At 45.0% G+C, this 288,358-nt stretch overlaps 8 protein-coding genes, 1 long non-coding RNA gene and 1 pseudogene across 18 annotated transcripts; 6 read left to right on the top strand and 4 right to left on the bottom strand.

The window, feature by feature from the left end:
* Window positions 1-6,007: 6,007 nt before the first annotated feature.
* Window positions 6,008-16,320, top strand: rest (RE1-silencing transcription factor). Of its 2 annotated transcripts, none has more exons than XM_041990023.1 (6): window positions 6,008-6,138; window positions 10,441-10,707; window positions 10,781-11,347; window positions 11,628-11,788; window positions 11,871-11,954; window positions 13,317-16,320. In XM_041990023.1, exons 2-6 carry the CDS (start codon window positions 10,460-10,462, stop codon window positions 15,026-15,028), a joined length of 2,772 nt encoding a protein of 923 aa, XP_041845957.1. In that variant the 5' UTR covers window positions 6,008-6,138; window positions 10,441-10,459; the 3' UTR covers window positions 15,029-16,320. The 2 variants fall into 2 exon arrangements, with proteins under 2 accessions (XP_041845957.1, XP_041845956.1); XM_041990022.1 differs by having other exon boundaries at window positions 10,438-10,707.
* Window positions 16,321-16,770: 450 nt separating this feature from the next.
* noa1 (nitric oxide associated 1) lies at window positions 16,771-28,418 on the bottom strand. Of its 2 annotated transcripts, XM_041990025.1 has the most exons (10): window positions 28,084-28,418; window positions 26,381-27,343; window positions 23,050-23,214; window positions 22,869-22,979; window positions 19,908-19,999; window positions 19,443-19,574; window positions 18,498-18,614; window positions 18,306-18,423; window positions 17,494-17,600; window positions 17,165-17,316 (listed from the first exon to the last, which is right to left on the bottom strand). In XM_041990025.1, exons 1-10 carry the CDS (start codon window positions 28,301-28,303, stop codon window positions 17,302-17,304), a joined length of 2,040 nt encoding a protein of 679 aa, XP_041845959.1. In that variant the 5' UTR covers window positions 28,304-28,418; the 3' UTR covers window positions 17,165-17,301. The 2 variants fall into 2 exon arrangements, with proteins under 2 accessions (XP_041845958.1, XP_041845959.1); XM_041990024.1 differs by lacking the exon at window positions 17,494-17,600 and having other exon boundaries at window positions 16,771-17,316.
* Window positions 23,574-23,930, top strand: LOC121642941. The gene is made up of 3 exons (XR_006011012.1): window positions 23,574-23,588; window positions 23,645-23,690; window positions 23,894-23,930. It is a non-coding gene; the product is annotated as an uncharacterized LOC121642941 (long non-coding RNA).
* Window positions 28,419-28,743: 325 nt separating the features above from the next.
* nipsnap3a (nipsnap homolog 3A (C. elegans)) lies at window positions 28,744-41,444 on the top strand. The gene is made up of 6 exons (XM_041990027.1): window positions 28,744-28,890; window positions 36,682-36,889; window positions 36,984-37,145; window positions 37,217-37,366; window positions 40,889-40,975; window positions 41,104-41,444. The coding sequence occupies exons 1-6, from the start codon at window positions 28,828-28,830 to the stop codon at window positions 41,178-41,180; spliced, it is 747 nt and encodes a 248-aa protein (XP_041845961.1). The 5' UTR covers window positions 28,744-28,827; the 3' UTR covers window positions 41,181-41,444.
* Window positions 41,445-44,086: 2,642 nt separating this feature from the next.
* On the top strand, window positions 44,087-45,630 carry LOC121642937 (annotated as a pseudogene).
* Window positions 45,631-48,466: 2,836 nt separating this feature from the next.
* On the bottom strand, window positions 48,467-103,504 carry abca1b (ATP-binding cassette, sub-family A (ABC1), member 1B). Of its 2 annotated transcripts, none has more exons than XM_041990020.1 (49): window positions 103,168-103,504; window positions 100,557-100,669; window positions 97,034-97,127; window positions 92,072-92,213; window positions 91,818-91,936; window positions 88,833-88,954; window positions 88,421-88,624; window positions 86,292-86,381; window positions 75,613-75,853; window positions 72,951-73,090; window positions 72,576-72,692; window positions 72,265-72,459; window positions 71,950-72,155; window positions 71,606-71,782; window positions 71,299-71,521; window positions 68,571-68,792; window positions 68,284-68,488; window positions 68,050-68,163; window positions 67,758-67,932; window positions 67,157-67,288; window positions 66,785-67,062; window positions 66,485-66,705; window positions 66,294-66,369; window positions 65,962-66,212; window positions 65,833-65,884; window positions 65,619-65,744; window positions 65,321-65,469; window positions 65,123-65,247; window positions 64,691-64,789; window positions 64,282-64,471; window positions 62,341-62,435; window positions 62,224-62,256; window positions 62,038-62,143; window positions 61,855-61,929; window positions 61,512-61,681; window positions 57,465-57,642; window positions 57,281-57,396; window positions 55,891-56,035; window positions 55,699-55,822; window positions 55,198-55,327; window positions 54,937-55,063; window positions 54,794-54,856; window positions 54,593-54,699; window positions 53,877-54,018; window positions 53,661-53,795; window positions 51,433-51,536; window positions 50,108-50,200; window positions 49,788-50,031; window positions 48,467-49,318 (listed from the first exon to the last, which is right to left on the bottom strand). In XM_041990020.1, the coding sequence occupies exons 2-49, from the start codon at window positions 100,620-100,622 to the stop codon at window positions 49,166-49,168; spliced, it is 6,891 nt and encodes a 2,296-aa protein (XP_041845954.1). In that variant the 5' UTR covers window positions 100,623-100,669; window positions 103,168-103,504; the 3' UTR covers window positions 48,467-49,165. The 2 variants fall into 2 exon arrangements, with proteins under 2 accessions (XP_041845954.1, XP_041845955.1); XM_041990021.1 differs by having other exon boundaries at window positions 66,312-66,369.
* Window positions 103,505-123,366: 19,862 nt separating this feature from the next.
* On the top strand, window positions 123,367-152,314 carry slc44a1b (solute carrier family 44 member 1b). Of its 2 annotated transcripts, XM_041990498.1 has the most exons (16): window positions 123,367-123,696; window positions 124,097-124,186; window positions 128,268-128,410; window positions 133,255-133,391; window positions 133,961-134,054; window positions 134,150-134,319; window positions 134,398-134,487; window positions 134,562-134,725; window positions 134,796-134,982; window positions 136,311-136,479; window positions 136,702-136,858; window positions 136,962-137,045; window positions 137,141-137,278; window positions 147,245-147,481; window positions 149,242-149,340; window positions 152,110-152,314. In XM_041990498.1, exons 1-16 carry the CDS (start codon window positions 123,673-123,675, stop codon window positions 152,131-152,133), a joined length of 2,007 nt encoding a protein of 668 aa, XP_041846432.1. In that variant the 5' UTR covers window positions 123,367-123,672; the 3' UTR covers window positions 152,134-152,314. The 2 variants fall into 2 exon arrangements, with proteins under 2 accessions (XP_041846432.1, XP_041846431.1); XM_041990497.1 differs by lacking the exon at window positions 152,110-152,314 and having other exon boundaries at window positions 149,242-151,027.
* Window positions 152,315-162,542: 10,228 nt separating this feature from the next.
* tbc1d2 (TBC1 domain family, member 2) lies at window positions 162,543-183,146 on the bottom strand. Of its 5 annotated transcripts, none has more exons than XM_041990542.1 (17): window positions 182,892-183,146; window positions 177,408-178,314; window positions 176,770-176,872; window positions 171,884-172,004; window positions 171,690-171,802; window positions 171,241-171,458; window positions 170,890-171,159; window positions 169,618-169,746; window positions 169,022-169,132; window positions 166,422-166,594; window positions 166,223-166,334; window positions 165,044-165,244; window positions 164,784-164,971; window positions 164,540-164,660; window positions 164,272-164,457; window positions 163,324-163,445; window positions 162,543-162,931 (listed from the first exon to the last, which is right to left on the bottom strand). In XM_041990542.1, exons 2-17 carry the CDS (start codon window positions 178,308-178,310, stop codon window positions 162,730-162,732), a joined length of 3,273 nt encoding a protein of 1,090 aa, XP_041846476.1. In that variant the 5' UTR covers window positions 178,311-178,314; window positions 182,892-183,146; the 3' UTR covers window positions 162,543-162,729. The 5 variants fall into 5 exon arrangements, with proteins under 5 accessions (XP_041846476.1, XP_041846477.1, XP_041846478.1 ...); XM_041990543.1 differs by having other exon boundaries at window positions 171,241-171,443; XM_041990544.1 differs by having other exon boundaries at window positions 178,118-178,314; window positions 182,892-183,144.
* An 8,095-nt stretch (window positions 183,147-191,241) lies between these two features.
* On the top strand, window positions 191,242-194,041 carry LOC121642952 (tubulin alpha-1B chain). Its single transcript, XM_041990035.1, has 4 exons — window positions 191,242-191,388; window positions 192,415-192,637; window positions 192,709-192,857; window positions 192,940-194,041. The coding sequence occupies exons 1-4, from the start codon at window positions 191,386-191,388 to the stop codon at window positions 193,918-193,920; spliced, it is 1,356 nt and encodes a 451-aa protein (XP_041845969.1). The 5' UTR covers window positions 191,242-191,385; the 3' UTR covers window positions 193,921-194,041.
* Window positions 194,042-200,863: 6,822 nt separating this feature from the next.
* Window positions 200,864-252,428, bottom strand: LOC121643032 (storkhead-box protein 2-like). 2 transcript variants are annotated; one of them, XM_041990203.1, is made up of 4 exons: window positions 251,430-252,428; window positions 236,845-236,997; window positions 205,400-207,734; window positions 200,864-201,533 (listed from the first exon to the last, which is right to left on the bottom strand). In XM_041990203.1, exons 1-4 carry the CDS (start codon window positions 251,767-251,769, stop codon window positions 201,329-201,331), a joined length of 3,033 nt encoding a protein of 1,010 aa, XP_041846137.1. In that variant the 5' UTR covers window positions 251,770-252,428; the 3' UTR covers window positions 200,864-201,328. The 2 variants fall into 2 exon arrangements, with proteins under 2 accessions (XP_041846137.1, XP_041846139.1); XM_041990205.1 differs by lacking the exon at window positions 251,430-252,428 and adding an exon at window positions 241,048-241,176.
* Window positions 252,429-288,358: the final 35,930 nt, after the last annotated feature.

Raw genomic sequence — 288,358 nt, 5'->3', positions numbered from 1 at the left:
TGTACCACTGCTTGAAGAAGGTGTCTTCCAGAAACTGGCAGTAGGACTGGGAGTTGAGCTTGACTCCATCCTCAACCCGAAAAGGTCCCACAAGCTCATCTTTGATGATACCAGCCCATACCAGTATCCCACCTCCACCTTGCTGGCGTCTGAGTTGGAGTGGAGCTCTCTGCCCTGTACTGATCCAGCCACGGGCCCATCCATCTGGCCCATCAAGACTCACTCTCATTTCATCAGTCCATAAAACCTTAGAAAAATCAGTCTTATGATATTTCTTGGCCCAGTCTTGACGTTTTATCTTGTGTGTCTTGTTCAGTGGTGGTCGTTTTTCAGCCTTCCTTACCTTGGCCATGTCCCTGAGTATTGCACACCTTGTGCTTCTTGGCACTCCAGTGATGTTGCAGCTCTGAAATATGGCAAAACTGGTGGCCAATGGCATCTTGGCAGCTTCACGCTTGATTTTCCTCAGTTCATGGGCAGTTATTTTGCGCCTTGTTTTTTCAACACGCTTCTTGCGACCCTGTTGACTATTTTGAATGAAACGCTTGATTGTTCGATGATCACGCCTCAAAAGCTTGGCAATTTTAAGAGTGCTGCATCCCTCTGCAAGACATCTCACTATTTTTGACTTTTCAGAGTCCGTCAAATCTCTCTTCTGACCCATTTTGCCAAAGGAATGGAAGTTGCCTAATAATTATGCACACCTGATATAGGGTGTTGATGTCATTAGACCACACCCCTTCTTATTACAGAGATGCACATCACCTGATATGCTTAACTGGTAGTAGGCTTTCAAGCCTGTACTGGTTGGAGTAGAACAACATGCATAAAGAGGATGATGTGATCAAAATACTCATTTGCCTAATAATTCTGCACACACTGTAATCTGTGAAGCTTATCTTTCTTTCCAAACACAATAATTCAGTTTTATCTTTATTTAGCTGAAGAAATTCAGACTCATCCAGGTATTATTTTGACCAAGACGCTGAAACTTTGTATTTCCCCTGGTGAGACAGTAATATAGAGCTGAGTATCATCAGCATAATTAAGGTAAGATGTTACTTACATACTTTCTTTATTTTGGTTAAGTATACACAGTCAAATGTAACCACATCAATTTCATACCATTAAAAACCAAAACAAGACTCGGCTGAAGCTCGTAGCTTATGTTTGCCTATCCTCGCGTCTTCTTCCAATGAATTAAATGTTAACCAGCGATGGCCCTGCAACACACTACTTATAAACCTAAACTATTTCATTAAACAAACACCGAGTTTGTAGTCATCCACAAATCATCCTTGTCACACAATCATCATGTAATCATTAATTATTTTCATTTTAAGCTCTTTTTAAACAAAATCAGCTCAGGACTTCGTCCGTTCCGTAACCGGACCCCCAAAACTGAGACACATCCTTAATGTACAAATCTTAAACATAAATAGTCCTTTCAAATGAATATTTCCTTTTCTCAGTGTAAAAAATTATTTACTACTACTTGGAACTTTACTATTCAGCACTCGAAACATAATTTCCATCATTTTTTAAAATACAATATTCACAAATTTTAAGAAATTACAACGTATGAAACGTTTATTAGTAATTCATAATAGCTTGTTTTATTTATTATCCTAATAGCTTGTTTCTGAAGTTTTATAACTGGTTCTAAATTTGTTTTATATACGTTTCCCCATATTTTAACACAATGACATGTGAGGTGTTATAAGTGAAGTGTATAATACAAGCAGGCAATTCTTATTTAATAATTTTCTTGTTTTATAAAGTATCGCAATAGATTTGGATAATTTTTGCTTGACAAAATCTATATGCGGCTTCGAACATAGTTAATGATCAATAATTACTCCCAAACTCGTTCAATGTCAACTCCATTTAAGTACAGCTTGATGTCATGATGAGCCCTACTGCCTCCACAAACCATTAATTTAGTCTTGTTTTCATTAAGTGATAGCTTGTACAAATCAAACCATGTTTTTAGCACCATCAACTCCCTTTCTACTTTAACAGTTGCATTATATCATATCCTGAACAACATAAATTTGTATCGTCTGCAAACATTATGCATTTTAATATTTTAGATACAGTACAGATGTCATTTATATAAAGTAAAAATAATGTTGGTCCCAGCACTGATCCTTGTGGTACACCATACCTTAGTCTTCTTAAAAATTATTTAGTCTGATTCACTTGTACATATTGAAACCTATTATTTAAATAACTCTTTAACCAAAGTTGTACAACCCCTCTTACACCATAATGTTCACATTACTTTAGAAGTAATAAAATGATCAGTTATCAAATGCCTTCTGCAGGTCAATAAACGCTCCCACTGTGTTTTGTTTCTCATCCACTACTTTTGCAGATGTTTAGTTGGTTTCAGTGATTTGGGCTAGTGGAGAGATGAAGATGACATTTATTATCATTATGCTGAGCAACAAAATGTCCCACAAACATCCAAATCTGGAGCTTTTGCACTGAGAACAACTTGACTGTTGAAGAAATTATTCTTATTATACTTGCTTCATATATAGTGACTATATTAATCACACCATTCATTCTTTCTTTTATATTACATTTATACATTGTTACACTTATTACATTTTATTACACATTATACATTTCATACATTATGCATTAATCCACTCTCAAGGTTTATTCACCTCAAACTTGGTTAAAGTTCACTGAGTGGGTAGGGTGACCTCCATCTTACCTCAGAGCCTTGGGACTGTCCCTCAAAGCCTTAGGACTGTCCCTCAAAGCCTTAGGACTGTCCCTCAAAGCCTTGGGACTGGCTCTCGAAGCCTTGGGACTGCCCCTTGAAAGCCTTGGGACTGACCTTCGGAGCCTGGGGACTGGCCCTCGGAGCCTTGGGACTGCCTCTCGGAGCCTTGGGACTGCCTCTCGGAGCCTTGGGACTGCCTCTTGAAGTCTTGGGGCGATACAAATCTAACGCATAGCTGAACTCCTTCAAGATAGTAATGATTGTTTGTGACTTTTATGGCACCAGTCCTGAGATTTACGACATTCACTCAAGGTCCTGAGGAAGGGAGGATTCTACTTTATCTTTACCTTATCTGGTCATGGTGGCTCATGTGTTCTACAGAGAAGTAGAAAACTAATCTCAGCATCTGGTCTGTCTCCTCTGACTTCACACGAGTCGGGTGACACTCTCCTTGCTGCAAGTACTGATCTTTTTTTTAAATAAACTTTGTTACATTTTGTCTTATCTAGAATCTTGGTAATTTGTTTTTCTACAACACTGTTCAGATGATTATATTTACATTTTTGTGACAATTTGGATGATCTACTACAGTTTCTCAGGGTTTCTCAATTACAGGCTTTGCATCAAATTCTGTTTAATTATAATTACTGATTAAATAAATTAGTTCTATTAATAATATATCACATATCTGACCTTATAACACACATGTAGGATTTCCTATTTTCTTTTTTGTTGTTTTTGTTTTGTTTTGTTTTTGTTTGTTTTTTAATCATATTATTATGGAACATCTCATTCATCTGCACTGGAATTTATTCAGAAAATAAAACTTCTCATGTGGTCCAACTGGAATTATGGATGGATTCCCTGACTCCATGTCATCTTTCTCGCCATCATCTGACTTCACCTGGAGAACCTCACCTCTTCTAGAGAACCTTGACCCCACCCAGAAAAAACCCTGACTTCCCCTGGGGACAAGCTTCTAAAGCAGGGTTAAGTTCCCCTCTGTTCCCTCTCTGTAGATCCGCTTATGCTTTTAAAGCCTAAAGGAAAGAAGGGAATACCCTTGGAATGGAAAAAAATGGGAAAGAGGGGAAACTGCTTCGTATCATCTCTCTCTCCCTCGCTCTCTCAAACACACACACACACACACACACACACACACACACACACACACCTACATTGTGGAGGAAATCATTAAGATGCAAAGTTTACTGAACCTTTTGTGTATGACTCAAGATCCTCAATCACCATATTGACCAAGACACATAATGCAGTTAGGAAAAAAAGGGAAAAAAGGCAGTATTCAGTACAGTGGCAGTAATTAGTTACATTGATCCCAAACCGGACCATCAGACTGGTCTCTCCTACTGGAACACTGTTGGTGCCGGGCCAAAGTCATCAACCCTGGCCAGAACCTGGTCTGATGTTGTTCATCGCAGAGGTAAATCCAGCAGGAAATTTAAAGCTCCAGAAGCTACCTCCACATTAAAAGAAATAGACTCCGTCCTGGTTGGAGACTCTATAACAGCATGTGAGGATGGCAAAGACGGAAAATCTAACATTTTCTGATCCATCAGTCAGGGAACTGACAGAGATCTTTAGACCATTCTGTCTCCATATCCAGATGGTATGAAGATTATTGTCCACACAGGGTCTTTAGATATTCTGAGGAGGAAAATTGGCTCTGAGATCCTGAAAAAAGACTTTTCTCTGCTGTTGGAGAGACTGTGTCAGTTGGGAGCACACCATGTTTACATTTCAGGACCCATTCCTACAGCGGGTAAAGGGATTGAACTTTTCAGTAGGCTTCTTGGCCTGAACACATGGTTATCAAACGCATGTATCACCCATGGGATAAAGTTCATTGATAACTTCAATATCTTTTGGAACTGTAAGGAGCGATTCAGACCTGATGGTGTGCATCCAAATCTAACTGGATGCAGATTACTTGGTGCACACTTGCGTCATGCTGTTGGGACGGCAAACCCAAACATGAGTGTACAGATAAGAGCGAAGGACACAGCAGAGAAGCAATCAACTCCCAGCTCTCTCCCCTCACCAGACCCTCTTCTCCACATCACCCAAGGTCTTAAAAGGATGTCTCTATCCAGGCCTGAACCCCAGCAACCACCATCTACCAAGAAATACAGGGCTCCCCCTCCTCATCCTCCTCTTAGACCATCTGTCCTGGCAGAGCAGGGCCTGGGAGGATGGAGGAGGTTCATGGAGCATCAGCAGAATTCACAACAAAGATAACATGCCATGATGCGTTCAGGGTCCTGCTGTAGTTCTGCTACTACTGACAGCTGTTCTGAGATCTGGACCCAGTAGGATTCCTGTGTTGGTAAAATAAGGAATCGAACACGGTCAGTTTGTGGGGTGAATGGATCTAATCTGTTAACTGTACCTTGTATAACTCAGAATACAACAGAGACCAGTGTAAACTTCATAAAGCTGCTGTACTTAATGTTAGATCTCTGTCCAACAATCACTGTTAGTTAATGACTTCATCATTTCTCACAGTTTAGATTTTCTTTTTCTGACAGAAACATGGTGAACAGAAGACACAAGTGCTACAGTTCTTAATAAAACATTTTAGGTTTAGGAATAAATGTGGAACCAGGAGGAAAGGGGGAGTTTTGGAAAGGCTGAAACAGAGCGGCTTTGGGATGTGGTGGAACGGGAGATTCTCATCATGGATGCAGCCGACAAACCTGCAGCAACTGTGTGATGCTGTCATGTTAATATGGAGAAAACCTCTGAGGAAGGTTTCCACCACCTGCTTCATCTATTGCACCAGGATTAAGGCAGTCAAAAATGTCTGACCAACAAAGAGAATAATCCAAACAACAACCAGCTGATCCGAACAACAACCAGCTGATCCATAACTCAAAGCAGCACCATGGACGTTCTGCTGTTTTCAGACCGTCCTTCATCAGTTTTGGGGCACTCTGTGTATTTGAGACTCCTCATGTAGAATCTTTGGTCCAGGTTCTGATGGTTCTGTAAGAAACTGCCTAAGATCCACCAACTCGACCCAAACCTTCTCCTCTGTCTCGGACATTTAGTGGGGCCAAAAGTGGGCCAGATCAGGCCCAGATGTGTCTGATTGAATCATTCTGACACGGTTGATAAATTACTGTTAATAGATAATTGATTTTAATTTGGTTTTGGAAAAACTTTGAGCAGAAACACATTAATCAAACGTGTAGTTTAATTAAAGACTACAAAGAAGCGCAGCTCCAGTTTAGAGCGACGTGATGACGTCAGTCGTGCGTAGCTGTAGAGGAATGTGCGGAAACTTCTGTTCACTTTTCTCCCTGCGCTGTTCGTCGAAGAAAAAGCTCCAGAAGAGGAGGAAACTTCTGAAAAGTCCCTGAAAATTCGAGGTTGGGCACCAGGTGAGTGTGCGAGGTGCTGAAGCCGGGCTGCGCGGCTCTGAGCGGGGCTGTGTGCGCTTTTTGTGGCGGTGCAGCGGCTGGAAAGTTGCAGCAGTTTGAGGAAAATGGAGGCGGTGAGGTGGAGAAGAAGGCGCTGTCCAGGGCTGATCAGGACCATGGCTAACACTCCGACACCCAAACCCGTCGCAGGCCGCAGATTAGCTCCGACACTCACCTGAAAACTGAACGCCCGCGCCAAACACCAACTTTAAAACCCGCATCGCTGCGTGATATGATTCTTTTAACTTCCGCAAACTAAGTTTAGAGAAAGTCCGCAGAGCGAAAATAGTCGCTGAAATCTCAGCGCAGCTACACGTCAACACACGGTCTGTTAGCGGTAAAAACCCGAACAGCCGCAGCCGGATCGGTCCAGCGGTCACACCGGAACCACACGCGGGCAGAACCGAGTCCTGACGGAACTTTTTCATCCGCGCCAGAAACAAGTTAACTTCTCTGTTACCACACACCCTTCACATTCCACTCTTTTTAAGATTTAATTCAACTTTTTATTTGTTATAACTTCAGGTTCGTGTTTTTGTCTCGGTGTTTCTTCCCGATGTGTAACCCGTCCGCGAGGCGCTGTCGACCGAACCGTGGTGCTGTTTCAAAATGGCCGACACACGGTGTCATTAGATCACATCAGCTGCGAGGACGGCTACAGAAATCTGAGGAAAACATCTGGAGGAAGAGCTCTGTGTTAGATCACATCAGCCGTGAGGACGGCTACAGAAATCTGAGGAAAACATCTGGAGTGTGACGATACAACAGCTGGTTAATTTGAACTTTACTTATGTTTAACTTCTATTTATTTTTTTTACTAATTTGATTAAGTGGAAGAAAAACTAATGGAACTAGTTTACAGAGATGGCTACAAGTCATTTTTTGCAAGTTAAAGTCAAGTCTCACGTCTTTGACCTCAAGTTAAAGTCAAGTCTCACGTCTTTGACCTCAAGTTAAAGTCAAGTCTCATGTCTTTGACCTCAAGTTAAAGTCAAGTCTCACGTCTTTGACCTCAAGTTAAAGTCAAGTCTCACGTCTTTGACCTCAAGTTAAAGTCAAGTCTCACGTCTTTGACCTCAAGTTAAAGTCAAGTCTCACGTCTTTGACCTCAAGTTAAAGTCAAGTCTCACGTCTTTGACCTCAAGTTAAAGTCAAGTCTCACGTCTTTGACCTCAAGTTAAAGTCAAGTCTCACGTCTTTGACCTCAAGTTAAAGTCAAGTCTCACGTCTTTGACCTCAAGTTAAAGTCAAGTCTCACGTCTTTGACCTCAAGTTAAAGTCAAGTCTCACGTCTTTGACCTCAAGTTAAAGTCAAGTCTCAAGTCTTTGACCTCAAGTTAAAGTCAAGTCTCAAGTCTTTGACCTCAAGTTAAAGTCAAGTCTCAAGTCTTTGACCTCAAGTTAAAGTCAAGTCTCAAGTCTTTGACCTCAAGTTAAAGTCAAGTCTCACGTCTTTGACCTCAAGTTAAAGTCAAGTCTCACGTCTTTGACCTCAAGTTAAAGTCAAGTCTCAAGTCTTTGACCTCAAGTTAAAGTCAAGTCTCAAGTCTTTGACCTCAAGTTAAAGTCAAGTCTCAAGTCTTTGACCTCAAGTTAAAGTCAAGTCTCAAGTCACTTTTAGTTGTAATGAGTAATCTACCGTCTGGTCCACTTAGAAGATGCATTATAATCCAAGGAATTTAAAACTCGTATTTCAACCTTTATCTACCGGCAGTTAGTAACAGCTCTGATCTTCAGCTTTAAATGCTCTGTCCCTCTCCTCTGGATGATTTCTTTACTTTACTAAAAACCTGTAGATCAAGATGGAAATGTATTCAGATTAGTAAATGTGTTCTTAACATAACTTAACCAAGAGTTTTTAATGTGAACCAAAATCCATCGAGACCAACAGAGAAATATAAAATACACTTTGTTTTTTTTTTTCATTCCACTCATTTACTCATACGGTTAATTCATATCTTCTATAAATCCATGCTCACCTGTAATAACACCTCACCACTGCACATCAAACTGGGTGAGGCTGTTTCTTCTTTCTACTCCTATTATTATTTACTATTTATTGTACATACTTTAATTTGTCTGTTGTTTAATGTGTCTTTTACTTTGTGTTTGAGCTGCTGGAACAGTGGAATTTCCCCACCGTGGGATCAATAAAGGATCTTATCTTATTGCAGCAGGTAAACATGTAAAATCTGCAGGACAGTGGCTCATCAGGTCCACAGCTGGTGATCCCTGCACTACTGCAAGACTTCATATTTTGTTTTAAAGACTTGAAATAACTGTACAGAAAATTTTAATTATTAAACTTTTTAAAACTGAAAAAAATATTTGAAATAATTTAGATCCAAAACTTGCAGGTCCAATAATTATTCCTCACATTCCTTAACCAACAACAGCTGCACTTTCCTAACAAACAGACCCAGTAAAACCATGTTGTTAAAGTGGGTCTGATCCCAGTTTAATGTGTAAACGTCTCGTTCTTCTTCTGAACACATTCAGTGGAGCAATCTGTTAACTTTATTTTAGTACAAAGTTAGTAACAAGCTAACGTTTACACCGCTGCAGCGCTAAGCTAGTTGCTAACATAGATGCTAACATTAGCTTCATATTACAGGGACCTCTCCAGGTGTTTTAAGGTGGATGTGGTGAAACCGGAGTCCTGCATTTTTATACCACAGATGTTGCAGTTTGCAGCTCTTATATTGGTCCCTTTTTATTAAGTTTTTAATACCCAAGAAGTTACAGCGGTGCTGTAGCAACAGATGTGCTCATCCTCAGTGTTTTGATTGACTGCACATGCAGACGAGTCTGTGTGGAGTTACGTTAACATTAAGTCTGGAGATATGACCGCACGCAACACAGACAGCAGACAGGAGATCAGACAGAAAGAAGATCATGTACAAAACATAACAAATAAAAGTTCACAAGTCTTAATCTGTGAGTCCAAGTCGAGTCTCAAGTCACTGGAAACAGGACTTAAGAGAGACTCGAGTCTCCATCTCTGTAAGTTTGTGATGGAGATTTCTGGCAGAATCACCTTAAAGCACATTTCTGCTCCTTTACGTACGTAAACAGTGACGTCCGTTTCAAATGTTGTCACACGTCGCCGTCCTCATACTTCCATGTGTGTTTTGTGTTGCCATGGTTGTTAAGTCAGTTCCTCCACTAGGGGGTAATGCTGAGTTCAGACTTCACTACCGCGAGCCGGCGTCCGTTTCAGACGCCGTCGCTAAAAAGTTTCCAACACGGCCTAAACACTTGCATATAGTCTTTCTTCAAAAGCTCATAATTTCTGCAGTTGTTGTGCCCGTCTTCATTCTTCTTCTTTTTGTCAGCTATTCTGCTCAGCCCTGCCCCTGTGATTTCTGCTGGTATTGCTCCGTCCTCTGCATCAAACTCCTTGAAAACAGACCAAATTAGGTGTGTAACCAACGCGAAAAACGGACGAACCTGTCCGTCCATCCGTCGTCTGCATCGCGCAGGGTCTCGTTCGCTTGCAGTTTGTTTGCAGTGTGAAGCGGTTCACACCAGGATAGAGCCGTGGTTTGATCAGGTTGGGAGTTCCAAAATATTTTGCACCTGCCTTCGGCTTGGTTTGCTTTCACTCTGCACTTTACTGAAGCGGACCAAACCATCTGGATGTCGCCCAGTTAAAACAACTGCTTGCTGGGGAGATATTCCCTGGAATGGCAAAGAAGAAAACAACAGGAAGAAAAAGCAGCTCTTTGGTTGGCCAGGAGTGAACTAGATGCAACATCAAAGTCACTTCCTGTCTTTCTTTACTTAAAAAGATTTTAAAGTAAGAAATTTAAGTTAAAAAATTCATGTAATTTTTTATTTCAGTAATATTTTCAGATACATTTTAGCTTTTGCTGCAACTTTTCACAAAATCTGCCACAAAATCAGGCATTTTAGGCCAAAGTAGCAAAAACCCTGGAGGGACTGCCTGTATTTCAGTATTTCTCAAACTCTTCCCCGGGACAGCCCTCGCGGTGCCAGCGAGTTTACCAGACTTTAGAAGCTTGAGCAGTATTGAAATCTATGCGTCCCCTCCAGGAATAGTGTCTGTGACCCTGCGATGTATTTTTGGCAGGTATCTGTTAGTTTGTAAGCTCATAATGAAGAAACTTTAACCATCAGTTACACTTCTTGTCATGTTTAAAGTAGTAAAAAGTTGAAAAAAGACGAGGTTAAATGTGTTAGAACCAGGATTTGGTTCTAGAACCAGATCCTGGTTCTAAAGGTCCCGTGTTGTGTCAGCAGGTGAAGGCCTGGAGTCAGCATGGCGGCTCAGACCTTGTTCTCTGTGTTTCCTGTGGGCGTGCCTCCGGCGGAGGACGGGCCGGGTCTCAGTGACATGCCCAGGAACACGCTGCCCGCCCCTCAGCTGGTGATGCTGGCCAACGTGGCGGCGGTGACGGCGGGAGAAGGCGGCGGCGGTGACGGCAGCGTGGCTGACGAGAAGGAGATGATGGAGCTGAAGACGGTCGGCAGCAGCTACTCGGACAGTGAGGACGAAGGCATCATCAGGTACCGAATGAAACCCGACTCCCATCTGCTCCGTTCTGTCACCTGTCATTAACTCACCTGTGTGTCTGAGCAGGTACAGCTACGACAACCAGAACCACAGAGAGGTGTGCATCGTGGAGTATCCAGAGTCCCCGGGCCCCAGCGTCAAGGCCGGCGACATGGGAGACCAACGAGACGAGGTTGAGGACGATGACGAGGGGGACAAAGCTGAAAGCCGGTTCAGCAGCCCGCAGCCCTGCCCCTCCGTCTCCGCACCTCAGCAGGGCGTCAAACGTCAAGACGGACCACCGACCGGCTCAGAGAGCGTGAAGAAGAAGAAGCCATTCCGCTGCAAGCCGTGTCACTTCCAGGCTCAGAGCGAGCAGGACTTTGTCCAACACCTGAGCACACACAGTATCAGCAAGATGATGGTGGTCAACCAGGTGGAGGGGCGGAGCAAAACCAAGGCCAAGGAGGCAGAAAAACCAGAGGCCTCATCAGCCGGGCAGGTGGAGAGCAGCGGGGAGCCGGTGACCTCGGCAGCCACATCAGGAGACATCAAAGGGCTGATCAGGTGTGAGCGGTGCGGCTACAACACCAACCGATACGACCACTACATCGCCCATTTGAAGCACCACAGCAAGGAGGGCGACGACCACAGGTAACACACCTGAGTTTCAGAGAGAGACAGAGTATGGCCCAGTCAGAAAACCTATGATCAGTTATCTGAACCAGCTTCTCATTGGTCAGAAGAGCTGGGGTTTAAACTCCGCCCTCATCCAGAGTCCAGCGTCTGTTGACCAATCAGAACTCCCGTTCTTGCTGGTTTAGGTCTTCAAGTCTCGGAAGATCTGCTGTTTCTGTTCAGGTGACACTTATTGAGCTGAAGGTAAACGTGCCTCTGTGTGTGTGTGTGTGTGTGTGTGTGTGTGTGTGTTCAGGGTGTTTAAGTGTACTCTGTGTCCGTACACCACGGTCAGTCAGTACCACTGGAGGAAACATCTGAGGAACCACTTCCCTAGCAAACTGCACACCTGCAGCCAGTGTTCCTACTTCTCCGACCGGAAGAGTAACTACATCCAACACATCCGGACACACACAGGTAAGGACACCTGTCCCCGTCCACCTGTCCTCGTCCACCTGTGCCTGTCTGATCATGTGATGATGTGGTGTTTCCTGTCCAGGGGTCCGTCCCTTCCAGTGTCTGTATTGTGACTACTCCAGTTCTCAGAAGACACACCTGACCCGACACATGAGGACACACTCAGGTGAGACAGTGTGTGTGTGTGTGTGTGAGACAGTCATTTCAGACAAACTGTTTTTAACGATCATCATGATTGATTCCAACCAGCTTATTGATCCCAGCTAACGCTCCAGTTTTCTTCTTCTGTGGTTTAATGTTGATCTATGGAACGAGTCGAGTGCCAGAAAACCAAAAACAAAACAGAAATCTGTTTTTAAAAAGACAGATGAGAAAAGTAATTTGTTAATTTAATAAAAAAAAGTAAATAAAAATATTTCATATACAAAGTGAAAAAAGAAGAGAAACAGCTGGGTTTGTTTATTTAAATAAAGTAAAATGATCCCGATGAAATTATGGGAATATTTGGTCATTTCCTGATTGATTTCCTGGTTCAGCTCTTGTGTGGTCACATGATCAATCAGCTGTTTGCACAGACATTTAACCTGGTTACCAACATGTGACCCAAAAACTCAGACTGTAGGATTTGGACTCTTCTGATTGGATCAGAACTCACCTGTCTGATGCTGTACCTTGGTGTTGCCTTGAGTCAGTGACGGTAGTTAGAGGAAAGATGAACAGCAATGATGTTTGTTTCTCATCATCTCTTTGTGTTGCTTCTCTCTGATTAAGCTGTCCAGGTGGACTAACACGGTAATGTAACACCTTGTTGTGTTGTTCTGTGTGTGTTTGTTTGTGTGTGTTTGTGTGTGTGTGTTCGTTCAGGTTCTGGACCCGAGCTCCTGCATGAACAAAGCTGTTTGTCCATCAGAACCTAAGTTAACACGTTTAGTTATGAGTCCAGTCATGTGGTTCTGTGTATGATCCAAACACACTCAGAACCTGAGCTCCTCAGCTGATTGAAGTTCCGTTTCCATGGCAACGTCGCACTCTGTCATGAAGCCACCTCAGACCCAGGCACATCATAGATAAAATCCTCAGGTAGTTTTACAGCCGAATCCAGAAAGGCTGGAACATGTGGAGCGAAGGCTGGTGTGAATGCGGCGTACACAGTTACAGGAAGCAGGGCCGGAGAGAAAGGGGGGCACGGTACGGGTAGAACCCCAAGATTTGTCAAAGTAGCATTAAAGTTGTAGTGATTGGACAGAATTACAAGTACGTGCAGAGGATTGACTGAATTTGCCTGAATAGTTGCAATCGCTATGTCACGAACTCCTGGAGGGGCCATGAGGCGGATCAGAACTCAGGTTTAGTGATAACACACAGCAGATCCCTGATTGGAGGGTCGGCAGGTTGGATGCACCTGGTTTAACACCTGAGTAAGAACCAGGTGATTCTATATGTCCTGATGGAGTTATGGACACCTACCTGTCGTGTCCTCTGTCAGCCACTGCTGTCCTCTAAGACGTTTGTCTCTTCCTGTTTGCAGGTGAGCGTCCGTTCAAGTGTGACAGCTGCTCCTACCTGGCAGCCAACCAGCACGAGGTGACCCGCCACGCCCGGCAGGTCCACAATGGTCCCAAACCGCTGTCCTGTCCGTACTGCGAGTATAAGACGGCCGACCGCAGCAACTTCAAGAAGCACGTGGAACTCCACCTGAACCCTCGGCAGTTCCTCTGTCCGCTCTGCAAGTACGCCGCCTCCAAGAAGTGCAACCTGCAGTACCACATCAAGTCCAGACACTCCGGCTGCAATGTGGCGCTGGACGTGTCCAAAGTCAAACTCCGGGTCAAGAGATCTGGTTCTGATGGCGCAGATGAGAACTCCAAAGCTTCTCCTGGCATGGAGGAGGACATGGACTTGGACGACGGGGATGATGACTCGTGTCCCATCAATCTGTCCATTAAGAAGAGCGGCCGGCACGGCAGTGACCAGACAGTACCAACTGAAAGTCCTGACAAAGCTGCCAAGAAAGCAAACGTCTCGTCTGAGAAGGAGAAAACACCAAAGACTAAGATCTTCACCCGGCAGAAGAAGGTTGGAGAAACTCCTGCAGAGACCGCGGCTACTAAAGACATTAAGCCAGAGACAAGTCCAGCTTCCGGAAGTTCTGACAAGGCAAAGAAACGGGTCAAGAAGCCTCCAGCTGAGAAACCCGCCATGCAGGACCAAGCAGAAGAACCCGCGACCCAAAAACTCCAAGCAGAGGCGGAGAGTTCTGGGGAGGTCCAGAAGGTGTGGCCTGAGAAAGAGCCTCAGAAGAACGAGAACAAAAACCTCAGTAAGAACAGGAAGACTGGATCAAGGAAGTCTGTTAAGAAACCAGAACACGAAGAAGGAGCTTCACAGAAACCAGATGGTCCTGGTCTGAAAGCAAAGGTGGTCAGGGACAAGTGCACAAAGAGGAAGTCCACTGAGGTTTTAGATCTTTCACAAAAATCCTCCAAGAACAAACGTGTGAAGGCTGCTGAGAAGGTGCCGTCCAAACCTTCAGATGGTACCACCAAGATGAACGGGTCCGGTCCGACTCCAAAGTCTAACAGAAGAGTGGCTGTGAAGCATAAGACCAGAACCTGCAACAAGAAGGGTCCAAAGGAAAAAGCTCCTGACATTGATTTATCCTCAGACGCTCCAGAGGGTTCTGTTCAACCAGACGACCCGACCCAAACTGAGCTGACAGGAACTGGTCCAACACAGATCAGTTCCTCCACAGAGGAACCGGTTCCACCAGAACCGGAAGAGACTCTAAGCAAACCTTCAGATCAGAGGGACGTTTCAGCACCCAGAAGCTCTGGACCAGACCCACCAAGTCCCGTTGCAGACCAGCCTGAACCGACCTTCATCAAACCCACATCAGCGTCTTCTCTGGTATCTCCTGACCCGCGGTGCAAACCTGCTGACCCCGACGATGACGAGGGCATCCACAGCAGCCATGAGGGAGGAAGTGACATCAGCGACAGCGCCTCTGAGGGCAGCGACGACTCCGGCTTGAACAGTACCGGCGCTGGGCCGACCAAAATGTCCAACGACCCGGAAACGCCCACCGACGAGATCCCGACGCCAACCGAGCTGAAGAGTCACATGTGCATCTTCTGCGACCGCACGTTCCCGCTGGAGGTGGAGTACCGCCGCCACCTGAACCGCCACCTGGTCAACGTTTACTACATGGACGGTTCTGGTACCAGCAAGACCCTGAAATGAGGCAGTCTCCATGGCAACACGGCATCCAGATGTTTGTTCTGTGTATCCTGAGATCAGTTAATCTGCATGTTGCTTTAAACACACGGTTCTGAACAGGTTCTGGACTTCACCCACCGCTGGGTCAGAACACTGGTGCTGACCCGTTTATTAAATCAGTCTCACATTTTCTTTTTATGGTTTGGAACTTTTTGGACCGGGTCGCTTTAGAAAAGTTCTGGTCCAGATGTTCAGAACCAACGTCAGCTGACCCGGTCTTGGTTTGAGGACTTGAATGTGGACCTGCTTTGTTGGATGACCCAGTCAGGTTCTTTGTTGATGAACTGATCTGCAACCAAGAAGCCCCCCCCCCCCTTCAGTCAGCTGTCAATCAGTTGTCTCCATCTATAGGTAGTTATGGTAGCTAAGTTACTGAGTTAGTCCTTAAACGGGACTTTGTGTTCCAGCTGAACTCGTCTCAAGGAATAAAATTTATGGTCTTCAACTTTTTTTCTTTCAAAAAATTTGAACGTGGCTCATCGTGAACCTTGCAGATGCTTGTTCTAACGGGGTCCTGCTGGGAACTGGCTCCAAGTCTGGGTCATCAGAGACGACTTTGGACTCGGTTCTGTTCTGCTGTGTTGTTTCTCATTCAGATTATATCAGCTGTGTCGATCCGTTGCAGCAGAACCGGGTTCTCCTGTCTCAGAACCACGTCTAGTTCCAGATCTTAGACTTTCAGTGCCTTCGACAATCAGCTGGGATCGGTTCTGAGTCCAGTTCCTGTCGGTTCCACCGGGTTGTTGTTTTCTTTGTTTGGTTGTTTGTTATTGTTTCCTGTTTGTTTTCTGTCCTCTTTCGGGATGAACTGATAGAAGTTTAAACTTCATCCTTTCAGTTTGATGACGATGATGGTGAAGAAACTTGGTTTTTGTAGAACTGTGTGTTTTGGGCCTGTAAATATCCTGAACTTTCTGTGGTCTGAATGTGGTTCTGGTTTTGAACCTGCTGGGCAGTTCTGTGTGAGGATGATGATGGTGTGATCTTCACCAGCTCCGTGACATTGATCCGTTAGTTTGCAGCTGTCGGATCAGTTCAGTTGGATAATTGATCCAACAGGAAGTGGTTGTCCTGTGATGTCCCCTTTAACACACAATCAGCTGATCATGGACCCGTCGTCGTTACAACATGAACTTCCCTGAACGGGATTCTCAGAACCGAGATAAAAGGGTTCTGCTGGGTCATTAGAAACTAACACCTGCCATGTGTCGTTCATGTACTCTTTTAAATAAAATTTACAAAATCTCTGATCATTATTGATCTCTTTATTGATTGAGTCATGTCTCACACACGGATAGCGTACTACATCGAAAAAAACCATCTCAGATCACTGCAGCAGTACGACCAGAACCAGAACCCTGAGAAGGAAGCGATGCGCGATGCTGCGTCACATGACACCAGAGAGCGAATCTGTGTTCAGCTGGCTGCGTTGCCATGGTAAGTGATGCTGGCTCCATCACCGGTTCTGTTCCTGGTAACCCAGCACCAACATCAGAACCACACAGATGATGTCTGACAGAAATCATTTCCTAAGAAGTCAAGATTTGACAACCGGTCATTTCTGAGCCGCTTGGGAACCAGAACTTGGCTGTCTGGGCCAGAACTCTGTGTTGGACTCAAACATTTTTGCAGCTACAGTTAGACTAACTGCAGGTTACCATGGAAACCTAGCATCTGTTCATGTTCATATTCAGTACAGATGTGTTGGTTCTGATCCAGAAACTGAGTTGGTTTATGTATCAGAACTTTCAGTAAAATGACTCAGATCTCGGGTTATTATGGGATGGTGCCGGAGTTTGCGTTCTTCACACATGCTGGTCTGAGTGCGCTCAGAGCCTGAACACCTGCTGCTTTCAGACAGCACAACCAGTTGACTAAGTGGTGAGGTTCTGGTTCTGTTCTGGAGAGAACACAAAGTCCGGCTAATGATCTGGCAGGAAACCATGGAAACAGCAGGGTTCATCAGTCTGAAGAGGCGGAGCTTCACCCATCTGCAGGTCAAGCTGCCTCCTTTTTCTTCTTCTTCTTCTTGACGAGCTGCAGCGTTGGGGCCCCATCAGCTGACAGTCCTCCATCCAGCCGCCCCGCAGCTTTCACCGGTTTGTAGGCGGCAGATTTACGAACGCGCTCTCCTTTCAGAGACACCACATAGGGCAGCAGTGGTGGCGTCCGCAAGCTGTAGCCTGCAGCCGGCGGGCCGTGAACCCTCATCTGCAGCTGCTCGCCCTCCATCACCGTCACAGCCACCCAGCCTGCACACAGGTAACACAGACAGGTGAGGCAGCGCTGACCTGATATTACTATAAATCGCAGTATTAAACTCTACAACTGTAATCATGGTGTTTAATATGTGAAGATCCTTCAATGTCTTCACTTTTCATAGAGGACCAGGTCCAAACCGCGTGGACAGCACGTTACATCCGTGTTACCATTTGTGTTTCTTTGTTTTTGTTCCTTGTCCCGGTGGGAAAGTATGTCAGAGGAAGAGTTACTCCCTCCAAACAGATTACGTCATCCTCGTCAGATTTCTTTGGTTCTAGAAAAAAGGGACGGCGGCGTCATTGTGGACGGCTCACCAGCCTGTAAACCAGCCATGAAACAGTTGTAGAGAAAAGAGGGAAAAACATCCAGAAACCTGCTTTCTAAATGTTCACCAGCTGGATTAAATCATGTTGATGTTTAACTGAAGTATCATTGGAGTGAAATGTTAATGATGTTTCCAGCTCCGGTTCTGATGTTATGAACTTTCTTTGCTGTATGGTTTCGCAGTTCAAACAGAAATGTGGAAGAAATGTGGACTTGCTTCTTTATTTCCACTGTTCCAGTTTTATTTATGTCAAACGGCTGCTTTTCTGTTAAAGGATGGCCAAATTTTGGATGTTTTTCCTAGGTTTCTAAATTCTCTACTCAAGTTGAAAAGCATTTTTATAATGTAGTTTCCAGAAAGGAGCCTCCCAAGTTTAGGAAGAGGTCCTGTAGCCTTTTCCATCCGTCTCCTCTGAGAGAAATCCAGTTAACATGTAGGACTTATTTAGTCTTTACACACAGAGAGAATCTAGTTGTTTCAGTTTCTTTCTATATTATTATTATGTTGGCATCAAAAGACAGAAATAAATAAATGTTCATGTGGTTTTACACATTTATACTGACGATTGTCGGTTATTTTCTGACAATAACTAATACCAAGAAACTCGTTACATCCTGTTAGTTACAGGTGAGTCAGATGGTCTGTGGGGTTTACCTGCAGACGACAGTTTGATGTCAGCAGCAGCCTCCAGGTAACCTCGACCCTCCAACACGAACTCCTGAGGAACCAATGCTCCAAACTGTTCCATGCGCTCTGACCCGCCTGCAGGCACCTGAATGCAGCACATACAGCAGAGTTACTGCACCTGAACGCAACATCAGGTGATGGTGTGATCATGTGACTCACCCCCAGCAGGGTGTGTCCTGCGTGTTTCTGGTAAATGCCATCAGCTTTTTCCAAACTGGTGATGTGGACCGGGACCCGACTGGAGGCCATGACTGAAAACCAGCAGGACTTTCCTCCCTGTGGAGCATAGATCAATCATCAGTAATCGTCTCAAACCTTTGAAGACGGCTGCAGACAGCGTTTTCCCACCCTCCGACTGGACAGTGAATGCATCTCAGGTCATGTGACTCCTGTAAGATTCTGTTACTGGAACAGAAATGATTTTCCTGAACTTTCAGATGTTTATTTGGATCAGAATCATTCTGTAATGTTCCATCTCTAGATTAGATCAGGTCAGGTCAGATCTGGGTCCGGGTCCAGGTCCAGTCGGTGGTCTTCCTGTTCATGTTTGAGAAGAAAATGTTGATGTTTGTGTTAGACTAAGGAAACATGAACATTTTCACGGAGCTGCTGGGTTCATGCGGTAATCCTGGTTCTGGATGTTTTGGACTCGTCCCTGTTCGGGTTCAGCTAAGAATCTTCTGGAACTTGGACTGAGTCGCTCTGGAAGTCGAGTCACAACAATGTGGCCATCTTAGAGACTCAACAGGAAGAGAGCCCATCAGCTGAGGGAACACCTGGAGGTGTTCAGCTGGCAGGTGCAGGTCAGCTGACTCACGGAGAGCCTCCAGGAGAAGAATAATTCTTCTTCATCATCATCTTCTTCTTGTGTTTGGGTGGAAGCGACTGAAACCTGAGGGATGAGATGTACTGATAGTTGCCGTGGAGACCACCACTGCTGAAGGAAGCGGATTTTTGGGCAGAATGGGCTATCCTGCTGTTTTAACCTGAACCGGACTGTGATGGTTCTGTAGGTCTCAGCGTGTCATGGCTTCAAAAGTCACCATCATCATCATCATTAATCTATCAATTAGCAATAATCAGTGACAGTGTTGGTGTAATGACCTGCAGGAAGTCGATCCGGGCCAGAGCTCCCACAAACAGACTCATTCCGGGCTTCAGCACGAAGGTCCGAGGGATGATGGCCTGAGTCGGAACCACCAAGCGGACCTCCTGCTCCTGCAGCAGCTGGAGGACCTGATGGACCGGGTCAGAACCAGAAACTGTCAATTAGTGACTCACCTGCATAGCAGCTGACCGTTTCCATGGGAACTAAAAACGTTCCTGAGATTATTAACAACTATAAACTTAAATTAATTAGCTGTAAACTAGTAAACATCTAGTAAACAACCGATAAATAGCTGGCAAACAATTGGTAAACAATCGGTAAGCAACAGGTAAACATCCTGTTAACCACTGCTTAACAACTGGTAAACATCTGGTAAAGTTCAGTAAACAAGTAAACATCTGGTAAACATTCAGTTCTGGCTCCTTCCTGTCTAAACAGATGAAGATGAAGATCAGCCTCACATCCAGCTCCTTCAGGATTCCCGGCGTGTCGAACAGCCAGTGGGCGTCTTTCAGCTCGTTCGGGCTCATCTTGTCATGTGACTTCCTGACAGCTGTTGGGTCACAAAGGAGGTCCAGTCACTTACTGTCTGTTTGGAACTGAAACTGGACCAGAACCACATCTCATCCGGAGATAACTGGGCTCAGTTCGGTACCTCTGGACCTGTGGTTCTGCTCTCACCACTGAGACGGGGTCTGATTAGTTTGCCACAGACAGCTGACGACGTTCAGATGCTGGACCAAGCTTCACTGCCTCGGTCAAATCAGTGCCTAGAGCGCAGCTGCAGTCAGCTCCAGAAACCTGGGTGTTATTTTGGTTTATCAGCCACATTAAAGCAGGAAACAAATCTTTTAGATTACCATTTAGCGCATGCTTTATTTTCTTAATTATGGCTGAGATATACTCGCTGTGTACATAAACATATACATCAATGGTCTGCACCATCTGTATGTTTATATAGCCAACGTGCTTGATACTGGAGGTCACCACTAGGGGCAGTACACAGCACTTGTAATAGTGAAGTACCAGAATCCATCCAGGGGCCTCATTTATCAAGCTGGCGTAGAAACAAAAATCGGCGTACACCAAATATAGTCAGCTTTTGGGATTTATGACAACCAAACTTAACGGGAAAGTAGAAGTGCAGCATTTCCTTGTAGCGCTGCAGATGCCGCCTGTAGTTTGCTTTGCTACACTACCAGATCTGCAGCCATCATACGAGCCACCGAGACTCCTCAGACCACCTGGGTTCACTTGTTTTCCATCCCGAGAGTTTAAACATTTAGTTTTCTGCTGCTGATGTCTGGAACAAACTACCAGAAAACTTGAAGTCTGATCCAAACCTGAGTTCTGTTCAACCGAGTTGCAGAACCTTTTATGAAAAAATTAAATACACTGCTCAAACAAATAAAGGGACACTAAAATAACATCCTAGATCTGAATGAATGAAATCTTCTTATTAAACACTTTGTTCTTTACATAGTTGAATGTGCTGACAACAAAATCACACAAAATTATCAATGGAAATCAGTTTTATTAACCCATGGAGGTCTGGATTTGGAGTCACACTCCAAATTAAAGTGGAAAAACATGCTGATCCAGCTTTGATGTAATGTCCTTAAAACAAGTCGGAATGAGGCTCAGTAGTGTGTGTGGCCTCCACATGCCTGTAGGACCTCCCTACAACGCCTGGACATGCTCCTGATGAGGTGGCAGATGGTCTCCTGAGGGATCTCCTCCCAGACCTGGACTAAAGCATCCACCACCAGCTCCTGGACACTCTGTGGTCAACTTGGTGTTGGTGGATGGAGACATGATGTCCCAGATGTTCTCAGCTGGATTCAGGTCTGGGGAACGGGCGGCCAGTCCATAGCATCAATGCTTCGTCTGGCAGGAACTGCTGACACACTCCAGCTACATGAGGTCCAGCATTGTCTTCATCAGGAGGAACCCAGGACCAACCGCACCAGCATGTGGTCTCACAAGGGGTCTGAGGATCTCATGTCGGTACCTAATGGCAGTCAGGCTACCTCTGGCGAGCACATGGAGGGCTGTGCAGCCCCCAAAGAAATGGCCACCCCCCACCATTACTGACCCACTGCCAGACCGGTCATACTGGAGGACGTTGCAGGCAGCAGAACGTTCTCCACGGCGTCTCCAGACTCCGTCACGTCTGTCTCATGTGCTCAGTGTGAACCTGCTTTCATCTGTGAAGAACACAGGGCGCCAGTGGTGAAGTTACCAATCTTGGTGTTTTCTCTGATAAATGCCAAACGTCCTGCACGGTGTTGGTCTGTAAACACAACCCCCACCTGTGGACGTCGGCCCTCATACCTCCCTCATGGAGTCTGTTTCTGACCGTTTGAGCTACACATGCACATCTGTGGCCTGCTGGAGGTCATGCAGGGCTCTGGCAGTGCTCCTCCTGTTCCTCCTTGTACAAAGGTGGAGGTAGCGTCCTGCTGCTGGGTTGTTGACTCCTACGGCCTCCTCCACGTCTCCTGATGTACTGGCCTGTCTCCTGGTGGCGCCTCCATGCTCTGGACACGACGCTGACAGACACAGCAAACCTTCTGGCCACAGCTCGCATTGATGAGTCGTCCTGGATGAGCTGCACTACCTGAACCACTTGTGTGGGTTGTAGACTCCATCTCATGCTACCACTAGAGTGAAAGCACCACCAGCATTTAAAAGTCACCAAAACATCAGCCAGAAAGCAGAACTGAGAAGTGGTCTGTGGTCACCACCTGCAGAACCTCCTTTATTAGGGGTTTTTTTGTCTATAATTTCCACCTGTTGTCTTTTCCATTTACACAACAGCATGTGGAACTGATTTCAGTCAGTGTTGCTTCCTAAGTGGACAGTTTCATTTCACACAAGTGTGACTGACTTGGAGTTAAATTGTGTTGTTTACATGTTCCCTTTATTTTTTTAGCTGTGTATGTAACTGAATGTTTCTCTGATCAGACCATCATGTCAAGCTCTGGATGAAATGTCCTGCTCGGGTTCTGAGAGATTTGGTTCTGATCTATGACTAAAGCTGCAGACTGGACTTTTGGAGGTTCTGGGTTGGAACAAGTAAAGGACAAGTTCTCCAAAGTCCACCCAGTTAGCTGTGTGCACCAAAAACAAAGTTCTGTACTGGTCCCACCTGTGTGTGACAGGAGGCAGAGCTACAGAGATGAGCCTGGAGGGCGGTCAGAACAAAATGGCGAAGGTCGAAAAAGTGATCAGAACCGACTTCTCAAAACACAGATTCACCCTGAACCTGAGAAGGCAAAGAACAGAACAGTTCTGCTTACCTTTCAGAACCCGATCAGGTCAGACCCGGGTCAGAATACTGACTGTACCTGACTGTAACCCAGAAACAAAAAACCTGAGTCTGTGACATCACAGCTCATCCATCCAATCAGCTGCCTCACCTGCCGTCTTCACTTGTCCGTCCTCGTCTTCTCCAAACGCCAAACTGTCCGGATCAAACTGGATCTCGTCTCCCTTGGACGTGTCGGATCGAAATGTCTGGCCAACACGACCTGTGCAGATGAACATGTGATCAGTGACATGCCTGACTCCGCCCCCCACCCTGGTTCCTTTCCAACTTACCCACTAAGTATCCATGGCGACTGAAGATCTGTAGCCTCCGGCGCTCCACCTGTGACAGCTCCTCCTCCGTCTGCTGCGATGCCTTCTTCAGACGCTCCAGCCGGCGGAACATCCGGTATGGAGTCGGATTGATGATAGGAAACTTCAGCAGGTTCAGAGTGGTCCCTAAACGCATCACAGCGGACCAATCAATTCTGGATTAAACCAGCTGAGATGTTCCTAAACATGTTCCACAATGTCTTGACCTCTTCTGGATAAAAGCGTTTTGAAAGTTCCCAAACATGTTCCGACCTGTTCTGGATCAAACCGTCTGGAACATTCCCGAACATGTTTGGACCTGTTCCAGATTAAACCAGCTGAAATGTTCCTAAACATGTTCTGACCTGTTTCGACCTGTTCTGGATCAAAGCGTTTGGAATGTGATTGATCCAGAAGAGGTCAAGACATTGTGGAACATGTTTAGGAACATTTCAGCTGGTTTAATCTGGAACAGGTTGCAACATGTTTGGGAATGTTCCAGAGGGTTTGATCCAGAACAGGTCGAAACATGTTCGGGAACGTACCAAACCCTTTGATCCAGAACAGGTTGAAACAGGTCAGAACATGTTCGGGAACGTTCCAAACGCTTTGATCCAGAACAGGTCGAAACAGGTCAGAACATGTTCGGGAACGTTTCAAACGGTTTGACCAGAACAGGTCAATATATGTCTGAACATGTTTAGGAACATTTCAGCTGGTTTAATCTGGAACAGGTCCAAACATGTTCGGGAATGTTCCAGACAGTTTGATCCAGAACAGGTCGGAACATGTTTGGGAACTTTCAAAACGCTTTGATCCAGAACAGGTCGGAACATGTTCGGGAACGTTCCAAACTCTTTGATCCAAAACGGGTCGAAGCAGGTCGGGACATGTTCGGGAACGTTCCAAACGGTTTGATCCAGAACAGGTCGGGACATGTTCGGGAACGTTCCAAACTCTTTGATCCAGAACAGGTCGAAACATGTTCGGGAACGTACCAAACAGTTTGATCCAGAACAGGTGAAAACAGGTCAGAACATGTTCGGGAACGTTCCAAATGCTTTGATCCGGAACAGGTCGAAACAGGTCGGAACATGTTCAGGAACGTTCCAAACGCTTTGATCCAGAACAGGTTGGAACATGTTCGGGAATGTTCCAAACGCTTTGATCCAGAACAGGTTGGAACATGTTCGGAAACGTTCCAAATGCTGTGATCCAGAACAGGTCGAAACATGTTCGGGAACATTCCAAACACTTAGATCCAGAACAGGTCAGCACATGTTCGGGAACGTTCCAAATGCTTTGATCCAGAACAGGTTGGAACATGGTCGGGAACGTTCCAAATGCTGTGATCCAGAACAGGTCCCAAACATGTGCCGACCTGTTCTGGATCAAAGTGTTTGGTACGTTCCCGAACATGTTCCAACCTGTTCTGGATCAAAGCGTTTGGAACGTTCCCGAACATGTTCCAACCTGTTCTGGATCAAACCGTTTGGAACGTTCCCGAACATGTTCCGACCTGTTCTGGATCAAACCGTTTGGAACGTTCCCGAACATGTTCCGACCTGTTCTGGATCAAACCGTTTGGAACGTTCCCGAACAAAGCGTTTGGAATGTGATTGATCCAGAAGAGGTCAAGACATTGTGGAACATGTTTAGGAACATTTCAGCTGGTTTAATCTGGAACAGGTTGCAACATGTTTGGGAATGTTCCAGAGGGTTTGATCCAGAACAGGTCGAAACATGTTCGGGAACGTACCAAACCCTTTGATCCAGAACAGGTTGAAACAGGTCGGAACATGTTCGGGAACGTTCTAAACGCTTTGATCCAGAACAGGTCGGAACATGTTCGGGAACGTTCCAAACGGTTTGATCCAGAACAGGTCGGAACATGTTCGGGAACGTTCCAAACGGTTTGATCCAGAACAGGTCGGAACATGTTCGGGAACGTTCCAAACGGTTTGATCCAGAACAGGTTGGAACATGTTCGGGAACGTTCCAAACGCTTTGATCCAGAACAGGTTGGAACATGTTCGGGAACGTACCAAACACTTTGATCCAGAACAGGTCGGCACATGTTTGGGACCTGTTCTGGATCACAGCATTTGGAACGTTCCCGACCATGTTCCAACCTGTTCTGGATCAAAGCATTTGGAACGTTCCCGAACATGTGCTGACCTGTTCTGGATCTAAGTGTTTGGAATGTTCCCGAACATGTTCCGACCTGTTTCGACCTGTTCTGGATCACAGCATTTGGAACGTTCCCGAACATGTTCCAACCTGTTCTGGATCAAAGCGTTTGGAACATTCCCGAACATGTTCCAACCTGTTCTGGATCAAAGCGTTTGGAACGTTCCTGAACATGTTCCGACCTGTTTCGACCTGTTCCGGATCAAAGCATTTGGAACGTTCCCGAACATGTTCTGACCTGTTTTCACCTGTTCTGGATCAAACTGTTTGGTACGTTCCCGAACATGTTTCGACCTGTTCTGGATCAAAGAGTTTGGAACGTTCCCGAACATGTCCCGACCTGTTCTGGATCAAACCGTTTGGAACGTTCCCGAACATGTCCCGACCTGCTTCGACCCGTTTTGGATCAAAGCGTTTGGAACGTTCCCGAACATGTTCCGACCTGTTTCGACCTGTTCTGGATAAAAAGCGTTTTGAAAGTTCCCAAACATGTTCCGACCTGTTCTGGATCAAACTGTCTGGAACATTCCCGAACATGTTTGGACCTGTTCCAGATTAAACCAGCTGAAATGTTCCTAAACATGTTCAGACATATATTGACCTGTTCTGGTCAAACCGTTTGAAACGTTCCCGAACATGTTCTGACCTGTTTCGACCTGTTCTGGATCAAAGCGTTTGGAATGTGATTGATCCAGAAGAGGTCAAGACATTGTGGAACATGTTTAGGAACATTTCAGCTGGTTTAATCTGGAACAGGTTGCAACATGTTTGGGAATGTTCCAGAGGGTTTGATCCAGAACAGGTCGAAACATGTTCGGGAACGTACCAAACCCTTTGATCCAGAACAGGTTGAAACAGGTCGGAACATGTTCGGGAACGTTCTAAACGCTTTGATCCAGAACAGGTCGGAACATGTTCGGGAACGTTCCAAACATGTTCCGACCTGTTCTGGATCAAACCATCTGAAAAGTTACTGAAGACGTTCCTGAACCTGTTGTGACCGGTTTGAAGTGTTCAGGACCTGTTCTTGTCACGGTGACAAGGTTCTGGATCTAACAGCAGATCCAGAACCCTGCTGCTCTGGGTTAAACAGAGTGTGAAGTGAATGGATTCTGGTACTGACCCGGCCACGGGGAGATGGTGGCCTTCTGGATAATGTCGGCGGCTCTTGATTTGCAATAATCGGACTCAAGCAGCGTGTTGAAGAGCGTCGACTTGCCCGCATTGGCGCTGCCCACAAGGTACACGTCACCTTTGTACTTCCAGGACCGCTGTAGGCTAGATATCAGCATCTCGATGCCGTACCCGGTCTTGGCGCTGATCAGATGGACTTGGGTCACCTGAGAGCCGAAGCCAGCATCCTGGCAGTACTGACTGAGTTGCCGCTTGATCCGATGAAGGTAGTTAGGCGAGTCACCAGGCAGCAGGTCCACCTTGTTACCAAGGACGACAATGTGCTTGTTGGTCCCCACCAGGTCAGGTAGGTCAGGAACGATAGAGTCGGGCAGATCCAGAAGGTCCACGACGAACAAGACCAGGGCCTTGTGGGGCCGGATCTGCCGCACCACCTCCCGGTACTGGTCTCTGGACAGCTGCAGGTTCAGGGCCTTGTGGTGGTGGGTGAGCAGATGGCAGCGCTGACAGGTGGCTCCACCCAGTTGCCCCTCCCGCTGCAGCATCTTAAACTTCTCATTGGGCAGGTAACCGGGCACAGCGGTGTCGGTGCAGTGGAGCACGGCGCCGCAGCCCGAGCAGCAGGTGTCGCTCACCGGCTCGTCCGCGTCCGGGGTCCCAGAGATCCTGTGCTCACCCTTCCTCTCCGCCTTCTTCTTCTTCTTTTTCACAGAGGCAACGCTCTCATCCAGCAGAAAGTCCACATCCTGGAACTGGATCAGGAAGTCTGGCTCCGCCTCCTGCAGGGCTTCACCACGTAACACCTGCAGCTGCCACTCCAGTGACCTCAACTGTTTCTGAGAGGAGACCTGACCAGTAAGACCAGATCCAGGACTTGACTGGGGAGGAGCCAAGGAGACACTGAACTGACGGAGATGCTCCTCTTCCTCCTGATGAGGGTCCTCATTTGGATCTGGACCAGGGCATAACAGAAGAACTCAGAACCATCCTACGGTACTGGTACTAGAATCAGTCCTACAACTGAGTGCATTGTGACGTCTTTTTAAAAACCGGTGCATGAATCTATTACTCCACACCATCATAGTAACTACAAAGACGAGCAAAATAATAATAATAATAATAGAAAAACACAAGGTAACAGGGTAGACAATAATACATTTTATATCCATACATTAAATTTAAAAGGGCATTCCATTGATGTATCACTCCACCATCATCTAGAACGTAACGCACAGCCAACATAAACAACACTTTCCTGTTTAACCATAAAACACTCATCTATTGTTTTCTACTAAATTCCACCTGTTTGTCTCATTAGATGTTGATCACAGGTTGTGACGCTCCGATGAGGCTCAATACCTGCTCATCCCTGTACCAGACTGGGTGCTGTTAAACTTCCCAGAGGCTGTTCAGACACTTTCTGGTCTTACATCCTTGTTTTACACTCACCTCTTTGTACTGGCTCTTAAAAACAGTTTAACTCAAGAATTTTTAACTTTGTTTTTAATGCTTTAATCATGTTATTATTAAGTGTTGTTTAATGTGCTCTTTTATAGTTTGGTTGTTTTATTGTACACCGCTCTGGATAGCTGAGGTTGAACTGACATTGGTCAATTTACCTGGACAGAACCTGTGGTCCAGACATAACTTCTCTCTCACCTTCAACAGAACCTTTTAAAGTCACAGTCTCACCTGTACAGTCCAGGTCCTGGAAGACGAACTGCTCCTCGAGGTTTGGGTCCACGGTGCAGCTCCGGACTCCAGTCGGGGTCAGCCTGGGACCGGCGGGGGCCTCCGAACCCCGTGGCGGCGCCCCCACGCCGCCTGCAGCCGCATGGGACACGCTGCGAGCGGCAGGCCGGACGCTCCTCCACACCTGGCGGCGGACACACACCTGCAGCACCTTCAGCATCACGGCCGATGATTCGCGCTCCAGAAAACGCAGAGCTGTGTTAAAACTATGACCGCAAGCTACTCTCCATGCCGTCGGAACATGCGACTTCCTCCCCGGATGTGACGTAACACTCGTTGTGTGTTGATGTTCCGCTGAGAATTTTGGTTTTAAAATTACTTTTTTGTGAACAAATAAAAATGGCCCGTACGCACATTGACAGAACTAACACAATAAACTAATAAATAAATAATTAAGAAATGATCGATGTGTGACGTTTGACCGCAGCCAAATGACAGGACACCTCACTCTGCAGAAAACTTAGGATTTAAAATTCAAAAACAGACAGACAGACAGACAGACAGATAGACAAACGGACAGATAGACAGACAGACAGACAGATGGACAGACAGACAGACAGATAGACAAACAGACAGATAGACAGACAGACAGACAGACATCTTGGGGGTTTTTTTCTCTCAGAGTGGGACATCTGTTCATTAGAGGATCTCTCGGTTCTGTTACTCTTCGTCTTCATCGCGAGCATGTTGAAGTTGAACCGCTCTCTCAGACCCGCTTTGGTCTTTCTCAGATCTACTCCTGCACAGGTGAGTCCACCTGGAACTATTCAACAGAACCAGAACCGGACCACCGGCCTGCCACAGACTGAACAGAACCGCACGAACTTGCAGAAACCTGCTGCTTTTCTTGTGCTGTTTAAACACACGCAGACACAACCTCACAGAGACACACACACTCGCGTTCATCGTCAGCACCCTGCGGATCATCTCTACACTTGGTTCTGTGTGGTTCGGTTCGTGGTTTTGTGGCTTTAGTTTGTGTAGCTGATCTTTGATCAGACTTTTCAAGGTCGGAACCTGAAGTTTAACATTAGCCAGCAGCTGAGGGGCCCCGCAGGAGCTCTGGACCCTGAACGTCTCACGGCTTGCAGTCTGCGCGTCTGAGGTCTTTCATGGTCTTCAATGCAGGTTTATTGACTATGCACAGTGCTTTACAATAAACATTACAAGCATTACAGCGGGGAGCAGGAGAAACAGTTAAAAAATCTCAAATAGAAAAAAAAAAAGCAAAATATAAAAGTTAAAGTTTCACGAATAACCACTTGTTTTGATGAAAAAGTGTTTCTATCTGTTACAGTGCCGAAAAGAACCTGGTTTTATCTGATTACAAACACACACTGAGGGGTCATGGTCCATAGTCACGTATCAGTCAGCTGTAATTTCCCTGAAGACCACCAGGTGGCGGCAGAGAGCACAACCACCTCAGACTGCTCCACTCTGACCACTGTAGACGTCATCAGGACCAATTTAGACGTCATCAGAACCACTGTAGACGTCATCAGGACCAATTTAGACGTCATCAGGACCACTGTAGACGTTATCAGAACCACTGTAGACGTCATCAGAACCACTGTAGACGTCATCAGAACCAATTTAGATGTCATCAGAACCAATTTAGACGTTATCAGAACCACTGTAGACGTTATCAGAAGCACTGTAGATGTCATCAGAACCAATTTAGACGTTATCAGAACCAATTTAGACGTTATCAGAACCACTGTAGACGTCATCAGAACCAATTTAGACGTCATCAGAACCACTGTAGACGTTATCAGAACCAATTTAGACATTATCAGAACCACTGTAGGCGTCATCAGAACCACTTTAGACGTCATCAGAACCACTGTAGACGTTATCAGAACCACTGTAGACGTCATCAGAACCACTGTAGACGTCATCAGGACCAATTTAGACGTCATCAGGACCACTGTAGACGTCATCAGAACCAATTTAGACGTCATCAGAACCACTGTAGATGTTATCAGAACCACTGTAGACGTCATCAGAACCAATTTAGACATGATCAGAACCACTGTAGACGTCATCAGAACCAATTTAGACGTTATCAGAACCACTGTAGACGTCATCAGAACCACTGTAGACGTCATCAGAACCAATTTAGACGTCATCAGAACCACTGTAGATGTTATCAGAACCACTGTAGACGTCATCAGAACCAATTTAGACATGATCAGAACCACTGTAGACGTCATCAGAACCAATTTAGACGTTATCAGAACCACTGTAGACGTCATCAGAACCACTGTAGACGTCATCAGAACCAATTTAGACGTCATCAGAACCACTGTAGACTTTATCAGAACCACTGTAGACGTCATCAGAACCAATTTAGACGTCATCAGAACCACTGTAGACGTTATCAGAACCACTCTAGACGTCATCAGAACCAATTTAGATGTCATCAGAACCAATTTAGACGTTATCAGAACCACTGTAGACGTCATCAGAAGCACTGTAGACGTCATCAGAACCAATTTAGACGTTATCAGAACCACTGTAGACGTCATCAGAACCAATTTAGACGTTATCAGAACCAATTAAGACGTTATCAGAACCACTGTAGACGTCATCAGAACCAATTAAGACGTTATCAGAACCACTGTAGACGTCATCAAAACCAATTTAGACGTCATCAGAACCACTGTAGATGTTATCAGAACCACTGTAGACGTCATCAGAACCAATTTAGACTTTATCAGAACCACTGTAGACGTTATCAGAACCACTGTAGACGTCATCAGAACCAATTTAGACGTCATCAGAACCACTGTAGACGTCATCAGAACCACTGTAGACGTCATCAGGACCAATTTAGACGTCATCAGGACCACTGTAGACATCATCAGAACCACTGTAGACATCATCAGGACCAATTTAAACGTCATCAGGACCAATTTAGACGTCATCAGAACCAATTTAGACGTCATCAGAACCGCTGTAGACGTTATCAGAACCACTGTAGACGTCATCAGAACCAATTTAGACGTCATCAGAACCACTGTAGACGTCATCAGAACCACTGTACGTCATCAGGACTAGGCCTGTCGCGATAAGCAATAAGTCAATTAATTGAACGATAAGAAAATAAGAGCACGATAAGTTTGCTGGCCGCGATAATTTTTTTTCGTCCCCCCTTTACCATAGACTGTGTATGACAATAGGTTTCACTATGGAGTATTTCGACTAAACGCTCTGGTTTCTTGCGGAGTGATCTCTCTAGTGTCACGCTTGACTGCAGCATGTTGCAGCTCGAGCCGGTAAGCCGCATTTGTTTTGCATGGCTGCCAACACGCAATGGCCGTGAGACTTGCGTATTTAAGTGGCTTCTCACGCTCTCGCGCTAAACCTCCGATTCTCATGCTGAAATATGTAAATAATAGATGCAAGCATCTCCTCTTTTATTGTTTCGCTGCTTCCCACATGTAAGCAGAACACACACATTCTAGCTTACGACGTCAGTACAAAGCCCCCACTTCCTGGTCTACCGTAATAACCCCTGTAATCCGCAGGCACATTACGCAAATAGAATCAGCCTATATACTACCGTATATGACAAAATACACATTAAGAGCAATGCCGGCTAATCGAGAGGTTTGGGAGGATTCCCAGTGGGCCGCATAACTTTTGGGCCGGTGTCCCGGCGTATGTGAAAAAGGCGCTTTTATTTATTTAGTTTATTGACCTTTGAAAATGTGTACTTGCATTATTACGGCATATGTCACTATATTAGTTGAGAATGGTCTCAAAATGACACATTAGCGCTCTGCGCAATATTATCGTTTATCGCGATAATTTCTGAGAAAATTTATCGTACAGCTAAATTTGTTATCGTGACAGGCCTAATCAGGACCAATTTAGACGTCATCAGGACCACTGTAGACGTCATCAGGACCAATTTAGACGTAATCAGAACCAATTTAGACGTTATCAGAACCACTGTAGACGTCATCAGAACCAATTTAGACGTTATCAGAACCATTGTAGACTTTATCGGAACCACTGTAGACGTCATCAGGACCAATTTAGACGTCATCAGGACCAATTTAGACGTCATCAGAACCAATTTAGACGTCATCAGAACCGCTGTAGACGTTATCAGAACCACTGTAGACGTCATCAGAACCAATTTAGACGTCATCAGAACCACTGTAGACGTCATCAGAACCAATTTAGACGTCATCAGAACCACTGTAGACGTCATCAGAACCACTGTACGTCATCAGGACCAATTTAGACGTCATCAGGACCACTGTAGACGTCATCAGGACCAATTTAGACGTAATCAGAACCAATTTAGACGTTATCAGAACCACTGTAGACGTCATCAGAACCAATTTAGACGTTATCAGAACCAATTTAGACATTATCAGAACCACTGTAGACGTCATCAAAACCAATTTAGACATCATCAGAACCACTGTAGACTTTGTCGGAACCACTGTAGACGTCATCAGGACCAATTTAGACGTCATCAGGACCACTGTAGACGTCATCAGAACCAATTTAGACGTCATCAGAACCACGGTAGATGTTATCAGAACCACTGTAGACGTCATCAGAACCAATTTAGACATCATCAGAACCACTGTAGACGTCATCAGAACCACTGTAGACGTCATCAGAACCAATTTAGAAGTCATCAGAACCACTGTAGACTTTATCAAAACTACTGTAGACGTTATCAGAACCACTGTAGACGTCATCAGAACCAATTTAGACGTCATCAGAACCACTGTAGACGTCATCAGAACCACTGTAGACGTCATCAGGACCAATTTAGACATCATCAGGACCACTGTAGACATCATCAGAACCACTGTAGGCGTCATCAGGACCAATTTAGACGTCATCAGAACCAATTTAGACGTCATCAGAACGACTGTAGACGTCATCAGAACCACTGCAGACGTCATCAGGACCAATTTAGACGTCATCAGGACCACTGTAGATGTCATTAGAACCAATTTAGACGTTATCAGAACCACTGTAGACGTCATCAGAACCAATTTAGACGTCATCAGAACCACTGTAGACGTCATCAGAACCACTGTAGACGTCATCAGGACCAATTTAGACGTCATCAGGACCACTGTAGACGTTATCAGAACCACTGTAGACGTCAACAAAACCAATTTAGACGTCATCAGAACCACTGTAGATGTTATCAGAACCACTGTAGACGTCATCAGAACCAATTTAGACATCATCAGAACCACTGTAGACGTCATCAGAACCACTGTAGACGTCATCAGAACCAATTTAGACGTCATCAGAACCACTGTAGACTTTATCAGAACCACTATAGACGTTATCAGAACCACTGTAGACGTCATCAGAACCAATTTAGACGTCATCAGAACCACTGTTGACGTCATCAGAACCACTGTAGACGTCATCAGGACCAATTTAGACGTCATCAGGACCACTGTAGACATCATCAGAACCACTGTAGACGTCATCAGGACCAATTTAGACGTCATCAGGACCAATTTAGACGTCATCAGAACCAATTTAGACGTCATCAGAACCACTGTAGACGTTATCAGAACCACTGTAGACGTCATCATAACCAATTTAGACGTCATCGGAACCACTGTAGACGTCATCAGAACCACTGTAGACGTCATCAGGACCAATTTAGACGTCATCAGGACCACTGTAGACGTCATCAGGACCAATTTAGATGTAATCAGAACCAATTTAGACGTTATCAGAACCACTCTAGACGTCATCAGAACCAATTTAGACGTTATCAGAACCAATTTAGACATTATCAGAACCACTGTAGACGTCATCAAAACCAATTTAGACGTCATCAGAACCATTGTAGACTTTATCGGAACCACTGTAGACGTCATCAGGACCAATTTAGACGTCATCAGGACCACTGTAGACGTCATCAGAACCAATTTAGACGTCATCAGAACCACGGTAGATGTTATCAGAACCACTGTAGACGTCATCAGAACCAATTTAGACATCATCAGAACCACTGTAGACGTTATCAGAACCACTGTAGACGTCATCAGAACCAATTTAGACGTCATCAGAACCACTGTAGACTTTATCAGAACCACTGTAGACGTTATCAGAACCACTGTAGACGTTATCAGAACCACTGTAGATGTCATCAGAACCACTTTAGACGTTATCAGAACCAATTTAGACGTCATCAGAACCACTGTAGAAGTCATCAGAACCAATGTAGACATCATCAGAACCAATTTAGACGTCATCAGAACCACTGTAGACGTTATCAAAACCAATTTAGACATCATCAGAACCACTGTAGACGTCATCAGGACCAATTTAGACATCATCAGAACCACTGTAGACGTCATCAGAACCACTGTAGACGTCATCAGAACCAATTTAGACGTCATCAGGACCACTGTAGATGTCATCAGAACCAATTTAGATGTCATCAGAACCACTGTAGACGTTATCAGAACCACTGTAGACGTTATCAGAACCACTGTAGACGTCATCAGAACCACTGTAGACGTTATCAGAACCAATTTAGACGTTGTCAGAACCACTGTAGACGTCATCAGAACCAATTTAGACGTCATCAGAACCACTGTAGACTTTATCAGAACCACTGTAGACGTCATCAGAACCAATTTAGACGTCATCAGAACCACTGTAGACGTTATCAGAACCACTGTAGACGTCATCAGATCCACTGTAGACGTCATCAGAACCACTGTAGACGTCATCAGAACCAATTTAGACGTTATGAGAACCACTGTAGACGTCATCAGAACCACTGTAGACGTTATCAGAACCACTGTAGACGTCATCAGAACCACTGCAGACGTCATCAGGACCAATTTAGACGTCATCAGGACCACTGTAGATGTCATTAGAACCAATTTAGACATTATCAGAACCACTGTAGACGTCATCAGAACCAATTTAGACGTCATCAGAACCACTGTAGACGTCATCAGGACCAATTTAGACGTCATCAGGACCACTGTAGACGTTATCAGAAGCACGGTAAGACGTCATCAGAACCAATTTTAGACGTTATCTGAACAATTTTAGACGTTATCAGAACCACCTGTAGATGTCATCAGAACCAATTTAAACGTCAATCAGAACCACATGTAGACTTTATCGGAACAATTTTAGACGTCATCGGAACCACTGTAGACGTTATCAGAACCACTGTAGACGTCATCAGAACCACTGCAGACGTTCATCAGGACAAATTTAGACGTCATCAGGACCACTGTAGATGTCATTAGAACCAATTATAGACGTTATCAGAACCACTGTAGACGTCATCAGAACCAATTTAGAAGTCATCAGAACCACTGTAGACGTCATTAGAACCACTGTAGACGTCATCCAGGACCAATTTAGACGTCATCAGGACCACTGTTAGACGTTATCAGAACCACTGTAGACGTCTCAGGACCAATTTAGACGTCATCAGAACCAATTTAGACGTCATCAGAACCACTGGTAGACGTTTATCAGAACCACTGTAGACGTCATCAGAACCAATTTAGACGTTATCAGAACCACTGTAGAGCGTCAATCAGAACCAGTTTAGACGTCATCAGTACCAATTTAGACGTCATCAGAACCACTGTAGACGTTATCAGAACCACTCTAGACGTCATCAGAACCAATTTAGACATCATCAGAACCACTGTAGACGTCATCAGAACAACTGTAGACGTCATCAGAACCACTGTAGACGTCATCAGAACCAATTTAGATGTCATCAGAACCACTGTAGACGTTATCAGAACCACTGTAGACGTTATCAGAACCACTGTAGACGTCATCAGAACCAATTTAGATGTTATCAGAACCAATTTAGACGTTATCAGAACCACTGTAGACGTTATCAGAACCACTGTAGACGTCATCAGAACCAGTTTAGACCACTATCAGAACTACTTCAGACCACATCACTTTGGATCGCTTCAGAATCTCAGCTGAGTTACTTTAGACCATTTCAGAATCACTCCAGAATTCATGGCTGTTTGACAAATGCAGGAATTTTTTCATAAAAGTTCATTTTTAGGTTTTTCTGATTACTTGAATAAAATTCAGCGTCTGAAAGAAGGACCTTTCCCTTGTCCTCTCCTGCTGTCCCTGTCCCCTCATCTCTTTGTCGTCTCCTTTGTCTCTGTTGATGTTGCAGAAATGAGTTGTTGATGTTTGATTTCTGGAGAATTTGATGTTTTTTTTCTCTTTAAGGTCCTGGCCTCCTGTGTTGTCATCGGTGGAGACAGGAGATGTCTTTGCTGCCCTGTCATGTCTTCTTGCAACCTCCCCATGTCATTCCTTTTGTCCTCCTTGTTGTGTCTTTCCTTGTGTCCTCATTGAGTCTGAGTTTTGGTTCTGTTGGTTTGTGCCTCTTGAGTTTGGACTCATTTCAAACATGGCCGACCCATTTTGGGCCACTGGTCCTGTTGGGCCCGTCCATGACTATATTCTGATCAGCTTAGTGTTTCTGTCAGAGTGAGACCTCTTCTTTCTCTCTCGTCTTTGCAGCCTCATGTGCTCTTCTCTACCGGGTCCCAGCAGGAACACAAAACCTTCTACGAGTTCCGGACCTACTGCATCTGCCCGGACCAGAACGCTGCCTTCCTTAAACTGACCAATGAGAAGATCCACCTGCGCACGGCGCACTCTGAGCTGATTGGCTATTGGAGTGTCGAGTATGGCGGTCTGAACAAAGTTTTCCATATATGGAAGTACGGTGAGGAACCTCTTCTGCTGTCTCTGAGTCACTCCCTTCTTCTTCGTGGGATGAGTTAGTGACTTCCTCTCTTCTTCCTCCTCCTCCCCCACAGACAGTTACTCCCAGCGGGCAGCTGTTCGGGCAGCTCTGTCTCAGGACCCCTTCTGGATCTCAGAGTACATCTCTAAGGCCATCCCGATGCTGACGTCACAGGACAACGAGGTAACATACCTGGTTCCTTGGAGCCGCCTGCAGAGACCGCCTCATGATGGAGGTAAGCCCCGCCCCCACAGTGAGGCACTGCAGGGCAGCCGTGGGTTCTGACAGCAGGTGACTGTGTTTCAGGTGTGTTTGAGCTGATCTCGTACCAGATGCGTCCTGGTGGGCCGGCAGTTTGGGGCAAAGACTTCCAGGCCGCCATCACCTCCCATGATGCACCGGGGTACGGCAAGCTGCTGGGAGCATTCCACAGTGAGTTTGGCCCGCTGAACCGAGGTATGAGACGCCGTGTGACATCACACATCAAACACGTTCTGTTCTGTGATGCCATGTGATCAGTGATGTCACCATGATGTGTTCAATGTCGAGCCGTCAAGCTCGTTAACTTCTTCCTCCATTTTTCATCTCAGACCTGAAACATTCTAGAAAAAGTTGTATCTTTTCCCATTTCCCATTCTTTCTCCCAACACTTCCAAGACACATCAGTGATGGGAGTAATGGCATTAAAATAAACAGCGTTACGTTTTTCAGTACCAGTAAGTAGTTACGCCGTCGCTGAGGATTAAAGGTTACTGACAGCACATTACTATAAGATGAGACTCATTTTTGTTTTGGGTGAACAGAAGTTTCCCATTTGTTGGGACGAGGACCCGACCGATATGGATCGTTTCAAACCGATTCCGATATTTGGCAGAAAAAAAATCTGATTATAAATTGAATTATATAACCTTAAAAAATGTCAATCTATATATGAACTGTATAAACGAATGATGAATTAATTAAATATATCTTGTTTTGTACTTCTTGCTGATGTAAATTAGAAGTAGGTTAAAGTACAGGTAGAAAAATACATATAAGGTGTTTGCCTTATATAACCAACATGAGTGAAGTTAAACTTTATTTATGCAGCCTTCTGATGCTCTTCAATGTTAAATGACATTTTCTTTAATATTTTCTTTGTCATGAAATATATCATGGTATGTATCATATATGAACCAAAATAAAAACCAGAGATGTTTTTCTCAAATGTCAGAAAGACGTCATCTTTGATAGAGTTGTATTTTAAATATAATGGTGCTGCCATGAATAAAAATCCTCCCCTCTGCATCCACATCTCTCCACCTAAAATACTCCTCAACCTGCAGCTGACAGAGTGATGAACACTCGTTCTGTATGCTTAGATATTTTATACACCTTTATTTCTGCAATTACTGGCTACTTAGCTAATGCTATGCTAGGTTGGGATAACAGCGATGTTATTGCTAACATAGAGTTATGACTGGCCGTTTTTTAGGAATAACTTAACCACAGGATATGTGTGAAACAAGTGGCAACCGCCAGCTGTAAAATGTGAAGCCGATGTGGAAGTGCAAAAAACTGCAGTTCCCCCCTCGTCCACTAGGGGCTCCAAAATAGAGTAAATCCCCATAGACTCCTATGTTAAAAAGACCAACTTCACAGCAGAAATAAACTGTTTAAAGCCTGGTACAAAAATCCATTTAGGATTTATAGGTCAAGTTTACCTTCATGACAACTGTGGAGGGGGGGTGAATTTTTTTTCTAACTCATCTATTTTGATGTTATTTAATCTTTGAAATTAGCATAATTAGGGGCATGTCCTTTTGATTGACAGGTGTCCAATATTCTGGCAAGAAGGGGAGAGTGCTGCACAACCGCGGTTTTTAACCGGCTAACAGCACACCTTAGCTTTAGTCTGCCTACCTCCATTAGCCCCAGTTAGCTCACGTTAGCTCATGTTAGATCTGAGATCTGAGTCAGTTAGCTTTTAGCTACGGGCAGCTTGGAGTTTGATAGACGTCAATCATCCACCCCCACACTCACAGTCCCCCTCTCAGCCACTTTGCCCATTTTTGTATTTTCCGGGAGTGACGGCTGATGTGACGCTGCCAATATGGCGGCGGTAGGAACCGCCCAACGAGCCTTCACTTTTGCTCTTCAGACACCTATGGGGTGACGTCACAGAGGCTCCGCCCATCTTTTATATTCAGTCTATGGTGTGAACTGCCGACGGTCAGCCGGTTCCTAGACGTGCTACTATGACAAGTTAACGTTGGCAATTGCTCTATTACATTTTACATGCCACATACCTGTTCGACGGTGCTTCACACTTCAAAATAAGAGTTACCGCTTTCAGCAGTTAGCCAAAACAGCGCCTTAGCTATTTAGCCACAACTTTAGCAATGCAGTGTAAATAAAAAGCTGACCGACACAAACGAAGCACGCGTCACTCATCATTACAACATGGTAACCAGAGTTAAACTGAAACTGTAGACATGCTGAGTCATTAATTGTACAACAATTATGTTTAAAACTTACTGCTGGGAAGCTCAACTCAGACCACTGCTTTAATATAACCTGTCTTTAGCTACTAGCTACCCCTGTAAGAAAAAAGACAGGGGGATGACTGTGGGTTGAAGTGAGTCAGAGCTCCATCTAGTGGACAAACGCCGCAAAGACATCATTCTGTATACTCCAACACGTAACCGCATTTACTATTTAATGAGAAAGTAAGAATAAATCGGCGTATAATCAGCAAAACAACGTTGATATTGGTCATTTTGAAAAGGGCTAATATCGGCCGATTTAATCGGCTTGCCGATTAATTGGTCGGGCCCTATTTGGGACTGTATTATGCTGCTGCTACAGTGGAGAGGAGGCAGAGGGATACGGTTAAAACTGGGAAATACACTCAATGAGTGTATTTGACTAGAAGAGTTGTGTTGTGACTGGGTGCAAGCTAAGAATAAAGCAGCATTATATGTTCGAGTGAGAAGTTGTTCCTGAATTATTTTCACCACCTAAATTCAGTTAATAGTGAACGGTGCAGATAGTGTTCTACTATAATCCTGCATGCTGATGCTGAGTTATCCACATGTTGCTCTGCCACACGTGCTCTGGTCACTGTAAGTGAACTGATCAGGACAAATGGACTGAGCTGCTCTGAACAGCATTCGCTTCGGGATTATCTGCACTACTTACCACTGTCCTTTCTTTAGTCTCTGCCACATAGAAAATGTCTCGTTTTTATAAACCTTTTCTCTCCTGTTTGTTTACATTAGGCGATGTTACTCGTGAGAGATGGAGGTGGGGCCATTTAGGGAGTTTTGTTGTGATCGGTCACGGTTGGCCCTCGGAGGCCCCCTTCTGGCTCCGGGCCCCAAGCATTTACCTGGTTTGCCTGCTGACAAGCAGCAACTAAGCTAATCATCATGACTAACCTATGATGTCATTATCGTTATTCTCATTATTAGAACTGAACTTTAGCCTGAGATGTAAAACTGGATGAAAAGACACTGATGATGAAACATGAAATATGTTGTGTTTAAAAGTCATAGGAAATTTCAGAGTCTGTCTTTTTTCTGGTTGAAGCTGAAACAGAAATGAGCTAAAAACCTTTGACTCCTTTGATGTTGCTGATCAATAAAATGAAAGATCTCATTGGTGATTTCAGGGATGATGTCGAAAAAGAAGGCAGAGCTAAAAACTTCTGGTCTTTTCTCAGAGACCCAAAAGTTAGAATATCCAGATGATAGTGAATGCAGCATTAACTTAAATATGATGATGATGAAGATGATGATAGAAATTATGAAGGTGATGACGTTTAACATGATGACAATGGTGAAGGTGATAATAAAGATGAGTAATTAGGTGATGAAGATATTGATAAGGACAAAGATAATGAAGATGATGACTATAATGGTGATGATGAAAACGATGATTGTTATGATGATAAAGATGATGAAGGTAGTAATGATGATTTTACTCTCTCTCCCTCAGTTCACACCCTGTGGTGGTTTCAGAGTGCCGACCATCGAGCTGGAATTCGACACACAGCTCACACTGATGCCAGAGTGGTCGCTGCAGGTGAGGCTCCGCCCCCTCATCAGGAAGTGATGACCATCATCTCTTCCTATAGTTCCATGAAAAGATCAGGTATTCTTCAGAGAATGATCAGGGATCAGTAATCAGTGACTGGTGTTTGTGTGTTTTAGTCCGAAGAAGTGTCGTCCATCTCGACTCTCAGAGGAACCAGCTCATGTTTCCATGTCCTTTCTCCCCAATGAAGTGACTTCCTGTTGTCTCCATGGCAACGGATGTTCTCATGTTCAGTTTGTTAACATGAACCTGCAGCGCCTGACTGTGAGCTCAACCCCATTCCTTGGATGAGCCAATCATAGCTCCAGGGGCAGAGACTGAACTGAGAATCAGCTGACTGACATCAGCACCTGCGGTGGATGTTGGAAGTGGGCGGAGCTTCATTCAAGCATCTCTGATGTGACTGACAAGAGCGATAATGTGAAACTGATCAATAAAGTTTGACTGTTTGAATGTTGATTAGAGGTTTTATTCATGTTTTTGACACAAACTGATGAACATGAGTCAGAAAAGCAGAGGACTCATTTCTGCATGTTTAGACAAGTGTACTAACAAATAATGTCTTCTGTTATTAAAACAGAGACTGCTGGGGACGTCCCATGATGTTTACTTTTAGAACCTCTAGGAACCACAATTAACCTGCAGTCTGAGACTGAAGTGCTCTGTTGGAAAAATCTGGAGCTATGGGATCTTTAAGACCTTGGTGACGAGGTTGGTAAGAGGTTTGTGTGACTTTGGATGTAACAGGAACCAGTGAAGAGAAAACTGAAGAAACATGAGAAAGCAGCCCTTTAAATCAGTTTTATAAGGAGTCAAAGTACAAATCCTGCACCAAAATAGCTCCAAGTTCCTCCTAGTAGTAGTGGAAGCTAAAATGAAATCATTTAATAAACGATGAAACACAACTGTACATGAATAAGTACAGGTTATCATAGTTCAGATCAGTGGCACTGAATCCGGTGTGCCTGATTGTGTTTGTTTGTGTGGTTGCTGCAGCATTATCACGCTAATCAGTCAAAACCTTTCAACCTTTATTTACTTTTATTGAAAAAAAAAAAGTATTTCTGGTGTTTAAAACTGCTACCACATCTGAACATGAACTTAAAACAACAATTGTAAAAAATAATTAAGTACTTAAAACATTGTGTGTTCCCATTATATGTCATATTCAAATATCTGAGTATTTTTATTCAGATAATCATCAAACTCGGAACTGTGTTGTTTAATTAAACTATTTTACCCAGTAAACATGGTACTTGTATGATTGTCAAAATTATCAAAAAGATAACCGGAAAAATGGCCATCTTTGACTAAATATACTTACATTTTCAAAAGTTAATACACTTTTCCTGTCTTTTGATCTGCTTCATTAAGCCACCTTTTAAACCTATATTGGTCTACATGAAATTCAACATTATAAAATAAATGACGTAATGTTTAGTGAAAATGTACATATCGAGCTCTAGTAAAACATCAACAGGATGTTTTTTCGTGAATGATTTTTGTTTTTCCACCAACATAAAAAAACTTAAAAAAATAATAATAACAACAACTTAAGTATCATTAATTTGCCTCATTAAGAATTAGTAACATTGATTCTTCCAGAGATTCATCTTTGTTTTGAGGGACTGTTTTTATGCTGTTTAGTCAAACTACTGCATGTCGGAAATATTCGGTCATCTTCATGAACATTTTTCACTTCCTGTCGAATGCCGCCTCTTTCTTGAAGAGGCCCATGTTATTGAATGACATAAGTTGATTCTAACCAATGGGAAGGAGACTTATGACACACTAAACCAATTGGAGACGTTTCCGGTTAAAGGCGGGGACTAAGCAAATAGTATATATATGTCTGGTCTCTCAACCGTTAGACATTTCTCTCTTGCACAGGACACATAAAGGTCCATCAGTGGGAGGCAAACATATCCCCCTCTTCTTCTACTAACTTTGTGCGTGAAACGTCGGTTGAGGAAAAATGGTGAGTTTAAGGGTGTGTGCTGTGATTTATTACAACAGAATCATTTGAATTTAAAAGTGACGAGTGATTATATGTTCTTTTATTAAGCCTAAAATGCTAACATTCGTTAGCTAAATCTCAGGTTAGTTAACGTCAGTGAGAAACTGACTGAAAAGAGCACAGATCGAACTCGGCCTTCATACTGAAGAGCTGGAAATGGACGGGCGTGGTACCGGCTCCTTCATCCATTATATGAAAAGTGCTTTAGTAAGATGGCGGTCAGGCCTGCGCTCGCGAGGGGCCTGTTTGAATGGGTGCATCATAACTCAGTAGTTTTGTGGCGCCATTAGAAAGGTTTTAACAAAAATCTCCTTAAACCAATATTAATAGTGCGCCAGCCTTCAGTCGCGCGTACGAAGAAGATGATCACGACGTCGGTAAGATTTTCGACCATCATGCATTGCGCCCCCATTCAGCATCCAGCGCTCTTATTAGCAATTGGGGTAATGATGTAAGTCTTTTTTCAATGTCAATTTAGTAAATTATAGCAAATTGGTAACATTGTTTTAGTAATGGGTAGGCATTTTATAAGCTACTAGCTTCAGCCTACACCCTTTTGGTCTTTATGTCTTTTGTTTTGTTTTTTCATTTCTGTAATGGTGTTATTTACTAACCACTATGCTAAATAATAAATAAATAAATGCTAGGTGCTAGCGGCTAATGCTAGGTGCCAACGCCCCCCCCTCCCCCCCCTTTTTTTTAATGATACTTTATTTTAAATTGGCTTTTTTTTTTTTTTTTTCTTTTAATTCACAATTTTAGTTGAATTCGTCCCTGAACTTTTATGTAAGGGAGGAACTGACAACAGACTCAGGCTTCATGGTTTTTATTTGTCCCTGTTCAGTCTTGAGGGACATTATGCAGGTGTCTGGAGCCATGATCTAGTTTTCTGCTTATAAACGTTAATGTGGCAGGACAAATTTTTACACTAACAGGCTTTAATATTTTATTTTCCCCTCTCTCCCCCACTTCCAACCTTGCACTGCCACTTTTAGCTGTGAGTGTATCTCAGTGCATGTTGGCCAGGCCGGTGTCCAGATTGGAAATGCCTGCTGGGAGCTTTACTGTCTGGAACATGGATCCAGCCTGATGGGCAGATGCACAGCGACAAGACCATTGGAGGAGGAGACGATTCCTTCAACACCTTCTTCAGTGAGACTGGAGCTGGAAAACATGTCCCCAGGGCCGTCTTTGTAGACCTGGAACCAACTGTCATCGGTAAGAACCCCCACTTCAGCTTTCAGTGAAAGCGTCTTGCAAACCAGAGCTCATTAAGGTTGTTTCCTCAGATGAGGTACGTACCGGGACCTACCGCCAGCTGTTCCACCCTGAGCAAGCTGATCACTGGTAAGGAGGATGCCTGCCAACAACTACGCCCCGTGGACACTACACATTGGAAAGGAGATCATTGACCTGGTTCTGGATAGGATCCGTAAACTGGTGAGTAAAATCACAGGTTTAGGCGCCGGTGGAGGCACATGATGTGATAAACTTTTCATAACTGGTCTCCATCTCTGTCCTCAGGCGGACCAGTGCACACGGCCTTCAGGCTTCCTGGTTTTCCACAGCTTTGGTGGAGGAACCGGCTCTGGTTTCACCTCCCTGCTCATGGAGCGTCTTTCTGTGGACTACGGCAAGAAGTCCAAGCTGGAGTTCTCCATCTACCCAGCCCCCCAGGTGTCCACTGCCGTGGTGGAGCCCTACAACTCCATCCTGACCACCCACACCACCCTGGAGCACTCCGACTGCGCCTTCATGGTGGACAACGAGGCCATCTACGACATCTGCCGCAGGAACCTGGACATTGAGCGCCCCACCTACACCAACCTGAACCGGCTGATCAGTCAGATCGTGTCCTCCATCACCGCCTCTCTTCGTTTCGACGGCGCTCTCAACGTTGATCTGACCGAGTTCCAGACCAACTTGGTGCCGTATCCCCGCATCCACTTCCCTCTGGCTACCTACGCCCCCGTCATCTCTGCCGAGAAGGCCTACCACGAGCAGCTGACGGTGGCCGAGATCACAAACGCCTGCTTCGAGCCGGCCAATCAGATGGTGAAGTGTGACCCCCGTCACGGCAAGTACATGGCCTGCTGCCTTCTGTACCGAGGCGACGTGGTGCCGAAAGACGTCAACGCGGCCATCGCCACCATCAAAACCAAGAGATCCATTCAGTTTGTGGACTGGTGTCCCACCGGGTTCAAGGTGGGCATCAACTACCAGCCCCCCACCGTGGTTCCTGGTGGAGACCTGGCCAAGGTCCAGAGAGCCGTGTGCATGCTGAGCAACACCACCGCCATCGCTGAGGCCTGGGCTCGCCTGGACCACAAGTTTGATCTCATGTACGCCAAGAGGGCCTTCGTCCACTGGTATGTAGGAGAAGGGATGGAGGAGGGAGAGTTTTCGGAGGCCAGAGAGGACATGGCTGCTCTGGAGAAGGATTATGAAGAAGTGGGAGTTGACTCCGTTGAAGGAGAGGGAGAAGAGGAAGGAGAGGAGTACTGAGCTTAAACAGGAAGTTGTGGTTCCAAGTTAACATTCCCCACGTTCAAAGAGGTAATGGTTAAATAGAAAGAGGTTATACGTGTTAATGTTTCCACATGTTCAATAAAAATGTCTGAACGGCTGTTTTTGTTTGTCTGGATAAATATCAGAAGTTTAACTCTGACAGACGGTTTGTAGTTGAACTGATTTTACAGAAACTAAAGCTTTGATTCAGCAGTTGAGTCAGTGGTTGGCAACATGATCAAACGGAAGCAGTGAGCTCCTTAATAATAAACATGATGGGTGCCAACGATCTCCACCTCTCTGCTCCAGCTGCACATTAGCATGTAGCAGCAACGGACTGCAAACAGAAGAGCGGCTGCTGAATTATCCACTGATGGGACGGAACCGTCTGGGTTCAGCCGAGAAATCAGCCAGTTTAAAAATCCTCCTGGAATTTGTACCGGTTCATTTGAAAGCTGCTGGCTGAGTTCAAGTTGCCATGAGTTCAGGTTCAGTTTTATTTCAAGCAGAGTGAATGGCTTTATGGGATGAAATGGGCTCTATAAACCATCCTGTCATCAACTCGTAGTTCAAATAAATATCTTGTGATTTGGTGTCAGGACTATGACGAGGGCCACTGGCCCCAGAACGTGTGAGAAACCTGGATTTATGTGGTTTTAAAGTTTCTGGGGACTGGATTCCAAACACCGACTGGTTAAATCTAAAGAAATTTGAAGTGAAGACCAGACTGAAGCAGCAGCTTGAGGAACCCAGCAGACCCTCCAGCAGAGGGCGCACACAGACCAGCCGTTCTCAGAGCTCCGTCAGGAACACGGCGGCTCTGCTCGGTAAATGAACATTTCCAGGTTCTCACAGGAACATGCAGATTTTCTAAAGCTGAATCATCCAAACTTTTAATGAGCTGATGGTTGTTGACGTGAACAGATGTTGCAGCTGTTACCTCTTCTTCTCCAGGCCTGTTGTCCTGTTTCCTGTCTGAAATGAGCCCAAAATAAGTTGATCTTCACGTCTACAAGGGCTGCATGTTTAACCTTGGTCTCTAAAGAAAGCTGAGACATGACAGAGACACTACAGGCGTGTCAGAACCAACACGTGTTGCTGTGTCAAAGTAAATTCACCTGGAACACAGCAGAAAATGTTCTAAAAAGTCACCTGAGCAGGTTTCCAGGTGTTTGATGGAGGTGTTACGCAGGTAAGAATCCCAGGAAGCCTCAGCCGATGATGATGATGGACGCCTCTATCAATGGTCAGAGTCAGGAGGATCCAGGGACAGCCCCACATTCACCGTAGAGCCACCATGAGGGTCCAGGAAGAAGAAGCCCAAGATAGAGAATCCTTCACTATACACCTCCTTCATCTCCATGGAAACCAGCAGGACCTTCATGGTTCATGTCATTCAAAGGCAGAGTCACAGGAGAACACGTTAGCAGAGTTAGAGCTGGAATCAACTTTTCACCACCAGCAGCAGCAGTAAGACCTGGTTTCTGGTTCTGGCTGCTCGCTCCAGAGTTTCTGTCCCACCGTGATGAGACGGACGTCTCTGGAACCAGCAGCGTCTCTGCTGTCATGTGACTCTGCTTTGTGTGGAGGAACTAGCAGAAGCTCTAAAGTGGACAGAGCTGCTCTCATGGTTTTCTTCCATTTCCACAGAACTGCTTGGAGTTCGAACTGTGTTTGTTTTGGATGCCGACGCTTGGTAGAGTCTTTCAGCCCAGTTTCTCCCGCCATGTTGCTAAGCTACATGTTAGCATTGCTGCTTCCTGGTGTCTGCTAACATCTGCTGGACTGCAGGATCTCATGCTGACCCCTGTACAGGAGGCTCTTGTCCAGGAGCTGCTCCATCTCTCCTGCTGGTCTGGAAGTCGCCACCGCTTCCACACAAACATGTGGAAATCATTCTGTTTCTGGTGAGTGCTTCACATCCAGATTCCCATCAGACCGGTTCATCCTCAGTCTCAGCCCCCAGTGGGGGTTTAACTGTAGTAAAACCTGCTGGATGCCCAGCGTGGGATACATGGAAATATAAGATTTACATGGTAAAGGGATCTCAGTAGTAACCTTGAGGAAAAACATGATACATTCCGGGTGGTCCAGCAGGGATGTCCGGGGTAAATTTACACATTTTAAAATCATACACAGGTACTGGTTTCCACCATACGGCTTTCTTCCCCACATAGTAACGCAGTACCTGGATGAAGCTGCCTGCCTCACACACACTCTCCTCACACACATTCTCCTCATCTAAACTGGTGTCCAACGTTTATCATCTGATAGATATTAATAAAAGTTTGCCGGGGTCCTCGAAGGTCATCCAGCCTCTGGAGCTTTTAGAAGTTGTTGGTTCTATTCAGTGTTGTCCAGATAAGAAAACAGCAGCTACTGTAATGGAGGTTTTACAGACAACTGCAACGAGTCCAGGATGCTGCTGCTTGTGTCCTCACAAAGACCAGAAAAAGGAACACATCACTCTGGTTCTCACATCTTTTACCTGGTTTCCTGTGAAATGCTGCTGCTGGTGAACAAGGCTGTGAATGGTTCTGGACCAGAATATAAGTCTGATCTGCTGACACCATATGAGCCACCGAGACTTCTGAGATCATCTGGGTCCAGTTTGTTTTCCATCCAGAGAGTAAAATCTAAACATTTCATTTTTCTGCTTCTGATATCTGGAACAAAATACCAGCAAACCTGAAGTCGGATCCAGACCAGTTCTGGGAATCTGCAGCTTCACTCGTTTTAACACACGAGTTAACTTCTCGCTGACTAACATTTAAAAAATTACTTTCCACTGAAGAGTTTATTAAACTTCAAATGTGAGTCCTGGAAAAATGTAACCTTTTCTCATGTTTACTTCCTGGTTTCAGGAGATCAGTCAGCTGCTTCAATGAATCATGGTGATGTAATCATAATCGTGTGTGTGTGTGTGTGTGTGTGCATTAAGAAGTGGTCAGAGACAGATTTTGTTTGTTTATTCTGCTTGTTGGGCTGTAACAGCTTCTCTTCCATCAGCAGCACAACAAAGAAGATGATGAGAAAAAGGTTGATTCAGTGCAAACAAACTGATGCTCGAACACTTAAAGTGCTGCAGAGGACGACCACCGATCAATGATCCGATCAATCAACGATCCCATCGATCAATACTGTAGTGTGCTTCCAGGAGCTGATGAGGTATTTAACCATTTCACACCCAGACTAACAGATCTGCTCCTTTATCATCTGTTCATAAAAAACAACTAGAAAATCAATCACGTCTTTGTATCGAGCACTCTGATTGGTTGTTCAACACTACAATGAAACATCATGGACCCCAAAATAAAAACAAGTTACAGGTTTGTGCTGCAGCTACAAATATAAATAAGTCCAACCGAACGGATCCAGAACTGGTGATTTGCAGTCGAGCCCTCGGCCGTTTGGAATGATTTGGATTCTTCATCGCTGACGACACTCGTCTTCGTTCAGCTTCAATTACGAGGCTCTAAGAGCTCTGACAACGGTCAAGTTTTTAACTCAGAGGAAATCACTTGCATTGACTGGCATCAGGCAGCAGGTGGCTCCGCCCACCACCTTTTTCAAGTCAGTGTGACATCACAGCAGGTAGGAGGGGCTGTCCTCCCTGCCGCTGGACAAGTCCAGGCCAAAGATGTCACACAAGGTCACATGACGCTCTCCCCGGGCCCACCCCCTCCCTCGGTGGCCCTGCAGGTGGAGCTTAGCATTGGCATGTCGATGGCGATGTCTTTCCGCCTCACTGACATGTCTTTGGACAGATAGTCGTCACTCTGGTCCTTCGCAAAGTTCACAAAAACCTGAAACCACAAACAGCATCAGTCAGTTTCTGTTTTCTCATCAGCTACCTCCTCCCCCACCTGATGGTAGGAAGTTATCCTCTCGTCAAGGTGAGGTTCAACAGTTGGTGTGTAAAGTTCAGAGTGACTAACAGCTCGATCCAACACTGGAATCACTGGTCAGAGTAAACCCTGCGTGTTGCTGCCTTGTTAAGTTGCCTGGTACCCATTTAAATTTGGGTGGTGATTTATCCTGAAATTCACTCAGTTGTCTGAATACATCGTTTATTTGGGGAAACTGGAGGTTATAATAGACCTGATGACTTAACCATGCTTGCAGAGTAAAGTCCTCCTGCTTTGGTTCTGGTTAAACTGGTGTGAACACGGGCCGTTTCGCCAAAAAGCACTGAGGTTTTGAGACTCCAGAACGGAGCCAGAACCAGAACTGTGTGAGATCCCTGTGAGAGGAGCTCAGGTTGTGTTGTGGTACCTGGTCCAGTGTGGTCTGAGTGACGGAGTAGTCTTCGATCCGGAGCGTGTCCTTGTTCTTGGCGAGGATGGAGAAGATGTGGGCGAGCGAGGTGAGCGAGGACGGCAGCTGGTACTGCAGCATGTTCCGGTGGCTCTCCTTCAGGCTGCTGCCGCTCAGCTCGCTCTCTATGAACTTCATGACAGGAACCAGGTCTGGGTCGGGCCCCGCAACCCGTAGGATGATAGTGTAGCCGTCACCGAACCTGATGCACAAACACACTGTCACACTTACAGAAGTAGGCGTGGCCTACAGACTGAGGCTGTGTGTGTGAGTGTTACCTGTTCTTCAGGTGTTGGACGCTGCCGAGACACCTGAACCTGCCGTTCACCATGATGGCCATCCTGGTACACAGGGCTTCACATTCCTCCATACTGTGACACAAACACACACAGCGGGACATCACACACCTGTGTGACAGGTAACCATGACAGCTCCACGAATCAGGTCTAACTGAGCTTCAGTCTCCAGTTCAGAGAAAATCTTTACCCCAACTTAGAAACCACGATGAAAATCTATCATCACTGGAGCTCCGATACCTGAAAAAAGCGAACACTACTGCTAAGCAGAGAGATGCATCATGGGAAAAAACTGCTGCCGAGTCAAAGTTGGAATCCATTGAACATTTCACCAGATTGAAACTGTGGGTGTGGTGGACAGGAGAAAACTTTGTCTTCATGTTCAGTCCCACTGAGGAAAAACACAACTACACAACTGAAAATAAAGGAGAGCATACAGGGCGGCGTGGTTCAGGGGGCAGAGCGGTCGTCCTACAGCCTGAGGGTTGCCGGTTCGATCCTCAGCCTGTCGAGCTCGTGTCGAGGTGTCCCTGAGCAAGACCCTGAACCCCAGATTGGTCCTGGTGGGTCGTGGTTAGGTCATGTGAATGTGTGTGTGTGTGTGTGTGTGTGTGTGTGTGAGTGTGTGTGAATGTGTGTGTGTGTGTGTACCATATTCAGAAAGCTAAGACAGACTGGCTGATTTACACAGTGAGTATTCAGTGACATCCAGGATTTAAAAGCAGTGATGGAATAGTACAACAAAAAATCCCTCAGCATGTGTTTGGTGTGGTCCTGGTGCGGTCCTGGTGTGGTCCTGGTGTGATGATGCCGGGTTCAGATACCAGCTGTCACTGAACCAGAGCATTTACTTTAACTCCACAATCTTCTGTCTTGTCTCAACTGGACCTACCTTTTTGTGTTGAATGGACACTAGTCATAGGGTACACACAGAAATGGGTATGTAGGTGCATGTAAGTAGTATATTTGTGTGTGTATATGTGTACAGGTTCTCCTGTACTTGTATATGCATAGTTGAATGTGTACGGTCATGTGAAACATTTCATTTCATTCGTTGCACTAAGCCTCCTCCTCCCTCCCTTTTTAAAGTCTTTTTATAGTCCTAAAAAAACAACCCATTAGAAATAAAGTAAAAAAAGTACCACTGGATGAGAAATTTATCAGAAAATGATAGGATCTGTTCGAGGTCTGACCCAGGGTAGGACTTTCTGGTCTCTTTTTGGAACCGAAAACCCAGAGTTCCCCTCAACTCATAAACCAAACACAGCAGACACTTCCTGCCCTCGTGTCCGTCTCAGGTGACTCACCTGTGCGAGGTGAGGACGACGGAGCGGCCCTCCTTGATGACGCTGGTGATGCAGTTCCAGAGGGCCCGGCGGGCCTTGGGGTCCATGCCGGTGGTGGGCTCGTCCTGTAACGAGGAGGACAGCCAGGTTCAGGTTGGCCCACAGGTGGAGCAGGAAGCAGAGCGAGAAGGTGAGGAGGAGAGGGAGGAGGGGCATCCTAACACGCATGAAACTCTTCTTCTGTGGTGCCCTGCAGCCTGTCTGTCTTCTCTGTGCTCAGTAACCTGCAGCAGCTCCTTGTAATCCCCCGTTACACAACAACCCCCCTCCTCCCAAATCCTGCTTAACTGCTCTCCGATTGGCTGTAAGGCGTCTGCTGCTGTTGTGTAACACATCGACCACGGACGGAGCAGGAGGAGGGACAAGCTACCATCCAGCTGCTGGGCCAGCGGCTCATTTGCATATTACTGTTGAACTGAACAGACACCAAACATAAACGAGTGAAAGCAGAATGAACCTGAACCAGAGCAAACGAACAGGAAGTTACATGTTGATCCTGAATCAGGTGGTTTTATCCACCTGGTGACATCACAGCAGCTGGATCCGCGGTGTTCTGGATCTCTAAGGGCGGGGATTTACTTGCTGTGAACGCAAGCATACAGGTAAACACTCTGCTATGGAAGCACGGTGCGGCAAAAACGCTCAGTACGGTAGGTCACCACAAGGGGGCGCACACGGACTTAGAGAAAAAGTCAGTCTACAGTCACGCTGTATTTCTGGGTCATAAATCCCGAAAACACTTCCGGTTTGTTGCCAACTGTTAAGGCATGAGTGTTTAATAAGTGCAACAGGTAAATGGTACAGATGCCGGTGGGTGCGGTCTGAGAGACGGTCTTTTACCGCCACAGTGTTTACCTCAGACCTGTTGTGGTCACGCTCTTGTTAGCATGAGCGCCTCTAGCGTTCAAGAGGCCTACGTGCCAAACGCACTCTAGGAATGCGTGGCAGCCAGGATATATTCCAGTTCCTGGTAGGAAAACTAGAAACGTACATCTGGATCTTCTGCTCAGACTTTCCAGAACTTCCTAACGCTCCGGAATGCTGAAAGAGGACGAGGAGGGTTATAAGGGACAAGCTCATAAAAACTCAGACGTTCACTGTGAACTCGGTTCTAAACATTTTGTGACCCAGTTCAGTTTAATCTGTAGACTGGAGTCCGGACAGAACCCTGGACTGGACTCTAAACGGGACTGAACCGGTTTTAGTGTAATGCTGCTGGATGTTGGCGTCTCTCTGGTCCAACAGCATCTCCAGAACAACAGAGAACTGAACGCTGGCTCCTAACCAGGAGATACTCGACTCTGGTCAGGAGGGCGACTGAGGATATGGTGACACTGCAGCTCTGATGCATATCAGATTTTTTAATGACAACAGCACAAACAGGATTTTGAAAAATCGGATCCAGGCCACATTTAAAGGTATCTGACCAGGGTTGAAGCGATCTCAGTCTGAACGGTAATACCGCATTTCATCCGAATTTCACGTCACAAAAGTGCGACAAATGGAAGGGAAACGCAACAACACTGAATTATGTTAACAATGGTGCCCTCATTTTTATCTGTCTCCTCTGATTCATTAATTGTGCAGAATTTCGTTGGTTCTGACTGCAAGTATACTGATACACAAACACGTGAAGCATCCGTATTTACTCCTGTGAATGTTTTTCTCCGAGCACATGGCCCTTCCAGGCCACCTCCATCGCAGTCCACACTGACATGTGAACAACCCCGCAACGTAGCCCAAGATCTGCAGCTTATGGCCAGAACAGTTCCTGTCATCATCTCCACAATGATGGACGGTTCCAGACACTCTTCTCTCCGTTCACCAGGACAACAAATGTCCTGGTGAAGTCAAGCAGAAAGACCCACAGACTGCTGGAAATGTCTGGAAACTACAAGCAAATGAAAGCTGCTGCTCAGGAATAAACTAAGGAGAACATTGTGGTCAGATGGTGTAAAAAAGGGTCTCATCGTGTTTTCTTTGTTGAAATGATGGATGGAGGAATCCACGGAAAAGACGACCGATGTGGGTCGTCCGAACTCAGCCAGCACACTCTTCTTCTTAGAATAATGTATAAAATTTGATTTAATGTTTGGAATTCCACTGATTCTCTGGATTTTTCTAGCTCACTTCAGAGAAATAAAAGAGGAGGAAAAGGAAAAAGCAGAGGAGGAGGAAGAGGATCTCACCAGGAAGACGACCGACGGCGCTCCGATCAGAGCCATGGCCGTGGACAGCTTCCTCATGTTCCCCCCGCTGTAACTTCCGGCTCTTTTATCGGCGTACTTCAACAGACTCAGTTTCCTGATTCCCCACTCTGCCACCTGTCAATCAAACAGCAGTAAACCCGACCGACCCAGTCCATCCCGGTACAGAGAGGTGTTGTGTATGTTTGTGTGACTCACGTCGCACACTTCCTTCTCGGGGACGCCTCGGAGGACGGCGTACAGCTCCAGGTGTTCTCTTCCTGTCAGCAGCTCATTGATGGCGTCAAACTGCGGACAGTAACCCATGTTTTGATGGACCTCGTCAATCTCTCTAAGGATGCTGAGAGACAGACACACAAGCATCAGGACCAGAACATACTGAATAGCAGCAGCTTCAAAGCCCAACAAAAACTGGACCTGATCATCAGCAGAACAAGAACATGATGAGGACGCAGCAGTTCTGGAAGATGTTCCAACATCAGCCCTCCTGTGGGACTGCAACAGTCCTGCAGTGTCCAGAACCACAGGTTGAAAACCTCCAGCAGCTCTGAACTTTAATTCCTGCTGATTGAAGGATGGAGCTTAATAATGAGCTTAACCCCAACCTCTGGACCGGTGAGAAAGTTCCTGTCTAACATGAGCATGGGGACTTTGGCCACACCTCCAATGAGGGGACGTCTGTCATTACGGAGACCTCAGAGAGAGAAGCTGTCCTGAAGACCTGGACCAGATTAAAACTGGCTCCCCTGGTCTGTAGGGTTCACTGTGGAGGGTGCTTTCTGGTTCAGATCAAACAACTTGATGTGTTTTCAGGGTTTTTCCCTGAGCTGCCAGTGAAACACAGAACCAGAACCACAAGACATGTCCAGGTTCTGTCCACCCGGCTGCCCTCAGGTCAGATTTGGAGCACTCACCTCTTTCCAGCCAGGAAGGCCTCCCCGCTGGTCACCAAGGTGTCACCCGTCAACATCTTAAAGGTGGTGGTCTTCCCGGCTCCGTTCACACCGAGCAGGCCAAAACACTAACCGCACACACACACACACACACACAGGTTGTTAATCATTTAGAGCTTTATCTCCTCCACTCACGTTTCATCTTCCTGGAGTCTAACTCACCTCTCCAGGTGGAATCCCGACACACAGACGGTCCACAGCTGGTTTCTGCTTCCTCTTAAACACCTGCAGGACACAGTTCAGCTACCATAAGACCCAGTACACCCACTACTACCCCCAACCCCCCCAGTGTAAAACCCGCCCACCTTGGTGAGCTGCCGGAGCTCCAGGATGTCTCCGTGTCCGAGACTGTGGACAATTCTCTGCCTCTCTCGGGCCACATCCTCATCTTCCTCACCCACAGCTCCCAGTTTGGTGAGTTTACTGACAGGCCTGTGCAAGCACGTACGCACGCACACACACACACACACACTCATTAACATAAACTCATCTAGGTGAATTAAAAGCAGGTAGAAAAAAAGAGAGGAAAAATAAGAAAAGCTACGAAAGAACTGGTTTGGACCTACCTGGGTTTGATGCAGAACCGGTACTGAATGAGGACAGTGATGATGAAGAAGACCACTCCCTCCACAGCCATGGCGAGCAGGTTTTTTCCCACCATGTCCCACTCCAGAGGGGAGCGGAACCGGTTCTCACCTGCAACACAACAGTCATGAAACTACTTGTTCAAAGGTTCTGATCCCAAAGTTTCCACACCCACTTCAGAATTTAGCAAACTGAACGGTGTGAAAGTGTGTGGGCGGAGCCACAAAGAAAGCCGTCATGAAAGTATGTGGACTCTTCTGTAAACTGTGCCAGAACTAGAACCTGTTAGGATTCAGTTTAAGAGGAAAACGTTCACAGGATGAGGTGTGTGCGTGGTCTCACACACTTTTATTTTTTGTCAGAATTTGTGACTCCACCCTCTTCCTGTGTGAAAGCTGTTTTTTTTTTACACCTGAGGTTCCAGGTTCTGGTTCAGAGACTCCATGTGAGCTACAGAACCAAACACTACGTTGTGGGCTTACCAAATCTCTCAAGGGCATCAGCCATGGCCTGGTTCTTCACCATGTCGATGAGTCCCCGACCCAGACAGAAGTGAGGGAAGATGAGGAGGACGTTCTTCAGGATGTCATTGATGCCGCCGATCTCCTGCAGAAAACACAAGTTAAAGACCTGCTTGTATTCAGCAGTGTTCCGGCTGCTTGGCAGGAACTCACGTGGTCTCCAAAAAGCTCCATGACGAAGGTGGAGATGCTGCCGTTGATCCCGATGAGGATGTTGACACTGGTGAGAACAACGTACGCTGTGCTGGGGATTTTGAAGAAGAAGGAGGCTGGATACATGAGTGGCGTGATGGACCAGCTGGAGACACAGAGACATGGAGACAGCAGCTTTCTGTCAGGAAACAAACTGACACGGAACCAGAGGTACCACCACTGTACTTCAGAGTGATTAGAATTGGTGCAGCGTAAGATGGTGTAGCAGGATGTAGTAGGGTGTAGCAGGGTGTAGGAGGATGTAGCAGGGTGTAGTAGGGTGTAGCAGGATGTAGTAGGGTGTAGCAGGGTGTAGGAGGGTGTAGTAGGGTGTAGCAGGATGTAGTAGGGTGTAGCAGGGTGTAGTAGGGTGTAGCAGGGTGGAGTAGGATGTAGTAGGGTGTAGCAGGGTGGAGTAGGATGTAGTAGGGTGTAGTAGGGTGTAGCAGGGTGGAGGAGGATGTAGCAGGGTGTAGTAGGGTGTAGCAGGATGTAGTAGGGTATAGCAGGGTGGAGGAGGATGTAGTAGGGTGTAGCAGGGTGGAGTAGGATGTAGTAGGGTGTAGCAGGGTGGAGTAGGGTGTAGCAGGGTGTAGGAGGATGTAGCAGGGTGTAGTAGGGTGTAGCAGGGTGTAGGAGGATGTAGCAGGGTGTAGTAGGGTGTAGCAGGATGTAGTAGGGTGTAGCAGGGTGTAGGAGGATGTAGCAGGGTGTAGTAGGGTGTAGCAGGATGTAGTAGGGTATAGCAGGGTGGAGGAGGATGTAGTAGGGTGTAGCAGGGTGTAGGAGGATGTAGCAGGGTGTAGCAGGGTGGAGTAGGATGTAGTAGGGTGTAGTAGGGTGTAGCAGGGTGGAGTAGGATGTAGTAGGGTGTAGTAGGGTGTAGCAGGGTGGAGGAGGATGTAGCAGGGTGTAGTAGGGTGTAGCAGGATGTAGTAGGGTATAGCAGGGTGGAGGAGGATGTAGTAGGGTGTAGCAGGGTGGAGTAGGATGTAGTAGGGTGTAGCAGGGTGGAGTAGGGTGTAGCAGGGTGTAGGAGGATGTAGCAGGGTGTAGTAGGGTGTAGCAGGGTGTAGGAGGATGTAGCAGGGTGTAGTAGGGTGTAGCAGGATGTAGTAGGGTGTAGCAGGGTGTAGGAGGATGTAGCAGGGTGTAGTAGGGTGTAGCAGGATGTAGTAGGGTATAGCAGGGTGGAGGAGGATGTAGTAGGGTGTAGCAGGGTGTAGGAGGATGTAGCAGGGTGTAGCAGGGTGGAGTAGGATGTAGTAGGGTGTAGTAGAGTGTAGCAGGGTGGAGTAGGATGTAGTAGGGTGTAGTAGGGTGTAGCAGGGTGGAGTAGGGAGTATCTGACCCGTAGAGTAGCAGCAGCAGGGCAAGCGTCGGCAGGTTGGTGGAGGAGACGTAGGCTTTTTGTTGGAAACAGATGAAGATGAGGATGACGAGTGTTGCTGGGACGAAGTAGTTACACTGCAGAGACACACAAGCATTAACAACACACACACACACTGTGATATGGGGCTTGGTTCGAACCTCACCATGTCCCAGATGAAGTTGGCCACCCAGTAGAGCAGCGGCTGCACGCCGCTGATGAACTGCATGTGTTTGGCTTTACTGACTCGCTCCTGGATGAGGAAGACCACAAAGCTCGCAGGGACGAAGGACATGGCGAAGATGACGCAGATCGACACCAGGACGTCCACTGAGGTGGTTACCCTGGAAACGGAGAGGAAAAGGAACAGTGGTGACACCTGAGGTCCAAAATATCCAGTGTAACGATGTCTCCTACATGTGGGAGTGGATCAGGTGTGTGTGGATCAGGTGTGTGTGGATCAGGTGTGTGTGTGGATCAGGTGTGTGTGGATCAGGTGTGTGTGTGGATCAGGTGTGTGTGGATCAGGTGTGTGTGGATCAGGTGTGTGTGTGGATCAGGTGCGTGTGGATCAGGTGTGTGTGGATCAGGTGTGTGTGTGGATCAGGTGTGTGTGGATCAGGTGTGTGTGGATCAGGTGTGTGTGTGGATCAGGTGCGTGTGGATCAGGTGTGTGTGGATCAGGTGCGTGTGGATCAGGTGTGTGTGTGGATCAGGTGTGTGTGGATCAGGTGTGTGTGTGGATCAGGTGTGTGTGGATCAGGTGTGTGTGTGGATCAGGTGCGTGTGGATCAGGTGTGTGTGGATCAGGTGTGTGTGTGGATCAGGTGTGTGTGGATCAGGTGTGTGTGGATCAGGTGCGTGTGGATCAGGTGTGTGTGTGGATCAGGTGTGTGTGTGGATCAGGTGTTTGTGTGGATCAGGTGTGTGTGTGGATCAGGTGTGTGTGGATCGGGTGCGTGTGGATCAGATGTGTGTGGATCAGGTGTGTGTGTGGATCAGGTGTGTGTGTGGATCAGATGTGTGTGGATCAGGTGTGTGTGTGGATCAGGTGCGTGTGGATCAGGTGCGTGTGGATCAGGTGTGTGTGGATCAGGTGTGTGTGTGGATCAGGTGTGTGTGTGGATCAGGTGTGTGTGGATCAGGTGTGTGTGTGGATCAGGTGTGTGTGTGGATCAGGTGCGTGTGGATCAGGTGCGTGTGGATCAGGTGTGTGTGGATCAGATGTGTGTGGATCAGGTGTGTGTGTGGATCAGGTGCGTGTGGATCAGGTGCGTGTGGATCAGGTGCGTGTGGATCAGGTGTGTGTGTGTGTGTGTGGATCAGGTGCGTGTGGATCAGGTGTGTGTGTGGATCAGGTGTTTGTGTGGATCAGGTGTGTGTGTGGATCAGGTGTGTGTGGATCGGGTGTGTGTGTGGATCAGGTGTGTGTGTGGATCAGGTGTGTGTGGATCAGGTGTGTGTGTGGATCAGGTGTGTGTGTGGATCAGGTGTTTGTGTGGATCAGGTGTGTGTGTGGATCAGGTGTGTGTGGATCGGGTGCGTGTGGATCAGATGTGTGTGGATCAGGTGCGTGTGTGGATCAGGTGTGTGTGGATCAGGTGTGTGTGTGGATCAGGTGTGTGTGTGGATCAGGTGTGTGTGGATCAGGTGTGTGTGGATCAGGTGTGTGTGTGGATCAGGTGCGTGTGGATCAGGTGTGTGTGTGGATCAGGTGCGTGTGTGGATCAGGTGTGTGTGGATCAGGTGTGTGTGGATCAGGTGTGTGTGTGGATCAGGTGCGTGTGGATCAGGTGTGTGTGGATCAGGTGTGTGTGTGGATCAGGTGTGTGTGGATCAGGTGTGTGTGGATCAGGTGTGTGTGTGGATCAGGTGTGTGTGGATCAGGTGTGTGTGTGGATCAGGTGTGTGTGGATCAGGTGTGTGTGGATCAGGTGTGTGTGTGGATCAGGTGCGTGTGGATCAGGTGTGTGTGGATCAGGTGTGTGTGTGGATCAGGTGTGTGTGGATCAGGTGTGTGTGGATCAGGTGTGTGTGTGGATCAGGTGCGTGTGGATCAGGTGTGTGTGGATCAGGTGCGTGTGGATCAGGTGTGTGTGTGGATCAGGTGTGTGTGGATCAGGTGTGTGTGTGGATCAGGTGTGTGTGGATCAGGTGTGTGTGTGGATCAGGTGCGTGTGGATCAGGTGTGTGTGGATCAGGTGTGTGTGTGGATCAGGTGTGTGTGGATCAGGTGTGTGTGGATCAGGTGCGTGTGGATCAGGTGTGTGTGTGGATCAGGTGTGTGTGTGGATCAGGTGTTTGTGTGGATCAGGTGTGTGTGTGGATCAGGTGTGTGTGGATCGGGTGCGTGTGGATCAGGTGTGTGTGTGGATCAGGTGTGTGTGTGGATCAGGTGTTTGTGTGGATCAGGTGTGTGTGTGGATCAGGTGTGTGTGGATCGGGTGCGTGTGGATCAGATGTGTGTGGATCAGGTGCGTGTGTGGATCAGGTGTGTGTGGATCAGGTGTGTGTGTAGATCAGGTGTGTGTGTGGATCAGATGTGTGTGGATCAGGTGTGTGTGTGGATCAGGTGTGTGTGTGGATCAGGTGCGTGTGTGGATCAGGTGTGTGTGTGGATCAGGTGTGTGTGGATCAGGTGTGTGTGTGGATCAGGTGTGTGTGTGGATCAGGTGTGTGTGTGGATCAGGTGTTTGTGTGGATCAGGTGTTTGTGTGGATCAGGTGTGTGTGTGGATCAGGTGTGTGTGGATCGGGTGCGTGTGGATCAGATGTGTGTGGATCAGGTGCGTGTGTGGATCAGGTGTGTGTGGATCAGGTGTGTGTGTGGATCAGGTGTGTGTGTGGATCAGGTGTGTGTGGATCAGGTGTGTGTGGATCAGGTGTGTGTGTGGATCAGGTGCGTGTGGATCAGGTGTGTGTGTGGATCAGGTGCGTGTGTGGATCAGGTGTGTGTGGATCAGGTGTGTGTGGATCAGGTGTGTGTGTGGATCAGGTGCGTGTGGATCAGGTGTGTGTGGATCAGGTGTGTGTGTGGATCAGGTGTGTGTGGATCAGGTGTGTGTGGATCAGGTGCGTGTGGATCAGGTGTGTGTGTGGATCAGGTGTTTGTGTGGATCAGGTGTGTGTGTGGATCAGGTGTGTGTGGATCAGGTGTGTGTGTGGATCAGGTGCGTGTGGATCAGATGTGTGTGGATCAGGTGTGTGTGTGGATCAGGTGTGTGTGTGGATCAGATGTGTGTGGATCAGGTGTGTGTGTGGATCAGGTGTGTGTGTGGATCAGGTGCGTGTGGATCAGGTGCGTGTGGATCAGGTGTGTGTGTGGATCAGGTGTGTGTGTGGATCAGATGTGTGTGGATCAGATGTGTGTGTGGATCAGGTGTGTGTGTGGATCAGGTGCGTGTGGATCAGGTGCGTGTGGATCAGGTGTGTGTGTGGATCAGGTGTGTGTGTGGATCAGATGTGTGTGGATCAGGTGTGTGTGTGGATCAGATGTGTGTGGATCAGGTGTGTGTGTGGATCAGGTGCGTGTGGATCAGGTGTGTGTGTGGATCAGGTGTGTGTGTGGATCAGGTGTGTGTGTGGATCAGGTGCGTGTGGATCAGATGTGTGTGGATCAGGTGTGTGTGTGGATCAGGTGCGTGTGGATCAGGTGCGTGTGGATCAGGTGTGTGTGTGGATCAGGTGCGTGTGGATCAGGTGTGTGTGTGGATCAGGTGTTTGTGTGGATCAGGTGCGTGTGGATCAGGTGCGTGTGGATCAGTTGTGTGTGTGGATCAGGTGTGTGTGTGGATCAGGTGCGTGTGGATCAGGTGTGTGTGTGGATCAGGTGCGTGTGGATCAGGTGTGTGTGTGGATCAGGTGTTTGTGTGGATCAGGTGTGTGTGGATCGGGTGCGTGTGGATCAGATGTGTGTGGATCAGGTGTGTGTGTGGATCAGGTGCGTGTGTGGATCAGGTGTGTGTGTGGATCAGGTGTGTGTGGATCAGGTGTGTGTGTGGATCAGGTGTGTGTGTGGATCAGGTGTTTGTGTGGATCAGGTGTGTGTGTGGATCAGGTGTGTGTGGATCGGGTGCGTGTGGATCAGATGTGTGTGGATCAGGTGCGTGTGTGGATCAGGTGTGTGTGTGGATCAGGTGTGTGTGGATCAGGTGTGTGTGTGGATCAGGTGTGTGTGTGGATCAGGTGTGTGTGTGGATCAGGTGTGTACTTACAGGGCGACCTGGGACAGCTGCTCCTTGGTCAGGTTGAGCGGGTGGTTGTGGGCGATGATGCCGTAGCTGCTGGGGTCGGCGTCTCCGGGTAGGGTGGCTCTCAGGATGCCGTTGTTCATCACGTTGATGAAGGCCGGCACGCTGTGCCAGCCTTTGTTGTTGAACCAGATCTGAAGAGACCAAGTTCATGAACAAGTCAGGACCAGTAACTCACCTGTTCAGGTACCTGCTGAACCACCTGCCTCGTCTCTGCTTTCATTTCAGATGTGTGGGGGTTAGGCAGGTAAATTAAGGTGTTTTCTGACTGAACCAACAGGTGGGTTTACCTGCTGTGTTTACTCACCTTGACGTTGTTTTTGGTGTCCAGGCCGTTGATGAAGCTGGACAGGCTGTCCAGGAAGCGGTCGGCAGCAGCTCCCTGTAGGAAACAAACTCCAGATTAAAGCACACTTCAAGGGTCTGTTCGGATTTTCTGATCCAGCTCGGTTCTGTGACCCAGACACAAAGCCGACCTTCTTTCACTCACCTTCTGTAATTCAAAGATCTTTCGGACTCTCTCAATGGCATCATCAATCTCATTGGCTGGTGGGAGGACTTGTGTGCTCCGGGCGCCCAATGAGAAGCCTCCGTACCTGCAGATGGGACAGAACACCTGAGCATGTTGGAGCACTGAGAGACGAACTGATGCTGTGAGATAAATCCAGATTCTGACCTGAATTCATTCACCCAGACTTTATTCTTCAGGCTGTGAAGACAAACAGAAACCTTTACATCACCTTCCTCAGGTGGGGTTTCTCAGGTAAGTGCAGGTGAGTCCTGTGCGTCTCACCTCTTTCCGATGATCTCAGCATAAGTCTTCACCAGGTAGTCAGAGACGTTTCTTCCCGTCAGGTTCTGCAGCGTGTCGGAGGCACTGAGCTTCATCTAAAGAAACAGGTGCTACTGAATCAGTTCGGTTCTACGGATGCGGTTCGATCAGAACTTAATCTAGAACTCACAGGATGACAGGAGGCTGTTTAAGCTCAGACTGTTTTGGGTTTTGAGTTTCACCTCCAGCCTGATTCAGAAGTCGGACCCTTTCTGGCTGAGGTGGTTCCCAAACTGAAGGTTTGCTGTTATTGGGACTTGAATCGAGCCAGCCTGCCATCCAAAATGTTTACGAACCTGGGTCCAAATACATAAAGAGCGGAGGACCAGCGGCGCCGTAGCGTGACGAGCTGGGAAGGCCTCGCTGGGTGGAACAGGGCTGGGAGTGAAGAGAGGCTGGCATCAGCTTCCAGCTGATACCATACCAGCCATCGTGTCTGGTCTCAGTGATGCATTTCATTCACTGTTTTCATTTCATTCTTTTGCTTTCCTCAACCTCAACATTGTTTTATTAATTCATTGTTAATTATACAAAGTTCTTTATAAATAATTACATTAATAATATAATTATTACTACTATAGTCCATCCACCCATCCACCCTCCATCCATCCACCCTCCATCCTCCATCCATCCATCCATCCTCCATCCATCCATCCATCCATCCATCCATCCATCCATCCATCCACCCTCCATCCATCCATCCATCATCCATCCACCCTCCATCCTCCATCCACCCTCCATCCATCCACCCTCCATCCTCCATCCATCCATCATCCATCCATCATCCATCCATCCATCCATCCACCCTCCATCCATCCATCCATCCATCCATCCATCCATCCACCCTCCATCCATCCATCCATCCATCCATCCTACATCCACCCATCCATCCATCCATCCATCCTCCATCCATCCATCTACAGTGTAGTATACTGTCTCCTGGGTGTGACACAAAAATGGTCTTATCTTCCTTTTTTATATAAGGTTTCATGTACTTTTTATATATAGATGTAGGTGTCTTTTAAAGAACTGAATCTTTTTGTGACTCTCTGAACAACCAGTTCCTTTGTGTATCCACACAAATTCTAATGGCAAATACATTTCTTGAATCAGGAATTAACAGTTTAAGAATAGTTTTTTTTAAGGTTTGTACCTTGATTCTGAACCCTTCACTATGTTTTCCCCATACCAGGATATTCCTCGAACAGACCACTGACCAAGAAGAAAAAGAAGCAGGAGGAAGAGGAAGAAGAGGAAAGTCTGGCTCACTGATTGGCCAGGACTGAAACATCTCATTCACTGCAAGTAAACACTGAGTTGATGCGGTCTCTGGGCTTCTGTGTTTTCTTTGGTGTTTAAGTCTAATGTGGTTTTCACCAGAACCTGTCCAGCCGAGTTGCAGCTAGACATCCATCCTGTTGCTCTGCAACACGTTTTCCATCACTTCCTGTCTGTGGTTCACTGGATGGACTGTTTGCTTTCACTCTAAGCAAATCACACCACTTGCAAGTGAACCGCGACCCCTGGTTCACAGTAGAACCAGAGGTCAATTCTTTGGTCCACAGCAATGTGAGAATGTGCATTCACACTGCTTCAAACCAAAGTACTATCCGTGGAAGCAGACCAAGGTTTACTTAAACCGGACCAAACGGTGCCAGAATGCAGCCTAAAAGTGTTCACATCAGAGTTAACCAGCCAGATGACAGGCTTCCTCTAAGAAGCAACAGCTCTGATCTGGAACAAGAACTGGTTCAAACTGGTCTGAAAGGGTTAGCAACTATCAGCTGATTTACCAGGTCTGATCACTAAGCTCGGACTTCATCTAAAGGCTGGTTCTGATGAGCAACAACAGGCTGTAACATGTTCCAGTTTCATGAAGTGATAACTCTCAGGTGGTCTGACCTCAGGTGGAGGCAGGCCTCCAGCTCCAGCAGGACATTCTGGCAGCATCCTCTTCTTCCCATCACAGGTGCAGAAACAGGCTGGAGACGGGTCGTCCATGGTCCAGTTTCTGGAGCTGAACAGCTGCTGGACGCTTTCAGGGACCTCAGGGGTGTGCCAGTCCTCGTCCCCCATCGTACAGAGGGCCTCTCTAAGGAGGAGGAGGGAGAGTCAAAGAAAGAAAAGAAAAATCACAACCCATCCATCCATCATCCAGCCATCGTCCATCCATCCATCATCCATCATCCATCATCCATCATCCATCTATCCATCAACCCATCCATCCATCCATCATCCATCCATCCATCAATCATTCATCATCCATCCAACCAGAACCTCAGTGAAGAGGAGGAAGAGTTTAGGTTCTTACAGGATGGAATGTCCGTCCATGCAGCGACTCCCGAGGCCTGGAGGGTCCAACAGAGCATTTAATAACTTCTGCATGTTGGCATCTCCAGGAGCGTCATCACTGATGCGACAAACACTGAGTTAGGACTGTGGAAGTGACCTACATACCTCGATTACAATTTATATGCTATTGTTTTTGTATCCTTTTATTTTTAGCGCTCATAGCTAACTGGAAGTTCTTTTTGCAAATATTTTCATCAGAGAAGAGCAGATGTTAATTTTAAAATAAGTGGAAGCGTCACACAGTTTTACTATAAAAGGTAATTTAATGAATATTTTAAATTTATTAAAGAGAAATCATTTAAACAATTGACATGATAAAGATTACGTCGACTGTTGGTTCTGATTGTCGCTTTAGATAAATTTTTGATTAATTGCCCAGACAGGTACATACCTGATGAAGGTGACCTGGTCCTCATACATCCAGGGCTGCAGCTCTAGACTGGGATACTTTCCAAATGGGGGCACAATCAGACTGAAGACCAGGGCGATGCAGACGAACACGGCAGGAAGAACGATCTGAAAACACACTAAGTTTTCCAAGTTGCCTTTGCAGAGATAGTGCGATGAGAACGGTGTGTGGTGGGCATACCTGAGCGAAGAAGCCCTTCCTGGAGCGCCGTGCGTACAGAAAACGTTTCCACATCAGAGCCACAAACTGCTGCCTCTTCAGGCTCCACCCCTGCACCTGGTACAAGCCTTTACCTTCTGTGCAGTTCAGCCAGTCGGTCTCCCTGCAGTCTGATAGGACGCACAGGTCACATGACCAAACACCATCACATCCTCACACACCTCAGAGTCTCAGGTAAAACCAAAATCCTAATACAACATTACAGCCAAATACTGTTGTGTCATTGTGTCCAGGTGTGTGTGTCTGAGTGTGCATGTACCAGGGTCTCCATCAGAGTCGTTGCAGTTGTCGTTGTCATCCTCTGTTAACGGTTTCAGACAGCTCTGATGCTCTCCTCCACCAAACGCGTGCGTCCTCCTCCTCCTCTGAACAGGAAGTGTGCCATCTGAACCAACACACACACACAGATGGTACAGACTTGATTTTAGACTCTTTTTGAAGGATGTCACAGTCTGAGGTCACTTCCTGCTCACCTGACGGCATCTCAGTGTCGACTCCGTTATCTTCAGCAACTTTTAGGAAAATCTAGAAAAGCCATAAAGTTGTTGAAAAGTTTTAAGAATCTCACATTTAAAAACAGAAAACAGCTGATTGTGTCCCACCTCCTCCAGCGTAGTGTCGGACACGCCGTAGCTGGAGATGCCAAGCTCAGCCAGTTTCAGGTCCAGGTCTTTGAAGAGCTCCACAAAGGCTCCGTCCTTGGCAGCGCTGTATGGCAGGACGTAGGTCAGCTCATGTCCCAGGTCCTCCACCAGACGGGCGGCGGGGACATGGCGCAGGATCAGGCTGGACACCAGAGACGGGTCCGGCGGGACGAAGGGGGCGGTGCAGATGGATGCCGAGGGGCCGTTCTCTGAGGACACAGAAACAAGACGAGAATCAGCTCCACCTGAAGGTGAAGGAATTCAACGCTGTGCAGGAACAGAGAGCTCACCGATGGTGGCTGCCTCACTTTCATGTTCGCTGCCGAGTCCCGCGTCGCTGCTGCTGACAGAGGCGCCGTCCTCGTCCTGAAACAGAGAACCAGGGTCAGGTTCTACTGCACAGTACAGATACGGTCCACAGACCACCACTGGACCAGAATCACAACTGTGTGGGTCAGAATCTGGGCTGTGTGGATCAGACCTTCTTGCTGAAGGAGACAGTGCTGGAAGAGTTCCTGCAGGAGCTGAGCGATGGTTCCGGGTCTTTTTTCACCAGAGTCAGGTAGTAGCCCGTCCCCAGCTGGTTTTTCAGGTACAGAGAGGAGCCCACACAGCACAGCTTCCCATGAGAGATGATGGCGATGCGGTCACCCAGCATATCGGCTTCATCCATGTGGTGCGTGGACAGGATGATGGTCCGACCTGATGGGACAGCAGAAGGTAAACCTGAAGTCCAGCTGGAGACTAAAAACCAAAAACCTGACCAATCAGAGAGCCTCACCCTGTCGGTACTTCAGCAGCAGGTCCCAGATTCCTCTGCGGGCGTAGGGGTCGACGCCGGCCGTGGGCTCATCCAGGATCACCACCTTGGAGCCGCCAACAAAGGCCAGAGCCACGGACAACTTCCTCTGCATGCCGCCAGACAGAGTGCTGGTTCTGGATCTGCGTTTGTGAGGCAACCCTGTGTCCATCAGGATGTGCTCAATCTCCCCTTTCACCTGCTCCTCCGTCAGACCTTTGAGACGGGCATAAAACCATATGTGCTCCTCCACTGTTAGCCTGCAGGGGGCGCAACAGACAAGGTCAAATGACAGCAGGGACACAAGACACTGGAAACCAGATCAGAGGTGAATGGAGACAATGGAGTACTCACATGCTGAAGAGGACATTGTGTTGAGGACAGACACCGAGACTCTGTCTGATGCTGCTCAGCTCCGTCCGGATGTCTTTGCCCAGGATGTAAGCAGTGCCAGAGGTGGGAGGGAACAAGCCGGTCAAGATGGACCTGCAGAGCCGAGATGGGTCAATGTCTGGAATCTGGACCAGTTTGTACCAGGACCTGTATCTGAACCTGAACCTGAACAGGGCTCTAGAAAGTCACCGTGAATTTGTTGAGTGTGACTAACAAGAGAAACTTGGTAGCAGGTTGAGCACACAGCGGTGTCTGTGTCTTAATCTGCCACAATTTAAAATTAAATTTTAATTATTAGTTTATTAGTTTAGTGAAGCTATCACTTTAAATTCATTTTCCTACATGTGTTTTTCTACATAACATTGTTGTAATGATCATGTCAACATTTTCACTTCAAACAGAGATAAAAATATTTCCCTAAACTTCCTTTTTATTAACAATAATTTGAATAACCATCATTGTATAAGGGGATCAAAACGCAGCCCTTACAGTGTGTTAGAACGTGGTATCGAACGGGGTCTGCAGCAGGCGGTAATGGTCCTGAATCAGCACAGCTACTCACATGGTGGTGGTTTTTCCAGCTCCGTTGTGTCCCAGGAAAGATGTGATTTGTCCTTCGTAGAATCCAAGCGTCAGTCCGTCCACCGCCAACTTCTTACCGTGTCTGTAAACCTTCACCAGGTTCTCAATGTAGACTCCTGGCTCCAGGTGAGCTGGTTCCTCCTCCATACACACCGCTGCAAACAGGTGCACACCGTACAAACCTGCTCAGCAAGACTGCTCATCTGTGTTTGATCTTTATGGGTGGAGCTAGAGCACCACCCTATGGTCTGCTGTGGTCACGGCATTCTCACCTGAAGCGTTTCCTTTGCGGTTCAGAGGGACTTTGTTGGACTTTCCCTCCTTCTCTCCAAACCAGTAGGACTTGGTGAAGGGGAAGTACCAGGGCCGAGGGATCCCGTACTGACCTAAGGACCAACAGGACTCATTCAGACATCCAAACCCCAGACCCAGTCTATGACCAGGACTCACTGCTCTCTCCTGCTGACCAGAAGCTGCAGAAACCAACTCAGGAGATAAAAGCTCACCTGGAAACACAGCCTCGAGGTACCAGGTGAGGACTCCATACAGGAAGGAGTCAAAGTACATCATGAGGATAGTGGTACGGAGGCTGAATTCGTCTTCCTGAAGAGGGCTGGACACCAGGTTCTTCCACTGGATACCGACTCCTTGCTCCTCAAACAGAGAGAAGTACTCGCAGCCAAACCCAAATGCCACAGGAGACAGGAGGCTCTGCGGGGCAGAAGGACATGTGACCCACTCAGGCCAATCACAGCACCAGAACAACAAGGTGATAAAATCTGAGGCAGCTCACAGCAAAGACTTTGGCTCCGTAGCCAATGTAGTCGGACCAGGCGATGCACAGCACGTAGGGCAGGTAGAGGGTGAAGTAGATGATTCCTCCACAGGCGGCGGCCAGGTTGGCCCGGGCGAACGCTGTGCTGATGAGGAAACACTGCATGATGGTGACCACGGCGTAGGATGCCAGGAAGAGGAAGATAACCCCGGGGTCACTGTAAGGCAGCAGGTTTCCCTTCTGTAAAGGACACAGGGACAGGGGTACATCTTCATCACTGACCACAGGACATTGATGTGGACCGGGATCAGATCTGAACCCATCAGAACTCCAGAAAGGTTGGAATTATTTCAGAACAAGGGAAAACTCTCTCCTGTTTTTTATGAAGAAGGCAGGTAAAGAGACGGTGAATTATGAAGACACGCTGCTGCTGCTGTACAGGCTCAGATCCAAGCCGTACCTGGACAAACGCATCGAGTCCAGTTACCCACCCACCCGCTCCATCCTGTTTCTGGCTCTGAGCAGCAACAGAAGCAACAAATGTTCAAGTTCTGTTCGTTCCAGGTGAAAACATCTGTATGAGCTTCCTGTTCAGAGTCAGAACCAAACTGTTCTCTGGATGAAGGCTGGGACACGAACACGAGTTTCTGGATTAAAAACATCCAATCATCCTCACATAGGTCAAATCTGAAGACTGCAGACTGCATCAAGAGTTTTCAATCTCATATCAAGATTAACACAAAATTAACTTGGTCTGTTTCCGACCATGAAAGGGGATTTGCTGCCCCTGGATTCTGGTCCCGAATCAGCATCAGGTTAGAGGCTGATACAGGCTGGGAGGTGTGTTGGGGTCAGTGTTGTTTTCATCAATGGTGACGAATTTATTTTGTTGAACCTTTTTTTCAAGAGGATAACGAGACGGTGACGAGCTAAAAATGGCTCTGATGATGAAAACATGACGAGACGTTTGTGAGATTTCATAGACGAGATGAAAATGTTCCAGGGCTGATTGTCCGACATTAAAAACACGACATTTCTGCTTCCTGCGAGCGCGACCTGTCAGTCAGCAATGCTGCGGCACCTTGGCCACGCCCACCACCTGACGTGCATTTCATTCATTCGTATGTTAACCTTTCCCGTTTTCCTCTTCTGACCGTGGTTGGAAGACACGGGGATCCTTCTTCTCCAGGGCTGAAGCAGCTTTCTCTTCGGGGTGAACTCCCTCCTCTACACGCGTTAACGGGGTGAAACAAGGAAGAAAGGCAGCGGCTGGCCTGCGAAACGGCTTTATTACAAGACCTCTTTCATACTTTTGCACCACTTCTCCGCTCTCTTCACTCCCGATGCACGTTTCCCTCCACGTGCACGTCCACTCACACACACACTGAGCTGGCTGAACCACACACACAGCAGGTAGACACATCCCATAACACACAGAGGAATCATGGCGGCAGCGTGGATGAAGGGGTTTGGTGGAAGCGAGGAAACGATATATTTTAACTTGAATCCATCATCATTTCTCTGGCAGACCAGGTCACGTTGAGCATGTGTTCCTCATCCTTTGCTCATATTTTGGACATGTGTGTGTTCAGGGTGGAGTTTTACACTTCAGAAAAGTCTCAGAAATAAAGCCACAGTTACCAAAGTCAGGATGTTGTTCTCTTTGCTTTTTAGGAGAAACTAATTCCAGTATTTGCTGGATAGAAACCTTCGAAGTCTAAAAACATTCCTTTTAATTAATGATGAAAATAACCAAACAACAAGCTCACAATGTGTTGCTGTATGTTGAACTTATAGATCTGATATTTTCTCGTGTGACATGTTTGTATGATGAAGTCGGGCATCTGTTCATGAAAAAAGGTGAAATATAGAAATAAAAGTTTCTGTCCAGCAGCAGTTAAGTAACACGGCAGCATTTCATCCCTGTTGATGGTAAAGTCTCGGCTAAGCTTCAGTCTGGTAAAGGATCTGGTTATTATGTAAAAGCATTAAGGTTAACTTGTTTTATTAATTACTTGTTATAACCTGCTAACCTTGATTCCACTTTAATACGTATTACTGACCTAAATTCATTTGTTAAAATCTAATACTTTCTTTGACTAAAACTATCAAACTTAGACACGACTAAAACGTGACTAAAACTAATAAACATTTTCGTCCTGAAGACTAAAACTGCCAAAAACAACCCTGGGTGGGGGTCACCAGGTTGAGCGGGTGGCTTTCATTAAGGATAAAAACTGCTGCTCCCTGATTGTTCAGCCCAGTCCAGGTCCAGACTCACTCAGCAGAACCAAATCCTGGTTGCTAACTGTTAGGTCCTGCTAGTTCAGCCTGGGAAGCAGCCCAGCTAACGTCTTCATGGATTTTGTTAGCATCTCATTTCCTCTTTCCCTCATAACACGTTAAATATTCGAGCAGTCCCACCCTGCAGAAGTCTTTTCTCTCCGTACAGAAACATTTTTATGGTTTATAAAATCACTAAAACACCAGCACACCTGTTTTTTAACTGTGTCTGATGTTTATGTTGTTTTAACTGCCAATAAACATGGAAACCAGACTATATGAACTTTAATGTGCATGTAAATTCTCAGTCGCTGCAGACCTGCAGGTTCTGGACAAAGAACTTTTAGTCTTAAATGGACCTGATTAGATGGCTCCATGTTCACAATGTTCAGATAAAAACAGGGTTCATTTCTGCTTTTCTGCAGCTTGTTTCGGACTTCTGTGAATGTTCTGTGTTGATCACCTTGAGCAGCAGAACCAGCAATCCGGCACTGATCAGCAGAGGAATCAGGCTGCTGATGAACCAGCTGAACCATAGGATGCCGTTGTCCAGGCCCATGATCCTCATGGTCTCCTTCAGACGGGCTTCCTTCTCATACACAACGCTCTTCAGGATGATGGACACAGAGTACATCCAGGCCAGCGTCATGAAGAGCGGCATGGAGCGGCTCATCACCCGCAGAAAACTGAGAATGAGACGAGAAGGACACATTAAGAACTGGATCAGAGAGGACAAGACCTGTGGACGTAGATGCTGCAAGTCGTCCTACATGTCATCCACATAGCAGGGGTACGGCATCTGTTGGATGTATACCCCGGTCTTCTCCTTTGTGCCTGTTATCGCTCGGATGATGCCGTGCTCGATGACATCCTGCAGGTAGGAGAACCCGCCCCAGATGTACCGCATGTCCTCAAACGGGTCAGCGCGAGGACCAGGGTCCCAGTACCTGAGGGAACACAGAAAACAGTAGGAACATCCAAGTCCTGCTGGACAGCAGAGGTGTGATGGTGGCAGTGGTCTGAGCATGCTCAGTTTGGAGAATAAAAGATGGACGACAGCTTAGGAACATGTTCGATATAAAGACGTAAACTGTGTGTGTGTGTGTGTCCTTACGCGTCTTTGATCTTGTTGGTCCGCTCCACATTGTCAATGTCCATACGGATCTTGTAGTTGAGTTTGGACGGGAGCTCGGTGGCGTTGGCGGGGATGTCCGGGAACACGATTCCTGCCCAGAACTTCCGGTCCTCCAGTAATAGCAGGGACTGGTTAATGAGTCGCTCTTCAGTGGAGACCGGCTCCAGTTTGTCCAGGTTCACACACTAACACACAAACACAGGTCAGGTCATGTGACAACTAGCAGCTCAATCAGCTGATAACTGGTTTGGTACTGGAAGTTGAGCTGAGCCGGCCCCTCAGTTCCACACCGACCTCCATGAAGCGGGAGATGCTCATGATGGCCTGGTCCGTCTCGTTAAACACCTCTCTCCAGGTGAGGGCGCTGCCTGGCGGTCGCGACTCGTCCACTTTCTTAGACAGGAAGTCTGAAATGTCAGACACGGTCCAGTCGGTGTTGGTCAGCTGAGCGTGGAAGTAAGAGGCGGTGGCGTTGTTCTTCAGCAGAGTCTAAAGGAGAGACAGGAGGAGAAAGGAAAGGGGGTTTGGTTCATTCAAGTCTTAAATAAATACATCCTGCGGAGGGAGGAACAGAAAAGGTGAGGTGGTGGGCGGAGCCTGTTCACCCTGATCAGGTCCATCTGCTGGCTGTTCTCCATGAAGTCCCACACTTTAGGCCTCACTTCCTCCCACATGCCGCCCAGGTCCCTGAACACACCAAGCTCCTGAAAGGTCCGGTTCACCTGAAGGCAACACAGAAACAAACACAGTTGATATCCGATCGTCTCCTCCACCTACTCCGTGTTACCTGCAGCATGACAGCTGCATCTCTGCTCTAATTGGTCAGTTGACTGATGCGCTCAGACAGATTTCTCTGTCACAGCTGTGTGAGTATTATGCTAATTATTCAGTGGTGACGTCATCAAATCCAGGAAAACGTTTCTGGACAACAATCAGTTTATTCAGGAGTGGTGAGAAAAAAACAGGAAGTGATGTCATACCTCATGGATGATCCTCTGTGTGGCGGGGGTGTGGGGGGTGTACAGGATCTTCCCCAGCAGCAGAGGCTTCAGAGCCTGCCAGATCATCCGGGACATCGGGTTTGAGTCCATGCTCCTGACCAGACCGTTACAGTACGGAGCTGCAACACACACATGAAGCGCTCACATTAAAGACGTGCCGGTTTGACGTGAGGCGGACCAAGCTGGTCGAGATCTGTGCCAGCCTGAACCTGCAGGTGGAACAGATGTTCCTCAAACATCATGTTTAAAGAATGTTGGACGTTTTTATTGTTAGTCAATCTGTCTGTGACAGTGAAATCTGTGGACATCCAGATGATGATGGTTGATGCCTCCCAACTGACTGAATTTAATAAAATATTAAACTGATGTGGTTGAATCAGAGGTGGAGGAAAGACAAAATAACTTACTGACGATCGGTGGGCGGAGCTTCCCAGCATGCCAGTAATGATGATTAAATGTGCTGTAATTTACTTAAATGCAATAGTTTGTGCAGTAATGATGGAGTAATCTGCATTACTCTGTTTTCACACTTGCTTGGGTTGGTAACTGCTACTTTTTGCATTAAGTGATGTGAAACCATTGCTGAGGAGGTAAGTAGAGTAATTTACTCTTGAGTTTTAGCTAGCCACCACGCCACCATGAAGCCCATTTTCACAGAACTATGCCATCCATTTCTTCACCTGTGAACAAAGGGAATTCCACACATCCACCACCCGTTCACAGATAATCAGCTTATATCATTTCACACACTGATACAATAATATGGAATTAAGAGAACTGAACTTCTTCAGTAGCAAAAAATAAAGCTAAACAATGAAACAATCATCTCAGTTAACTGAACAACTCACCCAAATCACAAAAACCGACCTCTACATTATACTTACTCGTTTTCATCTAATACCACAGTAAGGCTCCTAACAACCAGTCCCAGCCCTCTGGAACAATAAAAGCATCTGTGGCCACTAAGACAAACCCACAGCTCACACAAACTTTTTCTCACAACTCACTCCAGCCGTAGTAAAAAGGCTTTAGTGTCGACGAGGACAGACCGCCTCAGACAGCTGCTCATAATCTGTTTTTTCAAAATATTAGTCAGGCCGATACCATACTAGCATTGCAAATACTCCTCGACCCTGACAAAAGTAAACCTTTCTGACTAAACACCATCCAACACCAGAAATCAATTTTCCTGCCCAACACCACAACTAACACACAGGAACTTCACTAATCCTTCCTCACCAAGAAAGCCCAGCAGAGGATGTACTTCCTGCGGTAGCTGAAGAAGTTCAACCTGCCAAAGACAGTGATGGTGTACTTCTACACCTTCATCATCGAGTCCATCCTCAGCTCCTCCATCACCATGTGGTACGCTGCTGCCAAGGACAAGAGCAGACTGCAGCGCATCATTCGCTCTGCAGAGAAGCTGATTAGGTGCAACCTGCCTTCCCTCCAGGACTTGTTCACCGCCAGGTCCCTGAGGCGTGCAGGAAAGATGGTGGCTGACCCCTCCCACCCCGGTCACAAACTTTCAAGATGCTCCCCTCTGGTAAGAGGCTGCAGGCCATGAGAACCAAAACCTCACGTCATAAAAACAGTTTCTGCCCCTCTGCAGCCGGCCTCATCAACATGGCGCAGGACCCCCCATGTCTCTGACACTGGTTCAACCCCCCCCCCATGTCTCTGACACTGGTTCAACCCCCCCCCCCCATGTCTCTGACACTGGTTCAAACCCCCCCCCATGTCTCTGACACTGGTTCAACCCCCCCCCCCCATGTCTCTGACACTGGTTCAACCCCCCCCCCATGTCTCTGACACTGGTTCAACCCCCCCCCCCCCATGTCTCTGACACTGGTTCAACTCCCCCCCCATGTCTCTGACACTGGTTCAACCCCCCCCCCATGTCTCTGACACTGGTTCAACCCCCCCCCCATGTCTCTGACACTGGTTCAAACCCCCCCCATGTCTCTGACACTGGTTCAACCCCCCCCCCATGTCTCTGACACTGGTTCAACCCCCCCCCATGTCTCTGACACTGGTTCAACAGTGGTTTTATTTAAGTTTTTGTATATATCTGCTCTTGTTGGCACCCACCACCAAAACAAAGACCTACTTGGCAATAAACCTGATTTTCACTGTTGTGCTAACATTTAGCATTAGCATAAGGCTAATTTGGCTTTATTATTAAATCTTGATAGCAAAACAGCGACATGCCTGACATGCAGGGCTGAAGTCTCCAGAGGCGACATGAACGCTGGCAGACCATCTGGAAGCAAACAGCAGTGCTGCTACGTGCATCTATTTTTATGTGTTAATTGACGTTTTAGAGTTTAACTTATGCTCGACCGTTGAACAACAGTCTCTAGTAAATATAATTTACCAGAATTATCGGTTTAATAGACCTCTTAATAAAATAACTCTGGTATCAGTATCGGCAGAAACCCTACGAATCAGAATTTGTATCAGACAGAAAAAATTGTATCGGAAGATGTGCAAAGAACATTTTTATGCATTTGTACATGAGGCCCCTGGACCGTGGACCAGATCCGTGGACTAGACCTGTGGACCAGGACTGTGGACTAGACCTGTGGACCAGGTCCATGGACTAGACCTATGGACTAGTAAAAAGAGCCTGAAGACTCACTGGAGGAGTTGTCGTAGTGGGTGGCGGCGTCGTCCTCACTGCTGTTGTGGTTCCCGAACAGAGCCTTGTAATTGCTGTCTTCGTACCAGTTGAGGGACTTGATCTGCAGGCCTCCGCCTTCAGGGTGACCACACACGATCCTGGACACGGCCTGGTACATGGTGCTGGGTGATGAGGTGGCGTTTTGAGTCAGGAAGATGATCTCATTCCTCAGGTCGACCCAGCTTTTCATCCCGGCTAACTGGAGAACAGAGACAGTAACAGTGAGACGGAGCTGCAGGAAGGTTCTAACATGACAACCAACACAGAACCAAGCAGAACCTCCAGCCAATCCTTGTACAGCCCACAGGATACAAAGGTCATCATACTGATCAAACCTGAGGAAATGAAGGACCACAGAGGAACAGAACCGCTAAGACTCCAGACAAACTCTGGATCATCAACAACTTTGTCTCTGAGAGGACTGAAGTTGTCCTTTCGATAGAAATCAGCAAAAGACTCATTTGGAAACAAATCCAACACGAGATGTTCTGGTCCTGAATAATCTGAATAATCCTGAGGTGTTGTTCCTCTGTTTACTTTCCTCCATTTTCATAGCAAACATTACATTCAAGTCATTAGCAACGTTAACATCATTAGCATCATTAGCATCATTAGCTTCTAAGGCCAAACCGAGACCAGATCCTCTCTGTTGGATCTCAAGTCAAACTACCTCTGACGTTTGAGACAAAGAACATCAGAACAGGTAATACCAGGATATTACAGCCGTCTTTGACAGACATATCTGAACTCACCTCACCAGCTGGATCAGAACCGGTTCAACAATAACCAGAGGAAGGTTTTAGTCCGCAGACTGAACCAGGGTGCAGATCAGGATCTGGACTCGGGTTTAAAACCGCCAAAAGGAGGATGTGTGTCTTTTCTCACAATCAGAATAAAAAGTACTAAAGCCGGACAGTACTACTTCAGAGGTAGTACTAAAGCCTGTCAGTACTAATTCAGAGGTAGTACTAAAGCCTGACAGTACTACTTCAGAGGTAGTACTAAAGCCTGTCAGTACTAATTCAGAGGTAGTACTAAAGCCTGACAGTACTACTTCAGAGGTAGTACTAAAGCCTGTCAGTGCTACTTCAGAGGTAGTACTAAAGCCTGACAGTACTACTTCAGAGGTAGTACTAAAGCCTGTCAGTGCTACTTCAGAGGTAGTACTAAAGCCTGACAATGCTACTTCAAAAGTAGTACTAAAGCCTGTCAGTGCTACTTCAGAGGTAGTACTAAAGCCTGACAGTACTACTTCAGAGGTAGTACTAAAGCCTGTCAGTGCTACTTCAGAGGTGGTACTAAAGCCTGTCAGTACTAATTCAGAGGTAGTACTAAAGCCTGACAGTACTACTTAAGAGGTAGTACTAAAGCCTGTCAGTGCTACTTCAGAGGTAGTACTAAAGCCTGACAGTACTACTTCAGAGGTAGTACTAAAGCCTGATAATGCTACTTCAGAGGTAGTACTAAAGCCTGTCAGTGCTACTTCAGAGGTAGTACTAAAGCCTGTCAGTGCTACTTCAGAGGTAGTACTAAAGCCTGACAGTACTACTTCAGAGGTAGTACTAAAGCCTGTCAGTGCTACTTCAGAGGTAGTACTAAAGCCTGACAATGCTACTTCAGCGGTAGTATTAAAGCCTGTCAGTGCTACTTCAGAGGTAGTACTAAAGCCTGACAGTACTACTTCAGAGGTAGTTCTAAAGCCTGTCAGTACTAATTCAGAGGTAGTACTAAAGCCTGACAATGCTACTTCAGAGGTAGTACTAAAGCCTGTCAGTACTAATTCAGAGGTAGTACTAAAGCCTGTCAGTGCTACTTCAGAGGTAGTACTAAAGCCTGTCAGTGCTACTTCAGAGGTAGTACTAAAGCCTGACGGTACTACTTCAGAGGTAGTTCTAAAGCCTGTCAGTACTAACTCAGAGGTAGTACTAAAGCCTGACAATGCTACTTCAGAGGTAGTACTAAAGCCTGTCAGTGCTACTTCAGAGGTAGTACTAAAGCCTGACAGTACTACTTCAGAGGTAGTTCTAAAGCCTGTCAGTACTAATTCAGAGGTAGTACTAAAGCCTGACAATGCTACTTCAGAGGTAGTACTAAAGCCTGTCAGCACTAATTCAGAGGTAGTACTAAAGCCTGTCAGTGCTACTTCAGAGGTAGTACTAAAGCCTGTCAGTGCTACTTCAGAGGTAGTACTAAAGCCTGACAGTACTACTTCAGAGGTAGTACTAAAGCCTGATAATGCTACTTCAGAGGTAGTACTAAAGCCTGTCAGTGCTACTTCAGAGGTGGTACTAAAGCCTGTCAGTGCTACTTCAGAGGTATTACTAAAGCCTGACCGTACTATTTAAAGGGAAGTGCTAAAGCCTGACAGTGCTATTTCAGAGGTAGTACTAAAGCCTGTCAGTACTTCTTCAGAGGTAGTACTAAAGCCTGTCAGTACTACTTCAGACGTAGTACTAAAGCCTGACAGTGCTACTTCAGAGGAAGTACTAAAGCCTGACAGTACTACTTAAGAGGTAGTACTAAAGCCTGACAGTGCTATTTCAGAGGTAGTACTAAAGCCTGTCAGTGCTACTTCAGAGGTAGTACTAAAGCCTGTCAGTGCTACTTCAGAGGTAGTACTAAAGCCTGTCAGTACTACTTCAGAGGTAGTACTAAAGCCTGATAATGCTACTTCAGAGGAAGTACTAAAGCCTGTCAGTGCTACTTCAGAGGTAGTACTAAAGCCTGTCAGTACTTCTTCAGAGGTAGTACTAAAGCCTGTCAGTACTACTTCAGAGGTAGTACTAAAGCCTGTCAGTGCTACTTCAGAGGTAGTACTAAAGCCTGTCAGTACTACTTCAGAGGTAGTACTAAAGCCTGTCAGTGTTACTTCAGAGGTAGTACTAAAGCCTGACAGTACTACTTAAGAGGTAGTACTAAAGCCTGTCAGTGCTATTTCAGAGGTAGTACTAAAGCCTGTCAGTACTTCTTCAGAGGTAGTACTAAAGCCTGTCAGTACTACTTCAGAGGTAGTACTAAAGCCTGTCAGTGCTACTTCAGAGGTATTACTAAAGCCTGACAGTACTACTTAAGAGGTAGTACTAAAGCCTGACAGTGCTATTTCAGAGGTAGTACTAAAGCCTGTCAGTACTTCTTCAGAGGTAGTACTAAAGCCTGTCAGTACTACTTCAGAGGTAGTACTAAAGCCTGACAGTGCTACTTCAGAGGTAGTACTAAAGCCTGACAGTACTACTTAAGAGGTAGTACTAAAGCCTGACAGTCCTATTTCAGAGGTAGTACTAAAGCCTGGCAGTGCTACTTCAGAGGTAGTACTAAAGCCTGTCAGTGCTACTTCAGAGGTAGTACTAAAGCCTGTCAGTACTACTTCAGAGGTAGTACTAAAGCCTGATAATGCTACTTCAAAGGTAGTACTAAAGCCTGTCAGTGCTACTTCAGAGGTAGTACTAAAGCCTGCCAGTACTACTTCAGAGGTAGTACTAAAGCCTGTCAGTACTACTTCAGAGGTAGTACTAAAGCCTGTCAGTGCTACTTCAGAGGTAGTACTAAAGCCTGTCAGTACTACTTCAGAGGTACTACTAAAGCCTGTCAGTACTACTTCAGAGGTAGTACTAAAGCCTGTCAGTGCTACTTCAGAGGTAGTACTAAAGCCTGTCAGTGCTACTTCAGAGGTAGTACTAAAGCCTGTCAGTACTACTTCAGAGGTAGTACTAAAGCCTGTCAGTGCTACTTCAGAGGTAGTACTAAAGCCTGACAATGGTACTTCAGAGGTAGTACTAAAGCCTGTCAGTGCTACTTCAGAGGTAGTACTAAAGCCTGTCAGTGCTACTTCAGAGGTAGTACTAAAGCCTGTCAGTGCTACTTCAGAGGTAGTACTAAAGCCTGTCAGTGCTACTTCAGAGGTAGTACTAAAGCCTGTCAGTACTTCTTCAGAGGTAGTACTAAAGCCTGATAATGCTACTTCAGAGGTAGTACTAAAGCCTGTCAGTACCACATCAGAGGTAGTACTAAAGCCTGTCAGTACTACTTCAGAGGTAGTACTAAAGCCTGTCAGTGCTACTTCAGAGGTAGTACTAAAGCCTGTCAGTACTACTTCAGAGGTAGTACTAAAGCCTGTCAGTAGTACTAAAGCCTGTCAGTGCTACTTCAGAGGTAGTACTAAAGCCTGACAGTGCTACTTCAGAGGTAGTACTAAAGCCTGTCAGTACTACTTCAGAGGTAGCACCAAAGCCTGTCAGTAGTACTAAAGCCTGTCAGTGCTACTTCAGAGGTGGTACTAAAGCCTGTCAGTGCTACTTCAGAGGTAGTACTAAAGCCTGTCAGTACTACTTCAGAGGTAGTACTAAAGCCTGTCAGTGCTACTTCAGAGGTAGTACTAAAGCCTGTCAGTACTACTTCAGAGGTAGTACTAAAGCCTGTCAGTACTACTTCAGAGGTAGTACTAAAGCCTGTCAGTGCTACTTCAGAGGTAGTACTAAAGCCTGTCAGTACTACTTCAGAGGTAGTACTAAAGCCTGTCAGTGCTACTTCAGAGGTAGTACTAAAGCCTGTCAGTACTACATCAGAGGTAGTACTAAAGCCTGTCAGTACTACTTCAGAGGTAGTACTAAAGCCTGTCAGTGCTACTTCAGAGATAGTACTAAAGCCTGTCAGTACTACTTCAGAGGTAGTACTAAAGCCTGTCAGTAGTACTAAAGCCTGTCAGTGCTACTTCAGAGGTGGTACTAAAGCCTGTCAGTACTACTTCAGAGGTAGTACTAAAGCCTGGCAGTACTTCTTCAGAGGTAGTACTAAATCCTGCCAGTGCTATTTCAGAGGTAGTACTAAAGCCTGTCAGTACTACTTCAGAGGTAGTACTAAAGCCTGTCAGTGCTACTTCAGAGGTAGTACTAAAGCCTGTCAGTACTACTTCAGAGGTAGTACTAATGCCTGTCAGTAGTACTAAAGCCTGTCAGTGCTACTTCAGAGGTGGTACTAAAGCCTGTCAGTGCTACTTCAGAGGTAGTACTAAAGCCTGTCAGTGCTACTTCAGAGGTAGTACTAAAGCCTGTCAGTACTTCTTCAGAGGTAGTACTAAAGCCTGTCAGTACTACTTCAGAGGTAGTACTAAAGCCTGTCAGTACTACTTCAGAGGTAGTACTAAAGTCTGTCAGTAGTACTAAAGCCTGTCAGTGCTACTTCAGAGGTAGTACTAAAGCCTGACAGTACTTCTTCAGAGGTAGTACTAAATCCTGCCAGTGCTATTTCAGAGGTAGTACTAAAGCCTGTCAGTGCTACTTCAGAGGTAGTACTAAAGCCTGGCAGTACTTCTTCAGAGGTAGTACTAAATCCTAACAGTGCTATTTCAGAGGTAGTACTAAAGCCTGTCAGTGCTACTTCAGAGGTAGTACTAAAGCCTGTCAGTACTAATTCAGAGGTAGTACTAAAGCCTGACAGTACTACTTCAGAGGTAGTACTAAAGCCTGTCAGTGCTACTTCAGAGGTAGTACTAAAGCCTGACAGTACTACTTCAGAGGTAGTACTAAAGCCTGTCAGTGCTACTTCAGAGGTAGTACTAAAGCCTGACAATGCTACTTCAAAAGTAGTACTAAAGCCTGTCAGTGCTACTTCAGAGGTAGTACTAAAGCCTGACAGTACTACTTCAGAGGTAGTACTAAAGCCTGTCAGTGCTACTTCAGAGGTGGTACTAAAGCCTGTCAGTACTAATTCAGAGGTAGTACTAAAGCCTGACAGTACTACTTCAGAGGTAGTACTAAAGCCTGTCAGTGCTACTTCAGAGGTAGTACTAAAGCCTGACAGTACTACTTCAGAGGTAGTACTAAAGCCTGATAATGCTACTTCAGAGGTAGTACTAAAGCCTGTCAGTGCTACTTCAGAGGTAGTACTAAAGCCTGTCAGTGCTACTTCAGAGGTAGTACTAAAGCCTGACAGTACTACTTCAGAGGTAGTACTAAAGCCTGTCAGTGCTACTTCAGAGGTAGTACTAAAGCCTGACAATGCTACTTCAGCGGTAGTATTAAAGCCTGTCAGTGCTACTTCAGAGGTAGTACTAAAGCCTGACAGTACTACTTCAGAGGTAGTTCTAAAGCCTGTCAGTACTAATTCAGAGGTAGTACTAAAGTCTGACAATGCTACTTCAGAGGTAGTACTAAAGCCTGTCAGTACTAATTCAGAGGTAGTACTAAAGCCTGTCAGTGCTACTTCAGAGGTAGTACTAAAGCCTGTCAGTGCTACTTCAGAGGTAGTACTAAAGCCTGACGGTACTACTTCAGAGGTAGTTCTAAAGCCTGTCAGTACTAACTCAGAGGTAGTACTAAAGCCTGACAATGCTACTTCAGAGGTAGTACTAAAGCCTGTCAGTGCTACTTCAGAGGTAGTACTAAAGCCTGACAGTACTACTTCAGAGGTAGTTCTAAAGCCTGTCAGTACTAATTCAGAGGTAGTACTAAAGCCTGACAATGCTACTTCAGAGGTAGTACTAAAGCCTGTCAGTACTAATTCAGAGGTAGTACTAAAGCCTGTCAGTGCTACTTCAGAGGTAGTACTAAAGCCTGTCAGTGCTACTTCAGAGGTAGTACTAAAGCCTGACAGTACTACTTCAGAGGTAGTACTAAAGCCTGATAATGCTACTTCAGAGGTAGTACTAAAGCCTGTCAGTGCTACTTCAGAGGTGGTACTAAAGCCTGTCAGTGCTACTTCAGAGGTATTACTAAAGCCTGACCGTACTATTTAAAAGGGAAGTGCTAAAGCCTGACAGTGCTATTTCAGAGGTAGTACTAAAGCCTGTCAGTACTTCTTCAGAGGTAGTACTAAAGCCTGTCAGTACTACTTCAGAGGTAGTACTAAAGCCTGACAGTGCTACTTCAGAGGAAGTACTAAAGCCTGACAGTACTACTTAAGAGGTAGTACTAAAGCCTGACAGTGCTATTTCAGAGGTAGTACTAAAGCCTGTCAGTGCTACTTCAGAGGTAGTACTAAAGCCTGTCAGTGCTACTTCAGAGGTAGTACTAAAGCCTGTCAGTACTACTTCAGAGGTAGTACTAAAGCCTGATAATGCTACTTCAGAGGAAGTACTAAAGCCTGTCAGTGCTACTTCAGAGGTAGTACTAAAGCCTGTCAGTACTTCTTCAGAGGTAGTACTAAAGCCTGTCAGTACTACTTCAGAGGTAGTACTAAAGCCTGTCAGTGCTACTTCAGAGGTAGTACTAAAGCCTGTCAGTACTACTTCAGAGGTAGTACTAAAGCCTGTCAGTGTTACTTCAGAGGTAGTACTAAAGCCTGACAGTACTACTTAAGAGGTAGTACTAAAGCCTGTCAGTGCTATTTCAGAGGTAGTACTAAAGCCTGTCAGTACTTCTTCAGAGGTAGTACTAAAGCCTGTCAGTACTACTTCAGAGGTAGTACTAAAGCCTGTCAGTGCTACTTCAGAGGTATTACTAAAGCCTGACAGTACTACTTAAGAGGTAGTACTAAAGCCTGACAGTGCTATTTCAGAGGTAGTACTAAAGCCTGTCAGTACTTCTTCAGAGGTAGTACTAAAGCCTGTCAGTACTACTTCAGAGGTAGTACTAAAGCCTGACAGTGCTACTTCAGATGTAGTACTAAAGCCTGACAGTACTACTTAAGAGGTAGTACTAAAGCCTGACAGTCCTATTTCAGAGGTAGTACTAAAGCCTGGCAGTGCTACTTCAGAGGTAGTACTAAAGCCTGTCAGTGCTACTTCAGAGGTAGTACTAAAGCCTGTCAGTACTACTTCAGAGGTAGTACTAAAGCCTGATAATGCTACTTCAGAGGTAGTACTAAAGCCTGTCAGTGCTACTTCAGAGGTAGTACTAAAGCCTGCCAGTACTACTTCAGAGGTAGTACTAAAGCCTGTCAGTACTACTTCAGAGGTAGTACTAAAGCCTGTCAGTGCTACTTCAGAGGTAGTACTAAAGCCTGTCAGTACTACTTCAGAGGTACTACTAAAGCCTGTCAGTACTACTTCAGAGGTAGTACTAAAGCCTGTCAGTGCTACTTCAGAGGTAGTACTAAAGCCTGTCAGTGCTACTTCAGAGGTAGTACTAAAGCCTGTCAGTACTACTTCAGAGGTAGTACTAAAGCCTGTCAGTGCTACTTCAGAGGTAGTACTAAAGCCTGACAATGGTACTTCAGAGGTAGTACTAAAGCCTGTCAGTGCTACTTCAGAGGTAGTACTAAAGCCTGTCAGTGCTACTTCAGAGGTAGTACTAAAGCCTGTCAGTGCTACTTCAGAGGTAGTACTAAAGCCTGTCAGTGCTACTTCAGAGGTAGTACTAAAGCCTGTCAGTACTTCTTCAGAGGTAGTACTAAAGCCTGATAATGCTACTTCAGAGGTAGTACTAAAGCCTGTCAGTACCACATCAGAGGTAGTACTAAAGCCTGTCAGTACTACTTCAGAGGTAGTACTAAAGCCTGTCAGTGCTACTTCAGAGGTAGTACTAAAGCCTGTCAGTACTACTTCAGAGGTAGTACTAAAGCCTGTCAGTAGTACTAAAGCCTGTCAGTGCTACTTCAGAGGTAGTACTAAAGCCTGACAGTGCTACTTCAGAGGTAGTACTAAAGCCTGTCAGTACTACTTCAGAGGTAGCACCAAAGCCTGTCAGTAGTACTAAAGCCTGTCAGTGCTACTTCAGAGGTGGTACTAAAGCCTGTCAGTGCTACTTCAGAGGTAGTACTAAAGCCTGTCAGTACTACTTCAGAGGTAGTACTAAAGCCTGTCAGTGCTACTTCAGAGGTAGTACTAAAGCCTGTCAGTACTACTTCAGAGGTAGTACTAAAGCCTGTCAGTACTACTTCAGAGGTAGTACTAAAGCCTGTCAGTGCTACTTCAGAGGTAGTACTAAAGCCTGTCAGTACTACTTCAGAGGTAGTACTAAAGCCTGTCAGTGCTACTTCAGAGGTAGTACTAAAGCCTGTCAGTACTACATCAGAGGTAGTACTAAAGCCTGTCAGTACTACTTCAGAGGTAGTACTAAAGCCTGTCAGTGCTACTTCAGAGATAGTACTAAAGCCTGTCAGTACTACTTCAGAGGTAGTACTAAAGCCTGTCAGTAGTACTAAAGCCTGTCAGTGCTACTTCAGAGGTGGTACTAAAGCCTGTCAGTACTACTTCAGAGGTAGTACTAAAGCCTGGCAGTACTTCTTCAGAGGTAGTACTAAATCCTGCCAGTGCTATTTCAGAGGTAGTACTAAAGCCTGTCAGTACTACTTCAGAGGTAGTACTAAAGCCTGTCAGTGCTACTTCAGAGGTAGTACTAAAGCCTGTCAGTACTACTTCAGAGGTAGTACTAATGCCTGTCAGTAGTACTAAAGCCTGTCAGTGCTACTTCAGAGGTGGTACTAAAGCCTGTCAGTGCTACTTCAGAGGTAGTACTAAAGCCTGTCAGTGCTACTTCAGAGGTAGTACTAAAGCCTGTCAGTACTTCTTCAGAGGTAGTACTAAAGCCTGTCAGTACTACTTCAGAGGTAGTACTAAAGCCTGTCAGTACTACTTCAGAGGTAGTACTAAAGTCTGTCAGTAGTACTAAAGCCTGTCAGTGCTACTTCAGAGGTAGTACTAAAGCCTGACAGTACTTCTTCAGAGGTAGTACTAAATCCTGCCAGTGCTATTTCAGAGGTAGTACTAAAGCCTGTCAGTGCTACTTCAGAGGTAGTACTAAAGCCTGGCAGTACTTCTTCAGAGGTAGTACTAAATCCTAACAGTGCTATTTCAGAGGTAGTACTAAAGCCTGTCAGTGCTACTTCAGAGGTAGTACTAAAGCCTGTCAGTGCTACTTCAGAGGTAGTACTAAAGCCTGACAGTGCTTCTTCAGAGGTAGTACTAAATCCTGCCAGTGCTATTTCAGAGGTAGTACTAAAGCCTGTCAGTGCTACTTCAGAGGTAGTACTAAAGCCTGACAGTACTTCTTCAGAGGTAGTACTAAAGCCTGAACATCGGAGTCTGTAATCGTTCAAATCACAGAACGGAAAGTTCTTGAAACTGAGTCCAGAGTCAAAGTTCAGGTAAAGCCACATCAGACAGAACTAGCCCCGCCCCTCTGTTCACAAAGCTGATGATGATGTCACTGCAGGTCATCTGCTGCAGAACTGAAACCGTCCCAGGTCTGACGGACCGTTCACCTGACCCGGAACCCAGACGGACCGTTTCCCTGACCCGGAACCCCAACCAGATTTCCTTGACCTGGTGTCCTCAATCCATCTTCAAAATGTCTTCTGATTGTCTCTACACTGTCCTCCACCTGACCCTAAACTCCACACGAAGTTTCCTCAGAGGACACGCTGTCCCCGGGTCTCTGACCTGAGTCCTACATCCAGCCACCTGGGCCCATCAGCGTCTCAGCAGGACGAGGAAGGACGCTGAGTGTTTGTTGTTTGTTGAGACGCCGTGAGGAGACAGATCTGCTGAGACATTTGACTCTTTGTTCAGCTGGTTCTGCTCAGTGTCTCCTGTAGCGAAACTGCTTTTTATCAGGACACAAAGGCTTTAAGGGACACTCAGAGCTGCCAAGTAAACCCAGTGGCCCTGGCGCTGCTGATGTGGGCCCAAAGAGTCCGCTGGGGGACACTGTCTCTCTGTAGGACAGGTTGTTTGGTTGGTTAGTTGTAGGAGTGTGTCTTACCTCCACAGCCAGTAAACCCAAACTGTCCAGAAGTTTGTTGGCTGCTACGGCAACCTGCTGGACAGCCTCGGGATCGGACCGGACGTCCCTCTGAAAGACAGGAGGAGATAGGCTTGCCTGTTTGGGTTCAACTCAATAGTTCTGGTTCAACAGGTTCAGTTCAGACCTGCAGTATTAAAAATGAGCACATCTAGACAGATGATCTGATCTGAATCAGAAAAACCTCAGAGCTGCAGGTGAGTCACTGATGACGAAGATGATGAAGATGATTCCTGCTTCTCCTGAACTCCTCGCACCACTTTCATCTCTAATCTACACATCATAATCATCTTTAAACATAAATCTCTAAAAAATAGTTTGTCATCTTTATAAATTATTTACAAACATGGAGACAGCCCCATGTTTGACAACTAACCAGGTTAACTGGCAACAGGTTAGTAAGATGACTGGGTATAAAAGGAGCATTTCAGAGAGAAATCTAAGATGGAAAGATGGACAGAGCTTCACCAATCTCAGACAAACTGTGTCTAAAATTGTGGAACAAGAAAAATGTTCCTCACATAAAACAGTGAAAACTTTTAATCTTTTGTTGGTTTTATACACTGTAGATGGTGGCATTTTCAGAGAATCAAGGGGAATCTCTGTGTGCAGGGGACACCAGTACACAACATCTGGAGCATCATGGAAGCAGAAATCCAGCAACCAAGGTCCAGGACTGTAGAGCAGCTAGAATCCTGCATCAGACCAGAATGGAACAACATTCCTCTCCTAAAACTCCAGAAACTGGTCTCCTCACTTCCCAGATATTTCCAGACATGTTAGAAGAAGAGTTGCTACACCATGCTGAACACCACCCTGGAACTACTTTTTACACCGTGCCGAACATCACCCTGAAACTACTTTTTACACCGTGCTGAACACCACCCTGGAACTACTTTTTACACCGTGCTGAACATCACCCTGGAACTACTTTTTACACCGTGCTGAACACCACCCTGGAACTACTTTTTACACCGTGCTGAACATCACCCTGGAACTACTTTTTACACCATGCTGAACATCACCCTGGAACTACTTTTTACACCATGCTGAACATCACCCTGGAACTACTATTTACACCGTGCTGAACATCACCCTGGAACTACTTTTTACACCGTGCTGAACATCACCCTGGAACTACTTTTTACACCGTGCAGAACACCACCCTGGAACTACTTTTTACACCGTGCTGAACATCATCCTGGAACTACTTTTTACACCGTGCTGAACATCACCCTGGAACTACTTTTTACACCGTGCAGAACATCACCCTGGAACTACTTTTTACACCGTGCTGAACATCACCCTGGAACTACTTTTTAGACGTGTTTCAGACTCACTATCAGCTCATATTTTCCATATAAAATATCTCCGTTTTATGTTCTACTGGGAATAATATATGAGTTGATGAGATTTGTAAAATGTTTAATTCTGTTTTCATTTACATTTTACAGTGTCCCAACTTTAATGGAGCGAATGTTGAAGAAATGTCTAAATAAATGATAAAATGTATTAACCAAATAGAAATGAGACATTTGTCTTTCAGACTGTAAACTCCTGAACTTTAATTGCCTGTGTTCAGCATCAGATGACGACATGCTGAGCTGTGATTTTTGACTTCTTGTTTCATGCTGTTGTTTCTTCATGGCTATGATGGTATTGAACAGCACGGCCACATGGAGCTGCTGGTCCTCAGTTAACCTCTGAGTTCGCTGCTGCTGTGGAAACTCGTCCGGCTGCAGCTCATAGATTTCTGCAGACAAAAGGCGACGAGGCCTCTGTGACACGCTGCTGCATTCAGAGCCCTTAAATCTGGTCTCCAGGCTACAAAAACTGAGCACAAAGAGCCGAGGCAGGCCACAACACGCCTCCGCCCACACTCTCTCAACAAGCACAGCACACCTGCATGGAGTCACCTGACGAGACGCCCTCGTACCGACGTTTAGTGGCGTCAGAGACACCTAGCAGGCATGACTCAGGGCCAGACCTGCAACTCTGAGGTTCTGCAGCAGGTTCTGAATGTCTTTATTAGGTTTTAAAAGGTTCTTATGTGACAAAAAAATGACAACGAAACAAAAAGCCAGTTTTACCCGAATGGGTTTGAAGAAGTCCAGGTTCTTGACAAAGTTCTGCTGAGCCTGGTCCAGCCAGGTGGGCGATGCCTGGCAGATGATTTTCTGCACCTGCTTCGCCACTTCCTGGTCCAAGATCCTCACAAAGTCCTCAAGATTCTGCTTGCCCCCCTTGCTGGGACACATGTCCCCGAGATGGACCCCGACTCCTCTGAGGAGGACCTGAAGCAGAAACCGGAACAGAAACCGAACCAGTTTGTCAGCCCATGTTTTCAGTGTCTTCATAGTTTTCATCTGAACATCTCTGATGAATCATCTCAGAGACGTTTCCGTCCACAATCTTCCAGAACTGACATGATTCTATCAGAACATTGAGGATGGTGTGGTGGTGCAGATGCTCAGACTGAGCGCGTGCAGAGCGCCACCTCACCTTCTCCAGGTTGACGTCGGCCTCTGTGATCTGCAGGATGGCATGTTCGGAGAAGGAGGCGTTCCTCTGCAGGAAGCTCGACAGAGTCTCATTGTCTTGCAGGAAATGCTTCAACTTGAAGCCTGTGGGAGGAAAAACAGAGAAATGGAGCGGTGAGAGAAACCCGACACCTCCTCCTCCTCCTGTAAATCCTCAGCTTTTGTCCCCACACAAATGTCCACAGAGGACAGAGGACTTTATAAAAACCTGTTTTTGGCCCCAGTTTTTAGTAGAATTGATTAAACTGATAAAATGTTTTCAGGTTACACTGATCTGCTTCTTGACTGAAGGAAAACCTGCTGACAAAACTCGGGGCATAACACTTCCTGTCACACAGGTTATGATTTACAGTCAATCAAAAAAAAAAAGGGAAACTCATGTGAATATCAGTGGGAACCTGAACCTGATCCAGGTCCATGAAGGAGTTCCCCAGAACCCGAACCTTCTGACCTACTTACAGACTTGATCAGTAAAGCTACAGCAGGAAGTGTTGCCCATATTTGGGCATGCTGTTGGGCGATTACAGGTTGCAGGTGGAGTCAGTGATTGAAGTGGTCTCTTCATGTTGTCACATGTCTGTAAACTTTCCATTCAGGTGGATTCAGAACAAACTGCTGCTGTTTGGGTTTTGTATGGATGCAGCCCCCACACACCCCACCCCCGTCCTGCTGCAGGCCTGAACAGGCACCGCTGGCTTGCAGACCTGAGCGGACCTCTGTTCTCGTCTCAGGACAGTTTCACTGTTTTACAGCAGCATGTGGGAGCTTCTGATCAGGTTCTGTCCTCAGAGCTCTACACACCTGGATCAATGTTTGGGTTCAGATGGAACCACAAGTTTATCATCCGGACGAGAGGTTGCGTTTGTCAGCCCCTTTCCACCAAGCCCTCAGCCAGGAGGCCTAGCTGTCCGGTTTCCATGACAACACTGATGGCAGCATTTCAGGCTGCATCAGAACTTAGTTTATTGTGTGACCTGGGACGTCAACATAACTTATTTAGTGTCAGAGAAATAACCATGATTATTCTACGTTAATTTCACAACACTGTAAATGTGTAAAACCACATCAGTATTCCTAACAGGTCTTCAAGTTTTACTTCTTTTCATCTTTTGATGCCAACATAACAAATTAATATGGGAACAAAGTAAAGTTGCATTCCAAATAAATCCCCTTTGCTCTAAAAACAAATACATTTGCAAGAATAAATATCTGAAGCCTTTGGAACGACCAGGATTTCTGCATGAACTGGTCATAAAATTGGTCACCTGAATGAGTCAATTAGACACGCAGCCTTCTTCAAGCAATAACACAATTATATGTTGTTATATTTCCACTGGACACAGCATGTAAACATTCGTAGTGCAGGGAGGAAAAGGTATATGAAGCTTTGGATCTATAATGGGCTGACCCTTCTTTGGCAGCAATAACCTCAACCGAATGTTTCCTGTCGTCTCAGCTCAGACCTGAACAATGATCATCCGTCTTCACAAAATGTTTCAGTTCAGCAATATTTTTGGGGTTTGTGGTGTAAATCACTCTCTTGAGGTCAGGACTCGGACTTCTCGGCTTCGTGTAAGTGTCCTGCTGCATCACCCTTCCTCTGCTGAGCTTCAGTGGGTCTGAAATGTTCATTTTTCCATCGATGATAGTAAACGTTTGTCTTTTCTTGTGACTTAATGAAGATCAGATCACATGAAATGAAGGTGATTCCAGCGGCTTGATTTATTTTTTCTTGCAACTGTAAATACTACATATTAATTCTGGACTTTTCTAAATAGGAAGCAGATGGAAAAGGCTGCAGGACTTCTGCCTGGACTTCTTTCAGGAAACTAAATTATAAAATGGTTTTGAACATTTCTTTTCAACCTGGGTCAATAATTTAGAGACCCGGGAAACCATCTAGCTAACGTTCATTTCCAGCTGTCTGCTTCAGACATGGCCCTTTCTGCAAGGTGAGGTATTGAGGGATCTTTATGATGAATTAAGTGTGATGTTTAACAGGATTAACGACGTCCCTAGTTGTGCTGACTCAGCATAGTTTTCTTCTGTCTGAGGAAAACTGCAGCAGGCTAAAGAAAAACCTGACAAACTCTGAAGCGGTTGTGTTTCTAGCAGGCAGAGGTAGCAGGGCCTCACGGGGCCTCGCGGGGCAGAAACCTGCTGCGTGGAAGGACGGGTCAGAGGGCGGGTCCAGCTGCCTGACATCACTGATGTGATTGGTCAAATGAGCTCCAGCAGAGCGACCCGTCGGCTTCGATCACAGATTGGGACAGACCGCTGTTAACGAGTCAGAACCCAGGCGGCTCGGGCTCAGCAGTGGAACTGGTCTTGGTCCAGGTCTGATGTGGACTCAGCTGTTTGAACTCAGTGACGCTCAGCATGACGCCGCCGAATCCAACATGATAGAACGACACGCAGAACACCACCTGCAGGGACGGGGACATGAGGCCGACCAATCAGAGTTCAGACCCCCTCCCCACAGCAGAACTTCCAGGAACAGGGCTCACCATCAGCTGCAGGGGCGGAGAGAGTGAACTAACCTTGTCTGTGGTTCTGGTTACTCTGGGTCCTTGTTCCTGTTCTGAAAGGTTCAGTTCTGCTGCAGGTTGACCAGGTGGTATCACCCCCCCCCCCCCCCCCCCCCCCCCCCCCCTTTATCACACGCGCTGCTCTGAACCAATGAAACGCCTTGGTTTGTGAGCTGAGGACAAACGGTTTGATACTCCAGTAGAGGACGAGGAGGAGGGCCAGCAGGTCGGAGCAGGTACAGAAAAGAAGCGCACCCCCGCAGTGAGAGAAAGAACCAGAATTCTTTCTGCTCACTGAGCCTGAAAACCTGCTGAGATCTGAGAGTTCTGCTGAGACTTGCTGATCTCAGAGCAGTTCAGCAAACAGGAAGTAGATTCACCTCCACCTGATGACTTAAAGCTCCGCCCACATCTCTTACCTGAGCGGCTGCTCTGCAGAACCTTCAGGGCCTGAACCAGCTCCTTGAAGCCATCCAGGTTCTTATCGTTCTGACTGTACAGAAGGATCTTCTTGGCATCTGAGAACAGGCGGGAAATTCTGCAAATGGCAAATACATTAGCGCTTACACATGTAATTCCAAACCACAAACAGGAAGTGATGTTCAACGCGACCAGTTCAGTGTCCGAGCAAACAGGAAGTGGAATGTGTACAGTAAAAGGGGCGGGATCTCACATGGAGTCGTTGAAGTTTCCAACTACACCCGGAGACTCGCCTGGCGTTGGGTTTCTGAAACAGGGGTTGTTGGCATTGCAAAGGATTCCCTGAATCCAGGGCAGCGTTCCAGCAGACGGCATCGCCTTGTTGGGAAAATGACCTGCAAGTGACACAGCACACATATAATCCATCGTTCTTAATCCATTTATTATTTCACTTCTTCCATTTATGTCACAAATTTCTGTGCAGAACTAAATCAGCATCTTCACCGCTGATCCTCAACGCTGGAGCGCCGCAGGGTCGTGTGCTCGGCCCGCCCTCTTCACTCGGGACTGCTCTGCCATCCACCCACCACCATGGCTGGGAAGTCTGCAGACGATCCCACCGTGGTGGGTCTCATATCCAACAATGATGAGACCACTACAGAGGAGAGGTCCAGAGTCTCACAGAATGCTGGTCCAGGAACAATCTGGTTCTTATCAACAAGACCAGGGAGGTCCAGGAGGTCCAGGAAGACTGAGCACACTCCTCTCTGCATCCACGGAGAGGCAGTGGACAGCATGAAGTTCCTGAACATGCCCTGAACGCCCTGAAATTGTACAGCAAAACGTACGTACTTTTCTATTCTTTCACCCTACATGACCATCATTGTAACAGGTGCAATGGTTTTCTCTTGGGGGGGCCTAGAGAGTAACACTCCAAAGCTAGACAAGAACAGCGCATGTGCAGGTAAAGACTCACTGCGAAGCAAAAGGGAAACTTTTCTTTGGACTAATGAAGAAGTCGAGCTGCTTTTTTAAAAAACTCTGGACTATAAAACATAAAATCTTGAGGAAGGTGGACTGGGAATCGGTGTGTGTTCGTCACGTTGACGTCATATCCTCGAGTTGTGCAGCTTCGCTGTCCACACAGTACGGCAGACGGTAGAGGACTCAAACCGATCCTCTTGGTTCCTGCTTCAGACCTGGTCGGTGTCATGGCGGCTGATCCCTGCTTCGTGGGGATCAAAAGGAGGTTTGCTGAAATACTTTTGTGGTTTTGCTGCAATCCGGCGTCATGGGGTCGGGCCCTCAGTCTCCTCTCCCTGTGGGTCGGTATTAATGTGTGAACCCCCTCCCCCACCTTATTAGGACCTCGTCTGTCACCATAGCAACCGGTTACACAGCTGTTCCTTCTTTTTGACTTATTCCAACATGGTCGCGATTATAAAGCATGTTTTATGTACATCTTGGCAGGAAGTTGCTGATTTGGCACTAGGGGTGGTCTGGAGTCGATACTAGGATATTTGACGGCCAAAATATCAGATTTGATACTTTTTGAGTATCACAATACCTGTGTTAATACAAAACATTTGATTTGTTTTCACCTGAGATTAAAGGCCAAGTAATCACGTGAAAACCAGCTACTGTGTTCTCCGGCGTCTTCCATGTCACATGACGTTGGTAGCCAATCAGAGGTCATGCTAGGGTTAGTGATGACTTTACAGATTTCATGCAGATTCATGTGCATTTTGTTTTGATACATCACTATTGTTTATTATATTCACTTTAAAATATTAAAATAATCTTAATTTGCAGTCTATTTTATGTTTTATTTATTTTCCTCTTATATTTTATTTAGTTCACTCAATATATTTTCTAATTTTATAATTTTGTAACTTACATATTAGAGCACTCTGTAATCATGTGATTTTCCTTTAAGGGGCTAAAAGTATGGTGTGGATGGATGAGGAAGTACCATCAACTAACGGTATTGTACCGACAGCAACATTTTTGCTATGGCCCATCCCAGCTTGGCACCCATTAAAGTATCTTCAGAACTTTTCTGACTGATCTGCTGATCTAAAGGTGGAACCGTTCCACATCAGCGTCTCCTGTGGTTCTGAATCCTGGTGTGTTTATTCTATGAGCAGCAGGCAGATGTTCATGTTGTCTTCTTTATCTTCCTGCTGTGTTGGAACTCGGCGTCCTCACCTGGACAGATAACCTGCAATGATTATCACCTGCAGCTGCTCAGGTCCGACCTTTGACCCGCAGCTTCACGCTCGACTGTCAGACAACCTTAAGACTGCCAACAGGCTGCTTTCTAATCAGAACCGATAAGATAAGAGACAGAGCAGCAGCTTCTCTCAGGTCCACAGATCACCTCGTCCCCACCAGGTCAAACATGCTCCATCAATAATCATTCATCAATACTCCCTCCATCAGTGATCAATACGCTGATCAGACGATGAACAGCTCCACCTTCCCTTTCCTGCAGCCTTCAGATAAGCATTACAAATTCACACCAGAACACAGCTGGCCCAGTTCTGGTTCTGGCCCAGTTCTGGTTCTGGCCCAGCTCTGGTTCTGGCCCAGCTCTGGTTCTGGCCCAGTTCTGGTTCTGAAAGTCAGAATGTACTGGCTCAGGAATGTGTAGAAATATGATACAGACTGAGCTGGTCTTCGGAGATCTGATCCGAACCTCAGAGTTGTGCTGGGATCTGGACCAGACGAGCTGGGCAGAAACGGTTCTGGTGAAGATCTCAGTGGGTTTTGGGTCAAATCAACAGCAGCTGGAATCAAACAGGAAAATCTGGAATGATGCTGAAATGTCTTTATAAAGGAGGAAGACCCGCTGGGTCTGGTCTTTCTTCTCTGATCCTGAATCCTGGACCGGTGTACGGAGCCGGAGTTCATATGATGATGTCATGCCTGCTATTGATGATGCGATCATGGTATAAAGGCTGAAAACTGTCAATCCCTGCGGTGGGATCAGATACGTTCCACCCAGTTCTTCTGAACTTAGAAACTTTTATATCAATGATCTGAACTTTTCTTCCAGCATCTCTCTCACCGCCCTGTGCTGCTCGGGACGGGTTTAAACTGGACAAGCTTGACAGACGTCTTATTTTATGGATTAGCTTGTATGAATGCAGTTATAATAAAGTAGACTTGTTTAAACTGAATCATAGTAAATTGGCTTGAATTGTCTGTAAAGCATCTGTAGAAGCTTTCGCTGTGATGTGGTGCAAACAGGTTGCCCGGGACGACCTGATCTTTGACCTACGCATCTTCTGTGATGGAAAGTAAAGCAGCTGCTGTCACATTTTCACTCGCTAAATATGTTGCTAACGTCAATATCTCTGCATTTCATGGTCTGTCAACGGCAAATAAAACCAGGAGCGGATTTCAGATCTAAACTTCGCAGTGAGGCTGACAGCAACGCCCCCTGCAACGCTCCCGCCAACGCTCCCGCCAACGCCCCCTGCAACGCTCCCAGCAATGCCCCCGCCAACGCCCCCGCCAACGCCCCCGCCAACGCTCCCCACAACGCTCCCCGCAACGCCAATCTGATTTTCTGCTTTTAGAGTTATTATTTAGGTGATTATTTGTGTTTTCTGTTAAAAGTAGGCAGGTTTCCTCCTGATGAGAGAAACATTAACTGAACCTGAACGAGTGAAAGAAACGGATGTGTGGCTGACGTTAAGCAAATCTCATAAAAACAAATACAAATAAATTGAATAATATGTACATCTTTTAATGATTATTTAATGACACTTTTTTATTTAATATATTTTATTTATTCACTTAGTTTCTAAATACATTTATTTATCACTTATTTTATAATGGTATTTTATTTCATGTGGAACTTTTAATGAGTGAATAAATCACATTTATTCCCTTGTTTTATGGAATGTTCGTTAAAGGATTTATTGAATGAAAGGGTTCTGTACGTTCTAACTCGTTGGTCCATTTTATGGATAAGATGGAGAGCAGAAGAACATTTATGAAAAGTTTACAGATGAGGGACCAGGTTCTGGGTCCTACATCAGGGTGTGGGGGAAAACTGGACCAACAGTGTCCACCGTTTTAAAATCCAGAACCGGCTGTCGGGTTTCCGTTACTGGCGGATAAATCTTAAAACACAAGTAGAAGCATTAAGTGGGACTCCGGGTCTGGAGTGAGTAAACTGGCTTGTGTAGAGTTACCAGAGGGCTGCTCTAACAGGAAATGAACAACTGTGGTGGACACCCACAGAGGAATCCAGAGAGCTCCTCTTTGGGAATTCCTTCATCTCTCGGAATATCTGGGATATCATATCATGACTCAGAGGGGAAACAGCTGCTGCGTCATAATCTTTGTTGTATTCTCAGGGTTGTTTCCTCCTGATGAACATCAAGTCTTCTTCAGACAGAAACTCCTGAGGGAGCCTCTCCCATCGTCTGAACGTGGATCAGAAACTGTCTGATCCCAGAGAAAACACATAAACCTGGCATGAGGTGGAAAAATCCCGATCCTGGTGTGAAAGCAGAGGTCTGACGGAGCAGGTGTGGCAGAGGAGAAAGATCTGAAAGGATCAGGTGAAGTAATCTCCCCGCTTGTCCCTGATCTGCTGGAACTTTCTCTGAGCTGCTGCAAAGCTGCGAGTTTCAACAAGTCATGTGAATCTTCAGCATTCCTGCAGCAGAACCGAGAGCTCGCAGCTTCTGCTTTCGCCGGCTAACAGGAAAAGCACGTGCTTCCCAACATCCTGCTTCTGGCGGGGGCGGGGTGGACACATCGCCATCATTCAGGTTTAACGGATCCTGCTTGAGACCAACTTTCAGTTTTTATAAAAATGATCTGAGCGTTTGAAGGACGGACGGGAACAATCACGCGTGAGGAAGATGATGTCATGAGGATGAAGTCTCCTGCATTCAGCTGAATTCAGGGTCCAGAAGACGAAGCTGGACCATCAGCTGCAAACATGCACTTGCACAACTTCGCCATGACATCATCCATCCCGAACGCAGCTCCGTGACCTTCAGCAGCTCCGATAACGACGTTCCAGCTCGGAGATAAAGAACCATAAAAGTTCTGATAAACAACACGAGGAAACCTGCAGCAGCTCATGTCTGCAGGTTATTGATCAGCTCCAATAATCAGCAATCAATCAGACCCGTGCTGACAGGCCAGGACGTCCGAGCATGCACCAGCTGCCCCCCCCATCATTACTCACACTCATGCTGCTCATATGGAGGGTAGTTTAGCCGCACAGCGATGAGGATGAAGAAGATGAAGAGCGGCCAGACGATCTCCACCAGGAGCTGAAGCTGAAACACAAACAATGATTTATCTCATTTATCTTGTTAGTTCGTAAACACAAAGTGGTCAAACTTTAAAGGTTATATTTATTATTTAGTTTTCCTCCAGTTCCTCTCCAAGATGACCAGCTCACCGCCACAACGGAACCACGTGGTGGACCTCCAGCGCGGTCCAAACCCAGAACCAACCTCAACTATATATGAAAACCACTGGTATTAATGATGTGTCAGCAGGCACTCAATCATCAGTCATGTTTCCGGGGGGGCGTTTGGGGGTCTGGGTATTCAAAGAAGTACTGAATCTGATATTATCGACTCCAGCTCACCGAACATCACAAGGAACCACCAGAACCATCTTCTCCGTGTTCAGAGACGAGAATTCCAGAGGAACACTGGCTTTTCCAGTCCTCTCTACTCCCAACCAGTCCAGGCAGGTGTTAGTCTTTCCTGGTCCTGGTTCTGGTCCTGGTTCTGATAGAGGTTTTCTTTCTGGTCCTGGCTCTGGTTCTGATGGAGGTTTTCTTTCTGGTCCTGGTCCCGATGGAGGTTTTCTTTCTGGTCTTGGTTCTGATCCTGGTCCTGGTTCTGATGGAGGTTTTCTTTCTGGTCCTGATTCTGGTCCTGGGTCTGATGGAGGTTTTCTTTCTGGTCTTGGTTCTGGTCCTGGTCCTGGTTCTGATGGAGGTTTTCTTTCTGGTCCTGGTTCTGGTCCTGGTTCTGATGGAGGTTTTCTTTCTGGTCCTGGTCCCGATGGAGGTTTTCTTTCTGGTCCTGGTCCTGATGGAGGTTTTCTTTCTGGTCCTGGCTCTGGTTCTGATGGAGGTTTTCTTTCTGGTCCTGGTCCCGATGGAGGTTTTCTTTCTGGTCCTGGTTCTGGTCCTGATGGAGGTTTTCTTTCTGGTCCTGATTCTGGTCCTGGGTCTGATGGAGGTTTTCTTTCTGGTCTTGGTTCTGGTCCTGGTCCTGGTTCTGATGGAGGTTTTCTTTCTGGTCCTGGTCCCGATGGAGGTTTTCTTTCTGGTCTTGGTTCTGGTCCTGGTCCTGGTTCTGATGGAGGTTTTCTTTCTGGTCCTGATTCTGGTCCTGGGTCTGATGGAGGTTTTCTTTCTGGTCTTGGTTCTGGTCCTGGTTCTGATGGAGGTTTTCTTTCTGGTCTTGGTTCTGGTCCTGGTTCTGATGGAGGTTTTCTTTCTGGTCCTGGTCCCGATGGAGGTTTTCTTTCTGGTCCTGGTTCTGGTCCTGATGGAGGTTTTCTTTCTGGTCCTGGCTCTGGTTCTGATGGAGGTTTTCTTTCTGGTCCTGGTTCTGGTTCTGATGGAGGTTTTCTTTCTGGTCCTGATGGAGGTTTTCTTTCTGGTCTTGGTTCTGGTCCTGGCTCTGGTTCTGATGGAGGTTTTCTTTCTGGTCCTGGTCCCGATGGAGGTTTTCTTTCTGGTCTTGGTTCTGGTCCTGGTTCTGATGGAGGTTTTCTTTCTGGTCCTGATTCTGGTCCTGGGTCTGATGGAGGTTTTCTTTCTGGTCTTGGTTCTGGTCCTGGTTCTGATGGAGGTTTTCTTTCTGGTCTTGGTTCTGGTCCTGGTTCTGATGGAGGTTTTCTTTCTGGTCCTGGTCCCGATGGAGGTTTTCTTTCTGGTCCTGGTTCTGGTCCTGATGGAGGTTTTCTTTCTGGTCCTGGCTCTGGTTCTGATGGAGGTTTTCTTTCTGGTCCTGGTTCTGGTTCTGATGGAGGTTTTCTTTCTGGTCCTGATGGAGGTTTTCTTTCTGGTCTTGGTTCTGGTCCTGGTCCTGGTTCTGATGGAGGTTTTCTTTCTGGTCCCGGCTCTGGTTCTGATGGAGGTTTTCTTTCTAGGCCTGGACCCGATGGAGGTTTTCTTTATGGTCCTGGTCCTGGTCCTGTTGGAGATTTTCTTTCTGGTCCTGGTCCCGATGGAGATTTTCTTTCTGGTCCTGGTTCTGGTCCTGATGGAGGTTTTCTTTCTGGTCCTGGTTCTGGTTCTGATGGAGGTTTTCTTTCTGGTCCTGGTTCTGGTCCTGATGGAGGTTTTTTTTCTGGTCCTGGTCCCGATGGAGATTTTCTTTCTGGTCCTGGTTCTGGTCCTGATGGAGGTTTTCTTTCTGGTCCTGGTCCCGATGGAGGTTTTCTTTCTGGTCCTGGTTCTGGTCCCGATGGAGGTTTTCTTTCTGGTCCTGGTTCTGGTCCCGATGGAGGTTTTCTTTCTGGTCCTGGCTCTGGTTCTGATGGAGGTTTTCTTTCTGGTCCTGGCTCTGGTTCTGATGGAGGTTTTCTTTCTGGTCCTGGCTCTGGTTCTGATGGAGGTTTTCTTTCTGGTCCTGGTTCTGGTCCCGATGGAGGTTTTCTTTCTGGTCCTGGTTCTGGTCCCGATGGAGGTTTTCTTTCTGGTCCTGGCTCTGGTTCTGATGGAGGTTTTCTTTCTCGTCCTGGCTCTGATTCTGATGGAGGTTTTCGTCTTCGCTGTCTCCTCGTGCAGCTCAGGACGGAGGACTGGATCAAACACAGGTGGTGTTCTCAGCTACGTCATTATTCTTCTGTTTGACATGATCAGTTGTAACCTGGACTGATGTGGATCAGACCTGAATGTGTTTTAGGTGGATTATTACTAGACGACCATGAACCGGATTGAACTGGTTTACAGTCCAGACTGAGGTGACGTTGAATTTTCTCCTTCAGTTGAACAACAAATTATTTTTCCAGAAAAACTCAAAGTTAAGCTGAACGGGTCTGAAAATTATCCGTATTTCTCTGATCAGCTGCAGGGCAGCGATGAAGGTGCTGAAGAGGAAGATCAACAGCATCACACACCAACAGCGCAGGTCTGTGTGTGTGTGTGTGTGTGTGTGCTAAAAGCTCTTTGATTGGCTCAGTAAGTGATTGAGTGCAGCAGGAAGCAGCTCCTCATCTTCATCATCAGAAGTCATTCATAATAAATGATCTTCAACCCACCGTCAGAACAACACATACACACACACACACACACACACACACCACAGTGTGATCAAACCGTGCGATTGATCGACTGGAAGCAGGGAACTGGGCTGCAGACGAGGCCTCACCGGGTTCATGTGGACATTATTTACCTAAAGGTCTTCGACCCGATCGATACTTATCAGAACTGATCAGAACATCTGCATTTATCTAAACATGGAACCCGTTAGTGAGACTGAACATGACCACACAAAAACTGAAGGTTCTGACCCGCCTGAAAACCTCAACATCCTCCAGAACTGATTCTGGACTAAACACGCTACTACTGACCCACTACTGGGTCAGAACACGGCGGTTCTGGATGGTCCAACAGCAGGAACAGACTGAAGGAGACGTCGGTCTGACTACACATGAAGACATCAGGCTGGATATGAAAGCCTGCAGGTTCTGGTTCGGTTCTGGTATCAGAGAGCAAACACAGGTGGACTACTGACCGTCTGTCGTCGTCTGTAGGTGAGGTTCTTCCACAGCAGCAGCCCCAGCTGCGTGTACACGGACATGTCTGCAGGCGGCGCCGAGCCCGAATGATCCTCAGCTGCTGCTCGCTCTGTGTTGAACACACACACACATGCACACACACGTTTAAACTGGGCTCAAAGGTGTCGGGTCAAAGGTGCGCTGATACTGAAGCTGCTGATCACAGACGCAGTTATCAGATCCAACAGCGTCAGCACTGATCAATCAGCCTCCACACACACACACACACACCACGTAAACACCTTCACACACATCATCATCATCAGGACCGTTAGCCGCTGAAGCTCCAACATCTTCATGTAACATACACACCAATCAGAAGGCAGCATTGAGCAGACAGCAACATTGACTCCGCCCAGTTAAGACGGGACCTTTCTGGTTCTGGTCCAGAACCAGAACTTCACAGGAAGTTCAGGAAACCGCCGGGTCTCTTAAAGAGAAGATTACAGCCGGGGAATAATTCCCAACACCTTCTTAGCTTTTCAAGTTTCATTTCTTAGACTTTTTATGCCAACAATGCAGAAACAAAATGAAGTTACCAAGACGTCTCCTTCCAGCTACGTCCCCTCCGGAGGCTCCTTTCTGGAAACTTCATTACAAAAATTATTTTAAACCCGAGTAAAGAATTTAGAAACCCAAGAAAACCATCCAGCTGCTGTCTGACATAAATAATGCTGAATAATAAACTGCGGAAGGCTTAAACTAAAGCGCTGACAGGAAGCCCGGTTAGTTCTGTAGAAAGTAACGCTTAATGTTGCTTAACGTGATCTACGGTAAACCAAACCAAGTTGTACTTAATTACAAAAAGTGCAAATGTTACATGTTATATTAGTAAACTTCACTTTAGTGAACGAAGCTGCTGGTGGAACACACCGGATGGAAATCCTCCCTTCACTCGAACCTTTTCCTGTCTGACTTACAGGCTGCTGAGTCGTCGTCCACGATGACCCCAAAAACTCTGACGAAGATGACTTAACGAGCTTGGAGGGAATAACTTTCCTCTGACTTTAACGCCTCGTCTGCAGCTCACACGGAACAAAAGCAACTTTGCTTCGTTGGTGCAGACGTGCTGATCTGCCAGGAGGAAGACAAAAGACAACTGCTGGACGTCCATCAATCTCCTTATAATTTAAAGTTGATGACGTCACACTGCTATCTCTATCTAGCAGGTAAGGCTACGGTTGGCTGTGGAAAGGTGACATCAGGGATCGGGTTTACCGAACCAACCGCTGGGTGGAGACGGGCTTTAAAGCTCCACTTCCTCATCTGCAGAAGTCAGACTCTGCTTGATGAGATGTTTCATTTTCATCCATCTATGGAGGAGAGTCTCATCTGCTTTGCAGCATTTGTTGGGGCTGCAGAACCAGAACCAGAGACTTAAAGAAACTGATCCAGAAGTTCTGGTTCTGTTCTGGGGACCGATGTGGAGCTGATTGTCCAGAGAAGACCGCTGCAAAAGCTGATGGACAATTATTCAGATCCTCTACACAAAACAACAGCGTTCAGTCAGAGGCTTCTTCAGGTCAACACAGGGAGGGTCCAGGAGGTGATTCCTGCCAGCAGTCCTCCAGAACCAGAACCTAGAGAGCTAATTTAGACTGTAGTCAGTTTCAGATGACTGGTTTTTGGTGGCCATCAGTCCTGATATACAGAGGTTTGGATCTCCAGGCTCAGACGGAAACAGAACCAGCTCCAGTATGAACTGGTTCTGAGCCAGTCTGGAGAAACTGAGGTTCTGACCCAAATCTGAGCAGTGGATGGGGTTATGGAGTCCATTACGCAACAAATGCAAAGCAACGTCCAGATAGAGCTGAAGAATTCTGGACCAGGTGTGACTTCAAACCTCCATCAGCTCCAGCATTGATCCGTTTCATGATCAGACTCTGATCAGATTCCTGTTGAACGGATTTAAAACTACATCCTGTCTGAAACTCAGCAGAACCTTTAAGCACCACAGGAAGCTGAGAGGGTCCGAAGACTTGTAGACCAGAGCCGTGACATGATCAGTTTGGCCCCTGATGAGAAGATCTTCAGTGGGGGAGGGGTGGAGGAGCTGGGTCATCTGAATTTACATGTGTGGAGCCCCCACCCCCACTCATTTACACACACTGATCAAAGAGCGTCCTTCCTGATGATGATGACATCAAACTGATCAGAACCAGATCAATAACCTGGTTCACACCACCAAAAAAACAGCTTCATGTAATCACAGACAGACACACAGATATTAAAAAGATTTCTTCTCAAGCAGAAACCGTGACTGTTTAGTTCAGACCTCAAACTGGAGATAAACCAGTCAACACCAGCACACTGCACTCAGAATAAAGTTTCAGATTGAATCAGCAGTGATTAGTCTGTGAGCGACAGCGCCCCCAGCGGACACACCAAGAATCGCAGCTTCTCATTCACCTTTTCTTTGATTTAAACTTCAGAAAAACACCGATAAATACCTAAAACATCCGAAACACAACTTAAACACACACTTGAAACAGACATCTAAAACGCACCTTTGAAAACCCACTTTAAACACACGCACGCATGAACCCATCAGAGTTTCATCAAACGGACCTGAGTTTTTCTCCAACCAGCCGCCGCAGACCAGCGCCTCTGTTCGGCTTTAATTCCTCCTGAGCTCCGCTCACGTCCAGCTGCAGAGAAGCTTCCAGCCCAAGAGAACACGTCGGAACTGGCTGAGGACGACTTAAAAAACCGGAGGAGTTCCTCTGTGACACAATTAAAAGCTGAATAAAAAAATAAAGTAATAAAAAAATAAAAAGGACACTCAGAACCAGTCGGGAGTGAAACGGCAGCAGTCTCCGGTCTCGCAGGGTTCAGCCGAACCTCCGTCCCGAACACTACGACTTCTCTCGTCCCCCTCCGCCCCCTGCCAGTAGTGTTTGCTCCTCGCGGCGCTGCAGCTGTGGGACGAAAGACGATCACACCGCCGCAGCCAATTTCCGATTATCAATCTGACTGCTTCCGCTCTGCTCCTTCAGAATAAAATCTTCCCTGCGACCCTTCATTGGACGAAGCAGTATAGATGATGGATGGAGTTTCAACATGTTAATCATAAATGAAAACATGTTTAATGTGTTGATTAAAGCAGCAGCTCATAGAATATAAAATTCTGACGTAACACAGCTAATCCAAATATTTACTGTATCTAATTATTTGACTGTTATTTTACCCGATGAAATGTCTGAGAACAAATTCTGTCACACATTACATAACCTGCCCAGAAGGCCCCAGCAGAGACAAAAACATGTCATCTAACATATAAACATACCTAACACAAACAAGTATATAAATTAACTAACATTTAAATGGTAAGACAATGAGTTAGCTAGCATTAACAGGAGATAAAAGTGAAGAAATGTGTGTGTGTATACTTGTGTGTGTGCACGCATGTATCTGCGTAAAAGGATTGAATGTGTGTACGCATGCAAGTGTGATCTGGGATGATTTACAAGAGCATCAATTAATTATAATCTGTTGTAGTTTAAACTTGAAAGTGGTAAGAGTTGTGAGTTTGAGATTATTTTGTAAATTGTTCCAGACTTTTGCTGCTGCAACATGAAAGCATTTGTGACAAAAAAAAATGGTAGTGGGACTGGGAACAAATAACTTGATATTTTCACTCGACCTTGTGCGGTTCCATATGTATTGTGGGCAAGATGAAGATAAGCTGACAGGTACGACGGTGTCATCTCCAGGAATGTTTTATATAGAAAGTGAAATAAACGAGAGAGATGCTGAGTATGAAGGAGGACCAACCCACTAATTTATAAAGATAACAATGGTGAGTGTGAAAATGTGCAATACTGGCAAAGCGAATAGCCGAGTGATAAAAAATTTCTATCTTAATGGCTTTTACTTTTATATAAGTAGAACTAAGATGCTCTCTCTTTCTCTGTCTCTCTCAAATAAATAAATAAATAAATAAATTTATATATATACAACCATCGATCAGCTGATGGTCATTGTTCTGTAACATGTAACATCTGTAACATCTGTCTGAGTATTTGGGGAATTTCCTGCAGGATCTTTTTTTTTTTTACCGGATCCCAGCCACATAGAAAACCAGCTGGATCAGAACTAGATTGTTTAGAGCCAGATGGATCAGCCCAGCTTGCTGTTCCTTGATTAACTCTTATTTTCAAAGGCTAATAGTAATCCATTTCCGGTCACAGTGACCGGAAATTGACAGCGGGGGTTACTTTTGGTCAACTGTCGGTCAGCTTGCTCAGAATTTCACAATGAAACCAGATGATGCCTCAATGAAAAGTTTCTCTGGCCAACATTTAGAGAACATTTTAAATCAAATATCTGAGAAGACTTCAGAACATTTTAGTTGAAGTTTAAACATCACATTCAGGTAAAAACTGAACATCATTTCCAGCAACGAAATTCTCGGACTCTTTAAAGTGTTCTTTAAAGTATTTAAAGAACATATTAGAGAACATTTTAAAGCTCTATCATCTGTTTCTCAGCCTCATTGTTATTCACCACTAAACAGGTTCAGACTAAATCTTTTTCAACACTTTGTCCTCAAAATGCATAATTCTAATGGTTGTAGATCTAATGTGATGCTCTAGTCTTTATGGTTCTAATATTTGTGGTTCTGGTCTTTTGTTAAATCTAATATTCTAATCTAGAGGTCTTCAACAGGGGGTCTGTGGAGGTACTGCAGGTACGATTATATTTTTTACCTCCAAATTAAAATCCATATTAGCATGAATCCAGCATATTGTAGTGAATGGATGAATGGATGCAGAAAAATGTTTTTAGTCAGAATTGCCTACACTCACTGATACACTGGAACTATTTCAAGCTGGGAACCAGTTGACTCACAGCACAAGACCAGCCTGGACCTGTCCCTTCAAGCCTCCTCCTCCACACGAAGAGGAGGACCCATCCCTTTCACTTCTGTGATAATCATGTTCCATGCTGGCTCTGTCAGTTTCCCCAGGATTGGCCAAAAGCCTCTTTTAAATAAAATAACTCTTATTTATTTTAATCACGCACAGTTGTTTGAGAAAAATAAAGTCAATAGTGCAAATTAGCTAAGCTAATCATACTGGTATCAAACAGTACTGATACTAGCATTGGTAGTGATACTATCGATACTTGGATCAATCTGCCCAGCCCAACTTTATGGTTCTAATCTTTGCTTGTCCTAACAGAACACCAACTTGTCTAAAGCTAACAGTTTACCAGGGTGTGATGACTTAGCTAGCTTAGCAGCATTCTTCAGCGCTGTGCACCGGGATCCTTCCCAGTTTGATCAGGGGTGGTTAGACTAGGGTCTTTCCTTGTGTTATTATGTATGACTGAGGTGAATAAATGTCATATTGTAGCTGTCCTTACTGGCCCACAAAGCTCGCTTTGCGGTATTTAAGACAGTGAGGAGGTGGATTTGGCGCCTTGGGTGTGTTGATTCTGGGAAGGCTTCACTGGACAGAAAACAAGTCTGCATCTTTAGCATCAAAGGAAGACACCATCCAGCTCAAAAGACCAAATATTTGCATTTTTGCAATATTCCCTTTGGACTGTGTGTTGGTTAGAAGGCTGCAATGTTCACCTTGAGGAGTTGGTTAGAACACACAGGACAAACTCTTCTTATATGTCACTTTTTAAAAGAACAGCACAGTTCTGACATGGAGCTCCAGGACTGGTCCAGGTGTATATCTGCTCTATAAAAAATACAATGTGCTAAGGAACATTCATTCCAGCAAACAGACACATTCAGTTCATGAATTATGATTAAATTCCTCACAATATATCCAGAACTACTCATTAATATTCATACTTTGTGTGTTTCCTCCAGTCATCACCAATCCAAACGCTGCTAATTGTACCAAATGCAAATACACAGTAAAGGAAACAGGCCTCTTCCTCATTTTCTAATGTGCTCATCTTAGCAAAACATCAACATTTTATAAATCTGGCCTGTTTACCAGGTGGAACAGTCCAGCTATCTCAGCAGCATTAACAAGCCTCATGGTGAACGGAGTAACTAACATTTTACTTCTATATGAGAACAGTTCTAGATGACATGAAAAGTCAAAGCAACGTCCTGTTTAGCCAGACCTACCAATGTGTACACACAGTTCTTCACACACTACTCACAGTATCCGGTCCCCTAGAAGTCCACCTAAGAGTCTGTTTTCCACGTGCCGACGTATTCCAGCCTCCAGCGGTGCAGCTGCACGCTCTCTCCATAAGGGGGCACTCACAGCCCATCACAGCCGGCCCAACAGTGGCTCTCTGACCTTTGTGGTTCTGGTTTTAGTGGATCTAATATTTTCGGTTCTGGACTTTGCGGATCTGATCTTTTTGGGTTAGTAGTTAGTGTGGATATCAAACTTCCAACCTTTCGACAAAAATCTGACCTCTAGTGTGATCACACATCTAGTGTGTATCAAGTGTTGCGACAGTTTCATCTCCTGACCCAGAATCTTGATTCTGAACCTTGAAAAATCTAAAACAAAAACAATTTAGTACACATGGAAAAATTTACTGTCTTTTCATTTACAGGAACAAGAAAACACACACACACACACACACACACGCACACACACACACACACACACACTCAGTGTTCAGCCTGGTACAACAGTCAACAATTAGACAAAAGCTCTTCTGTCCTCTGCAGTCTGGTCAGACCCACATCACTGCTGTCTTCAGTCTCACAGCAGCACCAGGACCCTGCTGGACTCCACCAGACAAACCCACCAGAAATTCCAGAAGCACTCCGACCCGGCAGGAACATGGACCCGAAGCGCCTCTCTTCTAGCTCGCATCAGCAGGTCCAGCTCAGAAAAAAGGTAAAGATTTGCCAGTTTAGTTTTTCTGGAGTATTCTGCAGTACTAGAACAGCATTAGAACTGCAGAACCACAGAGACCACAATGAGATATCTGAGTAAAACTCAAAGGCACAGAAAAGCTGATGATGATGATGATAGTGATAATGATAATGATGATGATGATGATGATAATTATGATGATGATGATGATAATAATGATGATAATGATGATGATAATGATAATTATGATGATGATGATGATGACGATGACGATGATGACGATAATGATAATGATAATGATGATGATGATGATAATGATGATGATGATAGTGATAATGATGATGATGATGATGATGATGACGATGATGATGATAATGATAATGATGATGATGATGATGATGATGATTATAATCATGATGATGATGATCATCATCATCATCATCATACTTTAAATGCTTTATGCTTCTCTGATCTGATTTTCTAATGCTTTGTTTTTCCACTGAGGTTACAGAAAGAAGATTGTACTATAGGTACAGAACAAAACAGGACAGGACAAGAAAGGACAGGACAGAACAGGACAGGACAAGACAGGACAGTACAAGACAGGACAAGACAGGACAGGACAGGACTTAACAGAAGGCAAGGCAGTTTATTTGTATAGCACATTTCATGTACAGGACAATTCAAAGTGCTTTACATAAAACAAAGACATTACAGATATTTAGAAACAGTAAAAGGCATCAACACATAATCACAATAAAATAATAAATTACATTAAAATGATTAAAAGCAAGATAAGTTAAAAAGTTAACATGCAGATTTCATGCATAGGCGCATGAGAAAAGAAAAGTTTTTAACCTGGATTTAAAAATGTCTACATTTGGGGAAAGTTTAATCTCCACTGGCAGTTTGTTCCACTTGTTTGTAGCATAACAGCTAAATGCTGCTTCTCCATGTTTAGTCTGGACTCTGGTCTGGACTCTGGTCTGGACTAGTTGACCAGAGTCTTTGGATCTAAGAGCTCTGCTAGGTTTATATTCTCTGAACATATCACAGATGTATTCTGGGCCTAAACCATTCTGGGATTTGTAAATGATCAGAAGGGTTTTAAAATCTATTCTGTGACTGACTGGAAGCCAGTGTAAAGATGTTAAAACTGGTGTGATGTGTTCAGATCTCTTAGTCCTGGTTAAAACTCTAGCAGCAGCGTTCTGGATGAGCTGCAGATGTTTAATGCTCTTTTTAGGAAGTCCTGTTAAAAGACCATTACAGTAATCCAGTCTACTGGAGATGAATGCATGGATGAGTTTCTCTTGGTCTTTCTGGGAGACTAAACTTTTAATTCTGCCGATGTTTCTGAGCTGGTAAAAAGCTTCTTAGTGAAGCTTTGATGTGGCTGCTGAAAGTCAGATCTGAGTCTATCAACACTCCCAGGTTACGAACTTGGTTGGTAATTTTAAGAGCCCGAGTCTCCAGGTGTTTACCAATGCTGACCCTCTTCTCTTTGCTACCAAACAGAATAATCTCAGTTTTGTCTTCATTTAATTGTAGAAAATTCTCCTTCATCCAGGTGTTTATTTGCTCCAGACACTGACACATTAAGTCTATTGGACAGGACAGGATAGGACAGGAAAAGACAGGACAGGACAGGACAGGAAAGGACAGGTCAGGTCAGGATGGGACGGGACAGGACAAGACAGGACAAGACAGGATAGGACAGGACTTAACAGAACAGGACAGGATAGGACAGGACAGGAAAGGACAGGTCAGGATGGGACAGGACAAGACAGGACAACACAGAACAGGACAGGACAGCACAAGGCAGGACAGGACAAGACAGGACAGGACAGGACTTAACAGAACAGGACAGGATAGGACAGGAAAAGACAGGACAAGACAGGACAGGGCAGGACAGGACTTAACAGAACAGCACAGGACAGGAAAGGACAGGTCAGATCAGGATGGGACGGGACAGGACAAGACAGGACAGGACAGGACAGGACAGGACAAGACAGGACAGGACAGGACAGGACTTAACAGAACAGGACAGGACAGGATAGGACAGGAAAAGAAAGGACAGGACAGGACAGGACAGGACAGGACAGGACAGGACAGGACAAGACAAGACAGGACAAGACAGGACAGGACAGGACAGGACAGGTCAGGACTGGGCAGGTCAGGACAGGACAGGACAAGACAGGACAGGACAGGACAGGACAGGACAGGACAGGAAAGGACAGGTCAGGATGGGACAGGACAGGACAGGACAGGACAGGACAGGACAGGACAGGACAGGACAGGACAAGACAGGACAGGACTTAACAGGACAGGACAGGACAGGACAAGACAGGAAAGGACAGGAAAAGACAGGACAGAACAGGACAGGACTTAACAGAAAAGGACAGGAGAGGACAAGACAGGACAGGACAGAACAGGAAAGGACTGGATAGGTTAGGACTGGACTGGATGGGACAGGTCAGGACAGGACAGGTCAGGACAGAACAGGACAAGACAGGACAAGACAAGACAGGACAAGACAGGACTGGACAGAACAAGACAAGACAGGACAAGACAAGACAGGACAAGACAGGACTGGACAGAACAAGACAAGACAGGACAGTACAAGACAGGACAAGACAGGACAGGACAGAACAGGACAAGACAGGACAAGACAAGACAGGACAAGACAGGACTGGACAGAACAAGACAAGACAGGACAGTACAAGACTTAACAGAACAGGACAGGACAGGAAATGACAGGACAGGACAGGAACGGACCGGTCAGGATGGGACAGGACAGGACAGGACAATACTGGACAGGACAGGACAGGAAAGGACGGAATAAAACAAGACAGGACAGGAGTTAACAGAACAGGATAGGAAAGGACAGGACAGGACAGGACAGGACAAAACAGAACAGGACAGGACAAGACAGAACAGTATAGGACTTAACAGAACAGGACAGGAAAGGACACGACAGAACAGGACAGGAGAGGAAAGAAAAGGACAGTACAGGACTTAACAGAACAGGACAGGAGAGGAAAGGACAGGAAAAGACAGGACAGGACAGGAAAGGAAAGGAAAGGACAGGTCAGGATGGGACAAGACAGGACAGAACAGGACAAGACAGGACAGGACAGAACAAGACAGGACAGGACAGGACAGGACAGGACAGGACAGGACAGGAGAATACAGGATAGGACAGAAAAAGACAGGACAGGACTGGACAGGACAGGACAGGAGAATACAGGACAGGACAGGAAAAGACAGGACAGGACAGGACAGGTCAGGACTGGACAGGTATGGGCAGGACAGGACGGAACAAAACAGGACAGGAGAGGATAGGACAGAACTTAACAGACTAAGACAGGATAGGACAGGAAAGGACAGGACAGGTCAGGACAGGACAGGACATAACAGAACAGGACAGGAAAAGACAGGTCAGGATGGGACAGGACAGGACAGGAAAAGACAGGACAGGACAGGTCAGGACTGGACAGGTTAGGACAGGACATGACATGATAGGACGGAACAAAACAGGACAAAACAGGAAAAGACAGGACAGGTCAGGACTGGACAAGTTAGGACATGACATGACAGGACAGGACGGAACAAAACAGGACAAAACAGGACAAGACAGGATGGGACAGGACAGGACAGGTCAGGAGAGGACTGGACAGGACTGTACTGGATGGGACAGGTCAGGACAGGACAAGACAGGACAGGACTTAACAGAACAGGACAGGATAGGACAGGAAAAGACAGGACAGGACTTAGCAGAACAGGACAGGAAAGGACAAGACAGGACAGGACAGGACACGACAGGTCAGGTCAGGATGGGACAGGACAGGACAGGACAGGACAGGACAGGACAGGACATAACAGAACAGGACAGAACAGAACAGAACAGAACCGGACAAGACAGGACAAGACAGAACAGAACAGAACAGAACAGAACAGAACAGGACAGGACAGGACAGGACAAGACAGAACAGGAAAAGACAGGACAAGACAAGACAGGACAAGACAGGACTGGACAGGACAAGACAAGACAGGACAGTACAGGAAAGGACAGGAAAGGACAGGACAGGAACGGACCGGTCAGGATGGGACAGGACAGGACTGGACTGGACTGGACAGGACAAGACAGGACAGGACAGGACAGGAAAGGACAAGTCAGGATGGAACAGGACAGGACAGAACAGGACAGAACAGGACAAGACAGGACAGGACAGGACAAGACAGGACAAGACAGGACAGGACAGGACAGGACTTAACAGAACAGGACAGGACAGGATAGGACAGGAAAAGACAGGACAGGACTTAACAGAACAGGATAGGAAAGGACAAGACAGGACAGGAAAGGACAGGTCAGGATGGGACAGGACAGGACAAGACAGGACAAGACAGGTCAGGACGGGACGGGACAGGTCAGGAGAGGACTGGACTGGATGGTACAGGTCAGGACAGACAGGTCAGGAGAGGACTGGACAGGACTGGACTGGATGGGACAGGTCAGGACAGGACAGGTCAGGACTGAACAGGACAGGACAAGACAGGACAAGACAGGACAAGACAGGACAGTACAGTACAGGACTTAACAAAATAGGACAGGACAGGACAGTACAGTATAGGACTTAACAGAACAGGACAGGAGAGGAAAGGACAGGAATAGACAGGACAGGACAGGACAGGACAGGACAGGACAAGACAGGTCAGGACGGGACAGGTCAGGACAGGACAGGTCAGGAGAGGACTGGACTGGATGGTACAGGTCAGGACAGACAGGTCAGGAGAGGACTGGACAGGACAGGACTGGATGGGACAGGTGAGGACAGGACAGGTCAGGACTGAACAGGACAGGACAAGACAGGACAGTACAGTACAGGACTTAATAAAACAGGACAGGACAGTACAGTATAGGACTTAACAGAACAGGACAGGAGAGGAAAGGACAGGAAAAGACAGGACAGGACAGGACAGGACAGGTCAGGATGGAGCAGGACAGGACAGAACAGGACAGAACAGGACAAGACAGGACAGGACAGGAAAAGACAAAACAGGACAGGACAGGTCAGGACTGGACAGGTTAGGACAGGACAGGACAGGACGGAACAAAACAGGACAGGACAGGACAGGACAGGACTTAACAGAATAGGACAGGAAAGGACAGGAGAGGACAGGACAGGACGGGACAGGACAGGACAGGACAGAACAGAACAGAACAGGACAAGACAGGACAAGAAAGGACAGGACAGGACAGCACAAGACAGGACAGAACAGAACAGAACAGAACAGGACAAGACACGACATGACAGGACAGGACACAACAGAACAGGACAGGACATTACAGGACAGGACAGGACAGGATAGGAAAAGACAGGACAGGACAGGACGGAACAAAACAGGACAGGACAGGACTTAACAGAATAGGACAGGAAAGGACAGGACAGGTCACGATGGGACAGAACAGGACAGGACAAGACAGATCAGAACAGAACAGAACAGGACAAGACAGGACAAGAAAGGACAGGACAGGACAGCACAAGACAGGATAGAACAGGACAGAACAGGAAAAGACACGACATGACAGGACAGGACACAACAGAACAGGACAGGAAAGGACAGGTCAGGATGGAACAGGACAAGACAGAACAGGACAGAACAGGACAGAACAGGACAAGACAGGACAGGACAGGACAGGACAGGACAAGACAGGACAAGACAGGACAGGACAGGACAGGACAGGAAAAGACAGGACAGGACTTAACAGAACAGCATAGGAAAGGACAAGACAGGACAGGATAGGATAGGATAGGATAGGATAGGACAGGAAAGGACAGGTCAGGATGGGACAGAACAGGACAGGACAAGACAGGTCAGGACGGGACGGGACGGGACAGGTCAGGACAGGACAGGTCAGGAGAGGACTGGACTGGATGGTACAGGTCAGGACAGACAGGTCAGAAGAGGACTGGACAGGACTGGACTGGATGGGACAGGTGAGGACAGGACAGGTCAGGACTGAACAGGACAGGACAAGACAGGACAGTACAGTACCGGACTTAACAAAACAGGACAGGACAGGACAGTACAGTATAGGACTTAACAGAACAGGACAGGAGAGGAAAGGACAGGAAAAGACAGGACAGGATGGGACAGGACAGGACAGAACAGGACAAGACAGGACAGGACAGGACAGGACGGAACAAAACAGGACAGGACAGGACAGGTCAGGACTTAACAGAATAGGACAGGATAGGACAGGAAAGGACAGGACAGGACAGGTCAGGATGGGACAGGACAGGACAGGACAGGACAGGACAAGACAGGACAAGACAGGACAAGACAGGACAAGACAAGAAAAGACAGAACAGAACAGAACAGAACAGGACAAGACAGGACAAGAAAGGACAGGACAGGACAGGACAGGACAGGACAGGACAGCACAAGACAGGACAGAACAGAACAGAACAGAACAGGACAAGACACAACATGACAGGACAGGACACAACAGAACAGGACAGGACATTACAGGATAGGACAGGACAGGATAGGACGGGACAGGACAGGACAGGACAGAACAGGACAAGACGGGACAAGAAAGGACAGGACAGCACAATACAGGACAGAACAGAACAGAACAGAACAGGACAAGACACAACATGACAGGACAGGACACAACAGAACAGGACAGGACATTACAGGATAGGACAGGACAGGATAGGAAAAGACAGGACAGGACAAGACAGGACAGGACAGGACTTAACAGAACAGGACAGGACAGGATAGGACAGGAAAAGACAGGACAAGATAGGACAGGACTTAACAGAACAGGATAGGAAAGGACAAGACAGGACAGGACAGGATAGGACAGGAATGGACAGGTCAGGATGGGACAGGACAGGACAGGTCAGGACGGGACGGGACAGGTCAGGACAGGACAGGACAGGTCAGGAGAGGACTGGACTGGATGGTACAGGTCAGGACGGACAGGTCAGGACGGACAGGTCAGGACAGGACAGGTCAGGAGAGGACTGGACAGGACTGGACTGGATGGGACAGGTGAGGACAGGACAGGTCAGGACTGAACAGGACAGGAAGAGACAGGACAGTACAGTACAGGACTTAACAAAATAGGACAGGACAGGACAGTACAGTATAGGACTTAACAGAACAGGACAGGAGAGGAAAGGACAGGAAAAGACAGGACAGGACAGGACAGGAAAGGAAAGGACAGGTCAGGATGGGACAGGACAGGACAGGACAGGACAGGACAGGTCAGGTCAGGACTGGACAGGTCAGGACAGGACAGGACAGGACAGGACAAGACAGGACAACAGAACAGAACAGAACAGGACAAGACAGGACAAGAAAGGACAGGACAGGACAGCACAAGACAGGACAGAACAGAACAGGACAGGACAAGACAGGACAGGACATTACAGGATAGGACAGGACAGGATAGGAAAAGACAGGACAGGACAGGAAAGGACAGGTCAGGAGAAGACAGGACAGGACAGGAAAAGACAGGACAGGACAGGACAAGACAGGATGGGACAGGACAGGACGGGACAGGTCAGGACAGGACAGGTCAGGAGAGGACTGGACAGGACTGGACTGGATGGGACAGGTGAGGACAGGACAAGGCAGGATGGGACAGGACAGGACGGGACAGGTCAGGACTGGACAGGACAGGACAGTACAGTACAGGACTTAACAAAACAGGACAGGAAAGGACAGGACAGTACAGTATAGGACTTAACAGAACAGGACAGGAAAGGAAAGGGCAGGAAAAGACAGGACAGGACAGGACAAGACAGGTCAGGACGGGACGGGACGGGACGGGACAGGTCAGGACAGGACAGATCAGGAGAGGACTGGACTGGATGGTACAGGTCAGGACAGACAGGTCAGGAGAGGACTGGGCAGGACTGGACTGGATGGGACAGGTGAGGACAGGACAGGTCAGGACTGAACAGGACAGGACAAGACAGGACAGTACAGTACAGGACTTAACAAAACAGGACAGGACAGGACAGTACAGTATAGGACTTAACAGAACAGGACAGGAGAGGAAAGGACAGGAAAAGACAGGACAGGACAGGACAGGAAAGGAAAGGACAGGTCAGGATGGGACAGGACAGGACAGGACAGGACAGGACAGGTCAGGACTGGACAGGTCAGGACAGGACAGGTCAGGACAGGATAGGACGGAACAAAACAGAACAGGAAAGGACAGGACAGGTCAGGATGGGACAGGACAGGACAGGACAAGACAGGACAGGACAGGACAGGACAGGACAGGACAGAACAGAACAGAACAGGACAAGAAAGGACAGGACAGGACAGAACAAGACAGGACAGAACAGAACAGAACAGGACAGGACATTACAGGATAGGACAGGATAGGAAAAGACAGGACAGGAAAGGACAGGTCAGGAGAGGACAGGACAGGACAGGAAAAGACAGGACAGGACAGGACAAGACAGGATGGGACAGGACAGGACGGGACAGGTCAGGACAGGACAGGTCAGGAGAGGACTGGACAGGACTGGACTGGATGGGACAGGTGAGGACAGGACAAGGCAGGATGGGACAGGACAGGACGGGACAGGTCAGGACAGGACAGGTCAGGAGAGGACTGGACAGGACTGGACTGGATGGGACAGGTGAGGACAGGACAGGACAGGACAGGACAGGACAGGACAGGACAGGTCAGGACTGGACAGGACAGGACAGTACAGTACAGGACTTAACAAAACAGGACAGGAAAGGACACGACAGGACAGGAAAGGACAGGACAGTACAGTATAGGACTTAACAGAACAGGACAGGAAAGGAAAGGACAGGAAAAGACAGGACAGGACAGGACAGGAAAGGAAAGGAAAGGAAAGGAAAGGAAAGGAAAGGAAAGGACAGGAAAAGACAGGACAGGACAGGACAGGACAGGACAGGAAAGGAAAGGAAAGGAAAGGAAAGGAAAGGAAAGGAAAGGAAAGGACAGGTCAGGATGGGACAGGACAGGACAGGAGAGGACAGAACAGAATAGGACAAGACAGGACAGGACAGAACAGGACAGGACAAGACAGGACAGGACAGGACAGGACAGGACAGAACAGGACAGGACAGGATAGGAACGGACATTACAGGACTGGACAGGACAGGACAGGAGAATACAGGACAGGACAGGAAAAGACAGGACAGGACAGGACAGGTCAGGACTGGACAGGACAGGACAGGACAGGATGGAACAAAACAGGACAGGACAGGACTTAACAGAATAGGACAGGATAGGACAGGATAGGACAGGAAAGGACAGGACAGGACAGGACAAGACAAAACAGAACAGAACAGAACCGGACAAGACAGGACAAGAAAGGACAGGACAGGACAGCACAAGACAGGACAAAACAGAACAGAACAGGACAAGACAGGACAAGACAGAACAGGACATAACAGAACAGGACAGGACATGACAGGATAGGACAGGACAGGAAAAGACAGGACAGGACAGGACAGGAAAGGACAGGTCAGGATGGGACAGGACAGGACAGGAAAAGACAGGACAGGACAGGTCAGGACAGGACAGGACAGGACGGAACAAAACAGGACAGGACAGAACAAGACAGGATGGGACAGGACGGGACGGGACAGGTCAGGACAGGACAGGTCAGGAGAGGACTGGACAGGACTGGACTGGATGGGACAGGTCAGGACAAAACAGGTCAGGACTGGACAGGATGGGACAGGACTGGACAGGACAGTTCTCAGAGGCACTGGTTGGTTTCAGCTGCTCTTCTCCTGTTGATGTTTTTGTCTCTGAATGGAAATAATGACCTGGGTTAGAAAGGTCCCAGAATGCACTGGGAGAACTCAGGAGTAGTGAAAGTAATTGTTGTTGTGTTCACTGACATCCTGAAGTTTCTAAAACTTTCTATACTTTCATTCAGCAGACACTTTTCCCCAAAGCATCTTGATGAAGGTCTATTTCAGTGTGGTGCGAACCTGATTAAAGGTTCTCAAAATCTACCAAAAATGATGTCAAATGTGTTGCTTAATTTTTCTTTGTACTATTATCATTTTCAAGATATGACAGACAATCTACAGGGGTCATTAAAGATCATCCAGCTAATTTATGTTTTTGCTGCTTCTGGTTTAAAGTCCTTTCCACATTACCCAAATCAAAGATGGTATCAGACTTTTTTGTTTATGCCACCATAACTCTAAAGATATCAAAGTTTAAAAATGATTCAAATGTTCAATGGCTCTGGGTGGCAGTATATGATTGGTTGTACATAGAGTCAGTCAAGAAAACTGACCAATCAGAGTTGTTTAATTCTCTTTATCAGCCTCTTCAAAACAGGTTCCTGTTTGATTATCAGGACCACACAGAATATAAGGAAAAACTGGTTACTTTAGCTCCAAAACTCCACATAAATGTAAAATCCTGCATCAAAGTCCACTCTGTTGTTTCTCAGTTCTAGAGAAAGTCAACACATCTCTACCATTAAAAACTAGAGTTAATGAAACTAAAACCCCAGTCAGCACATTTGACACCATTTTTGTTGAAAGAATGCGGAGGGGGCAGCTTAGCTCAGGTTGGTACCTGACAGGACGCTACTGTTTTTCCTCAGATGCTCAGTGATGCATAAAAAACTAGATCCTGGTACCTTTGACAGAAATGGTTCTAACAGCTGCAGCCCATTTTTCATGTCAGAACTTGTCTGAACAGCTGATCTCCACTTTATTAGGATGGTGAAACTGATCTTTTTTCATCAACTCTGAACAATGAAACCACGTCAGAGTTTAAATAAGAGAAGGTCCAGAATAATCTAGAGCTAATGTGTCATTCTGGTCTGAATGGAAGACGGTGAAAGGAGGAGAACACTGATGGTCAAACAAAATGGCAGACAGAGATTGAGTTGGTTCTCCTTCAGGAGGAAGAGGAGTGTGTGTGTGTGTGTGGATGCGGAGGAAGACCTGTAGTTGTGATGAGAACATGAAATAGGTGTGACAAAAACCTGGTCCATATCTGATGAAAACCCGATCCAAGTTGGACTAGAACTTGATTTAGGTGTGATGAGAACACGATCCAGGTGTGATGGGAACCAGATTCAAATGTGATAAAAATGTGATTTAGATGTAATAAGAACTTGATCAAAAACCCGATTCAGGTGAAATGAAAACCTGATTTAGATATAATGACAACCTGATCCAGTTATAGTGAGAATGTGTTACAGGTGGGATGAAAACCTGATCCAGGTGTAATGAAAACCTGACCCAGATACCATGAGAACTTGATTCAGGTGTGATAAGAATCTGATAGTTGCTGCTGATTTGGTAGTTGCATGAAAGGGTCTTCAAGAAAAAATAGGCTAGGACCTACTGATCAAGGACATGAGTATAGAAGAGCAAATAAAAGGGCAAATAAAATAAATTACATGCTGCACTTACTTGCACTTGGACATCTGAGTTGTACTTCAGTTTATTCTGAATATTTGTTAGAATTTAGGTATCTTACAACGGTCCTTAGTGTGGCCCGTGCACCCCCAGTCCAGTCTGGCCATGCCTTTGCTTCCAGGTTATTTATCTCACCCAAGAGGCATCCTGACCAGATGCCTGAGCCACCTCATCTGGCTCCTCTCGATGTGGAGGAGCAGCGGCTCTACTCTGAGCCCCTCCCGGATCACCGAGCTTCTCACCCTATCTCTAAGGGACAGCCGCGCCACCCTGCTGAGGAAACTCATTTTGGCTGCTTGTATTCGCGATTTCATTCTTTTGGTCACTACCCACAGCTCGTGACCATAGGTGACGGTGGGAACGTAGATCAACCGGTAAATCGAGAGCTTTGCCTTTTGGCTCAGCTCCTTCTTCACCACGACAGACCGATGCAGAGTCCGCATCACTGCAGACGCCGCACCGATCCTCCTGTCAGTCTCCTGCTCCAGCCTTCCCTCACTCCTGAACAAGACCCTGAGATACGTGAACTCCTCCACTTGGGGCAGGACCTCATTCCCGCCCTGAAGAAAACACTTCACTCTTTTCCAGCTGAGGATTATGGTCTCTCAATTTGGAGGTGCTGATTCTCATCCCAGTCACTTCACACTTGGTTGCTAATCATTCCAGTGAGAGCTGAAGATCACGGCCCGATAAAAGCAACAGAACCACATCATCCGCAAAGAGCAGAGACTCAATCCTGAGGCCACCAAACCGGATCCCCTCAACACCTCGGCTGCACCTAGAAATTCTGTCCATAAAAGTTATGAACAGAATCGATGACAAAGGGCAACCTTGGCGGAGTCCAACATGCACTGGAAACGATTCTGATTTAGGGACCGGACAGCTCGTACTCCATACTACCAAGACCCCCCCCCCCCCCCACAGCACCAACACCCCAGTCTGCCAGTCCAGAGGAACTGTCCACAATATCCACGTGTTGATAGGATTGAGGAGGTCTTTGAAGTATTCCCTTCACTGACCCACAACGTCCTGAGTTAAGGTCAGCAGACCCCCATCCCCACTGTACACAATGTTGATGGAGCACTGCTTTCCCCTTCTGAGCCGCTGGATAGTGGACCAGAATCTCCTCCAAGCTATCTTGGAAGTCATTCTCCATGGCCTCTCCAAACTCCTCCCATGCCCGAGTATTTGCCTTAGTGACCGCCAAAGCCGTGTTCCGCTTGGCCTGCTGATACTCCTAACTCACCACCAGGTGGTGATCAGTTGACAGCTCTGCCCCTCTCTTCACCTGAGTGTCCAAGACATGCAGCCACAAGTCCGACGATACGACTACAAAGTCTATCATCGAACTGCGGTCTAGAGTGTCCTGGTGCCAAGTGCACATGTGGACACTCTTATGTCTGAACAAGGTGTTTTTTATGGACAATCCATGACGAGCACAGAAGTCCAACAACAAAACACCATTCGGAATTAGATCGGTGGGTCTGTTCCTCCCAATTACGCCCCTCCAGGTCTCGCTGTCATTGCCCACGTGGGCATTGAAGTCCCCCAGCAGAACAAGAGAGTCCCCGGAAGGAGGGCTCTCCAACACCAACTGAATGCTGTTTGGTGTATGAGCACAAAAAATAGTCAGGACCCATCCCCCCACCTGAAGGCGGAGGAAGGTTACCCTTTCGTCCACTGGAGTAAACCTCAACATACAGGCGCCAAGTCGGGGGGCAATGAGCATGCCCACACCTGCTCGGCGCCTCTCACCGGGAGCAACTCCAGAATGGAAGAGGGTCCAGCCCCTCTCAAGGACAGCGGTTCCAGAGCCCAAGCCGTGCATTGCGGTGAGTCCAACTATATCTAGCCGGAACCGCTCAACCTCGCGCACCAGCTCAGGCTCCTTCCCCGCCAGAGAGGTGATGTTCCATGTCCCTAGAGTTAGCTTCTGCACCCAGGGTCCCCGCCTTTAGCTGCTGCCCGGCTCACACTGTTCCTGACCCCTATGGCCCCTCCTGCTGGTGGTGAGCCCACGGGACGGGGGCACCATGTCACCCCTTTGGGCTGAAGCTGACCAGGTCCCCTGGGCAAAGGTTCGGTCACCAGGTGCTCGCCTCCATGCGCAACCTCCAGATCTGGCTCCAGAGGGGGGTGTCCAGGCAAGGGAACCCTGGATCCATAATTTTTAGTCATCATAGAGGTCTATTGAGTCGTGTTTTGTCTGGCCCCTCCCCTAGAGACCTGTTTGCCATGAGTGACCCTATGAGGGGCAGAAAGCCCCTGACAACATAGCTCATGGGATCATCAGGACGCACAATCTCCTCCATGTGGTAAGGTGGCGACTCAGGGAGGAATTTTGTCAAACCAGTTTATAATAAAATCATCACATAACACGATCTCCTTCTTCCAGTTACGTTCTGTACGGCGGTCAAATGTCGAGATTTAAATGCTGACAGTGAACACACACGAATCAGTGGCTACACACATGTTGAGACTCCGTCATGTCACATGGATGCTGTCGTCTCCTGGTTTCCATAGACAAACATGACTGTTCCATGTTTCCAGGTGGTGTTCTGTCTATGACACCTCACACACAAACTACAGTGTGTATTATGTGTGTGTTCTCTCACCAGCTTTATGATCTCCCAAAAATGATACAAAAGTTTGTTTTCAGTCAAACTGAGATTTTCATCCTCTGTCAGTCTGACCTCATCACCTGTGTTCAGGTGTGAGTTGATAAACTGAACTGTGGACTGTTTGTCCACTGCTGACTAGCGTGTGTGTGTGTGTGTGTTATGTGTGTGTTTGTACTGTACATGGTGACTGGTGGAGACTGTAAACACTGAGCTCTGTGTCGATGAAGTGACAAACAAAGACCAGACTTCTTTAAACACTGCAGCAGCTCTGCGACAGAGGTCAGACTGATTCAGTTAACACACACACACACACACACACACACACACACACACACACACACACACACACACACACACACACACACACACACACACACGTGTAAACAACAAACAAACAGCACATGCTGGGGTCTGTTCCAGAAAGTGTGTTATGTTGAAACTGAGTATTTTAACCCTGAGCTGAGGAAGAAGTAAACCAAACCCTGACTCTGTTACCATGGTAACTGACTCCATGAAGTAAAGCTCCTTGCTGGCAGATTCACCATGTGAAACCCTGAGTTCATACCCATCTCCTCCCACGTGAAGCAGCTGTCAGACATGGGTTGCCACACCAGCATGATTCCAAAGATTTAGAAGCCGAATTAATACAGAATGATTTTTGAAGTAGAAGATTTTCAGAACTCTAATACCCGTGTTATTATTTCCAGATCAATACCTCATTAAATGGTACCATTTAACACTCACTGAAATTCTCTGTCATTGAACTGATATCACAACAAGTTTTGTGGTTTAGGTAGAGATACTGTCGGCCTCTCTGGATCCCAGCATCCTCACCATCCTCTTCCACCTGTGATGAAGGAGATCAGAGTGCTTCCGCATATTTTATGTGGCTAAATAATGATTACTGTCTACAGCAGGGTGTTTACTGTGGCTGGAGGCTCACTGAATATTTACTTTGTATATCAGCCAGTATGAAATAACTGCACAATGTACCCTCCTGCTCTGAAAAAAGTTTTATGCCTAATCTTCTGTTTACATGTGTGTTTTACCCCAGTGGGATTGAACCTGAATTAAATAAAATCTTGATCTGTTTTTGACCCACAGTTTTAATTGGGTTAAATATTCAGTCAGTGGAATCCAACTTCCACGATGGGAAGCAATTTTCTCCCATGATGCTTTTCTCTCTGCAGCAGCAGCAGCAGCAGTCTTCCCTTGTTTTTTTTTTTTTTTTTTTTTTTTTTCCTTCCTATACTGGTACCTCTTGCTCCAGCGGAATGAAATAACTGGCGGTTTTTTGTCAGTGGTTTCCATGGTGAATCCAGATATCAGCATTCTATTAATGTTGGCTTTTTATTGTGTTTTCTAACTCTGAGTAAAGATACTCAGATTTGATTGAACCAGTTCAAAGCAGCTGATCTGGAACCAGGAATTGCGATGTTTGTGTGATAGATCACAGCAGGTCTGTGTTTTTCAGCATTTTAGTTTTGTCACCATGGAAACAACACGCAGCCAAACTTTATTTGGGGTTTCGTTTCTTGCTTCTGCAGAGATGTGTGTTCATGTTTTCTGTGCGTTTGCGTAGAATGAGTTGTTTTCTTCTAGTAATGAGGATTTATCATCATATGTGAACAAATGTGACTCCTGTGAGGTTCTGCGTTCCGTGCGCGCGCTGTGTCAGTGTGTTTGAGGCGATTCGGTCTGTCATGTTGACAGATGTCAATTTCAGCTGGAGTTTCTGGCTCGGCCGAGATGAATGTGTCCTGTGGGGGAAACAGCGCCTCTCTGCCGTCCGCTCCATTAAGTGGTCAGAGTCGGTACTGCAGCCCATCGCTGTTATTCAGCTCCGCTACGACTCGGCCACTAATTGCGCACGCGCAATGAGATGAATGGCCGCTGCACCTGACGGCCCACCAGGAAGTGTGGCGGACAAATCCTTGGCCGTTAATCCCCCACTCTCTACAGTAACCGGAGGAGGCTCTGACAGTAGAATGTTCAGCCGACCGGAGCGCTTAGTGTGACCGTCGGGACCGTCTCCGCTCCGGGCTCGGCCTGCGGGACCACGCGGGGCTGCCCGTCTTATTCACCCCGCTGCCTGTCAATCTCCAGCCCCCTGCTGCTGAGCTGAAGCTCTATAAAGGTCCGTGAGGCTCCGTGAAGCTCCGGGCACGTCCACCCTGACTGCAATGGGATGCTGCGGTAGCTCGGAGGTAAGCACGGCCTGGTCCGGTCCAGCCCAGCCAGGCTCGGTACCGTCTTTGCCTGTGTGTCCTTCAGCAGATCTCCGATGTGTGTTTAAATATTTTAACCGTGAAAGTGATTCGGCCCCCAGGCAGGAGAGAGGGCCGAGCTGGGATTACAGGCAGTAGGTAATCCAATTATCTCCTGAAGGGAACAACCAGGTTACCGGGCCGGATAACGGGCCGGGCTGCCGGTAAACAGTCTGCCCAGCTAGAGATGAAGGGTTCGGATTATTGCTGAAAACCGAACCGAGTCGAGCTTTCGGGCCAGGACAGGTGGGAGGAGGCGGTGTAGCATGCGCGGCTCGGCTCGGTCCTGCAGGCCCGGCTGTGCGCTCACCGTGACCGTGTGTGTGTGTGTGTGTTTCAGAGGACAAAGAGAGAATGGAGACCGCTGGAGGACCGGAGCTGCACCGATCTGCCCTGGTTCCTGCTCTTCACCGTCTTCTGCGTCGGCATGGTAACCAGAACCTAACAACACAAACCCATCAGAACCGGAACCAACACAGTAAACCCACACAGCAGACAGCACAGTAAAATACAGGCTACTGGTTCCTCAGAATTGCGGTTCTGCTCCTGGAGGCTGAGGAAAGTCAAACTGTCAGGAATCAAGTTCTTTCTGGTTCTGATGGTGATGAAATCCACACAAATTCTTCAAAAAAATCAGACAGGGAATGATGGATGTTCTAATTCTAGTTCACACTTCCCATCCAAACTATTATTTAGTGTTTAAACCCGACACAGGAAGTTGGACTTTTACTTATTCTGTTTTTTTCTGTTTCCACATTTGACTTTTTATTTTATTTTCCAGAACAGAAATTCTGGAATGCTGAGAACTTTTAGAAAATGTTGAACTCTGAGAACTTTTAGAGCGTGTCGAACGCTAAGAACTTTTATAACATGTCGAACGCTGAGAACTTTTAGAACGTGTCGAACGCTGAGAACTTTTAGAACTTGTCGAACTCTGAGAACTTTTAGAACATGTCGAACGCTGAGAACTTTTAGAACATGTCGAACGCTGAGAACTTTTAGAACATGTCGAACGCTGAGAACTTTTAGAACATGTCGAACGCTGAGAACTTTAAGAACATGTCGAACGCTGAGAACTTTAAGAACATGTCGAACGCTGAGAACTTTTAGAACATGTCGAACGCTGAGAACTTTTAGAACATGTCGAACGCTGAGAACTTTTAGAACATGTCGAACGCTGAGAACTTTTAGAGCGTGTCGAACGCTGAGAACTTTTAGAACGTGTCGAACGCTGAGAACTTTTAGAACATGTCGAACACTGAGAACTTTTAGAACGTGTCGAACGCTGAGAACTTTTAGAACATGTCGAACACTGAGAACTTTAAGAACATGTCGAACGCTGAGAACTTTTAGAACATGTCGAACGCTGAGAACTTTAAGAACATGTCGAACGCTGAGAACTTTTAGAACATGTCGAACGCTGAGAACTTTAAGAACATGTCGAACGCTGAGAACTTTTAGAACATGTCGAACGCTGAGAACTTTTAGAACATGTCGAACGCTGAGAACTTTAAGAACGTGTCGAACGCTGAGAACTTTTAGAGCGTTTCGAACGCTGAGAACTTTTAGAGCGTGTCGAACGCTGAGAACTTTTAGAGCGTGTCGAACGCTGAGAACTTTTAGAACGTGTCGAACGCTGAGAACTTTTAGAACGTGTCGAACGCTGAGAACTTTTAGAACGTGTCGAACGCTGAGAACTTTAAGAACATGTCGAACGCTGAGAACTTTTAGAACATGTCGAACGCTGAGAACTTTTAGAACATGTCGAACGCTGAGAACTTTTAGAACATGTCGAACGCTGAGAACTTTTAGAACATGTCGAACGCTGAGAACTTTTAGAACATGTCGAACGCTGAGAACTTTAAGAACATGTCGAACGCTGAGAACTTTAAGAACATGTCGAACGCTGAGAACTTTTAGAACATGTCGAACGCTGAGAACTTTTAGAACATGTCGAACGCTGAGAACTTTTAGAACATGTCGAACGCTGAGAACTTTTAGAACATGTCGAACGCTGAGAACTTTTAGAACATGTCGAACGCTGAGAACTTTTAGAACATGTCGAACGCTGAGAACTTTAAGAACATGTCGAACGCTGAGAACTTTAAGAACATGTCGAACGCTGAGAACTTTTAGAACATGTCGAACGCTGAGAACTTTTAGAACATGTCGAACGCTGAGAACTTTTAGAACATGTCGAACGCTGAGAACTTTTAGAACATGTCGAACGCTGAGAACTTTTAGAACATGTCGAACGCTGAGAACTTTAAGAACATGTCAAACGCTGAGAACTTTTAGAACATGTCGAACGCTGAGAACTTTTAGAGCGTGTCGAACGCTGAGAACTTTTAGAGCGTGTCGAACTCTGAGAACTTTTAGAAAACTTAGCAGAGTGTGAACATTTGGAACACCAAGGACATTTAGGTCACTGAGAAAATTCAGAAGACTAAGAATGTTGGTTCCCTGTAGAATGTAAACATATCTGGAAACAGGAAGTGAAATCTGATTGGTCAGTCAGATTCCTTCATCAGATTAAAAACCCACAAGTAAAACATAAATAAGACGGCCTGATTTCCTAGTCACAGTGAACGCAACAGCTACACAGGAGGCAGCTGATTGGCTCACAGTTCGTCAGACAAGCGATCTGATTGGTCGATTTGATTTTACAGTTGAGCTGAAGACAGAAATAGAGACATGAAAGTTTGATAAGAAGAAAAAAACTAAAGTGTCTGGCGAGACATGGACCAGTTTGAAAGAATGAATGAAAAACTTTTATTGGTCACAGCCAAAGGGCAGGGGCAGAAGCCTCGGCTTATATATGACCCCCCTTATATTTTTAAATGATCTTTTGTGTGACATTTTTGGGACATTATCCACGTTTGAAATACAATAAATGTATAACAGATAAAAACAGAGTGAATACCCACATACATGCATACTTATATACGCATGACATACACATATATACATATGCACATTTCATATACATACACATAGATATGTACACTGCATATGCATACACATGCAGACTTGCATAAAAATGTTTTCAACTGCTTTTTAAAATAACAAAAGAATCTAGACATCTTGAAGAGGCAGCGCATTCCACAATTTGGATGCCACTGCCTGAAAGAATCGATGGCCTCTGGCCCTGAAGCGTGTACGTGGAACTACTGGTAACCTCCGCGAGCTCGGCCTGGTACGTGTAAATGAATGAGGTCAGAGATGTAGGGAGGAGCCGGACCATGTAGAGCTCTAAAAGCAAGCACCAGCATTTTAAAATGAAATCTAAAATGGATGGGTAACAGGTGGAGAGATGCTAAACTGCTGTGATATGTGCTCTTTTATGTTCTATCCGACAGGTGAGATGAAAACCATTTAAAACTGAACCAGACATCCCGACCAGATCCCAGGTCTGTTTATTAAAATGTTATGATTGATATCCACTGGCATCAAGATGTCACCGGAGACCTTAAGTAACGCAGTCTCTGTAGAGATTTTTATTAAAAGCTGACAATACTGTTTATGATGTTCCAGAAAAGCAGTGAGTTGTTCTGCAACCACTTTTTCCAAGACGTTTGACATCAGTAGGAGTTGAGATATGGTCCTATAGTTTTTAGGTTGTGATGGCTCCAAACTGGGCTTTTAAGTCTTGGTTCAACAACAGCGTGTTTAAAGAAGCCAGGAGCTACTCCAGTTAAAAGAGAAGTATTACATACGCCAACCACACACGGATCAATTACACAGCTGGGAGGATGTCACTGGGGCAGACGGAGGGTTTCGTTTTATCCTGCAAGACAGAGATATCTGTTAATGCTACAGGTTCACAGGAGGACCATGTGTGAAAAGGAAGGAAACACTGGCAGAGTTCTGAAGAGTTGGTGGTGAGACTTTATCTTTAATGTGATTTGGCTTGGACATGGCATCACCCACTTGTACATACTGGCTCCTATATCTGATGTAGCTCTTCAGTCATTGCAGTCCCACCCCTCTGACTCTATACCTTTATATTTTTTCCAACATAATATTATGGTCTGTGGTATCAAAAGCTTTATTCAGGTTTATGAAAACCCCACCACAACTTCTTCTCATCTACTGCTCTTGAAAGCTCGTCCATAAGCTCCATCAAAGCCATCAGAGTTGACCCAGTAGAAGCTGTAAAATCTCTAAAAGCAAACTGACACTCGATTAATGGTTTGTGTTTTCAACCAGTCAAGTCTGTTCTTCAAGTATCTTTAAATATGAGACCAAAGTGGTTCTCACTGGTTCTTACTGGTTCAGCATCAGGTTCTTACTGGTTCAGCATCAGGTTCTTACTGGTTCTGACTGGTTCTTACTGGTTCAGCATCAGGTTCTTACTGGTTCTGACTGGTTCTTACTGGTTCAGCACTGACCAGGTTCTTACTGGTTCTTACTGGTTCAGCATCAGGTTCAGCCGGAGGTTGTGATGTGAAACTGCAGCTGATGGCTCTGGTGGTTCTGGTCCTCTCTGATGTTCTGTGTCTGTTCTGCAGGGCAGCATCTGTGGCTTCACCATTGTCACCGGCGGCGCTGCTCGCCTCGTCTTCGGATACGACAGCTACGGAAACACCTGCGGCCAACGCAACGAGCAGATTGAAGGCGTGCAGCTGAGTGGCCTCGATCACACCGACAGGAAGTGAGTGTGACTGTGGAGGTGTATGTGTTTAGCAGCTTTTCTCTTTTTCTTTTTTCTTATAGCAGGTTCCTGTCATCTTGCAGAACTATGATCCCAACCACAAATGAGTTGGGACTGTGTGAAGTGTAGATATCAGATGTTGAAACTGGGCATTTTACTTGGGATGCACGATATGACGATATTCTACACAAACCCACTACCTGAAACCCACTAATGCAGGTTAAAGCTCCATCATGCAGAGAAGAAGCCAGATGTGAACAGGATCCAGAACCAGCTTCTTCCATCTTCTCTGGACCAAAGCTCATTTAAAATGGTCTGAGGCAAAGGTCTAGAAGTTTTAGAGCAACATCTGCTCCCATCCAGACAACGTCTCTTTCAGGGAAGGCCTTGCAGATTTCAGCAAGACGATGCTGAACCACATCCTGCATCCATCACAGCAGCATGGCTTCACAGGAGAAGAGTCCGGCTGCTGAACTGGCCTGCCTGCAGTCCAGACCTTTCACCAATACACAACATCTGGAGCATCATGGAAGCAGGAATCCAGCAACCAAGGTCCAGGACTGTAGAGCAGCTAGAATCCTGCATCAGACCAGAATGGGACAACATTCCTCTCCTAAAACTACAGCAACTGGTCTCCTCACTTCCCAGACGTTTCCAGACATGTTAGAAGAAGAGATGCTACACCATGCTGAACACCACCCTGGAACTACTTTTTACACCATGCTGAACACCACCCTGGAACTACTTTTTACACCATGCAGAACACCACCCTGGAACTACTTTTTACACCATGCTGAACACCACCCTGGAACTACTTTTTTACACCATGCTGAACATCACCCTGGAACTACTTTTTACACCATGCTGAACACCACCCTGGAACTACTTTTTACACCATGCAGAACACCACCCTGGAACTACTTTTTACACCATGCTGAACACCACCCTGGAACTACTTTTTACACCATGTGGAACATCACCCTGGAACTACTTTTTACACCGTGCCGAACATCACCCTGGAACTACTTTTTACACCGTGCCGAACATCACCCTGGAACTACTTTTTACACCATGCTGAACACCACCCTGGAACTACTTTTTACACCATGCAGAACACCACCCTGGAACTACTTTTTACACCATGCTGAACACCACCCTGGAACTACTTTTTACACCATGCTGAACACCACCCTGGAACTACTTTTTACACCATGCAGAACACCACCCTGGAACTACTTTTTACACCATGCTGAACACCACCCTGGAACTACTTTTTTACACCATGCTGAACATCACCCTGGAACTACTTTTTACACCATGCTGAACACCACCCTGGAACTACTTTTTACACCATGCAGAACACCACCCTGGAACTACTTTTTACACCATGCTGAACACCACCCTGGAACTACTTTTTACACCATGTGGAACATCACCCTGGAACTACTTTTTACACCGTGCCGAACATCACCCTGGAACTACTTTTTACACCGTGCCGAACATCACCCTGGAACTACTTTTTACACCATGCTGAACATCACCCTGGAACTACTTTTTACACCATGCTGAACATCACCCTGGAACTACTTTTCACACCATGCAGAACATCATCCTGGAACTACTTTTTTTCACCGTGCCTAACATCACCCTGGAACTACTTTTTACACCGTGCAGAACATCATCCTGGAACTACTTTTTTTCACTGTGCCTAACATCACCCTGGAACTACTTTTTACACCGTGCAGAACATCATCCTGGAACTACTTTTTTTCACTGTGCCTAACATCACCCTGGAACTACTTTTTACACCATGCTGAACATCACCCTGGAACCACTTTTTACACCATGCTGAACATCACCCTGGAACTACTTTTTACACCGTGCTGAACATCACCCTGGAACTACTTTTTACACCATGCTGAACATCAACCTGGAACTACTTTTTACACCGTGCCTAACATCACCCTGGAACTACTTTTTACACCATGCTGAACATCACCCTGGAACTACTTTTTACACCATGCTGAACATCAACCTGGAACTACTTTTTACACCGTGCCTAACATCACCCTGGAACTACTTTTTACACCATGCTGAACATCACCCTGGAACTACTTTTTACACCATGCTGAACATCACCCTTTAACCACTTTTTACACCGTGCTGAACATCACCCTGGAACTACTTTTTACACCGTGCTGAACATCACCCTGGAACTACTTTTTACACCGTGCTGAACATCACCCTGGAACTACTTTTTACACCGTGCTGAACATCACCCTGGAACTACTTTTTACACCATGCTGAACATCACCCTGGAACTACTTTTTACACCATGCTGAACATCAACCTGGAACTACTTTTTACACCGTGCCTAACATCACCCTGGAACTACTTTTTAAAGCGTGCCGAACATCACCCTGGAACTACTTTTTACAGATGTGTTGCTGCATCAGATTCACTATTAGCTCATATTTTCTAGGAAATAATAAAATGTCTCGGTTTCATCATCCGAGATGTTGTTTATGTTCTAGTGGGAATAAAAAATGGGTTAATTTGGAAATCACTGATTTCTGTTTTCATTTACATTTTACACAGCGTCCCAACTTTTTCGGAAGTGATGATGTATTTACACAACATCAGTACTTCTGAGATCCGTCCTGGGTAGTGTTGCTGTGAGGTTTTGTTCAGCCTGATATTGTAATACTGTAGTAACATATGGTGCATTCAAAGTCCTGTGGGAGAGTTTATTATGCTGACACGCTGAGAGCTGTGACTCATCTGCAGAACTTCTCACACACACACACATCCACACACACAGCCTATTTTTACCTCAGCTGATGAAATATGGAGACAAGGTTCAGACCTGCGCTTCTGAGACATTTACACGATCCTGAATCTGGCCTGAAGCAGACCCAGGTGGTCTGAGGTGGTCACAGGATCGGGGTCAGCAGAGATTCCTGCTTCTGTGGGAGCATAGCCGCAAGTGTTTGATGATGTAGGTGTTCTCCTCTTTGTGGTTCTTTGTTTGTTGTCGTGCCGGGTCAGGCATCCTTCCCACGTCCACGTTTGGACTCTGCTTAGATCTCGTCCCCGTCTCTGCTGATGTTTTCCTCTCCTGTCCAACACGGCTGCAGTCGCCACCGATCATCTCCATCTTTGATTGTTTGTTCAGGATCACACTGTTTGACACAACCATCTAAGATGCTTTACTTACAGTAGGAATAAAAGGACTTTGAGCCCAATCAGAAATTTTACTTAATTTTATTCTAAAAATTCAACTTTAGTCATCACTTCTGATCGTTTTCGGATGTTTACATTAGGGCTGTGTATCGTCACTAATTGGACTTGTTCTCTGTAAAGTATTGGTGCATCCCTATTACCAACATTATCTGCTGACTCAGGGTGCGCCACACTTTGGTTTATGTGTGGGTGAGGGATCTAAGCATAGCATTTTTATGATACACACTCAAGATTTACCATATAAGGTTCTCTGTCCTACAGACTGGATTCACACACGAACATGTCTTCTACGCACACGAACATCCTATATACAAACTCTATGATTGGAGGATACAGGACTGAGGAATTTTCTTTGTTTAAACCATATATAAGACAGAACTTTACATCAGGTCTTTGGGTCTTCGTTCTGGCTTTGGGACCTCCAGATTTTGCTGCAGAAATCTGTTTTGATGTCTGAACTTTTGTAATAAACATATTTTTATTATTCAAGTCAGCGTCCAGAGACATTTTTGCCCGAGGTTCAACTTTTCCACATCTCCTTATCAAGATACATCATGGGAATCCCCAGTTAGGGTGCGGGCATGGTCTGTAATCTTGTGTTTCCTCAGCATCCGTAACCTTACCTGAGAGGCGGAGTATCAGCCAAAAAGCTCAGCTACGTAACAGCATCGCAACAGGATGCTGTTACGTAGCTGAGCTTTTTGGATCCTTAAAGTAGAACCAGAACATGACTCAGAAACAAAGGAGGATGGCGTCATCCAACACTTTGTGTTCTTTCTTCTTGGTGGTGCTTCGTAACGCCGTTTTAAACAGAGATTTAATCAACAAAAAATATGTTCCTGCTTGGTTTTTATGTCAGGTCGCACATGAAGCCACTCTTTTATTCAACCAGTCTTCAGGTTGCAGCGTGTCAAGCTTCACCCTTTTGGGTCGGATCAGTTAGATTGGTACCCCAACGGAAGGGTCCAACAAAGTAGGTTGGGTGGGGTTAGATTTTAGGGTTCCCTTCCCAGTTTTTGCATGTAAAAGAAGTAAAAAAAACATGTCCCCACCCAATTTGCCCCCACAGCCGTTGGTAGCAACGGGGCTTAAGGCTCAGTCCATGCTGCAAGCAAACGTTACTCAAGTCTGACTTTTTTGTCCATATGTGACCCATATGTGACCTTTTTATTACGGTCTGAACAACACAAATCCGACCCATGCTGCTCTCTGATGCGGTACTCTTTTAAAGTGATCTACGTCTGAGCGGTCATGTTGCATTTCATCCATCTTTTATGTCGCTGAAGTGAGGCAGACGTCAGAAATTTGCAATAATGGCCCAAGAGGCCATTGTTAAGACCATCTCTCCTTGTTTCTTTTGTTAATTTTATTGGAGAACATGTTCTAAGGAAGTGTGCTGCATTCAAATTTGGTTAGAAATCTGAGCTTTGTTAGAACCCAGTTGTTTATAGTTGGGATGGTGTTCTGTAATCTTTGTGAGCTGTTTTTTTTTTTTTTTTTTTTGTGTTCACCTGTCCCACTCAGGCCCTGGACATTTTGGGACCCCGTCTTCATGTTTCTGAACCCAAACTGGTTGACTTCCTGTGTTTGTGTCCCTGCAGGTTTGTCTTCTTCCTGGATCCATGTAACATTGACATCGTTCAGAGGAAAATCAAGTCTATGGCTTTGTGTGTGTCCCTGTGTCCCCTTGAGGAGCTGAAGAACTACCAGGACCTGAAGAGGTTCGCCATGCAAAACGGTGAGCTCATCACATGACTGCAGGGGGACAGTCACATTGCAGCTCTCAGGGACAGGGGGCTGATGGGAAATGTAGTCTGGTGTTGGGAGAAGGCTGAAGGAAGGTCAGAGAAAAACAGTGATGTCAGCAGTTGGATCGATGCCCGTCATCACATCACAGTGATGCAGCGTCGGCAGACCGGACCTCCCGCAGTGAACAGAACCAAACCCAGACAGACCGGACCTCCCGCAGTGAACAGAACCAAACCCAAGCAGTAACAAAGGCTGCATTAATGTAGGTGGCAGGGCCGCGGTGCCACTCTGCTCCGGGGGGCCATCGTGGCGCCTCTGTGACTCACAGACTCTCTGTTCATGGAGACAGAGACGGGTTGAAACATGACAGCACACATTTCATCATGTGACCTCACAACTGACGGCCATGTTGTATGGAAACATGCAAGAGAAGTCACATACAATGATGAAGATGAAAAGGCAATATGATAAAGACAATGATGATGGAGGATAATGAAGATGACTGATGATGATGAAGGTGATGGTGGATGAAGATGGTCTCTGTGTTCTGTGTTTCAGGCTCTGAGTTGTGTTCCTACGAGTTAGCGGGTCATAAATATCCTGGTCTCCCGGAGAGATTCACTAAATGTCCCAAACTACCTGTTCCACCCAGGTACGTCTTCTGGAACACTCTGTCCACTATCTCTGTCCCCTGACCTTTGACCCCGTCTCTGTCCCCTGACTTCTGTCCCTGGTCTCTGTCCTCAGTAAACCTCTGCCGGTCTTTAACCGCTGCACCCCAGTGGACATGTCCTGCTACGCCAAGTTTGCGGAGGCCGTGGTGACGTTTGTGGGGGACACCAGTGTCCTCCACCAGGTTATCGCTAGTGTCGTCGCCAGTAAAGAGATCATCATTGGACTGTGTGTCCTCGCTCTGGGTAAGAACATAAACAGGCTGCGATGCTGCTTGCTGTGAATTATTGGACGAGTGTCTTCACTGTCTTCTGTCTTTTCAGCTCTCTCTATGATCCTCATGGTCATAATTCGTTACATCTCCGCTGTCCTCGTCTGGATTCTCACCTCGCTGGTCGTCCTCGGATCCCTCGGTGAGGTCACTTTTTGTGTGACTGTTGATCTGATAAAAATATTGGGTGTTGTGTGACGTCCATGTGTCTCCCAGCGGGGACGAGCGTCCTCTGGTGGCTCTACATCGACCACCGGCTGTATGGGAACGACACATCCTCCAAAGTCCTGAAAGAGGCAAAGGAGGAGGTGAAAGAGGAGCTCAGCAGGGACAGCGGACAGGCACTGCTTGTGTACGCCGTCTCCGCCACCGTCTTCACGGTTTGTATCTGAGTCATGTGACCCAAAGATAGCTAAGCCGGACCAGGCCTGATGCTGTGTGTCTGTGCAGATCATCCTGCTGCTGCTCATGCTCTTCATGAGGAAACGAGTGGCTCTTACCATTGCTCTGTTCCACGTGGCCGGGAAAGTCTTCATCCACCTCCCCCTCCTCACCCTGCAGCCCTTTGTCACCTTCTTCGCACTCCTCCTTTTCTGGATCTACTGGATCCTGGTTCTTCTCTTCCTGGGAACCACTGGTCAGCACACTCACACACATTCTTGTTTAAGCTGCATTGTGAGGACCAGGTAAATTTACCTGTGAAATGGAGCCCCCATTTCTGCTACACTAACAAGAAGCCTTATTTAACCATTAAACATTAGGCTGAATTGTAAAATAGAAGGTATTCAGTGAGTAATCTGCGGTGCATGGGCTCTTCTACATGAATACGTTGTGTTACATTCTTAACACATAGTTTGTAGATACATGTACATACAGACATTTTGGTACGTAGTGGCTGACATTTTTTCTCATTCTGCTACCTCTCTGAGGACCTGTCTGGAACTTTGAGAAAACCTATACATGGTCCCCATTACAATGATAAAAAAGGAAAAATGACAGCTGGCCAAAATGTCCTCACTTTTCACTCAGGCTGAAAGCATATGGTGGTCCTCACAATGCTAGTGGAAAAACTTACACACACATGCTCTCCGTGGACCAGTTCCTCACTGGTCACAAGGAGTAACTAGTTCTCTGTGGATCAGGATCTCCTATGGGTCCTGTTGTCATGGTTACCATCAAACAACAAAACAGAAAAATGAGCAGCAGCTGATGGTGGAGTATTGATTACATTGTGTCTCCATGATTGAAAATATCATCAAAATGCAATTTAGCTGCGTTCTGGCAGAAACAAACAGATCAGAGAGCAACGTCAGGTCTGGAGGAGGTGCTTATCGAGCCTCTGCAGAGCTACGCCGAACCTACGCCGGTGATGCAGACGCCACACAACCATAAATCCGCCTTATAGGAGGAGGCTGCATTGAGACTTCGGCTGCGTAACTTAGCAAAAAATAGAGGCCACAAAGAAACCTGGACCTTTTTCCCCTTCCATGATTTCATACATTAACCCAAAAATTTAAATAAATGTTTTTTTTCTTTTTTTGAAATTACAGGCTGTTCTGTTTCAAAGTGAAATTGCCTGTATTAATATCACAAAATTGAAAGCTAACCTAACGCTGCCGTCTCTGCCCATTTCGTCTTTCCACACTCCTGCGCCACTTTCCCTACAGTTATATTATAGGAATATGACCAGTTTCCAAGGCCCACTCAACTTCTGATTGGTTAGCAATGTTTTCCATTGAGAGCAAAAGCTGCAGTCCTCTCATACTATGGGTAGAATAAATCGATGTGATGCTAGGCCACATTAGCACACACATTAACAAGTTGTTAAATTGTCTTTAGTCATTTTTTCTGCCACAAAAATTCTGCATGCTGGAGATCCAGAATCATGCCAGAATACTTTAAGCTTTGCATTCAGCCCTGTTCTGTGTCTCTGTCCTCTCTGGGTCCTGGTCTGTGGTCTTGCAGGGAACCCGGAGCAGAACGAGGAGACGGGGCTGACAGAGTTCCGACTGACGGGTCCTCTGCAGTACCTGACCTGGTACCACGCTGTGGGTCTTGTCTGGATCAGCGAGTTCATCCTGGCCTGTCAGCAGATGACTGTGGCTGGAGCTGTCGTCACGTACTACTTCACCAGGTTAGTCTGGTTTGGTTCGGTGGAGTTACTTGGCGAGAACAAATGTCATCTCAGGATTTTTAAGGAGAAATTAAACAAGTTCTAGTCCAGTTCAATAGAGTCCAATTCAATCTGTACAACATGGTCCAATTACTTCTGCTGTCTCCGTTGCTGGGATAGGCTCAGAGACAAGCAAACATGCAACCAGAACCACCGGCTCTAAACCAAATCTTTGTGTTTCAGGGACAAGAACCGGCTCCCTGTGACCCCAATCCTGTCCTCAGTTCTGAGGCTGGTCCGGTACCACCTGGGCACTGTCGCTAAGGGATCCTTCATTATCACGCTGGTCAAGATCCCCCGACTCATCCTCATGTACATCCATAACCAGCTGAAAGGAAGGGTATTAGGAATTTTGTTTCCATGAAAACACACCTGGTTCTATTCTGATTCTTTTCTAAGTCAAATTCTATGTTCTATCATGTCATGTGACGTTTGTCCTTCAGGAGAACATGTGCGCTCGCTGTTTGCTGAAGTCGTGTATCTGCTGTCTTTGGTGTTTGGAGAAGTGCCTCAACTATCTCAATCAGGTGAAACTGGATTTTTGTCTTCGTCCATATCCTCATCCTCGTCTTTCTAGGTGTCGCCGTCTCACCTGCAGTTGCTTCTTTTTCCTTTTTTCCAGAATGCATATGCAGCCACAGCCATCAACAGCACCAGTTTCTGCACGTCTGCGCGCGACGCCTTCGTCATCCTGGTGGAAAACGCTCTGCGTGTGGCCACAATCAACGCCATTGGGGATTTTGTCCTCTTCCTGGGGAAGGTGAGATGGCAGCTGCTCTGGAACTTCAAGTCCCATCATAGACAGGATCAGAATCAACCTGATGTTTCTGATGCAGAAGGGAGGGCTGTTTATTTTTCTCATGAACCTAAAATTCTACAACAAATTTTTATTAAAATTTAAAGATGAATTTCCTTCATGCTTGTGATAAGATGGACCCTGTGACCACAGGGACCGATGAAAGAATCAATTAGACAAAACAAAATTTCAGGAAAAATGACATTGATTTAAATCTCGTATTTCTTTGTTGATTTCACGGCAAAATACAAAGTCCAGCTTCTTTTAGTTCAGAGGTTTCACATGTCAGGACATAAAAAAGCATCATTTCCTCATCAGTTGATAAAATTGAGTGAATCCAACCCAAAGCTGCTGCTAGAGGCCTGGATTCACTACGTTGATGTCTGTGCAAGCTCTTAGCTGTTTGTGTTAGAGCTGAGCAGCTTATGTGCAGGCTGGCAGCGCCTTGTATTCATTCTGTTAGCGGCTCATGTTCAGGCTGTAAGCGGCTCATGTTCAGGCTGTTAGCGGCTCATGTTCAGGCTGTTAGCGGCTCATGTTCAGGCTGTAAGCGGCTCATGTTCAGGCTGTTAGCGGCTCATGTTCAGGCTGTTAGCGGCTCATGTTCAGGCTGTTAGCGGCTCATGTTCAGGCTGTTAGCGGCTCATGTTCAGGCTGTTAGCGGCTCATGTTCAGGCTGTAAGCGGCTCATGTTCAGGCTGGTAGCGGCTCATGTTCAGGCTGGTTGCGGCTCATGTTCAGGCTGGTAGCGGCTCATGTTCAGGCTGTAAGCGGCTCATGTTCAGGCTGGTAGCGGCTCATGTTCAGGCTGTAAGCGGCTCATGTTCAGGCTGGTAGCGGCTCATGTTCAGGCTGGTAGCGGCTCATGTTCAGGCTGGTAGCGGCTCATGTTCAGGCTGGTAGTGGCTCATGTTCAGGCTGTTAGCGGCTCATGTTCAGGCTGTTAGCGGCTCATGTTCAGGCTGTTAGCGGCTCATGTTCAGGCTGTAAGCGGCTCATGTTCAGGCTGTTAGCGGCTCATGTTCAGGCTGTTAGCGGCTCATGTTCAGGCTGGTAGCGGCTCATGTTCAGGCTGTTAGCGGCTCATGTTCAGGCTGTTAGCGGCTCATGTTCAGGCTGTAAGCGGCTCATGTTCAGGCTGTTAGCGGCTCATGTTCAGGCTGTAAGCGGCTCATGTTCAGGCTGGTAGCGGCTCATGTTCAGGCTGGTAGCGGCTCATGTTCAGGCTGGTAGCGGCTCATGTTCAGGCTGTAAGCGGCTCATGTTCAGGCTGGTAGCGGCTCATGTTCAGGCTGTAAGCGGCTCATGTTCAGGCTGGTAGCGGCTCATGTTCAGGCTGGTAGCGGCTCATGTTCAGGCTGTTAGCGGCTCATGTTCAGGCTGTTAGCGGCTCATGTTCAGGCTGGTAGCGGCTCATGTTCAGGCTGTTAGCGGCTCATGTTCAGGCTGTTAGCGGCTCATGTTCAGGCTGTTAGCGGCTCATGTTCAGGCTGTAAGCGGCTCATGTTCAGGCTGTTAGCGGCTCATGTTCAGGCTGTTAGCGGCTCATGTTCAGGCTGGTAGCGGCTCATGTTCAGGCTGTTAGCGGCTCATGTTCAGGCTGTTAGCGGCTCATGTTCAGGCTGGTAATCATCAATCATAATCATTTTGTGCTTGTTTCAGTAGAGACTGCTTAAGTGATAGTTTAAACTGAGTTTTATTATTTGTGTGAGGTGTATTAGGTAATAAATTCCACTGTTCCGTTCCTCTGGAGAGGAACTTTTGATAAAGTGAAATTACCATCAGCATGTCTTGTAGGACAGGTGTGTTTATACTTGCAATAAATTCCACGTTCTTATTATGGATAGTGTCTTTGTTACAGTTACATTTCTGATAAATATAAGTAATGAAAATAGAAGTCTATCTTTAACATGTACCCAGTTTAATTGTCTGCATGGCTTTAACATTAGTCCTATAATTACATTTCAGTGCTGCTTGGTTTTGTAACATTTGTAGTTTCTCTAATATTTCTGTTGTGGCACTGGACCAGATTACTGGCCAATAGTGTGAGAAAATCAATGACTAGGTAACTTACCTCATTGCTTGTGGTGTCAGAAAGCTAGCAGTTTCAGAGATCCTATCCCCCATTTTAGCTGTAACCCTATCCATTCTATTCTATTCTATTCTATAGAATAGAATAGAATAGAATAGCTGTAACCCTATCCACATGCTTTTTCCACGTTATTTTATCACCAATAATGATGCCCAAGAGCTTTATTTCATACACTTAATTGCTATGTCGTTTACTTTGCTCCACCCATTGGATTGCTAATTGTAGTTCCTCCTGCATGGTCTTACTGAGCTCATTAATAGGAGATGCAGATGAATATATTTGAATTGTTAGCAAACATCACACATTTGTAAAAATGCTTTATAACAGTGGTCCAAGCAACTTCCCTGTGGCACTCCACATGGAAAATCAGAATAGTATCCATTAAAAACACAGTTTGTGTCCTGCTGGTTGGATAATTCTCAATCCAGAACAGGGCAGACTCTTCAAATCCATAACGTGCCAGTTTTTTCAGTATTAAATGATGATTGATAATATTAAATGCAGCTGAAAAGTCTAACATAACTGCCCCAGTTATTTTCTTATCTGCTATTTCTCTAAACCAGTCATCAGTCACAAAAGTGAGAGCTGTAGCTGTGGAGTGCCCTTCTCTGTAGGCATGCTGGTAATCTGTGAGTAAATTATTTGTGATAAAATAATATTGAATTCGTTTATAACTTTATTCTCCATTATTTTACTAAACAGAGGTATTAAGCTTATTGGGCAATTGTTTAGACCAGACAACGGTGGTTTCTTGTTTTTGGGTGTGATTTTAGCTGTGTTACATTTTTGTGAACATACATAGCAAACTACGCTTTGGTTATTTACATGACAAACCACAGGGGTAAAAAGTTTGCAATCAAGATTTTCCACACCAGGTGGTTTGATTTTGCAAGATTTAATTCTATTCTCAGTCTGTCTTATAGTTATACTTTTAAATTTACCAATTTTATGATCTATAATTATATTTTCTATCATTGAATGAGATATATTATTATTTATATTAAGCATTGTTTTTGTTATTTTATCTACTTTGTTTATAAAATAATTATTAAGATAATTAGCTATATCTTTAGGTTTGGTCATAAATTTTCCATCTTCTTGATAGTAGCTGGCTGTTGCAGAGCCTGGGCCTGGCCTGGTGGTAGTTGGCTACTGCTACAGGACCTGGGGAGATCAGATTATTCTTGAGATTATTTTTGTATTTAGTTTATACATCAAGATTCTCTTTAGAAGAGGTAGTAGTTAAGGTCATTTGTGACCTATAGTATTAAATAGGAATATGAAGTTAGCTGCTGATGTTACAGCTTTTAGCTGTTGATATTAGAGCTGTTTCTGCAGATGTTTTGAACTGTTAGCTGGGATGTTAAAACTGCTCGCCACCAATGTTAGAACTGTTAATAGCTTATGTCAGAGCTGTTAACAGCTTATGTTAGAGCTGTTAGCAGCGTATGTCAGAACTGTTAGCTGCTGATGGTCAATTTGCTGCTCTTAGACCTGTTAGTTGCTGATATTAGAGCTTTTAGTGGTTGATGTTAGAGCTGTTAGTGGCTGATGTTAGAACTGTTACCCGCTGGTATTTGAGCTGATAGTTACTGATGTTAGAGCTGTTAGTTGCTGAGGTTAGAGCTGTTAGTTGCTGAGGATAAAGCTGTTAGTGGCTGATTTTGGAGCTGTTAGTGGCTGATGTTTGAGCTGTTTGTTGTTGATGTTTGAGCTGTTTGTTGTTGATGTTAGGGCTGTTAGTTACTGATGTTAGAGCTTTTACCCGCTGGTATTTGAGCTGTTAGTTACTGATTTTAGAGCTGTTAGCGGCTGATGTTGATGATGAAGCAGCCAGCTACTATCAAGAAGATGGAAAATTTATTACCAAACCTAAAGATATAGCTAATTATCTTAATAATTATCTTATAAACAAAGTAGATAAAATAAGAAAAACAATGCTTAATATAAATAATATATCTCATTCAATGATAGAAAATATAATTATAGATCATAAAATCGGTAAATTTAAAAGTATAACTATAAGACAGACTGAGAATAGAATTAAATCTTGCAAAATCAAACCACCTGGTGTGGAAAATCTTGAACAGCTGTCAGCTGCTGATGTTAGAGCTGTTAGCTGCTGATGTTTGAGCTGTCAGCTGCTGATGTTTGAGACGTTAGCTGCTGATGTTTGAGCTGTTACCTGCTGATGTTTGAGCTGTTAGCTGCTGATGTTTGAGACGTTAGCTGCTGATGTTAGAGCTGTTAGTTGCTGATGTTAGAGCTGTTAGCTGATGATGTTTGAGACGTTAGCTGCTGATGTTAGAGCTGTTAGCTGCTGATGTTAGAGCTGTTAGTTGCTGATGTTAGAGCTGTTAGCTGATGATGTTTGAGACGTTAGCTGCTGATGTTAGAGCTGTTAGCTGATGATGTTTGAGACGTTAGCTGCTGATGTTAGAGCTGTTAGTTACTGATGTTAGAGCTGTTAGCTGATGATGTTTGAGACGTTAGCTGCTGATGTTAGAGCTGTTAGCTGCTGATGTTAGAGCTGTTAGCTGCTGATGTTAGAGCTGTTAGTTGCTGATGTTAGAGCTGTTAGCTGATGATGTTAGAGCTGGTAGCTGCTGATGTTAGAGCTGTTAGTTGCTGATGTTAGAGCTGTTAGTTGCTGATGTTAGAGCTGGTAGCTGCTGATGTTAGAGCTGGTAGCTGCTGATGTTAGAGCTGTTAGCTGATGATGTTTGAGACGTTAGCTGCTGATGTTAGAGCTGTTAGTTGCTGATGTTAGAGCTGTTAGCTGATGATGTTTGAGACGTTAGCTGCTGATGTTAGAGCTGTTAGCTGCTGATGTTAGAGCTGTTAGCTGCTGATGTTTCAGCTGTTAGCTGCTGATGTTTGAGCTTAGTTGCTGATGTTTGAGCTGTTAGCTGCTGATGTTTGAGACGTTAGCTGCTGATGTTAGAGCTGTTAGCTGCTGATGTTTGAGACGTTAGCTGCTGATGTTTGAGCTGTTACCTGCTGATGTTTGAGACGTTAGCTGCTGATGTTTGAGCTCTTAGTTGCTGATGTTTGAGACGTTAGCTGCTGATGTGAGAGCTGTTAGCTGCTGATGTTTGAGACGTTAGCTGCTGATGTTAGAGCTGTTAGTTGCTGATGTTTGAGACGTTAGCTGCTGATGTTTGAGCTCTTAGTTGCTGATGTTTGAGACGTTAGCTGCTGATGTTAGAGCTGTTAGCTGCTGATGTTTGAGACGTTAGCTGCTGATGTTAGAGCTGTTAGTTGCTGATGTTAGAGCTGTTAGCTGCTGATGTTTGAGACGTTAGCTGCTGATGTTAGAGCTGTTAGCTGCTGATGTTAGAGCTGTTAGCTGCTGATGTTAGAGCTGTTAGCTGATGATGTTTGAGACGTTAGCTGCTGATGTTAGAGCTGTTAGCTGCTGATGTTGGAGCTGTTAGTTGCTGATGTTAGAGGTGTTAGCTGATGATGTTTGAGACGTTAGCTGCTGATGTTAGAGCTGTTAGCTGCTGATGTTAGAGCTGTTAGCTGCTGATGTTAGAGCTGTTAGCTGCTGATGTTAGAGCTGTTAGTTACTGATGTTAGAGCTGTTAGCTGATGATGTTTGAGACGTTAGCTGCTGATGTTAGAGCTGTTAGCTGCTGATGTTAGAGCTGTTAGCTGCTGATGTTAGAGCTGTTAGTTGCTGATGTTAGAGCTGTTAGCTGATGATGTTTGAGACGTTAGCTGCTGATGTTTGAGCTGTTACCTGCTGATGTTAGAGCTGTTAGTTGCTGATGTTAGAGCTGGTAGCTGCTGATGTTAGAGCTGGTAGCTGCTGATGTTAGAGCTGTTAGCTGATGATGTTTGAGACGTTAGCTGCTGATGTTAGAGACGTTAGCTGCTGATGTTAGAGCTGTTAGTTGCTGATGTTAGAGCTGTTAGCTGATGATGTTTGAGACGTTAGCTGCTGATGTTAGAGCTGTTAGCTGCTGATGTTAGAGCTGTTAGCTGCTGATGTTTCAGCTGTTAGCTGCTGATGTTTGAGCTCTTAGTTGCTGATGTTTGAGCTGTTAGCTGCTGATGTTTGAGACGTTAGCTGCTGATGTTAGAGCTGTTAGCTGCTGATGTTTGAGACGTTAGCTGCTGATGTTTGAGCTGTTACCTGCTGATGTTTGAGACGTTAGCTGCTGATGTTTGAGCTCTTAGTTGCTGATGTTTGAGACGTTAGCTGCTGATGTGAGAGCTGTTAGCTGCTGATGTTTGAGACGTTAGCTGCTGATGTTAGAGCTGTTAGTTGCTGATGTTTGAGACGTTAGCTGCTGATGTTTGAGCTCTTAGTTGCTGATGTTTGAGACGTTAGCTGCTGATGTTAGAGCTGTTAGCTGCTGATGTTTGAGACGTTAGCTGCTGATGTTAGAGCTGTTAGCTGCTGATGTTTGAGACGTTAGCTGCTGATGTTAGAGCTGTTAGCTGCTGAGGATAAAGCTGTTAGTGGCTGATTTTGGAGCTGTTAGTGGCTGATGTTATAGCTTTTAGCTGTTGATATTAGAGCTGTTTCTGCAGATGTTTTGAACTGTTAGCTGGGATGTTAAAACTGCTCGCCACCAATGTTAGAACTGTTAATAGCTTATGTCAGAGCTGTTAACAGCTTATGTTAGAGCTGTTAGCAGCGTATGTCAGAACTGTTAGCTGCTGATGGTCAATTTGCTGCTCTTAGACCTGTTAGTTGCTGATATTAGAGCTTTTAGTGGTTGATGTTAGAGCTGTTAGTGGCTGATGTTAGAACTGTTACCCGCTGGTATTTGAGCTGTTAGTTACTGATGTTAGAGCTTTTAGTTGTTGTTGTTAGTGCTGTTAGTGGTTGATGTTAGAGCTGGTAGCTGTTGATGTTAGAGCTGTTACCCGCTGGTATTTGAGCTGATAGTTACTGATGTTAGAGCTGTTAGTTGCTGAGGTTAGAGCTGTTAGTTGCTGAGGATAAAGGTGTTAGTGGCTGATTTTGGAGCTGTTAGTGGCTGATGTTTGAGCTGTTTGTTGTTGATGTTTGAGCTGTTTGTTGTTGATGTTAGGGCTGTTAGTTACTGATGTTAGAGCTTTTACCCGCTGGTATTTGAGCTGTTAGTTACTGATTTTAGAGCTGTTAGTGGCTGATGTATGAGCTGTTAGCGGCTGATGTTGATGATGAAGCAGCCAGCTACTATCAAGAAGATGGAAAATTTATTACCAAACCTAAAGATATAGCTAATTATCTTAATAATTATCTTATAAACAAAGTAGATAAAATAAGAAAAACAATGCTTAATATAAATAATATATCTCATTCAATGATAGAAAATATAATTATAGATCATAAAATCGGTAAATTTAAAAGTATAACTATAAGACAGACTGAGAATAGAATTAAATCTTGCAAAATCAAACCACCTGGTGTGGAAAATCTTGAACAGCTGTCAGCTGCTGATGTTAGAGCTGTTAGCTGCTGATGTTTGAGCTGTCAGCTGCTGATGTTTGAGACGTTAGCTGCTGATGTTTGAGCTGTTACCTGCTGATGTTTGAGCTGTTAGCTGCTGATGTTTGAGCTCTTAGTTGCTGATGTTTGACCTGTCAGCTGCTGATGTTTGAGACGTTAGCTGCTGATGTTTGAGACGTTAGCTGCTGATGTTTGAGCTGTTAGTTGCTGATGTTTGAGACGTTAGCTGCTGATGTTAGAGCTGTTAGCTGCTGATGTTTGAGACGTTAGCTGCTGATTTTAGAGCTGTTAGCTGCTGATGTTTGAGACGTTAGCTGCTGATGTTTGACCTGTCAGCTGCTGATGTTTGAGACGTTAGCTGCTGATGTTTCAGACGTTAGCTGCTGATGTTTGAGCTGTTAGTTGCTGATGTTTGAGACGTTAGCTGCTGATGTTAGAGCTGTTAGCTGCTGATGTTTGAGACGTTAGCTGCTGATTTTAGAGCTGTTAGCTGCTGATGTTAGAGCTGTTAGCTGCTGATGTTAGAGCTGTTAGCTGATGATGTTAGAGCTGTTAGCTGATAATGTTTGAGACGTTAGCTGCTGATGTTAGAGCTGTTAGCTGCTGATGTTAGAGCTGTTAGTTGCTGATGTTAGAGCTGTTAGCTGATGATGTTTGAGACGTTAGCTGCTGATGTTTGAGCTGTTAGCTGATGATGTTTGAGACGTTAGCTGCTGATGTTAGAGACGTTAGCTGCTGATGTTAGAGCTGTTAGTTGCTGATGTTAGAGCTGTTAGCTGCTGATGTTAGAGCTGTTAGCTGATGATGTTTGAGACGTTAGCTGCTGATGTTAGAGCTGTTAGCTGCTGATGTTAGAGCTGTTAGCTGCTAATGTTTCAGCTGTTAGCTGCTGATGTTTGAGCTCTTAGTTGCTGATGTTTGAGCTGTTAGCTGCTGATGTTAGAGCTGTTAGCTGCTGATGTTAGAGCTGTTAGTTGCTGATGTTAGAGCTGTTAGCTGCTGATGTTTGAGACGTTAGCTGCTGATGTTAGAGCTGTTAGCTGCTGATGTTAGAGCTGTTAGCTGCTGATGTTAGAGCTGTTAGCTGCTGATGTTAGAGCTGTTAGCTGATGATGTTTGAGACGTTAGCTGCTGATGTTAGAGCTGTTAGCTGCTGATGTTGGAGCTGTTAGTTGCTGATGTTAGAGGTGTTAGCTGCTGATGTTAGAGCTGTTAGCTGCTGATGTTAGAGCTGTTAGCTGATGATGTTTGAGACGTTAGCTGCTGATGTTAGAGCTGTTAGCTGCTGATGTTTGAGACTTTAGCTGCTGATGTTTGAGCTGTTAGCTGCTGATGTTTGAGACGTTAGCTGCTGATGTTAGAGCTGTTAGCTGCTGATGTTTGAGACGTTAGCTGCTGATGTTAGAGCTGTTAGCTGCTGATGTTTGAGACGTTAGCTGCTGATGTTTGAGCTGTTAGCTGCTGATGTTTGAGCTGTTAGCTGCTGATGTTTGAGACGTTAGCTGCTGATGTTTGAGCTGTTAGCTGCTGATGTTTGAGACGTTAGCTGCTTATGTTAGAGCTGTTAGCTGCTGATGTTAGAGCTGTTAGCTGCTGATGTTAGAGGTGTTAGCTGCTGATGTTAGAGCTTTTAGTTGCTGATGTTAGAGCTGTTAGCTGATGATGTTTGAGACGTTAGTTGCTGATTTTAGAGCTGTTAGCTGATGATGTTTGAGACGTTAGCTGCTGATGTTAGAGCTGTTAGCTGCTGATGTTAGAGCTGTGAGCTGCTGATGTTAGAGCTGTTAGTTGCTGATGTTAGAGCTGTTAGCTGATGATGTTTGAGACGTTAGCTGCTGATGTTAGAGACGCTAGCTGCTGATGTTAGAGCTGTTAGTTGCTGATGTTAGAGCTGTTAGCTGATGATGTTTGAGCTGTTACCTGCTGATGTTTGAGACGTTAGCTGCTGATGTTTGAGACGTTAGCTGCTGATGTTAGAGCTGTTAGCTGCTGATGTTTGAGACGTTAGCTGCTGATGTTTGAGACGTTAGCTGCTGATGTTAGAGCTGTTAGCTGCTGATGTTTGAGCTGTTAGTTGCTGATGTTTGAGAGGTTAGCTGCTGATGTTAGAGCTGTTAGCTGCTGATGTTAGAGCTGTTAGCTGCTGATGTTAGAGCTGTTAGCTGCTGATGTTTGAGCTGTTAGTTGCTGATGTTAGAGCTGTTAGCTGCTGATGTTAGAGCTGTTAGCTGCTGATGTTTGAGACGTTAGCTGCTGATGTTAGAGCTGTTAGTTGCTGATGTTAGAGCTGTTAGTTGCTGATGGTCTGTTTGTGGGATCAATGTACTGTTTGTGTAGAACCTGAATGTCACAGTGTAATCTCTGTGTTTTTGTCATCACGTCTTCTCAGATCCTCATTGTGACATCGACGGCGTTTGCCGGCGTCCTCCTCCTAAACTACCAGCGGGATTACGCCGAGTGGCTGCTGCCGCTCGTCATCGTGTGTCTCTTCTCCTTCCTGGTGGCTCACTGCTTCCTGTCCATCTTTGAGATCGTGGTGGACGTCCTTTTCCTGTGCTTCGCCATTGACACCAAGTACAACGATGGTACTCTGGGGAAAGAGTTCTTCATGGACAAAGCTCTGATGGTAAGCTGATATTAGACGCCTCGTCTTCATGTCTCTGACAGCACGACAGGTAGTGGGGGTTACCACAGAAATCCAGGTTCCAGGATCTCTCTCCATTGTGGTCAGGGTTCTGATCCTAAGTGGGTCAGGGTTTTTAGAAGAGAAAAGACGTCCTTTCTGGATGTTTGATCATCAAGGAACATCGGGGTTCCTGGGGATCTCTGCAGCAGCCTCCGAGCTGCGCTGACTCATTACAAATACGTCAGCAATCCAGTTAATCTGATGAGCGGATAAAGCTGAGCAGCAGGACAGAAACTCTTTATGCCCTTTTGGTTTGTTCTGTTTGTTTACTTTAGTAAACAAAGATTAGTAAACAAAGAACTGACAGTTATGTAGAGAAAAGTGCTCCAATCACCAGAGTTTAAATCATGAAACAAAAAATTACATTTATTGATCATAAAACTAGGATGGAACATTAATGAAAATCCCACTGTACTGCAGAACAGAGGAGAACAGAGACTAACAGCAGCAGCGAAATTGTGCTCTGAATGACTGACGGCGAGAACCAGATGAGTTCTTATTCAGTTCCAGCAACGAGCCTCAGTGTCTGCTTCACTATGTTCAGGTTCATATAAGGGAAACCAAATACTGGCAAGAGATCTTCTGATGACCTGGAACCAGAAAATATCTGCAATCGATTCAGAGATCAATAAGTCATCTTCTCTTTAGTGCAGGGGTCTGTAACCTTTACAATCTAAAGAGCCATTTTTCCCTCAGCCAGCTAAATAAAATAACCTTTTTTGTGACCTTTTGAAAAAAGACTAAGTATAATTTTTTCTAATTTTTAGAAAAAAATATTTTTTAAATAATTTTTCTAACATACTAGAAGAAATGTTATTTCTATTTTTAGGTTTTAAAATAAAGAAAAACAAAAAACTTTTGTTAGGTTTAAGAGGATAGACAGACTTTCTTCTGGAAAATGCTAAAATAAATAAAAAGATATTACTGGTATTTCAAGTTGTGGAAATTCGATGCAATTATTCCATTAAAAAAAAGTAAAATTGCTAAAAGCCTGCATTTGTGATCATATCTACATTTATCTGAGTTTATTTCAGTCTTTATTTCAGACTCACAATTTGGTTATTAAAATTACAAAGAAAAAGAGAGGGAAACACACACACACTCTACCCGCAACATTTAATTTTCTCCCAGAAAAAGAGGGGAAAGCTTCCTTCCTGCCCTCTTTCGTCCTCACAATCATAACAACAAACGTCTTAGTGTTAAATCTTATATCAGATTGCTGACCATAATCTAATATATTAGAGACCATAATGTAAAAACATTAGTTAGCTCTTTAGCATTTTTAGCCATGTATTAAGAGCCATTGTTGAAGGTCCAAAGAGCCACTTGCAGGTTGCAGATCCCTGATTTAGAGGCTCGTCATTGATTTGGTCATTCCAATAAGAACCGCCTGAACCAAAACCAGATGTGTTTAAGCTACTGTCAAGTTCTATCAGGTTCTGTCAGGTTGAACCAGGCTCTGTCATGTTCCAGGTTCAGTAACGTTCCCTCAGGTTCCAGGTTGAGTCAGGTTCTGAGGTTAGAGTGGCTGGTTTTGTATGTTTTTTTCTGGAACTGTCATGTTTCTGATCTTAGTGTCATTTCTGCATCTGATGTTCCATTTTTTTCCCCAACCGGTTTGTTGTTACCACGCCTCTCAGTGATTTTGCCACACCCTCATCATGTGACCACACCCCCTCACCTGACCCGTCTCTGTGCAGGAGTTTGTGGAAAGCAGCCGGCGACTGGAACGTGCGGCGGAACGTGGGCGGAGCCGTGTGAAGGAGGTGGCATCGGAGGGGGCGGAGATGAAGCCCATGGTGAGTGAATGCAGTGCTGGAGGGGGCGTGGCCAGGCGGAAAAGTTCATCACAAAATGCAGGGGCGGGGGCAGGGCCACACTGGGGTGAGGGTGGGGAATGGGAGGAGCTTCAGGAGTTCCAGGTGTACTACCTTCTGGTGGGAGTGCTGGTGGACTGGGTGCTGACGGAGCAGAGCGACTTCGTCTTGTGCCTTAGTGAGGATGTCGTCCTCTTCCTCTGCATCTACCTGCCCACCTCCACCCTCTTCCTTTTTGTCAGCCTGCTGCACACGCCAAGCCCCGCCCCCTTTGCCAAGTCAGCTGATAACTCAGCCGCCATCGCCACCGTGTGCTAACACATGCTAACTGATGCATGCTAACAGACGTTCAATCCTGAACATGCTGGTTGGATGAACTTTGATGCATGTTAACCAGACTCCTCATCCTCATCATCCTCATCATCATCATCCCTGCTGTTCTTTGGACCTAAAATCACTGACTTTGTGTTTATATCAATATATATATATTTTTTTTACTTTTTGTATATTTTTTTATGGAGAATATTTTTATAAAGTGCTGAATTTGTGCAGCTCCGTGTGAGTCTTTCTGTTCGCCTCGTTCTGTCACCATGGTGCTTTAAAGAGAAGGAGAACTCGGCAGATGACACCCAGCAGAGGTGGTGTCAGACTGAGGCAACTACACCGGCCAGGGCCACAGAAAAGAAAAAAAACACTTAGGGTTAGTTCTGATCAGAGTGAGAACAGCATCATCTCCTCAGTGATGAAGGTTTCTAAACTCCCTGCTGTGATTCTGGTCCAAACACAAACTCAGACACTGAGCAGATCTGAACAGAAGTCTGCACTGATGGAAACACTTCAGCTTGTTCATGTATGTTAGATTGAGCCGGAGAACCTAAACAGAACCCACACATGCGCAGGGAGAACATGCAGCTGAGGTCATCACAGAGGTGACGTAGAGACCACCACACCACCCTGCTGATCTGTTGTCTGCTGGTCCGTCCTGCTCCGTTACCCATCCAGATGTTTGTCATGTCCCGGTCTGAGCAGCCTGAGAGGAGTTTAGAACTGCAAGTTAAAAACTGAATCATTTTAGATCTGTTTCAGATTTCTGAATACTCACATAGAGCTGTCTCCACCACGGGGTCTGCGTTCTTCTGGTGAGAATGCAGCTTAAAGGAAAAATGTTCCATCATTTTTCTGGCGGTGAAAGAACGTGCAGAAAGCAGATCTAAGACTTGTCATCTGTTTCTAACTGCATGTTAAAATAAAAAGAGAGAACTGTGCAGGACCTAACCCTGACCTCTGTGATTGGACTGGTTTGATATTTGTTTATTCACATGTGTTAGTGTGTAGAACCGATGAGTGTTTCACCTGCAGCAGATGGCGATCAGAACGTGCGCAGCTTGAAAAGTTTCCACATTTTTCCGGTCAGGTGAGCTGAAGCTAAAAGCTCGTTGAAACGTGGACGTGAGAGGAGCAAATTTGTCAAATGTTCAGTTTCTGTGAGATCTGTAATGTAGATTATACTATTCTACAGTCATTTAGCAGACGCTGTTATCCAAAACCACTTACATCTCAGAGGAAGAACAACACAAGCAAGAATTCTAACAGGAGGGACGTCACCATTAGGTGGTAGTCAGACTGCTGGGAGTCCAGGTGGACCAGGTGCTGTCAGGTAGTGCTGGAGGCAATGCTTGCTTATTTATTTATATATATGTATGTATGTATGTATATATATATATATATATATATATATATATATATATATATATATATATATATATATATATATATATATATAAAGTCCTTTGGTTAAATACAGATGAAACTACAAGATTAAACTTCAGACGGTTACCTGAACCGGGTCAGAGAACACACCGTGGGTCATGGTTCTGCGCGGTCCTGTTGCTGCAGCGAAATGACTGATGCAGAATAAAAATCCACAACAACAGCTGTGAAATTTCAAGGTTTGAGTCGGTGAAGGTTAAAAAGTTCTGTGTTTTTATTTTCATCTTAGCTGTCAGGGAAAGTTCTGGTTCTGCAAACTGAGCGTGCTCAGACCGCTTACCGCTGCAGGAAGGACAGAAGAACTTACAGCCAGAATAAGCCGATCAGTTCAGACCCGTTTACACTCATTTTGACCAAATCACACCAGTTCAGATATCCTCAGATCATTTCAGACCAGCTCAGAGTAGCTCAGACCAGAGACCAGTTCAGACACCCTCAGACAAGTTGAGACCAGCCCAAACCAGCTTAGAGTACCTTAGACCACTTCAGACCAGCTCAGACCTGTCTAAACCAGTTCAGACCAGGACTGTCATACCTAAAGTGTCCATCTCAGAGGTCAGTCGAGATGTGGTTTGATGTTTGGAGTCAGACGAGAGGATTGAGCTGCAGCAATTTTTTCACCTGACAGAACAGCCCAGCATCCTTCTGGATGAGGTCTCACAGACAGCTGTCTCTGAGGTTTCAGCTTCAAACATTTATCAGATAAACAAGAACTAAGAGGCGGGGGCGTTAAAGCAGGTAGAACTGTATTTCTGTGTTGGGTCCAGGTCCTCAGGGGCCTGATGTCTGATGAAACCCCTGAAGCAACATGAAATAAATCGGAAATGAATAAAATCCTTTTTTGATGTCAGACTTCTGAAATCCAAACAGCCTGCTCAGGCTCCGCCTCCTGATGTCACAATTACCCATGATGCTCGGCTCTCATCCTCAGTTCCTGTTGCTTGTTGGTTGTGTTAACCATGTGAACGTTTCCCGTTTCAGGCTCCAGGGACGAGTTCAGCTTGACCAAAATCAGCCGCTGGGACTTCTTAAAGAGACATTCCAAATGTTTATTTTTACCAACGTGTAACATGTTTACTATGGTTTCACTCCAGGGAAAACGATATTTTAATAAACTGTACAAACGTAACAATGTAACGAAGCACTTTAACGAAGCGCTGCAGATTTTAAACCGGCTGATGCATTTTTTCGTAGTGATGTCTTTTTTATAAAACTCACCCAACTCATCGCTCACCGCCCGGTTACCGACGGCGATCACACTCTTTTTCTTCACCTTTCTGTTCTGGAGGCAACACTGGCTCCTCACCTGGACTCCATCAAAGGGGGCGGGACCTGTGGATAGATGGATCAGCAGCCATGAGGCACCACACCTGACTGATAGATGAGATCTGTACCGTCAGAGGGCGGAGCCTCTGCTGCAGGGCTGGTGTCCTGGAAACAGAATTGGATGGTCACTGGAACAGAACAGAAATCTGATTGGCCGTTGGCTCAGTGATGTATTGTTGGCCTCCATCAGCTGGAAGGTGAGGGTCATGTGACCAGAAGTGGAGATAGTTGATTGATTTACTTCCTCTACACAAGAAAACAAGTTAGAAAAGCCATCAGAGATCAGCCAATGGAAGACAGTCTGCCAGTCACATGATGGTCATGATCCATTGATCCTCTCATGGTGGGATGTCTGTGACTTGTATGATGACCTGTAACAATAACTGACTTATCCACAAACGATCACGAGGATCCAACTTCCTGTCTGGAGTCAGATGTGGGAGGAGCTTTCTGGTGTGGGAGGGGCTTCCTGGTGTGGGAGGAGCTTCCTGCTGCAGAGAAGGCTGAGTTCAGACAGTCAGCAATAACACAAACTGCATCACGTTACCATAACGACAAGTCTTCCTGCTTCAGCGTGTCAAACATTGACTTGACTGATGAGTCGGCTGGCGGACGAGCCAACGAGAACAGGTGGGAAGAGGTGGAGATTTCCTCCATCATGTCATTTCCTTCCAGCTAAACAACCTTCAGTGGACTGGTTTGCTGAATGCAGCTCCTCCTCTGTTGCCCTTCCAACTGCCCAGTGTGTTGCCTTGTTGCCCCTCTGGTTGACGAGTATGTGAGGCTGAATCCAAGCGTCCCCCCTCCAGACTGTACCTCCCTCTCAGCTGTGTAGAGAAAATTAGATTTTGTGGTCTGTAGCATCTTCTGAACTGAACAAAGTGTCTCATAACGTCCTGAAATCTCTTTCAGAAGTATGTTCACCTTCGACCTGCACACCAAAACCACTACGACCTTTAACACTGAGCTGACCTGCGGGTGGGAACCAGCTGACTGGTTGAGCCTCACTGATGCAAACACAGCTCCCCAAAGCTGAACAGAAATCCTGGGTTTTGATCTGGACCAGCATCCAAATTTAATCCCTCTCAGCTTGGCCACGGTCCATCTGTGGTAAAGATCTGTCCAGAGCATTTGAAATAGTCACAGCAGAACCTTCACGGTGGAGGAGATGAAGACTCGTTTCATCTAGGAATGTCACAATTACTTGATTTCACAATTATTCACAGCATGAAATGTCACGATTAACTAATTGTAAGATTCATCGCTTTCCACAAAGGATTGAAACATGTCGGCAAATCAGTGCAACTCACACATGGACAGAAAACAAAGCTGCACAATACCACGCTAAGACGGAGCCTTCAGCTGGTCTCCTGCATCCGTTACGTTCTGTGTGATTTGGTCCGTCAACGGCAGCAAACGGAGCAGGACCGCTGGAGACTGCTGGGCAGTGTGACTGACACAAGGAACAAAGGAGAGGCTGCGATGTCTTTACTCCGCTGCCTTTTTTATGTTGTTTTCTGAGGATGAACATTATCACAGTCTCCTCTGTTGCCGTTTGCTGCTGTCTGAACTAACATTAGAACTTAGACATGAACTCCTCACTGCCATCTAGTGGAAGTGTGGGCTAACAACCATGCCGACAAAAAGGACGCTCATGCTGGGCTCACACCGAACGGTTTTCACGGTTGCAGACTAAAAACGGACGTCTTTAGGAAATCTTAGGAGTTTTGCTGGAGTCACAGCGCTCCCGTCATCTCCATCGTTAGGTGTGAGCTGGTAATCTGGCTGTTTAACGTCAATCTTTCTCCAGCCTTGGATCTGCGACAATTTCTAACATGTTAGATATTATCGCAAGTTGCAGTGACGAAACACGATCAACAACCAATAGATGAGCTCTAAAAAGCAGAAACAGGAATCCCGACATTCAGACCACTGGCAAAAAAGGACGGTGGGGGGGGGGGGACAAGAAGCGGTGATGAAACGTCGTCGGTGGAGCGTCCAGAAAGAGGAGCGGATGTTATTAGAAGTAAACGTCTGCTGTGGATCATTTATGTGTTACAGTATAATGATCTAACAAATAAGAGAATAAAAACTCGTTCATCCTCCAGATTCTGATGAGTCGGTGTAACACCTGGTGGAGATGAAGAGCCACACTTAATAATGATGATGTGTAATTCCCTCCTGGAGGGAAACTCTCCCCTTGTTTGCTTTACTGTGTGCAGATCAGCCCTGTTCCATATCAACTGTCCAACATGTCACAAAAATGCTAAAAGAATCAAGTTGCAGTCTTGTAATTTGTGACCCTATAGATTCACAGTCTTTGTCAAATCTCAGTCTGAGACTTAAAACTCTAAACACTGGTCTTTAGATGTGAGCTGCTAGTCTTTCAGAGTCTTGTACAAATCTTTTTAAAGTCTTCTGGTGTAAACCCAGCCTTAGCAAGATGAGGACAGTGACGTTTGAAATGGATGTACATGTTTATGTACGTAAAAGGAGCATAAATGGGCCTTTAGAGTGAGAAGTTATTCCTTCCTTATGTCGTCCATGTTCCATTTCTTTGGTTTTAAAAAATAACAAAGACGCCGGCCTATTAAAAAGCATTTTGCTTTTTAAGTCATTCTACATCAAAAAGTTGCAGTAGAAGGAGGAAATATGTTAAATATGTTTTACCAGCTGCAGAATGACCACCCTGCTCAGTACGTTGAAGTAAATGTAAAAGCTCCACGTGCTTGACATGAAACATTTAACACATTACAGCAAAATGCAAAAAACATTGAAAAAGGAGAATTACAAAGAAAGAACTAAAATAAAAAAACTAAATCTGTCCGTCACGTCAAAAATCTCTCTCACCACAAACCTCCCAACCAGGTCTCGTTACCGCGACTCCTAGTTCTGTAAATGTATATAACAAACCCAGTAAGTTTCCCAGTAGCTGTGTTTCAACCTAACAATGAAATGAATTACCGTCATTCACAGTTTTGTACGAGTTGGCTTCACCGACGGTTATGTTACACGGACGAGAGAAAAACTCACCTCTTGATGGCTAGTTTCGCTGGTCACCATCAACTCGATGTGAGGGTCTTGTTTTGTAGTGAGTGTGCAACAGTCTGTTGAAGAAATTGTATTTAATTACAGATAAATGGTCTGGTTTCTTTATGTTCACAGTTCCAGTATTTGTTTCATACTGTACCAACTTTATTTATAAAGCACTTTCCCACAATGACAGCTGAAACAAAGGGCTGTGAATCAGTAATAAAGTCCTACAATAAAAACCTTAACATCTAAGATAAATTTAAAAGTGGACCTGTCTAACAGCAGCTCTTCTGCTACCTGAATCCGTCCTGGGTTTCTAAATTCTCTCCTTAGGTTTGAAATAAGTGTTCAAACCATTTATATAATGTCATTTTAAGAAGTTTTCCAGGTCCAGGTGGAGGTCATGTAGCCTATTCCGCCTCTTTCCTCTGAGAGAAATCCAGAGTTAATATGTAGGATTTATTTATTCTTTACACAGCGGAGGCCATTTAGTTGGAATGAGACTTAATAAATTAAACTTTTACACCTGTAAGGAGTGTTCATGTGGTTTTACACATTTGTAGTGATGGGAAATTAATTGCAGAATAATCAGATTATTTCTCTGACAATAACCGTAGAAAATCTGTAATTGTGACATCTCAACGTGCAGCTTGCAGAGCTGCACGTCCCTGATTGGCTGCATCTGGAGACAGGTCCGGCCCGTCATAACCGGATGAATCTATGGGGTTCTGGGCAGAAAGTTCCTGAGAATTTTATCCAAAAATATCCAGAGATGGGAGAAACAGCTCCACCCTTATCAACCAGTCAGCACATCCTCACAGCAGAAGAGCTTCAGATGAAACCTGGTCAAGCTCTAAGATCTGGTCCCAGGCCTGGTGTCATCTCCATGGAAACATCAGCTGTGGTCTCAGCAGGTGGGGGTTCAGTCTGGAGGACGACGTCTGTGGACTCAGTCTGAAGGGGTCGAGTGTCGGCCTGTTAATCAGTTTAGAGGGGTACGCCTGCAGCTGATTCATCAGGCTGCAGCTTTCCCATCATGCACCTCCATCTGTTCAAAAGATGAGACTTTGAACCACAGTAGCTGGTTCTGGTTCTGGTTCTGGTTCGGATCATGACACCAAACATTTACAGCATGTTTAACAGCAGCTGAGCGGCGAGTCTGCGCATGTCGACTAATTGCACTAAAGATGGAGTTGATCCAACACTGGCGTCAGTTAACATAGCTGTGAAGTATTTAGACAAACTGTGTTTGTAGCGCAGATATTAACACACACACACACACACACACACACATATTTATTCATGTTCAGACTTCACAAGAGTTAATCCTGCTTCTCAGACATGTTTAGTTTGGATCATGTGACCCTCGTCGCTGGGGATTGGCCTCCTGACTGAAGAGTTTCATTCCAGCATCAGCAGGACGTGGTCACCATCGCCACCATTTTCAGTTTTACTTACATTAACGTTTGAGTTTATATGATCTAAACCGGACGAGTTGTATCTCTACCGAGACCTCATCAGCTTTAGATTAAAACAAGTGAAAATGAAGGATTAAAATGAGACTTTGATGCTGATTCAGATTAAATTTAATGTAAAAACATGTTTTTACAAATTCTCTAAATATGTTGAAATTTCCTGAAAAAACAAATAATGCTTATTTAATGTGAAGCTGGTGGTCCAGATAAAGGGAGAAACCCTTTTTTACTATTATTTAATTTTTTTAAAACCCATTCTGGTTTCTGTCTATCCTGAATTCACTTCATGGCTGTTCTGATGAAGTCTGTTCTAACATCAGTTAAGAAATACACAGCCCGTCCAAAAAATAATAATAAATAAAAAGAGGCACCACCTGGATTTAACAGAGTAAACTGGCAAGAGCCTCCTGATGGATAATTACTGCATGGATGCCGCAGCAAGTTATTTAACCCCCACTGAGCAGCTTTTCATTTCTTAACCATGTGGAAAGACACGTCTTGTGGAAAAGATGTTAGTCTGTTTAGGAAGCGTAAGATCATCGGCATCAAGCAGAGGAAACATCTCAGGAGAAGCAGAAACTACTAGAACTGGGTTCAGAACTTTCTAAAGCATCATTAAAACTGGAAGGATGGAGGGAACCATTGTCTTCCAGGAAGAAATGCGGTCAGAAAAATATCCTTAATAGTGAAAGTTAGAACATTTCCACATGAACAATGTGAAGGAACTCAAGGAACTGAACAGCTGTGGAGCCAGAAGAAAACCACTAACTAGTGAGGCTAACCAGGGAAAAGGCTTCAGGTTGCTAGGGAGCATAAAGACTGGACTCTGGAGCCATGGAAGAAGGTCATATGGTCTGATGAGTCCAGGTCTACCCTGGTCCAGAGTGATGGAGCATCAGGGTAAGAAGAAAGGAGGATGAAGGGATGCAGCATCATGTCTAGTGCTGCTGTACAAGCCTGTGGGGGCAGTCTATGGTCTAGAGTTGCTACAGTTGGTCAGGTCTAGCTTCAGATCTAGGGTCAGCAACATTACTTGTCCAAATAATGAGGTCAGCTGGTACCTGAATATCCTATATGAGCAGGTTATTCCATCTTCCCTGATGGCTCGGTACAGGATTCATGGGGCTCAGACTGTGAAAGAGTGGTTCAGGGAACAGGAGACATCATGTTCACACATGGATCCAGACCTGAATCCCATGGAGGATCTTTGCAATGAAGGCTGTGTGCAGCGGTCGGACGCTCCATCATCAATACAAGATCTTGGTGAAAAATGAATGCAACACCGGATGGAAATAAATCTGGTGACGTTGCAGAAGCTTCTAGAAACAATGACACAGCGAATGCTGCTGTAATCAGAGCTTCATTAGTGTGACTTTTTTTTTGTTGTTTGGACGGGTCGTGTATGATCTTCCATTTATCTAACATCCGACCGTTTGAACATTCTGGTTCTGATCTATGATGAAAGCTCAGTCCGTATTCTCTGTTCTTCCATCACCAAGCAGATGGAAGGGTAATTCAGAATGTTCCTGATTGTGAAGGATTTAAGAATTCAAACCTTTTATATATGTATGTATGTATAGAGAGGGAAACTGTAGTAAAGGATCGTGTCCTGTGTCTGAGTCTAACATCATACACATTTCAGCACAGTGAGGAGAAAATATCGTTCATAAACTTCCTGAGAATCATTGGAATGAAAAACTTCAGTCACCATCCAACCAATCAGAATGCAGAGCAGAGGCTCCACCCACTGAAAGGTGACGGGTGAGCTGAGGGTTCGAGGTGCTCCAGTCTGAAGGTTTCTGATTGATGTGTTGATCAGCGGTGAGTCAGCAGATCTGAGGCCAGCAGACATGCGTCTCACTGGATCATTCAGGTGTGTGTGTGTGTCTGTGTGTGTGTGTGTGTGTGAACTAATAAAACTAATCAATCACATCAACAGTTTCATTCCTTGTGATGTGAAGCTTGGAGACTGAACAGAAGTGAGACGTCTGGTTTTGCTGGAGGGTTAGATCATGTGAACTGGAGCGTCTCGGACTCTTCGTCACGGTTCCAGTTTTTTAAATCGCTCCGTGGGGCCCTGATCCAATCAGATGAAGGGCCGCCGCCTTAGAGAAGCTGATCCAGAACAAGTTGCATGTTCATGTTTTGCAGCGTGGTCTTTGTACGGTGTGAATAATCTGCTGTTAGATCCACAGGACTACAAGCCTGATAGACGTGTGTGGGACAGACTTTAGGCTGAGAGTTTACCTGTCAGGTGTAACACTAATGTTTAGCTTTTCTCTGCGATAACAAGTCGTTTGTAACATTGAAGAACTTTTTTTTGTTCTCAGTTGATTTTTTTTTATAAATTATCATTTCTTATGTATATTTGTTTTGTAAGAAAAATAATAAAATGCAACATTTGAATCTGTTCTGGTCTTCGTTCACTTTGACATAATAAATCATAAACATCAGAGAGGACCCCTCTACATCAGAACACAGGTGTGGTCCAGCTGGAGGGGGACAGACAGGAGACAACAACAAACAAAGGAGGCTTTGAGCTCAGTTCTAAAGTTTTTTTTGGTTAATGAAGAGGACACCAGCAGAGTGTAGGAGGAGCAGTCCGGACCCATGTTCCAGACTGCTCCACCTGCTGGTCATCACTGGAATTACACACCTGGTTTCCGTCTCAGAGGCTCCCATGATTCAATCAATAAATAAACGAATAAAGAAGAATATGAAGACCCAATCCAAAACCTCTGGATTGTCCTCTGGTGGTTGACTAGTATCCAGAAGTTTTGTTTGGAGATGAAGAAGAACAGTAACACAGAAGAATTTATTTGAGCTGAACAAACAGAATGTCCATGATGTAACATCACGATTCCTGTTTACAACCGCCACGTGGTGAGGTAAGCACATTACTGCAACAACACCACAAGTGGGTAGAGTAGCCAAAATGGTACCCAGGTCAGAGAGCTTTACTTCAAAACATTACTCAAGTAGAAGTAAAAAGTACTCATCCAAAAAACTACTCAAGTACTGAGTAGCTGATTGATTGTGAAATCTAATTTATGTTTTATGTAAACAGACACCTTATCAAAACCGTATCGATAAGGTGTTTATACTATATATTCTATATATATATATATATATATATATATATATATAGTAATTTTAGCAGCTTAAAGACTGACCAATGAGAATATTAAACAAACTGTACTTATAGAGCGTTTTATTCATCCACCATCATGGATGGATAATGGATGGATAGATGATGGATGGATGGATGATGGATAGATGATGGATGGATGATGGATAGATGATGGATGGATGGATGATGGATAGATGATGGATAGATGATAGATGGATGATGGATGGATGATGGATGGATGGATGATGGATAGATGATGGATGGATGATGGATGCATAGATGGATGGATAGATGATGGATAGATGATGGATAGATGATGGATGGATGGATGATGGATAGATGATGGATAGATGATAGATGGATGATGGATGGATGATGGATGGATGGATGATGGATAGATGATGGATGGATGATAGATGGATGATGGATAGATGATGGATAGATGATGAATGGATGGATGATGGATGGATAGATGATGGATGAATGATGGATAGATGATGGATGGATGATGGATAGATGATGGATAGATGATGGATAGATGATGAATGGATGGATGATGGATGGATAGATGATGGATGGATGGATGATGGATAGATGATGGGTGGATGATAGATGGATGATGGATAGATGATGGATAGATGATAGATAGATGATGGATAGATGATGGATAGATGATGGATGGATGATGGATGGATGGATGATGGATAGATGATGGATGGATGATGGATAGATGATGGATAGATGATAGATGGATGATGGATAGATGATGGATAGATGATGGATAGATGATGGATGGATGATGGATGGATGGATGATGGATAGATGATGGATAGATGATGAATGGATGGATGATGGATGGATAGATGATGGATGAATGATGGATAGATGATGGATGGATGATGGATAGATGATGGATAGATGATGGATAGATGATGAATGGATGGATGATGGATGGATAGATGATGGATGGATGGATGATGGATAGATGATGGGTGGATGATAGATGGATGATGGATAGATGATGGATAGATGATGAATGGATGGATGATGGATGGATAGATGATGGATGAATGATGGATAGATGATGGATGGATGATGGATAGATGATGAATGGATGGATGATGGATAGATGATGGGTGGATGATAGATGGATGATGGATAGATGATGGATAGATGATAGATGGATGATGGATAGATGATGGATAGATGATGAATGGATGGATGATGGATAGATGATGGGTGGATGATAGATGGATGATGGATAGATGATGGATAGATGATGGATAGATGATAGATGGATGATGGATAGATGATGGATAGATGATGAATGGATGGATGATGGATGGATAGATGATGGATGGATGGATGATGGATAGATGATGGGTGGATGATAGATGGATGATGGATAGATGATGGATGAATGATGGATAGATGATGGATGGATGATGGATAGATGATGGATAGATGATGGATGGATAGATGATGGATAGATGATGGATGGATGATGGATGAATGATGGATGGATGATGGATAGATGATGGGTGGATGATAGATGGATGATGGATAGATGATGGATGAATGATGGATAGATGATGGATGGATGATGGATGGATAGATGATGGATAGATGATGGATGGATAATGGATGGACAGATGATGGATGGATGATGGATGAATGATGGATAGATGATGGATGGATGATGGATGGATAGATGATGGATAGATGATGGATAGATGATGAATGGATGGATGATGGATGATGGATGAATGATGGATGGATGATGGATAGATGATGGGTGGATGATAGATGGATGATGGATAGATGATGGATGAATGATGGATAGATGATGGATGGATGATGGATAGATGATGGATAGATGATGGATGGATAGATGATGGATAGATGATGGATGGATGATGGATGAATGATGGATGGATGATGGATAGATGATGGGTGGATGATAGATGGATGATGGATAGATGATGGATGAATGATGGATAGATGATGGATGGATGATGGATAGATGATGGATAGATGATGGATGGATAGATGATGGATAGATGATGGATGGATGATGGATGAATGATGGATGGATGATGGATAGATGATGGGTGGATGATAGATGGATGATGGATAGATGATGGATGAATGATGGATAGATGATGGATGAATGATGGATAGATGATGGATGGATGATGGATAGATGATGGATGGATGATGGATGAATGATGGATAGATGATGGATAGATGATGGATGGATGATGGATGGATGTGGTCAGCTACACCCCTCAGGTTCTGCTGTAGTACCAGAATCAGCACCACAGTGTAAAAGAACTGCAAATGACTAAAGTTTCAGCATTTAAACACATTAAAGTGTTGCTGGGTCGATGTCAGTCCTGGTGGAACCGGTTATTTCTCTGGGACGATCGATAAAGTTTCATTACAATCTACATGTTTACATAGAGCTGATTTTATTTTTTATGAAAGTTTTTTTTAAGAAAATTCATGACCTGTATAAATGAAACATGTCAGTGACCATGTGACCAGCAGGAAACCGACTTCAGATGAAATCACTAGTTCCTAGGAACTCACTCCATCACACCCTGAGCAGAGCGTTGGATGAAGCTTCTTCTAGGATCAGAGTTCATCATCGTCTTCGCTCGCCACCATGTCCAGCTCCTTGTCTTTACGCTCTGTTTTCTCCACGACAAACTCCTTCTGCTGCTCCTCCAGCTCGCGCAGCTCCCCCTGCAGGCGCTCCAGGTGCAGCGCGCGGCGGTTCCTCAGCAGGCGGCCTGGGAACGGGTTCATGTCGTTGAAGGCGATGCTTGTTAGCTTCCTACATACACAAAAGAAGTGATGTCATCAGACGGCGGAGGAACAGTGATGGAACAAGTCAAACTGACTGAAACACTTCAGAAAGATGATTAAAACAGGGAATTATTGATCTCTGCACCAGCATGTCAGGACCTTCTAATCTGTAACTAAATACATTCACTCAACAACTGCACTTTGTTACCATGATAAAGTACTTTTACTTGGCTTGAATATTTCAGTTTGATGCTGCTCTATCCTAAAAGGGCTATCATGTTGATTTAAAGTTCTCTTTTTAAAACTGATTCAAGTTTAAAGACATTAAACTATTTGGTTCCTCACAAGAAAAGACCCGTTACTTTTACTGCTGTAAACAATCCTGCTGCAGGTTTGTGGGCGGAGCAGGTGAGTCCATACCTGCTGTCAGAGATGGTCTTGGTGAAGAAGCGAAGGTACTGGTAGATCTCCACGCCATCGTGGATCTTCAGGATGTCATCTTCTTTGTATTTGAACAGAGCCAGAGTATATCTGAAGATCACCTGCAGAACAAAGCCCCCAGCTGACAAACATTTCAAACATCACACACAGTGAAATACTACACAGTTACACAACAAAGGCTGAAACTGTCTCAAAGACTCTGGACGATTAAAAAAAAGTCCAATAAAATTATTTCAGGCGGTAAATTTCATGACTCCTGAACTTTTAGCACTAATTGTGTTAAAATACAAAAAAAAGATAATTCAGCTGAGGTGCAGCTTTCTGTGTCAGTTGTGGTGGTTCAGGCGCAGCTTTCTGTGTCAGTTGTGGTGCGTTCAGGTGCAGCTTTCTGTGTCAGTTGTGGTGCGTTCAGGTGCAGCTTTCTGTGTCAGTTGTGGTGCGTTCAGGTGCAGCTTTCTGTGTCAGTTGTGGTGCGTTCAGGTGCAGCTTTCTGTGTCAGTTGTGGTGCGTTCAGGTGCAGCTTTCTGTGTCAGTTGTGGTGCGTTCAGGTGCAGCTTTCTGTGTCAGTTGTCGTGCGTTCAGGTGCTGCTTTCTGTGTCAGTTGTGGTGCGTTCAGGTGCAGCTTTCTGTGTCAGTTGTGGTGCGTTCAGGTGCTGCTTTCTGTGTCAGTTGTGGTGCGTTCAGGTGCTGCTTTCTGTGTCAGTTGTCGTGCGTTCAGGTGCTGCTTTCTGTGTCAGTTGTGGTGCGTTCAGGTGCAGCTTTCTGTGTCAGTTGTCGTGCGTTCAGGTGCTGCTTTCTGTGTCAGTTGTGGTGCGTTCAGGTGCAGCTTTCTGTGTCAGTTGTGGTGCGTTCAGGTGCAGCTTTCTGTGTCAGTTGTGGTGCGTTCAGGTGCTGCTTTCTGTGTCAGTTGTGGTGCGTTCAGGATACCTTGGTGCCCTCGTACAGGAAGGCGTCCCACAGCGGCAGCAGAATGTCACTGGGCAGACTCTCCACAAAAACCACCAGGAACCAGTTGAAGGTGATGAGGGACACATCGATGTTGTGACCCTCAAAGTGAGCTGCAAGCCGGGGAAGCTTCTCCAGCAGGAAGTCCTTTAGCACCCGCTGGTCCGCCTGAACACACCATCAGTTACTGACTCTACCTGGTTATCATTATATAAAGAACTCAGGTGAGCAGGTGGGCGGGACTTCTCACCTGAGAGGCCACCAGATTTTTTGTGTAGTAGTCTTGAGGCATGATGGCCTCTACCACCGCCACCAGACACCAGAAAGCATCTTCTTCACTCTGCAGGACGAGCAGAGCGATCGCCGCCAACCTGAGAGACACACAGGGCATCACAGAATCACATCACATGACCACACCTTCTGCAGCAGGTTGGACTGCCGCCGTCCTCCGGTCCAGTTTTAAGACAGACAGGTGTTTTCTGAGCAGGTGAGACCTGTTGAGTCCCTGGCAGTAGCCAATGGCAGGATTCTGCCAGGAGAAGGCCAACAGGACGCGACGAAGCTGCTGGAGGGTGGGGCTGGAGGGGGATGAGAAATGCTGATTGGTTGTCAGGGTGCGGTGGAGGTCCAGCTGGATCTGGCGGGAGACTGGATGAGGAGACGTCCTGCTTTTCTCACACAACTGCAAACACATAAACTGGATTACGTACCTGTGAACAGGTGTGGACAAGTGTGGACAGCTGGCCTCATGTACCTGCTCGTAGCGCTGAGGATGGTGCTCCCTGATCGTCCTGGTTCTGGCCCGGACCACCCAGCGCCACACTCTCTGTCGGTACTCCTGTGGAACGCCTCCGCGCAGCAGAACTTTGAGTTCAGGTGAGGCGCACAGGTCGTCGTCCGACCTGCCAGCCAGGTACTGCGCCCAGCGACTCAGCAGGGGACGCTCCACCCCCTCCTGCAGGGGCACACAGACTCACTGTCAGCACATTAAACGGGTTCCAGGGCCTGATGGACCACATTCAACCATAAACCTTTTAAAGTGTGAACAGTGTGTGATCCTGAAGTGACCCACATGCACGCCGTGTTCATGGAGGTAAATATGGATGCTACACATCCGCTTGTATCAATTCTGAAGCAGCCAACAAACTATGATATAATATTATTTGTCCAGTGTTTACATTTTGCTGTGTCCCGCCTCGTTTAGTTCAGAATTATGACGTCTGTCTCACTTTAACGATGTAAAAGTCGGATGAAATGTGGCATGACCGTCCAGACTGAGGTAGCTTTAAAAAACAATAGGTATGTATTGGATTTAGAACGACGTATGAAAGTGGCCTGGGGATGATTTCTCCTCTGTGTATATAGCACCCGACTAAAACCACAATGCAGGTAATCTCGGCACATGCTGAGGTGCTTTTACACCAGAACAGTCCTGGAGACTCAGTTTGATTGGATGAGAAAAAACGAAAAATCTTCACGTGGTCTGGTTTGCTTTCAGTGTACTTTACTCACGCAGTTACACATGCTGCTCAGTAGAGGGCGACAGTCCCTGAAATGCCCACTGACCAAGAAAAAAAGGAGAATACAACCAGCTCATTGATTGGCCAGAACTGAAAACAGCTTGTTTGCTGAAATAAATAACAGAGCAGCACAGCGCTACCTACCCTGCGTAACAGCTGCAAGATGGACCCTCAGCTACGTTTGTTTTGGAGCAAAGGCCGGAGATGAGGTCAGCCTGTGTCTGTCTGTTAGGAGTTTATCAGCAACACTAGACAACGCTTCACCAAGATAAATGTCTTTTCTACTTACTTTCTAGAGTTCATTCGTAGTGTGGATATTATAACAGTTTTTATGAACGACTGGTAAATGAGGGACCTGGACTCTGCAGTCAGGCTGTGGCTGCATCCACGTGAGACCGGCTCAGTGTTCAGACCTGGTGCAGCAGGTTGTGGGACCGGATCTCCAGCGCCTGGATCTTTGCCAGCAACTTCATGTCCTCCACCTCGTAGTCTGGGATGATCTTAAAGCCATACTTGTCATGACTCCTGGAGACAGAGCAGAGGGTTTACTTTGGCCACATTTCACATGGAGTGAAGAACCTCCAGAAAGTTCTGTTCTGTCGGTGTTGGTACCTGTCTGAGCTGAGATGAATGACACTACTCAGCTCTCCCCTCAGAGCGTCCTCTATCATCTTCTGCACGGCCTCCCGCTGGCCTGGCTCCAGAGATTTGGTCTCCTGTAGCTTCCTCAGGACACCTAGGTAACGGCTCTCCATCTGACAGTTAGTTGCCTCCAGGTAGGCGCACTGGAGCCAATCACAAGGTAGGAGACAAGAGTTAGCCAACCAGGAGGCAGAAGACAGATGAAGGGAGTCAGTGAGCTCGTTTACGTGACCATCAAAATCCGACGGCTGGAAGTAATCAGATTATTGTTACAATCAGATGTGATGCATCTACATAAACGTCCGGAATTCCAAACACCGTGGTTTACTTTGTCCATCCCATTATCACATTTCTTTTATGTAGTGATGTAACTTCCTGTTATTTTCAAAATAATAATATGGCTGTAATCGTCATTGTGGAAAAATTCCCTCCTTGTTGTGTCAAACAAATGTGAAACATACAAGTATAAAATCTATAATCTAATCATGTATAAAATTAATATGGAAAAATATGAAAATACTTGATTGTTTTAGTAAATGCAGTCAGATGACGTCATTTTGATCTCCGACATTAATTTGGAGGTTTACTTTGAAAAACCAGCATAATAAAGGTCAAATAGTCAGACTTCACTCGTATTTATTTATATTAGCAGAAAAATGTGATTATTAGTGCTTTGTAGTGACCATGCTGCCTGACTGCAGGCTGAACTGGTCTCTGGTGCGACTTTTAATCTGAAGTTCAGCCGGCCGAGCAGCACCGAGGCTCCTGGCTGGGACAGCTGGAGTCCGGGCTGCAGGTCATCACTCTCTGACCTGCTTTCCTCTCAAGCTTCCACTAGAGCCCAAACATCCTTACAAAATGAACCAATTGTTGTTAAATTATCATTTTAACTACAGTACTGAAAATGAGTCATTATTAGAATGAAACAGTCCTTTTTCAAGATAATATAATTTATTCTAAAACATTAAATCTGACTCATTTGCACCAACAGTAGGTCATAAAAATCAGATTCTGCCTTATTCATTATTAAAGTTGGAATATCCTCCTCTGTTTCAGTTTTAACCCAAGATCACGTGGTGTAAACGTTAATGTTGTTTTCGGTCTGCTGCATTCAGATTTCTTAGATTGAACGTTGACAGCAGCATCTTCACAATCCCGGGACACCAAGGAATCCTCTGACAGGTAAGGACACGACTGATCATTGGGGAGAGATAAAATATCGACTAACTGTTTTTACAGCAACATCTCAGAGTCACATGATCAGCGGTAACAGCTCTGATCAACAATCAGTCTGTGCTGCTGACGAATCCTAACGAGCTGCTGATAACAAACGGTGTTGTTCCAGGTGAGCTGCTCACAGAAGTCAGGAAGCAGCTGCTTCTCTCCTTCTGTCCTTGCTTTTTGCAGGTGGCCTGCTTTCCTTTCTTTGGGAATGACATGACTTTTCCTGCCTCCTGCCATGTCCATCGTAGGCTACCAGCAGGTCACTCAGCTGAAACAGCCGCTGCAGGCATGGAATAAACCATTGTAAAGGGGTGAGAGGAGCTTCAGAGACCATCCACAATTACTGTAAATGAAGAATTTAGAGCAAACTGGAGCTTTTATTTAGCTGAATTTACATATTAGTCTAAGTGTGGAAAAGGTCTGGCGACACACAAAAGCAAGAAATAATTAAAAAATCATACAAACCTTTATAAAAAAAATGTCCTCAATCTAAACAAAAGTTCAGTAACTTTTGGTTTTCTAAAAGCAAAGAAGCTGCTTTTTAACAGCAGTTTTCTCTTTACAGCAGCTGCTAAAATCTTTGTTGGAAATCTTGACTGAGATAAAATCTAGTTTAAATGACAAAGCAAGATAATTTGTCACGCAGACGTTGTTCTGAACACAGAGGGAAGGATATCTTCCAGGTTTAACAGATAAAATCCAGACCTTAGCTTTAAAAGAGTTTTTAAAAGAATTATTTAGAGCCTCAGGATGAAAAGCTCTTTCTTTCTGTGCCGAGTGGTTTTCCTGTTTTCTTTAAATCACTGCTTTTTGATCATTTATAGAAAGTTGGTCCGTGATGAAGTCTGGAAATGTGACGTAACATGTTTAAATAAGACTCTGTGGCTAACATCACGTGTCGTGTTCCCATGGTAACGCTGTAACGGGTAGATGATCTGTTACAGCTGCAGAGTTGGTGAATACGTGGTTGAAACGTTCATTCAGCCTGAATCTATGTTACACGTATGAAACTGACGAGTCAAAACAGATTAACCAACGTGGGTCGGCGCCTTGCCCCCTCCAGGCTGTGAACCCGGGGACATGTACATGTTTGGAGACATCTGAAGATATTAAGGAGAAATCCAGTGGTGTTAATCCGATTTCTCACAATCACATTATGATGTTTACATGATAACTTGAATGATCGCACAACTCCAGAAACCAACTCCAGGTCATGAAATCTGACAGATCTCTACTGCAGCAGCAGTCGGCAGAGACGAAACTGGGCTTAGACTTGGCAGTAACAGAACCCAGCCCAGACTATTGGCAATAATAGAACCAGGTCCAGTGTTTCCAGTCTGACTCACCTTCACCATCAGGCTCTTCTGCTGCTCAGAGCTCTTCCTCCACAGTTTGGTCAGCTGGTAGATCTCAGAGTTCAGAAACTTGTTCTGAATCTTGTGTGCTTCGATGTCATCCTGAAGGTGAGACACAGAACCACAGTGAGACCCCAGATCTCCCAAATCTGATTCAGATCCAGCATCCAGTTCAGAATCTTTAAAGAACCTGAAACCGTTCTAAAACTTGCTGGACTGATTTAAAGCAGAACAGACCAGAACCCACAGAGTCACTGGAAAACCACCTTCAAGTTCTGATGTGTTCAAGACTGCAGGACAAATGCAGACGTGTTTGAAGCTGCCAATGTTGATGCTGTTTACTGAAGACAAATCTGACAACACAAACACAAAGATCTGAATCTGAAGGAGGTTCTGGAGGCGGAGAAGTGGTTTGAATGTTCTGCTCCACCACTTCCTTGTTTAACTGATGCCTTCACCTTCAGCTGTGTTTGAACAGTGACCAGGTCAAAGCAGGTGTCTGCAGTCTGATCCAGACCTGGCTCTGTGTCAGTGGTTTAGAGTTTGAGGTGCAGGGGACTACACGGTGTACTACAGGAATACTTCACCTTCAGGTTCTCGATCTGCTGCTGAAGCTGTTTGAAGCTCTCAGAGGTCAGAACCTCGGCAGAAGACGAGCTGGGGTGTCTTGGGTCAGACAGGCAGGAGGTCACCTGATCAGACAACTTCATGATCACCTGACAAGAAACAGGAAGCAGTGAGGATGAACAAACTTTAGATCCCTGCTTCATACTGTCGATCCAGGTGCTCTTCATACCTGCAGCTGACCAGTCAGAGGCTTCAAATATGGAGAGGAGTTTTCCTCTCAGCTCGGGTTGGAGGGTTGAAGGATTTGACCCAATCTGTTGGTTTCCTTAGCTAGGTCATTTTTTTAATTGGTTTGAACAAAGTTATAGCTAATAGAATAGAATAGAATAGAAATACTGTATTAATCCCTTCGGAGAGCCCTCAGGGAAAATGCGGATCTTCTAATGAATTTGTTTTAATGGATTATAATGAGATGACGTGAAGTGGAGCTGTGTGGATAAATTTGCACTGAAATGATATGACATCAAACTAACTTTTGCCGGGTGGACTAAAATTAATAATTGACTAAAAAAGTATTCAAAGATTTCATCCATAATGAAACTAATCAGCAGTTTTATCCTGATGAGATCACACACAGGAGGAAAATTAACTTCGTGCCAGAGAAAGTCGGGTCTACAGCCTGTCCGTGGGTTCAGATGGAACATGAAGAACAGAGAAAACATCTCAGATCAGCAGAGAGGTTGGAATCGTGTTTAGATCATTAGATTAGATTAGATCATTAAATTTAGTTAACCAAATATCAATTAATAAATTTCAAGATATCAATTTTTTCCAATGACAACAGTGACGATACTCTTGCTTGACTTACCAATGCTTGGTAACATGAGGCCCTTTTTTAGTTGTCTGTGTGCCACAGCCTCTAGAAGAAATCTAGTTTAATTTCTGATGAGTGAATCTTTACTTTCACTGTTCCAGTAAAATTTAGATTTCAAATAGCAGCGAATCTGCAGGATCCAGCTGAGAGTCAAAAACCACCTGGATGTTTTTTTCCTGTGTTTCTAAACTCGGGTTTGAAAGAAATGTTAAAAACCATTTTTATAATGTAGCTTTCAAAACGAAGCCTCCAAAATCCAGATATATGTTAATCATACCTAGAATGTAGATTTTTAGAATGTTTAGCCTGTTTATACCCAGCGTGGTTTTTATGGTTGACCATGTTGACATGATGGCTGGAATCAGACAGACTTCCTGGTTTCCTTCAGAAGACGGAGTTTTCTCCACCTGACACTGACCTGCTGCTTGGCCTTGTTTTTCTCCATCAGCGTCTGGATGTTCTCCTGCAGTTCGGCCACCTGTGCGTCTCTGTCTGCCAGACTCCTCCTCAGCGTCTCCGCCTCCATCTTGGCGTCCTCCAGCCGACCCCGCAGGTCGGCCGCCTGTCGCTCGCGGTGCCGCAGCAGCTCCAGGCGTTCCTGCTCATCCTGCTCTGCCAAAAACTCTGCACAGGTTCGCTTCTCCAGCTGAGCGGCCTCCAGGGCTTTGTGGAGGATCCACACCAGCTCCTGCAGGACAGACATAGATCTTCACCTTCATCATCTTCACCAGCAGTGCAAGTTTGACCCTGATCGGTTCTGACTGATCACCTTCTGAGCTTTGACCTCCTCCATCAGCATCTGTTTCTCCTGCTGCAGGCGGGACATTCGGTCTGAGGACGAGGACGCCATGTCCCTACGGAGGACCGGCATGGTGGACGAGCTGCCAGTCTTCATCCTGCTGCCTAAGTGAGACTCCTGATTGGCTGGATTGGCCAATGGGGAAGGAAGGGGCGGAGTCTCTGCAGGTGTCCCTGAGGATGAGGAGGCTGACATGTGACAGGAAAAAGGACACTATGAACCAGAGAACCAGTGAGGTCTGAAGGAGCTCCGCTAATCTGAGATGACTTGGTTCTAAATGAAGTGGTCCTGGTCCTGCAGGTCCTGAGTCCAGGTCAAGAAGAACCAGGAGAGACAGGCGTCCCCCGCTTGGTCCCATATGTCACATAAATAGTGGTACCATGTGGCTCTGTGTAGTTCTGTTCAGTTCCGTGTGGTACCTGCAGTGCTGGTTCTTTGAGGTTCCGTGTGGGTCCACGGCAGGACGTCGCTGTAGAACACGCTCGGACTCCAGTCCTGAGATGTTCTCTTCCTCAGACTGTGGACCGAGTTTCTGTCCACACAGAACAAGATCTTTATCTGCTGAGCGTCAACAGAACCACAGACCCGACCCACATGAAATGTTCTGACTCACTGGATCTCGATGAGTGGATGTTTGATGGACATGTTGGCGAGCGGCGTCCGTGGTGTCGAAGCGCTCGCCGCCGCCTCCCCCACCAGACCTAGTGGGCTCTTCAGTGGCGGCAGGAAGTCGTCTGAACAGACAGGAAACACAAACCTTCATCATCCTCATCATCGACATTGAAAATGTAACTTTTTTTTCTTCTTCACATGGAAAGAAAAGGATGGAAACCGTTTTTCAGACTCCCGAAACGCCGGCTCCATGTTTAACGAACCGCCCTAATGATAAATAACTGAAGCAGATTCACCTGTACTCCTCCATGTGTGGATAGAGCTTTAAACTCCAACCAGGTAAGGGTACAGTTAGCTTTGGACAGGTAACAGAGAGCAGGCTTTACTGAACCAAATTGCACCAAAGCATCCTGTCCTGTACCGGGCCGGTTGAGGGGATTAACTGACCATTCTATGAGAACTAATTTTACATAGTAAAACGTCTCTGCAATCCTAATCAGACATTGCTGTTGACATGGCAAAGCCAGACCTATCATCCAAGAAATGTTCTGCACGGATATCAGTTGAATGTGGAAGAACACGAGGTGAATACAATATGATTTGTTTGTCTTTTTTAGTCACCTCTGTACAGAAAATCCAATGACCAAGCATACACTGACCCTTCCACCACCTCCGAGGCACAGCAATGCTCAGCCTGCAGGGGGCGCTGACAGACCACTACAGTCAGCCTTGCTCATCTGAACCTTGTAGTTCTGTATAAACGCTAGGGAGGCTGCACTCAGACAAGAAGCTGGTGAACAAGTCAGGACATGGACAGAATACCTGAACCAGGCGAGCTGCAACAAACACCCGATTTCTGACTAAAGAAACACGAAGAATCTGATTAGAAGTTCAAATCAAATCTGACCTGAATGATCGGTTTTCTCTTCTCAACAACCCCTGAAAACTGAACGTAAATCTGAGCTGAGATCAGTTTCATCTTCTGGAAAGTGAATGAGACCGTTCACTGTTTTATATTCAGCCTGTTGGTGTTTCCTTTCATTCAGCTCCCAGCAGAAGATCTGAGTTCAGTAACATCCTGTTTTTGTGGTGATGTAAGACCCCAAACATTACAGCTCATACACATGAAATAACATGGAACTGAAACAAACTCCGAATGGAGACACAGAAGCAGAACATACATGAAAACGTGTCGTCAGCAATGAAATGAGAAGAAGGTGTTACAGCTGCAGTCTGGAAGGGCAATAAAAGTTATTTCCAAACTACTTGGAGTCTGACTTTTAGTTTCTGTCCAGTAAATAATGACAGCGTGTGATCCGTCTCACTGATCATCTGATATAGGAGCTTCTGAATCTTTTAACCCTTAAAATTCTGCTAGACTGCAGGCACCACCAAGTACTATCGCTAATATTGTCAACATAGTGTGTATCTCTGTTAGCTGATCTACGGAAGTTTTCCAGGCATTTCTATCCTATCCAGGAGGTTTCCAATCCAGCCACTAAATGTAGTTTTATTCAGAGACTCTATCTGGTAAATCCACAATGATCCATGATAACAGCATTATTTATCACATTTCACCATAAAAACATCACCATCACTACTATGTTGCTAAGAGACCTCTATTTAGACCTGGACATGATGATGAAGCCACTTCCTGTCAGACTTTCCACCAATCAGAGAGCTTAGATTGACGGTAACGTCCAATCAGGAGCAGCCAAAGATCAACCAGTGAGCAGAAAGTTCTATGTGTGTGTGAAAAGAAGAAAAATAATGCTCCTCTATGGCTGGAATAAAGCCAAGAAGACGTTTCTGATGCACGGTGGCGCCACAAAGCAGCTGAGCTGGAGTTGGTTTAGTGAGGATAGCAGGTAAATAGTAGCAGGAATAACTGGAAATGAGGAAAAAGTGGAAACATGGAAATAGTTTCTGTTGTGTGTTTGTTTCAATAACAATATTTTTTCTCCTGAAAGCCAAGACTTGAGAGAACGATGAGATGAGAAAAGGTTTGGTTACTGTTGATCTGTGTGTTATTTCTACAAAGTTCTGTTAGTAATAAATTCTGCTTTCTTCTTCTGGTCGACCTTTATGCTGCTAAATCTATTCATACAATCATTTTACATCATTTTACCTCCCAATCTGACAGCTGAGGCTGTCCTGGATGTTGACTAGGATTAAAAGGGTTTAGCTTCTACAATAATTAAAAAAGAAAACAAAATAAATAAATAAACAAAACAGGTGGACTCATTTTTTATGATTCATGAAAGCTTTGTGGACTTTGTTTTTCATGTTAGTTTGTCTAACAGTAGGGACCTATGGGAGAACTGCTGGTTCATGAAGTTTATTCAACAGGAAATGATCCTCAACTTTACAAATCAACATCAAACAGCATCTCAAGCATCAGATTTCCTGCTGGAACGCCCCTCATTAAAACCACGTTTGTAACCATGGTCATACTAGCTCACATCAGAGCTCATATTGAGGTTTACAGCATGATGAAGGGTGACAGGAGGAAGATTATTATTTTTATTATCATACTTTACTACCATCCTAGTTACTAGGAGCAGTCAGGCTCAAACTCATCCTCACACTTCTGATTCAGAGAGCTGTGAGTCAGACTGAGCCACTCCCTGCCTGCAGGAAGGATTTCCTAACTCTCCCAGCGAGGAGAAGGAGTGGGTCAACCACAGGAAACGCCCACTTCCAGAGCTCCACCAACCACACCAGTCTAGCAGACCCGGATGAGCATCAAAGATTTTACAGTTTTAGATGCAATCCAGCTAAGACGACTGGTGGATTCAGGAAGAGATGAGTCGAATTATCCACGCCGGTATAACCATCAGCAGACCAGTTTAACCATCACCAGACCAGTTCAACCATCAGCAGACCAGTTCAACCATCATCAGACCAGTTTAACCATCACCAGACCAGGTCAACCATCATCAGACCAGTTTAACCATCAGCAGACCAGTTTAACCATCATCAGACCAGTTCAACCATCACCAAACCAGTTCAACCATCATCAGACCAGTTCAACCATCACCAGACCAGTTCAACCATCACCAGACCAGGTCAACCATCATCAGACCAGTTTAACCATCACCAGACCAGTTCAACCACCATCAGACCAGTTTAACCATCGCCAGACCAGTTCAACCATCATCAGACCAGTTTAACCATCATCAGACCAGGTCAACCATCATCAGACCAGTTTAACCATCACCACACCAGTTTAACCATCATCAGACCAGTTTAACCATCACCAGACAAGGTCAACCATCATCAGACCAGTTTAACCACCACCAGACCAGGTCAACCATCATCAGACCAGTTTAAACATCATCAGACCAGTTTAACCATCATCAGACCAGTTTAAACATCATCAGACCAGTTTAACCATCATCAGACCAGGTCAACCATCATCAGACCAGTTTAACCATCATCAGACCAGGTCAACCATCATCAGACCAGTTTAACCATCACCACACCAGTTTAACCATCATCAGACCAGTTTAACCATCACCAGACAAGGTCAACCATCATCAGACCAGTTTAACCACCACCAGACCAGGTCAACCATCATCAGACCAGTTTAAACATCATCAGACCAGTTTAAACATCATCAGACCAGTTTAACCACCACCAGACCAGGTCAACCATCATCAGACCAGTTTAAACATCATCAGACCAGTTTAACCATCGCCAGACCAGTTCAACCATCATCAGACCAGTTTAACCATCATCAGACCAGGTCAACCATCATCAGACCAGTTTAACCATCACCACACCAGTTTAACCATCATCAGACCAGTTTAACCATCACCAGACAAGGTCAACCATCATCAGACCAGTTTAACCACCACCAGACCAGGTCAACCATCATCAGACCAGTTTAAACATCATCAGACCAGTTTAACCATCATCAGACCAGTTTAAACATCATCAGACCATTTCAACTATCAGCAGACCAGTTCAACCATCATCAGACCAGTTTAAACATTATCAGACCAGTTTAACCATCATCAGACCAGTTTAACCATCACCAGACCAGGTCAACCATCACCAGACCAGTTTAACCATCAGCAGACCAGTTTAACCATCACCAGACCAGTTTAACCATCATCAGACCAGTTTAACCACCACCAGACCAGATTAAACATCATCAGACCAGTTCAACCATCATCAGACCAGTTCAACCATCACCAGACCAGTTCAACCATCATCAGACCAGATTAACCATCACCAGACCAGTTCAACCATCATCAGACCAGTTTAACCATCGCCAGACCAGTTCAACCATCATCAGACCAGTTTAACCATCATCAGACCAGTTTAACCATCACCACACCAGTTTAACCATCATCAGACCAGTTTAACCATCACCAGACCAGGTCAACCATCATCAGACCAGTTTAACCACCACCAGACCAGGTCAACCATCATCAGACCAGTTTAAACATCATCAGACCATTTCAACCATCAGCAGACCAGTTCAACCATCATCAGACCAGTTTAAACATTATCAGACCAGTTTAACCATCATCAGACCAGTTTAACCATCACCAGACCAGGTCAACCATCACCAGACCAGTTTAACCATCAGTAGACCAGTTTAACCATCACCAGACCAGTTTAACCATCATCAGACCAGTTTAACCACCACCAGACCAGGTCAACCATCATCAGACCAGTTTAAACATCATCAGACCATTTCAACCATCAGCAGACCAGTTCAACCATCACCAGACCAGTTCAACCATCAGCAGACCAGTTTAACCATCAGCAGACCAGTTTAGCCATCATCAGACAAGTTTAATCATCAGACCAGTTTAAACATCATCAGACCAGTTTAACCATCATCAGACCAGTTTGTGTCTATTTGTGTCTCACCTGCAGTGTTTGTTGTTTCTGTGCAGGTGTTCGTCTGTCGGTGTTGCCATCGTTTCACCTGCAGCTGCTGCAGCCAGTACAGCATCAGCTCCTGGGTCACCGCCTATTGGGATCACAAACAGCTGAACTGGGACCGGTTCTCCATACTGGTGTATTTGGACCGGTTCTACGTACTAGTGCATTTGGACCGGTTCTCCGTACTAGTGTATTTGGACCAGTTCTCCGTACTGGTGAACTCGGACCGGTTCCCTGTACTGTAGTATTTGGACCGGTTCTCTGTACTGGTGAACTCGGACCGGTTCTCTGTACTGGTGAACTCGGACCGGTTCCCCGTACTGGTGAACTCGGACTGGTTCCCTGTCCTGTAGTATTTGGACCGGTTCTCTGTACTGGTGAACTCGGACCGGTTCCCCGTACTGGTGAACTCGGACTGGTTCCCTGTACTGTAGTATTTGGACCAGTTCTCCGTACTGGTGAACTCGGACCGGTTCCCTGTACTGTAGTATTTGGACCGGTTCTCTGTACTGGTGAACTCGGACCGGTTCTCTGTACTGGTGAACTCGGACCGGTTCCCCGTACTGGTATATTTGGACCGGTTCTCCGTCCTGGAAAATGCGGATCAGGACAGGCCTTCCTACCTTCAGGATGAAGGTGCGTTCAGGTGTCTTGATGTGGAAGGTTCCCTTCTCCGCCTTCAGCGGGTAGGTGAAGGTGGCGCCGCTGAGCTCCACCCTCCCCAGTGGCATCACATCCTGTGGCGTGCGATAGTAGAACAGCTGGTTCTTCTTCTCTTCGTAGGTGAACCAGCGCTGCTTCCAGGCCCTCAGGGGTCCGCCTTGTTTCTGAAGGTAGCCACATAGTCTGGGCTCACCTGAGGAGCCAGGAGGGTGGGGCCTCACCTGGTCACAGAAGGCCTCTATAGTGAGGGGCGGAGCTGGAGGAGCCAGGGTCAAAGAGTAGGTTGTAGGAGGAAGCAGGTTCTGCTGGTCGACTGAAGCAACCTGCTGGGTGTTCAGGTCCAGATGAGGACTGTGTCGGTCTGGTGTGGGAGAGGTGAGCTTCTCTGGAGGTGGATCCTGGTGGTTCTGCTTGTGTCTGGACTGTGAAAACAAGAGCTCCTTCGTTCCTTGATTTAAATCCTCAGACAAAAGAGGAGGGTTTTCCTCAGAATCCAGGTCTACAAGATAAAGTTTTTGGTGGTCCTGAGAGTGACCTGGTTCATGTTCAGGTCCAGGAGGACGGTGTGGTTTGGTTGGATCTGGTTTTGGCTGATCATTTGGAGGAGGAGGATTCTCTGTCAAACAAAAGTCTTCTGGTTCTTGGCTTGCTGCAAGCAGATCCAGTTTACCTGGACAGGTATGTTCTGGTTCTGGTTGTTCTGGATTTGGGTCCGCTGGACTCTGGTGCTTCTGGGACCTGGGGTCGACGGACTCTCTGCTCTGCTGGTCTGCCTCCTCGGCCGACGCCGCCCCGTTAGCGTGGGCAGGAAGTGAGCCAGACGAGGCAGCGCTGGGATTTCCTGCCGCGCCGCTTCCATCCATCTTCCTGAGAAAAGAAAGAAAAGCAGGAAGACGAGAACAACTTAATGATGCTTGTGAGGAAACGGGTCCGCTATCAGAACCATCAGAACTCCGTTTGGACTTTAATGCAGACTGAAATCTTCTAGTTTATCCACATGTAGTCATCATGTCTGATCCAGTTCAACTCTGATAGATCTGGAAATTTGACCATGTGTCCCTGTCTGTGTCCTGATGCATCTGGACCAGAACTGAGTGTCCTGATGGATCTGGACCGGAGCTGAGTGTCCTGATGGATCTGGACCAGAACTGAGTGTCCTGATGGATCTGGACCGGAGCTGAGTGTCCTGATGGACCTGGACCAGAACTGAGTGTCCTGATGGATCTGGACCGGAGCTGAGTGTCCTGATGGATCTGGACCAGAACTGAGTGTCCTGATGGATCTGGACCAGAACTGAGTGTCCTGATGGATCTGGACCAGAACTGAGTGTCCTGATGGATCTGCTTATGTTTAAGCTTCATGTTCCATCTCCTAACCTTATCAGTCATCTGGGGTCTGCTCCAGAAACCCTGAGCTGAGGGAAACTCTGGTTTTCTGTTCCAGGAAGAGAGGCAAGTCTCATCCTGAGTCTGTTGCCATGGGAACTGACTCTGAAACAAGCCTCTCTGGTAGGTTGACCCTAAAGAAACCCTGAGTTTCTACACATCTCCTTCCACCTGAAGCAGCTGTCAGATGCACCAACGTGATCCCAGAGATTTAGAAACTGAACTAATACACAGTGAATTACACAGGGAGGATTTTCAGAACTCTAACAGATGATCTATCATTTTCTGATCAATATCTCACTGGATGGTAGCGTTTTACTCAGATTCTCCAGCTGTGACGCTGACATCACAGCAAGATTTCTGCTTTGAGCTATGATGCTTTTCTTTCTTTTGTAAATGGGACTCTTCTTTATGTTAACAACTCAGAACATTTTAGAAAAACAAGAGTGTGTCAAGTCGTCGCTCGTGTGAAATCACAATTCCATAAATAATCCAGCGTGAACGGGTAGAGATCTACTGCTAGTTCCACATTAACCCACATGCTATAATTTCAATAAATAACAATGATTCTGTTTGGTAGCAAAGAGAAGAGGGTCAGCATTGGTAAACACCTGGAGACTCGGGCTCTTAAAACCACCGACCAGGTTGGTAACCTGGGAGTGTTGATAGACTCAGACCTGACTTTATTTAGTTATTAGTTCCGATCGGCAGCTATGAATCTGAGCGAGTGGCCATGCCTGAGTCCCCCAGGCGTCAGTCCTTGGACCTCTTCTGTTCAACTTGTATATGCTCCCTTTGGGTAAAATATTACAGAACTATAGCATTAATTATCAAAGTTATGCAGATGATACACAACTTTATGTGTCTCTGTAACCAGATGACTGCAGCCAAATAGACTTAAAGGTCCCATATTATGCAAAATTCACTTTTTAATGGTTTTGGAACAGTCATACTGGTCCCCCCGCATGTGTAGGAGACCCGTAAGTGTGAAACTCTTTCAGGCGCTCTCTCTCCCCCCTGCTCCACCTCTAGGGAAGTAAGCGCTGAAATGAGCTTGTTTGAAAGCGTGTACGTTATGACGTCATAAGGGACAATAACCACTCCCCACAGAGCGATGGACCCGTCTACCGGCTCTCAAAGCCCGCCCTCTAAAAATCACCTAGCGCCCAGTGTTTTTCCCTCTTCGGCAACCCTCGTTAGCGGACATGGCTAAGCGACAGAAGCACTGTTCTGTTTGTGGCTGCATAAATGAACACGAAAACGTTTTTTTACTTCCATCCACTGAACCCACGAGGACTGAGTGGATTAATTTTATTTTTGGAGGAAATGTACCCGGAAAACTTCCAAAGGTTTTGCATGTCTGTGGCCAGCATTTCAAAGAGGACTGTTTCCACAACATGGGTGCATGGAAAGCAGGCTTCGCCAACCGTTTGAAGCTGAAGCCAGGTTCAATACCAACTGTCCGTGACACAGCTGGAGAGGTAAGAGCAGTACTGTTAGTCTTCTTGCTCGAACTTCTTCAGGAATGGGTTCCGGTGTTCCGGCGTTTGTTTATCCTTCACTACGCTGTAATCAGCGTCTAGTAACCGCTAAGGCCTAACCTGTCAATCACCTCATGACGGGCGATGCGATGGGCGGAGCCAACAGCTGAGCTGCTCCACCAGGGTTCCGCCCACCATAAACGGCACATTTCTGAAGCTGCTAAAAAGAGGGAGGTGAAGAGAAGCCGCTGCACTCAAACTGAGGGTCGATTTGTCCATACCATGGCGGAAATATTTCATTTAGATATTAATGAATGGTCTCAGATTGGGAATAAAGTGTATAATATGGGACCTTTAATGTTTCATTGTCTGGAGCAAATAAACACCTGGATGAGGGAAATTTTTCTACAATTAAGTGAAGACAAAACTGAGATTATTCTGTTTGGTAGAAAAAGAAGAGGGTCAGCATTGGTAAACACCTGGAGACTCGGGCTCTTAAAACCACCAACCAAGATGGTAACCTTGGAGTGTTGATAGACTCAGACCTGACTTTCAGCAGCCACATCAAAGCTTCACTAAGAAGCTTTTTACCAGAAACATCAACAGAATTAAAAGTTTAGTCTCCCAGTGAGACCAGGAGAACCTCCTCCATGATCCATCTCCAGTAGACTGGATTACTGTACTGGTCTTTAACAGGACTTCCCAGTAAGACCAGTAAACATCTGCAGCTCATCCAAAACACTGCTGCTGGAGTTTTAACCAGGACTAAGAGATCTGAACACATCACACCAGTTTTTAAATATTCACACTGGTTTCCAGTCCATAGTCCAGACCAGGGTCCAGACCATAGTCCAGATCAGAGTCCAGTCCATAGTCCAGACCAGGGTCCAGACCATAGTCCAGATCAGAGTCCAGGCTAGAGTCCAGACCAGGGTCCAGACCAGGGTCCAGATCAGAGTCCAGGCCAGAGTCCAGACCAGGGTCCAGACCAGAGTCCAGACCAGAGTCCAGACCATAGTCCAGATCAGAGTCCAGGCAAGAGTTCAGACCAGAGTCCAGACTAAACATGGAGAAGCAGCATTTAGCTGTTATGCTGTAACAAGTGGAACAAACTGCCAGTGGAGATTAAACTTTCCCCAAATGTAGACATTTTTAAATCCAGGTTAAAAACTTTTTCTCATGTCTCTACACGGTAACTTTTAACTCATCTAGCTTTTAATCATTTTAATGTAATTTATGATTTTATTGTGATTCTTGCTATGTGTTGCTGTCTTTTATTATTTCTAATGCTTTCACCATCTGTGATGCTTCTAATGTTTTAAGGCGCGCTGACTTGTCCTGGACATGAAACATGCTGTAGAAATAAACCGCCTGTTGTTTTCTAAAATTTACATCAGGTTGGAGGTTTAATGAGGCACAACCTCTGACCAACTGATTGTTTTTTTTCCAGTAACGGGTTTTTTCTTTGGACAGAGGCATTCTGGAAACTCCAGCAGGAAGTTAACCTCACATCTTCCAGACTGGATCCAACCGGGCTGAAGAACCTGGTTCATTGTCAGAATAAGTTCTGAGCTGAAGTGAAGGACCTCTGGCGTTCTCTAAAGCTTTCACGCAGAACCCAAACTGAAGGTTCAAACGGAGTCCTCACCTCAGCCTCCCCATCAGAACAGAACCATGAGAAAGACCCTGAAACCAGCAGAGACGGGTCACACCGCTGCACAGAACCAAAGCTTCCCTTGTGTATGTTGGATTAGATGGGTTCACACTGGTTCTGTCCATCTGAATCGGACCAAACTGTAAGTTTGGGTAAAATAATGTTTCTTACTACTTTTAGCAACCAATAGCAGCAGAAGCAACTCCTGAACCAAGCAGGGCCATAATAAACAAATAAATAAAACCCGGTTCTAGAAGAAGGAAATCGACTTTTGTTCTCTGAACACTGACGGAAATGTTTCAGACATGTACAGAACCTAGGTCCATTTGGATCAGATCCAGTTTTAGTTTGGGTTTAAACAACCAGGAACAGTTCCCCTTTAATCTGCAGCCGGTGTTGTGCTGAAATATGCACCCTTCCAGTCAGAAACAGGAGAAGGTCCATATTCTGACAGATCCCCTGGTCGATCTGTCCCTGCTGGGTCCAAAACTGGTTCCTTTTGAGAGTCCACTCAGATCAGGACCATGGATAAATTGTGAGTTAGGTGGCCTCAGCTCTGTTCCAGTCAGAAATATTAAATAATAATGCTCACCCCTTTTTCAGCATAACACCGGTTAAAGGTTCTTTAGAAACTTCCATGTGAGTCGGACAGAAAGTAGAACATGAGCAGAAGAGGTCCACCCTGACATCTCAGTCTGGAACATCACCTTGGTCCAGAGGGACGGAAGCCCGTTGGGTCACAGAACCCAACAGAACCCTGATGTCTGGCAGGAAGTGAGGAAATACCTCCTGGTTTTAGAAAAAGCTGCTTAAAGTCTGTGACCCAGTCCTCACACAGACCAGTATTTTAATAGAAAGCCAGAATAGAATTTCTGATGGAAATCCGTCCTGGAGCAGAACGAACCGCTCAGAACTTTGGGTTACCTGAGGGGGGCGTGGTCGTAGCGCACCTGGCGGATCTGGTCGTGTTTGATTGGCAGCTGTGTTGTTGGAAACAGACTCACGCGCCTTTTTTCTTCTTCTTCTTTTCTTTTCTTTTTGAAGGTTTTTTGGTACCTTGTTGTTTTCTCCCTCTCCGGTTTGTGGCTCGTGCTCTCCTCTTCCTGATCCTTCCTCCCAGCCGTTCACGCTCCAGCCGATCCCAAACACACACAGCTTCCGCCTGCTCTCTATTCAAAATAAGACGACACTTCCTGTGTTCTTTTCAAAATAAAACCAACTATACGTCACGATAACGTCACATATGGGTTGAAGGTGGTCGATGATCTGTTACTATGGTAACCACACTGAGCGAGGCTGCTGCACAAAACCATGAGGAATTAAGCCGGATATGTATATCATCCTGGCTCAACTCAGGCTTCGACTGGGACTCAGATTCATGTTGAGATAAACAACATGGTCGTATCATGTCAGCAAATCATTTAGATGCCAGTTATATACAGTATATAATCCACCAACTCCAATATTTTCTACTAAAGTTAAAACAAGAAGTGGTTCCCTAAATGTTCTCTTACCACTCTGGCACAGTTTCTGCTGCTTCTGAGCTGGACAAGGACCGATGTGGATCTATCCATCTATCCATCTATCTAGATAGATGGATAGATGGATAGATAGATGAGCCGCCGTGTTCCTGACGGAGCTCTGAGAACGGCTGGTCTGTGTGCGCCCTCTGCTGGAGGGTCTGCTGGGTTCCTCAAGCTGCTGCTTCAGTCTGGTCTTCACTTCAAATTTCTTTAGATTTAACCAGTCGGTGTTTGGAATCCAGTCCCCAGAAACTTTAAAACCACATAAATCCAGGTTTCTCACACGTTCTGGGGCCAGTGGCCCTCATCATAGTCCTGACACCAAATCACAAGATATTTATTTGAACTACGAGTTGATGACAGGATGGTTTATAGAGCCCATTTCATCCCATAAAGCCATTCACTCTGCTTGAAATAAAACTGAACCTGAACTCATGGCAACTTGAACTCAGCCAGCAGCTTTCAAATGAACCGGTACAAATTCCAGGAGGATTTTTAAACTGGCTGATTTCTCGGCTGAACCCAGACGGTTCCGTCCCATCAGTGGATAATTCAGCAGCCGCTCTTCTGTTTGCAGTCCGTTGCTGCTACATGCTAATGTGCAGCTGGAGCAGAGAGGTGGAGATCGTTGGCACCCATCATGTTTATTATTAAGGAGCTCACTGCTTCCGTTTGATCATGTTGCCAACCACTGACTCAACTGCTGAATCAAAGCTTTAGTTTCTGTAAAATCAGTTCAACTACAAACCGTCTGTCAGAGTTAAACTTCTGATATTTATCCAGACAAACAAAAACAGCCGTTTCAGACATTTTTATTGAATATTGAACATTTGAACATGTGAAACATTAACACGTATAACCTCTCTTTCTAACTTTCTATGTAACCATTGTGTTACGGCCCCTTTTTAGTCCTGAGGGGTATTGCACGAAACCAAGATAAGGGATTAAGCCGGGATATGTTGGTTATCCTGGCTGAATTTAGCCCTAAGTCGGTTGCATGAAAGCAGCTCAAACTAAACCCGGCCAAGTTACTGTGGTGATTTATCCGCTGCAGCTAGCCTGCTCCAGACCAGGCTAACTGCTCAGGCTAAGATTAATCCTAGCGAGTCACCTGCATGTCCAACGTCAATTCTGTGAGGAATTAATGTGTTTTACAGCATGTCCATGGTCTTCCTAAGTATGGCGCGTCATTTTAATCATCCAGTATTAAAATATTACATATACAGTCACTGTACATTTAATCCAAATCTGTTCGTAATCGCAACAGCCTTTTTATATGGATTTGAGTTGCAGTATTATTACTCAGGCCAAGTGTTATATTGCTATGCTAATGAAGACTGCTCGTCAAATTGCTGTCAGAGGTTTTATAAATATGTGTTTTATTGCATTAATTGAGATTACAAAACACAGCGGATGAGGTTACAAAGGTGTATTTAAAGAAATCCATGACGAGGGCAATGTAGAATATTCAGGTCCATCTCCCCTTCACCTGTTCCCTCTTCATAATGGCTTGCCCTTTTTCGGAGGATGTGCTGGACGAGGAAGCCCGCATCCTCAGAAGAGCATTCAGACGTGAACGAGTCTTCAGGGACAGCTCACATCCCCTGGCCTTTGGAGATGACTATGTCATTGAAAGATACAGATTTTCGGTTACTGGATTTCCAGGTCCAGTTTTCTGAGTGTCCGGCGTTTAATCTCAAGATCCAGCTCCATTCCTTGGAGCTTGCTCTTTTTGAGTCTGATTTTAACATCTGCCAGCTCTCTCTCTCTCTCCAGGTGCCCTGAATAAAGCGTTCTGACAGTTTGTGAAGTCTGTAAAGGAAATGTCAGTTAGCACAGCAGGATTTGTGCATAACGTAGATGTACTTTAGCCAATACTCACAATGTTACCAGGCCGCTTAGGAGACTGTGCAGCATCCGGGTCCTGCTACACATTTTCTATTAGCACCACATCACTGACTTCATATCCTTCATGGAATAAATAAGCAGGCCAATCCCATAAAACTGACATGCCTCAAACCTTCTGGACTCCACTGACACAGTCTCCTCATCTGCAGACGTGCATTCTGCAGCTGCAGATGTGCATTCTGCAGCTGCAGATGTGCCTTCCCCCTGCCGTATACATGCAGCGAGAGGACTCGGATTAAGATTTCACAGAACATACCAAGCCTGTGATTTGGAGACACTGTACTAACCGATCATCTTCTGGTGGCTCCAAAAGTGTAATTGTGTTCCCAGACACTGCAAGGTTATCCAAAGTCAGACACTATATTATATTTGATTGTGTTCCATGTGCAGTAGAATTGCAGTACTTTGTGTACCTTGTATGAAGCGGACAGTTTCTGTGGCTGGGACAGAGTCAGTTATTGTCCCTCCCTGGATCCCCTCCATCACTGGCCTCCCTTTATTTAAATGGAGGCCAGTTCCTCTGCTGGAGTCACATCCTGGCTTGGTGGGCCGCCCCCTGTGCCAGTTTATAGGCCTTTTTTTAACTGCTACAATCATACAGACATTGAACATGTCAGCAGACACCTCATCTATTCACAAGGCCGCCTTATTGCACGGGCTTACCTGGGCTGAAGCCCAGGGGCCCACGGGGTTTATGGGCCTATCATTTTGGGACTAAATTATCATAGGAAGACAGATATGGGGCGGAGGAGGAATGGCAGGCACACGAGCATCAGAGAGGGGCGGGGGTCGAGATGGACGGCGCTTTCAGCAGTGACCCTGGCCTCTGGGGAAATGACTTTGACCGGCCCAAAGTGCGCGCATACTGGGCAAAAGTGGGGCCGGCAGGTTGTCAGAATAAAAACGCTGATCTGTCTGCGTCGGTGCGCATGTACAAACATCAGAGACGTTTTTTTTTCAAAAACATATTTCAGCCGCAAACTGAGTAATGGAGAGTGTGTGGATAGAGAATGGCTTAGTTACTCACCATCAGCAGGATGTGTGTTTTGTTTTGCATGCAAAATATTTGGTGACAACAAAGAAAAGTCTGTATTTGTCAATGGGGGTTACTCTGACTGGAAACATGCAGGTGATCGTTTAGCAGAACATGAAGGCAGTGACATCCACAGAAAAGCCATGGTTCAGAGAATTTTTACAGGACGAGAAGATGAGCAGCACATCTGCAGTGGAATTAGTGAAGTTCCTAAGAAAAAGAAAACTCCACACAGTGTTTCCCAACACTGACATAGCTTTACGGCTGTTCCTGACCATGCCAGTGACCAATGCTAGTGGAGAGCGGTCTTTCTCCAAACTGGGATTGGTGAAAAATAGACTCCGATCAAGCATGCAGCAAGACAGAGTCAGTAACCTTACACTTATGTCCACTGAGCATGACATTCTTCATGATCTGGATTTTAAGGACATAATCACAGCTTTCTCTGCCAAAAAGACCAGAAGAAAGCACTTTTAAAAAGGACAGTGCAGGGTTCAAAGACCAGAAGAAAGTACTTTGAAAAGGACAGTGCAGTTTTAAGAGACAAGAAAGGACTTTTGATAGGATGTGTGTGTGCATGTTGAGTTGCATGGGGTTACAGGATTGATCTGTTGCAGTTATTTATTCATTCATTAGTCTTTATTGTTCATAATGTTCATGTTATTTTTATGGCAATAAAAGTAAATAAAAAAGACTCGGTGTAGACCTTGGTATTTTCTATAATGAGACTAAATTTGGGAGACATGACAGGGCCTACAAAACTTCTCAGCCCAGGGGCCTAACAGTAGGTTAAGGCGGCCCTGTCTATTCACCTCATTTGTTCACGGTTATCTACTTTGGAGTCACTTACCAGCCTGCAAAATGTTCTTATATTTAATTTTTTCTTGCTGCAGGTCCTTTTATGGCCAGACAGGTTTGTCCTTTATGAAGGACAGAAAGATAAAATAGATAAAAAGGTAACATGAGGAAAATAGATTAAATGACACATTGTGGATAATTGTTTGCACCTAATCATACTCTACATTTCCTGAGTAACATGCACCTGCTTGTCACTCTTAAAGTATACAACAGTTAGTGGATTTGAAAAGTAATCCTTTAATTGTAGCCTAATTATGACAGTTCCAGTGGAGCACTGTTTATTAATTGTACAGTTTTTGACCACTTATGCATTGGGCCGGTCGGCTATTGTCTGCCAGGCTCTCTCGCGTTCTTTACTTATGGCATTGGTATTGCCTTTTTTCCTTATAATATCCTTAACTTCGTCAGAGAACTCCGTCAGGAGCTGCTGTTCAGCGGCCGTGACGTAGGACGCGCGACTTTTATCCATTTCCCCATCGGTGATTCTGTGAGCGATCGCGAGGTCTGCTTCACTTATCCCAACTATCTTCACCTGGCTTAACCTAGCCGCACCTTCTCATCCTGGCTCAGCAAACGTGCAACCAATTAAGCCAAGATAGGCCGCGCAAGCTAGGTCAAGCTGGGCTTGTTTAATTATCCTGGATTTCTTCATTCTGGTGTCGTACAATACCCCTCTGGGGTGTAAAGGGACGAGTAACACAACAAACCAAATAAATGGTAATCTTAAATAAGATTTATTTACAATATTTCCTAAACAAACTTAAAGTGTCCTTTTCAGGTTAAGTAACTAACACAAAATACGGAGCTTTTTTTTAAAACACTATTAAACAAAATAAACAAAGGAAACTTAACCATAACAAAAACCAACCAAACATTCCGTACGATCTAACAACAAAAAGAGGGGAGCTTCTCCTAGTGAGAAGTCCCTAGTAAACTCTCAAAATACAACAAATGAGCACTCTGTGCAAACAAACAACCAATACAACACAAAAACCAACCGCTCTGTTGGACGCTCAGGGTTATAACAACCAATAAATAAAACACAAGCTCTACTTAAATGTTCCAAAAATGAACCCACTGGTTCCAAAGTTAGACAATTTCCAAATACTGTCTTTCCTAAACGGCTTACTCAGAGGACCTCACACAAAATGAGCAAATGTCCTGGTGACACCGCTCCAGAGGAACGGGAAGGTCCCCCTCATCCTCCCGATGAGGATCAGCTGCAGCAACACTGGCACAGCCATCAATCCGCGAAGTAGAAGGGTAGGACCATTGACATCACATTCGCGTCCCTTGATTGACAGGTCCGGCAGCCAATCCCGGAGGGTCAGAGTGATCACGCCTCCACATCCGCTTGTCGTGTAGAAGGACAGGTCCAGTAGCGAATCCGCAACGGCGAGGGTCGTAACACACTGCTTCTCTTTTTTGTCAGTTAAATTTTTACTGAATTCAAGAGTTTCCATAAAAAGAAGAAGAAAACAAAAGAAAAGAAAGAGAGAAAAAATAGGTTGGGTGCACCCCCACCCCCTTTTACAGACACGTTACAGGTACAGAAGTTTTCAAACATACTAAATCAGTTTCCTGCAACCCACTGGGAGTAGATGTATGCAGACAGAGTGGTTTAGATTTCAATCTTTGTTCCACCAGTCCTTGTTTTCATTATTTTTGGCGTCTTCCGGTATCTTGAGTTGTTTTGAAGTAGTTCCACCCCAGTCGGTGCCTCTGGCCCCCACATTGGGTTTCAGTTTATTTAGCATGGAGGCAGTCTCTGTCATCGCACTGATCCAGTCTTTAGTTCAGGACGTACTGTGGTTTTCCAGTGTCTCAGGATAATCCTGGATGCTGTCACCAGCCCAACCATATGGATATTCAAGACTTTGGAACCTCAGATATTTGGGATTGTTCTCCTAACAGACACAGTTCAGGAGTTAAAGGTACCTCTGAGCCAGACCAATCACTCAAAACTTTTCTAACTTTTAGGAATATCCCCACCTCATTCCTACATTTCCAACAGGCGTTATCAGAGCTTCATGCTACGTAGTCTGACTGGAGTATGATAACATCTGTGCAACAGTTTATATTGTATACATTTGCTTCTAGCTTCTCTTACATATTTTCCACTATCCAACAAAATATTTGACCATCTTTCATTTGAAAATTGTGTTTTCAGGTCTTTCTGTTTAATATTTACTGAGTCACTACTATGACTATCACTTAAAAGTCTATAAACCGTGAAGCTGTGTGGCACTCCCATGGCCAATTTATGTATTCTGCAATAGCGTTTTCACCACTCTTTTTAATTTGGAAGTCACACAATGTCCCATCTGCAAATATTTCCAAAAGTTGTCTTTTCCTATTTGAAATTTTCCACAAGTTGCTTTGGGAGTGCCACTGCCTCCAGAACACTGGTGTGTAACCAGTGCAAAGAGATGGGTTATTCCAAAGGGATGCACAGCTTTGCAAAGTCTTTGCTCAAGGGGCAGAGACTGGTGGATGTTGGAAGTGGGCGGAGCTTCATTCAAGCATCTCTGATGTGACTGACAAGAGCGATAATGTGAAACTGATCAATAAAGTTTGACTGTTTGAATGTTGATTAGAGGTTTTATTCATGTTTTTGACACAAACTGATGAACATGAGTCAGAAAAGCAGAGGACTCATTTCTGCATGTTTAGACAAGTGTACTAACAAATAATGTCTTCTGTTATTAAAACAGAGACTGCTGGGGACGTCCCATGATGTTTACTTTTAGAACCTCTAGGAACCACAATTAACCTGCAGTCTGAGACTGAAGTGCTCTGTTGGAAAAATCTGGAGCTATGGGATCTTTAAGACCTTGGTGACGAGGTTGGTAAGAGGTTTGTGTGACTTTGGATGTAACAGGAACCAGTGAAGAGAAAACTGAAGAAACATGAGAAAGCAGCCCTTTAAATCAGTTTTATAAGGAGTCAAAGTACAAATCCTGCACCAAAATAGCTCCAAGTTCCTCCTAGTAGTAGTGGAAGCTAAAATGAAATCATTTAATAAACGATGAAACACAACTGTACATGAATAAGTACAGGTTATCATAGTTCAGATCAGTGGCACTGAATCCGGTGTGCCTGATTGTGTTTGTTTGTGTGGTTGCTGCAGCATTATCACGCTAATCAGTCAAAACCTTTCAACCTTTATTTACTTTTTATTGAAAAAAAAAAGTATTGCTGGTGTTTAAACTGTACCACATCTGAACATGAACTTAAAACAACAATTGTAAAAATAATTAAGTACTAAAACATTGTGTGTTCCCATTATATGTCATATTCAAATATCTGAGTATTTTTATTCAGATAATCATCAAACTCGGAACTGTGTTGTTTAATTAAACTATTTTACCCAGTAACATGGTACTTGTATGATTGTCAAAATTATCAAAAAGATAACCGGAAAAATGCCATCTTTGACTAAATATACTTACATTTTCAAAAGTTAATACACTTTTCCTGTCTTTTGATCTTGCTTCATTAAGCCACCTTTTAAACCTATATTGGTCTACATGAAATTCAACATTATAAAATAAATGACGTAATGTTTAGTGAAAATGTACATATCGAGCTCTAGTAAAACATCAACAGGATGTTTTTCGTGAATGATTTTTGTTTTTCCACCAACATAAAAAAACTTAAAAAAATAATAATAACAACAACTTAAGTATCATTAATTTGCCTCATTAAGAATTAGTAACATTGATTCTTCCAGAGATTCATCTTTGTTTTGAGGGACTGTTTTATGCTGTTTAGTAAAACTACTGCATGTCGGAAATATTCGGTCATCTTCATGAACATTTTCACTTCCTGTCGAATGCCGCTCTTTCTTGAAGAGCCCATGTTATTGAATGACATAAGTTGATTCTAACCAATGGGAAGGAGACTTATGACACACTAAACCAATTGGAGACGTTTCCGGTTAAAGGCGGGACTAAGCAAATAGTATATATATGTCTGGTCTCTCAACCGTTAGACATTCTCTCTTGCACAGGACACATAAAGGTCCATCAGTGGGAGGCAACATATCCCCCTCTTCTTCTACTAACTTTGTCGGTGAAACGTCGGTTGAGGAAAAATGGTGAGTTTAAGGGTGTGTGCTGTGATTTATTACAACAGAATCATTTGAATTTAAAAGTGACGAGTGATTATATGTTCTTTTATTAAGCCTAAAATGCTAACATTCGTTAGCTAAATCTCAGGTTAGTTAACGTCAGTGAGAAACTGACTGAAAAGAGCACAGATCGAACTCGGCCTTCATACTGAAGAGCTGGAAATGGACGGGCGTGGTACCGGCTCCTTCATCCATTATATGAAAAGTGCTTTAGTAAGATGGCGGTCAGGCCTGCGCTCGCGAGGCTGTTTGAATGGGTGCATCATAACTCAGTAGTTTTGTGGCGCCATTAGAAAGGTTTTAACAAAAATCTCCTTAAACCAATATTAATAGTGCGCCAGCCTTCAGTCGCGCGTACGAAGAAGATGATCACGACGTCGGTAAGATTTTCGACCATCATGCATTGCGCCCCCATTCAGCATCCAGCGCTCTTATTAGCAATTGGGGTAATGATGTAAGTCTTTTTTCAATGTCAATTTAGTAAATTATAGCAAATTGGTAACATTGTTTTAGTAATGGGTAGGCATTTTATAAGCTACTAGCTTCAGCCTACACCCTTTTGGTCTTTATGTCTTTTGTTTTGTTTTTTCATTTCTGTAATGTGTTATTTACTAACACTATGCCTAAATAAATAAATAAATAAATGCTAGGTGCTAGCGGCTAATGCTAGGTGCCAACGCCCACCCTCCCCCCCCTTTTTTTTAATGATACTTTATTTTAAATTGGCTTTTTTTTTTTTTTTCTTTTAATTCACAATTTTAGTTGAATTCGTCCCTGAACTTTTATGTAAGGGAGGAACTGACAACAGACTCAGGCTTCATGGTTTTTATTTGTCCCTGTTCAGTCTTGAGGGACATTATGCAGGTGTCTGGAGCCATGATCTAGTTTTCTGCTTATAAACGTTAATGTGGCAGGACAAATTTTACACTAACAGGCTTTAATATTTTATTTTCCCCTCTCTCCCCCACTTCCACCTTGCACTGCCACTTTTAGCGTGAGTGTATCTCAGTGCATGTTGGCCAGGCCGGTGTCCAGATTGGAAATGCCTGCTGGGAGCTTTACTGTCTGGAACATGGGATCCAGCCTGATGGGCAGATGCCCAGCGACAAGACCATTGGAGGAGGAGACGATTCCTTCAACACCTTCTTCAGTGAGACTGGAGCTGGAAAACATGTCCCCAGGGCCGTCTTTGTAGACCTGGAACCAACTGTCATCGGTAAGAACCCCCACTTCAGCTTTTCAGTGAAAGCGTCTGCAAACCAGAGCTCATTAAGGTTGTTTCCTCAGATGAGGTACGTACCGGGACCTACCGCCAGCTGTTCCACCCTGAGCAGCTGATCACTGGTAAGGAGGATGCTGCCAACAACTACGCCCGTGGACACTACACCATTGGAAAGGAGATCATTGACCTGGTTCTGGATAGGATCCGTAAACTGGTGAGTAAAATCACAGGTTTAGGCGCCGGTGAGGCACATGATGTGATAACTTTTCATAACTGGTCTCCATCTCTGTCCTCAGGCGGACCAGTGCACCGGCCTTCAGGGCTTCCTGGTTTTCCACAGCTTTGGTGGAGGAACCGGCTCTGGTTTCACCTCCCTGCTCATGGAGCGTCTTTCTGTGGACTACGGCAAGAAGTCCAAGCTGGAGTTCTCCATCTACCCAGCCCCCCAGGTGTCCACTGCCGTGGTGGAGCCCTACAACTCCATCCTGACCACCCACACCACCCTGGAGCACTCCGACTGCGCCTTCATGGTGGACAACGAGGCCATCTACGACATCTGCCGCAGGAACCTGGACATTGAGCGCCCCACCTACACCAACCTGAACCGGCTGATCAGTCAGATCGTGTCCTCCATCACCGCCTCTCTTCGTTTCGACGGCGCTCTCAACGTTGATCTGACCGAGTTCCAGACCAACTTGGTGCCGTATCCCCGCATCCACTTCCCTCTGGCTACCTACGCCCCCGTCATCTCTGCCGAGAAGGCCTACCACGAGCAGCTGACGGTGGCCGAGATCACAAACGCCTGCTTCGAGCCGGCCAATCAGATGGTGAAGTGTGACCCCCGTCACGGCAAGTACATGGCCTGCTGCCTTCTGTACCGAGGCGACGTGGTGCCGAAAGACGTCAACGCGGCCATCGCCACCATCAAAACCAAGAGATCCATTCAGTTTGTGGACTGGTGTCCCACCGGGTTCAAGGTGGGCATCAACTACCAGCCCCCCACCGTGGTTCCTGGTGGAGACCTGGCCAAGGTCCAGAGAGCCGTGTGCATGCTGAGCAACACCACCGCCATCGCTGAGGCCTGGGCTCGCCTGGACCACAAGTTTGATCTCATGTACGCCAAGAGGGCCTTCGTCCACTGGTATGTAGGAGAAGGGATGGAGGAGGGAGAGTTTTCGGAGGCCAGAGAGGACATGGCTGCTCTGGAGAAGGATTATGAAGAAGTGGGAGTTGACTCCGTTGAAGGAGAGGGAGAAGAGGAAGGAGAGGAGTACTGAGCTTAAACGGGAAGTTGTGGTTCCAAGTTAACATTCCCCACGTTCAAAGAGGTAATGGTTAAATAGAAAGAGGTTATACGTGTTAATGTTCCACATGTTCAATAAAAATGTCTGAAACGGCTGTTTTTGTTTGTCTGGATAAATATCAGAAGTTTAACTCTGACAGACGGTTTGTAGTTGAACTGATTTTACAGAAACTAAAGCTTTGATTCAGCAGTTGAGTCAGTGGTTGGCAACATGATCAAACGGAAGCAGTGAGCTCCTTAATAATAAACATGATGGGTGCCAACGATCTCCACCTCTCTGCTCCAGCTGCACATTAGCATGTAGCAGCAACGGACTGCAAACAGAAGAGCGGCTGCTGAATTATCCACTGATGGGACGGAACCGTCTGGGTTCAGCCGAGAAATCAGCCAGTTTAAAAATCCTCCTGGAATTTGTACCGGTTCATTTGAAAGCTGCTGGCTGAGTTCAAGTTGCCATGAGTTCAGGTTCAGTTTTATTTCAAGCAGAGTGAATGGCTTTATGGGATGAAATGGGCTCTATAAACCATCCTGTCATCAACTCGTAGTTCAAATAAATATCTTGTGATTTGGTGTCAGGACTATGACGAGGGCCACTGGCCCCAGAACGTGTGAGAAACCTGGATTTATGTGGTTTTAAAGTTTCTGGGGACTGGATTCCAAACACCGACTGGTTAAATCTAAAGAAATTTGAAGTGAAGACCAGACTGAAGCAGCAGCTTGAGGAACCCAGCAGACCCTCCAGCAGAGGGCGCACACAGACCAGCCGTTCTCAGAGCTCCGTCAGGAACACGGCGGCTCTGCTCGGTAAATGAACATTTCCAGGTTCTCACAGGAACATGCAGATTTTCTAAAGCTGAATCATCCAAACTTTTAATGAGCTGATGGTTGTTGACGTGAACAGATGTTGCAGCTGTTACCTCTTCTTCTCCAGGCCTGTTGTCCTGTTTCCTGTCTGAAATGAGCCCAAAATAAGTTGATCTTCACGTCTACAAGGGCTGCATGTTTAACCTTGGTCTCTAAAGAAAGCTGAGACATGACAGAGACACTACAGGCGTGTCAGAACCAACACGTGTTGCTGTGTCAAAGTAAATTCACCTGGAACACAGCAGAAAATGTTCTAAAAAGTCACCTGAGCAGGTTTCCAGGTGTTTGATGGAGGTGTTACGCAGGTAAGAATCCCAGGAAGCCTCAGCCGATGATGATGATGGACGCCTCTATCAATGGTCAGAGTCAGGAGGATCCAGGGACAGCCCCACATTCACCGTAGAGCCACCATGAGGGTCCAGGAAGAAGAAGCCCAAGATAGAGAATCCTTCACTATACACCTCCTTCATCTCCATGGAAACCAGCAGGACCTTCATGGTTCATGTCATTCAAAGGCAGAGTCACAGGAGAACACGTTAGCAGAGTTTAGAGCTGGAATCAAACTTTTCACCACCAGCAGCAGCAGTAAGACCTGGTTTCTGGTTCTGGCTGCTCGCTCCAGAGTTTCTGTCCCACCGTGATGAGACGGACGTCTCTGGAACCAGCAGCGTCTCTGCTGTCATGTGACTCTGCTTTGTGTGGAGGAACTAGCAGAAGCTCTAAAGTGGACAGAGCTGCTCTCATGGTTTTCTTCCATTTCCACAGAACTGCTTGGAGTTCGAACTGTGTTTGTTTTGGATGCCGACGCTTGGTAGAGTCTTTCAGCCCAGTTTCTCCCGCCATGTTGCTAAGCTACATGTTAGCATTGCTGCTTCCTGGTGTCTGCTAACATCTGCTGGACTGCAGGATCTCATGCTGACCCCTGTACAGGAGGCTCTTGTCCAGGAGCTGCTCCATCTCTCCTGCTGGTCTGGAAGTCGCACCGCTTCCACACAACATGTGGAAATCATTCTGTTCTGGTGAGTGCTTCACATCCAGATTCCCATCAGACCGGTTCATCCTCAGTCTCAGCCCCCAGTGGGGGTTTAACTGTAGTAAAACCTGCTGGATGCCCAGCGTGGGATACATGGAAATATAAGATTTACATGGTAAAGGGATCTCAGTAGTAACCTTGAGGAAAAACATGATACATTCCGGGTGGTCCAGCAGGGATGTCCGGGGTAAATTTACACATTTTAAAATCATACACAGGTACTGGTTTCCACCAGTACGGCTTTCTTCCCCACATAGTAACGCAGTACCTGGATGAAGCTGCCTGCCTCACACACACTCTCCTCACACACATTCTCCTCATCTAAACTGGTGTCCAACGTTTATCATCTGATAGATATTAATAAAAGTTTGCCGGGGTCCTCGAAGGTCATCCAGCCTCTGGAGCTTTTAGAAGTTGTTGGTTCTATTCAGTGTTGTCCAGATAAGAAAACAGCAGCTACTGTAATGGAGGTTTTACAGACAACTGCAACGAGTCCAGGATGCTGCTGCTTGTGTCCTCACAAAGACCAGAAAAAGGAACACATCACTCTGGTTCTCACATCTTTTACCTGGTTTCCTGTGAAATGCTGCTGCTGGTGAACAAGGCTGTGAATGGTTCTGGACCAGAATATAAGTCTGATCTGCTGACACCATATGAGCCACCGAGACTTCTGAGATCATCTGGGTCCAGTTTGTTTTCCATCCAGAGAGTAAAATCTAAACATTTCATTTTTCTGCTTCTGATATCTGGAACAAAATACCAGCAAACCTGAAGTCGGATCCAGACCAGTTCTGGGAAACCAGCTCTTAAAACTCTTATTTGACACTGCTTTCAATTTAGATTTTACTTAGACGTTACTTTTTCTTTACAAATAAATTTTCTATATGAACAACGATTGATCAGAACTAGATGCAGTTTACATCACTTTTTATGTTGGATAAAGGTCCCGTGACTCTACGGTGGTTTTCTGTTCTTTTAGGCATTCAGGCTGTTTCTCTGTGGACATGCCAGCCTGTTGTGTTGGACCAACAGTGAAACATGAGGCTCTACTGCTGCTCTCACACAGCATCCTGTCGCAGGCTTAAAGACATCTAAACATCAGGCCTCATTCACCAGGATCCTCCAGGAAGCCTCCTAAATTTATTCTGAAGTGAAGAAGTTTCTTTAAAAAACTCCGTCAGATTTATGAACCTGTTGGCAGACTGTATTAGACTCAAGTCTTTAATTTGTTTATGTGCTTTTAATCTGAAAAGTCCTGGCTTTTTACTTAGTCAGCGTGGTTTCGTGTGTGTGCTTCTGTGTGACATGGGGAAAACTATGACTTTGTATGTCACTCAGACAGTTGAGGAGTCAGAAAAAGCCTGATAACCTGTTTAATATGACAGAAATGTGCTGGCTTAGTTTATGGAACTGCTTTGTGAATTCAGCTGAGCGTGGGTGTACATCTGAGTCAGGGTCTTGGGCAGTTCTCCTCCCTCTCTGGTTTCCAGCACATCCTCCAGAACTGTAGCAGTGATCCAGCAGAAGACTGGGATGTGGAGGCTTCGTGATGTCTTCATGTGGGAGATGATCCTGTTGGCCTGCTCCTCATCTCTGAACCTCTTCCTGAAGTACTCCTCCTTCTGTGGGTCAGGGAACCCTCTGACCTCTGTCGCCATGACAACACAGTCAGGAGGGATCTGATTGGCTGCTGCAGGTCGTGTGGTTATCCAGAGGCGAGCAGAGGGAAGCGGTTTCCCCCTGATGAGGTTAGTCAGCAGCACATCCACTGAGGTGGACTCTGTAACATCAGTCAGGGTCTCATTGTTGTGGAAGTCCAGAGGAAGTCGACTCTCATCCAGACCGTCCAAGATGAAGACAACCTGGAACTCTTCAAAGCTGCAGATTCCTGCTTCTTTGGTTTCAGTAAAGAAGTGATGAACTTTTTCTCTTTCAGCACATTCAGCTCTCTGAAAGTCAGTGGAAATGTCAGCTGGAAGTCCTGGTGGACTTTGTCTTCAGCCCAGTCCAGAGTGAACTTAACACCGTTTCCCAATGCCAGCCACTCCCTTTGTCATCACTGTTCTGATTGGTTGATCTCTTGATCCAGGTGGGAGTTTAAAGATGTCTTCCGGTCTGATGGCTGTTTCTGGTCTGTGTGGTTTCCTGGATGCTGTTTCAGTCTGTCTGACCTCATGTTCATCATTGACCTCTGCAGTCCATGATGACCTTTAGGCAGTGAAGTGCGGTGAAGTTTGTGGTTGGTGAGGCTCTGATTTACAATTGTAAGAAAAAGTCGCTGGATTTGTCGCTAGTCGCTTTAAAAAAACAAACAAAAAAAAAAAGGTTGCCACGTTGGAAACACACACACACACCGTGTTGGTGTGTGAGTGCGCCCCCTTGAGGTGAGGCAGAGTACTGTTTGCCTCACCCGCTGACTTTTCTCTGCACTTTATTGTAAGATAAACGGGAATTTTTCTCTCATAAATACATTAAATACATTACACAAACTGTAGAGAGTCGTGGTGTATAACAAATATTTCTGTAAAGTTCATGTTGGCGACATGCTGAGGAACAGAAAACGTGTCATGCACCCCAGTTTGTGTTGGATGTTCCAGTCAGAGCTGAGGCACAGCTTGCCCGTGTCTTCACTGGGTTTCTGCTCTGGATTTGATCGGGAAATACTCAAATTTGGCCATTTTTACTTAATAAACTGTCAAAAACGTGTTAGAGTCATACTGAAAATGCATTTTTAACACAGATCAGTGGAAAATATTAATATTTATTGTATGTACTGCCGGACGTCGCTCTGGGGGAGTCCTGGACCTGGTCTAGGAGGCTGGACGTCGCTCTGGGGGAGTCCTGGACCTGGTCCAGGAAGCCGGACGCTGCTCTGGGGGAGTCCTGGACCTGGTCTAGGAGGCTGGATGTTGCTCTGGGGGAGTCCTGGACCTGGTCTAGGAGGCCGGACGCTGCTCTGGGGGAGTCCTGGACCTGGTCTAGGAGGCTGGATGTTGCTCTGGGGGAGTCCTGGACCTGGTCTAGGAGGCTGGATGTTGCTCTGGGGGAGTCCTGGACCTGGTCTAGGAGGCTGGATGTTGCTCTGGGGGAGTCCTGGACCTGGTCTAGGAGGCTGGATGTTGCTCTGGGGGAGTCCTGGATCTGGTCTAGGAGGCCGGACGTCGCTCTGGATGCTGACATCAGATGTAGGCTGAGGAAACATTTGATTTTGTTGATGTAGAATTTATTTCTGTTACACAGCGTCCCAACATTAGTGGAAGTAGTTTTCACATTTTATCTGAATCTGAACAAGAAAATCCTGAATGATGGAGGAGTCCAGGTAGAAAATAATTCTTTCACCTCGTTGACATGTCAAAGTCACAGGTTTTATTAACGAGGAAAGTCCAGAAGTAAACAAGCAGTAAAAATCCACCATATGTGTTTTCTGGACATGGAACTACATACATGAGGACAGGAAGAAAAAGCCAACATGTTCATACCAGCTGGAAATGAAACTGGGAAGTCTGATGTTGGTAAACGGAGCTACCGAGAGGATGGTGAAAACTTGCCATTAAAGGCTGTGATGTCAGATTTATTGTAAATACTGGAAACAACACATTCTTAGTTTAAAAAAATGTACCCGTAAACCTCCCCAGTTTAATACTTACATTAAGACAATTTCTATTTTACATGTTCTGAATTATAAGACTAACTGTACATGTGGAGTATCTACATAACAGATTTATTACAACACCATCACTTACTGTTTTACTGTCTTCAGTTTGAGGCTGAACTCCAAAAACACAGCTGATGACAGGAAGCAGTGATGCAATCATTTATGAACACAATGAGGATGATGATGATGATGAGGTAAATGGACTGTACTTATATAGCGCTTTTTAACTGTTGTTGACCCACACCCGTACGGCACCTCTGTTGTTACATACTAAGTGTTTTGCTCTATCACACACATTCATTCCCAGATCCACACATCGAGAGGCAACATGGGGTTCTTTTTCTTGCCCAAGGACACTTCGGCATGAAGTCAGGGGAAGCCAGGAATCAAACCACTAACTTTCATGGTTAGCAGACGAGTGCACTTCCTCCTGAGCTACAGCCGCCCAACAGGTGAAGTTAGGCCTCATTCTCTGTCAAACTACGCTGACCACCCAGCAGGCTGAAGATGCTTCAGGTCTGGTTTAACTGAAATCACAGTTTTCTCATAGTGTCCCTCACTGTTCGAATCTACAGAAACAGCTGGAGTCCAAAACAATGAAAGGAAAACTCTTCTTCTCTTAACCCTTAAAACTCCATTAGATCCAGGAGGTTTCCAATCCAGCCACTAAATGTAGTTTTATTCAGAGACTCTATCTGGTAAATCCACAATGATCCATGATAACATCATTATTTATCACATTTCATCATAAAAACATCACCATCACTACTATGTTGCTAAGAGACCTCTATTTAGACCTGGACATGATGATGAAGCCACTTCCTGTCAGACTTTCCACCAATCAGAGAGCTTAGATTGACGGTAACGTCCAATCAGGAGCAGCCAAAGATCAACCAGTGAGCAGAAAGTTCTATGTGTGTGTGAAAAGAAGAAAAATAATGCTCCTCTATGGCTGGAATAAAGCCAAGAAGACGTTTCTGATGCACGGTGGCGCCACAAAGCAGCTGAGCTGGAGTTGGTTTAGTGAGGATAGCAGGTAAATAGTAGCAGGAATAACTGGAAATGAGGAAAAAGTGGAAACATGGAAATAGTTTCTGTTGTGTGTTTGTTTCAATAACAATATTTTTTCTCCTGAAAGCCAAAACTTGAGAGAACGATGGGATGAGAAAAGGTTTGGTCACTGTTGATCTGTGTGTTATTTCTACAAAGTTCTGTTAGTAATAAATTCTGCTTTCTTCTTCTGGTCGACCTTTATGCTGCTACATCTATTCATACATTCATTTTACATCATTTTACCTCCCAATCTGACCGCTGAGAAACATCATGATGCTGGCTGGGATTAAAAGCTTCAGCTTCTACATACTGGTTTGGAGTTTTAAGGGCTCAACTCTTCTCGTTTGGTTTAGTATTTTAATTTTATTAAATGGGACCAGCTGTCAATCATTAACTTCTAATTGTACCTCTTTAGTAAATATTTAAAGTTGATTTTGATTAGTTTTCGTTTTTCTCTCAGCAGTTTGAAATGAGACCAGTTTGAGCTGGAAAGAGATTGATGGATGAGCGGAGCAAACAACAAAACCTGAGATTACTAAGACATAAACATTCTCTCTCTTCAACCGGTCATGTGACAGGACAGCTGTGTCTAAGCTGGAGGCTGCAGAGACATGATCCCAGTCCACCCTGTGGATGACGTGTGTGTTAGACTAATTTCCTAGTGATGTAATCCAGTGTATGTTTCCACAATGAACCTATCCCAGCTCCACTCATCCAGTCTTTAACAGTCCTCGGTGGTGGGTCTGGACTTTCTGGTCTCAGTGCGCAGGGTGAAGCCTACACACTGGTGATGGAGGCGAGGCAGGTGCTGGGCTTCTGGAGTTTATCTGGTTGGCTTCCAGCAGGTTCCGATGTGGCACGGAAGGAGAAAGTAGGAGCGCCGGCAGTGGTGATGCCGAGGTGTCCTGGACTCAGAGCCAGGTTCTGCCGTCGGTTACTCTCCACGATGGACGAGGTGTTAGACGCTAAACTCTCTCTGGTCCTGTTAAGACACAAGGACATAATGAGAAACGTTACAGATCCATCACATCAATTTCAAACTGCTTTAATTTACCACATTTACATCATACATGGTACAATGAACAGTGAAATGCTTTGTGGACACCGGAAAGAGGCCCCGGAGAAGACCTAGGACACGCTGGCCAGACTACATCTCTCGGCTGGGAACGCCTCGGGATCCCTCCAGATGAGCTGGTGAATGTGGCCGGAGAGAGGGAAGTCTGGGTTTCCCTGCTTAGACAGCTGCCCCCACAACCCGACTCCGGATAAGCAGCAGAAAATGGATGGATGCATAAAACTGCCATAAAGATCATGTAGTTAACAGTTAATCCACTGCCTGTCTCCACCACACTGCTCTCAACACGGATGTGTTTTTAATTATTTTTTCCCTTTGGCACTGTCACTCTTTTCACTTCTCACTCTTCTTCTTTCCGACCCTTTCACGGTTAACGGTGATCCCACCGTCATTATATTAATGCGAACCGCAGTGCACGCACACACTCGAGCATCAGGCTCAACTTGCGGACACACTTCAGCACTTTGAACAATTCACACAAATGCACACACACAATATATGAGGGAACAACACACACACATGCAGACATTTAATTCACAGATCCATGTCACACACTCAGCTGGCAGACACATGTACACAAAGCAGTGGGACACACGTGCTTCAGTAATATGCATGTAGCCTCATTTCTGTAGGCGGATCATGAACACTGAGGTTTGTCACTTGGAATGTGTGTGGAGCTGGTACAAGGGAAAAGAGGTTAAAGTTTTCAGTCGGCTGCAGGAGATGAAGGCAGACATCGTCCTCTTCCAGGAAACTCATTTATCAAACTCAACAACAACCCAGTTTCCACACGTGTATTCAGCTTGTTATAATTCTAGGCAGAGAGGAGCAGCAACTCTTATTAATAGAAGGTTAAATTTTGACATAGATAATACAATCATAGATCCAGAAGGCAGATTTATAATAGTTACATTATCTATTAAAAATGTTAAGTTATGTATCGCAAATATATCTGGTCCAAGTGTAGATGATCCTCCTTCTTTCACTCCCTCTTCGCCTCTATGGTCACTCAGATAACACACTAATTATAGGAGGTGATTTTAACATTATACTGGACAGACAAAGTACCACAGGAGCTCATCGAGTCTGGAAATCCTCAGAAACTGTTAAACATGAAGGATTGTGGTCTCTGTGATGCTTGGCGCTCTCACCAGCCCACACTAAGAGAATACACCTTCTTCTCTTCAGTCCACCATTCCTATTCTAGATTAGATTATTTCTTAACTAGCAGCTCGCTGATGAATGACATGTCAGAAATCAAGATCCATCCTATTAGCATTAGTGATCACGCACCAGTATCATTCACTCTGAGAAGTAAGAGCAATAAACCAGCAACTAGAAACTGGAGATTTAATACGTCATTACTTAAAGATCCTGAGTTTATCAGCTACTTCAAAAGAGAATGGTCCTTATATCTAGAAAATAACGACTTGCCAGAAACTTCAGCGTGTGTTCTTTGGGAAGCAGGAAAAGCAGTAATGAGAGAGAAAATAATTTCCTTTTCTTCTCATAAGAAAAAGAAGGTGTCACACGTAGTCACTGGACTTACATATATCTAAATTTTTATGGAAAAATAAGCCATCATGTATCAGTCTAAAAACTTTACAACAGACTAAAGATAGAGGCTGATTGGAGCTACCCAACTTTAATCATGTTTTCTTAGCTAACAAGCTGCAGTATATCTCCAAATGGCTTAAACCTAGCAGTCTGGATGAATCATGGTTAGATGTAGAGCAAGCATTGTGTGAGGATGTGTTTATCTCTGACCTGCCATTCATCAGCTCAACCATCAAAACACATCAGTGTTTAAAAGCATCAATATCAGTTCCTCTTTAGTGGCTTGGTGGGATTTTCTAAAAAATAACCAAATCCTCACTTTTTCCTTGTAAGTTTACACCCCTCTGGAACAACCCTGACATCCTGCAAAACAAAAAGCTTAACAATTTTACTCAATGGAAAAATAAAGGAATAAAACAGTTAGAACATATAATAGAAAATGGAAACTTCTTATCATTTAATATTCTCACTTCACAATATGGAATCAGTAGCAGAAAGTATTTAGAATATCACCAGCTTAAATCTATTATGTAAAAAATATACCATTAATCAATTAAACTTACAGCTACCTATTAGGGTGGCAGAATTCGTGAATCTCAATGCCCCAAAGTTGTTATCATAAATATATAGACTATTATCTGGGCTCTAGTGCCTGGGGGTGGCCCCCTTCCTTGGGGTGGAAGGGTTGGTTGGTGCTAGGGAGTCTGGGTCTGCCCGGGTGTGCTGCCACAGGGTGGGTTGTTGCATGCCCTGGTGTCTTGGGGGGGGGGGGGGGGGGTGCGGCTGGAGCATTGGAGTGAGTGCTTGCCCATGACCTGGTCCTCCTGGGTATGGTGCAGGCGCTCTGCCTTGGGTGGGAGGGCGCCTCTAGGCCCTGGGCCGTTTGCTCTGGTCACCCTGGATGACTAGTGCCTCACGGGGTCGGCGGCTGCCAATCTTGGCTCACCAGGGCCTGTGCCCCCCTTGACCACAGGGGATTCTGGCTGGGGCCTTCCTCTGCCGCCCACTGGGTGGGTCCGAGGTGGTCTTCGTTTTGGGGTGGCTTGAGTTTGTGATTGCTGCTGATGACCCGGGTCTCTGGGCCACCCTAGTCTCCCTTTAGCCGCCTCTAGCTTTGGTTCAGGTGTGTGTTTCTGTACAGGTGTAGCAGCTGCTTGTGTGGTGTGAGGTTGGACTGAAGCTCGTTGCTTCTATCTACGGGATCTTTGTCTCCTCTTCCTTTTTTCTACTTTCCTTTTTTACTTCTTTTGATTATTCTCCTTTTATCTTACCCCTCTGGCCAGGTCCAGCAGGATTACATAAACATCATTCAAAATAAAGATGAAAGAAATTATAATAAAAATAAAAATCAGAATTTTAAGAGGAGCCTTATACCCATAAAGCTCCTCTTGGCAAAGCAAATTTGTTCGTCACAACACAGCTGCCAGACATTGCATCTGTGTAATGGCTGATTATAACCGAGCAGGATGAAAGAATCAGAAAAACCTGTCGGCCCTTTAGATGGGAAGTTTGATAATTAAAAAGCATAAAGATGGAACAAGCTATAAAAATGCTGTTATTTGCAGACATACCAAAATTTAACAGAAACACCTCTAGCTTGACGTCCCATCTTTTGCATCTTTTGCTGAGGCTGCAATTTCAGGTGTTACACCTAGCTTACGCCAGACCGTAAGGTAGGTGTAACACCTGAAATTCCAGATGTAACAGATGTATATAGTTTGAAATGTGATTAACTGTAATTAATCCACAGCTATCCTATGATTAATCAGAATAAGAATCTTAATCCTCTGACAGCCTGTTTGCTGTTTTTTGTCTTTTGTTGGCTACTGGTGCCAGCAGCAAATGACAAATGAAGACATGTGATTTGAAGTCATCTCTCAGACCTCATTTGCTTCTCAGATTTACCACAATGTTAAATTTCATGGTTAAAAAATAAAACAAAACTGCTATAAATATAAATCTGTATCTTTTCCTGTTTTGTTTTTGTTTTCTCGAATCACTTAAAACAACTTCAGATCAAAACTATCAAACATTCAAAGATTTTTAGGATTTCCCCAGTTTGATAATTTGAATAATTACATCATTGATTAAAAAATGAATAATTTTTCATATAATAACAAAAAGCAGAAAATTTGTGTTGAGTTGTGTGGAGTTTTAAGGGTTTATATCTGTTGCACAGATGTTCAGCTTCATGTGTGAAGGAGGAAAATTCTCACCGTGGGGAGTTGAATCCACTGTCTACAGTGACAGAACTGGAGTCCATGCTGTCCAGCCGGGCTGAGTGGGCCGACTGCTGGTTCTGGTTGGGTTCGGGATGGTTCTCTTTAGCACCGGAGAAGGTGAGGGTCCTTTCAAACCTCCTTTGCAGATCCCTGGCCTTCTCCCTCTCCAGCAGCCACTGCATGGTCCCAGCTCCTCCTCTTTCAAGCCCAGCTACGCTCCTTCCAGGCTTCTCCCCATCCTCTCGACTTTTAGCTCCCCCGTCCTCCAGTTCCTCGTCGTCGGAGACGTTGTAGTAGTCGAAAGAGGCCTCTGCAGCGCCGGTTGCAGGTTCGAGTCCCTGTGGTGGAGCAGGCAGCGTTGCCAACAGTGGTTTAGGAGCATCGAAGTTGTTGTGGGAGTCGAGAGCGTCGCAGGAGGAAGACAGAGTGGAGGAGAGAGCCGTGGGCTTTCTCAGGGAGCTGTAACCCGGCAGAGGGAGGGTAGGGGGGGGCTTGAACAAGGTGTCTTTACTAAAGATCTCCTTGTGTTTCTCCTGACTGGAAGAGGTGCTGTGGGGGGGTCGTCCGTTAGTGATGGAGGGATCAGGGACAGAGAGAGGTATAGGAGGCAGGCTGCCACCTTTAGGTCCAGACTTCTGGAAGTCCTCCTTATTTTCCAGTGGATGGGACGTCTGTCTGTCCACCTTCCGGTCGGTGCTGCTGAGTTTCAAACCATCATGGCTGCTTTTCCCCAGAGTTCCCAGTGTGTTTGTGGCTGCCACTTCAGAGGAGCCAGAGCACTGGAAGTAATCATCCGGAGGGTTTGTGGTCAGTGGCTTGGGAGAGTAGGCCGGTAAGTTGTCCCTGCTCTTACTCTTCTCAAAGTTCCTGACACCGTCCAATCCCAGAGATTCCCCTGGCACCTTTGCCATGGGGGGCGTGGCCCGGGCATAATGAGAAGAGCTCTGATTGGCCCGCAGGGTGCCGTCATCAGTGTAGTAACGGGTCCGGTCTTCATAGTAGTCCGGTGGTCCAATGAGTCCGGCTCCGAGAGGTCCTTTAGAGTTGTCCATTGACCTGGAGCGCTCCTTGGCCTTGCTGCTGCGCTCGTTCCGAGACTTCCTCTCCTGGGTGTGGGAATGTGAGCGGTGGACCTTGGAGTGGTGGGCAGATGGGACGTGGCTTGGCTCGGGGAAAGGCATCTCCGTGCGCCGCTTGGCTAGTTCTCCGGACACATCCCACTCGGGTGTGACAGGAAGGTGGGAGGGGTCCAGGATGTTGGGAATGCTGTGTGCCAGGTGAAGCCGGGCCCTCTGACGCTCCATGGCGAGGGCTTGTTCACGCGGTGACCGAGCCAGTGAGGAGGAGTAGCCTCGGTAGTCCCGATCAGCCGGGTCTAAGTGGGATCCATCGCCGGGATCGAACCGGAACGCCCTGGTCTTGCTGTGGGAGCGGTTGAGCTTGGTCTGGGACTGCTTCCTGTGCCGACCGCCGCTTTTTCTGCTGCGGGAGCTCTGATTGGCTGATGATGCTTTGCTCCTCTGAGCACGCTCCTCTTCCAGGCGTTTCATGACAGCAGTGTGTCGTGCCAGGTTTTCCACAGTGAGATCAGGGTTGATCCTGCGAATGATCTCCATCTCCACGTGGCGCGGTAGCTGGCTGGGGGCCTCCTCATCCCGGAGGGGCCACTCCTCCGGGGGGAACTGAGCAGAGAATGTGGCCAGCTGCTTCGCCTTGTCCTTTTTAAAACTCAGACGAAACAACTTCAGACCAAACTTCCGGCTTCCTGTCCCGTTTCCTCCAGTCTGTTTCTCGACATCTCCAACTCCGCCCCCCCCGCGGTGCTTGGTGAGCGTGTCCGTCTTGAAGGGGAACCCCAGGCTGTTCCGGCTCTTCTCAGTGGTGCCTCCTGCTGGCTGAGGAGGAGTCTGGGGGGAGTGTTGTGATGAGTACGCCTCCCGGTGGTCTTTAGGGGAGCGGCGCTGCAGAGTGGTATGGTGGCTCGGAGGGTCGTCTGACCGGTAAAAACAGTCCTCACCTCCTCCACAGAGGTTCTGGCTGGCCTTTGGGTGGGTCCGGTCTCGCAGCCCCCCAGAGGTGGAGGGGGTTATAGTGCCAGAGAGAGGGGAGGTGCACTGGGTCTGCTGATGCTGCTGCTGTTTGGGGTGTCGCTCAGCCGACCGCTCCTCTAAGTGGTACCACTTGGTGCTGGTTCTGATGAGGCTTGGGGTTATGAAGTAGGTCTGGGGGGTAACGATGCAGTATCCGTCTGGGGTCGGGTAGATTTTCCGCTCACGGACCAGCATGTTCAGAGTGTGATGCAGAGCCTCCTCCGTCGGAGTGGGAACACCTGAAGGCAACCAGAGAGAAGAATGAAAGCAGGAACACCTCACACCTTGTCACCAGGTCTAACTGATAGGAACCACCTGAACCTGAATCTTGTCATAAACACTGTGGATTTCCTTTAAAGTTCTTAGAAACAAACCAGACATGCTCAGAACTGCCAGCGAGAGGGAGTCGAGTCCGGGACTCAGACTCAAGTCCCACTTAAATCTCATTTACAGCAACTTCAGGCTTGACTAGGACTTGCAAACATTTATTTTGTAATATTTACTTCCTGAACCACTGTCAGCTGGATCTAGAGCGCATTTCACTCCAGAATGTACCACAAGGTGGCAGCAACGGTAGTAGGTCTAATCACACACACATATATATATATATATACACATATATATATATATATACACATATATATATATATATATATATATATATATATATATATATATATATATATATATATATATATATATACAGTTGCCACCCCTCGCCCCAAAAAAAAATAATTGTGAACACAAATAATTATTTCAATAATGATACAGTAATGTGCAATATAGCATAACACAAGTGGTGCAAATTATAAATGTAACAATGTGTTTTTTAATAGTTAAAAATTGATGACCCCCCTATTTCTCAAAGTGGTTTGGTCCACTTGCCATTTTCCAACGGGCAGGGCTACCGGCGGCTCCGTGTTTCAGCTCTGCAACAGTCCCACATGAGGAAACAGCAGCGATGTGCAGAAGCCAGGAAGTCATTTATCTCACCACAAACACAAGGTTGGAACATGAAAAGTGACATTTCTCCTGCTTCGTCCAAAATAAGCTTCCTTTAGTTTTTTAATCATCATTTAATCCCGCCGTCATAACAGAGAAATGACGAATGTATGGGGCTTGTCATGCCATGCATGCATTAACTGCATTAAAAAGTTTAACATAATTAATTACATAAATTAATTAACACCATTGGCACATTATTTGTTACAGCCCTATTATCATTATTATTGGTACTCCCCTCTCTCCAGGGTGTGGTGCATGGGAGATATTCGGGGTGCACTGTGGGTCCCTGGCTGCTGTCACTTTGGGCTCTCGGCTTGGTGGGACCTGGATCGTGGGTTCTGTCCCTGGCTTATGCATGTGAGCCAGTGCCTTGCAACCCTGGGTCCCCTGGGGCCTGTGCTCCTTGCGGGGGGGCTCTGGATGTGGCTTTACTCTGCCTCCTTCTGTCGGGACGCATGGCCGTTCCTGCTGTGGGCGGTCTCGATTCTGTTCTCTGTGGTGGCTCGTGGTTGCCCGGGACTTGGGGCCCTCCCAGTCTGCCTCTGATCCTTGGAGGGAGCACGGTTGCATTTACATGATCATTAAGCACAACTCACCCCTAATGTTTAGTACACAAACACACACAAGTTGCTGGTGTGTTCGTTGCTCTTCATGGTTTCTACAGTTTTTCTTCTCCCAGGGGCCCCTATAGATGGTCTGCTGGTCTCTAGAGGTCTTCAGGATGGCTCCTGCTTCTTTTCAGGTGTAGCAGCTGTTTAGTTTCTCTGTTTAGCTGTGATTGTTGTTGTTGTGTCTTGTTTTCTACCTTTGGTTTTGTTCTTTCCTCTTCCCGTTTCTCCTCTAGCCACCTTCATCCATCTGTTTCTCCAGTCCAGCAGTTATAAGCAAAACCATATTTTAAAACAATAATAAAGAATAACATTTAAGATTCAAGAGAACCCTATATCCAGAAGCTCCTCCTGGCAGACTGAATTAGTTCAGCTTAACACGGCAGCCAGACCATCATCCTGCTGCCGCCATGCTGGACAGGTAAAAAAACAAAAAAACAAAAGCGCGAAGCATAAATCGGGTCTTCTTCTGCCTCTGGTTCGGTGAATCTTGGTCATATTAAGATGAAACTTCCAGCTGTGGAATCTGTGAGATGTGAGCTTTCAGTAGAGGAGCCGTTTGTTCGTGTTCATGGGGAAACATCATCTGTGTTTACATGTTTTTAGGACTTTGTGTATCTGGTCTTTTAATTATTGTTGTCTTAACTGTGTTTGTTGGTGATAGAAATGGTTTTACTGAGCTGGTAGCTGAGATTCTGGACTTTCTGTGGATACCACACATGTTTATAGTTACATCTACAGACCTGACGCTACACCCGGAAACAAGATGTTAACCCTTAACTCCCGGTAGTGGAGGCTGCAGGTGCAGAGGTGAAGCTAAACAGTCAAGCTAAGAATGAAAGTTTAGAGAAATTTTATCCAGAAATGTGGATAATGAAGCAGTGAAGCTGCATGGATGGAAGTTATTGTGCATATTGTGAATATTTCTCTCTCCTCACCATCTAGAAGCTGTGAGATTCTCATCCTGCTTTCTGTCTGTTCACCTGATGGCTGATATAAGAAAGATGTTTCTGGCTCGCCCCAAGCTGCAGTACAGATAAAACTGCTGGTTTGAATGTTGATGAGAATGTAGATCTATAATTGATGTTTGATGTGAAGTGAAATTAAATTTGTGAGAGGAGGATGATGTAGTTTGGCTGCAGTTCACCACCTGCATCATTTCCAAAATGTCCGTATGCATAAGTCAGAGTTCATGTAAAGGTGCACATTTTCCCCTCACCTTTGTTTTTATAGATCTTTTGTGTGGAGAGTGGTGTACGCCACAAAACAGGGCGTTTTGTGCGTACGCCACGTTTATAAATAAGACCACTGGTCCTTCTCCTGCTGCAGCTGCACGGCCCAAACAACAGATCAGCTGCTGTGTGAAATCATTCTGCTGTCCATTCAAGATTATATTTTATAACAAATATAATTTCCTTTAGTGCACTCTAGACCTACACCAGAGACATGAGTTGGAAGTTAGACCTTAGGGGTGGGTGCGTAGAAAAGCATTAATACTGCTAATTTACATGAAAACACGTAGTTGATAAAAAAAATTTAACAGCTATGGGACTTCTAGTGTAAGATGTTTTTGTCTAGAGTCTTCATTAAAAGACATTAATATCTGACTATAAGCTCAGGCAGATCGGCGGCAACTAGGCCTGTCACGATAACAAATTTTGCTGTGTGACAAATTTTCTCAGAAATTATCGTGATAACGATAATGTTGCACAAAGCAATAATAATGTCATTTTGAGACCATTTTCAACTAATATAATGACAATGCCATAATAATGCAAATACACCCTTTCAAAGATCAATAAACCTTCATTTCTAAAGAATATTTTACACCGAGACCGGAAGAAATTAAGAAAAAACAATAAACAGAACAAACTCTCTGTCTCATTAACAATGAACAGAAACCAAACACAACCAAAAACATTAAGTATGATAAAAAATAAAGTCTCTGTTCTGTAAACAAAAATGTTCTTCAAAAAATATATATAAAAAAAATTCAACATGGGCTCAGACAGGGAAAACCGGTAAAACTGCCAGTTAGTACCATTGTATTTTAAATAACAAGAAAAAAAAGTGCATCGTTGCTGTTTGTAAAGCTGAAATATCTCCCTCATCACTGTGTGTCAGACTGACCTACGAGCAGTGATGAACTGCTGCTGCATCGCCACGCTGCACCTTTTTCAAATACACCGGGACACCGGCCCAAGAGTAATGCCGCCCGCTGGGAATCCTTCCGAACCTCTCGATTAGCCGACTGATGTGTATTTCAGAGTGAGAAATCGGAGGTTTAGTGTGAGAATGTAAGAAGCCACTCAAATGTGTGAGTCTCACGGCCGATGCGTGAGAGTTGGCAGCCCTGTAAACAAACGCGGCGTACCGGCTCACACAGGTTAGTGGTTCACCACAGTCTCCTGCTGCAACATGCTGCCATCAAGTATGACACGAGAGATCACGCCGCAAGAAACGAGAGCGTTCAGTTGAGATGCTCCATAGTGAAACCTGCTGTCATACACAGTCTATGGTAAAGTAAGAGAGAGAAAAAAAATCTCAGCTGGCAAACTTATCGACCTCATTCTTTCTTACCGTGCAATTAATTGACTTATTGCTTATTGTGACAGGCCTAGCGGCAGCTTTGGATAATCCCATATCATTTTAATGGATTTTTTTTTAAAGGACTTAGGGGTTTTAGAGACCTTTAGTAGCTGGACAGGAAAGGTGGGCCGGCGAGAGCGGCGAATGACCTGCAGCAAAGGTCTCCAGGGCAGGACTCAAACCTGAGCCAGCTGCACCAAGGAGCTGTAGCCTCTACACTAAAGTCGAACTACACGCTGCCCCACACACATCATTTTCACTCTGCGTGCGATGCAGAAATAAACATCTCATGCACTAACTGCACTAGTTGCTTTAAAAAAAGTCGCTAGAAGGGTCTGAAGACTCTAAATATATCCACAGAGTCACTTAGCTAGCAATACAAGTTACCAAGTGTTTCCATACTTACACAGGTGTGATCAAAAATTAGGTGGGTTGGGTCGGGGGGGCTGCTGCCTAAGAGGAAACCCAGACTTCCCACACATTCACCAGCTCATCCAGGGGGATCTCGGGGTGTTCAGAGGCTAGCTGAGAGCTGTAGTCCATCCAGCGTGTCCTGGGTCTTCCCCGGGGCTTGGATTCTCCTCCCGGTGGGCTGTGCCAGTTAAAACCTCACCAGGGAGGCGTCCAGGAGGCATCCTGACCAGATGCCCGAGCCACCTCATCTGGCTCCTCTCAATGCGGAGGAGCAGTGACTCTACACTGAGCCCCTCCCGGATCACCGACCTTACATTCACAATCTCACTACCCACAGCTCATGACCATAGGTGAGGGTAGGAACGTAGATCAACCGGTAAATCGAGAGCTTTGCCTTTTGGTTCAGCTCCTTCTTCACCACGACAGACCGATGCAGAGTCCACATCACTGCAGACACTGCACCGATCCACCTGACCATCTCCCGCTCCATCCTTCCCTCACTCCTGAACAAAACCCTGAGATACGTGACCTTCTCCACTTGGGGCAGGACCCTACTGCAGACCCGGAGAGAGCACTCCACCCTTTTTTGGCTAAGGACCATGGTCTCGGATTTGGAGGTGCTGATTCTCATCCCAGCCACTTCTCACTCGGCTGTGAATCGTTCCAACGATAGCTGAAGATCACGGCCTGATAAAGCCAACGGAACCACATCATCCGCAAAGAGCAGAGACCCAATCCTGAGGCCAGCAAACCGGATCCCCTCAACACCTCGGCTGTACCTAGAAATTCTGTCCAAATAAAGTTAGGAACAGAATCAGAGAAAAAGAGCAACTTTAGCAGAGTCCAACCCTCACTGGAAGCAAATCTGATTTACTGCCGGCAATGCGGACCAAGCTCTGACACCGGTTGTACAGGGACGGGACAGCTCGTACAAGGGGGTCCGGCACTCCATACTCCCAGAACACCGCCTAGCAGGAGTCCCCGGCGGACACGGTCAAATGCTTTCTCTAAGCCCACAAAGAACATGCAGACTGGTTGAGAAGACACCCATGCCCCTTCCAAGACCCTGAAGAGAGTGTAGGGCTGGTCCACTGTTCCACGACCAACACGAAAACCACACTGCTTCTCCTCAATTCGAGGTTAGACTATCTGATGGACCCTTTCTCTCCAAGACCCCTGAATATACCTTATCAGGGAGGCTGAGGAATTTATTTCCCCTTGTAGTTGGAGCACACCCTCCGGTCTCCCTTTTTAAAGAGGGGGACCACCACCCCAGTCTGCCAGTCCAGGGAAACTGTCCCTGATGTCCACGCAATGCTACAGAGGCATGTCAACCAAGACAGCCCTACAGTATCCAGAGCCTTAAGGAATTCCGGCCGGATCTCATCCACCCCAGGGGTCTTGCCAGTGAGGAGCTTTTTAACCATCTCAGCAACCTCGGCCCCAGACATTTGAAAGCGCACGATACGGTCCCCCCACTTTGTTACCTCATCAGAAGACATGTTGGTGGGACTGAGGTCATCTACGAAATAATCCCTTCACTGAACCACAATGTCCTGAGTTAAGGTCAGCAGCCCCCCATCCCCACTGTACACAGTGTTGATGGAGCACTGCTTTCCCCTCCTGAGCCACAGAATGGTGGACCAGAATCTCCTCGAAGCCGTCTGGAAATTATTCCTTATTAGCTCTCCAAACTCCTCCCATGCCCAATTTTTTGCCTCAGCGAAGCTGCCTTCTGCTTAGCCTGCCGATACCCATCAGCTGACTCTGGAGTCCCACAGGCCAAAAAGGTCTGATAGGACTCCATCTTCAGCTCGATGATATCCCTCACTGCTGGTGTCCACAAACAAGTTTGGGGATTTCTGACACGACAGGCACTGGCAACCTTATGGGCACAGCTCAAATTGGCTGGGTTAAGAGGCACGGAACACAGCCCACTTGGTGTACCCTGCCTCACCCGGGACATGGTTGAAGCTCTGCCGAAGATGGGAGTTGAAACCATTTCTGACAGGGGGACTCCGCCAGACATTTCCAGCAGATCCTTACAACACGCTTGGGTCTGCCAGGCCTGATCAGCAACCTCCCCCACCATCTGAGCCAACTCACCACCAGGTGGTGATCAGTTGACAGCTCCACCCCTCTCTTCACCTGAGTGTCCAAGACATGTCGTCACAAGTCCGATGATACGACTACAAAGTCGATCATTGAACTGCGGCCTAGAGTGTCCTGGTGCCAAGTGCACATGTGGACACTCTTATGAGAAGTCCAATAACAAAACACCACTTGGATTCATCAGGATTCATCTTCCCAGTCATGACCCTTCTAGGTCTCACTGTCAATGCCCAAGTGACCATTGAAGTTGGACATTGGAGTCCCCGGAAGGCGTGCTCTCTGACACACCATCCAAGGACACCAAAAAGTGTAAGTACTCTGTTGTTTGGTGCATAAGCACAAACAACAGAGTACCTGACTTGTGGACCTGTCAGGACCTGTCCCTCCACCCGAAGGCGGAGGGAGGCTACCCTCTTGTCCACTGGGGTAAACCCCAACCTACAGGCGCCAAGTCGGGGGGCGATGAGCATGCCCACACCTGCTCGCCGCTTCTCACCGGGAGCAACTCCAGAATGGAAGAGGGTCCAGCCCCTCTCAAGGACAGTGGTTCCAGAGCCCAAGCCGTGCGTCAAGGTGAGTCCAACTATATCTAGCCAGAACTAGTTGACCTCGCGCACCAGCTCAGGGTCCTTTCCTGCCAGAGAGATGATGTTCCTTGTCCCTAGAGCTAGCTTCTGCAACAGAGGATCAGACCACCAGTGTACCCGCCTTTGGCTGCCACCCAGCTCAGGCTGCACCCGACCCCTATGACCCAATAGTGTAATGAAGTAATTTAGATGATTTCTTTTATCATTTTCTTGGTCAAATGTAATGTTTATACAATGTCAAATGCACATTTATATTGTTTACCATGTGAAAACTTGCAGAAAATTCTATGTAATGCTGAAAATAGTAACCAAATAGGGCTTATTATTATCCCTTGACTTTGAAGGAAATTATTATTGTTTTATTTCATGTTATGCTTTAAAAAAAAGCTAAAAGATGGTTTAAAAATCAATAATTTAACTGGTTAAGGATAATTAATCATAATTTCATGGTTAAGGGTAAAAGGAGAAATTCAATTATTTGCTTTTACATGACTTAAAAAGTTATTTCATGTATGAGTTAAAACATGCAAGTAAAATATTATTTATTGTTAAATGGCAACATGAAAAAAAGAGATAACAACCAAGCTATAGCTGTGTGAGAGAAGAAATATTTAGCTGTATACAACAATACCATTATTGTTGTGCAGGATAGGTTTTTTTCTAATGGTTAAGAAAACTGCGATCAGATCAGATTTCTGGATACCTGATGTTTTCCGTATGGAGATTTGGATGCCTGAATACTGAACTGAGCTGAACTCTCGTCTGAAGATCCTCATTTTCAAGGGTTAACCAACAAAGTAGTAACAACTCAAAGCAAGGAAGGAAAAACTGAACTAAAAGAGAAATTTGACTTAACTAATGACAAAAAGGACAAACATTGAGCTCAAGGACTGGGGTTTTGTATATATTACAGTTATTGTTGTTAAATTTGTAAATGTTCATTCCATTCTGCTATTTTTTCTACAAATAATAATCATCATTTTTGCTTATCTCTTGCCTCCAGCCATGTCATTCTACACTCACTTTAGCTTTCATTGTACTCCTGACGAACCTAGTTACTGGCCTATGCGGTTGCATATCCATAACCTACTTAACGTTAGTCAGGGGTTGCACAAGGTAAGGCAGTTTTTTCTACAGCACATTTCATGTACAGGACAATTCAAAGTGCTTTACATAAAACAAAAGTTTTACAGATATTAAGAAATAGTAAAAGACAGCAACACATAGCAAGAATCACAATAAAGTAATAAATTACATTAAAATGATTAAAAGCTAGATGAGTTAAAAGTTACCGTGCAGATTTCATGCAGAGACATGAGAAAAGAAAAGTTTTTAACCTGGATTTAAAAATATCTACATTTGGTGAAAGTTTAATCTCCACTGGCAGTTTGTTCCATTTGTTTACAGCATAACAGCTAAATGCTGCTTCTCCATGTTTAGTCTGGACCCTGGTCTGGACTCTGATCTGGACTCTGATCTGGACACTGATCTAGACCCTGGTCTGGACCATGGTCTGGACCATGGTCTGGACTGAACCCTGGCCTGGACTCTGACCTGGACTCTGATCTAGACCCTGGTCTGGACCATGGTCTGGACTCTGGTCTGGACTAGTGGACCAGAGTCTTTATATCTAAGAGCTCTGCTAGGTTTATATTCTCTGAAAGTATAACAGATGGATTCTGGGCCTGAACCGTTCTGGGACGTAAACCATCAGAAGGGTTTAAAATCTATCCTGTGACCAGTGTCTAGTGTAAAGATGTTAAAACTGCTGTGATGTGTTTAGATCTCTTAGTCCGGGTTAAAACTTTAGCAGCAGCAGCAGCATCTGGATGAGCTGCAGATGTTTACTGGTCTTACTGGGAAGTCCTGTTAAAGACCAGTACAGTAATCCAGTCTACTGGAGATGGATCATGGAGGAGGTTCTCCTGGTCTCACTGGGAGACTAAACTTTTAATTCTGTTGATGTTTCTGAGCTGGTAAAAAGCTTCTTAGTGAAGCTTTGATGTGGCTGCTGAAAGTCAGGTCTGAGTCTATCAACACTCCAAGGTTACAAACTTGGTCGGTGGTTTTAAGAGCCCGAGTCTCCAGGTGTTTACCAATGCTGACCCTCTTCTTTTTCTACCAAACAGAATAATCTCAGTTTTGTCTTCACTTAATTGTAGAAAAATTTCCCTCATCCAGGTGTTTATTTGCTCCAGACAATGAAACATTAAGTCTATTTGGCTGCAGTCATCTGGTTACAGAGATACATAAAGTTGTGTATCATCTGCATAACTTTGATAATTAATGCTATAGTTCTGTAATATTTTACCCAAAGGGAGCATATACAAGTTGAACAGAAGAGGTCCAAGGACTGACGCCTGGGGGACTCAGGCATGGCCACTCGCTCAGATTCATAGCTGCCGATCGGAACTAAATAACTCCGGCCTTCTAAATAGGACCTGAACCAGTTAAGGACCGCTCCAGAAAGTCCAACCCAGTTTTCCAGCCTGAAAACAGGATTCTGTGATCTACAGTATCAAACGCAGCACTGAGATCCAGCAGAACCAGGACTGATACAGGACCAAAACCAGGGCTGATACTAGACCAGAACCCGAACTGATACAAGACCAGAACCAGGACTGATACTAGACCAGAACCAGGACTGATACAAGACCAGAACCAGTCTTTTACCACTGTGACCAGAGCTGTTTCAGGGCTGTGATGAGGTCAGAAGCCGGACTGAAATTTATCCAGATTTCCACTTTCATTCAAAAAGTCATGAAGCTGGTGAAATACAACTTTCTCAATAATCTTGGATATAAGAGGTTAGAGACGGGCTATAGTAGTTCATTATAGAGGCGTCTAGGGGAGGGGCCTAATGGCAGCTATCTTTAGAGCCTGATGCCAGCGAGCTGTTAACTATCAGTAGGAGACCAGTTTCTACCGAGTTAAAACTGGTTTTAAAAAGTCAGATGGGATCATGCCCAGAGTGCATGTTGTTGGTTTCAAATGCCAAAATATTTCTTGTAGGACTTTTAAATTCACCATTTTAAATTGTGACATAACATCAGAATTATTTCCGGGTTTTAGACACAGACTAGTTTTCTTGTCTGACTGTGTGGAATTAATATTTTGCCTGATTGTTTTAATTTTTTTGGCTAAAAAAGTTTGCAAATTGGTTTTATTTCTCAGTGGAAAGGAGCTCTGGGTTGATCTGTTTAGGAGGATTTGTAAGTTTTTCAATCATAGCAAACAGAGAGAATTGTTGATGTTCCTGTTAATCATTCCAGATAAATGCAGCTCTCTGGCCTTCACAGCTCATTGTTATAGTTATGCAGGCTTTGTTTCTACAGCTCAGAGTGAATTTGAAGTTTAGTTTCCCACCATTTCCGCTCAGTTTTCCTGCTTTCTCTTTTTAGGCTGGTAACCACAGTGGTGTTTCTCCATGGTGTTTTCTGTTTGCTCAGGGTGCTCCTGGTTCTTATCGGTGCAACAGCACCATTATATTCAAGGTTTCCAGACTGAAATGATCCAGGAGTCCATCAGGCTATGGCCTCTACACACTGAGCTCCTGTTCTTTCATTAGTGTTCCTCCTCCTCACAGAGGAGCAACTGGTTGGACACTCTGAGTGATAAGGAAATCACACTAAATACAGAAATGCTCAGACAAGGCCGAGTCAGCGACCGCAGCAAAGGAAATATCACCACCTTTAGAGAGAACCAGGTCCAGAATGTGACCTTGAATGTGGGTCGGTTCTTTTCCATGTTGCCACAAACCAAACATCCAGTATAGAAGAAAATTCCTTGACATTCCCATCTGTCATGTTATCTATGTGAATGTTAAAATCCCCAGTTAAGATGAAATGGTTAAAATCTGACGAAATAACCGACAATAATTAAAAAAATTCATCAATAAAACTGTTCAGTGTCCTGGACGTCTGAAGATGATTAAAATAGGATTTTAGAAACAGCCTTAAAATAAAACTAAGATATTAAAAAGAAGTAAAATCAGCAAATGAAATCTCTTTCCACTGTAATGAATCTGTAAATGAGGCAGCTTCTCCTCCCCCTTTCCTCCCAGTTCCACATTTATTCCTAAACCTAAAATGTTTTATTAAGAACTGTAGCACTTGTGTCTTCTGTTCACCACGTTTCTTTCAGAAAAAGAAAATCTAAACTGTGAGAAATGATGAAGTCATTAACTAACAGTGATTGTTGGACAGAGATCTAACATTAAGTACAGCAGCTTTATGAAGTTTCCTCTGGTCTCTGTTGTATTCTGAGTTATACAAGGTACAGTTGCTACAGTGCTACTCATTAGTTAAATAGGAGGATCCACCATTCCTCTGGAGCTGGGTCACTAGGGCACAGTTCGCTTTGTGTGTTTCTCTGAGTGGCTCTGTATGACTAAAAGTTTTACCAGTGGTTGTAGTGAGAGCATCGATGATGCTTTTGGAGTATCGTTGGTGTTGGTGGACCCATAACTTAAAAGTGGTAAAAGTTGGTTGATTGTTCTGAACCCGACAGTTCAACAGGGGGCCCTTCTTTCCTTTGGTTTGGATTTTGAGATATTGGATTCTGTGTTATATTGAAAGACGGGTGTTCAGGACTTCTCATTAGGAGAAGATCCTCTCTTTAAGTTTGTTAGTTTTCATATTGTATAATTATCCGAGGTTGTAAACTTCTATAGAATTTATATGGTTAAGTTTCCTTTGCGTTTTTGGTTCTGAGTCATTTATTTTCTTATTACCGGTTGAGTAGTTTTACTTTGTATAAGCTTCATTTCATTTTGAGTGTTATATTACCTGAAAAGGACACTTTATGTTTTGTATATCGAAATCATTGTAAATAAATTATTGTTTATTCATACCGGTTACTGTGTTACTGATTCCCTTACACCCCAAGAAAGGAAGGGGGTCGTAACACCCTGTGTGGACAATAATCTTCATACCATCTGGATATGGAGACAGAATGGTCTAAAGATCCCTGTCAGTTCCCTGACTGATGGATAAGAAAATGTTAGATTTTCCGTCTTTGCCATCCTCACATGCTGTTATAGAGTCACCAACAAGAACGGAGTCTATTTCTTTTAATGTGGAGGTAGCTTCTCTAGTCCTCCTGGTTGTGGAATTTTGGCCTCTCCTCCTGGTTTGGTTAGTAGCCCTGGGCTGAGTTTAAGGGCTATTTCTTGAGTTTTTATTGATCAGTATTGAAAGTCAATACATCATATTTATTGTGCAGTGAGACTTCAAGTGGTGGAGTGAGTGCTGGAGCTTTAAATTTCCTGCTGTTTTTTCCTGTTGTTGTTTCTGACTGCCGGTTTGGGATCTTCCTAGCTATTCCAGTGTCATTTGAACACATCCAGGGAAGTGTATCAGCCAGGTCTGTGGCGCAAGGCTCCACATCCGACATGCCTTCACGTATGAAGATTTGACTTAGTCCATTTGACAACTCAGTAGTTTGCACATAAGCTGGGATAGAGTCAATAAATTCTTCATTCACACGAATGTCTTGCAGTGTTTCAATCCTCTTCTCCAGCTGTGTTATACTCAAAGAAAGTTGCTCACACTCTGCAGGGTTAGAGAAATTATTCCACTAGTTCTCCGATGGCAATCAACTAAATTAATAAAAAAAATATAAAAAATTGCATTTGTAAGTGACCAGGAGTCCCTGTTCCCTAAATTTCATGCCAGTAAAGATAAGAAAAAAAAGAAGAAAAATGCAAGCAGATGTGAGAGCAAAGCAGAAAGCGTCTGTACGCTTGAAGCATAGCATGAATTAAATTGGTACAGTTACAGTGATACTGTGGAAGTATGAATGTATCAGAGCTGAGTTGAATAACAACAGGTGTAGCTCTGGTCAGCAGAATATTAATAGTATGACATTATAACATGATATCAAAATGATGTCAACCAGTCAGCCCTACAAGGCTGCATACCTGGGTACTGTGTGTCTGAAAATAGTGACAGGCAGGCTATATAAGCTTGGGAGAATGATTGTACGGGGTCTTTTGTCCTGAAGGGGTGTCCCCCTGGTCGGCCGAATAAAGGATCATTAAAGACCTCTGTCTGCAGACTCTTAATATCAGCAGCCCTTTTGATAAAGAATTTATCTACGACATTTGGCGAGCCAGCCAGTTAACCGCTGGGGCCGGGTGCCTGGACCGCTTCGACTCACCGCTCAAGGAGGTAAGCCCCATTTTAAATCCTTCTGGGTGAAGTGAGCCGAGGCGCAGGGCTGTCCTGGCTACAAGTTGAACTTAGTTATACAGCTGCTGTGTGACTCTGCTAGACAGATAAATTTGTGCGCACAAATGTAATTAGTTTATGAGGGCCTTACCAGAGGTAGCTGGGAGGAAGGTCAGTTTAAGGAGAAATAAAGTAGTTTTTGAGGAGCCCACCAGCCTAGTGGGAAGGGGCTCAGTTTAAGGAGATATTAAGTAGGCGGAGGACTCCACCAATTAGTGGGAGGGGGGTCAGTTTTAAGGTGTAACATTTCAGGGCCCTATCAAAACCTCGGCGTTACTGGACGCGGTCGCCCGGGAACTTTGAGAGGAGGGTCAGTATAGCGGCGAAAGTAAATTGGCAACAAAAATAGTAGTGAAAGTGAAGTAAAAGTGAAAATGATGTGAAGGCACCGATCGATCCGTTTTGAGTTCAAATTTAGTAAAGAGTTAAACACAGGGCCCGCAAGATTGCGAGCCATAGTCTGGTCTTGTACGGGGTCAGTTAAGTGGGTGTGAGTAGCTTATGACTAGGTTCATAGGAAAGCAAGGTGCAAAGATCGATCAAAAAATCTGATCCTAAATTAAACAGAGCCAGTAGTGAAAGGTTTAAGCTCTGTTAACCCGGGAAATCTGCGTAAAAGGGGCTTAGCGCAGTACAGCTGTGAAAAACTTTGTTGCAACATTAAATAACGTACGTAGAAAAAAGGAAGGAAAAAAGGCTTTATAAACTGACTGTTGACATATTCCTTCTTTGGACTGCTCACTGGGAGCGAACTTGTGACTTTTAAACTGGTCTTGACTGTTAATTCCTCTCTGACTAATGATGATTTGTTCAGCTGTTAAAGTGTGTGTATGAAGCGGATAGGAATGGGTGTCTGAGTGAGCTGAAAATTGTCTTTTGACTGCTTTACCCCTCCAACGGAAAGAAAACTGATGTCTTCTATGAGAGGAAATAAGGGAAAAGTTTTAAACTGTGTTTTGACTGGTTTATTCTCCTCTGACTAATGGTGATTTGCTCAGCTGTTGAAGTGTGTGTATGATAGTGGGTGATGCACCGGACAGAAATGTGTGACTGACTGAGTGTGTGACTATTCCTTGATTGCCTTACCTGTCTCGCTGAAAGTAAACTTATGTCCATGTGTGAGAAGAATAAGAGAAAAAAAGCTTCAAAACTCTCTTTGGAGAGGAGAAAAGCTGAGGGTGAGCTTGTGTGTAAAAGTGTGGACTAAATGTGGAAAGGAATGCGTGACTGAGTGTAACTGGAGATTGGAGCAGCGCTGCAAGTAACTGTTGGAAGAAAGTTTGTGCATGAGACAGAGGCCTCTGTTTGAAGTGATACTGCATGCTGCATGTTGAAAAAATTAATCTGTATTGCAGTGCATAAGTTGACTCGTTCCCCAAACTCATAGTGGTCTGGTGAAATCTGACACTAAGCTACTTGCTAACGCGCATAGACACAAGCACTGACAAAAATAAAATAGTGCTCTGCTCTTGTGCAGCTACAAGGATGTAATCTGTACTATTATAACTGTTAAAATAAGACCGCTGAACTCTTTTGGTTTCCTTCCAACAGAACACGACTCCTCCCATTGGACCGACGCCTAGAAACAGGAAACGGAGCTGCGGCGCACCCAAGTGGTTTTCGTTTGAGTTGCATGATTATCATATTGTATTAAAAGCAGGGTTGATTAAATAGGATAACAATGAGCACGCCACAGGCTATTGTTGGCATTCGTCATCCCCATAGGATGAAAGAGATTCAACACATGTCTGAAAAATGGTGCAAAAGAACTAAAAATTTGATAAATCCATGGCCTGTTACAGGAAGCTTTGACCCACAGATTTGTGAATTAATGCAACATCGCATTGAAGATTACAAAGCTGAAAATAATTCTAAGAAACGACAAAAGAAACGACAGCTTGAATTGGAAATTTTAAACTTATTTAAAATTAGCAAGCCAATTAAACGAAATGTCAAAACGATTGTGTCTTTCACGGATAGTCCAGGGGAAACTGGAAACTGTACTAACGCCGAACTTTTTCCAAATTTAACAGGAACGATAAAATTTGATGGGGACTTTAATCTTGATGACCAGCAGAGCCTTCTAGGGGGACTGACTGATGCTGGCGTACCCGGAAATGTAAGTGATATCCAAAATAGGTTATCTGCTGCTTCAGGGCTCGCGGAGAAGGGACCTCCTACTGATGCATTGCCCCAACCAGACCCACCCAACTTCAAACAGCGGGGTGCGTCCTTACAGGGCACTGGGGAAGCACACGCCCAGGTAGGAAGGCATTCAACCTCTATACATTCTCCTCGAGAAAAACAGGAAACTCCTCCCCACATGACAATCCCAAAATACTGTAGTACACAGCGACGCCAGTCTGGAATCATTAACTGTTACCAGGATCGAACCGAACTGGCTCGGAAAGGTAAGACAGATGATAGCTTTTGGATGAACTTAGGACCACGTCAGCAAGATTTGCAACGTGAGTTGGGACGGAGCCAGATAGTTGAGATGGAACAGGAAATAGATGACTTAAATGAGGAGGTGGAGGGGGCGACTTCAGGAGGCGGAGTTTCCATGCCTGCATGCTTACAGAAACCCGGCACGTCCACAGGGGTCCCTAGAGACGAATATGATTTAAGATACAGACCTAACATCAGACCTCCTGACAGATTGAAGGGGGGGGAGTTCCCAATTCTGATACGGGGAACAAGGGCTGATTATCATCCTTTTTCAGCTCGGGACCTGACAGGTTTGGTCTCAGAGCTCCCTCAAATATCCGCAGGAGGAGGCAAGTGGATTAAGGCTTTGGAATCAAACACGGCTGGAACATTTCTTTCACTGGGTGACATCAAAGCTGTCCTCGCTCAGGTTTTGGGATTGTCTAAAATGCAGCAGTTTTTCAGAGACAATGAACTGGACTGGATTTTGAGTGAAAGGGCAGATGGAACAGAATTAGCAGCCTATAAGGGGGTGATTTGGCAAGGAATACGCAAACAGTACCCTAATAAAATTGATGTTGATGCTTTGAAAGGGGAACCTCTGAAGGACGACCAGAACCCAGCAGCATACATCGATACACAGTTAAAAAGGTGGCGTCAAGAGTCTCAGAAAGATGTGGAAAATGATCCTATTTTGCTCACTCTTTTCAGAAATGCAGTCATCGATTCAATGCCAAAGGATGTCAGCAGACGTTTGGAGGATGTCGTTGGTCTAACATCTATGCCAGCGCAACAGTTCCGTGATCATGTGGTTCATGCAGTAACCCGATACAGGAAAGACCTAACTAAGACTTCTGAACAGGACCTCCAGATTCAAAGGAAGCTGGCACAGATGCAACTAAATGATTTGCAAGGCAAGCTGAAAGAAAAGGTTCAAGCTGTTGTGTTCACAGATCCAGGTGCGGGACGGACTGCTGGAGTTCCTGAGTCAACACAGGCCGCTAGGGGTCCCCAGCCGTTCCGTCCTTCATACTCAAGGCTTGGTACTCCCTCGTCTGGGGCGTGGCAGGGATCCCTCCGCTGCTGGTATTGTGGAATGTTTGGACATTTTGCTAAGGCTTGCCCACGGCTTATGCCCCTCCCAGCAGGTGGTCCTGGAGGAAACGGAGGCTTCCCTAGAAGAGGTGGACCCCTGGGTGGCCCACGACCAAGACCCTCTCAGTTTTAGGGGGGTCCCGAGGATCCTGCGGGTAAAGGTTCGTACCCATTGATTATGCATACACGCACTGACCCCATGATAAATGTCCAAATTGAGGATCGACAGGTCCAAATGATGATTGACACGGGGGCGACTCATTCATGCATACAGGGATCCCTTGCCAAGAACCTTCCCATGTCAAACAACTTTGTGAAGACAGTAGGATTCTCGGGAAAAAAGTCAATTGGTTCCTATTACTGCTCCCGTAAAAATGAAAGTAGGTAATGATGAAATTAAAATACCCATTTTGGTCTCGGACCAAACTCCTGTCAATCTGTTAGGAAGAGATGCACTTTGTAAACTCGGGCTCAAAATTTTATGTTCCCCTTTGGGAATATATGTGGAAAGTTGTGGATTAAACTTACAAATGAATGCCCAAGCAGAACCAGCAAATGTTTATTGGCTGGGGAGCATAGAGGGGCCTCTGGGTTCGGAGTTGGAAAAATGGAAGGCATGCATAAAGGCCTGGGCCCCGGAAGGTTCTCCACCAAAATTACCTCCTCACTGTACAATGTTCTTTGATCCATCAGCCAGCTCAACCTTTCAGGATAAGTGGGAAAAGGAGACGGATGGAGTGATGGTTAAAATACAGGCTCCATATATCCTGATTGGAGGCCAAGGCGCAGCATTAAAGGTAAACCGGAACACCTTTATTGATAAATGGTACTGTGTTACTCAATCCTTACCACACATTACACTGTTGGTAAACCCAGGATACCATTCAAGGGACCTCGGTCCGATGGTAAGAACTGCAGAGCATTTAACATGGAACAGTACAGAGAACCCATTAATCTCTCTTTCAGAGGATGGATCAATGTTAAGAATTAGGTGTGACCTGTCATTACAAGCAACACCTCAGATGGTGGTGCTACCAGGGAAAAACATAATGATGACATGCAAAACCAACCCCCTTGGATTTAACAGTGATCTGGAAACTGATATTTTAACACAGGTTCCGGACCAACTGTGGTCCAGACATGAGACGGATGTGGGACTGGCAGTTTCAGCCAGCCCAGTTACTGTCAAATTAAAACCAGGTGCAGTTTTACCTTGGCGGCCACAGTACAAACTTAATCCCGCAGATGAAGAAGGGATTGGAATCTTAATTGATGGTTTTTTAAAAGTAGGAGTGCTGATTGAGATTTCTAGTCCTTGTAACACCCCAATTCTTGCAGTTCTAAAAGCAGATAAATCAAAGTACCGACTGGTCCATGATCTAAGGGCAATCAATGCCATTCTTGAAGATGTCGCTGGAGACTTCGCAAATCCTCACACACTGTTGAATGCCATCCCCACTAAAGCTAAGTTTTTTACAGTAGTGGATCTTTGTTCAGCATTTTTCAGTATCCCTCTGGCAGAAGAGTCACGATATCTGTTTTCGTTTACCTTTAGAGGTCGACAATACAGCTACGCCAGAATGCCCCAGGGACTGACAAGCAGCCCCGCGTGGTTTGATCGTGTGGTGAGTCAGGATCTACAGGAGCTGGATTTGAGCGGCGTCCTAATCCGGTATGTAGACGATATATTGATTTGTTCAGACACCATTGAAGATTGTCAGCGCGACTCGATCAAAGTACTGCAGAGACTGGCAGAATGTGGACACAAAGCTTCTCGGACAAAACTGCAATTCTGCCAGCCTCAGGTGGAATTCCTTGGCAGAGTAATCTCCCATGGAACAATAGCTCTGTCTCCTGACCACCTCAAAGGCATAAGTCGAGCACCGCGTCCACAGACATGCGCGCAACTAATGACCTTTTTAGGTATCACAGGATTCAGCGCGGAGTGGTTGGAGGACTACGCAGTAAAGACGGCGCCGCTCAGGGAACTCCTGAAGTCCTCTGAAGTCAAGACTTTAAAGAAGTCTTTGGAGTGGACCACAGAGGCACTGTTGGCTTTTGATGTGCTCAAGCAGGAACTGCAAAATGCCCCAGCGCTAAAAATGCCAGAATATGACAAACTTTTCTATCTCTACGTTTCAAACAGATGCAACATGTACGCAACGGCTGTATTGGCACAAGACTCATGTGCTGGTGGAAGGAAACAACCCATCGCTTACTACAGTGCAAGGTTGGACGACGTAGCACGAGGGTGGCCCCCCTGCTACCAGGGCCTCGCAGCTGTTCACATGGCGTATGAAAAGGCGTCTGCAATAACTAAGTCATATCCTGTGGTTATTTACACCCATCATAAAATCACAGAGTTGATCAATCACAGCAAACTTGTTCTGACAACAGCACGTTGCCTTCAGTATCTACCATTGCTCACCTATCCAGATGTAACAATTAAGAGATGTGAGACCACAAATCCTGCTAATATGTTACCTTTTGAATTTGAAGGTGATACACACGAGTGCGTCACTGAGACCACGAGGTACACAAAACTGAGACCGGACTTGGAATCTGAGCCGTTGGACGACGCACAGGTCACGTACTATGTGGATGGGTCATGCTTTCGAGACCACATGGGAACTCACGCAGGCTACGCCGTGGTGCAACAAAAGGAAGGGACGTTCGTAACAGTAAAAGCTGAAAAATGTTTACAACCTTGCTCTGCACAATTAGCTGAATTGTATGGACTTACTGCAGCTTGTGAACTTGCTAAAGACTCCTCTGCTAATATTTACACAGATTCAGCATACGCTCACGGAGTCTGTCACCTGTTTGGAGCAGTTTGGAAACTGCGCGGCTTTCAAAAATCAGATGGTAAACCTGTTCGGCATGGGAAACAGATTATGAAGTTGATCTCGGCCATGATGCTTCCACATCGATTGGCCATTATCAAGTGTCCTGCTCATCGAAAAAGACAACTCCATCACCACAATGGGAAACAATGCGGCAGACGAAGCTGCAAAGCACGCTTCAGGTTGCAAGGTCGCCGTCTTGGCCCCAGCTGTGGAGTTGGAACCATCTGTCACACCTGATGATATCACATTAATGCAAGCGCGTGCCACCGCGAGTGAACAAAACATGTGGGAAAAAAGGGGTGCTACAAAAGATGGGCGAGGGTTATGGCGGTCACATACCGGCCTGATCGTCGCTCCAATCTCACTTTTGTCTCTTTTAATTCCAGAGTGTCACAAACCAGACCACTGTGGGCGAGATGAGGTGATACATCGAATACAACAACAGGGTTATTGGGCGCCGTACCTGCAGGCACTGGTGACGGATGCGCTTAATCGGTGCGAGATATGCTCGCAAAATAACATTCGAAAAGGTATTGTCACCCCCACAGCGCGAATTCCTGTCCCGGAAGGCCCGTTTCGTCATCTGATTTTAGATTTTGTGGACATGTTGGTCCCGGTACACGGTAAGCGCTACCTTTTGGTGGTTTTTGATCATTTCAGTCGTTGGGTGGAAGCCACTCCGTCAAAGGACATGGGGGCGGGAACAGTCATAAAGTTCCTGGTCCGTGAGGTGATCCCTAGGTTTGGCCTACCATCCATCCTTTCATCAGACTCGGGACCAGCATTTATCAATAAAGTCTACGAGGGCGTCCTGCGTCAGCTGGGAATCAAAGTCCGCCATGGAAGTATCTACACTCCCTCCAGCCAGGGAGGGGTGGAACGAGTGAATGGCACACTTAAAGCAAAAATTAATAAGATTTGTGCATGTACTGGGTTGCGGTGGCATGACGCATTACCGCTGGCCCTAATGAGTTACCGCATGCAAGCTCATCGGGTCACACATTTGTCTCCTCATGAAATGTTAACAGGTCGCCCTATGCCGGGTCCGCAGTTTCGGGGTCCTTTCAAAGGACCCCCACTGGAGCAGTTGGAGAAGGAGCTGCACAGTTATATGAAACAGTTGTCTGCTATCCATAAAGCGATTTATTTTCAGGAAAAAGCGAACGAGCCAAAACCAGTCTCTGTGACATCTGGTCCGGTGGTGCCCGGGGATAAGGTGTACATTAAGGAGTTTCGAAGAAAGTGGAACACTCCTAGACGCCGAGGTCCTTACACGGTGGTCCGTGCCACACCGACTGCGGTCCAGGTCGAAGGGAGCGTCGCTTGGCATCATCTGAACCATTGTTCGTTGGCACCTACGACCAACAACTGCAAAACGGGCCCTGGGGACTGGTCGGACTGTACAGCGTTCTCAAATGACCAGTCCCCCAAAAGGGGAAGTATCGCCTCGCATGCATCTGACGAAGATAGTCCTGTCAGGGCAGATTCAGAGTTCCCGCCCGATGATGTTGAGGTTGACATTCCTTTGGTTTCTTCTTCTGGGCGAGACAGGGATCTCGGCAGGGACAATTCAACCAATCCGGACCCAAAGCAACAGTCACCACGTCGTCCCATCACCAGGGCCTTCTCAAGGAAACAGAGGGGCAACTGCGCAACGAGGGAGCGACCTCAGTGACCAAGGGGAGTACGACTCACATGCCAAATGTCATTATCAGTCAGGTCTCTTGCCGGCATGCACCCGCACACATCTACACACTACCCGTGACTCAGTATTTCAGACAGATGTTGCCCTTTTGGCACAACATAGGCGGAAAGTAAGATCAATTAAGGAACTAGATGTAGAGGGCCATAACATTCCAGTGAATCCTGGGGTGGATGATAAAAGCGGTGCTCAGGGAGGTGAGGTTTTGGGGTCCAGGCTAGAACCTCTGGGCTCAGACTTAAGTGTTTATGTTACCACAGCTGCAACTGCCAAGCAATGGGGAGTTCACTTTGTAAAGGAGGGGCCCACTCCCCCTCTAGCTGTGGTTCCGGCCCTGGAGCCGGATAAGGTTGGTCTTGAAGCAATCATTACTCCACGCCCACAGGCAGGAATAGGTAACCATCAGTCAGTACCAGGAGGACTGGGGTATGAACACTTAGCACGTATAACATCCTTAATGGTTGACCAGGTATGGGCTGCTGCTTGGAACACACTGGAAGGTCTATTGGAGATTGGGAAGGTTGTAAGTTCTTACCAGACCACAGTTAACACCCCTGTTGTGAATAAAGTTGCTTTTACACCTGAACCGCAGCCCACCGTGGTTGCTGATGGCCAACCAGACAGTGGGGTGGTTGAGTCATTCACTCTTCCCCCTCTAGGGTTAGATACTTTGGTAGATAGTTATCATGATAAAACATTAGAGGGGGGGGAGGATGTAAAGGGGCAACCGGAAGTACGAGGGTTTAGACCTAGTGAAGATTACTTATGGAAGGAAGCGATGGCCAACACTTGGTATCGCTGGGCTTGGCTGTCAGTAAAGGAAATGACTTCGGAGGAATGCATATGGTGCTCAAAGGCGCCTGGAGCCCCTCCGGTTGTTATCCCAGACAAGTACAACTCTTGGGAGTGTGCCCAGGAACAACGCCGGGTGTGTAAAGAGGAAGCGTTCAAGTCTACAACAACGAATGCTTTCTTTGGGCTCCCGATGTGTGGTATAAAGTGTAGATTACTTTATGGGGCCCAGAGGATGCATGGTTATTTAAATAAATATAGGGGTTACAAAATCCAGGAATTGTGTGAACCTTACCAGGTGGCAAATACCGCCATGTCCCCTCCCACGGTTTACGAGGTGGACTATAACGCCGCATACGAGTGTTTTGCCAGCGGAGGATTTCTCCAGCAAAATGGAATAATGGTGGGGAACACGACGGTAAGATGTAATGTCACATGGGTATTATCATGGTTCCCAGAGTCTGGTATGACTCCGCTCTTCATAACAAAAGCAGTATGGTTTGAAAACCCGGAGCCCCTACATCAGGACTGTCAGAATATGTCAATCACGGTTCCAACCCTATTTTGGTTCGGAGACCAATCACATGCGGTCGCTGATAGCTTCTGGTTATGTGGAAATAATCTGCTACGAAGCACCCTACCCCCCTCTTGGGTGGGGTTGTGTGCTACTGTTCGCTTAAAGGTGCCAGCTATGGTGGTATACAATGGTGTAAATAATATTCTTAACCTGAAGCATGACAAGGGCGCGCTGCGTAGAAGTAGGCGTCAGGTCTCAGGTTCTCATGGGGTATATCGGGATGCAATTGGAATTGCTAAAGGGATTCCTGTGGAATTTTCGGCCAGGAATGAAGTAGTGGCCGGCATAGAATCTATACTACCATGGATAACTGTGAATAAAAATGTTAACTGGATAAATTATATCTATTATAATCAACAGCGGTTGTTCAACCACACCATCGAGGGACTGAGTGCACTAGGAGAACAGCTGCATGAGACTAGCAGACTCGCACTTCAGAACAGGCAAGCACTAGATTGGCTTCTGGCAGATAAGGGTGGAATATGTCAAATGTTCGGGGAAGACTGTTGTACTTTTATTCCAGCCAACACAGCGCCAGATGGTTCTTTTACCTCTGCCATGGAAGAAATAATACGGGTGGGGAGAGAGGTGCGAGAGCATGCTGGGAAGAGCGACTGGTCTCTTGATTGGTTGGACCAGTTAATGGCTGACTGGAAAAATGTATTGATAAAGGTGGGAGTTGGGTCAGCTTTGGTTCTGATCCTTCTTTTCTTGTTTGGCATGTGCATCGTTCCCGCCCTGAGGAGAGCATGGAGTACGAGTCTCAAGAAACAGACATCCTTCATCATGGCTGCCCAATTGGTCCGTACTGAGTTGGACCTGTGACGTCTCAAGAGAACTACAGTCGGTTGGACAAAAGGGGCAGCAGCCTGTAACGGAAGGCTGGTGACCCAATGCTCCTGTCTGCCTCCGGACTGGAAAAAGACTCTATCTTGTGTTATTCACGTGTGAATTTTGTAGTTGAAAATCTTCTGTAATAGCTTATCCTTGTGAAAACGGATTGTAATGTGTTTTCTTGTTGTGTGTGTATGGTTACTTTCTGTCATAGTACTTAGAAGGTCTCTTGCAGGGGTTCGCTGGCCTACCCGTGCCTGAGTGTCAAGTGAGATCAAAAAGTTACCGGTGCTCGCCCAACAGGGGGGGCACGGGGGAATTTTTTTCTCCCTTCGGGGTTTTTTTTCGCCCTCGTACGGGAGGTTCAGATTGGCTCCTATGTTATGCTTGAGACCTGCGTGTGTGGACAAGTGTGCTTAAAAAAGGTTTCCCTATTGTAAGTTTCAGAGTATCGTCTTAGGGCCGATTACTCTGAAATATTTGAAAGGGGGAAATGTGGAAGTATGAATGTATCAGAGCTGAGTTGAATAACAACAGGTGTAGCTCTGGTCAGCAGAATATTAATAGTATGACATTATAACATGATATCAAAATGATGTCAACCAGTCAGCCCTACAAGGCTGCATACCTGGGTACTGTGTGTCTGAAAATAGTGACAGGCAGGCTATATAAGCTTGGGAGAATGATTGTACGGGGTCTTTTGTCCTGAAGGGGTGTCCCCCTGGTCGGCCGAATAAAGGATCATTAAAGACCTCTGTCTGCAGACTCTTAATATCAGCAGCCCTTTTGATAAAGAATTTATCTACAACCATCCTGATAGCAACGAGAGTTACAGCAATAGAACCATGCTGCTAGCAACAAGACTTACGATAGAACCATGTTGCTAGCATTAACAGTTACAGCGATAGAACCTTGCTGCTAGCAACAAGACTTACGATAGAACCATGCCGCTAGCATTAACAGTTACAGTGATAGAACCATGCTGCTAGCAACGAGAGTTACAGCAAGAGAACCATGCTGCTAGCAACAAGACTTACGATAGAACCATGTTGCTAGCATTAACAGTTACAGCGATAGAACCTTGCTGCTAGCAACAAGACTTACGATAGAACCATGCCGCTAGCATTAACAGTTACAGTGATAGAACCATGCTGCTAGCAACGAGAGTTACAGGAATAGAACCATGCTGCTAGCAACGAGAGTTACAGCGATAGAACCATGCTGCTAGCAACAAGACTTACGATAGAACCATGCTGCTAGCATTAACAGTTACAATGATAGAACCTTGCTGCTAGCAACAAGACTTACGATAGAACCATGCTGCTAGCATTAACAGTTACAGCGATAGAACCTTAATGCTTGCATCGAGAGTTACAGCGATAGAACCATGCTGCTAGCAACAAGACTAACAGCGATAGAACCATGCTGCTAGCATTAACAGTTACAATGATAGAACCTTGCTGCTAGCAACAAGACTTACGATAGAATCATGCTGCTAGCATTAACAGTTACAGCGATAGAACCTTAATGCTTGCACCGAGAGTTACAGCGATAGAACCATGCTGCTAGCAACAAGACTTACAGCGATAGAACCATGCTGCTAGCAACGAGAGTTACAGCGATAGAACCATGCTGCTAACATAGAGGGTTACAGCGATAGAACCAGGCTGCTAGCATTGAGAGTTACAGCGATAGAACCATGCTGCTAGCAATGAGAGTTACAGCGATAGAACCATGCTGCTAGCAACGAGAGTTACAGCGATAGAACCATGCTGCTAACATCGAGAGTTACAGCGATAGAACCATGCTGCTAGCAACGAGAGTTACAGCGACAGAACCATGCTGCTAACATAGAGGGTTACAGCGATAGAACCAGGCTGCTAGCATTGAGAGTTACAGCAATAGAACCATGCTGCTAGCAACGAGAGTTACAGCGATAGAACCATGCTGCTAGCATTGAGAGTTACAGCAATAGAACCATGCTGCTAGCATCGAGAGTTACAGCAACAGAACCATGCTGCTAGCAACGAGAGTTACAGCGATAGAACCATGCTGCTAGCATTGAGAGTTACAGCAACAGAACCATGCTGCTAGCATTGAGAGTTACAGCAATAGAACCATGCTGCTAGCATTAACAGTTACAGCGATAGAACCATGCTGCTAGCAACGAGAGTTACAGCGATAGAACCATGTTGCTAGCAACGAGAGTTACAGCGATAGAACCATGCTGCTAGCAACGAGAGTTACAGCGATAGAACCATGCTGCTAACATAGAGGGTTACAGCGATAGAACCAGGCTGCTAGCATTGAGAGTTACAGCCATAGAACCATGCTGCTAACATCGTGAGTTACAGCGATAGACCCATGCTGCTAGCAACAAGAGTTAGAGCGATAGAACCATGCTGCTAGCAACGAGAGTTACAGCGATAGAACCAGGCTGCTAGCATTGAGAGTTACAGCAATAGAACCAGGCTGCTAGCATCGAGAGTTACGGAAACAGAACCATGCTGCTAGCATCGAGAGTTACAGCGATAGAACCATGCTGCTAGCATCGAGAGTTACAGCAAAAGAACCATGCTGCTAGCATCGAGAGTTACAGCAAGAGAACCATGCTGCTAGCATTGAGAGTTACAGCAATAGAACCATGCTGCTAGCAACAAGAGTTACAGCAATAGAACCATGTTGCTAGCATTGAGAGTTACAGCGATAGAACCATGCTGCTAGCAACGTGAGTTACAGCGATAGAACCATGTTGCTAGCAACGAGAGTTACAGCGATAGAACCATGTTGCTAGCAACGAGAGTTACAGCGATAGAACCATGCTGCTAGCAACGAGAGTTACAGCGATAGAACCATGTTGCTAGCAACGAGAGTTACAGCGATAGAACCATGTTGCTAGCAACGAGAGTTACAGCAATAGAACCATGCTGCTAGCAATGAGAGTTACAGCGATAGAACCATGCTGCTAGCAATGAGAGTTACAGCAAGAGAACCATGCTGCTAACATAGAGAGTTACAGCGATAGAACCATGTTGCTAGCAACGAGAGTTACAGCGATAGAACCATGCTGCTAGCAATGAGAGTTACAGCAAGAGAACCATGCTGCTAACATAGAGAGTTACAGCGATAGAACCAGGCTGCTAGCAACGAGAGTTACAGCGATAGAACCATGTTGCTAGCAACGAGAGTTACAGCAATAGAAGCATGCTGCTAGAGTTTCGGTCTGATAGAATATGTTAACATTATCTTCAGGCTACTTAAAAATATTAATTTAAAACGTTGTTTTAATAAGATTGTAACTAGTTTTTTTTTTATTCCCTTGATCTGTTGTGAATAGCAAGTACACTTAAGAACTCTAGCTTGAAGATTTCTTAGTTTAGTATTTTTTGCACTACAGTGAGCAAAAATACTACAGTAAAGACTTTCCTTTGCACAAGCTAATATTGTTAAAATACTGTATGTATTTTACAATGTTAATGTCATATTTGTTATATTTTTATTGTATTGTTTTGGTTTGTGTTATTTTTCAGTTCTGATGTTGATTTAAAGAAAAAATTGGGTTTTTCCTGCCCTTTGTAGTAATGAAAATAGTATTGGGTACCATCCTTAGTATCAGCACTGAGTAGTGTTGTGACAACTACAAATGGTTTGAAGACAGCCTCTTTTTCCTCAGCACCAGTGGGGCTCAAACTTCTTAAGAAGTTTTTTTTTTGCTTCTAGCAAGATGAGAAAATTTGTACCAAGAGAAGCAGATGATGATGTTAGGCAAGACAATTTTATTTGTATAGTACATTTCATGTACAAGACAATTCAAAGTGCTTTACACAAAACATTCCAGCAGGTGCAGAAAGTGCATTAAAAAAATAAAGATTAAAAGAAATCCAATAAATGAAATAAAAACAGAACGAAGATGCTAAAATAAAATAGATAAAATGTAAGAAATAAAGTTCCAGTGTGGTAAAGACAATATTAAAACATGATTCCAGCTTAAAGAACCAGATCCAGATCTGGTCTCTAAATAAAAACTAGTCCATGCAGCAGAGAACAGGTGGGTCTTTAACCTGGATCTAAATAAACTGAGTGTTTCAGCTGATCTGAGGCTTTCTGGGAGTTTGTTCCAGACATGTGGAGCATAGAAGCTGAATGCAGCTTCTCCATGTCTGGTTCTGACTCTGGAACTGATAAGAAACTGGATCCAGATGACCTGAGGGTTCTGGCAGGTTCATACTGGGTCAAGAGGTCTCTGATGTATGTTGGTCCTAAACCATTCAGAGCTTTCTAGACCAGCAGCAGAACTTTAAAGTCTATCCTCTGACGGACCGGCAGCCAGTGTAAAGACCTCAGAGCTGGACTGATGTGGTCCACTTTCTTGGTCTTAGTGAGGACTGGAGCAGCAGAGTTCTGGATCAGCTGCAGGTGTCTGACTGATGTTTTAGGTAGAACCTGTAAAAATACTGTTACAATAATCAAAGCGACTAAAGATGGAAGCTGGACTAGTTTTTCCAGGTCCTGCTGAGACATCACATCTTTTACCCTTGATATGTTCTTAAGCTGATAGTAGGCTGACTTTGTGGTTCCCTTAATGTGGTTCTCAAAGTTTAGGTCTGAGTCCATCACTAGGACCAGATTTCTGGCCTGGTTGGTGGTTTTTAGGTCTAAGTCCATCACTAGACCCAGATTTCTGGCCTGGTTGGTGGTTTTTAGGTCTAAGTCCATCCCTAGACCCAGATTTCTGGCCTGGTTGGTGGTTTTTAGGTCTGAGTCCATCACTAGACCAAGATTTCTGGCCTGGTTGGTGGTTTTTAGGTCTGAGTACATCACTAGACCCATATTTCTGGCCTGGTTGGTGGTTTTTAGGTCTGAGTCCATCATTAGACCCAGATTTCTGGTCTGATTGGTGGTTTTTAGGTCTGAGTCTATCACTAGACCCAGATTTCTGGCCTGGTTGGGGGTTTTTAGGTCTGAGTCCATCACTATAAGTTGGTGGAAGGAGCTGAGAGGGGAGAGAGGACTCAACTCCCCTCCTGACCAGGAGTCAGTAAAAAGCTGATATTACTGACTGCCGTTGCACTACTATACATCACATATACGTACAACTCTTTGCTTGTACATAGTACCACAACTCATACATACAACTTTGTGGCTACTTTCAAATCACTGTGAACCCCTTACTGTTACTGCTACAGTTAGCCTTATGATCAGTTCATGCCTCAAATCTTCACACTGTATTTATTATCACTGTGCAATGTTTTTTTTTACTTATAATATTTGAATAATAGTTTGAGTTGATTAGGAGAACGTTGCTTTGGAAGTTTGCTTTCTTGCTGTTTAGATACTTTTAGATGCATTTGTTTTTATTGGCAGTTTTATCCATTTGCAGTAATCTCAGTTTCACCATCTGACATGTTGGTTTTCTTCTACTGCTAATAAAAGATGGGTGGGTGAGATCCTGTTTTTATTTTACTCCCTGACGATTTTAGAGCTGGGGTTGTAGTAGTAAAAGAGACCACTTGATGGATAGATCAGCTTACCTGGAAAACATGTCTGCAGGTGTTCTGTTAGGGCCTCCTGAGTGACAGGCTTATGGGCAGAGTTCATAGCAGAGATGGCCAACAGCAGAACCTCTCCCAGAGGTACAAACTGTGACTGGCTGATGGGGGACATGCTGATGGGTGACACATCACCTGAAAAGAAAAACAGCCACAAACAAATTCATCTGACATGTTCATATGATCAACTCTGCTGCCTCGTCACTGGGGGACAAAAACTCTGCAAGCTAGCAACCTAAGAAAATATCACATGATCTTAACCCTTTAAAGCCAGACCAAAGAAATAATGAGAAGGAAATTTACATTTTTGGAAAATCTAAAGTCTTTGTTCAGCCCTTTAACAAAATGTAAGAAAAAAGTAAGATGGATAATTTGCACATATGTACTGTTTATTAGCATCAATATGTCAGATTTATTGTAGTGTAAAAGATGTCCACTGGGGGCAGAAGACCAACATCCGACTGTATACAACAGAGTTTTAAAGAATGTTTTTACCATAAAACAATGAAATAGGTCACAAAACTGTATCAGATGAGAGATGCACAGCACTAAAGGGTTAAATTATGTCGTACTGTTGCTGTTTTGCGGTGAAAAGTTTGATTCCAGCTCTAAAAGTTGCTAATATGTCTTATGACTCTGCCTTTGTTTGAAATGAGTCATGAAGGTCCTGCTGGTTTCCACGGAGTTTCACTCTTCCTATCATTTTATTTATTTTTCATTTTAATCTGTTGGATGCTGTTGGTACCAGGTGTCCAGCACATGGAACGTGTTGGAAAGTCTCCCTTCCAGGTACTACTTCTTTTTTTAAATCCATGGCAGATTCTCAGTAGTTTTGTTGAATTGATATTTTCCCTCAGATGTTCTGCAGCAACAAAACATTTAGGTGTACTCCAACTATTACAGCAGCTCGTTTTAATGCATGTTATTATTGTCTTTTGATCATTACACATAAACACTTTCAGTTATTGTGAACAATAATGAGGTTTAGGAAAAATGTTTGTCTTTAGTTGAAGCATGAATGTAAAGTAGATAATATTCTAGCTTCATGGAACTGAATAAAACTAAAAGTTTTAAGCCTTTGAAATAGCTCATGAGATTGTGCTGCTCATGAGGGTTAGCTCCCTTTACTGTACCCAGCAGCAGCTAGCTTCAGGGTTAGCTCCCTTCACTGTACCCAGCAGCAGCTAGCTTCAGGGTTAGCTCCCTTTAATGTACCCAGCAGCAGCTAGCTTCAGGGTTAGCTCCCTTCACTGTACCCAGCAGCAGCTAGCTTCAGGATTAGCTCCCTTCACTGTACCCAGCAGCAGCTAGCTTCAGGGTTAGCTCCCTTCACTGTACCCAGCAGCAGCTAGCTTCAGGGTTAGCTCCCTTTAATGTACCCAGTAGCAGCTAGCTTCAGGGTTAGCTCCCTTCACTGTACACAGCAGCAGCTAGCTTCAGGGTTAGCTCCCTTCACTGTACCCAGCAGCAGCTAGCTTCAGGGTTAGCTCCCTTCACTGTACCCAGCAGCAGCTAGCTTCAGGGTTAGCTCCCTTTAATGTACCCAGTAGCAGCTAGCTTCAGGGTTAGCTCCCTTCACTGTACACAGCAGCAGCTAGCTTCAGGGTTAGCTCCCTTCACTGTACCCAGCGGCAGCTAGCTTCAGGGTTAGCTCCCTTCACTATACCCAGCAGCAGCTAGCTTCAGGGTTAGCTCCCTTCACTATACCCAGCAGCAGCTAGCTTCAGGGTTAGCTCCCTTCACTTTACAGTGAAGCAGTGATGACGCACACATGGCACTGTGCTGGAACTAAAAGAGCAGTATGGAAGACCTTCATCTGCTCCGACATCTCTTGATCTGACTCATGGTTCGTTCCAGTTGTCCTTGGAATTCGGAATTCAGAGGAATTATTACCGGAAACAAAGTGATCTAAATTTTCCAACTGTTTTCAGAGGACCGTCATATTCCAGGTTTAAAGATGGCTGTGCCCAGTACCACTTTTAGTCCATTGATGTCTTTAACGAGTTGTTATTGATAATCACGTTGTTACGGCGCATTTGTTAATGAAAACTTGAGTCAATACGTGCAGTTTATTAATCATTGTCACCAAAACATGCTGCTGTTCTAATGGTGACATTTTTACAGTGGGTTTGTGGTTTCCTGGTTTTATATGGTTTTGTGGGTGCTCAGAAATTAAATGTTTTGGAGACCTACGTTTTTTCCGAGGTGGTGCAGCTGGAATGCCAACTACCTGGTAACTGGGTCACCTGGACAACTGGAATGCACCATCAGACCTGCCTGTACATCTCTCTTTCTCCTCTCTAGCGCAACCTTCTTAAAGGGGCCACGCTGTCTCTGCACGATGACAACTCTCATCCAAACATCCAAAGTCAACTTTTAAAAACAAGCATCAATTTTGTTACGACTGATTAGTCTATTAGTCTAGTTGTACACATCTCTAGTATGTATGGACCACACTGTATACTTATCCCGTGGGACTGTGTTTTAATTGAAGCCACATCGGATCCCTGCAGGAGGAACAACCACGTTGTGGACTGGGACAGAGCAAGGATTGTCGGATCGGAGGGAAACTAATTAAAACATTGGATAAAGGAGGCAGAATAGACCAGGCTAGCACCTCCATAAACCAGGATGGGGTGCTGTCACACCTGGGATTCCCTACCCTAGAGACCATCACCCGACAGGGGTGTGGCCTTCCCAGCGATCGGATAGGTTTGCTGGGACGGCCACGCCTCCAGAAAACAGCTGATAATGTCAGCAACACGTCAGCGGACGTTTCTGAGGAAGGCTGCAGGTGACAGCCGAGACAGGTTGGGTTTTTTTTCATCTTATTATTGTCGGAATAGAAGGAAAAAACACTCATTACACATGATTATTTTAAAGTTCAATACGCCTTTTTAAATAAATGTAAAAAACAATTAAATAAAAATTATTCCTAAATGTTTTTTACTGAAAGTAATGTGTTTTAAAATATTTTATTTTTAGTTATCCTTTAATTTTTTTTTTATTATTAATCAAGTTTTTTCATTTTTATTATTTTTCTTTTCTTCAACCTGCAGCCCCTTGAGATGCCGACAGCTCTAGCAATTTCTTGCCATGAGTTTAAATTCATCTGGCCATCCTTATAAGTTTTAGATGTAGCATCATAGAGATGAACATACTTCCTCAATCAAGTGCTTAATAAAGGTGGTTTCCGCAGCAAGAAGATCCAAAATCCGGACACAGGTAAGCATAAACTGACCAATCACAATGGATTACTTCCGGGTTGCCACATTTGTGTAGCCGGACTGCACGTCTGGTTGGGAGAGGGTCACATCGAGCCTCTACGGAACTAAGCAGAGCCTATGGCGGTGATGCTGTAACCAACCTGGCACCAAGTATAACCGAGCCTTTAGTTTTCCCACCGTGTTGCAGGTGAACTTACTCTGACACAGTAACAGCTCTTCATTCTGTAGTAAGGACACGTCTCAGCTTTCTGTAGAAACCAGGATTATACATACAGCCCTTGTAGTTGTAGATATACTTCATTTATTTTGGATGTCATTTCAGACAGCAGTAGAAAAAATAGTCTTTATCAAGAAGAGGTTAAAGAGAGGACCGAGATGTTTACTATCCAAGTTAGCTCCAGCTTTTACTGGTGGTGTCCTGTCAGATGTTTTCCACCAGGAAACACACCGTCACCTGACAGGTGGAAGACATGAAACTGATGATTCTAACTGCTGTTCTGCTATGGAGTGTCTGAGAAGACAGAAAATCCCATGAAACAGGAGATGGAGGATGGCAGGGCCTGCTACGATGAAGAGGAGTGAACCGGTTACCAGCTGTAAGGCGACAACGGAGGAGTGACTGTCCACATTCTTTCACTGCAGTGGTAGTAAACAATCAGCCAGCCTCCTTTGTCCACAGCTCTAAACCACACCCCCTCCTTTGTCATGCTACCTTCATCTCTCCCTCTATCCCTCTCTTCTTCCATCTCTCCATCTCTCCTGCTGTCTGTGGAGCTCCATTACGTCTCTCTGCTGCTCCACGTCTAGATGCATCCTTCTATCTTTCTGTCCTGTCTTCTGCTGCTGGTCTGAGCTGAGAGGCTAATGCTAGATAGCAGCTACAGGACCCTGATTGGCCAATGAGAGACGGGCAGACGGACGGAAGGACAGATGGACGGACAGACGGACAGATTCCTACCTTAGTGTACAGTAATCCTTTCCTTTAATGGAAACTAGAGTCTGATTGAAGAAGAAGGGCCTGCAGCCTCTGATGTTGGCGCAGATCCTCTCGTACTACCTCATCTTCCTCACTTTGCTCCTCCCCCTCACTCACACAGCCCCCATTCACTCCTCCTGCCTCACACACAGGCAGTCTCAGCCTACCCACAATCCTCTGCACCACACAAAGACAAGGGGGTGTGACCAATCACATTCAGCCTCGCGCTCCGTCCATTTTCCCTCCCTCACTGCATAAAGCCTCCCAACATTCAGGCCTGTGGGGGGGCGGCTGTGGAGGATACCATGACAACTGAACCCCGGCTGCTCTTTGCTGCTCTTCCTTCACAGACGTGATATCTAAAGTATTTCCCTTTTTAACAAATGTTGCTCCTTTTCTCTGACACACACCTCTGTGGTACTGTGTGTGTAAGCATGCATGTGAACGTGCACGGGTTGCAGAACTGCAGCTATGTTCTGGTGTGACCCAGTTAGAGCGCTGAGCTTAATGTAGGACACACAGGAGTCGTCCCTCAGCGTTTTTCTACAACGTGGGGATAATTCCTGATCAAACGTCACAGAGGGCGTCTGATTGCTCTGCAGGGTTAAAGTCAGTATGGAGCAAAGCAGCAGTTCTGGTAGGTCTGTTTCTGCAGTGTTTGGCTGAGAACAGGGTCGGGGTGATGATGGACAAAACCAGCTTAAGGTTAAGGAAAGCTGTCGTACATACCACGCCGACCGTGTTGTTTTAGTAGTAATGATTATTAACGTGTCTGGAACATGCTGGCAGCAGACTGTCGCCTTATTCAGCCTGAAAGGACGTTTTGTTCCACAATGACAAAACATGTTTTACTGGTTGAGCTTCTGATTAATAAACATCTGTGTCTCTGTTAATGCAGATTTTTTGTTGTGTGAGCTTCCACTCTTGGGAGTATCTGTATCGAATGTGCCTCTTTATTCCTGTTTGCAAACAGCTTTAATATCTAACATGTGGTGTGAAAGTTAATATTAGATTCTGCTCAAATGGCTCATATTTCACATCATCTCTGCTTTTATTCTGCAGCGATGATGTTGCAGTTTCCCGTTTCTCCAGATTTTGGGCGTACAGCAGGGTCAGAGTAGCCGTGGAGGGAGGGACGTTCTCCCACCAGGTCTGGTTTTATAAAGCTGACTATAACTGGTGTGTGCCGGTTTTTGTACGTACACCAGCTTTGGGAATGAGGCCCTAGCCGTCTCAGGGCCTGATTTGTGTTAACAACAAACCTGCTATCACACTGTAACAAGGTTTTGTGGCTCTGCTATGAACTTGCGATCTTTTTATAACTGCAGCTGGGTGTGAGAAAGCCAGCTACTGTCCTGATTAAAGGCTCTGTGTTTTTTCACTACAGTCACACACAAGCTGTGTCCCAGTTCAGGGTTTACGCACTTCAAAGTCCAGATACGTCAGCTACATACGTCATCATGGCGCCAAGAACTGACCCATGTGGAAGACGCCTCCAAATCCAGCCCACAAACCCGAACTTCGTCTGGCCTGCAGCAAAGGCTGCTGGTTATGCATCCTTCACAGCCTCTTTTCTCCCAGAATTCATTGCACACAGGATGGTGGCGAATGAGCAACTGAGCTCAGAAGAGTATGAATTTTTTTTAACTACACTATACTAGAAACGTGACAAAACCAAGTACTCAAAACATGTTTGTTAAACTGTGGCATTAAAATTCTGGAATATTGGATATTAGTTGATTTTCAGGGGTTGATGAAGAGTCTACCGGCTGGAAAACAACAGCCTCAGATAGTTCTTTTTTACATAATTACCTGGTCGGCATTAACGTTCACTAAAGTGTCCTGATAAGCAAGCAGTCATTTCAGAGGTTGAAGTGATTCAACATCCTGCATTACTGCTGTGGGAAATTCTCGTGGGCTAGGTAGGCTGTCCCAGTTCTCGAACGTTAAGCCGCTTCGGAGTGTGCAGATCCAAATTGTGACACAGCTGATGTTAAAAAGAATGTCATCCTTTTTGTGTTGGTTCTTTCCTTTCAGGGTTCTTCCAAATGTTACACTACATTTCTCAGGATCTTAGAGCTGGACCTGAACCAGGGCTCTAGAGAGGTGGTTCCCAACTTCTTTTCCTTGGTTAGGAACCACTGCTCTAGAGCAGAGATCACCAACTCCGGACCTCTTGAGCCAGTGTTCTGCAGGTTTTCACTGCATCCCTGCTGCAACACACCTGGTTCAAATGAAATAGTTCTCCAGCAGGCTTGTTGCCAAGGTCTGCTCCAGCCTCTGACCGAGGCGTGCTGCAGGATGGACATATTAAAAACCTGCCGGACACTGGCTCAAGAGGTCCCGAGTTGGGGATCCCTGTTCTAGAGTACCACCATTTTTAGTTGCACATGTGACCAAAAATTTGTTGAGCGTGACTAACTTTTGTTTCTTGGTGGGGCCGATGCACCTAACATTTCTCAGGTCCAGCTGAAGGACTTTCATGGTCTCCAAATGTCCGTCAGTGTATTCTGTGTTCATTCCCTATTTGCTCAAGCTCAGAGAACAAATCTGGGATAAAAGCTAAGAGAAGAGGCGGCTCGTCCCCTCTGATCCACAGCCATACACCGTGTTGTGTGTTGGCTTATATTAGACATCTGGTACGCCAAAGAACAACAGGAGTTGTGGAAACTGGAATCGATTCTTAAGAATAGAATATGGTGGAATTTACTGAGAGATTAAATCCAACACAACGCAGCTCTGGAATACAGAAAACTTACTGATGTTAATGAAACCTTAAATGTCCTGATGAAGCTTCATCCAGCGAAGTCGCTCTAAATATTCTTAAAGTTCACATCTCATATACATGTTGATGCTAATAAAACCTACAAAGAAAACTGGATCCATTTAAAGCCGGAATACAACTCAGAAATTCCTATGATGACGTAGATTCACCATGACCAGCCATGATGTTGCTATGACGACTGTGATGCCATCAGCGTCTGCTCCTCCCTGGAGCGAGATGCTTCCACCTCCACCTGCTGAGAGACTCTAGAAAACTCATCTTTCTGTCTGATTTCCTGCTGGCTGACATGTTTCCGACATGTGTACTCTGTCCTCTGATGAAACCTGTGTGTGTGTGACTGCCGTGGACACAGAGAGCAGCTATGACATGTCGTCATGGAAACCAGATTAACAGCACCAGACTGTTTCCTGTTTGATAAAAAGACGACGTGGAAACCTGTTCTAGAGGAAATGTGGCTTTAAATGACCATGTCGGATTTATTTCAAAGTACGTATGTGCGTAGTGACATCACTTCCTGTTGTGTTCCTGTAGCGTTAGCTGCTAAAATGAGTGCCAGTGTCTTAGCGTTAGCTGCTAATGTGAGCGGCAATATTCTGCAAAAGCCTTAATAGGTGAATGTAATCCACACTGGTGAATGAAAACATCTGAATGTGACATCATCTCAGCAAGAAAAGCTGATTGGCCGGAGGCAACACTTTTTTAAACCCAGCTAGGGCTGCAACTAATGACTATTCTGATGGTCAATCGACTATGCTTCCCACCTTGGCAAAATGATGGTGTCAATCAGCGGTTTAGGCTCCACCAATGATGATAATTTACCTGCTAGCTGCCACACAGACTGGCCCTTTTCTCTGGGATCTGCTTGTTTTCTATATTTTCTACTGAAAGATGTTTCTGGAACACATTACTGAAAAGGTCTGATGCATTTCAGAAGTGCAGCAGAGAAGTAATCTGGGTCCGGAAGATTGCTGTGAGACAGAGTCTGACGGACTATCATGGTGTGAATTCTCCCTTATGTTGAGTCTCGTCTCATCTCTGTCTCTTCTTTTTCTTTCTTCGCTAATGTCTTCTTGCATTTCTTTTCTGAATCAGCCAGGATGGCGTTCAGAACGGCCAGTGTGTTTATAGCCGCTTGCTTCCGAGTGACGTGCTGCATAAAGCCTCAGCTGCCACATCACGCGGCGTCCTGGATTAAAAGTGGTAGAGCTCGGTTTCCAGCATCAGGACACTACTAGACAGCAATGCATCCAGAAATGTAGATAACAGATGTCACTGTGCCATCAAACGAGTCCAGAAAGTGCAGTTTTAAGCTGTGTATCCTAAAGAGTCATGTGGTGTTACTTATGTTGGATTCATCCATTATTAATTTGGTAATTAGCCAATTCATTTAGTACTGAACCCGGTAAAATTGAAAAAAAAAGAAAAATATGTAGCGATGTATTACTAATGCGAGGGACGACATAATTAACTCGTGAAGACATGTTACTAATCCAGTAAGCTCGGTTACGTTCTATAATTCATCTCTAAATTAAAACAGAATTGAAATTAAATGATAACTGCCCATTAATTATAACTGTCTCTGCATGGGGTAGCGCTGGGAAGATGGGATGGGAAGTTTTAATAACCACATCCTGCAATCTCTACAACAGTGCCTGATGTGGAGAAATAAAGTATAGGTAAGCTTCCAGGTGTTGGTCAGCAGACACAATCAGATCAAAGAAAAGAAATGACTTAAAAGTCGTACTTTGGTGAAATTATGACTATGCTCCAGGACAGGACAGCTTGTTTCATTTTGTGGGAACGATATATATATATGACCAATATCAGTGTTGTTTTGCCGATTATACACCGATTTATTCTTACTTTCTCATTAAATAGTAAATGCGGTTACGTGTTGGAGTATACAGAATGATGTCTTTGCGGCGTTTGTCCACTAGATGGAGCTCTGACTCCATTCAACCCCACAGTCATCCCCCCTGTCTTTTCTACAGGGGTAGCTAGTAGCTACAGACAGGTTATATTAAAGCAGTGGTCTGAGTTGAGCTTCCCGACAGTAAGTTTAAAATAATGTTGTACAATTAATGACTCAGCATGTCTCCAGTTTCAGTTTAACTCTGGTTACCATGTGTAATGATGAGTGACGCGTGCTTCGTTGTGTCGGTCAGCTTTTTATTTACACTGCATTGCTAAAGTTGTGCTAAATTAGCTTAAGGCGCTGTTTTGGCTAACTGCTGAAAGCGGAACTCTTATTTTGAAGTGTGAAGCACCGGAACAGGATGTGCATGTAAAATGTTAGAGCATTGCAACGTTAACTTGTCATAGTAGCACGTCAGGAACCGGCTGATGTCGGCAGTTCACACATATCATGTGGTTAAGTTATTCCTAAAAACGGCCAGTCATAACACCCGTCTATGCAGCAGTAGCATCGCTGTTATCCCAACCTAGCATAGCATTAGCTAAGTAGCCAGTAACTGCAGAAATAAAGGTGTATAAAATATCTGAGTGTACAGAACGAGTACCAAACAGCACCAAAACTTTATTAACATTACAGTCTGTCTTCACCACGTCATGATGTCACGTCTTTTACTTTTACTTTACTTGTCTTTTACTTTGTCATGTCTTTTACTTCAAGTTTTACTTTGTCAGAAAATACTAACGTGAGAGGCTGTAACAGCGACTCTGTGTTAGTTAGTGCCAGACCATGGTGACCATTATATTTAAAATACAACTCTATCAAAGATGACGTCTTTCTGACATTTGAGAAAAACATCTCTGGTTTTTATTTTGGTTCATATGATAAATACCATGATATATTTCATGACAAAGAAAATATTAAAGAAAATGTCATTTAACATTGAAGAGCATCAGAAGGCTGCATAAATAATATGCAACATGACCTCCAGCAGGCCACAGATGTGCATGTGTAGCTCAAACGGTCAGAAACAGACTCCATGAGGGAGGTATGAGGGCCGACGTCCACAGGTGGGGGTTGTGTTTACAGACCAACACCGTGCAGGACGTTTGGCATTTATCAGAGAAAACACCAAGATTGGTAACTTCACCACTGGCGCCCTGTGTTCTTCACAGATGAAAGCAGGTTCACACTGAGCACATGAGACAGACGTGACGGAGTCTGGAGACGCCGTGGAGAACGTTCTGCTGCCTGCAACGTCCTCCAGTATGACCGGTCTGGCAGTGGGTCAGTAATGGTGGGGGGTGGCCATTTCTTTGGGGGCTGCACAGCCCTCCATGTGCTCACCAGAGGTAGCCTGACTGCCATTAGGTACCGACATGAGATCCTCAGACCCCTTGTGAGACCACATGCTGGTGCGGTTGGTCCTGGGTTCCTCCTGATGAAGACAATGCTGGACCTCATGTAGCTGGAGTGTGTCAGCAGTTCCTGCCAGACGAAGCATTGATGCTATGGACTGGCCGCCCGTTCCCCAGACCTGAATCCAGCTGAGAACATCTGGGACATCATGTCTCCATCCACCAACACCAAGTTGACCACAGAGTGTCCAGGAGCTGGTGGTGGATGCTTTAGTCCAGGTCTGGGAGGAGATCCCTCAGGAGACCATCTGCCACCTCATCAGGAGCATGTCCAGGCGTTGTAGGGAGGTCCTACAGGCATGTGGAGGCCACACACACTACTGAGCCTCATTCCGACTTGTTTTAAGGACATTACATCAAAGCTGGATCAGCATGTTTTTCCACTTTAATTTGGAGTGTGACTCCAAATCCAGACCTCCATGGGTTAATAAAACTGATTTCTATTGATAATGTTTGTGTGATTTTGTTGTCAGCACATTCAACTATGTAAAGAACAAAGTGTTTAATAAGATTTCATTCATTCAGATCTAGCATGTTATTTTAGTGTCCCTTTATTTTTTAATTTATTTAAAAATTAATAAATAAATCAGTAAATTTAATTAATTTATTTAATGATTAATGTTGTTTTATAGCAAAAACGAACAGGCTCTGTTAGTTCCAGGTTCAACATGTGCAATAAGGTTGTTAAAAAGGTTGTTAATAAACATTGAACCAGTCTGGACCGCAACTGTTCCAGGTTTTTCTTTTTGGCCCGAAGTGTGTTGACTTTGGCCGCCCTGCTCTACCTGAAACAGTTGTTTTTGGCTGCATCTCAGTTTTAGTCTTCAGGACGAAAATGTTTATTAGTTTTAGTCACGTTTTAGTCGTGTCTAAGTTTGATAGTTTTAGTCAAAGAAAGTATTAGATTTTAACAAATGAATTTAGGTCAGTAATACGTATTAAAGTGGAATCAAGGTTAGCAGGTTATAACAAGTAATTAATAAAACAAGTTAACCTTAATGCTTTTACATAATAACCAGATCCTTTACCAGACTGAAGCTTAGCCGAGACTTTACCATCAACAGGGATGAAATGCTGCCGTGTTACTTAACTGCTGCTGGACAGAAACTTTTATTTCTATATTTCACCTTTTTTCATGAACAGATGCCCGACTTCATCATACAAACATGTCACACAAGAAAATATCAGATCTATAAGTTCAACATACAGCAACACATTGTGAGCTTGTTGTTTGGTTATTTTCATCATTAATTAAAAGGAATGTTTTTAGACTTCGAAGGTTTCTATCCAGCAAATACTGGAATTAGTTTCTCCTAAAAAGCAAAGAGAACAACATCCTGACTTTGGTAACTGTGGCTTTATTTCTGAGACTTTTCTGAAGTGTAAAACTCCACCCTGAACACACACATGTCCAAAATATGAGCAAAGGATGAGGAACACATGCTCAACGTGACCTGGTCTGCCAGAGAAATGATGATGGATTCAAGTTAAAATATATCGTTTCCTCGCTTCCACCAAACCCCTTCATCCACGCTGCCGCCATGATTCCTCTGTGTGTTATGGGATGTGTCTACCTGCTGTGTGTGTGGTTCAGCCAGCTCAGTGTGTGTGTGAGTGGACGTGCACGTGGAGGGAAACGTGCATCGGGAGTGAAGAGAGCGGAGAAGTGGTGTAAAAGTATGAAAGAGGTCTTGTAATAAAGCCGTTTCGCAGGCCAGCCGCTGCCTTTCTTCCTTGTTTCACCCCGTTAACGCGTGTAGAGGAGGGAGTTCACCCCGAAGAGAAAGCTGCTTCAGCCCTGGAGAAGAAGGATCCCCGTGTCTTCCAACCACGGTCAGAAGAGGAAAACGGGAAAGGTTAACATACGAATGAATGAAATGCACGTCAGGTGGTGGGCGTGGCCAAGGTGCCGCAGCATTGCTGACTGACAGGTCGCGCTCGCAGGAAGCAGAAATGTCGTGTTTTTAATGTCGGACAATCAGCCCTGGAACATTTTCATCTCGTCTATGAAATCTCACAAACGTCTCGTCATGTTTTCATCATCAGAGCCATTTTTAGCTCGTCACCGTCTCGTTATCCTCTTGAAAAAAAGGTTCAACAAAATAAATTCGTCACCATTGATGAAAACAACACTGACCTGACGACCATTTAAATGTCTTTTTTGTTTGTTTTGTTAAAAAACTACATCTCTCGGCTGGCCTGGGAACGCCTCGGGATCCCTCCGGATGAGCTGGTAAATGTGGCCGGGGAGAGGGAAGTCTGGGTTTCCCTGCTTAGGCAGCTGCCCCCCCGACCCAACTCCGGATAAGCGGCAGAAGATGGATGGATGGATGGATTGTTAAAAAAAAAAAACATTTTGTGGAAAAAATCGTAGTTCACATTTTTTTTTCAGAATCATGCAGTCTGACTGTAAACAAACGCGTTAACAGCAGTAACTAATTCATGTAATAAATTGCATTAAGAACAAAACACCTCACAGCACAGAAACTATTACATGAGCGAGTCAACATCATCACAGAAGAAGTGGATGGACGGGAGAAGGAAAAACATGTTCAACACACACTCTGTCACGATCCAACGTGGGCCATAAAGAAAGGAAAACAACAAGTCCAAAGAAAAGAAAGAGTAAGGAAGACATGCAAACTGGAAAGAAAAACATAGACACAGTAACCACACATCCATCCGGGGAATAACAGAACCAATACGAGGACCATGAAGAAACAGCAGTAAAACCTCACACAGAACTACGGCAGCTTGTTCTTCATCCCAAACACGAAATAGCACAGGAAAAGAAAAGCAGCATGATATACGAAATACCTGCAGACCCTGCATTAAAACCAACATAAGAAACAAGACAGAGCAGGAACAGGAGCATTTAAAATCAGCCACATCGGATCCCTGCAGGAGGAACAACCACGTTGTGGACTGGGACAGAGCAAGGATTGTCGGATCGGAGGGAAACTAATTAAAACATTGGATAAAGGAGGCAGAATAGACCAGGCTAGCACCTCCATAAACCAGGATGGGGGCGTCCATGCTGTCACACCTGGGATTCCCTACCCTAGAGACCATCACCGGACAGGGGTGTGGCCTTCCCAGCGATCGGATAGGTTTGCTGGGACGGCCACGCCTCCAGAAAACAGCTGATAATGTCAGCAACACGTCAGCGGACGTTTCTGAGGAAGGCTGCAGGTGACAGCCGAGACAGGTTGGGTTTTTTTTCATCTTATTATTGTCGGAATAGAAGGAAAAAACACTCATTACACATGATTATTTTAAAGTTCAATACGCCTTTTTAAATAAATGTAAAAAACAATTAAATAAAAATTATTCCTAAATGGAAAAAAAAAAAAAAAACAATCTTGATGTTGCATTTATACCTTATTTCCACTCAAATAAAAGGGGGAAATGTCTAGTTTTTATTATTTCTAGGTTATTATGATGTTATTTCACTGGTCCGGACCACTGGAGACCAGAGAATGTGGAACCTGCAATAAGAGGAGTTTGACTCTCCTGTTGTACAAGCTGATTGATGGTGGCAAGGAACCTGTTTTTAACTTATTCTACCTTTTAAATTCTGACCAGGTAATAATGACACAATGATTGGTAATGATTGGAAACAGACCTACAAATCAAACTCAGCTGGACTGCAGTTTTTCCTTCAGATGACAAGCAGAGCTACTAGCATCAATGAAGACTAAGTCCCTGAAACTTCAGCATTCCCTCATCTGCGTTTAACCATACTGATCCTTAACACTGATATCCAGAGCCAGGACAGTTTTCAGCATCAGGAACATGTCTCTAAATCAGCGTTTCTCCATCCAGGTCCCAACTGCGCTGCATGTGTCTAATTCTAACACACCTGATTAATGAACTTGATGGGTTTTCTTTACTGAAAACACGGAGCATCAGTGTCCTGACATCCAGCATCCTCTACATCAGGGCTACTCATTCCGGTCCTACCAGGGCTGCAATCCAGCAGGTTTTAAATGCTTTCCTGCTTAAACACACACCTGAATCAAATTAAATGAATGTAACAGACAGTAACAATTATTCATTTAATTCAGGTGTGTTGGAGGGTTACATGGAAAAGCTGATGGATTGCAACCCTAGTAGGACCAAATTGAGTAGCCCTGGTCTACATAAAACCTGAGAGGAATTTACTGATGGACAGACATGTTACCATGACAACAAAGTTTTACACATATATTTACACATCAGCTGCTAGAGGTGGGTGCATGTTCCTTACCCAGGTACTTGATGATGAATCCTCGAGGCGGGTTCAGAGACCTCCGCATCCATCCCTCCCTCAGCACCTCCAGGTGGTCCTCTTTCCCCTGGATCAGCAGCACGTGCTCATCTATCCATCCCAGGAAGAAAGTCTCGGACACGGCTTCAGTAATCCGCTGGTTCCATATGTGCTGCTGGGAATTTTCCGCTTTGAAATCAGCAAAGATTTCGTAGCCGGTGTGGTGTCTGGGCAGCTCGTCGCTCTCCGACACACCGGCCGCACCTGCCGCGTCCCCAGCCCCGACCCTGGACAGCACTATGGCCAAAGAATGGGGCGCTATCTGAAGGAAAGACTCCATTATCACCACGGCCTCCTAGCTGGCTATGAACTGCTGTCCGGTCATTATACTGAGCTATTCCAGACAGAGTTAATGTGAAATAAAAGTCCCATGTTAGCTGACTGAGCGGCTCCGCTGAGAAGCCGCATAGCCTATCATCCCACGACCATGCAGCTAACCTGTTAGCTTTCGTTAGCTTGTTAGCAGTCCAAGGAACTCATTCCTGTCCTTCACGCCTCTCTCTGGACAGTAAACCTCCGCTTGACTAGATCCAGTATTTAACAAAGGTCTGAGAGGAAGGCTGTGGACCACAATCGTGAGATGACACTGATCATTTCGGCTGTCAGGCTCATTGCTAGGTCACGGACCTACGTTCTGCTAGCTAGCCTGATGTTAGCGTGTTGATTAATTCACCCTGGCAACAGATGAGCGAGCCGCCCTCTTCTTGTCTCCAGGCAGTACCGTGGTCTCGTGGGACGCCTCTGTTCCTATGGTCCCCACATTTTATGACGGGACACGGTTTACAGTCGTCTTACAGTGTTGTCTCGTTCCTCATCTACTGACACTGAGCACGAGATCGTAGCTGTATGCAGGATCACCTCATCTAGACACCATGACAGAGAGCGTCGTCGTACGGCGCCGCGTAAAGGCCTATTTATGCTCGCCGCACAATACGGATACACACACGTACGTACACTATCGTTCGTATCGTACGTCACTTACGCACGTAATTTGGTCCGTTTTCACGGAGCTTATCGTTCGTTCCAGTTGTTCTCGGAACTCAGGGTTCCGAGGGAATTTTGCGCGTTCTCGCCGTCTATGCATAGGTTCTCTCTGGGTCCTCCAGCTTCCTCCTACCTCCAAAGACATGCATGTTAGGTTATGAGCGTAATTTGGTACATTTTCAGGGAGCTTGTCACTTGATGCAGAAGACAGAGCATTACCACTAGAAATCGTGGGGGCAGTGCTGAGCAAATTAAGAGAGAGGTATTTGCAAAAAGATTAAAAGAAAAAAGCTGCTTGAGCAAATCTGGCTGATGATGGACACATTATTCAAGGAAATTCAAATTGGGTTTAAGTCCATATCATCTTGGAGTTGAAAGCATTAATGAGAAATCTCCAAAACAATTGACAATTTCAAAATGAACTTTGAGGATCCTCATGAATGCAAGAAAATTGACCTGCTCTGATTCGGCCTTTCTGCGCAGAACAAGTAAAGTGACTTTTACAAAGTTTTCTGACTCCGACATGAAGACAGACGACTGATGGACTGATTTTGAATTAACCTTTCTTCCAGCAGTTTCTTCTTCAGGATTGCTTCCACAAAAGGCTAGTGTTATCCACACAACGAATGAATGTTTGTTAAGGGATGGAGGAGTGGAGTTGGTCTATCGTAAGGGTGACACCACCACATTTCAGGTGGATCAACTGACCCGAAAGGATCGGTCGAAGTGTTTTTGGTTTCACCAAATCCCACTGAACCACTATGAGCACATAGTAGGTCCACAGGAGCAGGTCATTCAGGAGGACTACCCCAAGTTTCAGGTAAAACATGACACAGTGGTTTAGGAGGTATCAAAATTTCAGTATCAATCCCTACATCACTACTTAGCATGGCACCAGTTTTCAGCTATAAAATAATAGTTTTAAGTAGGCCTGGGTGATATGAACCAAATTTTATATCTCTATTTTTTACCTGAATCATGATATCTAAATATATATTTTTTGTTAAGAAACCACAGAAACTGTTCTAATTTACAGCCTTCAGTGCTAAATACACATTTATTAAGGATCAGCAGCACATGTGCATTAAAACAGTTGATTGACATTAAAGTAGCTTTATATTAAATGACATGTTCCTACAACAAAATCAATGAGACATACCATAACGAAAATACAGCTGTGCAAAATGCAAAAGAAAAGATTCTTCTAACTCAAAACAAGCTATCTTGATATAAATGACATTCCTTCATTCTATATCGCATCTGATAAAGTCTCAATATATTTGAAAATCTTGATACGTTGCCCAGCCCTAGTTTTAAGCATATGAGAAACGTTTAAACAAACATTTACCCTGCACACAAAAAGATTAAACAGCTATAGTATCGATGCAAACCGGACACATCAGCCGAATTTTTAAGCTAAAGAAGGTCCTTCATGGGAGCTAAAGCACTCTTTATGTGATGTTAACTGCTAAGCTAACCCTATTAGCAAAGAGGAAAAAAAGCGGTAATATGTTGATAATTTTACTTTTATGGACCCTTAAAGTTGTCACAAACTAGGAGTGAAGCAGCAAAATAATAAATTTGAATAAAGTAAGTTACTTACCCGGTGTAATTCTCCTCACCTTGCCCCTCCGCAGCCCACTGCCAACAGTACTGGTGACCGTTACAACATCCCATAATGCAACTGAACTTTTTTAAATTTACAGTACAATGCTATGCGTCATCCAGTCGTCCAGTAAAACGTTGGGTGCCCTTTGAAAGGTTTTATGTGCACAGCACAATAAAGTATTAGTGATAACCAGCGACTTACTGTAAAATTCAAATGTATTTTTTAAACTAAATCAAATCGAATCAAACTTATATTATTATATTTATAAAGCCCTTTTCATGCCGATGGCGATATGATGTTCTTAACATGAATAAGAAATTTAAGCACAATTCAACTAATGCATGTTAAGAACAAAACAAGCCTTTACGCATCAAAACAGAACTACATAAAAAAAAAAACACTCATGAGGATCTTTCACACTGTTGCACACACACAAAGCAACCCCTTTGGAAGCAGTAAGAGCAGCTACCAATGAATAACTATATGAATGAATAGATAATTAAATAAATAAATTAACAACTAAATAAACAAGAAGCAATACAGCTGAGTAAAATGAAAAGAAATTAATGTTGAATGAAATACTAGAGTTACGGTGGAAGGACTCTCGGAGCGGTTGACCCCTACTCCTCTGGTGGCAGTTCAAAATAGGATGGCTTGGGACATGCTCAATTTGTTCGTGCATGTGTTGCGTTCACGGTTGCCTAGAGACAGACGCCACATTCCGCCGCTGTTCACAGCACCTGTGCCTTTTTAAAACCTCCTCTGCACCTGATACTCCACCACGTCCTTGAAAGCAAAAACTCTTTTATCCTTAGCTGGACAGCGTCCGTGGAAATGTTTACAGGACGGACTGTAAAACGTGTCGGCGTGTTTTCAGTGGCCCGGTGGGTTGTCTGACATCAGACATCATGTATCAGGAGAACAACACTGGAGACACAAACACAGAAGACTAGAGCATCAGGGTCCCAGTTCTTCATCCCCTTCATCTCCTGAGATTGATCTCAGTGTGGGACATCATGTCATGATTGATCCATGAATTTAGAAGTTTTTAAAGTCAAATAAATGATTGGTTTTTTTCTTTTTTTTTTTTTTTTTAACTTGTCCTGTCCAGCATCATAGCAGCAAAATGATAATCTGGTTTCTGTATCGTGCTGAACAAATTTGCTCTGCCAAGGGGAGGCCTATGGGTAAGGCTCCTCTTGATAATGTGATTAATTTATTTATTTATTTACTTTGAATCACGGAATCTATGTAATCTTGCTGGACCTGACCGGAGGGGACAGAAAAAGATGGAAAATAGCAAAAAAAAGAGCAAAAGGGAAAGAAGAAAGGAGACAAAAAGATCACAGACAGAAGGAAAACGACCCTTCAATCCACACCATCACCAGACAACAAGCTGTTACACCTGTACATGAACACACCAGAAAATTTCCTACAACTTTTACAAAAGCAGAAACATACACACAGAAAAAAACTAGTCATTACGAGTTTTTAAATAATAACCAAATCAAAAAGACATAACAGCGACCAGATACTAACTCACAGGAAAAAAAAAAAAAAAAAATTTATCACTTAGTATTAAAACCCACTGGGCACCTCAGTGACTGTGTCAGCATGCAGAGGATGAGGAAGAGGAGCGATCAGTGATGAAGAGTGGTGAGTGAGATCATGCAAATGCGACCACGCCTCCACGGAGGCCAGATGCAGACCAGGGCCAGAGGCCCGGGCCCTCAGCTGCAGACCCGGAGCACCAACCCAAGCCACCCCACCACGAAGACGACTCCAGCCCCACCCGAAGGGCAGCAGAGGAGAGCCCCAGCAAGAACCCCCCACGGTCCCGGGGCATAGGTCCCAGTGGGCCAAGATCAGCAGCCGCCGGCCCTGCCAGGGACCGGCTACCCAGGGCAGTCCAAGCGAAGGGCCCAGGGCCCCAGGAGCCCAGAGGCGGCCGCCCCACCCCCCAAAGGCAGAGGGCCCACAACATGCCTAGGAGGACCAGGCCCCCCCAGACAGCCACCCGGCGCAGGCCAGCACACACCCCGATGTTCCAGCTGCACACCCCGGGAACCAGGGTGCTGTCGGCCCCCTCCCCACCTGCACCCTATATAACCCCACACTCACACCCTCCCCCATGCCGCACCCGCAATCACTCACCACCACACAGTCATGCCACACACAACCCACCCACCATGCCCCGTGGGGGACACCCCAGGCGGACCAGAGGACAATGAGCCCCAAGCACCCCCCCCTTGACCCTAACCCGGGGCCTGGCCCCGGGGCAACCACCTCCCCCCGCCCGCCCCCGGCCACACACAGGGGGAACAGGGGTGTGAGAGGTCCCCAATACCCTCTCCCTTCCCGCTCCTGACTGTTTAGGTAGTGTGTGTTGTGTGCAATTAAAATTGAGGGGCAGTGACCGCAATGAGTCGGGAGCCGGGCCACCTAAGTGGCCCCGCCCGACATGCACCGCATGCCATGCCCCCCAGGTGTTGTTTGTGTGTTGTGTTTCTTGTGTTTTGGTGTCTCGGTGCAATTAAAACTGAGAGGCGAGTCGCCACGGGGTGCATCCAAGGAGACCACTGCATGGTCTCCTCCGTTCCACTCCGTATGGCTCCACGCCTCCCAACTCCCTACGTGTCTGTGTGTGTGAGACAGAGAGAGCGGGAAGTAAGAGGGGTCCGGGGATGTACGTCCAGAGGGAAGCAAACTTCCCTCTGGATGATGAGCCTTTAGTGGCATTAGGCACCCCCGCTCCCCAGGAGGCCCCCCAGGGCAAGACAGGCCAGGAGAGGCCGCCCCCCACAACCGGGCCACTCAGGGACCACAGCCAGTGAGCCGCCACCAACCCTAGAAGTGGGACAGCGGCAGACCCACAGTCCTCCACCTACACTAAGTGATGGAACTAAGCACAGGGGACCAGAGGGAATGAGATTCAGCTAAATAGTTCTTTGAGGAGGCAGACATTGTCTCACTACTGATGTGGTCAACTAAGAGATTCCTAAACTGCTGAATACACAGATTATTTTTGGTTTTCCAGTTCACAACGATAGTTTTCTTTGCGATGCATAATGCTGTGCGTATCATGTGTGCAGAGTTAATTGCCATATTAATGTCACCCAAGTCACCTAGTAGACATAGTGCGGGGATTGTAGGAATATTACATTTAAACCATGTTGACATGTCCACACATACCTGAAGCCAGAACCTGTGGACAGGTGTGCAGGACCACAAGGCATGGAGGTAGTTATCTGGTGTGTTTTCATTGCAGTGTGTGCAGATGTTTGATTGTGACAGACCCATCCTGAACATCCTTTGTCCTGTATAATGAGTTCTATGCAGAATTTTGAATTGAATTAGTTGCATATTTGAATTTTTAGTCATTTTAAAGGTGTTTAAACATATTTGTGACCATTTATCTTTATTAAAGTTACTGGATAAGTCACCCTCCCATTTTGAAGTTGGAAGACAGATTGAGTCCTCTAGTTTGAATAATAGTCTATATGTTTTTGATAATAGCTTTGGGGCATTGAGATTCATGAATTCAGCCACCCTAATAGGTAGCTGTAAGTTTAATTGATTAATGGTATATTTTTTACATATAATAGATTTAAGCTGGTGATATTCTAAAAATGTTTTGCTGCTGATTCCATATTGTGAAGTGAGAGTATTAAATGACAAGAAGTTTCCATTTTCTATTATATGTTCTAACTGTTTTATTCCTTTATTTTTCCATTGAGTAAAATTGATAAGCTTTTTGTTTTGCAGGATGTCAGGGTCGTTCCAGAGGGGTGTAAACTTACATGGAAAAAGTGAGGATTTGGTTATTTTTAGAAAATCCCACCAAGCCACTAAAGAGGAACTGATATTGATGCTTTTAAAACACTTATGTGTTTTGATGGTTGAGCTGATGAATGGCAGGTCAGAGATAAACACATCCTCACACAATGCTTGCTCTACATCTAACCATGATTCATCCAGACTGCTAGGTTTAAGCCATTTGATACGTGATGGCTTATTTTTCCATAAAAATTTAGATATATGTGAGTCCAGTGACTTAAACCAACTGGAGGATGGTTTAGTGGGTATCATTGAAAACAGGTAGTTTACTTTAGATAGAACCATCATTTTAACTGTGGCAACCCTCCCCATGAGTGATATGGGTAAGCGCCTCCACCGTGATAGATCATCCTCTATTGCTTTAAGTAGCTGGACATAATTTAGCTTTGTTAGTTCTGATAACCTGAGGGAAATGTTTATGTCTAGATATCTAATGTTTCCAGACTGTATTGTAGTATTGGGTGTGTTTTGTAGGTCACAGTTGATGGGCATAATAATAGTCTTAGACCAGTTAATACAGTAGTCAGATATTGATGAGAATGTGTTAATAAGTGTGATTGTCTGGGGGAGAGATGTCGGTGAGTTCTGGAGGAAAAGTAATACATCATCAGCATAAAGACTTATCTTGTGTTCTATATTTTTGGCATGGATTCCTTTAATCTCTTTATTTTGTCTTATGGCAGCAGCTAGGGGTTCAAAAGCTTCTGTTTGCCTCTCTGCAAACAGAAGCTTGGAGAGGTTTGATCATTGGTCTTCACACATGCATTTGGGTTGTTATATAATATTTTTATCCAATCTATGAAAGATGACCCAAACCCAAATTTGTTTAACATTGCAAATAAAAATTTCCAGTTTACTCGGTCAAATGCTTTTTCTGAGTCTAAAGAAATGACTGTGGATTCCAGGTTATGTAAAGTAGAATAATCTATGATGTTAATTAATCTACGCATGTTAGTAGAGGAATGTCTACCTTTAATAAAGCCTGTTTGGTCAGGATGTATTATTAGAGGGGTTATTTTTTCTATTCTTCTGGCCAAAGCTTTGCTAATTATTTTGAGATCTTCATTTATTAATGAAATTGGACAGTAACTGGATGGAAGTGTCTGGTCTTTACCTGGTTTTAATAGTAGAGTAATATCAGCTAGGTTCATATTTGAAGGTATGTTTTGTTTTTCCCTTATTTCTAATATCATATTGTAGAAAGTGGGTGCCAACGTTGTCCAGAATTCTTTGTAGAATTCTGCTGGGTAACCATCTGGACCTGGAGCTTTATTGTTGGGCATATGCTGGAGAGCTTCATGGAGTTTGCCGACTGAAAGGGGGGAATCCAAGGCCATTTTATTTTCCTGTTTTAATTGTGGAAGATTAATGTTACTAAGAAATTTATCAATATTGTCATCTGTTGTAGTTAGTTGTGATGTATATAATGTTTTATAGAATTCTTTGAAAGTGTTATTTATCTTGTCAGGGTCGTGGCTGATGTTTCCTTCTGGATCTCTGACAGAGGAGATGGTTGTTTTCTCCTTGTTTGTTTTTAACTGTTTAGCCAGGAACCTTCCAGATTTGTTGCCATGCTCAAAATTCTCCAAGCGAAGTCTTTGCACCAAGAATTGCGTCTTTTTATCTATTATTTCATTAAGTTCAAGTTTAGCTTTGCTTATAGCATTTAGTGTGTGTTCTTCTGGGGAGACATGGTAAGCGTCCTCTAAGGATTTAATTCTGAGTTCTAACTCTGAAATTCTTAAAGTTTCCTTCTTTTTCTTATGAGAAGAGAAGGAAATAATTTTCCCTCTCATTACTGCTTTTCCTGCTTCCCAAAGAACACACGCTGAAGTTTCTGGCAAGTCGTTATTTTCTAGATATAAGGACCATTCTCTTTTGAAGTAGCTGATAAACTCAGGATCTTTAAGTAGTGACGTATTAAATCTCCAGTTTCTAGTTGCTGGTTTATTGCTCTTACTTCTCAGAGTGAATGATACTGGTGCGTGATCACTAATGCTAATAGGATGGATTCTGATTTCTGACATGTCATTCATCAGCGAGCTGCTAGTTAAGAAATAATCTAATCTAGAATAGGAATGGTGGACTGAAGAGAAGAAGGTGTGTTCTCTTAGTGTGGGATGGAGAGAGCGCCAAGCATCACAGAGACCACAATCCTTCATGTACTGTTTTACAGTTTCTGAGGATTTCCAGACTCGATGAGCTCCTGTGGTACTTTGTTTGTCCAGTAAAATGTTAAAATCACCTCCTATAATTAATGTGTTATCTGAGTGACCTTAGAGGAGAAGAGGGAGTGAAAGAAGGAGGATCATCTACATTTGGACCATATATATTTGCGATACATAACTTAACATTTTTAATAGATAATGTAATTATTATAAATCTGCCTTCTGGATCTATGATTGTATTATCTATGTCAAAATTTAACCTTCTATTAATAAGAGTTGCTCCTCCTCTCTGCCTAGAATTATAACAAGCTGAATACACGTGTGGAAACTGGGTTGTTGAGAGAAGATCTATTGTTGAGTTTGATAAATGAGTCTCTTGGAGTAATATTATATCTGCTTTCATTTCTTGCAAACGATTAAAAATGTTTAACCTCTTTTCCCTTGTGCCAGCTCCACGCACATTCCAAGTGACAAATGTGAGTTCGTTCATGAACCAACCACAGAAATGAGGCTATATGCATATTACTGAAGCGTGTGTGCGTGCATCCCACTGCTTCTCCACGTGCATGTGTATCTGCCTGTTGGTTGTGACAGGGATGTGTGTGCGCTTGTGCTGTTCTGTGTGTGTTCCTGTGAATCATGAAAAGTGCTGATGTGTATATAATATAATGACAAGTGTTACCGTTAACTGTTAAAGGGTCGGAGAGAAGAAGTGTAAAGAGTGAAAAGAGCGACAGTGCCAAAGGAAAAAAGTAATTTAAAAACGCATCTGTGCTGAGAACAGTGTAGTGGAGACGGGCAGTGGATTTACTGTTAACTAAATTATCTTTTATGGCAGTTTTGTGGATATAACATGATCTAGTGAGAAAACAGGAAAATTAAACCACATACCAAGTCAGTAGAGCCACGGAGTGATGTCCGGGTCGCGGTACAGCTGTCCATTAATAAATAATTTATCCACCGCGATGACAGCGCGAGCACCTTGCGTGATGGATTTTCTCCTGATGGGAAACAGGACTCTCCGTCGGTCCAGAATCTCTCTCGGTTATTGGTCGTTTACTCCAAAGTTGGTTCCCTTCAGTTCGTGGCCCTGGTTCTTCACCTGCTCCTTCTGTTTGAAGCTGACGAACTTCGCTACTATGGGTCTTGGTCTGCTGGACCCGGGTTTCCTCCCGCCGAGCCGATGGACTCTGTGAAAGGAGATGTTTTTCACCGTTTCCTCCGGGAGCTTCAGGTGGGTTTTGATGAAGTTTTTCACCGTGGTCTCGGGGTCCTCCTCCGTCTGCTCTGGAATCCCTGCAAACACCAGGTTCTCTCTCATGCTCCGCGCCTGCAGATCGATCACCGTTTCCTTCATCTTTTTATTTTCCTCCGAGAGACGGGTCAAGCGCTCGGTGAGGGATTTTACCGACTCTCTGAGACCAGCATTTTCTACAGCCAGCGTTTCCACCTGCTTCTGGCTGAATTCTAATGATTCACGTAGCGCCTGGAACTCTTTGTGGATAATTTCTACCAGACTCAAACGCGCATCAAAACTACTGAGTTTCTTATCTATGGAGATCAGAACATCTGTTGAGTCGTTCCCCGATGGTGAAACAGCTCCAGGTGAATCCTCATTTCGCTGTCTCTTGGACTTAGATGCGGTGGAGGGGGTGGACGTGTTGTTTGGTTTCCCCATGACGATTCTGTCGTAACAACGATCTATAAAATCTGTCAGGCTGGCCAAATCCTCCCCGCTGTGCTCCAGAGTGTACCTTTTAAAGACACTATTTTCCTACTTTAAAGAATATTTAGATTAGGCTGGCACAAAATACAATTGAATGAAAGTATAAATGTTTGGGCGCGCCTAGTTTGAATCTGCCGTCTCCCCGGAACTACGTCACCTACAGCATTAGCGTCACTTACCTGCCACCAGCATCACCTACCAATAGATTATTGTTTATTTAATATACAGTAGTATTAGCCATTATAAATATTATATATATGTCCATTAAAAGAAAAAGCCAGACTAATGGATTAACGGTTAATAAATAAATGTTGTTTAGAGAAAAGGTTTATTTTTAAAATATAACTTTACCTTTGAAGATACACTAAGTTCTCAATGTATTTAATTTATATTTTAAAAATTCATTGTCACACACTCCACACAAGCAGATCTGCTTTAGTTACTGGTGCTACTGCCGCGTGATTATCCAGTATCTCTTTTACTAAGTTAATAGAGCAATAACTAAGTTGTGTGCATATGGGATTTTGTTATATATTTTCATCTTGTATGTTAAATAGGGATGCATGTTGTTACAGCTCTATGGAGCCTAATTAACACTTTATATGCAATAATGTTGCACAATAGTGTCCTAGAGCAATTTGAATAAGTTAATGTACAATATGCCATGACGTAGGGTGTCACATCTACCCAAAAACTTTCTCCATGACATGAAGGGGTAGGGCCCCCAAAACTTATTCTGCTTCAGGCCCACTGAAGTCTAGAGGCGGTTCTGTCCCCAGGCAGTCGGACTGCTCAACCACTCCTAGTGCAGTACTTCTATCAACTTTTATAACATTAATTCAACCTGTCAATCTATCCAACCTGTAAGTCTAATTCCAACCTGTAACTCAACTTGCAAACTAGCGTACTGCACCTTATGCACTCTTGCGCTTCCCCTACTTCTGCTGCTGCATACCCCAGACCCCATCATACCCACTATCAGAGCTCTGTGCAAGCCATGCTCCTGTCTTGTCTTACGTTACCACTGTCCTTGCACTTTTGTGTAAAAATGTGTGGGAGTATGTGAATGAATGCGAGTGTGACTGTGTGTGGCTCTGAGTGTATGTGTGGATGCACTCTGACTTATTACATTATTATACTTACTGTATCTGTGTTTTAACAGTTGTGTGTAACACCAATTGCTCCTGGTAAAATGCTGTTTCATCTCATCTCATATATATGGCTGAAAGGGCAATAAAGACTACTTCTGCTATATCCAGGCCTTCTAAATGCTGTTTGAGTTTGATCTTCAGCTCAGAAGCTGTTTTCCAGTGTTGTTTTGTCAGACCATTACAATAGCTGTAGTTAAGTGGCTGAATCAAAAGTTCAAAGTTTTTGTAACACCTATACAATGCTTCAGAGTCACTCATGCAGGGCATACAATAAGAACATACGGATTCATTTAGAGCTTTTTCGGGGATGCCTGCAGTTCAGTTCTTTATGTGGAGATTTAAAGCCGTTTTATGTAAACATTAGGCCATCACTGTATGAAGTGTCATGCCGGCTGAGAAAGCATGACTACCAACACACTTTAGTCCCATCCTACTGAGGAGGCACACCTGAGTCTCATCGTCATGGTCCCCCAGTAGCTGCTCTTTAAAGACGTGACAGCGCCAGATTGTTGTGTAGCCAACTGCAGTAACACACTCAGGCCGAGTTTACACATTCCTGAATCCGTTTGACCAAGTTATTAACTAGTGTGTCCTCTCTCTCAGTCTGCGATCAACCTGCCTGACCTGGATGCCCTGGACCTGCTTACCTGTCTGACCTGGATTACCTGAACAAACCTGAACAATAAAGCTTCTTCTGTTCCTTCAGCCGCTCAGTCTGAGGCCTCCCTGCATGGGGCCTGTTATTCTTTTTGTGGGGGCAACTAGCACGATGAGAGTTTGACAAGCCACAAAATTATGCTCTTTAAGTGCCTCACACAAAAATGGATGAAATACTGAAAACAAGTAATATTTACCACCAGATAGAATGCCTCATCAGAACAAACAGTTAAGCATTATTTTATTCATAATAGGTTTCTACTGGTCTGCCGAGGCATTATGTACTTCTCCTAGAGTGAGTAAAGCAAGCATTACAGCAAAAACAAATGTCAACAAATTGTTAAAATCATTCTCATAAACTCTGACTGAGGTCCTGGTTAAAGAGCAGCAATTTGCAGATTCTACCTTGATGTGAAGACAGCAGTCGTAGCTTTTCCCCAGCGAGAAGTTCATGTTCACCCGTAAGGAGCTAATAATAATAAGGCTTTCTCACATTAATGCAGGGGTTCCCAAACTTTTTCTACCATGGCCCCCTTTGAAGGAATAAACATTCCCAGGCCCCACCCCACCTTATATACACCAGGGACCAGGTATATACAAACATATATAGGTAACCTTACCAGGGCCGTGTACCGATATGTAAACGAAAAGAAAGGAGGGACAGTGGCTCCTCTGCTATTTTCATAATCTTTGTCAATATGTGAAGAAATGCAGGAGATGTTGCTTTCAGCACTTGCAGGCTGACATCCTCAGCAGTGGCAATTAAAGAGAAGAAACCTACTTTCGAATCCTACTTTTAAATTCTTACTTTGCCGTCCACACTGAATGCCATAAAAGATTATAAAATAGAAGAAAAACAACTTTAAAAAACTAGATAGAAGATAAAGATAAAACATAAGATACAACATGATATTTAAAAAACAAACAAACAAAAAAAAAAAACTCAGTGCATCCGTTTCTGCAGCCTTATCAACTTTCTAACGGCAGACAATTTGAAATTTCTTCTCCCTTTTCCCTGTTTTAAGACAAAAAAGACAAATAGTTCTAATTCAAGTTTATTATAGTGTCAGCAACAACACAGTTATCTCAAGATGCTTCACAAGAGCAGCCAGAGCCAGGGTGGCAAATAAACGTTGGGCAGGTCGGGGCAGCACATAAGCATAAGCCAGGGGTCAAACGAGGAAACACACACACACATACAGGGTGTGCAGAATTATTAGGCAAGTTGTATTTTTGAGGATTAATTTTATTATAGAACAACAACTATGTTCACAATGAACACAAAAGACTCATAAATATCAAAGCTGAATATGTTTGGAAGTTGGAGTGGGGCTTTTTTAGTTTTAGTATCTTAGGAGGATATCTGTGTGTGCAGGTGACTATTACTGTGCATAATTATTAGGCAACTTAACAAAAACCAAATATATACCCATTTCACTTATTTATTTTCACCAGGGAAACCAATATAACAACTCAAAATTTACAAATATACATTTCTGGCATTCAAAAACAAAACAAAAACAAATCAGTGACCAATATAACCACCTTTCTTTGCGAGGACACTGAAAAGCCTGCCATCCATAGATTCTGTCAGTGTCTTGATCTGTTCACGATCAACATTGCGTGCAGCAGCAACCACAGCCTCCCAGACCCTGTTCAGAGAGGTGTACTGTTTTCCCTCCCTGTAGATCTCACATTTGATGAGGGACCACAGGTTCTCTATGGGGTTAAGATCAGGTGAACAAGGAGGCCATGTCATTATTTTTTCTTCTTTTAGACCTTTTCTGGCCAGCCACGCAGTGGAGTACTTGGATGCGTGTGATGGAGCATTATCCTGCATGAAAATCATGTTTTTCTTGAACGATGCTGACTTCTTCCTGTACCACTGCTTGAAGAAGGTGTCTTCCAGAAACTGGCAGTAGGACTGGGAGTTGAGCTTGACTCCATCCTCAACCCGAAAAGGTCCCACAAGCTCATCTTTGATGATACCAGCCCATACCAGTATCCCACCTCCACCTTGCTGGCGTCTGAGTCGGAATGGAGCTCTCTGCCCTGTACTGATCCAGCCACGGGCCCATCCATCTGGTCCATCAAGACTCACTCTCATTTCATCAGTCAGTAAAACCTTAGAAAAATCAGTCTTATGATATTTCTTGGCCCAGTCTTGACGTTTTATCTTGTGTGTCTTGTTCAGTGGTGGTCCACAGGTGAATGCAGGCTATAGCACCTTGGTAACATTCCAGCTAAACCTTACATAACTGTTGTTTACAGCCACCTCAGCCTGTGTGTGAACTACACTAGACGGCCAAACATGGGACTTTCTGGAGAAGAGAGAGAGAGAGAGCACATGCTCAAACTGATGGAGCCATTTATGGGTGAAAGGAGAAAACGTCTCTTCACCTTGCCAAGCATCTCATTGCAAGAAACACCAGCCTGATGAGGACCATGGATTTAAAAAGCACTCACTGCGTCCATCATGCACACCTGGAAGCTGAACTGTACGACTCCAAGTTGATGCAGACCACAGTGCAAGACTCACAATTTACCAGGGAAAGGAGAGGAAGAATGTGTGCACCCTCAGCACCATGCATACATCAGTGGACATACACCACAGTTCCAAGAGGATGCCAGAGACAGTTCATGATTTAAAAAAGAAAGTAGAGTTGACCTGCTGGACCAGATGTTGAGGCAGTACTCCATCTGAGCCAGAACCAGGAGATGGCCAATCGCAGTATTTTATAACATACATGGCTACCCTAAATGCACCGGAGCTGCACAGAATCTAACATTCACCAACTGGATTTCACCCTGGAGCAAAGAGCCGACGTCACCTCAGTGCAGACACCGGCATCCTGAAGCGAGGACAAGCATTTGTGGTGTAAAACGAAGATGCAAAATAAATAAAGCACGAAAAACACAAACGTGCAGTGTGTGGACTGTGTTGTGTGAAAAATATTACAAGAATGTGAAGCCACTTTCAAGTGTTATGTGGATATAGCTGATATCTATGTTTTTAATTATCTAAAGGGACAATAAGTGGAAATTCATCATTTCTAGATTGGAGAAATAAAAAATGTCTATGTATAGAATAGAATAGAATAGAATAGAAATACTTTATTAATCCCTTTGGAGAGTCATCAGGGAAATTTGGGGAACTTGTGAATTTCGGGAGAACTACAGGTGTAATTTCATCTGGAGTATAGCATGAGCTCACACCCCGTCTTTCTGGGCTGATCTCCAGCCCCATGTTTACCAGCCGGTTCATGTGAAGCTCCGCCTTCTCCATCCTGTCCGGGCCCTTGGTCCTCCCTCCTTATAAAAGGCTTCAACCAGTGAACAATAACATATTTTCTAAACAAAATGGTGGAGAGCGGAACGAAACATTGGCCAGAAGATGCACAGGAACCAATATTACCTCGAAAAAAAACAACATTTATTGTCAAAGTTGTTGGATGGAGAAAGGGACAGAACCCAGATTGATATCGGCTTTGTATGTTAGAAGAGGAAAGCACTGCGAGAGCTAAAGAAGCTACACTTTGACTGGAAGCTAGCTCTTCTCCTGGACAGTAACAACATAAACGTAAGAAGTTATGTCGCCGTGTTTCACATCGTTTTGGTCAGTGTGTTTACACTTTCGTTTGCGAACAAGGTGATTGAGAGGAAGAGGTGGAGGGAGGTGTGGCTCATGCACGGTTTTTGTCTACAGGCAGAAACAACAGCAAACCTGTAGTGCAACGATTTTCTTTATTGTCCCTTTAATTTAGACATCCTCATTTTAATCTCAACTATTTTGATAATCAGTTATTTATATCAAAATGTTATTCTCATGTGTGCGTGTGCGCACACGTGTATGAGTGACAGCGCCGTGTTTCTTTTGTCCTGTCCAGCATCATAGCAGCAAAATGATAATCTGGTTGCTGTATCGTGCTGAACAAAGTTGCTCTGCCAAGGGGAGGCCTATGGGTAAGGCTCCTCTTGATAATGTGATTAATTTATTTATTTATTTACTTTGAATCACGGAATCTATGTAATCTTGCTGGACCTGACCAGAGGGGACAGAAAAAAATAGCAAAAAGAGCAAAAGGGAAAGAAGAAAGGAGACAAAATGATCACAGACAGAAGGAAACGACCCTTCAATCCACACCATCACCAGACAACAAACTGTTACACCTGTACATGAACACACCAGAACATTTCCTACAACTTTTACAAAAGCAGAAACATACACACACAAAAAAAAAAAACAGAGCTGCCAGTCATTAAGAGTTTTTAAATAATAACCAAATCAAAAAGACATAACAGCGACCAGATACTAACTCACAGGAAAAAAAAAAAAGAAGAATTATTTCTTAGTATAAAAACCCACTGGGCACCTCAGTGACTGTGTCAGCATGCAGAGGATGAGGAAGAGGAGGAATCAGTGATGAAGAGTGGTGAGTGAGATTGAGCAAATGCGACCACGCCTCCACGGAGGTCAGAGGCAGACCAGGGCAGCCCAGAGACTTTTTTTTTTTTTGGTGTGTGTGAGTGTGCGTTGCCCTGCACCTCAAGGAAGCGTGATGTGCATAGAAACACTTGCTTTCTCATACAGTGTGTGCAGAATTATTAGGCAAATGAGTATTTTGATCACATCATCCTCTTTATGCATGTTGTTCTACTCCAACCGGTACAGGCTTTAAAGCCTACTACCAATTAAGCATATCAGGTGATGTGCATCTCTGTAATAAGAAGGGGTGTGGTCTAATGACATCAACACCCTATATCAGGTGTGCATAATTATTAGGCAACTTCCATTCCTTTGGCAAAATGGGTCAGAAGAGAGATTTGACGGACTCTGAAAAGTCAAAAATCGTGAGATGTCTTGCAGAGGGATGCAGCACTCTTAAAATTGCCAAGCTTTTGAGGCGTGATCATCAAACAATCAAGCGTTTCATTCAAAATAGTCAACAGGGTCGCAAGAAGCGTGTTGAAAAAACAAGGCGCAAAATAACTGCCCATGAACTGAGGAAAATCAAGCGTGAAGCTGCCAAGATGCCATTGGCCACCAGTTTTGCCATATTTCAGAGCTGCAACATCACTGGAGTGCCAAGAAGCACAAGGTGTGCAATACTCAGGGACATGGCCAAGGTAAGGAAGGCTGAAAAACGACCACCACTGAACAAGACACACAAGATAAAACGTCAAGACTGGGCCAAGAAATATCATAAGACTGATTTTTCTAAGGTTTTATGGACTGATGAAATGAGAGTGAGTCTTGATGGACCAGATGGATGGGCCCGTGGCTGGATCAGTACAGGGCAGAGAGCTCCACTCCGACTCAGACGCCAGCAAGGTGGAGGTGGGGTACTGGTATGGGCTGGTATCATCAAAGATGAGCTTGTGGGACCTTTTCGGGTTGAGGATGGAGTCAAGCTCAACTCCCAGTCCTACTGCCAGTTTCTGGAAGACACCTTCTTCAAGCAGTGGTACAGGAAGAAGTCAGCATCGTTCAAGAAAAACATGATTTTCATGCAGGACAATGCTCCATCACACGCATCCAAGTACTCCACTGCGTGGCTGGCCAGAAAAGGTCTAAAAGAAGAAAAAATAATGACACGGCCTCCTTGTTCACCTGATCTTAACCCCATAGAGAACCTGTGGTCCCTCATCAAATGTGAGATCTACAGGGAGGGAAAACAGTACACCTCTCTGAACAGGGTCTGGGAGGCTGTGGTTGCTGCTGCACGCAATGTTGATCGTGAACAGATCAAGACACTGACAGAATCTATGGATGGCAGGCTTTTGAGTGTCCTCGCAAAGAAAGGTGGTTATTTTGGTCACTGATTTGTTTTTGTTTTGTTTTTGAATGCCAGAAATGTATATTTGTAAATTTTGAGTTGTTTTATTGGTTTCCCTGGTGAAAATAAATAAGTGAAATGGGTATATATTTGGTTTTTGTTAAGTTGCCTAATAATTATGTACAGTAATAGTCACCTGCACACACAGATATCCTCCTAAGATACTAAAACTAAAAAAGCCCCACTCCAACTTCCAAAAATATTCAGCTTTGATATTTATGAGTCTTTTGTGTTCATTGCGAACATAGTTGTTGTTCTATAATAAAATTAATCCTCAAAAATACAACTTGCCTAATAATTGTGCACACCCTGTAAGCCCACCCGCTTGTCTTTCTGGACGCTCCACTGACGACGTTTCATCACCGCTTCTTGTCCCCCCCCCCCCACCGTCCTTTTTTGCCAGTGGTCTGAATGTCGGGATTCCTGTTTCTGCTTTTTAGAGCTCATCTATTGGTTGTTGATCGTGTTTCGTCACTGCGACTTGCGATAATATCTAACATGTTAGAAATTGTCGCAGATCCAAGGCTGGAGAAAGATTGACGTTAAACAGCCAGATTACCAGCTCACACCTAACGATGGAGATGACGGGAGCGCTGTGACTCCTGCAAAACTCCTAAGATTTCCTAAAGACATCCGTTTTTAGTCTGCAACCGTGAAAATCATTTGGTGTGAGCCCAGCATTAGTCAGATGTGTTTGAGTCCATTTCAAAATTATATAGTTTTTCGTAAAATTTCTTTGGGTCAACTATATTTTCATTATTGTTGTCTAGTAGTGAAGTAATAAGTTTGTCATTCTGCATTTTTTTGATGCGCCATGCCAGCACTTTGCCATGTTTTTCACCTTGGTCGTAGGTCTGTTTTAATCGTAATAGACGTGACACTGCTTTTGTTGCTGATATTTCATTATATTGTGTTCTTGGTAGAAGTATTTCTTGGTGAGTATCTGGAGAGCCTGACTGAAAATATTCTTCTTCCAACGTCTTTATCCTTGTTTCCAATGACTTTGTTTTCTTATGTTTCTTTGGCTTTAAAACTAGTTATATTAATTATTTGTCCCCTAATAAAGGCTTCAAATGCTTCCCATCTAATACTCCTCGAAGTTTCTGTTGTGTTAGTTTTAAAATAGTACTTAATTTTTTCATCTAGGAAAGAGACAAAGCCAGTATCAGTAAGCCATTTTGTTTTAAATTTCCACTTAGGAATATTACTGGTCAATTTTGGATCATGACAAATTAATGAAATTGGCGCATGGTCAGACAAAAGTATAGGATCATAAGAAACCTTTTCTATTTTATATTTCAATAAAGCTGAGACCAAAAAAGAAATCTATGCGTGAATATGACTGATATGTACTAGAGTTACATGAGTATATTTTGTCTGTGGGATTGTCTTCCCGCCACACATCCACTAAATTCATTTCCTTCATGAAAAAGTGAATTACCTCCCTACTTCTTGAATGAGATTGGTCCACTCCTGAACTTTTGTCCCACTGCGGGTTGAGAGTGCAATTAAAGTCACCTGCCATGATATAAGTGCCAGGTAGAGAGGCAACTGTAGAAAAAGGTTTTGGAAAAATTCTGGTTCGTTGGTATTTGGAGCATAAACATTTATCAGAGTTAATTGTTCCCTAAGAATACTACCATGAATAATCAAATACCGCCCTGCCTTGTCGTTGATAATCCTATGAATCTGTAGTGGAATGGAGTCATGAACCAAAATCATGACACCCCTTGCCTGAGAAGTAAAGGGGGCTGACCAAGTTTTACCCTTCCACCTCCTCCTCACTTTAGGTTCATCCTCATGTCTTAGGTGAGTTTCTTGAAGGAATACTATATTGGATTGCAATACCTTAATTCTATTCATAACCTGTTTGACCTTTTTTGTTTTTTGGTAGCCCTCTGCAGTTCCAGGATGTGATTTTAACCCTTAATCCAACAGACATATTTGCAAATGATACAGATTTTCCCCAACACATTTCTAACCAAATAAAGGGAACATAAAACAAAAAAACTAGATTATTCCCCTCAAACATGACCCATACCCCTGAAAAAAAAAACATCAGGTCTAACCCGCCTTCGAGTACTGGACTTCCAGAAAGCAAAGAGCTGCTCCACAACATGAGGACCAGTATAGCTATGCTGATGCAATAAAAATAAAAACAAAAAGTAGGTGTAGCTGCTCTGCCACTATTATTAAGATAATTTAGAATTCAACCTCTAAACAACCCAGCAAGAGGATACCATCATGTTGAAGCAGTGCACATCACAAACTGTGCTTTATGAATATAAAGGAGATTAAACACTCCACTTGTGTACACACTAGGAATACACTGGCCGGTAGATGAAAAAATCCACCGGCCAAAGATATTTTTTACTGGCCAAATTATTAAATTATTTTACACACACATACCTCTACACGTTATTTTCTATAATACTAAGTTGTGTTGTATCCAAACTGAAAGTGGAAGTCACAGCAACATTAAACAAAGGCAACAAGAAAAATGGTTTTATTTGATAAAGTCTTAATGTCTGAATTCATGAACTAAATCCTGATCAGACTCGTCCCTCTCTGCTCTTCGTCTCCTGCTCCTAACTGTCATTGTGCCACAGCAGTACAGCCTTGGTGGGATCATACGCTCTGATTTTTACTTTTTATTTTATTGTTTAAAAAATAAATTTAACAAAAATTGATAATAAATAAATTTAAAGCTTTTTGATCTGATTCATAATAAATCATAATATAAATAATATAAATAGCCTATCAATAATCATAAAAGCTGATTTATAATAATAATGAACATAATAACTGAACAATATAATAACAATATGTATCATTATTATTATTATATTGATAAGCTAATCGGTTGACAGCTGTTCGTAGTTATAGGGGGTCGTTGTAGATTAGGGGGGCTGTTCCTCCCAATCACACCCCTCCAAGTCTCGCTGTCATTGCCCTTGTGAGCATTGAAGTTCCTCAGCAGAACGAGGGAGTGTAACGGGATGTAACGTTCCACATCCCTAGAGCTAGCTTCTGCAGCTGAGGATCAGAATCGGGATCCCCGCCTTCGGCCGTCACCCAGCTCACACTGCACCCGACCCCTATGGCCCCTCCTGCAGGTGGTGAGCCCACGGGAGGGGGGGCCCGTGTCACCCTTTCGGTGACCTGATGATACCCTTTGGGTATCATTCCAGGTACAGTAAAGCGCTATATAAATACAGACCATTTACCATTTCGAGCTGAACTCTACCGGGCCCCATGAGCAAAGGCCCGGCCACCAGGCGCTCACCTCTATGCCTGGCTCCAGAGGGGGACCCCGGTGATCCACGTCCGGGCAAAGGAAACCTTGCATTGCTTTTAGTCATCATTAGATTAGGTACATGGCATTAGGACAGGTACACGGCAACGAAATGCAGTTTAACATCTAACCAAAACTGCAAAAGCAGCAAATGCAGATATAATAAATTAAATATGTACACGGTATGTTATGAGAATATTTTACCGTGATTTACAGAACTATGAACATATTATCCAGATTAATATGGGCTTTAAATATAGTCATCTATAAACAAACTATGAACATAATTATGAATGAAATATGCAGATGATAAATTATGCTATACAAAGCTGCAGGTGGAATGACATTAAATATTGCAATAATATAGGCAGTAGCTACCTAGGATTGGTAGAACTAGTAATATGAGTGAGTGCAGGATAATCAAGTGGTACGGGGGGGTGGAGTACAGTTTATGGTCCAAGGAGGAATGGGGGGTGGGCAGTGAAGTTGGGTCAGCATGAGTTCAGTAAGGACACAGTTCTGGGGAAGAAGCTATTCCTCAGTCTGCAGGTCCTTGTCCGGAAGCTCCTGAAGCGCTTGCCCGAGGGCAGTAGGGAAAACAGTCTATGGGCAGGTTGGGAGGAGTCCTTAAGAATGCTGTGGGCTCAGTTCAGACAGAGTTTCTTCTGGACGTCCTCGATGGCTGGAAGTGGAGTTCCTGCGATGTGTTGGGCAGTTTTCACCACCTGCTGCAGTGCCTTGAGCTCCGCAATCGAGCAGCTTCCATACCAGACTGTGTCACAATTTGTTAGGATGCTTTCAATCACACAGCGGTAAAAGTTCACCAGGATGTCTGAAGACAGGTGGTTCTTCTTCAGTGTCCTCATGAAGAACAAGCGCTGGTCAGCTTTTCTGACCAGACTGGAGGTGTTGGTGGTCCAGGACAGGTCCTCCGAGATGTGGATCCCCAGGAATTTGAAGCTGGAGACACGTTCTATGGCCTTCCCGTTGATCCAGAGGGGGTCGTGTGTGCCTCTTTTCTCCTTCCTGAAGTCCACAATGAGTTCCTTGGTCTTGCTGGTGTTGAGGAGCAGGTTATTTGCAGTGCACCAACAAGTGGCCAGGTGCTGCGCCTCTTCTCTGTAGGTGGTCCCATCGTTGTTCCTGATGAGACCAATCACCGTGGTGTCGTCCGCAAACTTGAATGGGCTCAGCACACAGCCCTGTGGCACCCCAGTGTTGAGGGTGATGGTGGTGGAGCAGGTGCGGCCTGACCTAACGTGCTGTGGTCTGTTGGCCAGGAAGTCCATAATCCAATTACAAATTGATGTGTCGGTGGCCAGATCTCCAAGTTTAGTGATTAACTTGGAGGGAATGATGGTGTTGAATTCTGAGCTGAAGTCAGCAAACAGCAATCGTGCATATGTGTTGCTGTCGTCCAGGTGTGTGAGAACAGAGTGCAGCGCTATGGAAACTGCATCATGCTCCTGTTGCTATAGAGGTCTATTTAGCCACATTTTGTCTGGTCCCTCCCCTAGAGACCTGTTTGCCATGGGTGACCCTACTAGGACGTGCAAACTCCTCCACCGCAGGAAGGTGGTGGCTCAGGGAGGATATATAAATATCTAATTTTAAAGAATGCGCAGCCTTCAGAGGTGACATGGAGTTGTCTAGAGATGAGCTGGCTCAGTCTATGGATGGATTTGAAGACGTCACACATGTGGATGACGAGAATGTTTAAACACCCACATTTGCACTTTGCCGGCATTTAAAAACTAAACAATTTTTGACCGAGGTTACAGAAACATTACAATTCTGGTGGTCTCTGTGTCTGTACAACGCATCCTGCCCCCTCTCCTGTTGTGAATCATGATGGCTGTTGCAGAGCCCTCGATATACTCAGAGTCGCAACACTCTCATTGATTCCCGTGTACAAAAAATGGTGGCGCACTTCTGGGTTACCGTCGACGTTCAATAGTCTTTTATTTACAGTCTATGCTCCAAACACCAGATCAGACTGTGGTCATCGCCAATGCATTCTATTCATTTTCAGAGGTAAGTAGATGCAATATCAATCTCATAAGTTACAAAAATGCACGTACATTCTGTCAGACATCCTGCATGAAAATAATTATGTCTGTTCAATGTGAGAAGTTTTTGTTTAAATGTATTTTGTCTTTGTATGTTATAGATATTGTCCTTTTACCTCATGGCCTCCCAGTTTTTTTGTTTAGTTTGAATAAATGTGGTCATGGTCTTATATTATTTATTTCAGTGTACTGATCAAGTGCATTGTTATTCATAGATCCATAGAATCTGATGTTCAATATGACTTAGGTTAGTGGAAACATATAAAAAAATAATAAAAAGGTATTGTTCTGTCACCTCTTTAGACATAAAGTACCACACACAGTTTCTTTTTGTTTCTTATATGTGCAGCTATATTAAAATCCTTCCTGCCGACCGTTACAAGCCACCTCTTCCTCTGTTCTGGGTCCCACGGGAATCCGTACATTGGGAAGCCTCTCAGACTGGTTGGAGCATCCAAATGCTGCACAGTTCACCATGACTGTTTTCTTGTCTGTAAAATGTTATATATAACCATTACATATAATAGAAAATCACAGAGTGGTTGACCTGTTAGATAATTATCCAGAGCCTACTGTAGCACTAAGGTCCAAGACTCAGGTTACCAACAGGAAAGTCTTTTGTTTTCCCTCACTCATAGTTTTTTTCAAGTTTTACGCCCCAGAAAAATACCCTCCTTTTTCCAACCGATGGCCAAAATGTTTACTCTCACGTTGATTAAATCCAGAAACCTAAGCGTCAGTCCACAAGTGGATGTATTTTGTTGATTAATGACACTTAGACCATCTTCCCTCCTGTTTCAATGGTTCTTGTACAGGATGTTTCACACATGTAAATCAACTAAGCCTGGACGCACCCCCAGTTTGAGCTCAGATATAACATTTCTTTCCACAGCTGGATTTTGTAAGAGTGGCAAGAAAATAACCAGTTTCTGTTTCAGGACTGTTTTAAATGAAATGTTTAAACTGTATTAAATGTTTAATTTTTGTTATAATGATTAGTTTAAAATGATTCCACATATTAGGAAAACACAAATGGTAATTTGAATGGAGTTTCTGGGACACATTGTTACAAAGCTACAAATAAATGGGTTTTTAACTTGGAGTTAGAACTCCTCCTACTGGCTGTTTTATAGGTTTGTTACTTTGGGATCCAAACAAACTTTTGTCCAGAAACATTCATGACTAAACTGAGAAAGTATTATTGCAAATATGAACTTTCTTTCCAGGTCCTGGATTTTCAAAGTATATCTTGTATACGTGAAAATGATATAAATGTGTGTTCGTATTTCATGAATAATTCATTCTTCTGTTTAGTAACAATCTAAGGTTGTGTTTTGCTTTCAACCAAGTTATTGACCTGTCTTTATAAAGTGTGTGTTATAATGCATTTTCTTGTTGATTGGGACATGAGAAAATAAGTTTAAAACTTACATAGACGATTTGATTAAACCTATAGTCTTTGTATGTAAATTAATCTTAAACCGTGCCAATATCTTACTAACCGCGCACAGCCCCGCCTTAGTCAGTAAATATTACCCGAAACTTAGAAGTTTTTCAGTAGAGTTAAGAAGTTAAGAAGTAGATCCGAGAGAGAAAGAAGAAGGAACGAAACAGATCTGTAAGAAGAAAATAAATCCTTGGATTAACATCTAGAATGTTCAATCTAGTTTTTGTCCTTGTTTATTTGTTTGTTTTGATATTTTTCCTCAAAGTAACCCAGAATTGTTGCTACGCAACCAAGATATAAACTTTTTGTATACAGCACAAGATCTATTCAAAACTGGCTGAATTTTTAATGACTTTTTCTGTTGGAAAGAACTTTGGGGAGCCAGTCCAAAGTTCCAGTCTTCAGAGCCATTTCAACCGGGAGCGTTTTGGTCAGTAGCACCTGGCTGTGGACCTGCTCAATAAAAGGCTCTGACCGTGATTTACAAAGACTTCTGGAAACACCAGCAATTGTCACCGTTGTGCCCATGGAGAATTGAAGGCCACGAAGTTCGCTTTGGACGCCGGACCTGAGAGGTCTAAGACGGGCTGCTTTCTCCCTTTTCATTGGAGGAGTTCGGGGAACATCCACCTGGATACCTCTGCTGCTGGCGACTGCTTCCTGATCACCACGGCACCAGAGTAAGACCAAGCCATGATCTCCATCTGGGTTTTAGCTCGTGTCTCCTTTAAACTATAAATTAAGTCCCCCTTTCCTTCCAAAGTTCCATGCAGTTTATTTAATTTATTTTAATTGGTTATTCTCAAATTGCCGACGAGGACTGAGGGCAGAACAGGGGATTAGAAGGACTGGAGGACAGGTGTGACTGATTGGACTTGATGAAGATGAGCAGATCAGGACCAGGTGTGGAGAATCTGAGGAAAGCTGCAGGAGGCCTACCAGCCCTGGCCAGGTGAGGTTGTAACAACCACAGGCACGTAACTCCATCTTTTCCTTTATTTAGGCCATTTATCTTGTGATATTGTGGTTGTCAAACTCAATGACTCAACACTGCAACACAACGATGATAGAAAATGATTACCTATGAAATTCCTTTTTGTCATTTCAAGAATATATGCTAATTCTGAATGTCATGTATGCCATGTGCTCTCTTTCTGGATTTCACTGCACTGAGCAGCAGCCATTTTGTGCAAAAATCTCCACCCCGTCATATTCAATCAATGTTTTTGATTGTAAAGGTTGAGATTTTATTTATTTGGTTAAGTAATTCAATTATTTCAATTAGTTATTATTATATTCAACTTACATTCTTTTACTGCACGCTGAATGTGATTTATGTTCATGTTAAAGATGTGAGTAAGATGGAAAAGCAGAGGAAGTATCGCCTTAATGATGATGATGATGATGTGTATCCAGGCATCAGTGTAAACATACAAGGAACATGTGTCCAGGTCAAATGCCGGATCAGGATGATGTTCTCTGGTACCTGTTTGAATACGTCCTTGAACTCATTCCACCCCCACAGAACGAGACATGTGGAAGTCTTGAAAGAGGCGTGGAACCAATTCACAAGATGAATTCAATGACACACGAGGCACATTCATGCACACACACAAACACACACACTGATGCAGACACATATGCTCAAACACTCTGACATGGACACAGATGCTGATAGAGACACACACACTGAAATCGTTCGTAGTTCGTTTAGTATTATTATTATTATTATTACAAGCAGTTCATCAATTTACAAGTTTAATTGTATGATATAGGAACAAGGACAAAGTGACTTTTAACTTTTTTGACCTCCAACGAGGCTCTCTTACCGTACACACACACAACCACACACACACTCATTATGTTACGTTTGAGGAATTCATTTTACAATGTTTGACTGTTGCTTTTACTTTAGATTAATAAAACTAATTTCAGCTGAAGTTTGTATCTGCTTTCCTGAGACATTTCGCTTACAAAATGAAAAATAATGCCGATGAAAAGTCCTACACATGAATCTGAAAGTAAATAACTCTTTACATGTAAAGTTGTATTTGTCCCTTTAACCCCGTTATGCTAGTCTCCACCCCGTCACACCTAAATTTTCATTTATTATTTTCTATAAATGTTGAATAAATGATTTAATGTTTGTTGACCTTTGTCTAAAATATTGCGAGCTATGATACGATCATTGATTTTTATTACAAATGGTTCAGTTAAACAAAATGTTTGTTGAAAAATGAATGATTTCACTTATTAGTTACATTTCAGGATAGTTAAATATATCCTTAATGATGTGGGATACACACAGAAATAATGCATTTTGGTAAAAAAAAATGTGAAAATACCCAAGTCCAATTTTAACCATTCTCGTGGAATGACTCATTTCCCTCCATAAATGTATGAAATTATTGCTCTGGTTACACTTATTTCATCTATTGTCAAACATGACTTGATCATCATGTGTATGTGTTTATTTAGTTTCCACCCTCAGTAATTCCATCGCTGCTCTGTCTCGTAGTAGAAGCTAGCAGCGCGGGGTTTGTTTGGAGGCTCCATGACCCACATGACCGCACTTACAACAAAGTCAACGGATGTCGTAACTCTGAGTATATGGAGGGCTCTGGACTGTCGCTGATCAGCTGATCATCTTTTCTGTTGCTAGCACCTTCTCTCTTGCTGTTTGTTTAGCATTCAGCTGTGAAATGGGAAACTAGCTGTTTACGGTTCATACCGGTCAGACCCATGTCACTGTCACTGATGTCACTATACTCCAGCTGTGCAGGGGTGGGTCTAGAAAAGTTCTGATGGGGGCCAGGTAAGGGTACTGACCAGACAAAGGGGGGTACAGATGAGAAATTTTAAAAGGTCTTTATTTTATGTAATATTGAACTGATTATTACAGCTAAAGTGATCTTCTGATGTAAAAATGCAAAGAAAATCCAAGGAAGCATTGACTTTCTGCTGATACAATACAGCAAAAACTGGCAGAATTTTTCATATATATTATATTTATATTTATTTTTCAATAAACTTTATTTACAATAACATATAAACAACAAAAGTAAATGTTAATGCTACAGGATGTAACATTTAAGACATTTATGATATGTTTACATTATAGAAAATCAATTACAAACATAGAAGTAACGTGCCAAAAAATTACAAACCTATATGTAATTTTTCAAATTTTCCAAATTGATTTTTTATAGTTGCTTATATATGTTTATAATTGCCATATTGTTTGAGTTTGTTTTAGAATGGACCTCACAGAGACAGATCTTGGTTAAGTCTGGATTTATTGACACCAGGGGTTTTCAGGAACAGTCTTACTTAGCAAGAGTCCGGAGTTCAGGGATCACGGGAGTCGAGACCAGGACGGGAAAGGCAGAGAGTCCATCTGTGTCCAAACGAGATCCGATGGAGAGTGATCCAGTAGCTGGTGTATAAGAAGGCCGGATAGAGATTGGCAACAGGTGTGGGTCATTAATACTTAGGGGAACGACTTCGGTGAAGTGTGGCAGGAGTGGGCATGGACGCGGCAGGATCTGGTGTGGGTATGACAGACTTATTGATAAAAAAAAGTTTAAATTTGGATTTACCTAGAAATAATATCAGTTTTCTGGTAAATGTTGACAAATCGTTAGTAATTAAAATAACTGATTTAACTGTCTTTACATTTTTTTTACATATCATGTAGCATTGTGGATTTAGGGTTTGCGATGCTGTTTTGGGAGCCTTGGCATGGAAATGTTTGGGAATCCGTGATCTAGACCGCATTAGACCATGACTGAGGCAATGGCAAAAGTTGCCCAGAGGCAGGTGGAAGTCAGGTTTGAGAATAAACTACCCCTAACCCTTACTGTTTCTGGAAAGAATAGAAAACATTGAGAGATTGATAACTCTTTGATCTGTTTTTTTTTTTTTTATATTGTAAGAGGCAGGAGCTCATGCCAATAAAGTTTGAGAAGGAGAAAAGGTGAGAGATTAAAGAAAAGAAGAAAAAGTGAGGATTCACAGATCACCCACTCGTTTCTTTCGTTTTTAAAAATTGTGTATTGTGATCCAGTTCAGACATAAACAGTGTACATTTAAATATATTTTGTCTTTTGTACAAAATTCTGTGACTTTATTCTAAAGTGTTGTCATGTTTTTCTTTCTTTTCTATATCAAAAGCAGTGAGAAGCTCAAAATGTCTTCTTTTATGCAGCATCTGATAAGGTTACCATAATTTGCATTTTCACAAAAACAATATAGGTTTTTAAAAATTAGAAAGTGCATTTTAATAAATCTGCACACTGTGGAGAACACTTTAGTCCATATTTGAAGAGTTTAAGTATAGTAGTTTATCAATAGGAACTGGTCTAACATGGTCAGACGTAACGACGTTTTCATCTTTTTTCCTCAGCTTTCAGATGTAATGTCGTAAAGATGTCATTACTCTCTGTTAAACTCTGAAATTATTTGCAAACATTCATTTACAGCTTCAAAATCTTTATGACTTTATATTGAGCCCATAAACAAGGACAATAACTGTAGAAACTGCACAAGCTTTTGAAGAAATACTACATGTGAGTGTTTAGGGTGTGTTAGAAACAACCTTATTGTAACGCATTACTGCTGCTAAATGGTGGCTGGAACTGACGCTGGCTTGCAAGAATGAACTGTGAAGTCAGCCCCGCCTTCTAGTGGAGAAATTGATTTAACAGCTAGTATGTGGACGGCAACGTATGACCTTTAAAACAGACATCGCTAATTACGTACGTAACGGGGCAGAAATGGGCCTTAGGGATGGTGTAACAAAATGCGTTCAGGCAGCGTGACGAGTCTGAAACACTTTGGTTTCTGGATGACATCATCCACTGATTCCAGTGTCTTCTGGATTCTATTTACGTTTGACTAAGTGTCTACTGGATTCTATGTCCGTTTGACTCAGTGTCTACTGGATTCAATTTACGTTTGAATCAGTTTCTACTGGATTCGATGTCTGTTTGACTCAGTGTCTACTGTATTCTATGTATGTTTGACTCAGTGTCTACTGGATTCTATGTACGTTTGAATCAGTTTCTGCTGGATTCTATTTACGCTTGACTCAGTGTCTACTTGATTCTATGTCCGTTTAACTCAGTTTCTACTGGATTCGATTTATGTTTGAATCAGTTTCTGCTGGGTTCTATTTACGTTTGACTCAGTGTCTAATGGATTCTATATCCATTTGACTCAGTGTCTACTGGATTCTATGTATGTTTGACTCAGTGTCTACTGGATTCTATGTAAGTTTGAATCATTGTCTACTGGATTCTATGTATGTTTGACTCAGTTTCTACTGGATTCTATTTACGTTTGACTCAGTGTCTACTGTATTCTGTCAAGGTTTGGTGTGCGGATCCAAGGAGACTGAAGCGCAGCGAAAAACAAAGAACACCTTATTGTTAGGGATGATTCGATGAGTTCGCTTTGAGGACGGGATGGAGCGGGCAGACAGGATTCTGGAAAACCGGCAGGGTTCAGGTCGGGTGCTTAAAGGAGAAAGGAGACAAATGGTCAGCAATAACTTTGAGTACAAACAATAATACTGCGAGCTCGACTGGTTACCACAGTGAGTAGTATAATCCAGCGATGACTGGATGTAAGTCTGGAGCTTATATGCGGGAGGTGTGATGAGGCTGATGTCTTCCAGCTGCGCCGTCCTAACAGCTGCTGGTGATGGTGTTCCAAATAAGGTCATGCGGAAGTCGGAGATGTAAAGAAGCGTGAACCATGACAGTGCCCCCCCCCTCAAGGGGAGCCCCCAGGCGACCCACCAGCCCGGAGGCGACGAAAATCCCGGACGAGGTCGCGTCCAGGATGAAGGAACGGGGAACCCAGGAACGTTCCTCCGGACCATACCCCTCCCAGTCCACCAGATACTGCAGACCACGACCCCGGCGACGATCATCCAGGAGGCAACGGACAGAAAAGGCAGGACCACCGCCAACGACCCGGGCGGAGGGGGTCTGGAAGGAGGGACCGACGCACTGGAGGAAACAGGCTTCAACTGGGAAACGTGGAAGACAGGGTGAATGCGCATAGCAGAGGGCAGCCGCAGCTTAACGGCAGCCGGATGCCGCACTTCCAGAACCTCAAAGGGGCCAAGGTATCTAGGGGACAGCTTCCGGGAGTCCGTCCGCAGAGGGATGTGCCGGGAGGACAACCAGACCTGTTGCCCAGGACGGTACGGAGGTGCGGGCACCCGGCGCCTGTCAGCACCCCGGCGGTTCAGCAGCCCGAACCAAGGCCGCCTTAGTCGACCGCCACAGCCGGCAACACCGGCCCAGATGCTGCTGGACGGCGGGGACAGCGAGTTCTGCCTCCTGATCCTGGAAGAGCGGAGGCTGGTAGCCCAGGGATGCTTCGAAAGGAGAGAGACCAGTGGCAAAGGAGACATGAGAATTATGAGCATATTCCACCCAGCACAGGTGGCTACTCCAGGCGGAGGGATTGTCAGCAGCCACACAGCGCAGGGCGGATTCAAGTTCCTGATTAAGGCGCTCAGCTTGACCGTTGGTCTGTGGATGGAAACCGGAACTCAGACTCACAGAGGCCCCCAGTTCATTGCAGAACGCCTTCCAGACACTGGACACGAACTGAGGCCCACGGTCCGAGACGATGTCAGCGGGGATGCCATGAAGCCGGAAAACATGATTAGACATGATATCCGCAGTCTCCAAGGCCGAGGGCAGCTTGGGCAGGGCAACAAAATGAGCGGCCTTGGAGAACCTGTCAATTATTGTCAGTATGGTGGTATTACCTCGTGAAGGTGGGAGACCAGTGACGAAGTCCAGAGCGATGTGCGACCAGGGCCTGCCTGGAACGGGGAGTGGACGCAGGAGTCCTGCAGGAGCTTGAGACGTGGTTTTACCCCGAGCACAGACTGGACAGGTGGCCACGAACTCCCGAATGTCCTTCTCCAAGGTGGGCCACCAAAAACGCCGTCTGATGAGGGCTACCGTGCGTGCCCGGCCAGAATGACAGGCCACCCGCGATGAATGCCCCCACTGAAGCACCTGCGAGCGGACAACATCGGGGACAAACAGTCTGTTCGGCGGACCGGTACCTGGGTCAGGATGAAGTTGTTGGGCCTCCCGAACATTCTGCTCCACTTCCCATGTGACGGCGGCCACCACACAGGATGCAGGCAAGATGGTATCCAGTTCCGTGGACGGGCCCTCCGAGCTGAACTGGCGTGAAAGTGCATCCGGCTTCACATTCTTGGTTCCAGGCCTGTAGGTCAAAGAGAAATTACACCCACCAAAGAATAATGCCCACCTGGCTTGTCGGGAGTTCAGCCGCTTGGCCGACTGGATGTATTCCAGGTTGCGATGATCGGTCCACACAATGAAGGACTGAGCTGCTCCCTCCAGCCAGTGACGCAATTCCTCCAAAGCCAGCTTCACCGCTAGCAGCTCGCGTTCACCCACATCATAGTTGCGTTCGGCCGGGGACAGGCGACGGGAAAAAAAAGCGCACGGGTGCAATTCACCCAATTGTTCAGACCGTTGGGACAAGACCGCCCCCACCCCGGTATCGGAGGCGTCCACCTCAACCACAAACTGCCGGGATGGGTCCGGCTGAGTGAGAACCGGGGCTGAGGCGAAATGAGCCTTCAAGTCATTGAATGCGGAGTCAGCGTCCACTGACAGGAGGAAAGGTTTCTTGGGAGAGGTCAACTTTGTGAGCGGGGCAGCCACCATGCTAAAGTTCTTTATGAACCGGCGATAAAAGTTGGCGAAACCCAAAAAACATTGCAGAGGCTTAACAGAATCAGGTGTGGGCCAGGCCAGAACCGCCTGAACTTTTGCCAGATCCGTCTTCATCTGCCCGCTCGCGAACACATAACCCTGAAAACTGATGGTATCGGAGTGAAAATAACATTTCTCGGCTTGACGTATAGTTTGTTCTCGAGGAGTCTATGAAGCACCAGGCGGACATGATTTTTGTGTTCAGACAGGGACTTGGAATAAATCAATATGTCATCAAGGTATACGAATACAAAACGGCCGAGAAAGTCACGGAGGACGTCGTTAACAAGGGCTTGAAATGTAGCTGGGGCATTAGTGAGTCCGAAAGGCATGACGAGATACTCGAAGTGACCCAGAGGGGTATTGAATGCGGTCTTCCATTCATCACCGTCTCTCACACGAACCAGATAATATGCATTTCGGAGGTCTAGTTTAGTGAAAACAGTCGAGTCCAATAATGCATCGAAGGCTGAGTCGATCAAGGGAAGAGGGTATTTATTACGAATGGTGATTTTATTCAGACCCCGATAATCAATGCAGGGCTGCAGGGATTTATCCTCCTTGGTGACAAAGAAAAAACCTGCGGCCAATGGAGAGGAAGAATGTCTGATGATACCTGCGGCAAGAGACTCCTGAATGTATTTTTCCATAATGTCCCGTTCTGGTCTGGAGATGTTAAACAGTCGACTGGTAGGAAGCGACGAGCCAGGCAAGAGGTCAATTGCACAGTCGTAGGGCCTGTGGGGTGGTAGAGAGGAGGCTTTAAGTTTGCTGAAAACTTCTGCCAGGTCATGATATGTTTCTGGGACTGATGACAGATCTGGAGCCTCGGTTTGTGGGTTATCCGTGTCTGTAGGTGGCAAGGCTGACCGAAAACACGACCGATGACACTCCTCGCTCCATCCTGAAATGGTCCGGGTGACCCAATTGAGTTGAGGGTTGTGGAGCGAGAGCCAGGGATGACCGAGAACCAGCTGGGATTCAGGAGCTGAAATGAGCTTGAACTCGATTAGTTCAGAGTGATTACCAGAAAGTTTCAATTTTACAGGTACAGAGGTGTGAGTTACCTGAGCGAGAATATGACCATCCAGGGCTTTGGCAGTTATTGGTTGGGATAATGGAACCAGGGGTATCTGGGCTTCTTCAGCCAACAGTCAGAATCCCGACCTGAACTGACGGGCCCGATCTTTTGGCCGAACGGGACAGGAAATCCGGAAATGTCCCTCATCTCCACAATACAGGCATTCTCCCGCTTCCAGCCGTTTCTGTCGCTCTGCAGGGGTTAGATGTGCACGACCCACCTGCATTGGTTCGACGGCTGAAGCGGAAGAGGAAACCAGAGGAGGCTCAAGAGGAGATGGCGATGCCGCCCGTGGTGACGGAGCTGTCCAAACACCGCGACGTTCTCGGTGTCTTTCCCGGAGGTGATTATCCAGACGAGTGGCCAGGTCAATCAGGTCGTCCAGGTCCTTAGTTGCCAGCTCGTCTTTCAGGGGTTCTGTTAAGCTATGCAAGAAATGATCCATAAGTGCAGCTGAATTCCACCCCGCATCGGCGGCCAGTGTTCTAAAAATTACAGAGTATTCTGCTACACTCAGAGAACCTTGTCGGAGGCTAATCAGATGTTTGGCTGCCCTTACGCCCCCGAACAGGGCCGTCAAATACTTTCAGTAAATCTGTCGTGAAGGTCCGGAGAGAAAGAGTGTGTAGGGGCGTGGTTTCCAGATATGCCTCTGCCCAGGTTAACGCTCGAGAAGTGAGTAATCCAATGATCCAACTTGACAAAGCCCGGGCGATTTCATCCAATTGTTTCCGTACTTCTTGTTGTCCCTCACCTAAAGTCCGGAGAGCCTGTGAGTGTTGACCCAGCAGAATTCCCTGTGCCACTACTGCGTGATGTAATCCGTCATCCGAGTCGGATGTCGTAACGGCTGATGCGGCGCATTCTGTTGAATCCATGTTTTGGCTGGATTATTCTGTCAAGGTTTGGTGTGCGGATCCAAGGAGACTGAAGCGCAGTGAAAAACAAAGAACACTTTATTGTTAGGGATGATTCGATGAGTTCGCTTTGAGGACGGGATGGAGCGGGCAGACAGGATTCTGGAAAGCCGGCAGGGTTCAGGTCGGGTGCTTAAAGGAGAAAGGAGACAAATGGTCAGCAATAACTTTGAGTACAAACAATAATACTGCGAGCTCGACTGGTTACCACAGTGAGTAGTATAATCCAGCGATGACTGGATGTCAGTCTGGAGCTTATATGCGGGAGGTGTGATGAGGCTGATGTCTTCCAGCTGCGCTGTCCTAACAGCTGCTGGTGATGGTGTTCCAAATAAGGTCATGCGGAAGTCGGAGATGTGAAGAAGTGTGAACCATGACAATTCTATGTATGTTTGACTCAATGTCTAATGAATTCGATGTCTGCTTGGCTCAATGTCTACTGGATTCTATGTCCGTTTTACTCGGTGTCTACTGGATTCGATGTCCGTTTGACTCAGTGTCTACTGGATTTAATGATCGTTTGACTCAATGTCTACTGGATTGCATGTCTGTTTGACTCAGTGTCTTCTGGATTCAATGTCCGTTTGACTCAGTGTCTACTGGATTCGATGTCCTTTTGATTCAATGTCTACCTGATTCGATGACCGTTTGACTCAGTGTCTACTGGATTCTATGTATGTTTGACTCAATGTCTACTGGATTCTATGTCCGTTTAACTCAATGTCTACTGGATTCGATGTTCGTTTGACTCAATGTCTACTAAATTCGATGTCTGTTTGACTCAGTGTCTACTGAATTCAATGTCTGTTTGACTCAGTGTCTACTGGATTCGATGTTCGTTTGACTTAATGTCTACTGAAATCGATGTCTGTTTGACTCAGTGTTTACTGGATTCAATGTCTGTTTGATTTAATGTCTACTGGATTCGATGTCCATTTGAGTCAATGTCTACTGGATTCAATGTCTGTTTGACTCAGTGTCTACTGGATTCGATGTTCGTTTGACTTAATGTCTACTGGATTCGATGTCCGTTTGACTCAGTGTCTACTGGATTTAATGATCGTTTGACTCAGTGTCTACTGGATTCCATGTCTGTTTGACTCAGTATCTTCTGGATTCAATGTCCGGTTGACTCAGTGTCTACTGGATTCTCTGTCCGTTTGACTCAATGTCTACTGGATTCGATGTTCGTTTGACTAAATGTCTACTGGATTCGATGTTCGTTTGACTCAATGTCTACTGGATTCGATGTCTCTTTGACTCGGTGTCTACTGGATTCGATGTTCATTTGACTCAATGTCTACTGGATTCGATGTTCGTTTGACTCAATGTCCACTGGATTCGATGTCTCTTTGACTCAGTATCTACTGGATTCGATGTCTGTTTAACTAAGTGTCTGCTGGATTCGATGTTCGTTTGACTTAATATCTACTGGATATGATGTCTGTTTGACTAAGTGTCTGCCGGATTCTATGTCCGTTTGACTCAGTGTCCACTGGATTGTATATCCATCTTACTCAATGTCTACTGGATTCGATGTCCATTTGACTCAGTGTCTAATGGATTCTATGTATGTTTGACTCAATGTCTACTGGATTCTATGTCCGTTTGAGTCAATGTCTACTGGATTCGATGTTCGTTTGACTCAATGTCTACTGGATTCTATGTCCGATTTTCTCAGTGTCCACTGGGTTCTATGTCCGTTTGACTCAGTGTTTACTGGATTCAATGTCTGTTTGATTTAATGTCTACTGGATTCGATGTCCATTTGATTCAATGTCTACTGGATTCTATGTCCGTTTGACTCAATGTCTACTGGATTCTATATTCATTTTACTCAATATCTACTGGATTCGAAGTCTGTTTGATTTAATGTCTACTGGATTCGATGTCCATTTGATTCAATGTCTGCTGGATTCTATGTCCGTTTGACTCAATGTCTACTGGATTCGATGTTCGTTTGACTCAATGTCTACTGGATTCGATGTCCATTTGACTCAGTGTCTAATGGATTCTATGTATGTTTGACTCAATGTCTACTGGATTCTATGTCCGTTTGAGTCAATGTCTACTGGATTCGATGTTCGTTTGACTCAATGTCTACTGGATTCTATGTCCGATTTTCTCAGTGTCTACTGGGTTCTATGTCCGTTTGACTCAGTGTTTACTGGATTCAATGTCTGTTTGATTTAATGTCTACTGGATTCGATGTCCATTTGATTCAATGTCTACTGGATTCTATGTCCGTTTGACTCAATGTCTACTGGATTCTATATTCATTTTACTCAATATCTACTGGATTCGAAGTCTGTT

Source organism: Melanotaenia boesemani, chromosome 7, assembly GCF_017639745.1.
Source record: "Melanotaenia boesemani isolate fMelBoe1 chromosome 7, fMelBoe1.pri, whole genome shotgun sequence".
In the NCBI taxonomy this organism is placed as follows: Eukaryota; Metazoa; Chordata; class Actinopteri; order Atheriniformes; family Melanotaeniidae; genus Melanotaenia; species Melanotaenia boesemani.
The sequence above is the reverse complement of the archived record's forward strand: the minus strand, read 5'-3'. Positions and strand labels throughout refer to the sequence as shown.

What these genes read in the sequence shown, in the direction of transcription:
- rest (XM_041990023.1), top strand. Translation starts at nt 10,460, where the DNA reads ATGGCGGCTCAGACCTTGTTCTCTGTGTTTCCTGTGGGCGTGCCTCCG. An exon ending in AAGGAGGGCGACGACCACAG is followed by an intron (nt 11,348 to 11,627) that starts GTAACACACCTG and finishes GTGTGTGTTCAG; the next exon opens with GGTGTTTAAGTGTACTCTGT. An exon ending in ACACATCCGGACACACACAG is followed by an intron (nt 11,789 to 11,870) that starts GTAAGGACACCT and finishes TTTCCTGTCCAG; the next exon opens with GGGTCCGTCCCTTCCAGTGT.
- noa1 (XM_041990024.1), bottom strand. Translation starts at nt 28,303, where the DNA reads ATGCTGAAGGTGCTGCAGGTGTGTGTCCGCCGCCAGGTGTGGAGGAGC. An exon ending in CCAGGACCTGGACTGTACAG is followed by an intron (nt 27,344 to 28,083) that starts GTGAGACTGTGA and finishes GCCCTGGTCCAG; the next exon opens with ATCCAAATGAGGACCCTCAT. An exon ending in CACCATCTCCCCGTGGCCGG is followed by an intron (nt 23,215 to 26,380) that starts GTCAGTACCAGA and finishes TGATGCGTTTAG; the next exon opens with GGACCACTCTGAACCTGCTG.
- nipsnap3a (XM_041990027.1), top strand. Translation starts at nt 28,828, where the DNA reads ATGTTGAAGTTGAACCGCTCTCTCAGACCCGCTTTGGTCTTTCTCAGA. An exon ending in GTTTGGCCCGCTGAACCGAG is followed by an intron (nt 37,367 to 40,888) that starts GTATGAGACGCC and finishes TCTCTCCCTCAG; the next exon opens with TTCACACCCTGTGGTGGTTT. An exon ending in TGCCAGAGTGGTCGCTGCAG is followed by an intron (nt 40,976 to 41,103) that starts GTGAGGCTCCGC and finishes TGTGTGTTTTAG; the next exon opens with TCCGAAGAAGTGTCGTCCAT.
- abca1b (XM_041990020.1), bottom strand. Translation starts at nt 100,622, where the DNA reads ATGTCCGTGTACACGCAGCTGGGGCTGCTGCTGTGGAAGAACCTCACC. An exon ending in ATGGACGGACATTCCATCCT is followed by an intron (nt 64,472 to 64,690) that starts GTAAGAACCTAA and finishes CCTCCTCCTTAG; the next exon opens with AGAGGCCCTCTGTACGATGG. An exon ending in CAGCTGTCCCAGGTCGCCCT is followed by an intron (nt 57,643 to 61,511) that starts GTAAGTACACAC and finishes CTCCGTTTCCAG; the next exon opens with GGTAACCACCTCAGTGGACG.
- slc44a1b (XM_041990497.1), top strand. Translation starts at nt 123,673, where the DNA reads ATGGGATGCTGCGGTAGCTCGGAG. An exon ending in CCGTCTTCTGCGTCGGCATG is followed by an intron (nt 124,187 to 128,267) that starts GTAACCAGAACC and finishes TCTGTTCTGCAG; the next exon opens with GGCAGCATCTGTGGCTTCAC. An exon ending in AAACTACCTGTTCCACCCAG is followed by an intron (nt 134,055 to 134,149) that starts GTACGTCTTCTG and finishes CTCTGTCCTCAG; the next exon opens with TAAACCTCTGCCGGTCTTTA.
- tbc1d2 (XM_041990542.1), bottom strand. Translation starts at nt 178,310, where the DNA reads ATGGATGGAAGCGGCGCGGCAGGAAATCCCAGCGCTGCCTCGTCTGGC. An exon ending in AGCAGATCGAGAACCTGAAG is followed by an intron (nt 169,133 to 169,617) that starts GTGAAGTATTCC and finishes TCTCACCTTCAG; the next exon opens with GATGACATCGAAGCACACAA. An exon ending in TCCTGTACGAGGGCACCAAG is followed by an intron (nt 163,446 to 164,271) that starts GTATCCTGAACG and finishes TTTGTTCTGCAG; the next exon opens with GTGATCTTCAGATATACTCT.
- LOC121642952 (XM_041990035.1), top strand. An exon ending in CCTGGAACCAACTGTCATCG is followed by an intron (nt 192,638 to 192,708) that starts GTAAGAACCCCC and finishes TTGTTTCCTCAG; the next exon opens with ATGAGGTACGTACCGGGACC. An exon ending in TGGATAGGATCCGTAAACTG is followed by an intron (nt 192,858 to 192,939) that starts GTGAGTAAAATC and finishes CTCTGTCCTCAG; the next exon opens with GCGGACCAGTGCACCGGCCT.
- LOC121643032 (XM_041990203.1), bottom strand. Translation starts at nt 251,769, where the DNA reads ATGGAGTCTTTCCTTCAGATAGCGCCCCATTCTTTGGCCATAGTGCTG. An exon ending in ATTCATCATCAAGTACCTGG is followed by an intron (nt 236,998 to 251,429) that starts GTAAGGAACATG and finishes TTTTCTTTTCAG; the next exon opens with GTGATGTGTCACCCATCAGC. An exon ending in AGTGGATTCAACTCCCCACG is followed by an intron (nt 201,534 to 205,399) that starts GTGAGAATTTTC and finishes GTGTCTTAACAG; the next exon opens with GACCAGAGAGAGTTTAGCGT.